This window comes from Talpa europaea, assembly GCF_964194135.1.
Source record: "Talpa europaea genome assembly, chromosome: 14".
Lineage (NCBI taxonomy): Eukaryota > Metazoa > Chordata > Mammalia > Eulipotyphla > Talpidae > Talpa > Talpa europaea.
Genome location: NC_140082.1, coordinates 15150095 through 15438452, shown reverse-complemented (window position 1 = coordinate 15438452; position 288358 = coordinate 15150095). Strand labels below are relative to the sequence as shown.

At 40.2% G+C, this 288358-nt stretch overlaps 3 protein-coding genes across 10 annotated transcripts; 2 read left to right on the top strand and 1 right to left on the bottom strand.

Annotated features, from left to right (window-relative positions):
• Positions 1-4562: 4562 nt before the first annotated feature.
• ASCC2 (activating signal cointegrator 1 complex subunit 2) lies at positions 4563-37873 on the bottom strand (the record flags this gene model as incomplete). 6 transcript variants are annotated; one of them, XM_084253398.1, is made up of 19 exons in its annotated part: positions 4563-4734; positions 5206-5285; positions 6306-6405; positions 7006-7136; positions 7222-7315; positions 13414-13533; positions 14447-14661; positions 15955-16135; positions 17411-17485; positions 17651-17719; positions 17919-18026; positions 18458-18532; positions 23763-23875; positions 25006-25116; positions 25974-26041; positions 30915-31044; positions 32006-32176; positions 32544-32702; positions 37778-37873. In XM_084253398.1, the coding sequence occupies 19 exons, from the start codon at positions 37856-37858 to the stop codon at positions 4563-4565; spliced, it is 2253 nt and encodes a 750-aa protein (XP_084109524.1). The 6 variants fall into 6 exon arrangements, with proteins under 6 accessions (XP_084109524.1, XP_084109525.1, XP_084109526.1 ...); XM_084253399.1 differs by having other exon boundaries at positions 7006-7124; positions 37778-37858; XM_084253400.1 differs by lacking the exon at positions 32544-32702 and having other exon boundaries at positions 37778-37858.
• A 33813-nt stretch (positions 37874-71686) lies between these two features.
• MTMR3 (myotubularin related protein 3) lies at positions 71687-191021 on the top strand (the record flags this gene model as incomplete). The annotated part of the gene is made up of 20 exons (XM_084253215.1): positions 71687-71725; positions 144792-144881; positions 145233-145349; positions 148143-148175; positions 152396-152478; positions 154400-154566; positions 158883-158979; positions 159922-160035; positions 173315-173520; positions 174126-174257; positions 175802-175913; positions 178804-178999; positions 179787-179972; positions 182270-182440; positions 184196-184341; positions 185088-186492; positions 187594-187704; positions 188166-188254; positions 189030-189056; positions 190850-191021. 20 exons carry the CDS (start codon positions 71687-71689, stop codon positions 191019-191021), a joined length of 3693 nt encoding a protein of 1230 aa, XP_084109341.1.
• Positions 191022-229569: 38548 nt separating this feature from the next.
• Positions 229570-288063, top strand: HORMAD2 (HORMA domain containing 2; the record flags this gene model as incomplete). 3 transcript variants are annotated; one of them, XM_084253549.1, is made up of 10 exons in its annotated part: positions 229570-229647; positions 234852-234993; positions 237719-237782; positions 238280-238316; positions 242793-242813; positions 243576-243602; positions 250853-250920; positions 254237-254388; positions 254552-254805; positions 287959-288063. In XM_084253549.1, the coding sequence occupies 10 exons, from the start codon at positions 229597-229599 to the stop codon at positions 288061-288063; spliced, it is 921 nt and encodes a 306-aa protein (XP_084109675.1). The 3 variants fall into 3 exon arrangements, with proteins under 3 accessions (XP_084109675.1, XP_084109673.1, XP_084109674.1); XM_084253547.1 differs by having other exon boundaries at positions 229597-229647; positions 250853-250923; XM_084253548.1 differs by lacking the exons at positions 229570-229647; positions 234852-234993; positions 238280-238316 and having other exon boundaries at positions 237753-237782; positions 250853-250923.
• Between the last annotated feature and the right edge of the window lie 295 nt (positions 288064-288358).

Below are 288358 nucleotides of genomic sequence, written 5' to 3'. Positions count from 1 at the left end.
CCAGTCTGTGTGAAATTCTCTTGATGATTTTTCATTGCTGGAAGGGAATTTTCACTAAGATACGAAGTTGGAATTGCAAACTCATTTGAAGACGCACTCCCACCCCCTCCACCCCCAGGGCTGGACTCAGTAAACTTTAGATTGAATTTTAAAAAAATCTTTGTTTAGGCTACAGAATTACAACAGCCACTCACCATGGTCGAGACCCCTCTCTGCTGCCCCAGCACCTAGAGATCTAGATCTCCGATGCAGGGTGCCCCTTGCTTTAGGGGTTGGTCTGGGAAGCTCAGCACTGGCTCTGGCCTCACCCCTCCCCTCAGTGGGGACTAGCTTTCTCCAGGTGGGTGTCCTGGTGCTCTGAGGCTTCCCTGGCTTCTTCTCGGTAACCCACAAATATGTTCTATGTGCTAACATTCCCTCCTTACCTCTGAATCTCCTCTTCCTCCTCTTTGATGCCAAGTTCAATTCAAGATGGGCCCACTTTCCTGTCTTCTCTTTCTCATCTTCCATTCTTTTTTTTTTTTTTTTTAAGATTTATTTTTATTTATTTATTTTATTTATTTATACAAGCATGGGAAGCGCGGGAGGGTGAGAGAATTCACCAGAGCCAGAGCGGGGAGCAGAGCAGGCAGAAGGACGGAAGTACACTGCTGAGGGGAGCAGAGGGTGGCAGGAGAGGTCTGCCCGCGGGAATGAACCGGCGCCGAGGAGGCTGCAGGCAGCTTCGCAACCCAGCGCTCAACCGCTGCGCCACCGGGGAGGCCCTCATCTTCCATTCTTCCCATTGGCTCCCTCCCTACCTCTCTGGTAAAGCTGGGGCAGAGCCCCCTAAGTTCCATTGTTCTAGCCTGGTTGCCCTCTTGACTGCTGCCTGTGACCGACCACCCTCTTAGAAAGTCTTTTGCTCTTGACTTCTTTCCGTTGAACTTTTTTTCATTCATTTGAACTTAGCATAAACTCTAGCTTTTTCAAAATGCTTAACATTCAGATTCCTCTTGATCTGTGAACTCCAGGAGGGTGAGCCAGGGCCTTCTCACAAATGCCTGGTACAGTGTCTGCCACTGAATAGAAGTAATTTTTCTCTTTTCCTTTGTTCTTCCCATCCAGGCAGATCATCCATGCCCTGGAGCCCAAGGGCAGGCAGCAACACTGAGAGCTGCTGCTCTGGACAGATGGTTAGACCATGGCCTGGGCTCTTCTGCAGCTCTAACTCTGGGACACCCTTCCTCCTCTCTCCCTCTCTTCTGCCCCTCTTTCATATTCACCCTGGACCCTTTGACTTTACCAGTTTCTTGGCCCCACTCAAGCCGCAGGGCTGTCCAGATTCTGCTCGCCCCATTTCAGATGAGAATGTTCTACCCCTAATTCTTTCTTCCTTCTAACCTAGAGATGGATTACACCAAAGATGAAGAATTATTCAACGAGCTTAATGGCAGACTGGACATACAGAAGAAAGGCTAAATAAATTTGAAAACAGAAGTGAAAAAAATGGTACAGAACATCTGAGATCTGTGGAATATCAGATCATCCAACATATATTTAATTGGAATCATAACTCTGGCCTGATAAAGTGGGATTTCTTATCTTCTTGTTCTGCAGTTATCTTATTTGGATTTTTTCCCCTTTTTTGTAAGAACATCAACAAAGATGCAGATGTGGGGGAAAGGGAGGAATGTCAGGTGGATTCTGGATTGAGTATGAGCTTTAGGAGAAAATCTTGGGACTGAATTTCTCGGGTCACTTACTAACCTTGGGAAAGTCACCTACCTTCTCTGACCTTACTTTCCTCATGTGTACCTACTTTGTGAGAATTCAACACACTAATACAAGAACAGAGCCCACCAGAAACTCTGGCTATGGCAAGAGCTCAGTAAATGCTTTATTATTACAAATCACCATGGTCTCACCACCACCATCACCCATGCTCTCACCATCATTTTTCATTTATGTACAATCCCTTCTAGATTTGGTCAGTATGCATTTTTAAAAAACATTTTCACAATTGCGGCATATTGCCATATGTATTCTGCTTTCAAATTTATTCTTTAAAAAATTTTATTCTTGAATATTTAGTTTCCAAGTTGCGACAAGTCTTGTAATTGACATCATTTTAAAGGGTTATAGAGCAACCCCCCGCCCCTGACTTTTTAGTGGGTTCACTTTTGTTTCCTTATCTATATTATTTAAGCTGGTGTGGCAGGGGCAGGCAGGTTTTCTCAAATCATTTATTCTTCTAGATTGCATCTGCTATGGGGGGCACACAGAAAAGATCTGCATCGAGACTCTGCTGCTAACTTGCCATGGGCTCTGGGCAAGTTACTTGTCCTCCCTAGGCTCCCAAGTCCCTTTTGATAAAGAGTGATAAGCTCTTCCCCACCCACCTCACAGAGCCACAGAAGCACTGTTCAAAACAAACACATCCACCATCATTGCCACTCATGGACTAGAAACAAAGACACTCAAGTCTTAAGTCCTCTCGGAGACACAGGCTTTAAAAACTTCCTGGAAATGCCTGTAAGTCATGTTCTCTGCCAGGGTACAGAGAAGGCACTTAGAAATTCCTACTTAGGAGCAGTATTGGGGCGGTGGGGCCCAGTGACCAAGTGGCAGGGTTCATTTCACTTATTAACACTTCTGCAATGGCCCATCTTAAACCTCAGGGCCTCCACAGAGGATTTAATTGGTACAAAATGGAAACCATTCACCTAGTCTGACATTTAGATGGGAAAGTTCCCAAGAAGTGATCGGGTGTGCCTTCCAGCACCATTCTGGATTCCCCCTGAGCTGTTTGCAAAGCAACCTTGAAAGGGTTGAAAAGTACACAGTTCCTCACCAGAGACTAAGTTTGACCTGGCATTGCATTCCAGAATATTTGGAAAAACTACCTCTGTCTTCCCCAGTCCTTTAATTCAGGATGCTAATGTGAAGCCTGCACACCACTCTGGTGGTTGGGAGGTACAGATGACAAAGTGTAGGTGAGAGAGGCTGTATAAACAGTAACAGGTAAGGCAGGTAAAGCCCAGGAGCTCCCCCAACTCTTCCATTCACCTTGTTCCAGGGCTAAGAGCTTGGACCAGGGTCCTGCCACTGAGCTTACTTCCAGGCAAATGTCCCTGGGAGGAAACAGAGTCTTCCTGCTGCCTGTCAGGACGTCTAACCCAGGCCTGATCTCAGCTAATTCAGCAGTGTGAGATGACACCACCCCCACATCTGCTCTGCATCTCAAAGGCACCAAGAGAACTGGCTGGAGACAGAGGAATTGCTATTGATTTTCACTTGTGTGGGCTGACCTAAGAAAACCAATTCATCAAGTGCCTGTCTGCCTACTGCTTCAGATGCTCATCCTAACCACGTGCAAATAAATTGCACTAGCATCTAGGGTGATTTGTCAAGGTCTAGCCGGGAGGGGGACCTGGCTTCCTCTGACGGACTCCAGGCCAGGCCAGCCAAGGCCTGACTGTTGATCCACTATTAATCAGCAACATTGTGGGAGTGGGGAGTTCAGGCAGCTGCTGCCATGCCAGGAGTCAGTTGGCCATGCCTGGAAGGGGAGCTGGAGAGAAGCGGCCTAAGTCCCACTCAATTCAACAGGACTTGGCAGTGACATCTCATTTCTTCTCATCTCCGGCCCTTCAATTTTGAAGGGTTTAACAGAGTGCATGTACAAGCAGGAGGCACCAAGTTCTGATACTGGCTCTGCTCTGGGCAAGTGTCCTCTTGCCAACTATGAGATGGAGAGGACACCACTTGTGGGCATCTAGAACCCTCTCAAGGTCAGAGGTCAGACTGAGTATCCAACCCCTGTTCTGCCACTTCCTGGCTATGGCCTGGGCAGACATCTCAGCTCTCAGTGCCTCACCTTCCTCATCTGTACTATGGGGCTGAACATAGTACCTTCCTCCTAGGGTGGAGGTCATGGGGGACTGAATGAGGTAACAGGAAGAACCATGGCCACACCCCCTCAGCCCTTCCTTCCACAGGCCAGGACCAGAGGCTCCGAGAAGTGGGATCTCAGGGTCACACAGCAAGTCAGAACATCAGGAGGGTTAACAGGAGAGGCAATAACGAAAGGTGGATGAAAAGAGCACAGTGATCATTTTGACCTCTTCTTCCCCAGGTGGCAGCTGTCACTGAAGAATGGGGGATGGGTCACTGCACATCATGGATCATTGCTCGAGGGTCAAAAACTTTATTCGCAGGCCTCTGTTTTTGAATATACAAGGTTCCTGCTGTCCAGGGCAAAAGGGAAGTGGTATCTTGCTGCACGAGATCCGAGGGGCTTGCCTTGGGGCTCTATCCCTGCCCCCTTTGCCTGCTTGCTGGCCCCACAGGTTCCTCTGCTGTAGGATAAGGCACTGTGTGTTCTGTAAGAAGGCGCTCACGGCTGGCTGGTGGATGAGGAGGCGGCCTTCTCAGGGGCTGCAAAGCTGAGGCTGTTGAGGGGTGGAGTAGAAACTGGGGCCCAGGCAGGGGCCAACTGGTCAGGAGACCCCAGGTAATGGTAATGCAGCTGGAGGATCTGGTGCTGCTGCCTCCCAGCTGCTGGCTCAGGCACAGAGGCCTCAGGATGGGATCATCCCTTTGCTTCTCTTTCGGTCGGCCATGGTTCTCCGGTTGTGGTTGGCTCGTGTTGCCTTATTGGCTTCCTTCTTCCTACGTTCCTGGGTTGTCTCCCGGTTCTGCCCATGGCCCCGAGGGTTGCCGGCCACTGCTGTAGAGCTGTCATGACGGTACCTAAAGGAGGAACAACGCCCAGGAGGGCCCATCAGCCAGTAGAGGCTTTGATGGGAAGAGCCCATTTCTTCCTCGAGGTCCCTGGGAGAGGACCCATAGTTTGGTCCAGGACACCTATGTCCCAACTTCTGGTGGGAGGAGAAGTGGAACCTGGCAGGGATATAACCTTGGGGATCCAACCAGTCGTGTACCTGGAGTTTCTCTGAGCCTTGGCTAAGAGGATGGGCACCTGGCTAAGCTTTGGAGAGGACCAGCTAGTGGCCTGACCACTGACTACAACAAGGACAGGAGGATGTCTTGGGATGGGCCTCCGTTACCTCAGTAGTAGATACTTCATAGAGCTATTCATTGTGAGGACTAAATTAATACACAAAAAACATTTAGGGTTTCTGTAAGAGCTTATTGGGTGGTTGGCTGAGCTGTCCCCAGATAGGTCTCCTCCCATTAGAAAAAGCTGCTTAAAATGCTCACCCCTTCCTGGCGAGGAAGGCCATGCGCCTGGCTTCTGCTTTCTCCCGCAGCACTGCAGGGTCCTGCACAAAATGGTCAGGCTGTGGAGGGGAGGAGAGAAAAAAAATCTAGACTTATGAGTTGCCTCATTTCCCGGAGCCGTGGTAAAGGTTGTCTTCAAGTGCCAACCACTTGAATCTTGTTGACACCTCCATGCCAGCAGTAGGGAGAGGGTCGAGCAAAAGTGTGGCCGGGCAACACCCTAGAATGGAGCTGGGCTTGCTGTGGTCCAAGGTTCCCTTTTGAAGTCCCCTTCTCTGTGCCTCCCACCTCCTGCTTAAGGGGCAGGCAGCTACAGCGACCTAGGATTTCTGGAAAGGCTTCAGGCATGATGGGGCCAGAGCATTACAGTTGGGAAATGATGACAACAAATGGGGACAAAAGGAGAAAGGCCAGGATGGCCAAATGAGAGGTCACATAGGGCCCTGAGAGCTAAGCCACCCCTGGAAGCTGACTGGTTCTCACTCCAGTGACACCAGTAACCTGCTGTGGGAATACCCACGCTTGAAAACTGTCTTCCATGCCATTACTCATTTCCTTTGGTGGCCTGGCCCCAGGTATGTCCGAATCTGTCACTCTGGTGGGAGGGTGCGAGGGGCTCTGGGGACCTCAGGCTGCCACCTCTCTCAATCCACTTTTAACCTTTTTATATGTTGAGGTGCTAAGATTCCACTTGAAGAAAAAGTTTAGCTGCTGAAAAATAGAATTTTCCAGATGACCTTCAAAGCCCTTGAGTTATAAGTCTTCTCTAATTTTAAGAATTGCCATCCTGGGCACAGCAGTTGAAAGCTGTTCTTTACTTGGCCCTCAGGCTCCTGGGCCTAATGAACCCCGCAGCTCCAAGGCCCTTCTCTGATCTGTCCCCTGGGCCCTCACCGGGCAGCAGAGGTGAGCTAAAAACTATAAGCTCTCCAAGCACACATATGGCCTCGAAGGGGGCAGTGAAGATGGGGCTGCCTTGAGGCCAAATACTGGAGGGGCACATTGCTCCCACTATACCCTTTGGAACTGCATCCTCCCTTCATCTGCCACCCCCACCACTGCCACCTGCCAAGAGGTACCTTGGGGGCCTCTTCATCCACCTCCTCCTCATTGTCCTCCTCCTCCTCCTGCCCTTCTCTGGGCACTTTGGTTCTCAGCACCTGAGGGATGGTGAAGGGCCTGAGGGGCCACAGAAAAAGTGAGATCAAAGATTAGATTAAACTGGGAAATTCCCTCAAGAAGGAGGGAATCCAGCTGAGCAAAAGGGCCTTCCCATGAGGGGGACTGGCTAAGGAGGCCAGGAAAACCCAAAGTGCTTTTCATGAACTAGTTTTGCTCCAGCCCCTGGACTCTTTGAGGGTCTTAGTGTCTGTTGGGGCTTAGGGGAGGCTAAGCTGGAGTGGAGGCGGGCAGTGTCCAGTCCTCTCTAGTCAGGACATTTCTGCTTTTATCTGTATTGGGGAATTTCCATAAAATTCCACTGGGGTAAGTTTTCTACAATTAAAAAGAAAAAGGTAAAACCACTGCATGAAACCAAATAAATGCTGTCCCACTCAGGGAGGGGTTGGACCAACCAGCCAAGGGTTGGGGGTGGAAGGAGCACTGGACTAGGAGTTAGGAGGCCTGGGTTTGGGCCCTGGTTCTGCCACTGCCTGGCTTATGTGATCAGGTCCTTGGCATTCCCATCTGTACAAACAAAAGGCTCTGGGAGAGGCCCGGGGGCCAAGAGCCGCCTGCCCCTGGAATCCTGCTCTCTGCCGCCCCACTGGAAAGCCTCACCTGCGACTGATGAGCTCATCATCCGAGTCGGCATCATTGGCGCCCACCTGGTTGCCATCGTAGGTGTCATCATACTCATCCTCATAGTCGTCACCCCGGTAAGACAGGCTCTCACCTGGCTGCAGCGGCACCTGCAAACAGCGGAAGTGTTGGTGGGAGGGGCCCGGGGTCCATGGTCTCCTCCACCCAGCCTGGCCCAGCGGCCTTACACCCTACCTCCTCCACCACCACGCTGTACTGCTCATAGCGTTGCCGCTGTGCTGCCACCTCCCGCTTGTCGTTCAGCAGTTTCCGAGTGTTCGCCTCCTTCCTGACATTGAGATAGAACAGTGAGGAGAGAAGAAGGAAAACTATCAGGCTTTGAAGACTGTGGAGTATAAGGGTCCAGAGAACCCATGGGCTCACCTCTCTCCCGCTCAGGCTGACACAAACTGAGACAACTGACACCCAGCACAAGGGGCGTGTGGGAGGCTGGGAGTCTCACTGCTGCAGAGGGTCCAAGTGAATGGGTCCAGCCACTTGCTCCTTTGGCATCCCGGGAGCAGCTGGTAGCCCACTTTTTGACCAAGAAATTCCTCTCTGAGGTGTCCATTCTAGAAAAATGCTGGCCATGAGCACAAAGAGGTCCCACAGGGGATTTTTTTCTTAGCATTGTTTGTACCAGTGGAAAAGGGGAAGTAATTTGTGATGCAATGACCATCACAAATGAGACAGCCAAATGCTCTGTCCCACATCTGTATTACAGAATGCTGGGCGGCAGTTCTCAAGAATGACATTGATCTGTTTGTGCTGACAGAGAAAGAATTCTAAGACTAACACCCGAGAAAAAAGCAAGCTACAGAAAAACGCACAGTATGAGCCCATCTGTACAACAAGCAGAAAGCAAACCAGACCAAGTCTCTGTTTCCTGAACACATACGCAGCTATGCATGCAAACACACTGGGGAAAGGACTAGTGAGTGCCCAGCCAAATGACAATGGTTACTCTGAGGAGGCACCTAAGGTTATTTGAATCTTTCTAAAAAACAAACATTTAAGAAAGCAAGGGGGCCTCCCTGATGGCCTAGGCATTAAGTCTCAGCTCTATCACCCTGACAGTCCTCTGCAGTGCCTGAGCTCAATCCCCAGCCAGGGTGCTGACCCACATGGCACAGCAGACCTCTTCTGTCTCGCCCGCTGCGCCCCTCAGTAGTGTATTTCAGTCAGTCTGCCTGTTCTGCTCCCCATTCTGTCTCTGGTGAATCCTCTCACCCCCATACCTCTGGCCTACACCCCAGTCTTTCATGCAAAAATAAATAAAATCGAATCTTTTTTAAAAAAATAGCAAGGTCAAGGGCCTCCCCGGTGGCGCAGCGGTTGAGCGCTGGGTTGCGAAGCTGCCCGCAGCCTCTGCAGCGCCGGTTAGATCCCTGGCTGCTCCCCAGCCACTGGAGGAGGGTCCCACATGGCGCGCAGACCTCTCCTGCCGCCCGCTGCTCCCCCCAGCAGTGTACTTCGGTCCTTCTGCCTGCTCTGCTCCCCGCTCTGGCTCTGGTGAATTCTCTCATCCTCCCGTGCTTCTGACTATACCCAGTGCTTGCATAAATAACTAAATAAATCTTTAAAAAAAATAGCAAGGTCAAATACGTTTTTCTTATTGGGGTGCTCCAGGGGACTTCTGGATATTAAGAGGGGAAGAGAGGCCCTGGCCTCTTCCTTGCACTGCCATTTTACCACAGTTGACCCCTATTGTTACAGGGCAACCGATGTGAAATGGATTGGCCTGAGTGTGAGTCCTCACCTGGGTGCTGAAAAGGGACTTATAATAAGACTCAACTGTAGATACACACAAAAAGGTTAATAAAGGGTTAATTTACAAGAAGGGGAAAAGCAGAGAGGAAGAACCCAGGGAGGGAGGAAGAGTGGAAGAAAGAGGGGGTGGGAGAGAGAGATATGAATGCATCCTACCAGTTCTGCTGAACTGGGATCCCAAAAGTACGCTGAAGGCCAGCAACCCCCAAGGCACACAAGTCTGGTTATATACCAAGCCTGGCTGCTTAATTCCACCCTCAGTTCCCAACAATCCTCCCTTCGATGGTGATGACACTATGGGATTTGTAGTCCTTGGTGTCTTGGGTCTCTTTTGTCTGCGGTGGGGGTGGAGTCCATAAAACCTGTGTTTGCGGAGTTTGTTCAGGACATCCTTTCCCAACACTAACTGTTCTACATACACTTTGCTCTTTCATGTCATTGCATTGGAAGAAAAACTCTAGAAGTTCAACTCCTGCCATATTGCAGATGAGGAAACTTGGGTACTGTGGGGAGGAGAGGATGTGTTTGGGAACTCAGCAGACTGTAGCACAGTCACGGTGGGGACATCTGGCTCGTGACTTTGCAAATCCGTAGAAAAAGTTGGCTTGTCAGACACAAGATGGGCCTGTGGAATGTAGTTTCTAGCCCTGAAGGGGAAAATCAATATGAGATGCCAGGCAAGAAAATCCAGCTTAGCTGTGAAATCGGGTCTCTGGAATGTATGGGGGAGGGGTGGAAAGGAGACACAAAGTCACGCAGCTTCCATAAAAATCTTCTATTAACTGCCTTTTGTTGCAGAAAGGGGCAAGTGTATGAGTCTATAGGGCTGTCTGCCTGGGAGCCTGGGCAGGTTAGAATTACAGCTCCCAGAGTGGAGGGTTAGGATTTGGCTTCTTGCAACAGTTTTTCTAAGGGCCTACCACACACAAGCTAAGGTACTAAGGCTGAGTTGGGGAGAAAATCAGAAAAGAGTGAGTAAGATATGGATCTGCTCTCATGGAATTCACATGAGACAGACAGGCAAATGGCAACCAAGATGAAATGTGCTGAAGGGCGGCAAGCATGCCCTGCAACACAAAGATGAAAAGAACTCTGGCTCCTGGGATCTAGCCAGGAGTCTGGAGAAGGGTTAACAGAAGTTCTATGGTTGAGGGCTGTTCGATCTGGACCAGGAAAAATTTTAATCCACAGTAATTCTTCACATTGACCAGGAAAGGGGCCTGTGATTGATTGTAGCCCTGACCTAGCTCTCTTTACCAGGCTGAAGGCTGGAGAGATCATGAAAGGGGCCCAAGCTGGTCTTAGGGATTGCTGCCACTGGTTGGCGCATAGCCATTCACTCAACACACATTTCCTGAAGGCCTACTTCATGCCATGATCTGTACTGGGCCAAGGGAGCAAGGATGACTCAGAGGTGTCACATTCTATGCCCTTGATCCTCCTTGTACCCAATTTTGGGCAGTCAGGCAGTTTTTTTGCGCTGTGTCACTTCTGGGTATGTTGCTCCCTAGCAAGATCAGACAGAGAAGCCAGGCCTACTCTGCCCACCCCAGCCAGACCCAGTGAGAAGACACTGGTAGAAACAGTTGATCCTGTTGGCCTGAGCATCGGCATCATGACCCTATTTAGAGTCAGAAGAAAAAGAAAATCAAAGATAGAATTACCTGAGGGCCAGAACTTCAGGCAAATCTGGAAAGTAAGCAACATGGCTTTAGAGAATATGTTTGGTACAGGTTGCTTCATCAGCCTCCTATAAGATGGCAGCAAGCCCAGGGAAGACACAGACTCCCCTGAAGTCTAGCCACCTTTCCTCTCCTCACTCAGCCTACCCTTCAAGGACCACTTGAAACTGGCCCTCAAGGGGGTATCTCCCATTTTTTAACTTCTAAATGGCCTGCAGAGGCAATAAACCCTTCCTTTCCAGGTAGGGCTAGGGGATTCAGAGAGGGAGAGCAACCCCTGTCCCCTCCCACAAAGGTAACACAGAGCAGAGCCAGGGCCAGAACCCAGGTCTCCTGACTCAAGTCTGCTCTGCTGCTTCCTGTGCTATGTGACCAGTCAAGTCCCTAATTGTTAGATCTCAGGGTAGCCGTGAAGATGAAATAAGGTGATGAGCAGAAGTAGACCTGGTACCTGCTGGTGAATCCTTTCTTTTACTGCAGGACTTGTCAGAGCTTTGAATGTGCCAATGTGTCCTGCAACTCTTCAAGAGGCAGAATACAGAGAATTTTGGCCATAGAACCTTTTTTGATGAAGAACACTTATCTTCCTAGGCACCCCTGTTCAGTTCAAAGGAGTCAGGCAACCCACCTTATTCACAGCTGAAACAGTGGAGGCCACTCAGCAGCCTTGAGGGAACCAGCTCTGGGAGAGGGAAGAAAGGCACCCTTGATAATGTGGCTGCTTCACAGCTTAACCAAGCCTGGACTGCCCTGCCTTGCTACTCCCTGCCATGTAGGGAGTAGATTTCTATATTACCTGAGCCACTGAGTAAATTCCAGCTGATTTAATAACACATAACATTTTAACAATTGTGATGTGCTTTGTGCTACTTAATTTCTTATGTGCTCCCTAATGACAGGACCCATAGCCCTGAGGCCCTCAGCCCTGCCCAGATTAAGATAGGTATCCCCACTAAGATACCACACTGTTGCTGCTTATTTAATGGTCTCAGTCTTATTTACGGTCTCTGAGTTGTCTGAGGGTGAAGCCTGGCTGTCCTGCTCACCTTGTCTCCCTGGTGTCTGGTATAGGATCTGGTGCAAGTAAATCACTTAATAAATATTTGCTGAATGAATAAATAATGAACACATGAACAGAGGCTTTACTGCTTTGCTGTCCCCAGCCCCTGGGCTACCCAGCATAATGAGTTCAGCAAACATCTGCCACCCAGGCTCTTTGTCTGGCAGCCCCTATAAGCAGGGAGCATAGCCTTCCTCATCTGCCCTTCACCCCACATTGGGATTTGTCAAGGATCATTCTGGTCTGGAACGGAGGCCACCGATGCAAGATTACACCTCCAGCCTGGGAGCTGAGGATGTCACAACATGTGTGACTAAGCAGTTTGCAATTGCTTCCTGTCCAGCTAGCCAGATGACTTCAGAGCTGCCCTGCACCTGCTTCCCCAGCCTCGGTCAGCCAAGCTTCCAGCCCTGGATGGTCCCGGGGAGGGAGAACAGCATGGGTCCCTCGCTGAAGCAGCAACCTGCACTTCTGCCACTGGGGCTTGTGTCACAAGAACAGAACAAGTCCCCTCCCGTCTCTGAGATTTGCTATCTCCAGTACTCACTAGATTTCTGGATTCTGTGAACCAACATTTAGAGAAACTTTAGGGAGTAGCATAATGTCATCACATCTTTGTCAGTCTCTACCATGTCACACTCTACACCATGACTGCTGACTCTTGGCCCCTCTGATGGGTCTCCAAAACCAGGCCATCTTTCCAAAACACAAAATGTGCTGCTCCTCATGTTCTTGGGGCTACTGGCCCTGATGTTCACTCTGCTTGGAAAGATTTTCCTCCCCCAACACTCCTCTTTGCAGAACTGACATTTCCTCATCCTTCTACTCTTGGTTTCACCCTTATTATTTCCTCGAAGGAGCCTTCCTGTCTGGACTAAAGCCCCTACAAGAGGTTTGAGCAAGATGCAGACCTCCACCTTGCAGTACCTGCTATATTTGCAATTTTACATTGCTTGTTTGATGAATTGATTAGTGCAAACTCCACGTGGGCATGGGCTATGTCTGTTTCATTCCCATTACATCCCAGCACTTAATAAATCCAGAACCTAGAATGCCATAAGCATCGAGCAAATATTTGTTGAACTAACGAATAAATTATGAATGGAGTTCTCAATGCCAAAAACGTAGGAAGGAGATAAACTGAAAATAAGTAGAAAAGTCTTTAAATGTAATATATTCACCTTCTGAAAAACTTGCTCAGTACAGGTCTTTAATTTTCTCATTTTTCTCACAAACTAGAAAAAAGCAGGTCTAGGGGGCCTCCCTGGTGACGCAAGGGGTTAAGCACCACACTATGAAGCAATCTGTAGCCTCTGCAGCACAAGTTCGATTCCAGGCAGGCCACGGATTAAACCATATGGCGCAGCAGACCTTTCCTGTCTCTCCTGCTGCTCCCCTCGCAGTGTATTTCAATTAGTCTGCCTGTTCTGCTCCCTACTCTGTCTCTGGTGAATCCTCTCACCACCCTATCCCCGCATCTCTGGCCAGTACCCCAGCTCTTGTATACATAAATAAATAAATCTTAAAAAAAAAAAAAAAAAAAGCAGGTCGAGGAACAGCTCTGGGAAGCACTGCCCTGTATTACTATTCAGCGATTCAATGGTCAACACCTCAAAGGATATGAGAAGGCAAGAGAGGGACAGATTCGGCCCTGGTGACCGTTTCCTATCAACAAGAGGACTCACTGGAAACTAACCTGTGTGTAAGTGAAGCTAAATCATAAGAGAAGCTGCCTCATCTGCTGGGAGCTACTGGGACTGTTCTAAAACACACAGGCCAGTTCTGTAAGATGAGGCCCTTAGTTTCTCTCAATTCCTCTCTGGACTTACAGAATTGGGGGTTCCTGGAACCTTGCAGCCAGCCCACTGTACTCACCTCCTGCCCTTGTGTACCCGGCTCAGGTCCACTGAGTCCCTGCTGAACACATCAAACTCATCATTCTGGAAGATGTTATGACGAGATGTCAGCAGAGGTGTTGGGTCTGGTTTCACCTGTCTAGAGGGAGGCAAGGAAATCAATTTCAGGGGGCTTCATCAGCTGACACCTACCTGTGCCTTACTTTCTCCTTCATTTATAGCCTTCAGATTCTCCACTCCCCTTTGACAGCCACACCTGGGACACAATTTAAAAATACTGCCTCTACCTGGGCCCTGCCAGTATGCAGTCACATTCCAAACAAAGCAACCCCCCTGGTTCCACATGCCACTCACACGGGCTCTTTTTCTGTTTCATACAAGTTCCTCCTCTCATTTAATATCACAACAGTCCTATAAGGTAGGTGGTCATAGGTTAATCAATCTTTTTTGGCCTTATTATTCTCATCTGTAAAATGGGCACAGAAAGGCTGAGCAATTTGTCCAAAAGGGACAGAGCTAACTTCATTCACTCATTCAATAAATATCATTTATTCATTGATATTTGTGAATATATATCCTACATTCATTTCTGTAGTGGGCCAAACTCAGAAAGGGTAGGAGTGAAGGAAGTAAGATGCTGTGGTCATTCTCCCTCAGGAAGGTGGCAATGGCAGGGGCAGGCCAGCAACTCTGGAGCTCTGAGGGGCTCTGCAACCCCTTTGTCACATCCCGTGTCTCTCTCTAAGTGGTCTCCCACAAGGTATAGCAAGGATGTCCAGTTAAGCACCTTCTCTGCCCTGCAGGGGGCATGTGAGAACCTCCTAAGGGACCTAAGGTTACCATGTCCTCTCAAAGAGGACAGTAGTTTAAATGGTTGGGAAACACTGCTTTGGGGAAGGGAAAGCAAGCTGAGTCCTGGGACATAAGGGAAAGAAGAGTGGGAAGCAAAAGAGCTAGAAGGGCCTCTGGCAAGGGCCCCCGGCAAGGGGCCCCAAAGCAGTGCCCTCAAGCAGGCTGGACGCAGCGAGCCTCCTCCCACCTGTCTCTCCCACCTGTCTAGGCTGTGGTCCAGCTGGCTGAGGGCAGGGGCCAGCCGCTCCTCCAGGATGTTGTTGATCACCTGCTCCGGGTCATAGCTGTAGTGTTCCAGGCAGGCCAGGATGAAACCCTCACCAAGGTCTGGCAGCAGGTCCTTCACTTGAGAGATGAGGGAGTCCAGCTCCACGCCACATACAGGGGGGCCCAGGGCAGCAGCCGCCCCCAGGCACTGTGAGGAGAGCGGCATGAAGGAGGGGAAGGCTGGGCCAAGCAGGTGATAGGTCAACAGGCTCCAAACAGCTCTGGACTTAGTCCCAGCCCTGCCCCTCCTTGCCAAGGCACCTGGCCAAGTGACTCAAGTTTCTCTTGGAGCCTCCATTTCCTCACCTCTGATAAAGGGGCCCTGTGACTAAATGGCTGAGCTACTTCTGGCTGTGTGACTTTGGGCAGGGCACTTCCCCTCTCTGAACTTCAGTTTCCTCCTTTAAAAAAATGGGCATACTACCACCCACCACGGGATTGTTTCAAATGCACACAGACTAAGCACTCCATAAACAGTCATGGGGCCTACGATCAGGCAGTTTTCCAGCTCTAACAGGCTCATGGCTGAGGCTGGTAGGAAACAGCAACCACCAGATCTGGCCTGTGTAGAAATTAATTATATCTTTTCACATAATTTATTCAAGGGGGATTCAGTTTATATACTGCTCAATGTGACTTAATCTTGTTAGGCCTTTCATGTACGGAAAAACACAAGTCAAAAAGTCAATAAAAACCCTCTATGAGTCAAATAAGAAGCCAAATGGGAAAGGGGGTAGAAAAGGGGGAGGAGATTTTTATTCTCCAAGGCCCTCTGGCTTCAGAGTGCTCCACACAGTGGATCTGGAAATCCCATCCACCTCTGGGAGGTGGGGCAGTGACTATCATCAGCTATAGATAAGGAACCAAGGCTCAATGTGATGGTTGTGCTGAAGGCCACACAGCTGGCAAGAGGCAGAAGCTGCCAGACTCCAGAGACTGTGTGCTCTTAGTCACTATCATGCTGCTCCCAACAAGCAGGGAAGAGTCCTGGGCTCAGTGATCAATCAGTTCAGCCACAGACGCAGCGAGTTCTGAAAAAGCCTTGAGGGAAAGCTCTAGATCAGAGGTTTCCAAACTTGTTCACTGGAGGGGCTTCTAGGGAGCCAAGCAGTGAAACTAGGCATTGTTCCCCGCCACAACAAAAGCAGCGCCACTGTAATCTTTCAGAGGAGTGTGCCAAGAAGGATTTCCATGAAAAAGGCATCATCACTTCATTTTATAAAAGGGAAACTGAGGCTTTGCCAACTAAAGTGACTTGCTCTTTCCTCACATCCAGTTTAGTGTACCTCAGCTGCAAAAAGCAGCTTGAAGCTGTCAATTCCAGAAGAAACCTTGCTCCGTGAGTATAGAAACTAAGAAGGGACGTTTCCTGCTATCCCAAGCTCTAAGATGGGCCAGAAGGGGTGGGGGAAGCAGGGAAAGTGCCACTCCAGACACACACCTCCTCTTCCTCTGAGTTCTCTGGATGTGATATTCCACGGACTGGCTCTGCTGTCACCATGATCCCATTAGGGTCCTCGGCAGTAGCGGGTGGGTCTTTAGCAACAGTGGCCTTCTGTCGGTCTACCCCTTCCCATGCACTTTCGACTGCCTGTAAGATGTAGGCAGTTCGCGTCTCGTCCCTATGAGGACATGTTAAGGTGTCTCTCTCTCTCAGGGGCCACAGCCCTGTCTGCCTCCCCAGCTCTGAGGAAGTATAATTTCTCAATCCCTTCCCAGCATCTGACACAGGGTTTTTGACAGGGGCCATTGGGGCTATGCCCAGGGGCTGTCATAGGCACCTGGGCAGACCACAGCCACACTGGCCACTACTCAGTAGAAAGCAGCTCTGGGTTAACACAGGGCCAGGGGCTGGTATCAGAGTGTCCTGGGACATGTTATTTGGAGAAGCCAGCAGCTCCTCCTCTATAACGACCACTGGCAAGAGGGTCTATTGAGAGCGTTGTCACTGGGCTTCCTGTCCAACCAGCTGAACGCCTCCTGCAAGGGCTGGGGGCCCACAAGTTGTTACTGAGGCAGGACTCAGCAACCTGTCCCAATCATTAAAATGGCCCCTGGCCCTCTTCCCTTTCGACCATCGTGGACACTGCCAAGTTAGATATCTGGGAGTTACCCTAGACTCTCTCATTCCACTTCTAATCCAAACCCCACTGGCCATGCCTGGATGCCAGCAAAAGCATCCTCATGGGCTCCCAGGCCTCACAAAGGCCCCAGGTAACTCCATTCCCCAAACTGGCCCAGAGCTTTTCCAAAGTATAAACCACCTCATCATCCCCTGCTTCATACTCTCATGGCTACCCAATCCTTGCAGGGCAGAGCCCAAACTTCTTAGTGAGCATCACCCAGGGCCAAGCAAGTCTGCTTGCCCCCAGTTCATCTGTCACATCCTAATCCCTCTTCCACTAGATTCCTTCCTCTGAGCCCCACCTTGTGACTAACAGATACGCTATGCACCCCTCAGATGGGCCCACTCTCTGTCCTCCGTCCACAGGGACACTTAGCTCAGGGCTTGGCCAGCTCCTATTCCTTCTGCTGTTTTTAGCTTGGCCATCACTTCTGTCTAACACCCCTGCCCCAAGTTCTGCTGCATTAGGCTTGCCTGTTTACTTGTGAGCCTCTCCTCCTGCAGTGAGGTCCATGATGGCAGGGCTGAACCATTCTTGGTCACACAGGCCCAGGTGCTCAATGAGAGTCTAGAGAAAGCAGGACTGTACCTCTTTTGCCTCAAGGATCAGAGTAGTCATCTTCTCTAGACTCGGGCTGGGGCCTTGGCAGGCCTCTAGGAAAAGCTGGCTGACCCATGTGTCCTGGGGCTAAACCTTCATTCTAGGTCCCAGAAGCCCATCTCCAACCTGGTGAAGCCAGGCCCCATCCCAGAAGCGGCGGTGGAAGGATACAAGACTGAAGAGGCCTGCTGCAGTAAGCTGACATCATCAGCCACAGGGAAGAGGGCATCATAGTCCCGGAGGAACCTGCAGGACAGAGCGCAGATGAGAGACAGGGCTGGCTCTCTCCATGTGTCTGCAGCCCATGGTGAGCATAGAACAGCAGCTCCACCTAGTATGTGGGGCCTCACAGGGACAGGTGGGAGAGTCTCAGGCCTATTCCACTGCTGGTTGCAGCTTAGCTATACTCACCTTCTCTCCTGCAGCAAGGAGCTGAAGATCTGAAGGAACTCTTCGATGAAGCCCTGAATGTTGTCACAGCTGGAACAAAACACCAGGAAATGAATCCCCTCAACGCAGATGACCCCTTTCCCCATCCCTCTGCAAGGCCTGTGGCCAAATGGAGGAAAGACATTTTTTGAGGTTTCCCATCTCATTTCAGCCACCCTGGAGCAAATGAGGGGGCAGATTAAGTGAGGGAAGTACCCCTGCTGGACTTGGGTGGCTCCCATGGGCTTACCTGCTTTCAAGGACAGGGAGAAGGCAGATCTGGTTCATGAGAATGTGAAAAATCTCCAATAGTTTCTTCCTGGAATGGGACAGCCTTTGCCAGAGGTCACCTAACAACCTTTGAAGAGCAGAGGGAAAAAGCAAAGAGATTTGGAGACAAAAAGGCACCAAGGGCAATTATTCTCAGCAGCTATAGGTGCCCCTCCCCAGGGCTGAGCAGGGTTCACAGTTTACTGTAGATAGTAGGCCAAAAGTAGGCAAAAGGCTACAGGCCCTGAGTGCCTGGCTGGTTCCAGGATTCCTTCTCAGTTCAAACAGTGAGTTTGGAATCAGTGGGCTGGTTAATAAGAGCTTGGAGCAAGAGCTGAAGGGGAATGGTTTAGATGTCTCAGAAGACTGCTGGGTAGGAACACACAAGCCAGAAGCTGCATGGTCCTTGGTCCTGCCCCCTTGTCTTACAGCCGTGGATATTGAAGCCCTGAGAAGGCAGGGCTGGTGCTCAGGTCTCTCTCCCCTAAACTAGCATTCTTAGTTTCATCCCTTCCTTACTTGCTATCTTCAAGTCTCCTCTTCTTAATTGCAGACTCCAGTTCAGGAATTGCTATTTCATAAAAGGAGGCTATTCTGTGGAGGCACACATGGGTAAAAAGGTTGCATTAGTTCATAAATAGCACACTTTGTTAGAAAATCAAAGCAAACCCAAGAATGCAAGAAGGCCCCTTTCTTGTTCCCAAGTTGTCACCATAAATTCATTGGAACCATCCTGGCTCTTTCCTGAGTTCACCCAGATTGACCTGCCAGGACTCCCAGGAAGAGCTTCTAGTCTCATGATCTATGGTTGTGTTCCCCATTCAGATGGGAAACCAAGGCCCAGATAGGCCTAATGTAGCGACATGAGGACCACCCAGGAGTCACTAAGATTTGAGAAACAACAAGGTCACTTTTTTTTTTTGCTCAAACACTTTTAGCAGCAGACTATCTACTATGACATTAAGCTATAGTGCCTCTCTTTCTGGTACAGCCATACTTGGCACTGCGTAGCCAACCTTGCTTCTTACCTTGGCAACCCTACACAAACCCTTTCCCAACTCAAATTCAAACTCTCCATCCTTGTCACACACTTCCTGATCATGCTCAGCCATATGATTTACTCCTTCCCAAAATGAAATGCACAGCTCAGAGTATGTTGCCCTTACAATTTAAAATGCAGCTGCCGGGGGCCTCCCCGGTGGCGCAGCGGTTTCGCAATGGGTTGCAAAGCTGCCCGCAGCCTCTGCAGCACCGGTTCGATCCCCGGCTGCTCCCCGGCCACGGGGCAAGGGTCCCACATGCCACGCAGACCTCTCCTGCCGCCCTCTGCTCCCCTCAGCAGTGTACTTCGGTCCTTCTGCCTGTTCTGCTCCCTGCTCTGGCTCGATGAATTCTCTCACCCTCCTGTGCTTCTGACTGTACCCAGTGCTTGCATAAATAAATAAATAAATAAATCTTTTAAAAAATTTAAAAAAATAGGGCCTCCCCGGTGGCGCAGCGGTTGAGCGCTGGGTTGCGAAGCTGCCCGTGGCCTCTACGGCACCGGTTTGATCGCCGGCTGCTCCCCGGCCACCAGAGGAGGGTCCCACATGGCGCGCAGACCTCTCCTGCCGCCCGCTGCTCCCCTCAGCAGTGTACTTGGGTCCTTCTGCCTGCTCTGCTCCCCGCTCTGGCTCTGGTGAATTCTCTCACCCTCCCGCGCTTCTGACTGTACCCAGTGCTTGTATAAACAAAACAAACAAATAAATAAAAACATGCCTCTATAAAAAAATAAATAAATAAAAATTTAAAAAAAAATACAGCTGCCTCTTGTTCTGTGGCCTCATTCTTCCTGTGAACATATTAAGCTCCCAAAAGCTAGAAATGCAGCTTACGTGCCTAGAATGGTGCTATATTTGTAGTAAGTGCACTGTAAACACATGCCTGTCATTTGTTTGCTTCTGGTCACATCTATCCTTGTGCAGTGCTATCCACAGCAGAGGGTAATTAGGCCAAAAGAACTAGACCTTCCTAAGCCCGTTGTGTAGCACCCAGAAGACAGGGCAGTCTAGTCTAGACAGATTCAGGTGTTGCCAAGAAACACTGCTGGTGGGAGGGTGAATTGGAATGGAGGGTGATTTGGCAAGATGTATGAAAATTAAAAATGCATATACCATCTGTTCCTGAAATTCTACTTCTAGGAATTTATTCCTCAGATATACTTTTTTTTTTAAAAATTTATTTATTTATGCATACATAAATGCACTGGGGTATAGGCCAGAGCTGCGGAGGGTAAGATGATTCACCAGAGACAAAGTAGGAAGCAGAACAGGCGAACTGACTGAAATACACTGCTAAGGGGATCAGTGGGAGAGTCAGGAGAGGTCTGCTGCGCCATGTGGGTCACCTCCCTGGCCGGGGATCAAACTCGTGCTACAGTGGTTGTAGACTGCTTCACAGTGCTGTGACTTAACCCCTTGCGCCCCCATGGAGGTCCCTATTCCTCAGATATACTTAAAAAATGATGTGAGTGTAAAGTTATTCTTTGAAGCATTTTTTGGTAATAGCAAACAACTAAAAAACACCTAAAGGTTCACTTATGGACCTTATGAAATCTACCCAGTCATAATAAACACTGAAGATTATCTATGCACTGATAATACATTAAATTTTAAAGGAAAATACAGTGTATGTGTATATGTATGTATGTGCTGGGGACCAGCCTCCGGCAAAACATCGTGTCAGGGGTTCCTGAAAGGATGAGACGGCCTAGGCGAAAACGAAAGGGCTGAAACTTAAGGGCTGAGGGGAAGGGGAATGAGGTAGAATGAGGAGACACTGACACTTGGTGAGGTGCTAGTATCTTCTGCTGAGAGACTCAGCAGGTCTTTTTTTATTCATTATTAGTAATAATAATAAGGAAATACATTATCATGTGTAAAGCAAAAACAATTAGTATATTATGTTTCCCATAGACTACTGGCCCCTACAGGTCTCAGCTAGACGGCAGCTTTCAAGGTTAATAGATAATAAACCAGACCTAACATTAAAGCTACTTATTTTTTCATTTAGACAATTATTTAAAACAGTGAATAACCACCAGTGCATCCCTATCAGCTAAAGCCTAAGCATCAAAGGACTATTCTATTCACATGACCTTCAGCCGGAGACCAGCTGCTGTTCAGCTATCAGAACTTTTTCTACCTAGAAACTCCTTAACTCAAATAGCTTCATATTAAAAACTTTCCCAAGAAACTTCAAGAGAAAACAAAATAGAAGGACCTACTACAATTGTTGTGCTGAATTGCTTGTCAGGCATGCACCACAAACCATTTTCCATTGTCAAGTGGGCCAAACTGTCCAACAACTAATTTCTAAACAGACAATTTTTCATGCTATTTACTTACAATATGCTGATACATATAATTTATTGCCTAATATACTTTGTGATAAATTTTTCTCTATGTCCATGAACAAAAAGCAAAGGGATGTCAGATCTTCAGCCCCACGGTGTGAGACCCTTTCTCTTAGCTGCTTGTCAGTATTCTATCTGGCTGGGGCAACAAGACCTCCTGCAGCATGTATGTGTATATATATATATATATATATATATATATATATATATATATAAAATGCTCATTGCTCATAATATGCCAGATTTAAATTTTAAAAAGGGGGCAGGCAGGCAATAAAAAAATATGCGCATTAGCTTACACAAGCATATACATGTGTATAGGCACATTGCTGGAAAATTCCACAAAAAACCTAATGGTGTGTGAGGAACAGAATGGGAAAAGGGAGACTTTTCACTGTATATTTTATACTTTCTGAGTTCTGAACCATGTGAATATATTATTCATTCATGAATTAAAGGACAGAGAAAGAGAAGGAAGGAGGAAGAAGGTTGTTATGAGAGGGATTAGTTGAAGATGGGTTTGGTGACTGTAACCCCTTGCAGAGAGACCTCAGGGACCAGGTTGCTGCATTTACTCAGTGGGCGGTCCTGGCCTCCAGCACAGTTTGAACAGGTTGGCCCAGCCCCAGTCTACTCGTGGGTCACAGGCAGTGTCACTTGCAGTCAAAAGTGTTTTCTTTCTTTCATCCTCACCCTGAGATGGGTGGAATGCTCTCCTGTCTGACTATCCCTTGCAGGAGTCAGTTGTTCCAAAAGTTCCCTCTACGTCTAAAGACTTTTTCAAAAGCAACCTGTGCCACATATGGGAAGATGCTTTAACAAAATGGAAAAAATGGCTATGGTAAGTGCAAATAAGCAGATACAAAAGTCTAAGAACAGCATGATCTCTCTTGGTGATTTTAATTTCCTACCCCTTGGTATTTTCAAAATTTCCTGGAAGCATCTGCCAGAGAAAAGATGGCTTTTATAAAAAGTGGACAGCTATAGTCCAAACCTAACCTTTCTTCTGGGGGAAATGCTGCTCAATGCTTTATTCTAACATTCTCTGATAGGCTGATGAACCCTCGTGTCTGACTTTCATGAGCTGAGGAGACCCAGGAGGGGTCAGAGCACCAGCTGCCATCTCTGGCACACGTCAACACTAGATAAATGTTTTGTTGAATGGGCAAGTAAATGACCAAATGGACAGACGGGTGGGCGGACCAAGTTGGGCAATCCCCAGAAGCTCCTGTGAATGCTGGAGACACCTGGCAAGAACAACAGCCAGAGGTCACTGAGAACTGGCTGGCCCCGGCTGTTGCCAGGCAACACGCAGGCTACCAGCTCACAACCTCGCACCCCCTTCTTACTGCAGAAGAGACAGATGCTCATGGCACTAAATGGGCAAAGAGGCTCTCCCTTGCTGCCCCACATCCTCCTCTACATCTTTCTTTGTCCCAGCAGGACCTTTTTGGATAAAAGCCTCCAGTGGCTCCTGCTGCCTATTGAATAAAGGCCAACTCCCTGCCAGCACATTCAGCACACCTCAGTCTGACTACTACTGATTTCTTGCTGTTATTGGCCCCTTTTCCTGCTGCCCTGGTCTCCCCAGAACATCCCCTGGTATACACACCTTCACGTTGCCTACCTGGAATGCCTTTCCACCACTACAATCTTTCTCTGGCTGGCAAGGTCCTGTTCATTCTTCCAGACATGGTTTAAAGGTCACCGTGAACCCTTCACCAGACCGAATTTGTTCCCCTCCCCTGGTTCCCAGAGTGCTTCATAATATGGCCACCACAGTTGGCCTCACAACAACAGTGAGCACATCTGCTTGTTTCCTGGCATGTGCTCTCCCCTCTACTAGATGGTAAAGTCCTCAGGCCACTTTTTATCTATTACTCTATTGTGCCTGTCCATGATAAGGGCTGTGAAACAAAACAGAGCTAATTTGGGCCTCCCTAGTGGGGCAAGGGGTTAAGTCTCAGCACTATCAAGCTATCTCCAGCCACTGCAATAAGTTCGATCCCTGGCCAGGGAGCTAACCCACCTGGTGCAGTAGACCTCTTCTGGCTCACCCATTGCTCCCCACAGCAGTGTATTTCAGTACATCTGCTTATTCTGCTCCCCACTCTGTCTCTGGTAAATTCTCTCACCCCCATACCTCTGGCCTATACCCCAATTCTTGTATGCATAAATAAATAAAAATAAATCTTTTTTTAAATATAGAGCTGATTTAAAACTGCCCTATTCTTATTAGTTGGATTTTTGTCCCTCTACTAGGTTCTTAGTAGAAAATGGGAATGTTTCTCCACACAGGCAGGAGTGCTATTAATGTTCTTCACTGTGACATCCCCACGCCGGAAGAGGGCCCAGCACAATCTAAGCACCCAGTACATATTTGTTGAATGAGTAGAACCTTTACTTCGACAGTCAGAACTACTGCTGTACCTGTAACAGAAGTCGTGTTTCTGGAAGGTTTGGCAAGCCAAAGGGAATATGTCCAGAAAGGCCCAGAGTGTAGTGCACGTATCACAAAGGTAGAGAACAATGTCTTTTAATTCCTGTTGCCAAAAGAAAACACTGCATTATTCTCCTCTGTCCCCATATACAGTTTTGTGAAGGGTCTGAGGCAAAGTTGGCAAAGTTGGGGAGGGGGCAATAGGCAGCTGCCTCATGGGGAGAAGAGAACAGTGATATCCTGAGCAAAGCCTGCCTGAGCCATCTCTACAAGCAGGATCTGGGCACAGCACTCCGTCTAGCTGTCTACCTACGTTTCAGGCCTTGCTACTGTAGCCCCAATGGGTGTAGACCCCACAATCTCTAGGGTTACCGCTAGCTCCAGGATAATAGGATTCTCTCTTTCAAGATGAAGGAAACTAATTGAGTCTGAAGACAATACCCATGGTCCTGCACGGGAAGTACATCCCAGTGAGGACAAGAATATTAAGCCCACACTTTTCTCAGGTTTCTTACACTCTGAAAAGGGTGTATGGAACACGGAGTGCCTTCTGATGCAATTTCCTGATTCTCATGCCAACTCTAAAAAGTAGACGGGGCAGCTGTAGGATGTCCATTTTACTGATAAGGAAAGTAACTTTACCCTTAATAAGTTAAAAGCGCGTTAAAAACATGTTCCCAAAGTACTTAAAAACATGTTCCCAAAACATGTGCTCCTTTCTGACACACTTTAACGTCTGTTTTCCCAGGAGACTGCAAGCTCTAGGAGGACCACTCACAGCTGCCACTTTCCTGTTGTTTCTTCAGTGCTTCTAAGCACAAGGCCCCACATATGTCCAGACTCCTTAAATACTTACCTTCGTCTGTCACCTCCGTAGATTGTAAGTTCCACGGAACATGCATTCCCTGTCTGTTTTCGCTTACTGATTTACCCACCAGCACCCAGCCCGGGCCTGACATTGTACAAATTGCTAAACCAATGACTGTTTCAATGAATCTGCTGAGCTGAATGAAATGAAGACTAAACCCCCCCATTATCTGGATACTAATTCCCCGTTCTTTCCACTATTCCATAAACAAAGTTCCCACAGGAGAATGAAAGCCTGCTGAAATAGTCTAAACCTGTGTGATGGGGATAGTTGCTTACTCAGGTAGGGAAAGGGGCTGTGAGTGAAGAAGCAGCTGCTGGGTCTGCTGCTAGCCAGAAAGAGGCTGGGGTAAAGGGCATCCTCACCAGGAGAGGCATGTGGCTGGGAGTCAATCGGCCTCTTTCCTCGAGCTTCTGGGGTGTGGTGCTGGCCCCATCCCCTTGCAAACCACATTGCTGGAGGATATTGCTGAAGACCTGTGAAACACAAAAGGTGACTTTCTCACATCCTATTAAACAATGATCCCTGTCCTGTAGACAGAATGAGTGATCTGAAAACTCCTTGGAATCTCTGAGATACAGACCAGTATACCTAGGACACAAGTTGAGACAATGACCTTCTCAGAGAACAGGTTCAGAGCAGAAATTGTAAAATGGGCATGATGGGGGTACCCTTCTGACAGTATTTTGGTGAGGATTAAAACAGCAAAATGTACTCTGTAAAGCTCTAAGAATCCTGCAGAGTTTATCTCACTGGATAAGCCAGGCAAGTGTATGATAATGAGTATTTAAGATACACACTCAGTAATCCCCTGGAGAGCCCCTGGAGATGGCAATTTATGGGAACTATATAGAAATAATAGCCAAATTAACAGTGAAGGAAAAATAGAGTCCATCATAAAACCATGTGCTTGTAAGAATGATAGCGTGTAACTATTCTAAATCTTACCCGGAACAGTGGCTCTCTCATTACTAGGATTATGAGAGAATAATTATCTTCCTCTTTGGTTTTTTTTTATATTATCCAAATTTTTTATAATGAACATTATTTTGTAAAATGGTTTTCTAAAACTTCAAAGCCTTTATTTGAGATATATAGATCTATCTCTAAAGGCCTGTGGCTGCCAGCAAACAACCCAAAATAAAATCAAGCTCCTTTTGGATGAGAGCTGGACAGTCCTTCGATTCCAGTTCTGTTCAAGAGGGAAAGGGTGATTTTGAAGGGGTGTGGTGAGGGACAGGACAGAGCCCCTCTGGAGCTGGGTCTAGAGGGTGTGGGGAACAAATATTTCTCCCAGAGTCACCCTCCCCTGGACAGGACTGAGAGCTGGTACCTGAAGGATGGTAGGCATGGTTTCATTCAAGTCATTATAGTAGCTTGGCTGCTGGATAAAGATGTTTCCTGAAAAGAGAAGAGAAAGGTAGGAATTGGGAAATGAGCGTGGGGGTGGAGAGGACGCTTCATAAATGGCTGCCAGCAGGTTGTGACCTTTCTCCCCTTTTGGAAGCCTGTCTGCACTAGGGCAGTCCTGGCGCAGGCCCTGCTGGCAGGGAGCTTTGATCAAGCCTAGAAACTTCCCCAGAGTCGGAGAAGGACTAGCTCAGCACAATTTAACCTTTTAAGTACTTCTGCCTAATGAATTATGGAAAAGACCTGCCCTTGTCAAACCAGCTTGCTCTTGATGTCCCCAAGTAGTGTCCACACTTGGGCACTGTGCCTTGTATGAGAGCACTGACTTTGGAAGTTGGAGTCCGTCATCCAGGAAAATGAGGAGATATGATCTCTTTGCTCAAGAAAGTCGGATGCTACAAGCCAGGGTTCTTGCCAGGCCATGCCTCCAATAATATGAAAAGACTCTAGGGAGCAACTTCTTTAGAAATTCTCTTACTCTCTGCTTTTGAATATGCTAACTATCCTACTCCAAGGTGAGAAGCCAGAGAAGGACCTGGAGATAGATTTACCATACATTTGTAGCTGCTCCTATAAAATGAAGCTCCTCCTCTCCAAGTGTTTACTATCCCCTAACTGCTGCTGCTGTGAGTGTGTGGGTTAGAGCATATGGTAACTGGAACAGAAACCAAGTGTTCTGGCTGCCCAAGTGGCAAGGGAGGGAGAGGAGGAGAAACATGGTTAGCTGGGGGACCTGATGGTATTATATGCCAGCACCCTTAAGAAGAGGCACAGTGGTCCTTGCACCTAAAGCAAGCCGATTGTCAGGATGTTCTGAATTCTTTGGCAAGCCCATCCTTGATTTCCTTAAAACCTTTTTGGCCTTCACCCCATCCTCTAGGATTTGAAAATGAATGTGATCAAAGCCAGATGGAGCTCGGTGAGTAAGCAAGTCACTTGGTAGCTGGACTTTCCATAAACACTTTCCTAGATGCCATTTGGTTCTTGAGTCCAGAAGCTGAGTTTTACCAGCATCTAAGATTGCTCAGTGCCTCTCACCTGCAGGTAGCTGCTGACTCCTCAGCCTATGAAGGAACTCCCTGGCCATCTGTGCCCACCTCCTAATCTTGACAGGCAAGGAGTACCTGAGTTGTCTCCCCACCAACCTCTGCTGTTTTTTATAAAGCCCTCCTATCCTAAGTATCTTCAAGGTCAAATCTGAACTTGCCCATAGCACAAAGAGCCCTGACAAATGAGATACGGCCCCAGTATCTCTGGTCACCTTATCACCATTCCCGGCGTTGCATCTCTCCCTCGCACCATTTTCAACCTCAAAGAACAAGCCCTGCCCCCACCTCCTGCCTGCAGTGACCTCCCAGAGCTAGGCCCACCATAAGGCAGGTTTCACCTTCTCTAGGCACTGCCTCCTAACCCAGGCATCAGGAGCAGGTCGCCTCCCCAGAGACCTCAGGTTAGCCTCACCAAACCCGACCAGCTGGCAAGGGGGAAAGCACTCTCACAATTCTTCCAATGTATACTCTGGAGTAACAGGAATGTTTTACAAGCATCCAAAAGAGGTCACAATTCAAAATCTACCCTTGGGGACTTCTGAGTCCCTTTCCTCTCTATTTTATTCTAGTGACAATGAAGTGAAAATATGACTTTCAATCTCTTAAAGAAGTAATTAAAAGGTAAGGGACAGCAATGGCATGCTTTGAAATGTCCCTTCTCTGACTAGAGCAATTCAGAAACCCAGGAAGAATAGAAGGTATTGACAAATAGATCGGTGCAAACCTCAATAAGACCAAGGCCCAATAAACTCCTGCTTTGGCAAAGCAGCTCCAAGAGACACTAACTAAAAGGTCCTACTTTCAAAATTACACTTGATGATTCTCAACACCAGTCCTGAGATTTAAAAGGGGGAAGGGGCAGAAAGGGACAGGGTAAGGCTCCTGTGCAGAGGACAATCAGCCAATTTTCTTGTTCCCTTCTTCTTTCCCTTGTCGACCCTTTTACAGCTGATCTGCTTTGCTCAAGAGCTTCTGTGGTAGAGAAAGTGGAGGTTTCCCCTTGCTGTGCCTTTTGCTCAAGGGTGAGAAAGAGAGCTGTTGTGTGTGGTGGTGGACGGGAGGGGAGTGTGTGTGTGTTTGTTAGGGATATATAAAGAAGGGGCCTGTAGACACACACACATGCATACACACATACATGTACACGCACAATAAAGGAACTACTGATGGCTGACACTGCACTCTTCCAATTAGCCAACTTCTGAGAGTAAAACAAAACAAAACAAAAACAAGGGCTCTCCTTAATAAGCCAATTTAGGGTTTAATCAGGGGATCAGAACATTCTAAAACACCTCAAAATTTATAAGGGGTACATTTTTCTGGTGATAGTTTTCACCTGACTCTCAAAAGAGATTTCTCACTCCACCCTTACTCAGTCATCGAGAACTGTGGCCAGATATCATCACTCCCGGTATCCATACAGACACCTTCCACCCAACAGATCTAACACTTACCTTGCTTCTACTCACAACCTACTCCCTGTCCTCCTGAAGGTCGCTTTCCTTCAACCAACACCAGTTTTTCCAGAATCATTAAGACTTCTCTCTCCAGCTGATCTCACTAAGCCCTGATTTATTCTACTTCCTGAATGTCCTTTCCACCCCACCAACTCAACCAGACTCTCCCTTGAAACCTACACTAAAGTGCTAGCCTCCTGCATGGTCTCTTGTCCCACCATGCCCACCCACATGTCACCAGATTAACTTTATTACCAGATGGCTCCTCACCCTGCTCTGGGCTCCCAGAGCTCCCACGGTCTCATTACAGCAAGAGCTCACACTTACCAAGTGCCCGTAAGGTGCCAGGCACCATGCCAAGTACTCGCCTCACACCATCTCATATTTAACCCCCACAACCACAGGTTGGTATGTTATTAGTTTTCCCAGTCTTCAGATAAGAAAACTGAAAGTAGAGTGGCTAACTGACTTGATCAAAATGACATAAACAGAAATAGAGCTGGGGTATGAATCAGAGAGTTCAACTCCAGAGGCTGCCTTTTTAGCCACCAAACAATGCCACTCCCAAGCACAAAAACCTGGCATGAAGCCCTCCTGATCTGACTTCAGCTTCCCCTTCCTGTCTCCTGGTGCTGCCTCCTGGAATGCTCTTTTCGAACCGAACTGAATGAATATGTAATTATGGGTGCCTGCTTGTGCTCACTCACCCATAATCTTAGTCTACAGTAAAATTATTAAGGGTCTTCCCCTGGGAAAATAAATTAATGGATGATCAGGCAATAATCATATCTGAATGAGAAAACAGAAGTTGTCCCAATGAAAAGGCTAGATGTGAAATTTAATATAAATAATACTCTGATGTATATATGTGTATGTATGTATAGACATATATATAAATATACATATACACACCCTTAAAATATATGTGTGTATACATATATATACACATACACACACACACACACATATATATATATATATATATTTTTTTTAATACAGAGAAGAGACTGGAAAGATATAATCACCAAGTGATTGTTTCTGGGTACAAGAATTTAGTAACTGCTTCCCTGTTTCTTTATACTTTATATTTTTCCAAAATCTTCTAAATTAACACATTACCTTTATTATTAGAGGGGGCAGAAGGAAGGAAAGAAACTATTTCAAGGGATAACTCAGCTTTGTAACTGGGCATTTGCAAGATTGTGTCCTAGTTTCAGGGTGTGAAGGGCCTATGGGGGTGTCCAGAATGAACACGTCTCGGGTGCAAAGTCACAAGTTGTGATTCAAAGAGGAATCCACTGGCCTGCTGGTCCCTCAGCAGCAGCCCAGCAAAGCTTCTGTCTCTGGTTGAATCTTTCAGCCCACAGAAATCCTCCTGACAGGATACAACTGCTGATATCTGTTCCTTTCACAACCCAAGAGTCCTTTCTGAATTCTGTCCCTATCTATTCTTAGCAACAATGCAAATCATACATTTCTGAGGCAGCCCCATCATCCCTGAAGCAAGGAGTGGCAAAGAATAAGAGCTTAAGAATCAGGGCCTCCCCGGTGGCGCAGCGGTTGAGCGCTGGGTTGCGAAGCTGCCCGCGGCCTCTGCGGCGCCGGTTCGATCCCCGGCTGCTCCCCGGCCACCAGAGGAGGGTCCCACATGGCGCGCAGACCTCTCCTGCCGCCCGCTGCTCCCCTCAGCAGTGTACTTCGGTCCTTCTGCCTGCTCTGCTCCCCGCTCTGGCTCTGGTGAATTCTCTCACCCTCCCGCGCTTCTGACTGTACCCAGTGCATGTATAAACAAAAACAAAGAAAGAAAGAAAGAAAGAAAACGTGCCTCTATATATATATATATAAAAAAAAAAAAAAAAAAAATCAGGGCTATACAATGACCTAAATCCCAACCTGGATACTTACTTGTGGCCTTTTAGCCAAGCACCTTGTATTTTAACTTTGGTTTCCTGATCTGTAACCTGGATGATGGCAGCATTATGTATGTTACAGGGTGCTGTGGGGTCAACCGAGATAACATATGAGGAGTGCTCAGCAGAGTGCTGGGCCCCCAGTGAGCACTCAAAGGTTAGCTCTCACCAAAGCAAACTTCTCTATCCTTCAATTGTCTGATACATGGCCTAATACTAAGCCTGTATTGAGGAACCATGTGGTATACATTTTCATTTTCCACTCTCTCACTGCCACCTGGCCAGCTCTTTGGTGTTGACACTCATCTATCTGTTAAATAATCTGTAAGTACGACCTGCTGCTGCTGTTCTGAAACCCCCCGTAGTCAGCAAGGTACCTACCTTTGGAACCTGTAGTGTGGGATGTGGAAGTCACCTCTGTGCAACCCCCCAGGCCTCACGCCCCACGTACCTATCATCTTCTGGAGCAATGGCGAGTTGCCTTTTCCAAAGAGCACACAGAGGTCCAGGATCTTTGGGATGTCAAAAAGAAAGTGTTCGTAGAGGAATTCTCCAAAAGCAGAGGGGGAAAAGAAGTGATCCTAAGGAACAGTGCAGAGAGAGAAACTGAGACTTTCTGAAAGCACATGTAAAGTATAGTGAACTCACAGGTAACAACCACCTTCAGGTCCATCAACAGGGGACTGGCTAATAAATGAAGGTCTGTCCACACTGTGGACATCCTGAGGCTCAAGTACTGACCTGGAGCAATGGCCACTCTTCACTTCAATGTAAAAAAAAGCAAAAGCAAACTATTTAACAGTCGGTTGGAGATTCATTCAAAAATATTTATGGGTTAATTACCATGATGTCTGGGATTACTTTGAAATATTCCAGGATAAAAAGAAAACTCATGAGAAAGGAGAAAACCGATCAGCAAAATGTTGATAATCATCAAAGCTGGGTGATGGGTAAATGGGGTTCATTATATTTTTGTGCATATTTGAAAATTTCCATACTGAAAGCTAAAAAGCAAGAAAGTGATTTTGAAAATAAATACACACATATACTGAGAGGAAAAAAATTTCCTGAAATAACAAGCACCTTAACAGTGGTTATTTTGGAAGAAGGAGACCTTGTGGATGACCTTCACTATCTACAAAATATTTCTGTAATTTTTGAGTTGTATACAGATAGCACTACTATTTCTAAAATCCAGGGGAAAAAACACTAATGGATTTTAAAAAGCACATACAAGTTCCTTTAAAAAAATCAGAATCAATGTTCTCCTTCTGACGCATGACAAAAGGCACAGTCACGCGTCACCTGGCAAAGAGCCCTCGGCTCCCATTGATGAGAACACTGGGTGTAATACAGACGGGCCCGGAGAATTAGAGGATAAGGGAGGTGGCACAGATTTCTTCCCCAATGGTGGGAATAAAGGCAGGGGGAAGACAAAGAGGAAACTCAACACTTCCAGAGCCTTCCTTCCCAGGGGCCTGGGAGTCCAGCACAGAGGTACAGGGTGTCGGGTGTCAACCTATCACGGGACCAGGGACTTACTTTGGATTCCTTGTGAGTGGACATGCGGAGGAAGGTGAGAAAAACACTTCGATGGAGGCGCTTCTGCATATCAACAACCTCAGGGGCTGGAGCCACCCATTCATCAAACTTTCGGGGGACATAGCGCAGGTAAGAGTCCAGGCACTTCTGCACAGTCTCGTCAAAGATAACCTAAGCCAAGTGAGACAGGAGAGAGAGGATTTGTCACTGAGACCCAAGGGCTTGTGGATAGACTGTGCAGAGACTCTTGGCCCATCAGCCCTGGCCTATAGCAAACACTCCAACCCCAAGGGACCAAGGAGGTATAAATGAGCTAAGGGCTAAACACAAGTTTCTAAAAAGGACACTTTGGAAGGCGTGGTGAAAATATCATTAAGATTGTGATACAAGACAGAATAATCCAAACCACAAATTGCTGTTAAGGATCCAGTGTAAGAAGTAGAGAAAAAAAGCACCTCCTAGGGGGAGAAAAACAACAACAACCAACCAATGGCATGTCATGTGCTTTGTCTTAGCATTAATTTTGATAGAATGTTACCTGGCACCAGAATTTATCGTGAGGCAAGGCCAGGAGCCAGTCGAGGTCATTGGCTACGAAGGTGGCGCGTTCCAGGTACTCCTCCACTAGGGCGGGAATGTTGTCTTTAGGGGGCGGTTTGTATAACACAAAATACCGGTCTGCCTTCTGCTCGGGGTGCTACGGATCCAAAAACCACGTGTTAACGTGGCAGAGGTTAGTCAGCGAGGGCCCATTTGCCAACCCACAGCAATGACAACACTTGGCTGTTCCAACTGGTGACCCTCCAAGGAGCTTTTAAGCATAAAGAACCAAGTGTATCTAACAAAGGGAGCTTGGTTGCTTCCCGGGAACACTAGGCAGGTGTTAAAAACCATGTTTTTTGGTGGGGAGTATTTAATGACATGGGGAAAGGTTAAGGGAAGAGAAAACAGGATACAAATCTCTATTTAATATAACCAGGTTTTGGATTTTTAAAAAAGCATAAATATTTAACACATTCATACAAAGGTTAGAAAAAAAGTGTAGGAGCCAAAATACCCCAAAGCTAATGGTAGCTATCTCTGGTTGGAGGGAACTAGGGCTTGAATATATTTTCCAATTTAAAAAAAAGTGAATATTCTTAATTTTCAAATTATTTTGTTAAATTATCTTTTAATTATACCAGTGAGACATATGCTTCTTATGACACTACAGGGAAGGTGAGTCACCTGGGATCATACTCCCCTTCTCTGTGCCATCCCAGAGATAACCACTCATTATCCGATGAATGTCCCACAGATCTTTTCTAGGCATTTATGTTAAAATGTACCTGTATAAGGTATTTGCCTGGATCTGTTTTCAATTTCCTTACATAAATAGTAGCAAACTGTATGTATCACTGTGTTGTACCCTTTCTGTAAATCAGAGAAAAACCTCAGTAATTTTTTTAAAGAAAAGATGCTAATCAAGTAATTGCAGGTCTCAGTTTAGAATCACAAGTTCTTTCTTCTAATCCTTACCTCCCCATGAACAAATCTTACTTTGTTCACCATAAAGAAAAGACGAAGAGCTCAGTTTTCCCTGTGTCTACAGAAGGGCTGCTTTCTCCAGGGGCAGTGGTAATAGGAGGAAGGCAAAGACTAACACCTCAGCTGTTATCAGTCACATCCACCCACTTCCAGGTCTGTTAGTCCAGGGGGAACAGGGAAGTCATGACTGACTGGCCAGTCTCCTTGAGAATCACCTATGCCTCCCTATGACCTAATGCAAGTCTTCAAACTAAGGAGTCTTTGGGTCCCACAAGGATTCCTCAGGGGCTACCTCCCAGGTGGGTCTTTAGGACCCCTCCCATTTATATTAGGATTTATATAATGGGGTTCCAAGAATAAATCTCTTGAAAAAATAATCCTACTGGCTGCAACAAGGTCAAAATTACTCTCTGGGGCCTAAATTCATCACCTTGCAATAAGGGTCTTGGTATGTAAGACCCCCTCCCCACCACTCACCCACCCAATCTATTGGCACTTCATTTCTCAGAGCAGACTACTCGCTGTTCCCCTGCCCCCCAAAGACACACATACATATATCCCTGAGAGTCTAACTTCCTTGCAATCCTGCAAACATTTACTGGCACCCTGTGCCAGTTGTGATAGGCACATGAAGAGAAGCATCCAGGTGCTCACAGAGCCCGTGCTCCAGAGGGGAAGATGCAGATCTAAGCCATTAAATGAGCACAAAACAGGAAGTGACAACTCAAACCTGCTGAGGGATTATGGGAATCAAAGGGGATTAACCACATCTGGAGGACAAGGGAAAGTTTCCCAGAACAGGCAGCATGTGAATTGGACCTTGGAGGATGGGAAGGATTTTTAAATGGCAGAAACAGAATTTTTATGGAGGCATAAAAATGGGCCATAAAAAAGGGGGCACAGATTGCACTGGATGGTGGGAGATAGATTTGGAGGAAGAGAATGTTGGAATGATGATAATAAAGTCACTATTTTTGAGGATCTGACTTGTGCCAGCTACAGAGGAGGCAAGTCCCACAGTATTTTTTTCTTTTGTCTACAACTATTTAAAAAGGAGATAGTATTCTCCCCATTTTACAGAAGAGGAAACAAAGACTCAGTGAGGTTTAGTAATTTTGCCAAGGTCACAGGGCTAAGGACTGTAGACCTTACTAAAGCAAGCACCAGGCACTATAGATCTACCAAATGACCTACAGTGTCCACATGCCATCCTGGTCTTGCCACTTGTCCTTCTGAACCTAGCTCTGACCTCACCTTCTCGAGGAAGTCTCCTCAACTCCCATCCCTGAACGGGTTAAGGGCTCACCTGGGCTTTCCCAGCTCCTGTGCTCTGTGCTTCCCAACTGTAACCCTGCTGTTGAACTGCATAGAAAGTGCCTTTTTTTTTTTTTTAAAGATTTATTTATTTATTTATTTATTTATTTATGCAAGCACTGGGTACAGTCAGAAGTGTGGGAAGGTGAGAGAATCCACCAGAGCAGAGCAGGGAGCAGAACAGGCAGACTGACAAAGTACACTGCTGAGAGGAGCAGTGGGCGTGGCAGGAGAGGTCTGTGCGCCATGTGGGACCCTCGGGATCAAACTGGCGCTGCAGAGGCTGTGGGCAGCTTTGCAGCCCAGTGCTCAACCACTGTGCCACCGGGGAGGCCTGAATGTGCTTTTGGATTAGTAGTTGCTATGGACAGGGAGAAAAACCTTCGTTGTTATTGGAAATGTTCATTATCTTGATTACGGTAATAGTTTCATGGGTATCAAAAACAGATATAAAATATAATCAAATTATGTTACTTTAAAAATGTGGAGTAAAAATTGTGCTTCAGTGATACTCCAATACAATTATATAAAAAGGGAGGCTCTGCCTTCTGTCTCACCACTAGACTGTGGGTCTCTGGAGACCATTTGATGCTCACACATTCCCAATCCACAGAGCACTGCCTGGTATCAAACAAACTCTCCATATACATTTGCTGGCTGGACAAAGGAATGAATGGAGGAAATGAATGACGAGATATTGTCAGAGTCTTTCAAGGTCTGTGAATGCCAAGTTCCAAAGTGGAGACTTTATTCTGTAGCTCATAGGACCATGAACATTTCTAGGCAGTGCAGGACCCCAACTGTATCTTCCACCCTTCATACCTGACTTAGGTCCCCTTTGCACCAGGAAGCTTCTGAATATTCTCTGCTTATTAAACATGTTTATCTTGAAAGAAAGCCACTTTGCACTGTTCTCCAAATGTTCCACTTACATGAGTCTTGTATTCCCCAAGAGTTCATTAACCCATTCTGGCCTTGTGAATTTTCAATGGCACCAAGTATATGCTGGGTACACAGTAGCTACTCAAACAACATTGGCTTCACCTATCACCCTGAAAGGCAGCATGGTGGCTGTCCCTTGGTTAGACATGTTCTTGCCCCAAGTTGGGACTAAAGAGACAAATACAGAGTGGGTACACATCTCAGTACACTCTTTCAGGAGCTTCTGAAGCCTGCAGGGTAAGACCCTTTAGTCAAATAGCTGTCTCCCTCAGCTCACCCCTCTTCTCACACTATTCCCCAATGTTTCTGCTGTTGTCACTGTTGCCATCACCATCATTATTGAGCGCTTACTATGTTCTGCTATCTGTACAACCACTCCACAAAGCTGGTTCTATTAATACTCTTTGGGATGAGGCTTAGAGAAGTTGAGTAACCTGCCTAGTCACGTAGCCAAGTATGTATGAGATCAAACGCAAAACCCACGCTCCTTACCTCTGCAATATTGCTTCCACCCCAAGTGACTTGTGGTTGCTCGTGGAGTCAGGTCTCTCAGGACTTCAGGCATATCAGGTCCTCCTGCCAGGTCCACCCTTTTCCCATTATGCAACCTGGCTAGAGCTTATTCACCCGTAAATACCCAGTTCAAGATCCCGTCCCCTCCTGTCAGGACATTTCCTGATTGTATGTGCCTTCCAACCATCAGCCCACAGTCTAGAAATGCAGTATTCAGGGAAGGACTGAGGTGGAAAATCAGATTTGACTTCTTAAGGAGCCAGTCTCCTGCACTATCTAACATGATTGCAACTTCCTGCAATAATGGAGCTGCTTTTTATTGGAGCTGGCCAATGTAATAGGCGTTCACCACAAAGGGTTATTTTAACTTAAATGAACTAAAATTAATTAAAAACTCCAATTCCTCATTGTAGTACCCACATAACAAGAGCTCCATCACTCTATGAATATGGCTACCATATTAGGTGACTGCATGAGTGGACAGAACAGCTCTAGATTTTCTGATAAATACTCCCCATACCTAAAAAAAATTTTATTTAAAAGAGAGGCTTTATAGAAAAAAAGGTTAATATCCTAGTTTTGTGACCTTAAACTCTTTGTTTCCTCATCTGCAAAATGGGGACAACCAAAATACTATACACAGGGGCTGTGGTGTGGCTTAAATGAGATAATCCAGGTGAAGTTTTAAGAAGGTTTGCCCCAGAGCGAGTGCTCTATAAATGTCAAATACTATTTTCAGAGAGCAGTTAGGACGTAAAAGGAAGCCATCCAAAAAGCAGGAAATTAAACACCAAGGATGTTGTTTCCCACGACTTTACTCAAGCCCCCAGAAAATACTTCCTCTCACTTTGTTCTAGTAAGCTCATATTCTTGGGAAAATAGCAGTGGGTACGGGGACTCTAGTCCCCATGTCTGTCTCCTTCAGCAGCTTGGCACTTCTCCGTGGCTCTAATCTCTCTTCATAGCTGGTAATCAACATGCCCACAGCCTCCTTATTTTTCAGTCTCACAAGCCCTGCAGAGTCTGTATGTAGCCCGTTGAGATAAAAGACGGCCCGGCCTCTGAAATCAGTGTTCCCCCTAAAGTGTGGATAGCAGTTCAGATAGCTCTAAGAAAGGCCTGCCTGAAACTTGAATACCTCTCAAAGGGTCAAATCCCCAAACCCGGCTTTGGGCCAGATCCATTTCTAGGCCAGCTCAGGCTGAGTCAGAAATGCCTTCAGACTCTGATTCAAAATTAAATGCTTTGGGGGGAAGGTGTGGGATGGCAACGTGGAAAATACTACTCAAATTCAAGTTGCTACTTGGAAAGGACACTTCTACACTGGGTCTGGAAGACCTAGTAGTATCTCAGTTACTGAATTACTGACTATGGTCCTTGGGTCATTCTTGGAACAGATAAAAAAGGAATTTACTTTGGTTCTGAAATTGCAAGAATGATAGTATCAGGCTGAATGGCCTCAAGGCACCGGCTCACCAGCGCTGGTGAAGTCCTCAGCTTTCCTGTCTTCGGGTCCTTGTGGGTGATCTGGAGTTGATCCAGGGGCAGAGCTGGCATTGTGCTGCGTGACCCTCCTGAAAGGAATATGGATGGGAGAAGAGAGCAGACACATAGGCTCCTGGGGACAGGGGCCTGCTTTGGTGTTGATTCCAGGGCCAGTAGAGAAGCTTCAACCTCACGGGACTCCTGGTCTGTATCTCAGGGGTCTTGTTCCTGCACCTACTAATCCAGATTGAAGTGACCTTTTTGCCTGAAGAAGTTCTCAGTTGAGGAAGAAAACATTTCCAAGTGACTCTTAATGTATTTCCACCGCCTTTGAGAAGTAATAGCTAAAAGAATTTAGATTGTCTAATTAAGCCGCCAGTTCTGTGCCCTCCTTGACCTGTGGGATCTGTGAAGATATAGCCTGAGTCTCCTTTCTCTTGCTACTTCTTCCATGAACAGCAAAGCCCTAGTGTAGAAGCAACTTCATCCATGTTTGATGAACAATTCTGCTTCTATCCCTAATCAGATTTTAAGTCTTTTAAGGGTTAATGTCCCAAGTCTTATCTCATTTATAGATGACACTAACATTTCACAGCTGTCTCTAGGCTTCAGGGAAGTACAAGGGTGAACAGAAGGATGAAGGAGGAAGACAGAATTCATAGAAAGTTGCCAGTGCAAAAAAAAAGAAAGTTGCTGGTGCAACCTCCTTTCTACAGACGCCCAAACCGGGCACAGAGTTAGTGAGTGGCAAATTCCATGTCTCCTGCTACCCATCTAACACTCTTTCACAAAACCACTTGCCCAGAGCCACAGAAGGGAAAGTGTGCTGGCTGAATCATGGAAGAGAAGTGAATTAGGCCCCTTAAAAGACATGCCATTAAAAAGTTAGCACAGTGTCAATGATAACATGAAGATATATCAAGACCAGGATGAGGAAACCATAACCTCCTGAATCCTCACACATATCTGAAGGGCCGAATCAGCTATGAGTTGCATGGATTACACATGCATATGTGGGTGTCCAGCTATCAGGCCAGGTGCTGGTTATGAAGATAGGCAGGGTCTCTGCTTTGAGGGAGCTTATGATCCAATAATAATAAAAACAATAGCAGCAAGAGCAACATGTTCAACACATGCAGGCGCTTTTCTCAGCATTAATTCACTTTATACACATTAACTCACTTTACATGTATTAACACTCATAGTAATGCTAAGGTTAGTTCTATTATTGTCTTCATTTTATGAGGAAACAGAGACTCAGAGAAAATAAGAAATCTATCCAAGATAGGTTAGTAGTTAGTGTTTGGTGAAACAGGCAGGCTCTTAACCATTTGCAGGACTGAGTCTGGTGTAATGGAGATAGGGAGTTGTGGATAGTGTCAGGAAAGCATTTCTAGAGACCCTATAAGATTAGGAGAGCTTGAGTTGAGTCTTTTTTTTTAAGATTTATTTATTTATTCATACAAGAACTGGGGTGTAGGCTAGAGGTGTGGGGGGTGAGAGGATTCTCCAGAGACAAAGTGGGGAACAGAACAGGCGGATCTACTGAAACACACTGCTGAGGGGTGCAGCGGGTGAGACAGGAGAGGTCTGCTGCGCCATGTGGCCAAGCTCTCTGGCTGGGGTTTGAACTCAGGTGGCAGTGGCTGGCAATAGCTTGATATTGTTGAGACTTTAAACCTTGCGCCACCAGGGAGGCCCCCTTGAGTTGAGTGTTGATAATGGAGATTGGCCAGGGAAAAGGGTACCTCAGGCAAAGGAAATAGCAGGAGCAAAGGTAAGGAGGTAGGAAGAAGCTTGGTACACAGGAGCCCTGGTTCATGGTCTACTTTAAAGACTATCAAGATTCACATCTTAGAGGAATGTAAAGAGAAGAGGGCCAGTCTGTCTCGCTTTCCAGGCCCATTCCTGCTCTAGGATCTCAGTGGATTGGACACATGGTCCCTGCACACATGAGGTAGCCTGGAAACAATCACAAAGCAAAATAAGGACAGGAGATTTATCTATGCTTTGTAAAGCATAGATAATATTCTCTGTTGTATTACTGTATTTTTCTAACCAAGTTACTATGTTACTGGCTTCTCACAATAATCCAGTTAAGGATGACAAGGATTATTATGCTCAAATGTCCAAAGAGGGATTCTGATTTGCTCAAGGCAAAAGCATTAGTGGCCAGGTTGAAACTGAAGCCCAGCAACTCTGTCTTAGCACCTAGGAGCTTGTGCCTGAACATGCTAAAAATACTTCTTTCCTAACCTCTTAGATTCTGGGAGGGCAGCTGGATACATAGTAGCCGCACACTTGTGCCTAAGTTTAAATGACTCATAGGCCCAGTTCTTTCCATTCTCACCTTCCAAAGACAGTACAGGGAGTGTCAAGTGTGGGGACGTAGGATGGGGGAAGAATCAGAAGGAGGTGGCGTATCTCCACCCTTTAAATTCTAGGCCCCATAGTCCAGGCCTAGACAGGTAGAGACAGCATCTGCTTTCAGAAGAAATCCACTCTGCAAGCCAGTGCCTGCAAGGGCAAATCAGACCCAGGCTAGGTGGAGGTTGAAAGAGAGCTCTACAGTTCTGCAGCCAGCATTCAAATCCCAGCTTTACCTTTTCTTATCCATGTTGAGACCTTGAGACAGTTTCTTAACCTCTTTAAGCCTTGATTTCCTCATCCATAAAACTGGAATGATAATACAGAATCTCTCAGGGCTGCTGTGAGAAGTAATCAATGTTCAGTGTTCAACATAATACTTGGCACATAATGAACACTCATTAAAGTTTATTTGTTATTATTATTCAAGTCCCACTCATAGGCAGAGCACTTTGGGCCTTCTCACTCAGCAAACACTAGATGAATATATTCTGGCTCCTGGGTATGTGAATGACTATCATTTGGTTTGGTTAGAACTACAATAGGAAATTCCCAAAATTAGAGCATAGCACATTAAGAGAGAACATCACTGAAAAGGTGACCTACAACCTGGTATTGAAAAAAAGGTGAGGAGGAAGGGCATTCTAGGAAGAAAGCAAGCATGAGCAAAGACTCAGAGTCTGTGGCTTTGAATGAAGAGGGGGCTATTTGGCATCACTGAAAACACAAAATGAGGGAGGGGATGACAGAAGCAAGGACAGACGAGGTTGGATAGGAAAGACAGGATTACTTTAAAGAGCACCTTAAAATGCTATACTTAGTTTTTGGTCTTTCATCTGAAGGCAGTGAGGAGTCATTTAAGTTAAGGAGAGACATGACTAGAAAAAGAAGACAATAACCTGGTGGCAGGAAAGGCCACCTATGAACCACTGGAAAGCAAAGACCATGTTAATCATTTCAGTCCTCCATTCAAAGACTTTGAAGCATCTTTTCTGGGCCAGGCACTGAAGTCCAGAAAATAACTAAGGAGGTAAATGTCAGACTTGGTCCTGCCCTTCGTAGAGTTTACAGTCTTTATGGGAAAGACAAATAACCATACAAACAAGTAAAAATACTGTGATGTACACTCTGTGAGCAAAGCCCATGGGGTTATGACAGCATTTAAACACTGAAGAGAAAACGGACTTGAGGGAAGGAGGATGTCAAGGAAGATTTGTGTTTTCACGTAAAGTACAGATAGAAATTAAACAAGCAAAGACTAGCCTCTATATATCAAAAGAATAACAGTGATCATGATAATATCCGCACCTACCACTGCATCCCTAGGTCCAAGTAGGACAGCAGAAGTCAAAAGTAAGAAAAGAGCTTTCTTTAGAAGGGAAGACAGGTGCAAGCACCAACTACAATGAAACCTGCCAGCATCCCTATGATTTTTGCTGCCTCAGTTTCTCTCTCAATCACCATTCTGGTCTCAACTCAGTATTACTCTCCTCAGAGACCTCCCCCGACTGACCGTTCTAAAGTACTGATCCTTCCAGTCATTACTATATCTTTAATTATCTTGTGCATGTACTTGTCATGGTTGTCTCCATCTGACTGTAAACTCCATGAGGGCGGATGCCTCTTTGGCCTAGTTCTGTGCCTGGCATGCAGCAGGCATTAGATTTGTTGAACGAATGAATGAACCCTGAGGAAACTGAAGCCCGGGATGAAGGGACAGCGCGTCGTCCAAGGTCACTCAGGGGTCGAGGCTCGAACCCAAGGCTCGTGGCTCGGACATGATGGCACTGGGGGGACTCCAAGCCCCTAAGGCAGCGTAAGCCTCGGCCCCGCGGTGGAGGCGGGGAGGCCGGAGGCCGCCCGAGGCACGAGCCCCGGATCCTCCCAAGCCCGTGCTCCGCATCCGGCAGGCACAGCCACGCACTCACCTTGGCGGCTTCACTACCGGCGCAGAGCCGCCGCCGCCGTCCACGGTGACAGCTCCCAGGGCGCCGACACTTCCGGGGTCAAACGGTGATTCCGCAGGCTCAGACAGGAAGCCTCGGCCCGGCCCCGCCCCCCCCGGCGCCAACTGTCGCTGGGAGGCGGGGTCAGGGCCGGCGCCCCGTCTCAAGGCCCCGCCCACGAGACTGGGCCACGCCCCCTGGGCCTTCCTCCCTCGCGCTCTGCTTGGGGGAGAAGGTGGAAAGTGGACCTCGGGCAGGCCCACGTCCACCTCGGAAAATACCGAGTGGGACACCACGCGTCTCAGAATCTCAGGCTGCCATTTCCTTTCTAACCTCCGTCATCGTTTTTACATATTTAATTCATAAGAATAATTTCAACAAGCTGTTAGGAGGAAAGGATGTCCTGCGCTAATCCCATGCAGGCTTTGTGGACGCCACCCCCACTCCAGACCAAAGCCATCAGGACATTGGGAAAGACAAATCCTGTCACCACCAAAGGGAGGGTGGCTGGGACCTGAGGGTGGAGTTGGACAGCCAGGTTGGATATAAAAAACCCAACACGTGGGCCTTGGGGGACTCCCTGTCCCTCGCCTCCTGGCTTCATGGCTCCTGGCTTGAGGCAGCTCTCAGAGCACCATTTGGGATTCCTGATCGGTGGATCGGGTGGACTCATTTAAAACTTTGTCTCCCACTTTTCTCCCTGAGCTGTACATTTCCTCATTTCCCCTTCCCTTGTAAATAAACCTTTTATTAACCTTTCACGTGTGCCTGCAGTAGAGCATTGATAAGTCCTTTTAAGCGCGCGGGTGAGGACCCACAGTCAGGCATCCTGTTTTGTATCGGGGTTGCTCTACAACAAAGCCAAAAGCATAAACATGATGTTAAGTAAAAGAAAGCGGAGGAAGGAGTATAGACTGCAAGTTTATTTATAGGAAATTTCAGAAAGGGCAAAACTAATGATATGGATTGGGACTGTTAGGGGGAAGTGATGTCCAGAGTTAATCCCATACAGGCTTTGTGGACCCCACCCCCACTCCAGACTAAAGCCATCAAGACTCTGGGAAAGACAAATCCCATCACCACCAAGGGAGGGTGGCTGGGACCTGAGGGTGGAGTTGGGCAGCCAGGTTGGATATAAAAAAAACCAAACACATGGACCTTGGGCGCTCTCTGGCTCGCGATCGTTCGCCTCCCGGCTTCACCGCTCCTGGCTGGCGGCCAGCTCTCAGAGCGCCATTTTGGGATTCCTGATCAGCGGATCGGGTGGACTCATTTAAAACTTTGTCTCCCTCTTTTCTCCCAGAGCTGTACATTTCCTCATTTCCCCTTCCCTTGTAAATAAACCTTTTATTAACCTTTCACGTGTGCCTGCAGTAGAGCATTGATAAGTCCTTTTAAGTGCGCGGGTGAGGACCCACAGTCAGGCACCCCGTTTTGTATCGGGGTTGCTCTACAACAGGACGGAGTTTACCTCTGAGGCTGGTAAGTGGGAGAGGCTGCAAGGGAAGGTGAAGGACATTTCGAGGGGTAACTAAATAGATGTCTTCACTTTGGCAAAGTCATGGTATCATATACCATTTTTCTGTACGCATGCAATACATTTTTTAAAAATTGAATTGTATTTTTTAAAAATTAAATTGTATTATTTTTAATTGAGGTCACACTGGGCTACAACATAACCAACTCTGGTTTCCTTCAGAGGGAGCAATCCAAGAGGTCAAAGCAGAAGCAGCAAAGCCTTTATGACCTAGCCTTAGAATCACACACCATCACTTCAGCTATATTTCTACAGCTCACATAGAGCCAGCCTTGATTCAATGCGGAAAGAGACTATACAATCTCATGAATATGGGAAGACAGATCATTGAGAGCTATCTTGGAAGCGGATTACCACATGAATCTAAACTGAGGCTGGTTAACTGGCACATTCCAAACCCTCAGCCACAGTATTTGACTCATGAATAGATACATAATTCTTCAAACCTATCCAATGATATCGAATTCTGGGATCTTTATTGGAGTAGAAACAAAAAACTCTCTGGAGAGATCGTTAATGCAAAGAATGAACTAAAGCCTAGAAATGCCAGAAGTTAGTATCTAGAACATTATTTGATCCCTGGAGCTAGGTCCACCTGAATCCAGATACCCCTAGAATTTTCTTATTTATGTTTTTGCCCAAAATGTTTTGAGTTGTACTCTGTCCTTACACAACTTCTAGATGCTGAGTCCTTCTCATAGCCATTTGAAGAATGTCTCAAAAATTAAAACTGGGACAAGAGGGATGAGATTGCTAATTGTTCAAGTTCATTAACAGAAGGAATTGCCAATGTTGCAAGTACTTACCTGTCCACTAATCAGAAAGAAGTGGGAAATGAATTGGTGGTAGAATCTGAAGACCTAGCTCACTAGGAAACTTGGACAAATTGCTTTGCTTTTTGAGTCTCCGTTTCCTTGTTTGCATAATGGAAATAGTAATACTTAGTTCAGCCTACTATTTCCACTCAGCAAATATTTATTTAAGGCCTATTATATACCAGGTACTGTCAATAAAGCAACAACACGCTCAAATCTAATCTCAGTTTTTCACAGTCTTGTCAGAAATATGAAAAAAACATGAATTACAATGTGATTTGAGATATGGTATAATAGATTTACACCTGGGTGTTTTGAGGTGTCATAAGAAGAAATCATCCCAGAGTGTGGGATCTACATGAACAATGCAAATCTGGACTCTGGACAGGATGCTATTTAATCTGAATTGTCAGGAAATGTAGAACGGGCAGGTTGGAAGAACATAACAGGAAAGGATCATAGTCTGGCCAAAGACTGAAAGATGTTAAAGAGAGTGAACTATGAAATTGCAAGTAGACATGTATAGCTTGAATCTTGGGGTCAGAGGGTATCTTAAAGAGAGGTGAGATTATGAAGGACTTTGTGGGCCATGAAAAGGAATTTGAACAGAGGGGCCTGGAAAATTTGATTAGAACTAAGGAATTTCAGAAAGTTATTTTAGAATGACAATTCTAGTAACCATATGAGTGGAGAAGATAAATGGTGGCAAGAATGGAGGTAGACCAGCTTTGCAGGTATCTGTTGATGTATAACAAATGATCTCTCAAATTGATAGCTCAAAAAGATATCTTATTTCTCAGGTTTCTGTGAATAGACTAGGTTTGATTCTTCTGTTCCATGTGGTGTCTGCTAGGGTTATCAAATGGGTATTCATTTGAGCCTGTGATATCCAAGAAAGCTTCACTCATGTGTCTGACTTCTTAGCAGCATGGCTAGAGCAACTGGCTTCTGGGTAGGCCTCTCTCATCTCATAGTCTCTTATCCTTCAGTAATCTAGTCTGGTGTTTCACAGGTTGGGGCCATTTTTCTCTCTCAGGTTGCACATGGTAATATCTGGAGACATTTTTGGTTGTCACAACTGAAACATTTGGTGGGTAGAGGCCAGTGATATTGCAAAACATTCTACAGTGCACCAGACAGCCTAGTTGCACAAAGAATTATTTGTCCCCAAATGTCAATAGTACTGAAGTTGAGAAACCATGGTCTTAACCTGAACATCTTTACATTGTAACTGGGCCCTAAGAAGGTAAAAGTGGAAGTTGCCAGATCTTTTAGGCCTAAGCTCTGAAACTCATACATCACTTCCTCTACTCGATTGGTTAAATCAATTTGCAAAGTCAGTTTTGATTCAAGAGAAGAAGAATTAACCATTGTCCTCCATCATCGGGGATCTTAATCTAGTTTCTATCTATCTATATTTTTATGGCCATTTTTATGGCAATCTACCACAACCAGGGAGACCAGACAATTAGGGAGATTCAAATGAGAGACAATAGTGGTTTGAGCTCAGGCAATGACAAAGTATCATCATGAGAAATAATGGCAATGAAATCTCTTTGCAAAGTGTTATATAAGTACATGAATTTCATAATCCATGATGTCCCTAGCCAGGAACTGCTGGCCCCAGCAACTTTCTGTTAAGCCAGGCTTTGTCTCAACCATCCTCTGCTCCATATCTGTCTCAATCCCTCTGCCCTCTGTTGAGTTCATCAAAGCTTCTGCTGACACAGAAGAATGTAGAGAATGATCATTGCAGTAAAAGTCTCAAATCATTCCCGAGAACTCCTAAATAACAAAACATCTGCTTGTCATTCTCCCCTGCCCCTCTGGGTTTGAAGGAGAAAACAGCATTAAATGATGATGATAAACAACTTAAAAACTAAACCTCCCAGCTTCTAAGAAGGAAGGCTTAATTTGAAGGCAGCTAATTATCCATTTGTCATAATTTACAAATAATGGTTGTCTTGCCTTCTGTCATTGGTCTGTAAGCAATAGTTGAAAAGATGGGGAAATTTTTTGGTGTTAACACCTTTTAGAAAGCAAAGGCAGAGAATCCAAATCAAAGATAGAATCTTATCAAACATGTGGTCGATACGTCTCACTTTAGGGGCTCCCTGGTGGCACAAGGGGTTAAGTCTCAGCACTATGAAGATATCTGAAGCTACTGCAGCATGAGTTCCATCCCTGGTCACATGGCGCAATAGTCCTCTCCTGTCTCACCCACTGCTCCCCTCAGCAGTGTATTTCAGTAGATCTGCCTATTCTGCTCCCCCCTCTGTCTCTGGTGAATCTTCTCACCGACCCTCCCTCCCCCCGCCTGTACCTCTGGCCTGTACCCCAGTTCTGGTATGCATAAATAAATAAATCTTTAAAAAAATAAACCTCCTATTTTATAGATGAGGAAACAGGCCCAATGAGGAGATGGGACTCGCCCAGAGCTGCCCAGAGGCCAGGGGTTGCAAAATGGGAACTGGAACCAAAGTCTCCATGCTGGCTGTAGTCCAAGGTCCCACCCAGGGGAGATGGAAGGGTAGCTTTGTCTGCCCCAACGGTCCAGAGATTCTGTGCTCAGACCACCCATCAAAGTGGCAATTGGCACTTCCAGGGCTGTCATTAATAATCATCAGTGTGGGATAATGGAGCTACAGAACAGGAGGTAGAAATAGTTCTTCAAGGACTGGGACCTGATTTAAATTGCAGAGGGGTAGGGAGATCTTAGCTTCACTTCAAGATTAAACAATTTTTATTTGGTAACATCTTGTACTTTTCATGCAGCTTCTGAGAGGAAGGGCTTTCAAAGGATACCTCCAGCTATTCTGGTGATGGGAACAGTTAGTAGTTGATGTTTTTATCCATTAAACGTGGGATTTCAATGCAATGGAATACAGCCAGTTCTTTAGTTTTCTTTGGGAGAGCATGAAAAAAGGTTATTGGAAGTGATGCCCTGACCATCACAGGGAGAGGGGGTGTTCTTCTTATGTTCCTGGGATACACAGGCCCCAGAAGACTCTAGAATGAAGCCATTCTGACCTTTCCTAAGTGCCTCTCTTCCAGGCGCTAGCTCATGCTGCTGCTTCTGCTTGAAATTTCTCCCCTCTACAATTCCCACATCAAGGTAAAGCTTCTATGTGTTTTTATTTATCCCAATTTGTAATTATTCCCATGTAATACATACTCTTAGCTATCAATAGCTCCACACACTGAGCACAGCTCATCATGGTTTTTTTTTATGTGATTATTTAATCACTGACTTTCTCCCTCATTAGATGATGTGATCTGACAAGGGATGGTCCTCATCTATTTTGTTTGCCAAACTTTATACCAGGCACTAATAAGGTACGGTAAATATTTGCTAAATGAATGACTGAATCAAAGTGCCAAGCTAATCTAAACCAATTTTTCCAATTCCAAGTAAAGGAACTGTGGCTGAGAGAGGGGCAATGACTTGCCCAGGGTCACACAGCAAATATCTATTAGCTCTTCACTGATTATTCACTTCCTTAAAATACTTTTGTGTTTGAGATAGGGCCACTTCAAGGAGGTACAGGGCTGAGGGACTAGGCTGTTTCCCACACCCTGGATAATTGTTGTACCTTCCCTTAATAGAAAGCTTCCATGAAAGAGGCGTTCTAACCCAGGCTCCATGAAAGGGCTCCCAGGATCTCTGTGTCCCTTGAATTGTAACAGAGGTGTTGGGGAGCATTTTTCAGTAACAAAGCTGAGGCTTTCATGTGATCTTCAAAGGAGCAAAGTCCTCTAAATGCTAAGAAACATTTCTACCAGTTGTCTGTTGAAACTTTACTTCCTTTCCAGCTAGAAAACCCACTCTAAAAGAATTTCTTGTGGCAAAAACACGGCTTAGAGTGTGACTTTAAGACCAGCAATGTTCAGGGCTAAATGGCTAACACATGTGAACTGAGAGAATGGCATTTTTCAGATTTGGGTTGGTTGGGTTATCAGGGAATGTTTCCTGGAATAGGTGCCAATTAAGCTGAACTGTAATGAACTATGAAAGGTAGAGAGATTGGAAGTGATATAGGGAGGGGAATAGTACCCTTCTGGCAGCCCCAATGTCCTCGTCAACTTCCCTCCCTCCAAAGGAGAGTTTATTTAAACTGTCCAGTATTAGAGTCATTTTGGTCTAGACACCAGCCTAACTATAGAGTTTCTTTTTCCTTTTCCCTTTAGAAAGCAACATGGACTATTTTTATCAAACCAGCCATTGCCAGTGGCCCTTTGTTTCCTCTGCTGAATTATTCATCTGGTGAGATGAATTATTAATTTCCAATTTTATACAGCAAATGCCAGGCAAACAGGTAAAAATGGAGTTGGGACCCTGGGCAGGGAGCCACAGACTTCACCAGGTTCCCTGAAGCACAGTCCACCAGGGCCAAGAAATTATGCAGAAATCTGCAAGGGGCTCACCCTGGAATGCACTTGACTGAGGGCAAAGTTGGCACAGATCATGGGCCCCTGAAGTGGTTGGGCTCCATTATCCTCTGGCTTGTAGGCCCCTGGTTTCCTGGGTCTTAGGTCTCCTGGGTCTAGCCTCCTGATGAGATCTGGTGCTGGGGTGCATTGCATGTCGAGTGGACTCAAGTCACATTCAGTGGAAAGAGTTCCACTTGACTCTGAGCCTACATTCAAGTGGCCCTGGGTTAGTGAAGCAGGGTTTCTCAGCCTCAGCACTGTTCACATTTGGCCCAGACAATTCTTTGTTGGGGACTGTTCTGTGCACTGTAGGATGTTGAGCTGCATTTTTGGCCTCTACTCACAAGATGCCAATAGCACCCCTCCCCCCTCTGCTAGTTGTGACAACCCAAAAGTGTCAAGTGTCAAATTTGCTCCCAGTGGAGAACCACTGAGTCAGTGTCTTCACTTCTGAGTTTGTTTGTTTTTTTTCTTGTTTGTTAAGTGGGGGTCAGAGAAGTAGTTTCCAGAGTGAGATGATGATCAAATGAGATCATAGCTGTGAAGTCTCAACTTGTTCTGTGTCTCCACCCTGAGACTTTTCTGTTACATGAAGTAACGGTTATCTTTTATAACTGATTTGAACAGTGAAAGGGGAATAATTGATTCATATAATTAGAAATCTAGACATAGGTTGAACTTCAGGGCTGGTTGATTCAAACACTCACCCATGTCCTTATCCTCAGGGACCAGGTCTTTCTGCTTTCTGGGTTTTTTTGTTGTTGTTGTTATTGTTTGGTTTTTTTCTTGGCCATTCTCAGTGGGGACTTCTATTGTGATTGGTCCATCTTGGGGTCCTAGAGTGAACTCCAGCATCATTAGGCACCAGAGTCTGCTGCAGTCACTTCTGTGTCAGAATGAACACATCTGTCCCAGCATTCTATTTTTTAAAAAAGATTTATTTTGTTTATTTATGTATACAAGAGCTGGGGTATAGGCCAGAGGTGTGGGGAGTGAGAGTATTCACCAGAGACTGAGCGGGGAACAGAACAGGCAGACTGTCAGAAATACACTGCTGAGGGGAGCAGCAAGCAAGACAGGAGAGATCTGCTCTGCCATGTGCCATATCTCCCTGGCCGGGGATCCAAATCATGCTGCAGTGGCTGTGGATAGCTTCATAGTGCTGAGACTTAACCCCTTGCACCACCAGGTAGGCACTGTCCCAACATTCTAAACCAGAGTTCTGAAAGTCAGCCTGTCTGGGTTACAAACTCACTCCAAAATTAGTGTCTACATCTAGTGGGATGAATGTACGAGTTGGTATAAGCCCTCCAAGACCTCCCCCTAGAAGTTGGGATGGAATCACCTCTGCCAGCTATGTAGATACCCTATGGAAGATTTAAGCACTCTTAGGATTCCATGACTGCTCCTGAACTAATCCTTCTGATTGGAGGGGAGAAACAGAGTGTGCTGATGGTCTGGGTCAACTCTTGTACCTGAGAGTATGGGGAGATCAGCTTCATCCAGCTACTGGGACTGAAAATTGTGTAAACGTTGGTTTGCCAATCCCCAAATAGGGATGCTGATACCAAAAAAGGGAGACTGGATGCTGAGCAAGCAAGAATGAAAGGTATCCATTGCGTGAAATCAAAACAGGGCTTGGGTGGGGCCTCCCTGGTGGCACAGGGGGTTAAGTCACAGCACTGTGAGCTATCTGCAGCCACTGCAGCATGAGTTAGATCCCTAGCCAGGGAGGTGAACCACATGGCGCAGCAGACCTCTCCTGTCTCACCCACTGCTCCCCTCAGCAGTGTATTTCAGTGGATCTGCCTGTTCTGCTCCCCAATCTGTCTCTGGTGAATCCTCTCACCCCTCCCCCTCACACCTCTGGCCTGTACTACAGCTCTTGTATGCGTAAATAAATAAATCTTAAAAAAAAAAAAAAGACAGGGGTTGTGGTGGAGGCTGAGACATTCTGATATATCTGTAGAATGGATCAGACATCTCTGTACCACTTCAGATGACCTTGGGCTCATCTCTTATTCCTGGGGACACCCGTGATAGGTGCTTCTAGGTGCAGCTTGACAACACTTTGCCTCTCTCACTTCATGCAGTGGGTGGTAGGGTACATGTCAGGCTCCATACTCACTATGGAAGTGAAGGGCATTATTGTCCCACGAGGCAACACTTGACCTAAGCAATGGGAACCAATGACTAAAGGCTTCTCCTTTCATCCCTCAGAGTGGACACTTTTAAGATACATTTCCTAGTGCGTCTCAGAAGATCCCAAGAGACTGAGCCACCAGTCACCCATTACAAGGTCATCCTTATCGTGTCTCTTGTCCTTCTCTCATGCCCCTGGGGCTACTTATAACCATCCACACAGAAGTTTTTATATCTGGCTATTTTGGGGGAATCCAAAATATGTCAAGGATTTTACTAGTTGGAGATTTAGATGTCTTTATATTTTTTAGACAACATGCAAAAAATAAAAGTACGTTTATGCCTTTAAATTGGTCTCCTGCCTCCTGACCAGGGGCCATGCTCAGAGGACACTGCATTCAGGGGCTGAAAGTCAAGACTCTTGAGACCCAGTGATGCCCAGACCTTTTTTGGCAAGAAGGCAGCAGACTGCCCACTGCTAAGCCCTGTGTGGCAGGCTGGCAGCAGGATCACAAGATGAACCTCAACCCAGAGAAGCTGTTGGGCCCTGACTCAGAGCCTTAGAAACTTTATCAAGATGTCACCAGCCAGCCGGGAAGGGTGCCCTGCTGTTAGCTGAGCCCTACTGATTCTGACTGACATGTCCCCAACTCCATTCTGGCATCAAGTGCTTTCTTGAGGTGGCTGCCAGTAACAAAACACAAAGCAGCCTTTGCAGAAATATTGAGCAGGGCCTGGAGAATGGGCTGTCTCCCTTTGACCAGTGGCCATGCCTCTCCCCCACTGGCTACAGACACGTGTGACAAAACATCTCTCTTTCTTGCCCTCCTGGGCTTGGTTTCCTCTATCCCTGCCCACCGACAATCCCTGACACTGTTCAGATGAATGCCTCATTTTCTCAACCCTCTGGCCTCCGTCCATACACCTACTGTGGCCTCTCTCCCAGGAGAGCCCTAAGCTACCTCTCTTCGGCTCAAACTTTACTCCTTGCTGCCAAGGAGTCCAGCAGGCCCAACATTTCTTGCCTTCTGCCACTCCTCTCCATAACAGAAAACCACAGTAGTGCCAGCCAGGCACAAAGGCATCCCATTTTATACATATTTGGCAAATCTAAGTTTATAGTCAGGCATACCAGGGGAACTTGGGACAGGACTTAATGGCTAGCTCCGAGCTTATGGTATCATTTCTCGGCTTTGTATTTTTCAATGACTTCCCATGGCAGGTCAAGGACCCGTGTGGGGCATTCAAGCCTCTTCAACCTTGTCTCATCTTGTCCCACAAGTTCCCACCACTGAGCTTACTGTAGCTCCCTGGCCCTGTTGCCTTCCCTCTAGCTTCCATGCCTATGTCCCAGCTGGTTCTACTGCGCAGCTGGTCATGTTCCCTTCTTCCTGGCTGGCTGTCTGGCTGTCTGGCTGTCTGACTTGCTTGCTTGCTTGCTTGCTTGCTTTTCTTTTTGTTTTAGGTTTTTAAAAATTTATTTATGCATAGGAAAACTGGGGTGTGGGCCAGAGGTGGAGGGAGTGAGAAAATACACCAGAGACAGAGAAGGGAGCAGATGTACTAAAGTACACTGCAAAGGGGAGTAGCAAACAAGACAGGAGAGGTCTGCTGCGCTACATGAGGGTTAACTCCATAGCCAGGGCTCACACTCAGGCCACAGCAGTGATAGTCCTGAGACTGCCCCCATGCTGCCAGGGAGGCCCTTCCTGGCTTTCTTTGAATCACTGTTTGGGTCTCAGTTGAGTGTCACCTCCTCCAGGTAGCATTTCCTTACCTTCGCAAACTGAGTGAGATTACTCCTGAAAACTCCTAAGCTGCTTAAAATAAACCTTAGTATTCTGCCTTGTACACATCTATTTATGTGCTTTTCTCTCGCAGCAGGCAATGCATTCCTAGATATTCCAGTATCGTAACTTATTCATTCATCATTTCCTCAGGGTCAAGCACTGTGCCTGACATAGATAAGGTGCTCAGTAAAGATTTGTGGATAATTATTAGGAGGCTTTAAAATGTCCAGGATTGAGGGTTTATTCAGAGGAAATGTAATCTCAGGTCTGATGTAACATCTAAGTTGAAAAATAATTCCTGTATTCATATGGGGTGTTAATAATATTACCAAGTTATGTTTATAGCAAATATTTGTATAGGCAAATATTTTAAAACTCATATAGCCACATATTAAAAAAAGATAAAAACAGAAAGATGATAAATATGTAACAACATAACAATAAAAGCTTTGTGTATTTCCCTCCATTCCTTGTGTTTTCCCCAGTGACAGTGTGAGCTAGTTTGACCCCTTTACTTAGCATCAGCATTTTTTCATTTGGAATCATTGCCTTTGGAACTAAGAGCAACTTTAGAAATGGTCTCATATTTCCATTTCTTTTTTTAAAGATTTATTTGTTTACGCATATGAGAACTGGGGTACAGGCCAGCGGTGAGAGGATTCACCAGAGACAGAGTGGGGAACTAAACAGGCAGATTGACTGAAATACACTGCTGAGGGGAGCAGTGGGCTATGAGACAGCAGAGGCCTGCTGCGCCATGTGGGTCACCTCCCTGGCCGAGGATCTAATTCGCACTGCAGTAGCTGTGGATTGCTTCAAAGTGCTGACACTTTGAAGCCCCACCAGGGAGGCCCCGTGTCATCTTTCTCATACATTTTCTTTTCTTCCTTTCTCTTTTTTTTTAAGATTTATTTATTTATTTATACAAGCACTGGGTACAGTCAGAAGCACGGGAGGGTGAGAGAATTCACCAGAGCCAGAGCGGGGAGCAGAACAGGCAGACCAACGAAGTACACTGCTGAGGGGAGCAGCGGGCGGCAGGAGAGGTCTGCGTGCCATGTGGGACCCTCCTCCAGTGGCCAGGGAGCAGCCGGGGATCAGCCAGGGATCGAACCGGCGTTGCAGAGGCTGTGGGCAGCTTTGCAACCCAGCGCTCAACCGCTGCGCCACCGGGGAGGCCCCTCTCATACATTTTTCTCAGAGAGGAACTGAGGCCTCCGGATGGGATTTAAGGTGGCAGAGTAGGAACTATACGAGAGAGTGATAACTGTTTCACCTAACAAAATGAGAACTATAGTTTCTTAATTTCCTGGCATGTGATGTCACCTTCCTGCCCCACACATGGCCTTTGAGATTTTCTTAGATACTTTCTCCACTTTTGGACCTGAAACCAGAATTGGGAAGCACATGTGGTTCATAGCTGGACTTGCATGCAATTGCTTTTTGTTAAACTCAGATACAATGTCACACTGCCACCTGAACCCTAGGCATTGCTGGTGGGAGGTACAAGCATTTTGGAAAACTTGTTAGGATTTTCTCCCAAAGTTGAACATCCACTTTCCCTGTAACCAGAAACTCCTCTCTTATATATACTCCCATGAGAAATGAGTGATTTAGGGCCGTCAAACAACACACACCAAAAGGTTCATGGGAACCTTATTCATAGTACCCTAAAACTGGATGCAACCCAAAAACTTACCTACAGAAGAATAGAGCAATAATTGTGGCATATTCATACAATAAAATTTTATACAACTACGATAAACAATCAATCTCTATACAAGTTAAATACTGAATGAATTTCACAGTGTTAATGTTAAGTGGAAGAACCCAGATATATATAAAAGTGAATATTTGGCATGGTTCCATTTACATAAAGTTCAAAATAGGACAAGCTAATTTATGGTAACAAAAATGTGATTATGTATGTGTGGGAGTGTTGAATTACAGGGGTTGATTATATTCTGTATCTTGATGGAAATGTTGGTTACATGAATGTTTACTTACTTGAAATGTCATCAGGCTGTATACTTAAGATTTGTGTACTTCACATGGAAAATAAAATTTTAAAAATATATATGGTCTCCAAACTGGTGCTATCTGAATAAGGTCTGTTCATTGTATTGTGCCAATTGATCTCCTGGTTTTGATAGTGCACTATAGTTATATGAGACGTAACCGCCATATACTTACATGAGAAGATGGGTGACAGGTGTATAGGACCTCTCTGTACTATTTTTGTAACTTTTTATGAGTCTAAAATTACGTCAAAATATGAAGCTAAAAAATCTCATGCTCCCTACTCTTCATTTAAAAATCATATTCTTCCCTATCTTCAACTAAAGTTATGGAAAATAAACTTTAGTTTATTTTCTAAGTAATTTTAGGGCCCTTTCCCTCCTTCCCTTCCCCCTTTCTTCTCTTGAGCAAATTCAATAGAAAAGACAACCAGCCAAATTCTATTGAATTTATGTGAGAAAAAAGGGTGCTCTCCCTTTGGGTGGCTCACCCACCTCATTGAATGCCTGTCAGAGAGGGTATCTCCATAGGATCTTACTAACCACGCTTGGCAAATTCAAGAGCTGAGAAGCCTAGAATTCCTAATTTCACTCTTCTCCCTGTTCCAATCCCTGGTGACCTATGGCCAGGCCTCTAATTTGTAAGTCTGGGTTTACCTGTTTGGAAAATGGGTTGAATAATAGATGCTTCCCTCATCAGGGTGTTGAACTTTAATTACTATTTGCAACATAGCTTAAGATGTCACGATGAAAGGCAGCTTTACAAGTCCATGTTATTGGCATTAGTAATAAAGCTGAGGAATTTGTTTGTGAGTTTGCAAGGTTGTCATAACTGGGAAAAGAGGGGGGAAAAAGTTGATTTCATGTGGGAAAACCTTGCCCAAAAAACAGCCACAGATCCTGGTTGGTATAAATAGCAAGAACATGTTGTACCTCAAAGGTCTTTACAAATTTCACATTCTTCCATGCCTTGAAAAGATAGAACCCACACTTCCAAAATTAAAAACAAGGAGTTACCTGGGGTTATAAGGCAGGAAATTCAGGGGCCAATTTTTGGCTGAGACCACTCTCAGTTCACAATTTACAAGAAAAACACAGCTAAAGCATAGGGTTTTGTTCTTTTATCGTCAATACTTTACTTTTTCTTTTTTTTTATTTTGATCACATTTCTGCCCATCTAACCAGCCAATAAGGGCTTTTAGAAATCTACTATTTTTGTGAGCACTTTATAAGATGAGGTTAAGATAAAATAAAAAACTCAAACTCAGTCCATGCCCTCAAAGCATGTGCCATCAAGCCAAAAGATAAATAGGAGCGAGTGACCTATATTTAGAATTTATTTCATGGTGCCCTGTTATTAATAATAACTGCCCTCTTTGGAGTGTCCAAAACCCTTTGAAATATATTACCTCATTTGATCTACTAACATTGTTGAAATTACAAGATCTGATTTGAGGATGAGGAAGCTCTGACAGAAGGCCACGTAGCCTCTAAGTGATGATGTTCAGACTTAAACTTAGTTTTGGGAATTGGAATGGTCTCGAGGAATCTAGTAGAAGGATCTGGTGTTCTTTCCACAGTACTGCCAGGCCTGGTAGCTTCTCAGAGGAAAGCCCTGGTCTTTTGTCCCAGGTTCAAGGCCAGCCTAGGCGAAAGGCCAATGTCACATGATACCTAGTCAGCAAGGAGGAGCAGTATAGAGGTTAAGGGTGTGACTTTTGGACTCAGAGGTTTTGGTTTCCTTCCTGGCTCTTAGTCACTGTGTGGATTGGGGCAAATTACTTTACTTTTCTGAGCCTCAGTTTCCTCAGCTATTAAGTGGAGATATAATAACAGCGTTTCCTTTTTTCACAAGGTTCTATTAAAGGAGATAATCTAGGGAGAACACTTAACTGGTGCCTTATGTATATAGGCTTTGCTAGAGGTTACTGGGTGAGACCTTAGCTGGGAAATGTAAGAAGGTAAATGCATCTTCACCCCTGAAAGGAGCCATGAACTCAAAGGAATTTAAAAAAAAACTTTTTTTTTTTTTTTTTTTTTTTTTTTAGCAATTGTAGATTTTTGTGCAGTGGTATGAAATAATACAAAGAGAGACTGATCCCCTTGGGATGCCCAATGCCCTTCACCTGTTTTCTCCCAATAGCAATATTTTGTATAGTACAATATCACAAACAGGAAAGTGATGCTGATACAATCTACTTACCATATCCATATTTCACCATTTTCACATGTGTGCTTGTTTTGTGCTATGCAATTTTATCATGTGTAGATTTGTTTGATGACCATGGCAGTCGAACAAATAAAAACAGTTCCATTGCGAGGATCCTGCCTGTAACCCTTTTAGTTATCATCTTTTCCTTCCCGCTTTACTTCCCAATCCCTGGTAACCACTAATCTATTTTTCATCTCCATAATTTTGTCATTTCAGGAATTTGTGTGTATGTATAAAATCAAAATGTATGTAGCCATTTGAAATTATTTTATTTCACCCAGTATAATTCCTTGAGTTCCCATGAAATTGTTGCAAGTATCAATTGTTCCTTTTTATTGCTCAGTAGTATTTTGTGGTGATGTTGTATCAATTTGTTTTACATTCACCCACTGATTAATTTTCAATTTGGGGTTATTATGAACAAAATCTGCTATGAGCAATTGTGCACAAATTTTTGTGTGAACATAGGTTTTCATTTCTCTGGGATAAATGCTCAAGAGTGCAATTTCTGAGTACTAGTAAGTGTGTGGTTAGTTATGTAAGAAACTGCCATACTTTTTTCCCCAGGCTGATTCTGCCGTTTTCCTTTCACACCAGCATTTGTAGTGCCTCAACATTTGTATCAGCTTTTGATGTTATCACTCTTTTTTATTTTAATCATTTTGATAAGTATGCAGTTATATCTCATTCCAGTTTCAATTTGTACTCCCTTAATGACTAATTTTGTCGAATAATCTGTATACTCTCTTCAGTGACATGGCTGTTCCAGTTTTATGCCCATTTTCTAATTGGATTATTTGATTTTTACTGAGTTTTGAGCATTCTTTTTCAGATACATAATTTATAAATATTTTCTCCCAGCCTATCTATTTCTCCCAGCCTATCTGTTTTCTCCCAGCCTTTCCATTGCTTGTCTTTTCATCTTCTTCACAGGGTCTCACACAGTATGAATTTTTAGCTTTGATATGGCCCAATTTATCAACTTTTCCTTTCCTGGGTTATGCTTTAAGTTTAAGAAAGTTTGCCTAGCCCTACTTCTGTAAGATTTTCATTATGTTTTTTATTCTAAATTTTTTATATTTTACATTTTTTTTAAAGAGTTGGATTTCTTTTTTTTTTTTTAATTAATTTATTTATTTATACAAGCACTGGGTACAGTCAGAAGCGCGGGAGGGTGAGAGAATTCACCAGAGCCAGAGCGGGGAGCAGAGCAGGCAGAAGGACCGAAGTACACTGCTGAGGGGAGCAGCGGGCGGCAGGAGAGGTCTGCGCGCCATGTGGGACCCTCACCCAAGGGCCAGGGATCAAACCGGCGCTGCAGAGGCTGCGGACAGCTTCACAACCCAGAGCTCAACCGCAGTGCCACCGGGGAGGCCCTATATTTTACATTTTTAAGTCCTTGATCCGTTTTGCGTTAATTTTTGTATATGGTATATAGCTTAGGTTGATGTTCTTTCTTTATCTGCCCCCACTGTTTTGGGGTGTCTAATTGTGCTAACACTGTTTATTTAAAAGGCTATTTTTCCTCCCCTGAATTGCTTTTACACTTGTATCAAAAATCAGTTGGACTTATTGTGTGGGTCTATTTCTGGGCCAAAAACCTAAAGGAATTTTGATTCAAATATTGAACTAAGTGAACAAAACATGAGAAATCAATGCTACAAAATTTGAATGAGGGCCTCCCTGGTGGTGCAGAGAGTTGAGCGCAAGGTGAAGCTGTCCACAGCCTCTGCTGCGCCGGTTTGATTCCCGGCGGTCCAAGGAGATACCCACATAGCTCAGCAGACCTCTTCTGTCTCGCCCGCTGCTCCCCTCAGCAGTGTTTTCGGTCATCTTCCTGTTCTGCTTCCCGCTCTATCTCTGATGAATTCTCTCACCCTCCCGTGCCTCTGGCCTGTACCCCAGTTTTTGTATAAATATAAATCTTTAAAAACAAACAAAAAAAAATGAATGAAGGCTAATGTCAAACATTTATCATACAATCTAAACTTCTATGTTTAATTTATAAGTTGACTGATCATTCAAACATAGCCTCAGGGCAGTGGTCCAAAGCAGCAGGTGTATTGAAACAGGCCTCACTTGGGGACCAGGACGACCTGCAGTTGGACTGTGAGTCCATCATTTATCACCTGGGAGACCTTGGGTAGGTAGCTGAGTTAACTATCCTGCTGGAACCCTGCTTTCTCCATTGTTCGATGGCGATCATATTACCTGTCTCACAGGATTAGTTTATGGCCAGTCAGATGGAGCCCACAAATGGCTGACATTAAACTTGGTCCACAATACCTATGGCAGACAGTTCTGAGGAGTGGGAAGAGGGGTGAATTGCCCTGTAATCTATCAGCCTCCTCCTTAGCATCCAAAAGAAACTTCCACTCTAACTTTTAAAGTGTGTGAGCTATGCAAATATGCTCTACATGTGTAACTTGGAGACAACATTCCTTGTCCCTTCCTTTTGTCAAATTACTGCTCTTAATCCCTTCTCTTATTGAAATTAGAGTGTTACAGGTCCACAGTGTTAGGTTGGGCATCTTTTCTCCAGAGCATCAGAACTTGGTGGGTCAGTACATTAAATTCAGGTCCAAATCTTGGTTCCACCCCTTGCCCCTGACTATTTTTGTATGATCTGAGAGCTAAGAATGGTATTTATAATTAATTAATTAACTAGTTAGTTAATTCTTTTTCTGTGGACAGATCCTGCCTCAGGTTTATTTGTACAAATAGCACAGAAGGACATCAGTGCCATATAGATAGCAGACCAGGGGTCACACCAGCCTTTCTGTCTGCACATGCACAGACAGGGTTCTCTTTCTGGAGACTTTGTGGGGAGGCTGGGCACCTTTGGAGATCTGAGCAGCTTTGGGAGCCTGGGCCTTGGTTTGAGCCTTTGTCTTTGGACTGCAGAGCCCGAAACCCTTCGTGATGTCAGCATGAGCACATTTTCTGAACTTGGGGTGAGTGATGTAGGCAAGTTGACTGAGCTTGTGGCTGCCGCCTTTGAGATGTCATCCTCAACCTCCTTGGGCTTTATAAGGGCCTTGATAGCCGTGGTATGTGCACTCATGGTCTTGGCAACATTAGCCTGCATCTTCTTCTGATCCTTCTTGTGCTTCTTGGCAGAGTACATGTTCCTTAGGAACTCGGGTTCCAGCCTCTTATGAAATTCATATTTTTGTGATCATTTCTTTTTTCTTTTTATTTTCTTTTTTTAAGATTTATTTATTTATGCATACGAGAGCTGGGGTACAGGCCAGAGATGCAGGGGTGGTGAGAGGATTCACTAGAGACAAAGCGGGGAACAGAAGAGGCAAACGGACTGAAATACACTGCTGAGGGGAGCAGTGGGTGAGACAGGAGAGGTCTGCTTCACCATGTGGGTTTCTCTCTGGCTGGCCGGGGATTGAACTCGTGCTGCAGAGGCTGCAGATTGCTTCATAGTGCATTGCTTTATCCCTTGCGCCACCAGGGAAGCCTTTCTTCTTCTTCTTCCTTTTTAAAAAAAATATTTTATTTGTTTATTTCTGCTTAGAAGAACTGGGGTGTAGGTCAGAGGTAAAGGGTTGTGAGAGGAGACAGTGAGGAGCAGAACAGGCATATCCACTGAAATACACTGCTAAGGAGAGCAGTGGGCGAGACAGGAGAGGTATGTGGGTTAGCTCCCTGGCTGGGGATCGAACTCAGGCCTTCACGGTGGGCCGTTGTGGTGATAGCACTGAGTCTTAACCCCTAGGCCACCAGGGAGACCTCTGTGATCAGTGTTTCTTAATGCCATTTCTGGGTATTTTTGGGACTGGTTGTGTATGGTATGGTTCTTGGATTTGACCATGTCTGCACCTGGAGGACTTTGGTGCCATGTAGACAGCCCGGGGAGAGTGGACATCAGGGTTGGGGGCTCATTGACCAGGCCTAATGCAGCCTTGATAAAATCACACTGGCTTTTACACTTTAAAGGCATGTTGAAGGGGAGAGAGAGACAAGGGGAGAGAGAGACAGAAAGAAACAGAAAAACTATGTCACAGAGTACATGTGGTTTGCAAAACCCAAAATATTTACTGTCTGGCACTTCACAGAAAACGTTTACTGACCTCTGTAGTAGAGGTTAAAACTGAACCTCAAAGAAGGGGAAAATGTTACATACTTGAAGTCACATAAAAAGGAAATGATTGAGTTATGCATTCATTGTTGAGCTACACATTCATTTATTCATCTAAAATGTTAAGATTCAACTCTTTATGTATAAGGATAAAAATGTTCTAAAACCATGGAAGAGTTAATGCAGTATTTTCCCAAATGGGTTACAATGAGTTCAAATCCCAGGAGTTGCCCAGAAACAATATGTCCTCAGCTCAAAGGAATTCTAGAAACTCTGAAAACTCCATAACCTCCTTTAGAAAGTGACTATATGTACATTAGCATATACATCATGTCAAGGCCATGAGAAGTCCAGCAACAAGAAAGTAACCTGGTTACTTTGTTGAACTCAGCAAGTCCCATATTTATTCATCTGTGAAATTCTTGTTTTGTTCTTTTATTTTGATGATAGCTATATAATATTCCTTAGACATATTTAGGAAATTCTGAAGTTCGGCCAATCTCTTGAGTTTGAAAGCTCACCTGTCCTCTTCTTTGCTGCAGGACCCTGAGCAAATCATCCAACTTTTCTAATCTCATTGGTGGAAAGTAGAGATTAATGTTCAGCTGTGTTTCCGATCCCTTGTTTCCTGCTTTTAGAGCCATATTTCCCACTGAGACATTTGTTGGCAATCATGTATGCCGTTGGACAGGGGTAGAGGATGTTAGGGCCTTATGTTTTCCTCTGATTGGATATAATGCTGTGATTTCCCAGAAAAACAGAGGCCTCCAGATCACCCCAAATGCCCTTTTATGCCATGTATGCCCTGATGAAATAGGATAGGGTAGGTCAGGTACTAGACAGAAGACTCAACCTTAAAAAGTCAAGAATGTAGGACTCAGGGAGACAGATGGATCATGTCCAACAAAAGGATTTGCCAACATCCAGAGACTTGTTGGAACAGAGTTGATTATTTCCTAGAGGTGCTGATGAAGGAATTCATAATATTAAAAGAATGCAACCATTATGGAATCCAGCCTGCACTCTATGATTAACACAGCATTAAATCATAGAATTTCAGCATCATTTTAGTCTTAGAATGGTAAATCTGCTTCACAGAAAGATGTCCAAATAAACCTGTACTTGCGCCAATTGGTTGGTTCAGTGAATAGGTCAGCTGTCTTTTGCCTCTGGGTCTTTGTGCTGTTTTTTCTCCCCCAGTTTCCCTTTCTCTTGACTTTTGTCTGATTAACTCCTACCTTCCCTTGCAATCTCTCTATCAAAATTACCTGGATCACCATAAGTTCCCTGCATAACTACTGCCATAAATTCTGTATGTTCTCTATCAGGGCACTTGCCTGGACTTCTGCTGACTTTGGCTTGCTGATTAGACTATACTGTAAGTCCCAGGAGGGCAGGGATTGGTTTTGTTCATTGCTGCACCTATAGAACTTGGCTTGGTCATGTGACAAGTGGGGGTACTTAACAAACATTTGCAATGAGTGTATAAACCCTTTGGACCCCTTGGTTCTCAGACACATTGGAAAACTGAGGCAACTTGGCACAATTTGCAGAAGTATGGAGGGGTCAGGCATGGAACTGAGATCTTCTGACATGAGGTGTGAGATCCTTTTTCATACTCCTTGACCGCTTTTTAAATAACTTAATTTCTCTCTAGCAGAGCTTCCACAGCTTTGTTATAGTCTTTCTTGTCATTACCACAGAGGTTAAGATGATTTTGGAGAATTATTTTAAAACAAATGGGATCTCAGGGTAGAGGAAAATTTATCTTACTCTCAGGGGTAGAAGAAATGTGCCTTTGGACCTTGAATTTAAATGAGCCAGCAAATCCCTGCTAATTCTCTGCTTTTGCTGGGTCCAGTCTGCTTCATATTCAGCAAAGGAGAAAGCCAGTCTCTGTCACCCATGATTTATGCCCTGCTGTTTGCTCTCTTCCCCTAGAACATTAAATACCCTAAGCAGGGGGGAAGAAGAGGTAATCTCAGGATGCTTGACTGGTAGATGGGTGTCTGGGGCATGCTCTCTCCTCCGGTGGGAAATGGGAGGAGGCTGAAATGTGAAGGAAAAAAAAGAAAGAAAGAAAGAAAAAGGAAAAAGACACATAGGACTTTAACATAAAAGGAACAAGGGAATCTCTTTTTGCTTCCACCTCTACAAAAACCATTGGCCTCTGAGCTGAGAAACCTGGTGCTTGATTTACTTATTTACTGATTGCCTTTGGGCAAGACTTCCCTCTCTCTGGGACTCAGTTTCCCTAAGTGTCCAAGGAAGGTCTAGGAAGTTTGAGTTCCCCACAATGTCAGGACTCTGGAGCTAGTTAGTTTGTGCAGTGGCCTTGCATTGAGAGAGGAATTAGTGCAGTGGTTAACCATGTGGACTCCAGTTTCACCTCCCAGGGTTGTGTAGATGCCCTAGGCAAGCACCTCACCTCTCAGAGCGTACATACTGAGATTAAATGCCTGGACCTTCCTTGCTAGGAAATAAAGCTCCCGGTGGTACCAGAACAAATCCATGACTTCTAAGGAGTCAGCTACTAGTGGAACTGTTGTTCCTGAGATGGTCCCTAACTGTGACCTTGGTGTCCCTCCACCTGAGTTCCTGCTTGGGGCCTGCCAGGTGGGGGCAGGGTGTCCCTGCAAGCACTTGGAAACTCTGGGCAGAAAGGAGGAGGAGCTATTTTCAGTGGATTCTGGTTCTATTTGTGGCTGTGAGTTGGCCCAGGCTGCAGGGAAGATTTAGGTAGGGCCAGCTGAGTGCAGAGAGGGGTGTGTTGTCCTATATCAGAGAGGGTAGAGAGAGGTAAGGGAGGAGACAGGGAGGGAAAATATAGGGGAGAGGGCCCCCCTCCCACCCCATGGTTACTTCCTCATCCCTTTCTATCCTCTACTTGCCAATTTCATTTCCTCTGCCTTTCCTGAAAGATTTAGAGGGGGCACTTGACCTTTTAAAGGTGAATTTAGTTAGTAATTCAAGGTGATTCATCAATCCTGTTAACACGGTATGCCCCACCAACATCATTGATTTTCTCAAGCTGAAGCGGGATTTGTATCTCCAGTGGAAATGAAGGTTATTTGTTAAGACTGAGTAGTGGCTAAACCACCAAGTACCTAAATCATTTATGAAATTGCAGAGGAAGCCTCTCATTTCCCCACAGGACCCTGGGGCAGTGCCTGTCAACCCAGCACCCCACCTCTCCCAAGACTGAGCAAGTCACTGCTCAACACTTAATCTCTCTGTGCCTCAGGTTCCTTATTTATGAGATTGGGGGGAGGGATGCCAGGGAAACATATCTGGAGCTCTTGAGTCCTTTCCAGCTGCAGTTCTGTGATTCTCTGATGCAATGTTCAAAGAAGATGAGGTTGGATCCTTTAATCAGAGGATGGTTGGTAGGACTGGGAGGTTTCAGAGAGAGGATGACATCCTACCTACCCTATCATTTTCTAGGTGAGAAAACTGAGGCCCTGAGGGTGGGGTCAGACCAGGCATCCAGGCAATGACTCAGCTGGGTAAGGAATCCAGGCCTTCTACTTCCCATTGCAGCAAGTCTTTCCCGACAATGGACTGCCAGGTACCTCTCCCTGGGAGGAGAATCTGAGTTCTGCTCTGTATTTATTAACTCAATAATCCATCTTGCAGATGAAGTCACCCACATACATAAGAGGGTATGGTGGCAGGTCTGCCTAATTGAAGAATGCAGTCACTATTTGAGTGTTTCCCAAAGTCCAGCTGTTTGGATATTATTCTCATAAATTCCTGCCATAATCAACTTTGTACTACTACTTCATATTTTTTCTTTAAATCAATTGATCACTTTACATAAATAAATTTAGCTTTATCTTAACCAAAAATATTTATGATATTAAGTTTGATCTGTTTTATATTTCCAAATCTATATTGAACATAATTATTTAAATTAAAAAATTCCCATGCCAACTAAAAGTGACTTCGTGGTTGGGAGACTCCTATGAATTCTTTTTTTAAAATTTATTTTCATTCATTTATGCATACAAGAACTCGGGTGTAGGCCAGACGAGTGAGGGGTGAGAGGATTCGCCAGAGACAGAATGGGGAGCAGAACAGGCAGACTGACTGAAATACACTGCTGAGGGGAAAGCTGGCAAGACAGGAGATGCCTGCTCCGTCATGTGGGTCGGCTCCCTGGCCCTGACAACTGCGGCAAAGGCAGGGAGGCCCTCTCTAATGAATACTTTGTATCAGTCATTCTCAAACTTGTCAGTTTGAGGCTTTAAAAGAGCTTTTGCTTGTGTAAGGTATAGTCAATTGATAGTTACCTTGTTACGAAGTAAAATTGATGTTATTTTATTAAAATTCAAAAATAATATTTTAATGAAAAACAGTATTTCTCCAAACAAAAAAAAAGTTAGTGAGAATGGCATTGTTTTACAGGTTTGCAAGTCTTATTAACTTTTGACTTAATCAAAAATTTCTGCATTCTCAGCTCTGCTTCTGTATTGAATCTGTGGCAACTTGTTTTAGTTGAAATACATGAAGACAATCCAATCTCATACAGCTCATGTAATTGTGGATATTCTTTTTTGATTCTACAAAATTTGACAAGTAGTTTTCGAAAGTTTGTTTGCATAAATACATCAGTGAAATTTTTTGAACTTAGTTACACTAGAATCTGTTGGTTTATCTCACACTTGGAATGAACCTTTTATACATGCATGATTTTGTCATTTGGAAAATATGGGTTCACTGGGCTATGCAGCTCTTCCAAATATTGGTATATCTTATTATACAATGCCAGAAGTTCACTTTTGTTAATATTATTACCAGCCAAAGCAGAAAAGACATTAGATATTGGGAAGCTGTCAAGTTCCTGATGGAACATTTCAATTTTCCAAAATTTTAATCAAGTTCTAATTGTATCATTGGTAAGAAATACTATCAGTTCTTTTACTTGAAGTGAGGAGTTCATTTCATACATTTTCAGAAAATGCCTGCTCAAGTCTGAAGAGCTGTGGTTTACATGTTGGTTATTTTTTCTAGTAAAGTAAAAATAGTTTTTTAAAACCTTTTTATCCTTAAAAGAAAGGGGCCTCCCTGATGATGCAAGGGGTTAAGTCTCAGCACTATAAAGCTATCCACAGCCCTGCAGCACAAATTGGATCCCCAGTCAGGGCGGTGATCTATATGGCACAGCAGACCTCTCCTGTCTCACCCACTGCTCCCCTCAGCAGTGTATTTCAGTTGATCCCCTCTGCCCCTGGACCTCTGGCCTACACCCCTGTTCTTGTATGCATAAATAAACAAAATAAATCTTAAAACAAAAAAGAGGCACAGGAACAATTGTGCAAGTGTTTTCTCTTCTGCACAGAGCAAAAATGCTTAATGTGCGCAGAGAACTTCTTCATAGTTGTGGGATTTTCTTTTAGAGATATGGACATGTTTTGGAACTCGATAAAGGTGGCGATTGCACAATCTTGTGAATATACTAAATGCCACCGAATTCTCCACTTTAAAATGGTAATTTTATGTTATGTGATTTCACCTCAATAAAAAAGTGCAATTTGCAGCGACATGGATGGAGCGAGAAGGGATCATGCTCAGTGAAATAAGTCAGAAAGAAAAAGAAAAATACTGGAAGGTCTCACTCATAGCAGGAATTTAGAAAACCTAAATAAGGGACCAGGAAAAAGACTAATACATAGTAAAAATCAAAATCAACAAGCAAGTATAAACCAGAGACACACTGGGGGAGGGAGGGAGAGAGGAAGGATTAGGGTCAAAATAAGGGGGGTGCAATTGTATGGGGAATATAACCAAAATGAAAATGCATACATTGTGCAAAAATGAAAAAATGATATAAGAATCATATAAAATAAAATATTTAAAAAGTGAAAAAGTGTTTTATGCATAATTTCCATTTTGTCACGGTGAATCTTAGGATTTGTATTCAAAGGTCTAGAATTGTTCACACCTTGTCACATTCTTTTTTTTTTTTTAAAGATTTATTTATTTATTTATACAAGATTGATTGATTGATTTATACAAGCACTGGGTACAGTCAGAAGCGCTGGAGGGTGAGAGAATTCACCAGAGCCAGAGCAGGGAGCAGAGCAGGCAGAAGGACCGAAGTACACTGCTGAGGGGAGCAGCGGGAGGCAGGAGAGGTCTGCACGCCATGTGGGACCCTCCTCCAGTGGCCGGGGAGCAGCCGGGGATCGAACCGGCACTGCAGAGGCTGTGGGCAGCTTCGCAACCCAGCGCTCAACCACTGCACCACCGACCGGGGAGGCCCACCTTGTCACATTCTTAAGAGAAATTCCCATTTTGTGTACTCCCAGTGCATGTTAGTGAAGGCTGTGATGACTGTTAGTGAAGAATATGATGGCTGTTAGAAGGTACTATTGCCTTATTTTGTGACAATATTTCTACCACCACTGCTTTTGCACCATCAGTGCAAATACCAACACAGTAAAACAGGTAAATCATTTTGTAGTATTATTATGAAATCAGTTTTGACCCAACTGGAAAAAAAATCTCAGGGCTCCCCAGGAACTCAAGGAACATACTTTGAGGACCATTGTTCTATGAGGAATTAGAGCTGAGCTGACCTACTCTGGCATGAGGAGTGCAACATAGTGCCTGGAAAATCCTTGGAGAATTTGAAACTACATAAATATGTGTCCAATTCTGGTTTCTATCTGACTGTGGCAAATAGTTCCTTGAAGTCTGAGAGCTGAAGCTACCCCTCTGTGATAGCTGGGTGGAAAGCCAAAATGATGCTTAAGGGTTGTGAGAGTTTGGTGATAGTTCACCCAAAGTGTTCACAGAAAGAGAAGTGACTTTTATCACTAAGCAGCAGATCTAGTGTTGGGAAGGCTACATTTTGGGGGTTTGAGGGACTCCTGCCTTCCAGGGGCCCTGTGTGACCTTGGGAAGCCTCCATCAATCAACCTTTCCATCTGTCTTAGCCTACTTCAAAGAATCCCTGAACAGTTGGAAGAACATTTTCAGCTTTGAAAACAGCAGGGGGAAGGAGGCTGAAAGGGTAACAAGAGGAGGGGAGGAAGGGCAGACAGATAGAAGGGGCTCCTTCCACTGAGAAATAGGGCAGTAACAAGCCTTCATTGAAGCTGGATTGGTTTTTTCTCCTCTTGACTCACCACAGAAAGTTTATGTCTTATCTTTACCCAAAGCCCATAGGAATGCTATCTATTTATTGCTTTGGTTTTTTATAGTGAACAAAAAGTTTTCCCATTCATTATCTTAAAGAAACCTTACACACTTCTGTGAGGTGAGCAAAATAGTGAGTATGACCCCATAGGGCAGATCAGAAAACTAACACATATAAAAAAGGAAGTAAGGAACAAGTACATTGAGGCACCAATATTCAAATTTATGTCTTTAGACTCAGATCAGCTTGCTTTCCATTGCTTCTTCTTAGGGCCTTCTTCATGAAGTGAGTTTTCAAGGCCGCACAGCAGGGTTTTCTCCTTATTTAGAGACAATTCACCACGGGTCTGCCTTAAGGTGAGCAGTAGTGGGGAAAAGTTGTAGTTTGAGTTTAAAAGTATGCTTTCAGAATAATTAGTCTTGGTTCAAATCTTGACTTTTCCATCTCCTCATGCGACATGGGGGAGAACAAGATTACATTAAATAGACATGCAAAGCATTCACGTAGTGTGGCACAGCTTACGGTGAAATTCATGTAGCTGTTATGAATGGGAGGCACATATATATAGTTGAGGATTCAGTTAAAAATTCCTTAGCCTCAGTTAAGTGGCAAATAAAGTAACAAACCATTTAAAAACAGGTGAAAATGATATGTCAACAATCTGGTCTCTCTCTGAAGATTCCTGTGGAGATGTGGGGTTTGCTCTCTTAGTTCATCAGCTGAAATTTTGCCCCAAGCCACCTTTTAGGGCATTAGCCAGCCTATACCTGGCTGTCCTGGAGTTTGGTGCTAGTTTCCATCTAGTGAAAAATCACCCAAGTACAGCAACCCATCCTTTGGCTTTTTCCAGAGTAGAGGACTGGGTAGAAAATTTATGCCTACAGGGAAGGAACCTGATGGAAACTTGTTTTATCTGATAAAAAACCTTTTTTTTTTTTGGTTTGTTTGTTTGAGTACTTTTCCCCTTGCTCATTCTTTAGAGGCTATCAACATATAACAGAAAAGGGAAATAAAACTGCAAAAATTAATAAAGTTGCAAAGCTGAGGGAGGAAGGAAAACCATCTTTAATATTCAGACCTTAAGGACCAACAGTAGGTACCATTGAGCTTCAACTTTAGCCCTAGGTTTTCTGGAAGCCAAGGTGAAAAGAGACACAAACAGCTGCTTGATGCTAGTTTTCAGAAAGGAAGCACACCTGTTTCTGTGTAGTACAGCAAAACTTCCTGACTTTGAACTCCTGTAATTTTGTGCTTGGAATTTTATTTCAGGCAACAATGCCATGAAGTCAGCAGTGCAACCTAGTGGGTGAGATTATAGTTTTTGTTGTCTGTTGGCTTTGAATTTTGTCTTGGTGCACCTTATTCTGGCTTGTAGTTTCTTCAGCTGTCAAACGGAATGTTAAAATGGTGAAGATTCAATTAGATGAGTTACATAAATAAGTACTAACTACTAGTTAACGAAGAAATGTGAGTGCCTACTACTTGTCAAGCACAGGTCTAGGTACTGGGGATAGTCATAGTAGAACAAGATCCTTATCTTCAAGTAGCTTTTACGTTGGAATCGGATAGTCAGAAAAACATGAAAAATGGATCAAGAATTGCAGAGTACTGCGGAAGAAACGACACAACAAATGCAACAGTGGATTTAATTTGACTGGTTCTCTTGGCTATTTTCCAGAAAAGTAAAGGATATAATTTTGAAATCCAACTCTGAGAAGGTGAATCTGCTAGGGCCTGTCATTCAGTCCTGGTATAGAAAATTCTTCCGCGGGCTATTGTGGCTAGGTTATTTTGAAAACTCTTCTGCTGAGTGCCACTTTAAGCAGCTTGAAATTGTATTCTTAGCAGAACCTTGAGAATACTATATTTATATGCATGATGTTAGTTTTAGTCTCACCACCACTTCAGGTGAAAGATATCACTATTTTACTTTATTGTTAAGTAGAGTGAGGCGTTGGCTTGCCCAGAGCTATAGAGTTAGGAGAAGATGAGTCTCTAAGATCTGTAGATCACCTCGCTTTTCTTCCTGCATTTTCCACCTGTTTCTGCTTTTCCCCAGCTGGGGTTCTCAGCCAGCCTCTGCCCTGCCTATGGCAGGCCGCTGGGCTTAAGCCCCGCCCACAAAAGGGCGTGCCCACACAAACCCCGCCCCTCCGGCCGCGCCAGCCCGCCCTCTTTTCCCTGACCGCGGGCTGAGGGCCCGAGCGTGCGCGCGCGTCCCCGTTCGAGGCCCGGCTCGGCGTCGGGTGCGCGCTCTGTGTGGCCGCTGCCGCCATGTTGTTGTGGTTGTGAGAAGGCGGCGGCGGCGCAGGAGCGGCCGGACACGACGCTGCAGCGGCCCAGGCGCTGCCCCCCGCCGGCCCTGGCTGGGAGCCTCGAGGGGTGGCGAGGAGGCCGAGCCGTGGCGGGCCTCGCCATGTCCTGCCGCCCGGTAAGGAGCCCCCGTCGCTGCCCCCCCTTCCCCTCCGGGGATGAGGAGGAGCTGGAGGAGGGGCCGGCCGCGGCCCGGCGCGGCTGCTGTCACCGGCTGAGGAGGCGGCGGCCGGCGGGGCCCGGGACGGAGCGCGCGGCTCCGGGAGGGCGTCCGAGGCGGCGGCCCTGCCGGCCGGCGGAGGTGCGGGGAGCGGGAGCGCGCGGCCGGGCGGGCCGGGCCCCTCGTCGCGGTGGAGGCGGGGGCCCGGGCAGCCTTCCCGGGCCGGGCTGGACGGCCGGAGGGGCCGGGGCGTGAGGCGAGGCCGCCGGAGCGCCCGGGGATGGGCCCGCCGGCCCCGGGGAGCGAGTGCGCGTCCCTCGCCCCTGACCGGGCCGTGGCGGGAGGCCCAGGGCCGGGGCCGGCGGAGCCCCCGGGCGAGCGGCGGGCCCGGGACTTGTGGGAAGGAGGAGTGGCCGCCCCGCTGCGGCCGTGCATCCTCATGACCTGGTGCAGGGGGTGGGGTGCCGCTGGGGAGGGGGCTGGCTCGGGGAGAGCTCGGGGACCGCTGGTTAAACTGCTTCGCCGGAGTACGGTGGTGTTTTTCCCAGGTGGAAATTGTGCTGCTCGGTGAATTGCATCCCGGCACCCCTAAGATAATTTTGTTGTTTGTGCCTTTGTATCGGAAAACTTACCTCAAGATGATGGGGTAAATTTTATGGCCACGTTAATAACTCCTCTGGGATCTGCTGTTGATGGTCAGGTGTCGTCTGCAAGCAAGGTCTAAATTCTAATAAAAGTGGGCACACTTTTCTAGTTGAGGTCCCACTTAGTTTCTTATAGTGTGGACGGTGATGGCATCAGAAGCCAGGGTTGAATTACACGAGATGATTTTTTTTTTTTTTTTTTAAATGTGAAATGTGGTTTGTGGGGGGCGGGAGGTGACAGGGATCCTCCCCTTTCAAATTCAAGGCGGCTTTATTCGGGCAAGCAATATGGTTGGTGGTGGTGTTTTTACTCAGAGTCCAAGTCAGGTTTGTTTGCGGCGTGCACAACCGCCTTTTCCTCCTGTGACCAGTGACTTGGGTGGGTAGTTGAGATTACAGAATGAAACTGTTTTGAAGAAGCCCAGTACAGTTTGTGATATTAAACTGAGTTGGGAGGGTTCTAGAATTTTACATTGGCTGCCTATGAAGGCCTCTTTCAGCTCTAATTACTTCCTTCGTTTTCAGTTGACCCAGAGCAGTTGAAGTGACTAGCACAGTGGTGCAGCCCCACTTGTAGTTGGTTAATGAGAAGCCATGGGAGACCTTAGTTTCTCAGCTTGTAGGCCATGTTCATTAGTTTGGTGGTTACCTAGTTAAAGACTGGCCATCAGAAACATAATGGACTGCTGAAATGTTGATTCCTGGGCCTCATGCAGGACCGGGTGAATTAAAATCTGAGGGTGGGGCCTGGGAATCCATCCTTAACAAAGCTCCCTGAATGATTCTGGTCAGCCAGGTTTGTGAACTGCTTTAGGTCACCTTTGGTATTCCAAAAGATCCCCATTAATTACAACTTCTGAGGGTGCTTTTAATTCTTTATAGGTATTGAAGAATTTGAAGGGTAGGGAAGAAGGAGAAGCATGAGAAATTTAAAACTGAAAATTGAGCATCTTTTAAAATGTAGTGGATTTACATAGGGGAAACAGATTTGTTACTGAAAGTTATTTGTGCAAGTCTTCAGGAACATACTTGATAAAATTAGATGCTACTTGACTGGAGGTATATCTAGAGATATAGGAAAGGATTCAGAAGAAAGAAGCAGAGTAGGAGACGCAGTAAGTGTTTCTGGTTCATAGGGATCCACTGAAAATGCTTTCCAACATCCCAATGTCATGGTTGCTCCTAAACCAACTGACTCAGGTTTTCTAGTAAAGTGGAGGGTAGAATGGGTATTTGAGACCAGGGTTGTGAACCTTGCTGTGGATTACAAAAAGTTCTTGAAATTTGCTCCAGGTGAGGTAAAGGAGGTAAATGAGGAGTGGTAAAGTCATTTTTAAAATCTGTTGTAGTTCTGATTAGCACCTTCTATATTAAAGTGGAATGCTGCGTTACCAAAGGAAGTATTTTAACTGCAGGGTGGGTGTGGTAAGATTTGTTATAAGTTTGGAAGAGGTGGAAAAAAAATGTTATAGTTAAGTAGGGTAGTGAAGGAGTTTGGTAAATATCCTGCCAAATCATGAATAGTATTTTAAAACAAGTGTACCCAGTTGTCGGCAGCAAGAGTCAGAGTTCTTATCTGTTCTGTTCCTTGATATCTCCAGTACCTAGCATAATTTTCTGTATATAGTCTTCCCTCAGATATTTGTTGAGTAAATGAATAGTATTGGGATGGGAAAAAGAGCATTTATGGTGTTTAGAAGATGTTTGATATCATGCATTGGATCAAAGAGCCAATATTTAACATGTGTGATTTGGAACTTTGAGATGCTGTCAAGAAATTCTGTTTTCTAAAAAACTGTCTTAGTACACTTGACTAGTGTTCCCTTGATCTGGACCTTAAATGTATCTTAATTATTTTAGGTATTTGTGACTTTTTTTTAGGTGCACATTTTGTTAAATGAGGCAGCATTTAGAACAATGGGAAGCTCTAGATTGGCAGTTTTTGTCGTTATAAGACTGCTATTGGGAATGTCACTTCAATTTCTGGACTTCAGTGTCCTCATCTATACAATTAAAGGTCTATAGGCATTGATCTCAAGTAGGTTCTCCAGCCGGATTCTGCAAATTATAGATAATATATAGTTATTTTTTGGTATTCAATTGACACGTCAGTGAACCTTTTTATTTATTTATTTATAAAGATTTATTTATTTATACAAGCACTTGGTATAGTCAGAAGCGCGGGAGGGTGAGAGAATTCACCAGAGCCAGAGCAGGGAGCAGAACAGGCAGAAGGACCGAAGTACACTGCTGAGGGGAGCAGCGGGCGGCAGGAGAGGTCTGTGTGCCATGTGGGACCCTCGCCCAGCGGCTGGGATCGAACTGGCGCTGCAAAGGCTACGGGCAGCTTCGCAACCTAGCGCTTAACTGCTGCGCCACTGGGGAGGTCCCAGTGAACATTTTTAATTGAGGAAAAAGATCACATTTTTTCTTGGATTTTAGACAGTGTCCAGAAGTGCTCTGGAAATTGAGTGCATGTTGCAAGTATTATGCAGAAACAACATGCTTATGCTGTTGTAATGCTCTTAGTGTTGAAATCAAAACGGATTTCACATAGAGAACTTCATAATGTAGGGCCTCCCCAGTGGCGCAGCGGTTGAGCGCTGGGTTGCGAAGCTGCCCGCAGCCTCTGCAGCGCCGGTTCGATCCCTGGCTGCTCCCCGACCACCAGAGGAGGTTCCCACATGGCGCGCAGACCTCTCCTGCCGCCCGCTGCTCCCCTCAGCAGTGTACTTGGGTCCTTCTGCCTGCTCTGCTCCCCGCTCTGGTGAATTCTCTCACCCTCCCGCGCTTCTGACTGTACCCAGTGCTTGTATAAAAAAAAAAAAACAAAAAAAAAACTTCATAATATAGTGTGAAGCCGTAAGATTAAGAATGGTTTGGGAGAAGTTTGTGCTATTTATGTGATAAGTTGAATCTCGGAGACCACCCAGTATTGTAATTATGAGTGAAACATTGATTTAAGAGTAAGTATGGGATCAAATCCATATTGAGCTAGGATTACCAAATAATTTTAGAGGCTGCCAAACTTGTTAATATTCATTGATATTTTTCTTAATTTTTTTTTAAAAAAGATTTATTTATTTATTTATACAAGCACTGAGTATAGTCAGAAGCGCGGGAGGGTGAGAGAATTCACCAGAGCAGGGAGCAGAGCAGGCAGAAGGACCCAAGTACACTGCTGAGGGGAGCAGTGGGCGGCAGGAGAGGTCTGCGCGCCATGTGGGACCCTCCTCCAGTGGCCAGGGAGCAGCCGGGGATCGAACCGGCTCTGCAGAGGCTGCGGGCAGCTTCGCAATCCAGCGCTCAACCGCTGTGCCACCGGGGAGGCCCTATTTTTATCTTAATTTTATGAAATATGGATATCACTCTTTTAAAACCAAATATTATTGATTTGCCAGTCATATACATAACTATATAATTTTGTGAATATAGCTTTATACCTCAACGTGTGCACAAGCCCCATTCACCTTTACCAAAGCTCCAGTGTCAGTACACGATTACGTTCTCCCCTCACCCCCAGCCACTTTTCACAGAGACTAGGAATTATTTTGATGTGTTTTGTCAGTTTGTTTTCTTTGGTTATTTATATTACATAAGTGAGTGAAACCATCCAGTTAATTGTCTTTCATTTTCTGACTTTTTTCACTTAGCATAATCATCTTAAGGTTTATCCATTTTGTCCCCAGAGGCATTATTTTATCTTTAATAGCTGAGTAGTAGTCCACTGAGTAGATATACCACATTTTCTTTGTTTAGTCTTCTGTCAATGGGCATTAGGTTGATTCCATGTTTTAACTTGTGAATAGTGCTACTATAAATGTAGAGGTGCATACATTTTTTGTGTGTTTTCATATTCTTTGGGTAAATTGATATGCTTTGTGATCATGGTTACTCCACTGCCAAGTTAAGTAGCTTTTATCTTTGGTACCTAGAAACTTAACATACCTCTTAAGTTCATATTTGTGTCATGTTCAAAACAAAAATTATAGCAAGAGAAAATTGATGTACTATGGACCAGTAAGACCTAGGTTCAAGCCTGGGTTATGCTGCTGATTAGCTGTGTTGTTTTTGACAAGTCATATAATCTCTCTGAACTTGAATTATCTCATTTAAAAAAAGACAAGCAACTTCTTTAGATCACAGTCTAAATCTAAAAATGTAAGGGAAAATACTAGAATCCTATTGTATTTTCCTTTTTTTTTGTTTTTAAATTTATTTATTTATTTATACAAGCACTGGGTACTGTCAGAAGTGCGGGAGGGTGAGAAAATTCACCAGAGTGGGGAGCAGAACAGGCAGATCGACGAAATACAGTGCTGAGGGGAGCAGCGGGCGGCAGGAGAGGTCTGCGTGCCATGTGGGACCCTCGCCCCAGTGGCCGAGGATCGAATCGGCGCTGCAGAGGCTGCGGGCAGCTTCACAACCCTGCGCTCAACGCTGCACCACTGGGGAGGCCTTTTTTTTTTTTTTTTTTTTTTAAGATTTAGTTTTTATTTATTTATGCATACACAAATGGGGTGTAGGTCAGAGGTGCAAGGAGGTGAGAGGATTCACCAGAGACAGAGTGGAGAGCACAACAGGCAGATCCACTGAAATGTATTGCTGAGGGGAGCAGCCGGTGAAATTGGAGAGGTCTGCTGTGCCTTGTGGGTTAGCTTCCTGGCTGGGATCGAACTTCTGCCTCGGTGGCTGGTGATAGTTTGATAGTGCTGAGACTCTCTAATCCCTGTGCCATCAGGAAGGCCCTAGAATCTTATTGTATTTTTTTGAAAGAGTTGGCTTGTGGAACACTGGTAAACCTGGTAAGTGTTGTCAAATGCAGAATTTACCAGTGTCACTGATACAGTAACAGAAAAGATTTCTGTTTCTGTTCTCTGCTTAGAAAAACCTTTCAGTGCTTGTATCAGCTACTGAGTCCTTTTGACAGTAGGGATTGTGTTGCAGGAACTTCAGGAGAGATCTGGGATATTTCACATTTGTGCCAAGGTTTGCACTTGGAATAGACTTGCTAAATTTCACCCATTTTGTTATGTTGAAGTGGTGCTGGCGATTGGTAGCTCAAGGAGTCTTAGGGCTGTCTTCTAAAAGGCAAGTGGAAAAAAAGGCAAGTGGTAGTGTCAAATGGTAGTAAAATCATTGTGATTTTTAAAAGCACTACAAAAAGACAGAAAATGTCAGCATGTTGCAAATGGTAAAAGTACGTATTGATTTGAAAAAAATTGTTTTAAAAAATAACTATGTATGTGTACTGGGTTGCATTGTAAAATGTATTTTTTCTTGAGTTATGGTAAGACTTCGAAAGCAGATGCTTAGGGGCATGGCACCTGGGCTTTTGCAGTTAGGTTTACAGAGCCTGGCTCAGGGCTAACCTAGGGTAGGAGCAGAGGTGGGGCAAGGAGAAGCACGTCTTTTCTCCCTGGCACCTCATCTTCACCCTATCCAGGGACTGACACATAGTGGGCTTTTGCAGTTAGGATGACTGTCTTTAAGATAGTAAGTATATTAAAAATTATAAAGTAAATTAAAAATTATGGTGAAATTGTGAAGTTGGGTTAAATTAGCTATTCTGTTAAGGGTGCAATACTTCATAGTTGTGTTACAAATTGTTGACTTAAAGAACAAAGTTAAGACATAAACTTATGCTAATGTTCTTGTTTCCATAGATTAATTACTTGATAACTACACTGGTATTATTGTCCTGGTGCTGACTACTATAAAGCATCATCTTGTATATATGCAGAGTTGGATCTATTTTATTCTTATTTGTGTCTCCATACCAAGTTTAGAATGATTTTAATATGGGAGATAGTAACAGGCTTTCCTGATTTTATTCCTCTGCTCTAAACTTAATTTCTTTAGTAGCTAGTGCTTTTATAATTTAGTTGCAGAAGAGAAATAAAAATTCATTTAGTTTTCTGAATTATTCGTACATTATCTGACAAAATGTAGGGAAATTATATTGATTAGTCCCAACATACTCAGAAAGAACTGGTATAAAGATAAGGTGGTTAACTTTAGGGTAGTTCTTTTATATTTTTGTTCCTTGCATATAATTTTTCTTTAAGATAAACCAAATCTGCAATTGCAGAGTATTTAGACTTATTCCACAAACTTCATAGGGGCAAAATAGAGTTTTTTTAAATTAGTTTTGGAAGTGCTGTAAGGCAGTAATGAGTCTTAAACTCATTTTTTAAAAAAATATTTATTTATTTATATAAGCACTGGGTACAGTTAGAAGCACAGGAGGGTGAGAGGATTCACCAGAGACAGAGCAAGGAACAGAACAGGCAGACTGATGAAATACACTGCTGAGGGGAGCAGTGAGCGCTGCAGGAGAGGTCTGCCATGCCATGTGGGACCCTCGCTGGTGGCGGGGGATTGAACTGGTGCTGCAGAGGTTGCGGGGAGCTTCGCAGCCCAGCGCTCAACCGCTGCACCACTGGGGAGGCCCCTTAAACTTATTTTTAATTTCAAAATGAATTTTTGAAATTATTTCTGATTATGAAATTACAGTACATGTTCAGTGTGGGGGAAAAAATTCCCCCCCCCCAAAAAAAAATAAGATTGAGATAACCCAGAAGAAAAAAAGTTGCCATTATCCCTAATTTCAGTTCGATAAAATATTCCTTTTTTCCCCTTACATATGATCTACTAAATACATAACTTTCTATGTCAAATGTCAAATTGATGTTTCCATAATGAGTATTTAGTATTTTGTGATATGGATGCATCCTAGTTTATCACAGTTGCTGTTACTGGACATTTTGGATTTTTCTCTTAAAAATAGTGTGGAGATTTGGACTTTTTAATACAATTGTCCTATTTCCTTAGACTAAATACAAAAAGTGGTGTTATCTGGCCAGAGGGTTATGTATGTTTTAAATGTGAATATACTCTGAAGCCTTGTAGATAGTATATTACTGTCCAATTGTATATATTCTTGTTAGTGAGTTATTAATCTTTTAGTTTGTTTAAACGTTTGGGAGTAGTACCCCTCCCTCCACCTCACCATAAAAGTTTATAGCTTAACTTTGTGGAAGGAATGGGCAAAAATGACAGGGCAGTGAGGGAGTACTTTACACTAGTGGTCTCTAAACTTTTTGGTTGCTCATCCCAGCAGTAAAAAAATTGTAATCATTAATTCACAGTCTTTAAGTATTTAATTTTCAAACAATTTGTATAGTAACTGGTTATTTTGTACTTCTACCCTACCTTCATTCTCACCGAACAAGAATGAGAATTAAATATGCAATTGAGTAATCTTTCTCCATTACCCTAGTGGAGAATCTTGGGTGCTCCTTGAGGTATATTATACTCTGCTTTAATATCACTGTTTTGGACTCTTTCAGATTTAATGTTGGATTTTTATGGATGATTGTTTTGGGGCATCTCCACTAGTTCTTCATATGGGATAGCCTTGTGGAATTAGTTGTTAGTGTTGAGAGTCACATCTGCAATAAGGGCAAACATAAACCTTGCTCATAATGCATCAGTTTGATATTTCTTGTCATCATTGAGGTGGCTGACTTTGAAAAGGGAGACTCATAGATAGGAAATAGTCTAAAGAATTAGTCTCCTGCCCTTAGATATGAAGAATTGATACTGTGTATATTTAAAAAAAATCCGTGCTTGTGAAAAGCAATTTGGTTATAACATACCCCTTTTTCCTTGGAGCCTAGGTCTTAGAGACTGAGTAAAGGGATGAGTAATTGTTTCTTGCTTTCCTTTGCTTGTAGAGTACCACAATTAACCTGTCACTCTAATTCCATTTAGAAGAGTCTTTTAACTTTTTTTTTTTTAAAAAAAGGGCTTTCTTGAGCTGAAACTTTCCATGATGAGTTTTAGATTAAAAGATAATTTTTCCTTAAATTTGAATAAATTGCTTTGCCACCCCCCTTTTGCCCCTCCAGCACACACTCCCTCCCCCTTGCTGTTATGAAATCAAGAAACCATGCATTTTGTCTCTTTTCTTCTATATTGGTGAACTTAGTTTCAGTTAGTTTCAGTTATTTTATATGGAACGTTATCAGAGAAAGATTTGAGACTGTGAAAAGAGCAGTTCGAGTAATTATTTTGGTAGTTAAAAGAAATGAAATAATTCATATCGAAGATGATTGTTATATAGACTGCTTTGAACAGAAAGTCAGGTATTCTTTTTATTTTATGTGGCATAATTTGTGAAGTGCTTTCATATCTTCTTAGAACCTTAAGTATTTCAGAGCATCATTTATTTATTTTTAAAAGATATATTTATTTATGCATATAAGCGCTGGGGTACAGGCCAGAGATGAGGGGCGGGGTGGTGAGAAGATTCACTAGAGACAGAGTGGGGAGCAGAACAGGCAGACTGACTGAAATACACTGGTGAGGCGAGCAGTGGGCGAGACAGGAGAGGTCTGCTTTGCTATGTGGATTGCTCCCTGGCTAGCCGGGGATCAAACTCATTCTGCAGAGGCTGCGGATTGCTTCATAATCAGTGCTTAACCCCTTGTGCCGCCAGGGAGGTCCCTCAGAGCAACATTTAATCAGGGATATTGTGACTTCTTTGACTCCACATGCCTGCTGTTTGACATCATATTTAAAAAGGTAGACTTTAGGCCCTGCAAGAAGTGTAGGTAGTGATGAATGTTCTCTCCCCAGCACTTAATAAACTGCCTGGTATGGAAAAAGTTACCAATATTTATGGGCTCTCTGTTTAAACTCTTGCATACTTATTCACACGTGTAAATAAGTTACAGCGTTGTAAAACCAACACTTAGCATTTGCTGTAGTTACATTTTTCCTTTATGTGATGTGCACAGAAAATATTTTTTGTGGAAGAGGTTGTTTTATAACAGGCTTTCAGGCTTTTTTTTATTTCAGGCTTTTTACCTTCTAAAGGATAGTTTCAAGGTGGCAAAAAATTAGTCTTGATGCAATTCCTCTTGTGTGTGTTCCTCATGACAGGACTGTGTGTGTGTGTGTGTGAGTGTGTGTATGTGTGTGCACGCGCGCACGCTCATGCATGCATGTGTGTATTAGTATTATATAGGAAGCCGCTACTTAAAAAAGAAACATACTCATTAGTCAGTCTTTGGGTATATGGTGGTTCTGGAAATATGGACTTCACGGTTGCTGTGGGGTGCATGGAAAGGAACAAGCAAGTATGATTTCTTTTGCTTGCTTCATTCTCTTCAGTTCCCTACACAATGTAATTTTAAGAGAATTGTAGTCTGAAATTTTTTTGACTTCTTTATCCTCTTTATTCTGTCTTGTCTTTAAAAAGTTAAAATTTAAAAATTACTAATGAAAGAGTAATACTTAATGAGATACTTTGGGGTCTTTATTTTCTCCAACTAAAAGTAATCAAAGATTTCAGTTTTAGAAATCTCATTGAGGTAAGAGGGAATGCCAGCTGTATTTGTCTTTAAATAAATCAGTTTCTTAGGCATTTTTATTCCCTGAGAAGTAGTGTCTGTTGAGAATGATTTATGGTTTAAATTTCAATTGTTGATAGCATTGAGAGCATCTTTCTTACTTGGCTTACTAAATTTGCTATGCATTTTGGTATGCAAGAAGAAAAATTAAAGTATACATGAAAAAAATCCATTCACAAGATACTATGCTGTGTAGTTCTATTTCTGTAAAGTTTTAAAAAACAGACAAAACTAATGGAAACCAGAATAATGGTTGTCTTTGGCAATGAGCACAGAGACTGCAGGGGTGTGGGTCTGCTTTCACAGATCCTCCATGTTTTTACAAATGAGCATTTACTGGAGCTTACTAAGTCACGGTGGTTTTCATTTTCCATTTGCACAACACCCCAAGATACTGGTGATCTTTGACCCTCTTATTTTCAACTTTTATCTCATCCATACTTCCTAAAACAGCAGATGGTAAATGTCTATTTATTGAAGCATTGGTGTTAGTAAGTTTCATCATCTCTTGGGAGCTGGTATATCTGGATGCTGTGGCAACCGGTTCACTAATGAGCTTGATCTTAAATTTCTGTAATTTACTTTTTAAAAATCGCATGTTTGAGCAATCATTGCTCACCTCACTGTCAAGGTTCTTTATGTTAAGAGATCAAGTATCTTCAGGGAGTAGCCTGTTGATGACATGAAGTAGAGGCACACATGTATTTAAGAATCATGGTAAATAGAGAACTCTTAATTTTCAGTTCTTCTTAGAGATAGGTTTCAAATTGAGCATCTGTGTTGTCAGTTGTTGGTTGGTAGCTCTCTATTTATTTGGTCACCAAATCCCAGAATCCCACTGTGTACATAAAGTTCAATTTCTACCAAACATTACTTTTCTGGAGTTCATATGTCTGAGTTTTAAATCTCACATGTGGGCAAAAATGGAAGGATTCTTCATCATAATCATTTGGAATTGATTTTTCAATTCCAGTTTCCCCTATCCAGAGAATATTAAAACAGAAACCTGCTGAATCACCTGATTAGGCAAACTCTCAAAACTAATATGGTCAAACAAAGTTGGAGAATGAGTATTTTTCTGTTCATTGTCTCAGAGGTGGCCATGGTCCTGAGCAGGATGAAGGCAGGCAGATGGCCAGTGAAATGTAGTGGTTTCAGCACTGGTCCTCAGTGGCGCTTCCTGGCAGTGGAGCTGTACCGTGATTTAAACAGCACTAAGTTGTCGCCTTCTACTGTATACGGTTCTTAGAGGTATTTGTTACATAAACACTAAGAAGCTTATACATTTTCCATTTTTGCTGCCTATACATAGAAGAATACAGAAATGCAGCATATCCTAGTATAAAAGCAGAGCCATCTCTTCATAATTTCATAGATTTGCAAATACTTGATCTGCTTTAACATATGTATAAAACTGTAAAAGATTGGGAAATTCTAAAGTATAAGAGAGTTATGCCATTTGGTGCTTGGATCCTTGTGTAGATAAGGTGCTCCCTTTAAGATAATGTTCTTTCAAACTTGCTAAATTTAATGCACGTTGTTTGCAGTGATTTTTAGGGGATAGCTTGCCTTTACTGCAATAGCTGCTATGTAAATTTGTTTTTTTTTTTTTAAAGATTTATTTATACAAGCACTGGGTACAATCAGAAGTGTGGGAGGGTGAGAGGATTCACCAGAGCCTGAGCAGGGAACAGAACAGGCAGGTGGACTGAAGTACACTGCTAAGGTGAGCAGTGGGCGGCAGGAGAGGTCTGCGTGCCATGTGGCAGCCGGAGATCGAACTGGTGCTGAAGAGGCTGCGGGCAGCTTTGCAGCCCAGTGCTCAAGCACTGTGCCACCAGGGGAGGACCGTAAATTTATGTTTTATGTACTTGCTATTTTTGAATTTGCTATTGTATACTTCCCCCCATTTGGGTATCAAAGTACCCATATGGGTTTTTGGGATGTGCTTAAAATTTATGTACTGAAACACTGCATAAATATACTTTAAATTATAGTAAGTTGCTTAAACCTGTAAATCTGTATGTAGGGCCTCTCTGGTGGCTCAGGTGGTTGAGTGCAGTGCTGTGGAGCTGTCCGCAGTCTCTGCAGTGCCAGTTCTATCCCCGCGAGCCTCTGAGCAACCCACATGGCAAGCAGACCTCTTCTGTCTCGCCCGCTGCTCCCCTCAGCAGTGTCTTTCAGTCAGTCTGCCTGTTCTGTTCCCCACTCTGTCTCTGGTGAATCCTCACCCTCCCACGCATCTGGCCTATACTTCGGTTCTTGTATAAATAAAAAATAAATCTTTAAAAAAATAATAAATCTGTATGTATTAGCATTTGTCAAAGTGATTAAATATCTTTTTACTGACAAAACTGAAACAAGTTCTCACTTCTGAAAGACCAGATTCATCCTGATCATTTACTCTTGTCAGTTTTTGTTTGAGAAAAAATTTGGTGTCTTCCAAAGAGACCCATACCACAATGTGTCTCACCCTGTTTATCATGAAAGCATTATTTCTACCCCTTATTTTATTCAGAGCTAGGAGCTTTCCTATTGACTGCTCTGGGGAACTACTTCAGTTGTACTGTATCTACCCCTCCCTCCATTCCCCTAAATGTTTTTTCAAAACTAAGCATTGTGAAACGTTTTATTAGTGGTTTCTTCTAAAAAGGTACAATAGATTTTTCTCTCCAGAGATATTTGATGGATCTATGGAGAATTCTTGGCTATCTCAGGCTTTTATTAACTTCAAAATTCTTCAGCTCATTTGCCTAATACAGAAAAGATGACTTTTCCTTCTTCAAGAGTAAAAATTTTTAAATGTTTTATTTGTGTAAAATCTGTTTAAACAGAATTACCAGGCAGTTTTATAGGACATTTTGGGGGCACTTGCATGTTTTAAGATTTTAAATCTTAATGTTTTAAGATTTGAATAGCCCCCTTGTATTACTTATCCCTTCTCTTACTAAAACTTGTGAATGGCTTGCTTGAATATCTGTGTCTTTTTGTTGATAAACACTTAGAGGGAGTCGTAATCTTTTGAAATAATGTGAATTGGCCATCATCTCAACTCTGCAGAATTATGGTTTCATGATAAACTCAAGAAAAAGTACGTTGGCAGCAATCCAGAAGCTGACTCACTAAGAAGTAATGATAGACACTTTGAAGGGAATGGCCTATCCCAGGGTCGTATTTCAAAGCTCTGTGCTATGATTACATCAGTAAAAGGCAGCCAAGAAATCAAGATGAGATCTTGGCTTGTATGAATAATGGTAAGAAGGCCTTCCATAGTAAGTGAGATTTTTTCCTAGTAATCTTGTAAAACTTGGGGTTGGGAAACACATTGAAGATTCAGAATGCTGTTGACCATTGTGGGGCCTCCAGTCCTGTTTCCTTTTTTGGGCCTGGATGAGAGAGAATAGTCTTGAGTGACTAAGGGTTAACTCAAGAAGCTCAAAGCAGTATCAGTTTTCTAGAGCTCAGGGAATATACTTAGCTCAGTAGTAAACCCAAGTATCATGTTCATGTCAGACACTGTAGCTACTGTTTCCTACATGAACAGACCAGAAGAAACCAAAGCAAGACCAGAATCAATTCAGTTTTGAGGAACAGATCCTTTGACTACTAGCATCACACATTTTATGAGTTACAAATAGTATGAGGGTGCACTTGATTCAGAACTGTGAAATAAATATTGACTCTGATTACTTTTGTGGGTTAGAGTGATTGCAGCTCTACTTCTAAATCATTTTTCATAGCCTTATGTTTTCCTAGGTAGCAGGTTAATCTGTAATAACTACCAAAAAACACTTAATTGTTGGCCTTTTGTGGGAAATAACTATATGATTTTTCATGTTGTTGAGGTTGTCTTAGAGTTAAGAGAAATCTTGAAAAATCTGAATGATTTTCAGAGGTAAACTTAATTGAATATGCTACATTCATTTAGTGATAGAATGGCCCATTTTTTAATTATTGTAGTGCATTCTATTTCTCAAACATTGTCAAGTCTAGTTCTTTTCTATCAAATATTATAGGAGATTGCTTTTAATTATTTGCTGTATTCCTTCAGGCATATTATTATTTTTAAATTTTTTTTTTAAGATTTATTTTTTATTTATTTATACAAGCACTGGGTACAGTCAGAAGCGCGGGAGGGTGAGAGAATTCACCAGAGCCAGAGTGGGGAGCAGAGCAGGCAGAAGGACCAAAGTACACTGCTGAGGGGAGCAGCGGGCGGCAGGAGAGGTCTGCGCGCCATGTGGGACCCTCCTCCGGTGGCCGGGGAGCAGCCGGGGATCGAACTGGCGCTGCAGAGGCTGCGGGCAGCTTAGCAACCCAGCGCTCAACCACTGCGCCACCGGGGAGGCCCCTTCAGGAATATTATTTAAGAATGAAAAGTTAGTTTTGTAAGTGCTGTCATTTGATAGGAACTTTTCTCAGAATGTGCCTATCAAGAGTTAAAAGTGAATTTCTTTAAGAAAAATGCTACTTTTTGATATTTTTGTATAATTAGAAAAGATATTTTCTCCCCTTGTGCTCTGGGCCTGGTTTCATTGCACTAAGAGTAAAAATCTTAGTTTCTTTTAATTTGTTCTTTTTTTTTTTTTTTTTTAAAGATTTATCCATTTATGCATACAAGAGCTGGGGCATAGGCCAGAGATACGGGGGGTGAAAGGATCCACCAGAGACAGAGCAGAGAACAGAACAGGCAGATTGACTGAAATACACTGCTGAGGGGAGCAACGGGCGAGACAGGAGAGGTCTGCTGCGCCATGTGGGTTTCTCCCTGGCCGGCTGGGGATGGAACTCATGCTGCAGAGGCTGTGGATTGCTTCATAGTGCTGTGCTTAACACCTTGCGCCTCCAGGGAGGCCCTAATTTGTTCTTCTTTTATGCCTTCTTGAGATGGAGTATTTTGACATTTGGTCTTTTATTTTTGAATTGGCTTGAACAATGCAGGAGTTAGGATGCTAACACCGGCAGTTTCAACTCCAGGTATACTTAGTCTTCCAGTTAGGTAGATTCCACATTCAGGGAGTCAGCCAATTGGCATTGAAGCATGATTGAATCCCTGAATGTGGACCCTGCAAATAGAACAAAACCCATGTATAAGTGACTTGTGCAGTGCAATCCTGTGTTTTTCAGGGTCCACTATATATGCTAATCTTACTTAATTTCTTAATATGGTTTAAGCTTGCATATGTAAATTATTAGTGATCTTTATGACTTGGACAAGTTCCACTTATCTCTTTGAGTCTTTCCTCATTGGTGAAATGGGATTATATTATCTACTTTGCAGAGTTATTTTAAGAGTAAATGACATAAATGGTGAAACATAGAAGAGTGCTCTACCTGTGTTGGCTATTATAAGCAAGGACCTTTATTTCTCACCCACACTATTTGCAGCTCTTAATTTTTGTATTTTTTCACAAACAGTATGACACTCAGATTCTAACAGAACTTTGTATTAAGGAAAAATAAACATAATCTTGTATTTAATTTTTCTCATAACCATAAAATCGCAGCAAAGAGAATCATTTTATTCCCACAGGTTTAGCTTGAAAGATGTTAAATTAGTAGAAAGTGAATCTTTTTCTGCTTCTTATAGGTGCCCAAATACTACTAAATATAGGTCACTGTTTGAATTGAATTCTGAGTGTACACCCAGTTACGGAGAACAAAAACAGCTTGCATAGGACTGGAAGTGCTGGAAAGATAAAAACTGTTGCTGGTAGCAAATGGAGCCAGTTAAGCTGAGTGATGGATCAGCAAAGAATTTGGGATTGCTAGGTTTAATTTATAACACTCAATTGTTTTCAAATGATTAGCCTTGAAACAAAGTAATTTAAAACTTAGATATGCTAGGAAATTTCAGATTCTTGTCCGCTTAAAAAACTTTTTTTTTTTTTTTTTTAAAGAAAGCAAGCTTTTCTCCAGAGATAGGTAGCTCACTGAATGCTATAAGAATTTTTGCCATCAATGTGGTTGTTAATCATCACCAACATTGAGTCCTAGGTTGTACTTAAGTTTCAGATTTGTGCTAAAACAGTGAATTTTTAAAAACAAACTTGGCTTTGTTTCTTGCTAAACTGTCATATATATTAAGCCCATTAAATTGACCCTTTCCATTTCCCCATCCCAGGATTTTTTTGTTATCATAGGTCACTAGTTTAGTTCCAACAGTTAGATTTCCTTATATTTTGAATTTGTTTTACATTTGGAGAGTACTGCTAATTTCCTAGATTGTGCCTTTAAAACTAGATTTTTTTGATGTTAATGTCTCCCTAGCAATTATACTAGTAAAAGGAAAAGGGTATTTGCTGGATTTTTTTTGTTTGTTTTTGAAACCCTTGCATTTAATTAATGGAATCAGAATAACTTACAAACTTGCAGCGACATATCATTGCTTTTAGTTTCTTCAGCAGAATTTCTCATTCCTCTTTTTTCTGATGACTTAAGGGTTGGATATGGCCAATTTTGTACCTGTCCCACTTGTTGGACTGGTTGACATTTGACACAGTCACTAGGTGTTCTTCACTGGTATTGCTACACAGATAACAGGAATAAGCAGTCAGTTTTTTAATAGGCTTGTGAAGTGGGGACTGCCTCTAGCAGGAGACCTATCCACAGTAGGAGAGAATGAGGTCAAATGAGTAAAGAGGAGCATGAGATAGAGATGGATCTGATGGCACTAAGCCTTTGGGCCCCACGGCCTGAGGTTCATTCTTTCCTTTATTCTTGTGTACCACCTCAGTACCCTTCTGTGCGCCACTCAGCTCTAATTTTAAGTTAGCTTCATTTGGGTTTCCTTCATTTACAATTGAGAGTTCTGACTAATGTATCTAATATCAGTCTAATACTGTTTCTAGAGTGACTGTCTTAAATGTTTAGAGATTGCACTTCAGTCTCAGGGCAAACAGTTAATATACATAGGTAAATGCAGTTCGTATGTAAATTAATATCAGAATCAGTGGAGTGAAAATAATGAAGTATTTCCCGTTTTCAGTGATCTTTGCACAGAGGGAAAGTGTTCATGATGAGTGTAGAATGGATCAGTATTCTTTTACAACCATTATACCTATACAGTGTAGAAATTTCAGATTTTAGATAATCATAACTTCACTGATTAGGCATAAATATCCTCTTCATTGTTTCCTCATATGGAAATTGTGGTAACTCAATAAAGGGGCCAGAAAGGAATAGGAGACAAACAGTGGAAAGTAGAACAGTCTGGAGGAAGTGAAGAGGTGAGGTTTGTGTTCTAAACATTTAGTGAACCACTTGTACTTGTTGTAGGTTCCATGGATTGCCTACTTTTGGATTAGGTGCTAGACTGCTGTGAAATGAATTGGTCATAGACATGAAGAAGAGTCTTTAGGTTGAGGTAAAGGTTGATGTGGTTAATAAGGTATTAAGCACAACTTTCTTGTCTTGGCTTTTAATAAATTGTTGGCATTATGTTGTCATGCAAGTTCTGGTTCTTTTATTACTTGACCACCCTAATTGCTTGAGTATAACATATATGGTGAGAATGTATTCAGATTTTTCTTTTTGATTTTGACAATGGGATTAATGTAGGAGCTTCAGTGAACAGGAAGAACTTTAAAATATCGGAGTCCCAAAATAAACTTGACCATTGACAGGAGTGTGGTAAGCCAAGTATTTGAGATGCTACACATTCCAACTTTCAGTTTAATCTGCTTTAGTTGGCCTGCCCCATGTAAATTGAAACTTCCTTTGATGCTATACAGTGGGGGTTTTAATGTAGTTCATGAAGCTTAATTGAAAGGTCTTAATTATCCCCATAGTCATCCCTAAAGCATACATTCTGAGTTTACATTTACAGTAAAATGGTCTATCCCCAAAACATGGTTTCACAAGTTTTTAATGGTATGCTTTTGAGGTTAAGTCCTTAACTTCTTAGAGCCCTACACTAAGGTTCAGGGAAAAATACTTACTTGCCTTCCAAAACCACTGTTGTGTGCCTCTGACTTTTATGTTACCAAATTTTGGGGGTGGGGAAGGCGTGAGTTAGAATTTGCACAAAATAAAATTCATCCGTTTTTAGCTATATAGTTTGAGTTCTTATAAATGTATAAAATCATATAACCATCCCTATTTCTATCTCCCCATAAAGTTTCTTGTGGTTACTCCCTTTCACCCATCCCTGCCTCTGGCAGTTACTGATCACTTTCTCTGACTATAGTTTTCTAGGTGTCATAAAAGTGGAGTCATATTTTATACTATATATTTGGTGTCTGCCCTCTTTCACATAGCATGAGACTTTGAGATTCATCCCATTGTTAAAGTAGTAGCAGTTCTTTATTCACTAGTTGATGGATATTTGAGTTTCTCTTCAGCTATTATGAATCAGTGCATACTATGAACATATGCATACAGGTTTTTGTTTGTGTTTTCATTTCTGTTAAATACCTAGGAGTGGAAATTGCGGTATTTTTTTTTAAAAGATTTATTTTATTTATATATGCTAGAACGGGGGTGTAGGCCAGAGACAGGAGAGGTCTGCTGCACCATGTGGGTTAGCTCTGTCTGGGGTTTGAACTCATGTTGCAGTGGCTGGCGATAGCTTGGTAGCACTGAGACGTTAACCCCTGCACCACCAAGGACATCAAGGAGGCCTGGAAATTGCAGTATTGAACGGTAAATATAATTCCATAAAAAACTTTTGAACTGTTGATTCTCAAGTGGCTATTTCTGTTTTGCATTCCTGCCAGCAAGGTTTGAGAAGTCCAGGTGATCCCCATCCTTTTCAACATTTGGGATTGTCAGTCTTTATTTAGCCATTTTTATGGGTCTATAGTGATACATTATGGTGATTGTATTTTGTAATTTCCTGGTGATAATGATGATCATCTTTTCATGTGCTTATTTGCCATTGGTTTATCTTCTTTGGTGAAATATCCTTTCAAATCTTATACCCATAAAAAATTATTAGGTTGTTTTTGTTTACTTTTAAGAATTCTTTATATATTCTGAAGAGTTCTTTGTCACAGGTTTTGCAAATCACATTTTGAAAATATGTTCTAGTTTGTGGTACGTATTTTCATTCTTTTAACAGCATCTTGCAGAAATTGAGAAACGTAGTTTTTTGAAATCCAAGCTACTGATTTATTTTTTATTTATAGAAATACTCTTTATAACCTAATGAATCTTCTCTAAAACCTAGTCACTAATATTTTATTTTCAACCTGTGTTTCTTAAAATTAGCGTATAGTTAGGTTTTGATTTATTAATTTTGCCTAACAATCCCCGCTTTTTAATTGGTGTGTTTTAAGATAGTCCAGTCACATTTAATGTATGTTTTGATATGGTTAAATTTAAATCTATCCTCTTGCTATTTGTTTTCTGTTGTGGGGATCCATTTGAACCTTTGTAATTGACAAAGACTGTTTTAAACTAAAGGTATGTAATACTGGGCCTCCTTGGTGGCACAGGGGTTAATGTCTCAGCGCTATCAAGCTGTTGCCAGCCATGAATTCTATCCCCTGGCCAGGGAGCTAACCCACATGGCACAATAGACCTCTCCTATCTCGCCCACTGCTCCCCTCAGCAGTGTGTTTCAGTAGATCTGCCTGTTCTGCTCCCCACTCTGTCTCTGGTGAATTCCCTCACTCCCTCGCAACTCTGACCTACACCCCAGTTCTTGTATGTATAAATAAAATCTTAAAAAATTAAATAAAGGCATGTAATACTGAAAAGGTAGAAAAAAGAACCTCCTTGGAATTTCTCAAAGCTCTCTAAGCAGAAACTTTTGGGAGTGAGATTCCCATGAATTTTCTCTCCAGGACATTTTTATGACCATGCAGAAAAAAGTGGATAAGACAGCTCATACCTGTGCATAAACAAACATTACAAAATTTTCTTATTTTTTTAAATCCCCTTAGAACGCCGTTTCTTGTTCTCATAGGAACCTTTTCAGGGACTTCCTCTTTTAAATTTGGTAATAAACCCCCGACTTTAGCTTTTTAGAACGAGCCACTTTTCTGTGTCCATATGCATAGGAGTAAACATCCATTCTGCTCCCCACCTCCCCCAAATCTGTCAGTTTAATTTGCAGACCTTTCATAGTAAACCTAAGAGTAGGGGGAGTTTTTCATCCCTGACACTATTCATCCCATATATTCTTTTCCTGCTATTTTTTTGATTAAGAACTTTGTAATATTTTATCACCTATATTAGCATATTAACTATACTTACTTGTTTTGCTTTTTCCCTAGCTGTTCTAGGGTTTACAGTTAGCGCCTATAACTGACCACAGTCTTATCTTCTAATAACATTATACCTCTGGTGTATAAAACCAGAACCTTGTGGCTTACGCATACCATCATTTCTCCCTCCTTCTGTCCTTTGTGTTGTCATACATTATAGAAAACCCATTCATTATTATATTTGGTTGAAAGTCAACTTTTTTTTTTAAGATTGATTTATTTATGCATACAAGAGCTGGGGTACAGGCCAGAAATGCAGGGGGTGAGAGGATTCATCAGAGAGAGAGAGAGAGAGGGGAACAGAACAGGCAGACTGACTGAAACACACTGCTGAGGAGAGCAGCAGGCGAGACAGGAGAGGTCTGCCAATCCCTGGCCGGCCGGGGATTGAACTCGTGCTGCAGAGTGCTTCGTAGTGCTGTGCTTAACCCCTTGCGCCACCAGGGAGGCCCTCAACTAACTTTTAAAAAGAAAAAAAAAAGTTTATCCAGATTCTGCAAGGCTTGTTTTTATTTAATGTTTTGTTAGGGAAAGCCCCGAGAAGAACTGTTTGCCCTATGGCTAGTTTAACTCAAGTTTATGAGCTTTCAGCTGAATGCTGAATATTGAGTATTCAGTAAGCTCTCTTCCCTCTGGTGTACAGAACCAGACATCTATGTAAATGCTGGGAGTTATGTTTGTAGTTCCAAGTAGTTGCTTGTTACCCAGTATCTCTTTTTTGCCTTTCCTAATGGAGTCTTATCCTATGCATGTGTACCTTTGTTTAATAGAGAGAATGCCTCAGAAACTACAATTGCTTTAGCCTTCTGACACTCCTATTTGAGTTTCAGATTGAGTTTCTACTCCCTTGGATTCCCCCTTGTGACCCATGGAAATTTCTTTGAGGCAAAAAGTTATAGGTGTAAGGTAATTTGTTTCCCTTTTCTCAGGGATAGCAGTTTCTTACTGTTGTTTAACATCCAAGAACTCCTGTTTCATGTAATCTGTCCTGTGTTCTAGTTGGTTATGCAAGAGGACTGCTCTCAAAACTACTCTGTTATGGACAAACTAATTAATCTTTTAGAAATACAAGGTTCTGTATGATAGATACAAATTCTTGATGATAAAACCTATTTTAAATTTTTATTAATATATTGCATTTGCCAGGTAACTTTTTGCAGCAGCTGTCCTGACTTAGTCAATATCTGTCTTCTAATTGTTCTTTACAGTATTTTATGTAAATTAAGAAATGTGTACTGGGTGTATTAGCATTGGAAATTGTATTCTGGGTCTACTATTATACTTTGCGAAATGCTGTCTGGTGCATACAATTTATAGCTGATACTGTCACACTGTGATTACAGTGGTTTGAGCTTTGAGATGTAATATCACTAATTAATTATGGATTATTCTGTTCTTGTTCTTCAACATTCTAACACTTTTAGTAAAGGATTTTTTCCCCCTACCAGCTGGTATCATTAGAACATGAAAATGAAAATAAGCGGACTAGCCTCTTTAAAAACCTGCCTTAACATTAGAAAAGGAAAGTTGATTCTAAGTGACTTTTTTAATATCAAAAAAGCATTAGATTTGTGAATTTATTGCTAAGGAAAAATTGCGTCACCAAAGATTGGGTCATTGATTAGGACTAAACTGATACATTTTCTTAGTACTGTTATTCCCTTCCCTCATCACCAAATATTTAAAATATTGTAGAAGGCCTCCGTGGTGGCGCAGGCGGTTGTGTGCAGTGCTGTGGAGCTGTCCACAGCCTCTGCAGTTCCGGTTCGATCCCTGCCGGCCTCGAGCAACCCACATCGCGAGCAGACCTCTCCTATCTTGCCCGCTGCTCTCCTCAGCAGTGTATTTCATCGGTCTGCCTGTTCTGTTCCCTGCTCTGTCTCTGGTGAATCCTCTCACCCTCCCGCACATCTGGTCTGTACTCCTTTTCTTTAAAAAAAAAAAAAAAAAGTTAAAAAAAATCGTAGAGGGATTTGCATGAAAAATTTCAACACGTACCTTGTAGACTTTATAATTATGATGTGTAATTTTCATCTGCCTACTAAATTGGACCATCTTTGTTCACTAGAACCTTTATTTCACTTAAACGAGTCTTTGTGCCAAATTTGGAACCACTCAAGGAATATGCTAGCATTTAAATATTGACAAAAGATGTCAAATAATTCCCCCAATTTTATTGTTACCATTATTACTAGGTACAAATAGAAGGTTGTAAAAATAATGTGTATTTAGTAATTGTTTTTTTCTTTCCTTTCATAGCTTTTATATTGTTCTAATACCCCAGTGTATACCAGAATAGAGTTTTACTTCTTGATGTACTGAAAAATAAGTCCATGATGTTAAGCAAGCATCTCTGAATTGGTTATATAATTTAAAAAAACTTCCATGTATTCTAATTAATTTTGAGCTTTAAAGTTTTTTAATTTGATAGCAGGTCGGAGCCTTCTGAAGCATTTCCTCTGCCTTTCCTCTTTTATATCTTTGCCTGTTTCCTTTACAAAATTTGGCTTAGGTTTATTAATACAATAAATATTTGCCAAGTATCACCCTCTTAGTAGTCACTGTTATGCCCTAAGACTTGTGGCTATAATAGTGAACAAAACTACATAGTATCTCATCTCATTCTAAGGAATAGGAATAAGAGTTGGGGAAATACTCTTGTTTAATTTGCTTTTTTGAATCAAGTAGGTAAAATTGCCTGAATGGTTAAGATAGTTGTTTTTCTTTTGGTTCACAGAAGTTTTGCCAGAATCTGAAAATTCTTAATTGTTAATGGGAATATATCATGTCATATGTTGAGTAAAGGAAATTTTAATAACAAAATGATGCTGCAGGTTGTGGGTTCTAAAAGATAGAGATACACATCATTATTTGCTTTTAACTCTACAAAGAAAAGATTATGTTTACTTTCTGCAATGAACATTTTAGTATCAGGCTAAAATCTAAAACTACATTTCTTAATGTTTTGGTGAAAGATAACATGACTACATAGTTTTGCTCTTAGTCACTCGGTCATTAAGTTTCCTAATTTTATGCTTCCTGTCCTTTTTACAGTGGGAAAAAATCTTTCTTTATTTAGGCTCTACCTATTTAATTCTCTAGCACAGCACATGTTTATTCTTACACCAAAAATGAACATACTTAAAAGTAAACCACGTTCTTTCTTGCCTTAGATTTCTCACTGACATATTTGGTGAGGTGGTTTAAACTGTCCACAATTTTTCTATACATTGAAACCAAAAGCTAGCCAAGAAAGGAGAAAGGAAAGTTTTCTTATCAAGAGATTAATAAAATTGTCATAAAACAATGACATATACATCATAGGACATTTCTATACTATTTATATTCACCTTTTGGTATGTTTCTAGTCAGAGTTTTGTTGTTTTTTTTTAAAGATTTATTTATGCATACAAGAGCTGGGGTACAGGCCAGAGATGTGGGGGGGAGGGTGAGAGGATTCACCAGAGACAGAGTGGGGAACAGAACAGGCAGATTGACCAAAGTATGAGTCAGAAGAGGTCTGCTGCGCCATGTGGGTTGCTCCCTGGCCTGCCGGCGATCGAACTTGTGCTGCAGAGGCTACTGATTGCTTCATAGTGCGGTGCTTAAACCCTTGTGCCACCAGGGAGGCCCTCTAGTCGTGGTTTTAATCTGTATAAAATATTTTTTCTGGGTTAAACTCAACTCACTATAATTGTTTATAGCCATTTGTTTCATACATTTCTTATTAGGATACTGGCTGATGATTTTATGTACATTTTATTTTACTTGTGCTTTTATTAAGATTTTGGTAATTATAAAAAGATTTTATTTATTTTTGCGTAGAAGAACTGGGGTGTAGGCCAGAATGCAGGGAGGGTAAGAGGATTCACCAAAGACAGTAGGGAGCAGAACAGGCAGAATCACTGAAATACACTGCTAGGGGGAGCAGTGAGTGAAACAGAAGAGATCTGCTGCTCCATATGGATTAGCTCCTTGGCCAGGGGTTGAACCCAGGCCATTGAAGTGGGCCTTCCATTGCTGTGGTAGTGCTGAGATTTATGCCCTGGGCCACCATTGAGCCCCCTAAATTTACGTAATTTAAAAAATTTAGTTAACAACTACATTGAGATACCACCTTACACCAGTAAGAATGGCACATATCAAAAAAACAAGCAACAACAAATGTTGGTGAGGATGTGGTGAAAAAGGAACTCTCCTACATTGCTGGTGGGAGTGCAAACTAGTCCAACCCTATGGAAGGCTGTCTGGCGGTTCCTTGGTCTACTAAAAATGGAGCTACCATATGACCCAGCAATTCCACTCCTAGGGATCTACCCAAAGGACACAGAAACAATGATTCAAAAGAACACCTGTACCCCTATGTTTATTGCAGCACTATTTACAATAGGTAAAACCTGGAAACAACCCAAATGCCCAAAAATAGATGACTGGATCAAGAAGATGTGGCATATATACACAATGGAATATTATTCAGCAATCAAAAAAGACAAAACTCATGCCATTCACAGCAACGTGGATGGAGCTAGAAGGAATTATGCTCAGTGAAATAAGTCAGAAGGAAAAAAAATATCGGATGGTTTCACTTATAGGAGGAATATAGGGGAACCAAATAAGACATCAGTGTAAAAAAAAAAAAGTACAAAACACAACAAAGCAAAAACAGGCAATCATAAATCAGAGACATATGCAGGGGAGGAGGAAGGAAGGGATCAGAGGGAGGGAGGAGGAGCACAGGGGACTGAGGTGATGGTGCACGGGTGCATTGGTGAAGGAAACTCTATGGGGACTACACCTGAGGGGTTAGGGGCAAGCAAATGCTGTTTAAAAATGAACGATGTAAAAAAAAAATCAATAAAAAAATAAAAAAAAATGTAGTTAACTCAGTTATTCCTTATTGGCTAAAAAGAATTGTTAGATCATTGCATATTGTGCTAATTAAGTGACTCATTTCTGCTAATTAAACCATCTATGATAGACTAGAGAAAGGAACATTTTGTTTGGAGTCTTACTATGTAAAACTAAGCCCATCAGGATATTCATGGCTAAGATTAAGACTTTAGGAATAGGAACACTTGAGCTTATGTCTGCATATGGGACTTTAATAAATTATATCTTGCTGAATTTGTGTGTATATTCAGTTTTGATACTTACTGGCATTTAGAATGTTTGAGTGGTGTGTTACATTAATTTAGAGGTATCTGTTTTTGCAGCTTTATAATAAAAAGAAAATGGTTAATATTATAAACATTTTGAATGTTAGGAAAAGAAACTTTGAGGCAAAGGAAATCATGTCAAGATCAGTGCTGAACACCTATTAGAGATAAAGCGACTTACTTATTTTATTTATGCATGCAAGAGCTGGGGCGCAGGCCAGAGGTGCTGGGGGTGAGAAGATTCACCAGAGGCAGGGGAGCTGAACAGGCAGATCTACTGAAATATATTGCTGAGGGGAGCAGTGGGCGAGACAGGAGAGGTCTGCTGTACTGTGTGGGTCACCTCCTTGGCCAGGAATCAAACTCATGCCGCAGTGACTGCAGATAGCTTCATAGTGCTGAGACTTAACACCTTGCCCTACCAGGAAGGCACTGGGTAAAGCTTTTTAGAAAAAACCTTATGTATGAATAATGCTCTAGAATAGAATTTGTTCAAGCTTTGATATAAAGCTCAGATACAAATCTTTTTTTTAAAAGATTTATTTATTGATGCATACAAGAACTCGGGTACAGGTCAGCAGTGCAGTGGGTAGGAGAGGATTCACCAAAGACAGAGTGGGGAACAGAACAGGCAGACTGACTGAAATACATTCTTGAGGGGAGCAGCGGGTGAGACAAGAGAGGTTTGCTGCTCCATCTGGGTAGCTCTCTGGCTGGCTGGGGAGATTGAACTCATGCTGCACAGACAGCTTCATAGGTTGCATCTTAACCCCTTGCGCCACCAGGGAGGCCCTCATATGGTAATTTTATGTGGACTTTTTTGAGAATTGCCATACTGTTTTACACTGTGGTCATATATACCATTTTACATTCCCATCGGCAATGCACAAGAGTTCGTTTGTCTGCACTCTAGCAAACACCTTATTTTTTTGCCTTGCTTTTGTTTTTAAATAGCTGTGGTAATGGATATAAAGTATTACATCATTATAGTTGTATGCCTTCTTTGGAACAGTGTCAATTAGTCTTCACAGGCTCCTACTACAAGTACCACAGGCTGCATGGTGAAACAACAGAAACATATTTTACAGTTTTAGAGCTGTAAAGACCAAGGTAAAACTTTGATTTTTGGTGAGGTTTCTCTTCCTTACTTCTAGAAGGCCACTTAATCTTCACATGGGCTAAGGGCATTCTGATAACTAATTTTTTTAGGGATATTAAGCCTTTTGCATCAGAGTCCCACCCTCTAACCTCACTTAACCTTAATTCTGTAAGGATCCTCTCTCCAGATAGAGACACGTTAGGGATTGGGTGTCAACATTTGACTTTTGAGGAAGCATAAACATTCAGTTCCATAACTACCTATGTCTTTTTTTTTTTTCATGATTACTTGTTTCATTGAAGATTTTTTCCCCCATTTTTACATACAATTCAGTGTATCTGTGACTACACTGAAGTCTCTCAAGAGAAATAGAGTAGCTGGCTAATTTGGCATGCATAACTGTGGTTTTATGTATTTATTTTGCATAGAAGAACTGGGGTGTAGGCCAGAGATGGCTGTGTGTGTGTGTGTGTGTGTGTGTGTGCACCTGAGACAGAGTGGGGAGCAGAACAGGCGGATCCACTGAAATACACTGCTGAGGGGAGGAGTGCGCGAGACAGGAGAGATCTGCTGCGACATGTGTGTAGCTCCCTGGTCAGAGTCAAACTCAGGCCACAGTGGTGATAGTGCTGAGACTTAACCCATAGGCCACCAGGGAGGCCCCAGGACTGTGGTTTTACAACACTGCCAAAATGTTTTTCATAGTAGCTATAACAATGCTACTTATACCAAAAATGTATGGAAGTAGTCATTTCCTGTTCATTCCAGAATTAAACAGTATCTTTTTGCCAGGTCTGGCTTGGATAATAGTTATCCTGATTTTGTAATTTATATTTTTCTGTTTATTTATGAGGTTGAGCATACTTTTATATGTATGTTGGATATTTGAATTTCTGTGCTTCCCCATTGCCCTTTGTGTAACTATCTTCCCCCATCCCACGGACGATAAGAGGTTTTAAGAAATCTTTTTAGATTGTTGTAAGATAGCTTTAGGAAAGTGTACATTTGTTATTGTCTGTTTACTCAACTTATCATTTTTAAAGGGTATCTTTAATGTGTAAAGGAAATGTCTTTATTTTGACTGAAATGCTTATAGCATGAGGTTGGAGTGGTGGGAGTGGCATGTGGAGAGTAGAGCTGCTGAGGACCAAGTGACTCTGGGAGGCACCGAGACTATAGTCTATAAAATTGGTCTTTTAATTTCTTTCAGTTATATCAGTTTTAGTGTTTTTTTTGTTTCCTTAACATTTGACTCCCCATTCATTTTTCTGTGCCAAAAAGTGTGTTTACTATTTGAGTGAACTTTGTTAAGATATTGTATACAACAGCATTCACCTTGTGTATTTTTTTTCCGACTTGGTGTATTTTTGACATATACACTTAAAAATAACCATCTTGGGGGCCTCCCTGGTGGTGTGGGGATTAAATTATCAGCGCTATCGAGCTATCACCAGCCACTGCAACTTGAGTTCCATCCCCCAACAGGGAGCAACCCCACATGGCACAGCAGACCTCTCCTGTCTCACCCACTGCTCCCCTCAGCAGTGTATTTCAGTAGATCCACCTGTTCTCTGCTCCCCGCTCTGTCTCTGGTGGATCCTCTCACGACCTTGCACCTCTGGCCTATGCCCCAGTTCTTATATGCATAAATAAATAAATCTAAAAAAAAAAACAACAAAAAGCAAACCATCCCATTGAAGATACAGAAGTTTCCATTAAGGCTAATACCCTTTTGCAGTCAGTTCTCTTTTTAGCAGCCCCAAACAATTTATCTGCTTTCTCAACTACAGATTAGTTTTGCCTTTATTGGACTTAATATAAATGGTCATTACCAGACCTTTTATGTGGAATTCTGGGCTTATGTTTATGTTAAGTTTATTATTTAAGAAAGTAAATTTTAGGGCCTCCCTGGCGTTAAAGTCTCAATGCTCTCCAGCTGTTGCCAGCTACTGTGCCGGAGTTCAATCCCTGGCCAGGGAGCTAACCCATATGGTGAAGCAGACCTCTCCTATCTAGCCTACTGTTCCCCTCAGCAGTGTATTTCAGTGGATCCACCTGTTCTGCTCCCCACCCTGACTCTGGTGAATCCTGTCACCCCCTGCACCTCTGGCCTACACCCCGGTTCATGTATGCATAAATAAAATCTTTTTTAAAAAAAGAAAGTAAACTTTAAAATGATTAATATTTAATAATTGTTGACAGAAAATTCTTGAATTTCTTTGGAGTTGATTGTGCTCAATGGTGACTTGACAGCTTTACTGTTCAGTTAGAAAAAAATTCATTTTAGAGTCTGCAGTGGAAATACTGACACAACAAGGTTAACAGTCCTTGAATATCTGAAATGAGATATAGCCCAATGGAAGGAAGATAGCAGTAGCCGATCTACCCCTATCTATTTCCATACTTGCCTCTTAATGTTAGTTTCATGGTGCTTTTAATTGTTATATACAATGACTTTGGCTTATAATGTTGTGTATGTGTAGATGTTATTTGAATAAAGGACAATATCCAAGGTCATACATTTTGCCAAAGCTATAGTTTTTGTCTAAGTTATGTTCTTTTTTTGTTTTTTAAAGATTTATTATTTTATTTATTTATTTATACAAGCACTGGGTACAGTCAGAAGCGCGGGAGGATGAGCGAATTCACCAGAGCAGGGAACAGAAAAGGCAGACTGACGAAATGCACTGCTGAGGGGAGCAGCAGGTGCAGCAGGAGAGGTCTGTCATGCCAGACAGACAGGCGGCCGGGAATCAAACCGGCGCTGCAGAGGCTGCAGGAGCTTTGCAGCCCAGCACTCAACCGCTGCGCCACCAGGGGAGGCCCCAAGCTCTGTTCTTAAATGGTATTCATAGAATTTGAGAAGATTCTGTCATGTTTTGGGGGGAGATTATATAATATGATCATGTCCTATCATGGTAAAGTATCAGTTGTGCCCTGGTATTTTAGAATCTAGCTCTTTGACCTAACCTAGGGAGACTTGGGGTCTTCACTGAAATGGGGATAAGTCATACCTACTTCAAGAATCTAATGAAGATTAAATGAGACAATGCATGAGAAGTACGTAGCTCAGTGATTGGGACACAATTCAGTAAGTAGTAGCATTTAAATATGAAAATAATGGTATTTTTCAGAGTTTGGTTTTGTTTAACAAAGTAATTTTTAAATATCCATTCAGAGTAGTTTTAGTGAGCACATGTTGTTCTGTATTTTGTATCTAGTAGTTTAGAGGTTTCTTATAAACCAAAAAACAGGTAATTCTGTTTTGCAGACTTTTTAAGTGTATGTATGTGTGTGTGTTTTAATGTATATTGGTTTATTCTCCAATAATCCCACAGGTTGTCTGCTTAGGGGAGATAATTATATTTCTTTCTTTTTTAAAGATTTACTTATTTATACAAGAACTGGGGTACAGTTCAGAGGTGTGGGAGGGTGAGAGAATTCACCAGAGTGGGTGGGGAGCAGAACAGGCAGACCAAAGACACTGCTGAGGGGAGCAGCGGGTGAGGCAGGAGAGGTCCACTGTGCCACGTGGGTTGCTCCCTGGCCTGCCGGGGATCGAACTCATGCTGCAGAGGGTGTGAACAGCCTCACAGTGCGGCGCTCAACCCACTGGGCCACCAGGGAGGCCCCCATAATTATATTTCTTTTGAGAGGTAAGGAAACATAACCTAAAGAGTGTGTATTGTAACTAATTATTGCTGCACAACAGGGCATTAGTGGTAATAGCTTACATGTATGTGATTTCTAAGTACCATGTCTTTCTAAGTGCTTCTGTGTATTAGATCACTTAATCCTTATAACAACATAATGAGATATTGTTGCCATCAGAGCATAGGAAAGAAAAGTGACCTACTCAAGATTACAGAACTAACAAATGTCTGTATTAGGTTTTCAGTACTCTAAAGCTGTGCAAGAGCGTGTAATAACTAACTTTACAATGATAGTGTACATTAAAAATTTTATTGTAAGCACTGGTATTTCCCTTACAGACTATTTAAAACAGCAGAAACAGAACTAATACTTCAGAATAAAAGGGGAGGTCACAGTCTCTACTCTACCAAAGAGATTAAGAAGTAATATATTCCTGCAGACTGGGGAGTGGAATTAAGGAAGAAAAGCAGGAGATCTAGTCTTAAATCCTGACTTTTGCAAAAGAATTTGCATTTCTGATTAAGTTACTGTTTGGGTGATTAATCCCTCTCCCCTTGCCCTGTCCAGGAAACCTTTTAGAAACTGGAAACAAAACCAACGATCCTTTCTGAAATCCTTAGATGGGTTTGCATATCTTCCTATTTGTTAGTCTACAATTTGTAATTTGGACCAAGGTTAAAAAAGAATAAAATATTCATTAACTTGTGCAGTATTGTTATAGTTCTGACCCTTACCCCATGATAATCTTTTTGCACATCTGATTATTTCAGTGTGCTTGGGAACTTTTAGGTAGTTGTAATCACATACTGATCACTTGGGCCAAATTGTCTTACCCAGTCAGCTTTTTACATTCTTGTCCTTCTATTTTCTCAGTTATTTTGGTGCTCATAACAACACAAACCAACGAGCTAGTAATGCAAGGCAAGTAGATTTCCTTCCTGCCCTGTAGCTTTTTCCTGTAATTGATGTCAGCTTTGAGGATGATAAGCCTAGAAGTTTAATGGAGAACCTGATTTCCTGACTTTCTCTCATTTAAGTTAAATTGTCTCAGTGCTGAAATAGAGACTTGAAGTAGGTAGAAAGTAATGTGTAGATTGAGAATATTTGATAAATATTTAGCTCTAGAACTCTTGCTGTATTAACGTCTCAAAAAAAGTTCAAAGACTTTAATGTTAACTATTAACAATAGTTTGTTGTAGTAGAACATTATTTAGTGACACTAAATAATAGCTATTTATTTGCCTTGGTAACTACTTTGTGTTTTCCATTTTCTCCCAAACTTGATTTTCTTTTGTTTTCTGAGTTAATTTCTTTGAAAAGAATATAAACATTGCATATTAAAAAATATTATTCCCCTTATCTTTTCCATTTGAGTTTTAAAATGCTTGTTTTATATATTACTGACCTGACTAAAAGGCATCCTGGAAAACCTGACCTGATATTTGGAATTAAAGGCTTGTATTACCCCCTTTCCAAAACTTTCTGTCAAGCACCCACTTCTGTAACAAAACTAAGATAATTCTTAATAATGGATTAAACTTGATTACATAGCATCTTTTGTTTTGTCTTCTAACTCATTTGCATTTGGTACTTTTAATATCCTGTTAGCAGGCTGAATCTTTTCTCAGGAGACACTTTTTTTTTTTTTAAAGATTTAATTTTTTTATTTATACAAGAACCGGGGTACAGTCAGAAGCGCAGGAGGGTGAGAGAATTCACCAGAGCCAGAGCCGGGAGCAGAGCAGACAGAAGGGCCGAAGCACACTGCTGAGGGGAACAGAGGGCGGCAGGGGAGGTCTGCACGCCATGTGGGACCTTCTCCGCTCAGCCAGGGATCCAACTGGCTCTGCAGAGGCTGCGGGCCGCTTTGCTGCCCAGTGCTCAACCACTGTGCCACCAGGGGAGGCCCTCAGGAGACATTTTATTTTATTTATTTATTTTGATTTATTTATACAAGCACTGGGTACAGTCAGAAGCGCGGGAGGGTCAGAGAATTCACCAGAGCCAGAGCAGGGAGCAGAACAGGCAGAAGGAGCGAAGTACACTGCTGAGGGGTGCAGTGGGCGGCCGGAGAGGTCTGCGTGCCATGTGGGACCCTCGCCTGGCGGCCGGGGATGGAACTGGTGCTGCAGAGGCTACGGGCAGCTTCGAAAGCCAGCGCTCAACCGCTGCACCACCAGGGAGGCCCATTAAATGGCTCTAAAAAAATTAGGTAGTTGTGTGAGTGCCTGCAGAGTGCCAAGATGTCCTCATCTAGAGATTCTTGACCACATATTGTTTACCTTTGATTATAGCATTGGAGCCAGACTCAGGAGCTGGTGTTTGCTCCTCTTTTTGTGCTTGTTCACTTTTTTCTTTCATACAACTTTGAAGATTAGTTTTCGTAAAATAATAGTTTTTAGGATATAAAATTTGGTGAATAATAGCACTATATATACTCATTGAAGTAAAAGTAAGTATCAACGTATATTTCATAATTATGTGTAAAAGGATCTAAAATTGTTGAATGGTGGAATCAATATCCAATATTCTGGTTTTTTAGTTGATGGTGCTTCGATAGGTGCAGACCTCCCTGAAAAATGGGCCTCTGATTTGGAACCACATAGGCACTGCTGGTTATAACTGCTGGTTATCACCTGTGAGGCTAGTGATAAATTGATCATAAGGGAGATAATGTTTGTAAATTCTTTTTCTCTTCCCTCCTTTCCAGTAGAATCCTTGCTCAGGACAGGCTACATAATTTGCAGGATTCCCTTTTCAAAAATGATGGACAATTTCAAAATGATTACAGCATAGTCTGCAGTAAAGAAGAAACCCTACATGACTATACAAGTTGCACACCCATTAAGTTGACCCTGCCCTGGTTAATGTCTCCAGTTCCTCAACAGATGATTTAGAACTGTACATTTTCTGATTATGATGCATAATTATATATTTTGCTATTTCTTTTTGAAGAAAACATCTATATAAATGTAAGAATATTAAAGATTATAAAATGTTCCTGAACTGATTTGTGTTAGTTTATTTTTTTAACTTAAGATCTGGTTAGTGTCAGTTCAAATTGTTATTTTAGGTTTAAATAAAATAACTACCAAACACTGTGATTCTGTTGGATCAATGGTAGATTTGTTTTATTTTATTCAGACATAGAGGTCTTTATAGAGGTAGACCTTTGAAAACCATGATGTTGAATTGTGACTTTAACTCACCTGCTTACCTCACTATTGAGATAACCTTATAAACCTTTTTAGGTACGCTAATTGAAGGTAGCTAAAATTACTTTTAACAAAAGCCATATGCTGGTTTTCCCTGTGAGCTAAATCAAACATTACATTTCTGAAGATACATATTTTTAATGATAATGCTTAAAACTTTCAAGCTACTTTATTTGTATGGAAGTATTACTTTATTGTTTTATACAAAACAATAATAATTGGGGATACTCAGATAACAACTGTAATTATTTATAATAAGTCTTTTATTCATAGTAAGGCCATACTTTAAGAGGTGAGAAATTTGAGACCTGAACTTAGAACTTTTTCTTTCAAGTAGGAAATTGGGACATTGTGTAAGTCCAATATTTCTTTTTTTTTAAGTTGTTGTTTGTTGCCAGTGGGCCAGCAAGTGATTAAACAATTTCTTTGACAGGAAAATATGCTAGGTGACTGACTAAAGCCATCATATAACTCATGTCTTTGACACGACATGAACTTGATCTGTTTTGAAGCTAGTTAACTTTATGACTTTGGTACCTTAGAAGAACATCAGATTTTTTTTTTTATTTGTTTGTTTGTTTGTTTGTACATGCTCTGGATACAGTCAGAAGTGTGGGAGGGCGAGAGAATTCACCAGAGCCAGAGCGGGGAGCAGAGCAGGTAGAAGGACTGAAGTACACTGCTGAGGGGAGCAGCAGGCGGCATGAGAGGTCTGCGCGCCAAGTGGAACCCTCCCCAGGTGACCAGGGAGCAGCCGGGGATCGAACTGGCGCCGCAGAGGCTGCGGGTAGCTTCGCAACCCAGCGCCCAACCGCCGCGCCACCGGGGAGGCCCAGAAGAACATAAGATTTTATCTAAAACTTTGGTCACCTGTAAATACTTATCCTTTGGTTATGAAAAAACAAGATTTTAAATATATTCTTTCAGAAAGGGATTTGAAAGAGCCTGGTGACCTTGGGAAGAGTGGTGCATATGTTCTGGTTGTGGAACTTTTTCTAGAAATACTATACTAATACTTCTGGATTAGGGTTAGAGTCTCCTCTTTAGCATACTATTGTAGGCATTTTTTAAAAAAGATTTATTTATTTATTTATTCATTCATTCATTCATTCATTCATTCATTCAAGCACTGGGTACAGTCAGAAGCGCGGGAGGGTGAGAGAATTCACCAGAGCCAGAGCGGGGAGCAGAGCAGGCAGAAGGACCGAAGTACACTGCTGAGGGGAGCAGCTGGCAGCAGGAGAGGTCTGCGCGCCATGCGGGACCCTTCTCTGGTGGCCGGGGAGCAGCCGGGGATTAAACCGGTGCTGCAGAGGCTGCAGGCAGCTTCGCAACCCAGCGCTCAACCGCTGCGCCACCGGGGTGGCCCTATTGTAGGCATTTTAAAGAAGTTAAAATAGAATTTTATTTAGTGAAATCCATAGATGGAGGTGTGCAGTTGAGTTTCAATAAATATTTACAGGTTTGTGGCCATACCCTCAATCCTGATAGGAAACCCATATATCACATTTGAAAGTTACTTAATGCCCCCTGCTAGTTATTTCACCTTCTCCCTGGTTTCAAACTACTGTTCTGGTTCACTATAAATTAATTTTTATTTGTTTTTGAACTTCATATAAATGTAATCATACAATATCCTTTTGTAAGGCTACTTTGATTCAATGTAATGTTTTTTAAATATTATTATTTATTTTTTACATCATTGTTCATTTTTAAACAATATTTGCTTCCCCACACCCCCCCCCTCAGGTGTAGTCCCCATAGAATTTCCTTCACCAATATACTCGTGTACCATCACCTCAGTCCCCTGTGCTCCTCCCTCCCTCCCTCCCTCCCTCCCATCCCTCTTCCTCCTCCTCCCCCACAGGATGTCTCTGGTTTATAATTGTCTGTTTTTGTTTTGTTGTGTTTTGTATTGTCATTATTTTTTTATACTGATGTCTTATTTGGTTCCTCTATATTCCTCCTATAAGTGAAACCATCCGATATTTTTCTTTTTCCTTCTGACTTATTTCACTGAGCATAATTCCTTCTAGCTCCATCACGTTGCTGTGAATGGCATGAGTTTGTCTTTTTGATTGCTGAGTAATATTCCATTGTGTATATATGCCACATCTTCTTGATCCAGTCATCTGTTTTTGGGCATTTGGGTTGTTTCCAGGTTCTACCTATTATAAATAGTGCTGCACTAAACATAGGGGTACAGGTGTTCTTTTGAATTAGTGTTTTTGTGTCCTTTGGGTAGATCCCTAGGAGTGGGATTTCTGGGTCATATGGTAGCTCCATTTTTGGTAGGCTGAGGAACCTCCAGACAGCTTTCCAAAGCAGTTGGACCAGTTTGCACTTCCACCAGCAATGTAGGAGAGTTCCTTTTTCACCACATCCTCGCTAACATTTGTTGGTGCTATTTTTTTGATATGTGCCATTCTTACTGGTGTAATGTGGTATTGCAATGTGGTTTTGATTTGCATTTCCCTGATGGTAAGGGATGTTGAACATTTTTTCATATGCCTATTGGCCATTTGCATTTCCTGTTTGGAGAAGTGTCTTTTAAGTTCTTCTGCCCATTTCTTGACTGATAGTTTACTTTGTTTTTGTTGAGTCATGTGAGTTCTTTGTATATTTTTGTTATCAGTCTCTTATCAGTTGTATGGAGTGCAAAGGTTTTTTCCCCAATCAGTGGGGTGTCTCTTTGTTTTGGTTAAAGTTTCTTCTGCTGTACAGGAGCTTTTCAGTTTGATGTAATCCCAGGTGTTTTTATCTTTTCCTTGACTTTCTTTGCTTTGCATGATGAGTCTTTAAAGATGTTACTGAGATGTATCTTGTAGTGTTTTACCTATAATTCTTATGTATTTTTTATGGTTTCAGGTCTTACGTCCAGTTCTTGTATCCTCAATGTAATGTTTTAGAAATTCATCCACATTACTGTGAATATCAGTAGTTCATTTCCTTTTTTTTTTTTTTAAAGATTATTTATTTATGCAAGCACTGGGTACAGTCAGAAGCACGGGAGGGTGAGAGAATTCACTACAGCCAGAGTGGGGAGCAGAACAGGCAGACTGACGAAGTACACTGCTGAGGGGAGCAGCGGGCATGCCATGTGGGACCCTCGCCGGCAGCTGGGCATTGAACTGGCACTGCAGAGGCTGCAGGCAGCTTCACAGCCCAGCGCTCAACTGCTTCGCCAATGGGGAGGCTCTCAGTAGTTCATTTCATTGCTAAGTAGTATTCTATTGTAGCAATATACCATAGTGTATAGAAATATACTAGAATTTGTTTATCTGATCACCTGTTATTAGACATTTTGAGTTCTTTCCAATTTGGGCTTATTATGAATAACGTTGTTATGAATATTTGTGTCTAAGCTTTTTTGTGATCATATATTTTTATTTCCCTGGGGTTAAATAATTGCTGGGACATATGAGATAATTAACTGCCCAAACTGTCCTCCAAAGTGGTAATATGAATTTACACTGATATACTGAGCTTTGTATGAATCCCACTTACTCAACACCCTTACCAACATTTGGTCTTTGTCAGTCTCTTAGTTACCCCAGTGAATGTGAAAGGGTATCTCATTATGGTGTTTTCACTTGCATTTTCCTCTGATGATTAATGGTGATATGCATCTTTTAATGTGTTTGTTGGCCATTTATGTATCTTTTGTAACAGGTTTCTGTTGTCCATTAAATTTTTCTTCTTTCTGTAATGATTTGTGTGTGTTCTGGTATGTATTTTCAGCATGAATTCTTTATCAGATATATTTAATTTTTTTACTGTATTGGCCTTTCCATGATAACTTGAGCTGCTGGTATGTGTAGTTTTGTTTTACTTTTTATGATTTTTAGAGTAATAGAAATTCTTAACTTTAATGTAGTCAGATTTATCTAGTGTTTTTTCTTTATATCTTTTATGTCTTAGAAATTTTTTCCTTACTTAGAGGTCATGAAAATACTTTCTTCTCAAATATTTTATAAAACTTAATACATTTGTCTTTCCCATTTATGTCAGTAACTCACCTTATGTTGCTTCTAATGAAAAAGGAAAGCAATTTCATTTTTTTCCTGTATGGATATCAGTTGTGCTGGCATATGTTCCATATTGATCTGTGTTGTATCTCTTTTTTATGAATCATATGTCCATTTATATGTGGATGGATGTTTCTTGATCTCTTCCAGTACCACACCATTTTTTGCTAATATGATTTAATCTTGATAACTGTTTCACTAAATTGTACCTCCTTTGTGGTCCCCCCCCCCCCCAGGTATTTGGCTGTTCTTGGGCTTTTATGTTTCATCATGTCCTACAAAACAAAGTAAAAATACATCCTGTTGTTTTTATTTTATTTGTTTTGGATCTTTAGCTTAGTTTGAGATACTGATAATTTGTAGACTTTATAAATTTATTTTGGCCTTCTTTGGTGTCTTTCAGTACATCCTTAAATTTTTTCCCATAGAGGTATTGCATATGTTCATTTGATTTATTCCTAGGTACTTGCTTTTATTGATGCTACTACACAGTTTCTTTAATTTTATTTATTTATTATTTTTTAATATTTTATTTCATATAATTCTTATATCTTTTTCATTTTTGCACAATGTATGCATTTTCATTGTGGTTATATTCCCCATACAATTGCACCCCCCCTTATTTTGACCCTAGTCCTTCCTCTCCCCGTCCCTCCCCCCATAGTGTGTCTCTGGTTTATAGTTGCTTGTTGATTTTGATTTTTACTTTGTATTAATTAGTCTTTTTCCTGGTCCCTTATTTAGGTTTTCTAAAGTTTCTTTAATTTTATTTCACATTTTATATATTGCTCTTTCTTACCTACAGTTTTACTAAACTCTTAGTCTAATAATTTCTCCATAGATTCCTTTAAATTTTTCTATTTGCACCATCATGTCATTGCTAACAGTGGCAGTTTTCTTTCTTTTTAATCTTTACATTTCTTTTGTTTTTATTTTTGCTAAATTTGGGTAAGTACAGTGCTAAATAGCAGTGACTGTAATAGGCATCTTTGTCTCACTGCAGTGGTAAAGGAAAAATTTAATGTTTGACTATTCGTACAGAATGATGCTTGCTTAGTTTTTTTGGTAGTTATCTCCATGTTTTTGTTTTTGTTTTTTTTAAAGATTTATTTATTTTTATACAAGAACTGGGGTTCATGTCAGAAGCGAGGGAGGGTGAGAGAATTCACCAGAGCCAGAGCAGGGAGCAGTGTCTGACCAAAGACACTGCTGAGGGGAGCAGCAGAGGCAGGAGAGGTCTGCTGCGCCTTGTGGGGTTCTCCCTGGCTGCCGGGGAATGGAACTGGCGTTGCAGAGGCTGCAGCCATTGGGTTTGGGGTTCTAAATATGTTTGTTAGATGAAATTTGTTGTTGATTTCATTATTCAAATCTCCTAAAATCTATTTTTGTTTCTAGGAGGGGGCTTGTCAGTTTGTTACGATATAAATATGTTAAATTTTGTGTTTTCCTCTATGTGCTTTACATATTTTTAGGTCATGTTACTAAATTTCTATACATCTAGATCATTTTCTTTTTTGTGTAGAAGAACTGTAGGGTTTAGGGTGGTGGTAAGAGGATTTACCAGAGACAGAATGGGGAGCAGAACAGGCAGATTCACTGAAATACACTCTATTGGACTATATGTGGCATTGCTCTCTGGCCAGGTTTGAACTCAGGCCATATTGGTGATAGCACTGAAACTTAACCCCTAGGACACTTGGGAGGCCCAATCTAGATAATTTTTTAACTATTCAAACCTTTCATCATTATGAAGTTTCGCTTCATTTCTAGTAATCCTTCTTATCTCAAGGTATACATTTTTCTTATATTAGTATAGCTAAGCCAGTTTTCCTTTTTAAAAAAAGTATGTTTACTTATTAGTCTTTTCAAATGTTTTCTTAAGTTTTCAGTTTTGTATATCTAATAGTATGTTGATAGATTTAAAAGAAAAATTTGAGGACTGATGGGAAGTACTGTCCATTTGCTTCAGTTTCAGCAAATACTCTGAGGGTTGAAACCAACCCAGGTACTGGACAAATCTCTCTGAATTTGTATTTCATATCTCGGAATTTTATTTTTATAATAACTCACTATGCTTTAAGAGGATTTTAATATTTTTTTCAGCTTTTTAAAAGTTGTCTGTAGCCTTGTGATTTGCATTACTTGGAGTTGCTACAAGTGTCTTAACCTTTGTTTCAGTTTTATGCTTATGATTTTGTGTGTTTGAATGTTTGTATGTAGTATTTTGTGTGTTTGAATTCCTTCCAGCTAAGAATTGGGCTTTGATTACATAGGTATGTTCTGAGGAACTTGCCTTGGCCTAGAATAGACTGGGGTCAGGATTGCAATGTGAATTGATGTGTTGGGTGTCAAGGTATAATTTTAAGATACTGTGTGAAATTTGTCAATTAAATGCATTTTTTGTGTCTTGACATCATCTTGGGATGAAAGCTGCTTTATTTGATATATTTCTGCTAGTTTTATAGTGAACTGAAAGAAGGTTCTATTCTTCTTGTTAAGAGTTAAAGAATAGGAGAAACACAGAGCAATACAGGAATGAAGATGGTATGAAGGATCCTGGACAAACTTTGAAACCACTTGAAACTGCAGTTCACCCCATTGATTGAGCAAATATTTTATAATTAGAATATTTTAAAAATCTTAGAACTATTTAGGGTTGGATTAAACATAGGATGAAATTAGAATTCCAAAGGACCCTAAGTGGTTCTTGGATTTGTCCATTGGGTAGCAAAAGGAAAAATTTAAAAACTGGGTTGTGAAAACATTATGCTTAAAAAAAAGTTAGAAAGTAGTTCAGTAATAACTGATTTGAATGCATGGGGGAGATTAAACCCCAAATATATGTACTGAAGAAACCTGTAGCTAACATGTTTTGCATTAGGAGTGAGAAATGATCAACTTAAGTTTGTGCATAGGCATTATGGTATAGCAGTCACTTGAATCTTTCATATACATTATGCCCAGGAGCCCTGTTTTTCCTTCCAATTTTTTTTAAGATTTTTTTTTGTTTATGCATACAAGAACTGGACTAAAGGCCAGAGATGTGGGCCATGGGAGGGTTCACCAGAGACAAAGTGTGAGGAGCAGAACAGTTGGATCTTCTGAAATACACTGCTGATGGGAGCAGCGGGCAAGACAGAAGAGGTCTGTAGGACCATATGTGGGTTAGCTCCATGGCCAGGGATCAAACTCATGCTGCAGTGGTTGGCAGTAGTTTGATAGCACTGACTTTAACCCCTTGCGCCACGAGGGAGGCCCTCCTCTCATTCTTTGCTGCCATACTTCCCTTTTCTTTTAGCTTGACTGATAATAGGCACCAATGGCCTGACGTGTACTTCAATTGCTTTGCACTGGATTTGTTCAGATTGTTGATTTCTATCTCTGTCTTACTTTTTTCCTAAGTAAACATCTATATTTTCCATCTCTCCAGTAATCTTTAGGCCTCCAGGAATTTATGCAACTCAGTAGACTGTATAGTCCTGCTTTCCTTTTGGGTAGAATTAATTCATGTTAATGACATGTTAATGACAGTTTTTGCATATTTTCATTTACTCTTTAAAAACTTGCAGATCCTTATATTTTACCATTAAAATTTAGGCAGTCTCATCAGATCAGAGTTTCATTGGGAAACCAGGCACTTTAAATATTACTTAAACATTTAAAAGTACTGAATAGATTATTATTAATAAGCAATACTGTGTGAAAGTAAACATTTGTCTAAGGAAAATAAACACAGAACCAAAAACAAAATAATCTGGAAAAAAATGCATATAGAGTGGGGCTAAAAATACTTGAATGAAAGATAAAGGTGTGTAAAATATCTAAGATTAATAAAACAAGTCCAATTTTTGTATATAGACAAAGAATATGAACACACAGAATGAAATGAATATGGCTACTCTGGGGTAGCAAGATGGTAGATTTTCTTTAAATAATATTAAAGTGACATCCATTGAGGAATTAGTTCATTGTTAAGATTTTTAATTAGTTTGACCAGTGCACAATATTTGAACTGTTGTATGATTAATCAGCAAATTGATTACTTGTCTGTATGATCAAACCTTAATTGCAGTAGTGCTATACCAGATATTACTGAATATAAAAATTACTTGTAATTACAAATTTAGTAATTTGTATATATATTTTTATTTTTGACTTAGGCATTTCTCATTTTTGGAAATACTTTTATCTTTGTTATATAGACTTATTTCAGGCATTAGTTACAGTGAATGAACTATAAATTGTGCTTATTGCTGAAATTGCTGCTGTCTTTGATTTATAGTGAAAGCAGATTTCTCCATAAAACAAAATAAATACAAGATCCATGTTAATTTATTTCTGAAATGAGTTGTTTAAGTGTTATTTGAAACATTGATGATCTCTTTTAATATTCATAAAATAGAATGCTTTATTTAATTTTGTTCTTTGAAGCACTACTTTTAAAGTATATTAGAGTTTCAGATTACTCAGAAATTGTCTAATTTCTGATGTTAACATGGGGGGTTGTGTGTTAGAGGATTCGCCAGAAACAATGGGAGCAGAACAGGCGGACTGTCTGAAATACACTGCTGAGGGGAGCAATGGGTGAGACAGGAGAGGTCTGTTATGCCATGTGGGTCAGCTCCCTGGCCGGGATCAAACTCTGTATAGCTGCAGATAGCTTCATAGTGCTGAGACTTAACCCTTTGTGCCGCCAGGGAGGCCCTACATACGATACTTTTAAAACAGTGTCTGGCATGTAAAACAGTGCCTGGCAGTAAAAGTTAACTGCAAATAATAATAAAATAAATTAAAAAACAAAATAATAAATAAAAGCCTAATTGCCAGTCACCATTGGCTTAATGAGGTTCTACATGTACTGTATTGCCTGACTGAGAGTATTTTCTCTCCCTGTTTGTTGCGTCACTAAAAAATTTATAGATTTAAAAAATGGACTTTCTTTTGAAGTATTATGCCAAATATTATTATTACAGTTTCTCATACTGTTGAGTCAGGTATTTATGTGGATGTAGTATCATTCAGATTCTTTGCCAGTTGTCAGATAACATTAGGTGTATAGAACCAAAAAATTATCTTGGCTTCAATTTGGAAGAAACTGCTTATAGTTGCACCTATTTGTGAACCTCTCTTCTCTTCCTTTGTCAGTTTAGGAAAGATTGAGAAAGTACAGAGAAGGAATTCAGTTTTGGGTGTAGAAGCAAAATTATTTCACAAGGAATGGAACATAAAACAGATGCTTTAGGAATGGCTTGATTAATAGCACTCCTACATATTATTTATGATGATCACAGAGAAATCAGGATTAAAACCACCTCCCTTTTGGGTCTCCCTGGTGGCGCAAGGGGGTAAGACACAACCTATGAAGCTATCCGCAGCCATTGCAGCATGAGTTTGATCCCCGGCCAGGGAGCAACCCACATGGTGCAGCAGACCTCTCCTGTCTCACCCGCTGCTCCCCTCAGCAGTGTGTTTCAGTCAGTCTGCCTGTTCTGTTCCCCACTCTGCCTCTGGTGAATCCTCTCATCCCCCGCATCTCTGGCTCTTGTATGCATAAATAAGTAAATTTTTCAAAAAAAAACCACCTCCCTCTTGTTGCCGCTTATATTTCATATCCTTGTTTTGAAGTAATATTTATCATCTTTATAAAAACATCCTGCTTTATACAAAAGCAACATTATGTTAATGCCATCAATTCAGGAGTTAGGACAGTTTTTGTAGAACACGTGAAATAAAATGTGAGGGCTAATAGTGCAGTTACTTTTACCAAGTTCCTGTTTGCGTTAAGAAGTTTTACATGTTGATGAAATGACAGTTTACTTTTACTTCTGATTGTATGTTATCTATTTAATTTAATGCTGGAACATGATTTAGAAAATATCTTCCTATGGATTGTAATGAGAATAATCACCTATATTTATTTTTATTTTTAATGATAAAATTTTAAATCCTATGTCCCAAAACTCTTCAAGGAGAGAGAAATATTTCATTGATTAAGCAAACATTTTGAATAGTCTTGAGAGAACTTGTAAGCTGTGTGTGTTTGGATTGGGGAAGGAAGGCATAAAAGGAGGGAATTGGGGGAGAGTGGTAAACTTAGATAAAAGAAAAATGCTCAATCATATATACTTGCAAAAATATGGTAGGGCCTCCCTGGTGGCGGTTGAGCGCCGCACTATGAAGCTGTCTGCAGCCTCTGCAGTGCATGTTCAACCCTGGCTGGCCAGTGAGAATCCCACATGGCAAAGCAGATCTCTCCTGTCTCGCCCGCTGCTCCCCTCAGCAGTGTATATTTCAGTCTGCCTGTTCTGTTCCCCGCTCTGACTCTGGTGAATCCTGTCACCCTCCTGTGCATCTGGCCTGTACACTGGTTCTTATATAAAAATAAAATCTTAAAAATAAGGCAAAGGTTTGGTGACTTGGATACTAGAACAGCTCTGTAGATCTGGCTGGTAGAGAAAAGGCCAGTATGGATATAGAAAAGAACATAAGCAATGGCAAGGACTTGGTGATGAACATAGAACGTCCTAGAAGGGGAGAGTAGAATGATAAACTAGATCTTGAAAAGTACTATGACATTACCCTGAGCGTTAAGTAGGAATGTATAGAAGGTAGTGGTTAATTTTGCTTGGCTAACTCAGTTAAGTGGTTTCTTCTTACTTAGCTTCATATGCCTATGACTAAAATTTTCACTTCAGCAAAATTGTGTATTTATTATTTTTGACTGGGAACTTTATAATGAGTGATAGAAATGTAAAACCTTTCAATCCTAAGAATTTAGTCTATATGAAGGGCAGGTAGAAATTCTACGTTTATGGTAAGAACTAGAATATAGAGGTTTTTAAATGGGTATGCTTAAAACATTTCTCTTCCTGTTCAGAATTAGTATTCCTAGAACATTGATTTGAAGATACTAGTGCAATAACTTTGTTCTCATGTTATCTCCATTTTACACATGAGGGAACAGAGTGAACTTCCCAAAGTGATACAAGTATAAGTTTTGTAGCCAGAATTCTTATCAAAAGGAATTTGATTTCAGAATCTCTGCTCTTGGGCCTCCCTGGTGGCACAGCGTGTTGAGCGTAATGCTGGGAAGCTGTCCGCAGCCTCCGCGGTGCTGGTTTAATCCCTGGCCAGCCAGGGAGATTCCCACATGGCGTAGCAGACCTCTCCTGTCTCGCCTACTGCTCCCCTCAGCAGTGTATTTCGGTCCTTCTCCCTGTTCTGCTCCCTGCTCTGTCTCTGGTGGATTCTTTCACCCTTCCGCACCTCTGGCCTGTACCCCAGTGCTTGTATGAATAAAAGAATATGTGCTCTTACCTAATAAATTATATTGTAATGCCTCTCAGTAACATATAGTATGAGACCCTTGGATTCTATCTAGGAAATCATTATTACAAATAGTTATGATGACAAATAGTAAGTGTTATAAAATAGAGCTATATTGAGAGTGCAGGAGAACTGCAGGGAAGCTTTCACAATAATGTATTCAATAATTGAAGGATATGTATCCAAATGGATAAGACAGTATGAAAAATCAAGCAAAGGTTAATACCAGTGAAAAAGTTAATGCATGAAAAATTTAAAAGTAGTCTCAAGTTGTTCAGGGTGTATATCAATATCATAAGGCATCTTGTTTTTTTTTTTAAAGCAGAGACATTTTAGTGAAAGTTTCATTGATGGGATGAGATATGCCAGGTAATGTTAAGGAGGAATAGGCCAGTTGTAACTATTTGTTTCTTAGGTAATTTAAGATCTAAACAAACTAAATGCATCAAATGTTCAGTAACCACTTTGCTAGAGAAATGATGGTGATACAGGTGCCTGGGATGGAAAGTGGAAATTGTCATATTTTGTTACTGGAAATAGACACATGCTTTCTAGCCTTGAAGACCTAGACTGATGAGATTCCCAGTGAAATGCTGAGAGAGACTATACAATGGTGTGAGGGAGGCCAATGCCAGATTCTATTTAGGGTGTATAGAATTGGCAGTGCTGCATTAAAGGCCCAGAGGAGGCCTGCTTCTTTGTGATTTTGTGCTACCCATGGCAGTCAGGATTGGGGAAGGTGGGGAGTTGGATAGTGGTAGCAGTAATTTTAGAGAGGTTTATCCATTTGTGTACCTGGCATATGTGAGGGAAGGACTGGATGCTGTTGTATACCTGGATCACCTGCTTGTGAATGGTTTCAGATATGAAGAAAAAAGAAAATAAATCAGTCTGAGGAATGACAGTTACATAATTTCTCTATATGAAGTAATTTCTCTATATGAAGAATTTGTATTAGCATATATACAGTAGCACCCAAATCTGATTAATAGATTACCTCCATGATTTTTTGCAGTACTTACCAAGAGTGTAAGTAATCTTAAAATTAATGACATTATAGTGAATTATAAGTTTTTTCTTTTTTAATAGTATATGAATTTAATGGTGTGTTTGAATACAGTGGCATCTGAGTCAATAAAATACGGAATATTTTTTCCAGTACTCATTAGCATAAATATATAGTTATTTTTTAAACAGGAACTGTTCTGGTCTATTCCTTTTAAATCACCAGTGGTTTGTATACCAGTCCACTGAAACACTGGTAATTGTAAAACTAACGATATGCTTGTAGAATATAGGGCTTAGGTTACATGTTGAGGAGGTTAATTAGAAAAGAAAAAGTGTAAACTCTTTGCAAGGTCTGTAATTTCTTTCTTTCTTTTTTTTTTTTTTTAAAGATTTATGCATACAAGAGCTTGGGTACAGGCCAGAGATGTGGGGGGTGAGAGGACTCACCAGAGACAGAGTGGGGAACAGAACAGGCAGATTGACCGAAGTACACTGCTGAGGGGAGCAGCGGGCAAGACAGGAGAGGTCTGCTGTGCCATGTGGGTTGCTCCCTGGCGGGCTGGGATCAAACTCATGCTGTAGAGGTTGCGGATTGCTACATAGTGTGGTGCTTAACCCCTTGTGCCACCAGGGAGGCCCAAGGTCTTTAATTTCTTTGCATTGTAGCAAATGTAAGTGTCTTGACTAAAAACAGAAGTACAGAAAGTTTGTCCAGTTATAGCCAGGATTTTGCACTTTGTCTTCCTCATTTTCTTGTAATGTGCAGTGCTAAGTTCTACTTTTTGGCTTTACTTGAAAAAAGATCCTTCTCATATGTATTTGGATGGCAGTCACATTTCCCTCTGCTTAAATGAGATAAACATTAGTAGTTCCAAAGGGTGGGTCTTTTTCTGGGCATCTCTTGAATTACATGTTCTTTAAAAGGATTCTTAAGAAGATGGTATTCTGGTCAAGACAATTTTAGGTGATATTTATTAATTGAGAACTGCTTAGAAAGAACAGGCATTTGAACTTGTCATTTTAAACAGAGCCCACATTTTAATGTGTGGCTCTTGGAGGTTATTTGGATTTTTATTGACTTGTTTTAAAATATTTGAGTAGTCCCCTTCTTATTGTCAGAATATGAATTTTGACTAAGCCAGTAGAGGAGTGGGTTTTTTCCATTGCATGTTATGATGATAGCAGTTAAAAATTAAAATGTTTCTTTTGTTATAAAGATGTTTACTTAAAAGATTAGCTTGCATTTCATTCAGCCATCTGCATAAAACTGAGTGAAGGATACCAGAACTTGAAAAATGGGCAAAGGAATATTAACTTTCCTAATATAATACTAATACTTGAATAAGCTGTATGCAGATTAACTAGGTTTGGGATACTGATCAATATTTTTTTTTTAATATCATTTACTTCCAAATTTTCATAGACTTGGTGTTAAAAATCTTGGGCAAAAATAGGAAAACTTTGCTCATTTAAACATGGGTATACTTTTGAGTTCCTAAGGTGAAGTCACCTTTAAATAAAGTTGTTTGTCTTTCTGGAAAAGAGACCTCTTATGCAGTTGTGAGGGAGGTGTGGGGGGGCTGTACAAAGTGGGAAATAGAAATTCTGTTTTTCTTCTTTTAGGGCAGGGTCCAGAAGTAAAGCATATTAATATAAGCAGTGTAAATTACAGGTCTCAGAAGGACTTTGGAATATTGAATTTTGCCTAATTTTTTAGTTGCCTTTTTTATTTTTATTTTTAAAAGATTTATTTATACAAGAACTGGGGTACAGGCCAGAAGGGTGTGTGTGTGTGAGAGAGGATTCACCAGAGACAGAGCAGGGAACAACACAGGCAAATCGACTGAAGTACACTGCTGAGGGGAGCAGGGAGTGAGTTAGGAGAAGTCTGCTACGCCATGTGGGTTGCTCCCTGCAGGGATGAACTCGTGCTGCAGTGGCTGCGGATAGCATCATAGGTTGCGTCTTAACCCCTTGTGCCACCAAGGAAGCCCCTCTTTAGTTGCCTTTAAAAAAATTAAACTTTTGGTCTCTGCTACCTATTTCATTAATTTTCTTTTTCTATTGAGTACATAAGAAATAGGAGCTGACAATTTAACCCTTATTAAAAAAAGCTTTTCAGAGAAAACCTATGTTCATGTTCATAGGGATATTGGTCATTTTGTCCAAGAAAATGCAGTTAGATTTTTATTCCTTGAACAGTAGGAGACAGGAACAGAGTTTTCAATATTGTTTTAAGATACCTGATTGGATGACATGTTCAGAGGTTTGGATGTCTTTATAAGATTATAAGTAGGAAAATTTAAGTTTCATGAGGTTTCTGGGCTAGCAATTTTTCTTTTTTATATAAATATAATATTTGATCTATGAATTGGTAGTGAGAACTGGAACTTAGGGCCAGGTAGGGGAGGAAATAGATGGAGAGGGAGGGGGTAAAGAGGAAGCAGTTACTTCTTTACCCAGAGGTTAACTGATAGCAAGTAGCAAGACATTACTGAGTGTGCAGGTATTTGCCTTCTGTAATTTCCCAAAGGTAGCTCTTGGAACTAGTGAAAGAAACAAAAATCAGGAAACCTTTTTCCAACACTCGAGCTAGTCTTTCTCATCTTTCCATAGCAACTATAAATATTGAACTACTTCTGGTACTTAAATGACATTGCTTGGCTTTAATGCAATTAATGTCTAATGACTCAAATACCAAGATTTTCTATTATTTTAAACTGAGGCTTAAGTATTTCTCTTGCTTTTTGTTAAATTATTATTATTTTTCTGAAGAGATAAGGAACATTTCTTCATTTAAGATGAACCTAAATTTAAGATGATGAACCTGAATGCTGTGTTATAAAATTAGATCTTAAATTCTTACTTTCAGTAGTAAAATGACTGCTTACCTTGTGATTTTTCTTCATGGACTTGGAGTCAGAAAATAACATTTGGAGTTATTAAGAGGAATTCCTTATAAACCTGTTTATGATTTAATATATCGGAGTTAGTAGTATGAAGTGAATGTGTTCAATATAGACATAATTATACAGAACAGGTCAGAACATTAAAACAGCCTTTACATTCTTTCTTAGAACCATCTAATTTCCCCCCATTTTTGCAGATTGTTTTTTCTGGTGGTGAAGACATCATATATGAATTATTCTTTCCCCTCTTCCTACTCTCTGTGTAAAGATTAAGTTTAACAAGAAATCACTTGTAAGATAAATTATAAAAGGTACAAATTAAATTTGCTGAAGTTGGTTTGATCACAGTCATTCTTTTTTTTTGAGGACATGGTCAGAGCTTCTTTTTGCCTACTTGAAATATTGAAAGTAATAAGGTACATGTGAAGTGCAACTAAACCTTCAAATCTAAAAGTGTTACTGCAAAATTACTTTGCTTTTGACTTCTCACATTTTTTGGTCCACATTTAGAAAAGCACTTGTCGGTATTTCAACCACTTAAATGAAGATCACAATTGTATTGATCACTAACCAGCTATTTAAAATTCTGTATTGCAGAGCCTCTTTTGAAGAATATACTTTAAACTTCTCCCACATTGGAAAAAAAAACCCACACTATTCTCTCTCACACACAAACACATATTTTCACATTCACACGCACACACAGTATCTGTATTTATAAATGTTTATGTATAAAGAATCAACCATCCTGTACCACTTGTGTAGTTACAAAATTATACAGGATTGATATTTTGGTAATTATCTATTGAAACAGAACTTTTACTTGTTATAGTGAACATTGGCATAAGTGTTGGTCGCTCAAGACACTTAGTAGCAGTAAAAGGCTTTTTGATACAGAAATATGATTATAACATGTCATTTAGCTAATGGTGTCTGATGACTTACTGGATTTTGTTTTTCAAGAAGAAGTAGGTTGTTTTTGGCATAGGAAATGATAATATTATAGCTGCTTATCTATGTCTTACAGCTGGCAGAGATATGTAGTAAACTGATGGTGAATTTGTGTGTGGATCCCTGAAAACTCAAGAGTTTAGTGATTTCAAAAGAGCTAGAAAAGACAAATAGCATACATTAAAAAAAAAAATGGTCTTGTTTGGAGATCTCACTGAACCAGACCATTGATTCAGTTTTATATTTACTGTTTCTCTAGTGTTTTCAAAGCTTGGTCCTAATAAGTAGGGGAAAAAATTCATTGATGGCATTTAGCCCTGCAAGAATACTACAGTTGACACTAAAATGCAACTCCATGAAGGTAGGAACTTAATTTTTTTCTCTGCTGCATCCCCAGTATCTAGGATGGTGCCTATCCTCTCAAAATATTTGTCAAAATGAGCCTCCACCAGAATGAACTTATATATAGGTAAATACAGAATGCTCTTTGAACAGTCCTTGTTTCTATTTTCATTTATAGTTGACTTCAGCAGCAAAGGTTTTAAAAAACGTAAGATTTGAACTCCTATTCAAGGAGTAAGATCAGGCCATAGTAGAGTTACTCAGTGATAAATGCATGGGTTTTGGTTAGTTGGTGATGAAATCATCTCCCCATCATGGAATGATCCTTCCCAACATGCCACAGAATTCTAGTTTGGAAATGTCTTTCATTTTTCATCAGATAACTGAAAAATTATTAGGCATAAATGAAGAAACACTATGAAGCTAAAAAACTCACCCCAAATAGTGGCAATTATAAAGGCATTTTAAAAAAAAATTGACATCTCTGAACTATTTTATATTGTCTCTACACTCATGTTTTACTGTGAATCTGTTTAGTATGCAGTTCATGTGCATGAAACGCTATTTCACATACAGTTAAAATAAGAGGTTTTAAAAAAATTTAATGTTTTCTTCCCAGAAGTTTTGAACTCTGAATTATCTTACATTTGAAAATGAGACTATATAAAAAACTTTCCATTGTTCTTTTGAGGTTAAAATGTACCCTAGCCAGGGCCTCCCTGGTGGCGCAGCGGTTGAGCGCTGGGTTGCGAAGCTGCCCGCAGCCTCTGCAGTGCCGGTTCGATCCCCGGCTGCTCCCCGGCCACCAGAGGAGGGTCCCACATGGCGCGCAGACCTCTCCTGCCGCCCGCTGCTCCCCTCAGCAGTGTACTTCGGTCCTTCTGCCTGTTCTGCATCCTGCTCTGACTCTGGTGAATTCTCTCACCCTCCCGCGCTTCTGACTGTACCCAGTGCTTGTATGAATAAATAAATAAATAAATCTTAAAAAAAAAAAATTAAAAAAAAAAAAATGTACCCTAGCCAAAAAAGTGCAGCTTTAAAGACCTCCCCAACTTTACCCTCCCCCAGCATTTTTGGAAGCCTAGCTTGAGTAAATTTGGCTCAATCTGATTAGTTTTTGTAGTTTGGGTTCTTTTATTAAATAAATGGTCCAAATTGTTGTGCTTCCTTACCCTTATTGAAACTGCTGTGGTGGATGGTATACAGATAGTCCCATAAACTATTCCATATAGGCATAAACTATTCCATATAAGTGTTCCTTCTTGCCTCAAGCCCTCTGTGTCCCATCTTTTAGTCATTACCTCCTCATCTTCCAAATGCCTACTTAGTGTTGGGTTAAATTCTCTTCAATGTGGCTGTATAGTATCTGATACTGTAGCATTTAATATTCAAGTATATTGATTTTTACTTTCTTCAGGGTTTTCTCTTAAAATGAATAAAATACTATCTTCCTGTCTAGTGGTGTATGCAATTATAAAAATTTGTCTCTTGTTTCAGATAAATTCAGAAAGTCTTCCTTTTTAAAAAATTCCTCTCTCCTCCTACCTTCCCCCTACCACTATGAGTGACCATAATTAATTCCAGCTATACCACTCAGCCTGGCTGTTCATTAGTGTTTATTATGTTTAAAAATCCCTTTTAAGTAATTGTTTAGATTTTAACCACAACCACTTTACATTCTACCTCTTCAATATATGAATGTCAAGATTACCAGGCATAACCATTCTTACTCTCTGAGTTATATGTGACTGGTATTCCTGGATAACTACTGGTAGTATGGGATGGTAGCTTGTGGCATCAGAGAGCATTTTTCAGACTTTCCTCTACATAACCATTATTTGACAGATTGTCCTAAATGAGCAGTTTTTAATTTTGTGACAATTTCACAACGATATACCTTTTCCTAACCAAGTAGAAGTTTGATTGTGACTGTTGGAAAGAATAGTCATAGTCAGCACTGAAGCATCTTGCCCAGTCCTTTTGGTTGACTCTGTTGATCTACTCCTTAGACTTTATAGGAACCTGTGGAAACTTTACTCAAACACTTCTGTGTTAATGGGCTTCTCATATCTTAGACAATAAAATATCAAGTAATTTCTGGAGTGTCAGATGATTCTTCTAGTAGACATAGTGATTTCCTTTAATTCAGTCTAGCACCCTTGATTCATTTTTTTACCTCTAGACTTGACCTGTTTCTTGAATTTAACCTTATACTCTCCATTCCCCCTTAACACCTGCTGAACATGTATCTATTGAGAGACCACCTTTAAAGTCAGCATATCATACATAGTTGACATTGCTTCTTGCAACACTTCTTAATAGTACCATGTTTTTTGTACTCACCAGATGCCATAAAATTTTGCAGTTAATTTTGACAATTTGCTCTGCCTCTTTTTTCCCCCCCCATTCCTCATTAATTATCATGGTCAGACAATTAATGCTTTGGCTCACTTTGGTCTCTTCCTCTGCATTTTCACTACTGCTGAGATTTGAGCTCTTAGCAATTCTTATCTGAATTACTAGACTGGTGGCATCTTTTTTTTTTTTTTTTTAAAGATTTATTTATTTATTTTACACAAGAACTGGGGTATAGGTCAGAAGCACAGAAGGGTGAGAGAATTCACCAGAGCCAGAGCAGGTAGCAGAACAGGCAGATGGACCAAAGACACTGCTGAGGGGAGCAGCGGGCAAGGCAGGAGAGGTCTGCGCCATGTGGGGTTCTCCCTGGCTGGCGGGTAATTGAACTGGCACTGCAGAGGCTGTGGACAGCTTCGCAGTGCAGTGCTCAACCACTTCGCCACAGGGGAGGCCCTAGATTGGTGGCATCTTAACTGACTTTGCCCTTCCAAACTCATACAGGGCAGCAAGGGGCACTGAGACTGGCCAAGGACACTACCCACATAGTTTACTGGCCACTGTCTGAGTTTTTCACCCGTGTGCACAATTGCAAGACTACTCAGGTTCAGAGAACAACAATAGTGGGATTTATTTAACAAGCCAGGGAAAACAAAGAGTTGCTGAGGCCAAAAATGGCTGTTTACCTCACCCAAAGCAGTGTCCAGTGTTTTAAAGTCCTAAACACAAATGCTCCCAAGATGGTGTCTTCCTGCCATTGTGGATTTGGAGCACATGGCAGCCAGACTACAGGCTGGGTTTCAACTCACGAAGACAGTAGGAGACACAACAGGAGCTGCTCACCAAAGCCGCTGAGATGACCTGGCACAGCACCAGACAAGTGACACTCAACAAGCAGCTGCAGCAGACGAACGACCCAACAAACAGCCCATACTCATGCAGCTCAGCAAGGTGACCTGCTCCATCTCTTTGCCTTCCCTGCCAGGCTGTAACAGGAGCAAAAACATGAACAGTTTCAGTAGCTCAGCCACCTGCAAAGCCTCTGAACTTTTCCTTTCTGAGGGTGGCTGGAACCCTCCTCACGTTCTTCAGAGGTCCACAACAGCCTTTTGGAAGCTCGCCAGGGTGGGAGCAGAAATCGCTGACCTGGTATCGCTGAAGATCTGAAAATGCTGAAATCCCTAATGCTGAATGTTCAAATGCTGAATCCCAGAATATTGAATCCTGGGGGCTGCTTCTGCAGTACCTTATACTTCTCAGAGTCTCCACCCCCATTGATAGTTTGTTTGCATTTTGCCTGGGGCTATCCATCCTTACCAGCACCCCCCTCCAGGGACCACCACCTGTAAGTCTTTGGCTTCAGCCATCAGTTACAAAACCATCCTACTTGCTACTTTCTACAGTTGAACACCAACACTTTTTGTTTTAATTATTTAAAAAAATTTTTTACAGCATTGTTCATTTTTAAACAATTTTTGCTTACCCCCTTCCCCCAGGTGTAGTACCCATAGAATTTCCTTCACCAGTGCACCATCACCACAATCCCCTGTGCTCCTCCCTCGCTCCCTCTGATCCCTCTCCTTCCTCCTCCCCTGCAGGATGCCTCTGATTTATAATAGTCTGTTTTTGTTTTGTTGTAACACCAACACTTTGTGTTATTTCCCTGCTCATAAAACTTTTGGTTTCATCCCATTGAATGAAATCTTGATTTCTTAGCCTAGCATTCAAGTAAGAACCATAGTTGTATCTTAACTGCCTTTCTAGTCTTGTCTTCCTGAACAATCTCTTGATATTTACACCTATTCTCAAAAATGCCTTGCTTTCTTCCCACTATGGGATTGTTAACCTTCTGCTCTTAAATTACTCCTTTTTATTTAAATCTCATCCAATCTGTAAGATGCAATTGAAATTCTACTCTTATGAAGTCTTGATTTGTCCCTCCTTGAACTCTGAGCACATGCATGTCACAGTTAATCTTATAGTATTCTGACACTTCTTGAGTTACAATGAGCAGTGTCTCATCATTTTTTACAATGTAATACTAATTAAGTAGAATGTGCCTTCACGTATACTGTGTCATCTGGTTCTTTAAAAGTCACATGTGGACAACGAGATCCAGCATTTGTTCTTTTTAATGAATGTTCATTATCCTATAGTAAAATTTGTAGATAATATAGACGTAAATTTTAAAAATTGACAATAAATTAATATAGTACAAAAAAGAAAAAAATTTGTAATGTTTTGAGTATTCAAATACTCAGCAAAAAATTGCACTCCAGCAAAAAACCAAACAAACAAAAACAACAAAAGCCCTTTAGATTTACAAACTCTACAACTTTACAGCTGTACTATGTACCCTTAGTTAGGCAATTTAACAAGACCAATCCTGATACATAATGTGATTAGTATATGAAATTGCAGCTGATGAATTGCTTTATTCCTTTCCCATGTAGTATGTGGTTAATATGACTTGAGTAGAAAATATAATATTTTTGGGAGACAAAAACAGTACTTGTAAAATGGGTGAAATTTTTATTACAGGATGTTTAGCCTCCTGTTGATAATTCTTAGTTAAAAACATTTTTTGGAGGTTATGGAAATAATGTACTATGTTGACTGACTCCTTAATTTTAGGATATTGGTGTTTTATACAGTTTTGTTCCTACATGTGATTTCATGTTGTCATGGAAAACTATTTTGGCAGGCTGGAAAGGACCAAGGTTTTATTATTACAACACTAATGACACCAGATAGGAGAATTTTCTCCTGGAAAAATCTGGGCCCTGAACATACACAAAAGTTTCCTTTTATACTCGGTTATTTTAACATAGGTTACATGGGTAGATTACATTTTTGAAGATCATTTAGCCGAAGATAAGCAGAAAAGGGCTTTCGTGAAAAGGCATTCCCCCCTCCTCTTGGAACGCAGCCTTGTTAGTATAAAGACCAGCCATAAATGCATCAGACCAAAGGAGAATTTGCAAGTGATTAGGGATATCAAACTTGCTTTGCACCTGGGTTGGAATGTTTATCTAATGGGACTTTTACTGCATTCATTTGTTTACTGATTTTTCCCTTTCAATGTCACATAAACTATCTGGCTGCAAATACTAAGGAAAACCATTACAGTGGAATCAGGGGGATTAGGTTATCCAATAAAAGTTAAATTATTGCCTTGTTATAAGACTTCTTGGTTAGACTGTAATAACTCTGCAACCCTGCCCTGATTTTTTTCTTATACACAAAAGACCCCTTGGCAGAAACCAGTTATAAAACAGTATTTAAAATATAAGCCCAAGACTAAATCTTCTGTGATCTTAGTTTTTTTAAGTACTTACTCTTTATTCCTGTAGTGTCAAAGGTTTAGCTGAGAAATCTGCGGAAGTGATGCTTGACTGAGAAAAACTCTTAAAACAGGAATATTTGTAGCTTTCTGGAAAGTTTTGTCTGTGCAGTTCTGCAGCTTCTAAAGGCATGCTGAGTCCTGATTGGGTCCATTCTGCACCTGATTGGGTGCAATTCAACATTCTTAAATGTGTGGTTGACTAGTCCACGTTATAACAATTTAAAAAAATGTGTTGTTATGGCATCCTGATTTGTAGAGAAAAATTGTGTGGTAAGATCAAAGTGCTTAACTTATTTTTAGGATATTTGTCATTGTAAAACTACTGGTTTTTCTTTTGCAGATTTTCTTGTGAAACCTTGTGATAGAAAATTTTCTTGGAACAAATTTCATTTGGTAAGCTTGTTTTGTTCCCCCTCCCTCCAACTGTTCTTTCTGTGCCATTTTGAGGTAGCAAAAAATAATTTACAGATTTGTTTGGGGTGTCTGTTGGTATACTTAATTATTTAAATGAGCTATTTATTGTATGTTTTCTTTGCTTGTAAATGTGGTGGGATTTTTTTTTCAGTAGGACTCAAACCAGCTTACTTTTTGCATATGTAATTCCTTATGCTATAATATAGTCTACTGTATCTGAAAACTTGTATTTGAGACTAAGTGGGTTGTAGCCTAAATCTTTTTTTTTTTTAAGATAGTTCTTAACATCATGGATTTCTTCTTAATTGAAATTTGAATATTGTTTTTTAATTTCCTTAAATTGTTACATACCAGTTTTAAAATCAAGGACTTGTTATTAGACTTAGAGGTACTAATATTACATTTAACTAATAAACAAGTTCTAAAAACTTTGCTAGTTCTGTCCCCTCTATGGGCATTAATCCTGTCTTGTCCTTTTTAAAAACATATGCGTATCTGTTACTGTATAATTCTTTATTACTGCCTCTTTTTCTGTTGTCTCTTTAAGAAATTACCTCATTTTAATGAAAATAGAAGTTGTTATGGTTTTAAGTTTTTATTTTTTTAGATCTTTTTTAAAAAAATATTTATTTATTTATTTATACAAGCACTGGGTACAGTCAGAAACGCGGGAGGGTGAGAGAATTCACCAGGGCCAGAGCGGGGAGCAGAGCAGGCAGAAGGACCAAAGTACACTGTTGAAGGGAGCATGGGCAGCAGGAGAGGTCTGCGCGCCATGTGGGACCCTCCTCTGGTGGCCAGGGAGCAGCCGGGGATCAAACCCGTGCTGCAGAGGCTTCAGGCAGCTTCGCAACCCAGCGCTCAACTGCTGCGCCACCGGGGAGGCCCGGTTTTAAGTTTTTAAATGCAAGCAAATTGTTTTAGCTTGACATTGCTTTCAGAATGAGGACCAAGTACACCGTATCATGACATTTTAGGCACTCTTTAGTCTTGGCATCTAGTCTTCTGTGTTGTACCCTCGCCACCCACCTTGCACCTTAGGCACCTTTTGCTGTAGCTACACACTGACCTACATAATGTCTCTCAGATACTCTCCAATGTGCATTTTTTTGGGCATTGTCATTCTTGTTGTGCATTTGATGTTCTTTGTCACCCTTTATCTCAGTAGTTCAGAAGCTGGATGTGTTACAGGACAGGGAAAGGGGCACTCCAGAACCCCCAAACCTGCCTCCTCTAAATAGGTTCTGACACCTGCTGCATCATGCATCAAGACAAAATATATAAGACCTTTAATGGAAAGGAACTTTAATACAATTAGTGTGCAATACAGAAAAGGTAAAAAATATAGTATCCAAATCAAGCACCTAAAGTCACCCATACCCTTGTAGGCAAAATTCTGCTCAAACAGGGTTGGCCTAAAGCAGGGCCTCTGAGGTGCCACAAGTCTAAGGCACCTCCTGGCAGGAACCCATAGAAAAGGGTCAGAAACTGTTAGGCAAGTTTGGGATGAAAAGAGCAAAATCAAGATAAAAGCTGCCATTGTTAACTGCCCTGCAGGTCTCTTACCAACATCTGTTTCAACCAGTCCAGGACCAAAGCAGCAAGTGCAGCTTCTTCACATGTCTCTCTGCTCTATGTGTCTCCTCCAGGTCTTCTTGCTCTCCCCTCCTGCTTCTTTCCTTCCCCATTCTCCTCTCCAGCTTCTTCTCTTCCCTGCTCAACTCCACCCTCCCTTGGTTGGGGCAGGAAACCTGGAACCTCCCCTTTTCCTTGGGACCACCTTGTTACAGATGGTTCACTATTAAAAGCTTGAGTGTTCCACAAAGCTTTCCTTGAGTGCCCAAATAAGAACCCATCTCTGTCTTTTGTACCCTCACTTAGTTATATTTCAGTATCTCTTATCACACCCTGCCTTATTATCTGTTGGGTTGTGAATATCTTTAAGGTAAGATCATATTTAAATTTTCAGTTCATACAAACATACCCTGAGTCCTAGGAAGCTAGTTTCTTCTCATTATAATTTCATTTTAATTAGGATTTTTATTTTTGGGGTGTGTACATGTGTGTGGGTGGTTTAGGTAAGAATAAGTGGGAAGACTAGATTATGTTCTTGTGGGTACTTTATTTTTTCTCTGCTATAGAGTGAAAGATTATATATAGTATATCTAATCTGTCTTTGTATTTCAAATTACTCAGTATCTCATGTGGTTGAGCAATTTGTTTGCAAGTATAACTTTTAGTTATTGAGTATAAGGAATTGAGCAATTCCTTCTTAACAGGTGAGAGACCATATTCAGTAGTAAGATTAAATAATGCATTACTTTGGTAAAAACTTCTTGTAATTACATTGGTAAAAATTTCTCTTAAGCCCCAACCCGGGGTTTGGGGTGGTATGGGAAAGTGGTACTGATGATCAAACCCAGAGAAGCCTGAAGATTATAGCTCTCACATTCTTCTGCATATATTAAGAAAAGTGAAATCATTTGTTTCTGATGCTTAGAAATACTAAGTATTATTTGGCCCATTATAAACTTTTAGAAAAGGAAAGGTAATCCTAACATATTACTTTTCTCTGCAATATTTAATTTTTAAGTTTTACATTGCCATGATAATGTTTATTGATTTTTAACTTTGTAATTATTATTAACTTTAGATATAGCATGAAAGTCATTTGAAAAACAGAATTGTATATTTTTTAAAAAGTTTAGATATAATAGACATGCAATTATTGACATTGCTAGTTGTCAGGTATACAATATTTTTATATATATATATTATTTTGCTATATACTTGCTATATAATATTATATGTGTGCTATATATAATATATATAGCAAAATAATCACCACAATAAATCTAGTTAATAGCCATCACCATTCCATATAATTTATTTTAATGATGAAAGCTTTTAAGATCTCTGAGCAACTTTAAAATATTCAGTACACTATTATTAGCTTTAGTCCCCATAGTCTACATTACTTCCCCATGATTTAAAAAAATTTTTAGCTGGAATTTTTTAAACCCTTTTCTCCCATTTTGCCTGCCCCCACCCCACCCCTATTTCCCACCTCTGCATAAGAATTGGGGTAATAGATACAAGGACTAGTTCAGAGATGTGTGCAAAGATGATTATTGTGGCTTTTTAAATTAACAAAAAATATCCAAATGTCTCAGCAGAATTCATGGGCCAGTTATGATTATATTGGAATATAATGGATATAATTGCAATATAATATTGAACTGCCTCCTGAAAGCATGTACCAGTAAGGAAAGATTTGATACATTAGTTGAAGCAAAAACTTGCAGAACAATGAGTAACAGTAACACCCTCCCACTGTTTTTTGTTTTTTGTTTTTTTTTTTTCAGTTTCTTAGTGTATCTTAGTATGTATATAAAGAAGTGTTTGGATAGAATTATAAAATAGTTAACAATAGTTGTACTTATGTGTAGGTGAAATAAAGGACGCTAAAGAGTGAGAAAGGCAACTTATACTTACTTAAACAAAAAACAGATTTGAGATACAATCCATCTGGTTCACATTTGACTCATTTAAAGTGTACAGTTCAGTGATGCAGAATACTCATGCAGCCATCAACACAATCAATTTCAGAACTTTTCATTACTTCAAAAAATAACTCCAGGTTTTTTTCTTTGTTTTTTTCTTTTTGTTGAAGAAACTAAAACTGAGCAGATGTAGCCACTGACCTGGAGCAGCACTATAATCTGGGAATAGGAGATTCAGAATTGAGTCTCTTCTCCCCCACCCCGACTGGTCAAAATCACTTGAAATATCTAAGTTAATGGAACTTTGCAAAGTGAGATTTTTTTTGATCTCCAGGTACATTTTTCAGTTTTGTGAGGAATCTTATCATTAAAGACAATGGCCAGCAATACCATGAACTCCCATGTGTTGATTGGGAATCTTAATAATCTGATCAGTATGTCTTAATGTAGAGGCACTCTTCTTGAAATATGGTCAAATTGTCGGTTGCTTTGTTCATAAGGGCTTTGCCTTCATTCAATGTGTTAATGAGAGACATTCCCATTGCTGTGGCAGGAGAGGGTGGCAGAATGATTGCTGACCAGATTTTAGATATTCATCTGGCTGCAGAGCCAAAAGTGAACCAAAGAAAAGCAGGTGTGAAACAGTCTGCAGTGGAGGTTCCATGGCTTCTCCTTTGACATGGACTATGGCTTTCAGCAGGATTATTATGACAGGATGTACAGTAAACCAGCATGTGTTCCTCTTCCTGTTGCTTGGGCTGTAGTGTCCTTGAAATGCCAGCCTGTATCAGGAAAAATATCAGGAAAAGGCAGAAATGGCTTCAGTGCTAAGAGTGGATAGCAAGGATCTCCTTCCAAGTCTGGAAAGTTGAAAGGAGATGACCTTCAGACCATTAAGAAGGAGTTGACCCAGGGCCTCCCCGGTGGCGCAGCGGTTGAGCGCTGGGTTGCGAAGCTGCCCGCTGCCTCTGTAGCGCCAGTTCGATCCCTGGCTGCTCCCTGGACACTGGGGGAGGGTCCCACATGGCGCGCAGACCTCTCCTGCCGCCCGCTGCTCCCCTCAGCAGTGTACTTCGGTCCTTCTGCCTGCTCTGCTTTCCGCTCTGGCTCTGGTGAATTCTCTCACCCTCCCGCGCTTCTGACTGTACCCAGTACTTGTATAAATCAATCAATCAATCTTGTATAAATAATAAATAAATAAATCTTTAAAAAAAAAAAAAAAAGGAGTTGACCCAGATAGCACAAAAAGTGTGTTCTCTACTGGAAAGCCTGGGGAAAAAAATTGAAAAGAAACAGAGCAAACTAGGAGCTGGTGTTGATCAAGGATGATGAAAAAGAGGCTTAGGAAGGAGAGGATTACAGAGACAATGCCAATGGCAGGATGACATTTAAGCACATAGTGGGTTTAGAAATCATGTCCCATTATTTCTTTATCTGGGGGCTTGTCTAAGATCAAAATTTTCACCATGTCCTTTCCCCTAGTATCTTCAGTACATGCACAATTTCTTTCCATCCTTGTTCTTCCCATTTTCATTAATTCATATTGCTCAGCAGCTAGTCTTTCTTTTACTTTCTTTGATGCTCCTAGTAGTTACGTTACATCTTACCCTGTAATTTTTGTTTTTAATTTTTCATATATCTTTATAACCTAACAATAAAAAGGATATACGGGTTGTTATCAACTCTCTCCAAAATAATCTCTTTTTCTGCACAGAGCACAATCCTTTCCATTCATACATGAGTTCGCTAGTTGTTTCCCTAACTGCAATGCGAACCTCATTAGTTGAGTAGCACCTGAGAGCAGCTTTGAGTTAGAATTGTGTATTATACGCTATAGAAATGATTTATGTGAGGCTGGTTAACACAAATGTAACAGTGTATTTTTGTGAATGAGAGTTAGCATCCTCTAGAAAAATAGTTTAATAGTTTTAAGATTTGTTTTCTAAAGTTGATTCTGTGGGGGTTTTTTGTGAATAACCTAATGTTTCGTACTTTTTCTCTCAAACAAGTTCATACTAAACCAGGAATTAGGACCAAAAAAGAAAAAAGTCCAAACCTTTCAAGCTATCACCCTAGTTGTAATGGGATTTAGTTTCTAATTTGGTGTCATTGCAGGTCAATAAGTTTCAGTTGGGACAAGTAAATCTGTGATGCCTATGAGAATTTTTCCTTAAACTTACTAAATAAATTTTTTAAAAGATAATGCACATTGATACATTTACTGTATAAATAATACTGGAGTTCTAACAGCTAAAACTTTTTCACTCATTAGATTGGTTCTTCAATAATTGGGGTTTATAAGACAGAGAGAGGAACTCTCATTATGTTAAACTGTTAAAGTGAAAATTTCAAACATATTAAGATAGAGAAAATTGTTTAATAAACCCCCAATTCTTATCTCATTGGTCTTCAAAGTTACCAATTCATTGCCTATAGATACTCCTCATTTTGCCTATTCCTTGGTATCACTTCTTCTGTTCATATTTCAGTTAAACTTAAAAAACACATAACCACAAACACAAAAAATCCCACCATAACTTCAACTTTACAGAAAATTAATAATAATCGTTTAATATCATCATATATTTAGTGCATGATCAGATTTCCCTAAATGTCTCAATTTATTGTGATACTTTGACTCAAGATCTAAATAAGGCTAATATGTTATAGTTGATTCATATGTTACTTTGTCTTTTTTAATCTATAGGTTTCCCTTCATCTTTATTCTTGCAGTTTATTTAAAGAATTTATTTTCCTGTAGTTTTCTATAGACTAGGTCATTTTTTGTATCCTTTATTTCATTAGTAGTTATACAATGGTGATATCTGTTTCTGTCTTCTATATTTGGAGGGATACTTCATCAACTAAACTTGATTCAGCTTTTAGGAAAAGATGGGATAAATATTCTCTCCCCCCGCTCATCAGTTTTCAAAAAAAAAAAAAAAAAAAGAGGTTGGTTATTTAGCATTCTCCAGTGGTGACCAGAGAAAGATACGAGCTCACATTTTAAAAAAACATTGACTTATTTCACTGAGCATAATCCCTTCCAGCTCCATCCATGTTGCTGCAAATGGCATGAGTTTGTCCTTTTTAATTGCTGAGTGGTATTCCATTATGTCTATGTCACATCTTGATCCATTTATCTATTTTTGGGCATTTAGGTTGTTTCATACCTTAGCTGTTTTAAATAGTGCTACAATAAACATATGAGTGCAGGTTTCCTTTCAAGTTAATGTTTTTGTGTCCTTTGGATAGACTGCTAGGAGTGGAATTGCTGGTCAAATGGTAGATCCATTTTTAATAATTTGAAGATTCCTCACAGGGCTTTCCATAGTGGTTGGACCGGTTTGCATTCCCACCAGCCATGTAAGAGGGTTCCCTTTTTTCCACATCCTTGCCAGCATTTGTTGTTGCCAGTTTTTTTTTTAATACGGGCCATTGTGAGGTGGTATCTCATTGTGGTTTTGATTTGCATTTCCCTGATTATAAATGATGTTGAGCATTTTTTCATGTATCTGTTGGCTATTTGCAGTTCCTTTTTGGAGAAGAATCTTTTTAGTTTGTCTGCCCATTTTTTGACTGGGTTGTTTATTTTTGTTATGTAAGCTTTTTGTAGATCTTTGACATCAGTCCCTTGTCAGTTGTATGGAGTACAAATGTTTTTTCCCAATCTATGGGGTGTGTCATCATTTTGGTTATTGTCTTTTTCTTTACAGAAGCTTCTTAGTTTGTAGTCCCACTGTTTCTGTTTTCCTTCATTTCCTTTGCTTCTGGGGATGAGTCCTCAAAGATGTTTCTGAGATGTATGTCATGGAGTGTTTTGCCTATGTTTTCTTCTATATATTTTATGGTATTAAGTCTTATATTCAAATCTTTTATCCATTTTGAGTTTTTGTGTACAGTTTGATAATTTGCATGTAGCATTCCGGTTTTCCCAACAACATTTATTGAAGAGACTATCCTTGTTCCATTGCATGTTCTTTGTTCCTTTGTTGTAGATTAGTTGACCATATATGTGTGGCTTTATTTTTGGGTTTTTGATTCAGTTCCATTGGTCTGTGTGTCTTTGTTCCAGTACCATGCTATTTCAATTATTATGGCTTTGTAGTAGAGTTGAAGTCTGAAAGTGTAATACCTCCATTCTTCCTTCTTTTAGTCAGGACAGCTTTGCTATCAAAGGTTTTTTGGTGATTCCATATGCATTTAAACAATATTTGGTTTATTTCTTTGAAGAATGCCATTGAGATTGTTATTGGAATTGCATTGATTCTGTAAATTGCTTTTGGTAGGATGGATGTTTTGAAAATATTAATGGCTCCCTTACATTGCTCTCTAAGAATTTACTTTGAATATTAAACTCAGACACCACAAAATAACTTGTATCATGGCAGTTTAGCAAACCAGAAATGCTGGCTTTGAGTGAAAATAATTCATTTTTTTTAAAAAGTGATTTACTGAAAGATGATAGTGCTCTTACTCTAGTCTATCTTTGACTTACTATTTGGTTACCTGCACCTCCCCCCACTTCCTTGTTTTAAAAACCAGGTAAAAAAGGTATGAGTTTTCAGATAAATGATTTAGGATTGTGGAGAGCAATAGGCAATTATAAAAACAATTTATTTATTTAGCATACAAGAGCTGGGGGGTAGGCCAGAGGTGGGGGCATGGTGAGAGGATTCACCAGAGATGGAATGGGGAGCAGAACAGGTGGGACTGACTGAAATACACTGCTAAGGGGAGAAGCGGGCTAGATAGGAGAGGTCTGCTGTGCCATGTGGGTAGCTCCCTGGCCGGGGATCGAACTCGTGCTGCAGTGGCTGCAGATAGCTTCATGGTGCTGAGACTTAACCCCTGCGCCACCAGGGAGGCCCAATAAGGCAATTTTTTAATATTTTGTGCACTAAACCAGTTTGATTTCCACAGAAAGGGAAAATGTATTTTCAAATTTAGAGATAACCACATTTTTTTAATTATTACAAGAAAATTTTCGCACTTACAGGTTAGTTTTATTATTGCTTTATTGTTTTGATCTGTATATAAATTATAAACAATTGTATAATTGTGTTACTTTCAACATTTGTTAACTATTTTGCCCAAATAAGATTTTCACAAGGAAAGGTATTATGGAGTTTGGATTTGACTAGTGGAAATTACCTGAGTAGTAATTCACCTTCTTAACTGACTGTGGTCAGGTCTTTAGGTTCATGCTTTATGTAGTTCCTTTAATTAGAGTATGACAAAGTGGAGGGAAAATTAATGCCAATTTTGTCCTTTAAAAAGAAATATTCTTTTTAATGATGCAGGCGTAAAGAAAAGGACCTTGCCAGACACTGACGAAAGGACGGGGATTTCTCCTCCTAATCTGGGCCTCCTGTCATGGTAAGTACAAGGACATAACAAGAAAATTGGATTTGAACTCTGTCCTGACAAGTGAGCACTAAGTGTAGGTCCATTGTTACCCATTTTTGTTTTTGTGAAAAAATCATTTAGGGTTCAAAACTTTTCTTGTTTCCTTTTTAAAATTTCTTACTTAGTAGTAATAATTGTGAAGTATTTTAGTGTGTAGAAAAATTTCATTTCTATTAACGTTAGTCCTGTGAGTTAGATATTGTCTCTTTTTAGTAAGGTAATAAGCAGAATCAGGTTTCTTACTCCTTTTCTAGGAAGCAAAATGTAGTGAAAACTGTGTGTGTGTGTGTGTGTGTGTGTGTGTGTGTGTGAGAGAGAGAGAGAGAGAGAGAGAGAGAGAGAGAGAGAGAGAGAGAGAAAATGATAGAGAGAAAGGGGGGTATGGTAGGGTCATATACACATTCTTTATGAATGTATCTTTCTGGATAGAAACAGTTTCCTGTCCTCCCTATTTTAAGGCAATATTTGTATTCTCAAGAAGGTGAAGCACTTTTGCTGCCTACATTTTTGACTGAGAGCAACATATAAAAGACATTTCAGTCATTTGTGGACCATTTAGGTTCCAGTTCAGGCAGAGAAAATGGAGCAATGTGCCAGCCACATTTGCATCATTCCTGAGACTATGTAAACAGTGCTTCAATGCTTAAAAAAAAGAAATGGTCCTCTGTAATATTGTCCTGCTTCTACCTTCTGATGTTTCCTGGACCCAGGCTGTTTCATACTGGTGCACAAAGAAGGAATTGAAGAGACCATGTTAATTTCAAGCCTCATTAGGGACATGGATAGAAAATGCTTTACAAAATTAAAAGCAAAGTAAAACAAAACAGAAAAGCTCATTGTGCAGAAATGTCATATTAAGAGAAAGCTTAGTTTGTGGGCGTTACAAATTTGCGATGTATCCTATACCCAAAAGCAGCTTTTAAAATTTTAATATTTCTTTGAGATATATTATATTGGTTTTCCCAGTTTTTAATGAGTTGAAAGCATTTGCTTAGTATTTTTATGCTATGTATGCCAGTGCTAATGAATAGCAAATGATGGACTTATGAAAGGCGTTCTGTTCTTATGGGTTGCCCATGACTATACCATATAACTAGCAACAATGTGGTCCTCACCGTGGTGCTGCTGGCTTCTCTGTGGTGCCCTGCTGATAGTCTCCTTGTGTGCTTTATAGATGCTTTTGTGTTGCAGTAGTTGGAGAGCAATATGACCATGTCTTTTTTTTCCATTTCTCAATTTCTCATTAAGACAGCATTATAGCAAGTTTTTGCAAATACTCAGTTTATATTCTACCCCTAAAACCTATGGTTGTATTCCTTTCTAGTCCATCTATTATCTATAGTTGGAAGTAAGACAGTTTTCTGTTTTACTTATTTCAGAATGAATGGAACACTTTTCAGTTGATTTCAGTTTGCTATATTGAATTCCCAATAGAGAAAATTGTTAATTTTTCTCTATATTTTGTGCCGCGGACCAGCACAGCAGTAGACGATGAGGCCACCTCAGGGTTGAGAGAAGCGTGCAGGGTGGTCAGGGCGTCGGCGAAAGAAATGACAAACAGACACACTTCAAGAGTGAAAATCTGAGTGTAATTTTCTTTAAGTTTGTGACTAGTATATATATGTTTTCTAAAAGCACAGGAATGAATATCAAAGAAATTAGCTTGCTCTGGCTCAGTCTATCACTATCAGGGAGGTGATCTACATAACAAGCAATGACCATTATAGAAGAAAGGAGGAAGTTTAGAAAGACAGATAAGGGATTAAAGTTTGTAGTTCTAGGAAGACGGGATAGGATTTTTAGCATTCTTGTAGTGGTTCTTGGTGGTCGTTATCTATTGATAAGCTTCTGCCTTTTCAGGGAACTTCCGCTGCACTTCCTCTGCTTCAGGCTGTTCTCTCCCCGCGCCCAGCCGGATCTAGGGACCATGGCGAAAGCCATTCCTAAAGATCACTGCGGGGAGAGGTGCAGCAGGTAGGGTTTTGCTGTTCTCCCCCTGCGCGCTGGTTGCCCAGCCGGACCTAGGGACGGTTAGCCCTAAAGGTCACTGCAGGGGGAGGTGCAGCATTTTGTAAGTTGCTGAACCAGTGATTTAATATCATCCAATTAATATATCCTATGGTTTAAACATTTAAGTTGTGTTCTTTTGTATAGAAAATTCAGGAGCACTGAATTTTTCTTTTTCTTTTTTAAAAAAATATACTTCTGTACATCTTCTTATACTTCTAGAAGTTCTTAAGTGAGATTGAAGGCTGTCTTTTTTATGGAAGTTAAACATTAAGCATTAGGAAAATGTTTTTTATTTATTTATGCATACAAGAACTAGGGCCAGGCTAGAGGTGTGGGGGATGAGGACCCACTAGAGACAGTGGGGAACAGAACAGGCAGACAGACCCGAACACACTGCTGAGGGGAGCAGCAGGCGAGTCAGAAGAGGTCTGCTGCCCCATGTGGGCAGCTCCCTGGCTGGGGATCGAACTCATGCTGCAGTGGCTGTGGGTAGCTTCAAAGGTTGCATCCCAACCCCCTGCGCCACCAGGGAGGCCCAGGAAAATGTTTTCTTTTGGAAAATCTCAGACCTGAACAAAGAGAGAATAAAATAATGAACCCTCATGTAATTTGTCAATGAGCTACAAGTAATCATCAGTTTGTAGTCACACTTTTTTCTTCTGATTCTCTACACCATCTTTGGATAATTTTGAAACAAACCCCAAGCATTGTATCAAGGGAGAATGTATTTCTGGTGGTCTTTGATACCAACTTAAGAAGAGTGACTATGATTGACCATGGGACTGATAATTACTTTCACTTTTACATTTTGCAAAGTGTTCTTATATGCATTTCACTCTTAGAAGTAGACAGGGCTTTTTAAAATCCTAGAACGCTATATGTGGATTTAGTTAACAGTCATTTGAGCAATCTCTGCTCCCCTGTGTTCTTTCAATATTTCTGACATTGACTTCCCTTCTGAGGAGTGGACTTAAACCTGCATAGTTTAACCAATAGCGGAAACTTCGCATAGAACTGTGGTGACTAACCGCTTTTCAGGGTTTTGCAGGTCACCCCACTGACCTTAACAAAGATTGAAGAGACTTGAGAAGTGCCAGATTCCATGACATTTGTGATGTTCCTTAGCAATTCAAGGAAATTGACCATACGGTTATAGTCTTATAGCCTAGGAGAAATTTGTTTCTAAGTCTCTCATCTGGTCAGTACTTCCCAGTTTGTTTCTTCCTTCCCTTTATCTCCTAGTTTCTTACTCTATCAGCCATCTCAAGTTTGAGCTCCTTTTTCAAATGTGAAGCTCAGAAACTGTAATGAATTAGACACTTTTAATTCAGCTTATATTAGACGAGTAATGTTTTTTGAGTTACTGTTGTTCCAGAAGTCATTGAGTAGTTTGTCCTAATGTTAAGTACTTAGGGATTAAATGCACTTTTATATACAAGGAAGAAAAATTAATTTTCCTTAAAGGTAATGTGAGCTTAGATAATCTTTTTAAAAGAACATTGATTTGGTCTCTGAAAAATGACATCATGTTCTTATCTTGCTGACCTAATTCTCAGTTCTCTTATGTTGAAAATTATTTCATTTTCAGCCACTACTTTGGTTATATACACTGGTCTAGATTAGCACTTGAGTGATTGTGCCAGCAAGAGTAAATTGGTAGGGCCTCTCTGGTGGCGCAGCGGTTGAGTGCTGGGTTGCGAAGCTGCCCGAAGCCTCTGTGGCGCCAGTTTGATCCCCGGCTGCTCCCCGGCCACTGGAGGAGGGTCCCACATGGCGCGCAGACCTCTCCTGCCGCCCGCTGCTCTCCTCAGCAGTGTACTTCGGTCCTTCTGCCTGCTCTGCTCCCCACTCTGGCTCTGGTGAATTCTCTCACCCTCCCGCGCTTCTGACTGTACCCAGTGCTTGTATAAATAAATAAAAAAATCTTAAAAAAAAGGAAAAAAAAAAGAGTAAATTGGTAAGTGACTTCCTTTTTTTCAAATGGCCACCTTATTTGAGTTTTGTGCTATTTTAATTTTTAATTTTTTTTTTTTAATTTTTTTTTTTTTTTTTTTTTTTTAATTTTCTAGAGGCATGTCTTATTTATTTATCTATTTGTTTGTTTGTTTGTTTGGTTTATACATGCACTGGGTACAGTCAGAAGCCGGGAGGGTGAGAGAATTCACCAGAGCCAGAGCAGGGAGCAGAACAGGCAGAAGGACCGAAGTACACTGCTGAGGGGAGCAGCGGGCGGCAGGAGAGGTCTGCGCACCATGTGGGACCCTCCTCCGGTGGCCGGGGAGCAGCCGGGGATCGAACTGGCGCCGCAGAGGCCGCGGGCAGCTTCGCAACCCAGCGCTCAACCGCTGCGCCACCTGGGAGGCCCTTGTGCTATTTTAAAGATCAGTAAAAAATTGGATTATGGACCACTTAAATAATGGGTATCTCTTTAAAGTCATCTTGAAGACAGTAAGAATTTGAGCTGTGAGATAAAAAGTTAATGTGTGCTGAGAAGGCATTTCTCAGAGTGTACTTTTATTTCTCATTTCATAACATTTCTTATCTATCCCCTATTGATTTATAAGAAGGGTCTCTCTAAATTCAAGATTCTTCATATTTTTTAAGTTCAAAGTGAAGCTACTCAGTGTTTAAGTCAAGAGCTAGCTCTTAAGAATGGAAATAAAATTGGTTAAAAAGAAAAAAACCTAACAGAAGAATGAATGCCTTTCAAACATTACTGTATCACCCAAACATTGATCTTAGAGGAAATGATTGGAAAGGGATGAAATGAAACAGATTGATAGAAAACTCTTCATCTAACAGTCATTTTGGTGTTTACAGGACTGAAGCTATTTATAAACTTTGTAATTATATTTTTGGAGGCACTAAGCCACACATATTAACCTTACTACAATGCATTATTAATTTTTTTTACTTTAAGAAACTGAATAGATTTATATAGTTTGCTTTGGAATTATTTGGTTGTAAGCTATAATTTCTTGACAATCTTCATGAATACCTAGCAGTCTTAAGAAGTTGAAGCTATTAACATACTGTTTGTTTCCAAATATAACAAAAGTATTTAATAATTAGTGAAATTTGGTAGTTTTGCATAGAATTTTGTGCATGAACCATTTATAAAGTCCTCATACTTTCATTTTTAGAATTTGAAGCCACTAGCTTCTTTCTACATTTTAAATATTAGACTTAACGGACCCTTGAAAAGCTCATGCCTCAAGATAAAATGGCCCATTATAGAGCATGGAATGGGCCCAGTCAGCTTGTAGCTAAGATGCTGGTTTTATGGGTGGTAAATGGGTGATTTTCATTCAAGTTTTACTATGGCTTTTCATGCCGTAGATGAACACTAGGGGAATGGTTTCAGAGAAAATTTGACTTCAAGTGGAACAGTTTTAACTGGGTATTTGAATTGAAGGATAGTGACCAGTAATTCTCAAACTATTTTGGTCTGAAAATGCTTTGTATATTCTTAATTCGTTGAAGACCCCAAAAAGTTTTCATTTATATAATGTCTGTCACCTATATTTACTAAATTAGAAATTAAAGCTGAGAAGTCTTCAAAATGTTCCTGTATTCATTTTAAAATAACAGCTACAAACTAACAAAATATGAATATTTTGAATAACAATATTGGGCTTAGTAGTTAATAGGTGAATTCTCATTTACTTCTGCATTCAATTGGTTAAAATATGTTGTTTGAAATATATGAAGTAGGGCCTCCCCGGTGGCGCAGCGGTTGAGCGCTGGGTTGCGAAGCTGCCCGCGGCCTCTGCGGCGCTGGTTCAATCCCCGGCTGCTCCCCAGCCACCAGAGGAGGGTCCCACATGGCGCGCAGACCTCTCCTGCTGCCCGCTGCTCCCCTCAGCAGTGTACTTCGGTCCTTCTGCCTGCTCTGCTCCCCGCTCTGGCTCTGGTGAATTCTCTCACCCTCCCGCGCTTCTGACTGTACCCAGTGCATGTATAAACAAAACAAACAAACAAGCAAACAAATAAAGAAAAACATGCCTCTATTAAAAAAAAAAAATCTTTAAAAAAAAAGAATTATTGAAATACATGAAGTAAATCCAGTCTCACACATCTATGTAAAAGAGTATTCTAATAGTTTTTCTATATAATTGTTTATATTTTTCCTGCTATATTATACCAAAACTTGACAAGTAGTAGTTCTTTAAAGCGAAGTTGCAATGAGGAATCTGAAATGATATTAAACTTTTTATATTCTGTTACATTAAAACCATTGGCTGTCTTCAACTTTATTTTATTTTTTTTAATATTTTCTTTTTAAAGATTATTTATTTATTTATACAAGCACTGGGTATAGTCAGAAGCGCGGGAGGGTGAGAGAATTCACCAGAGCCAGAGCGGGGAGCAGAGCAGGCAGAAGGACCGAAGGACACTGTTGAGGGGAGCAGCGGGCGGCAGGAGAGGTCTGCACGCCATGTGGGACCTTCCTCTGGTGGCTGGGGAGCAGCCGGGGATCGAACCGGCGCCACAGAGGCTGCGGGCAGCTTAGCAACCCAGCACTCAACCACTGCGCCACCGGGGAGGCCCTGTCTTGAACTTTAAATGGATCTTTATCCATGCATGATTTTGTGACATTATACATTGGTATTTTGAAAATAATGATTAGGTAATAAAGATCCTTCTAATGTAGACATTTCACTAGGTAAGTTCTTTTAAAAATCACATTCAGTACTATGACCACTGATCTTTTTAGAAAAGTGTTGGGGAGCTGGAAGTTCATGGTTCCAGATAGATGTTCCAAGATTCTAATTTTTGCACAATAGCTTTATTGTTGGCAGTGAATAATGCCTTTGGTGAAAAGATCTGCCAAATGCTCTAGTTGAATTACCATAATTTATCAGTTCTTTCAATTAAAAATGGTACTTAATGAAAAAGTAGCCAGTTCAGCAAGTGAAACACTTGTTCACAGACCTTACCTTACCTATTGAGTCAACCACAATAATTAGTATGCAGTAGGAGTGTTTCATGTGTTTTTCCTATATAGAGACTTTTAACAGTCAAAATTTAATAAAATTTATCAGTTTCTCCTCTTTATCAGTGGCATTCTGAGAGAAATTAGTACCACCACCTTGATTATACTAGGTGCCAGCATTTTTACCTGTGATTTCTTTTTGCATTGTTATTATGAAGGTCATTTCAGTTAGAAAAGGCAAGTAATGTCTTAGCATTATTATGAAAGTGGTTTTGACCATATAGAACCCCTGAAGAGGTCTCAGAATATGCAGACCTCACTTTAAACACCATGTTAGTAGACTATTACTGTGTTATGGTTAAGGATGATTTTGTGTAAAACTGTGTTACTTATAGGTAAGACTTTTTCTCTGAGAAAGTATAAAGAATTGCCGGAATTATAATAAGTAGCATATGTGAAAATGTCCAATATCTGGAGGTTATAGTTAGTGCTCAGTGGAATGTGATACTTTTGCTTTTATAAAATTTGGTGTTACTATGGGGGGTGGGGTGGGTAGGAGGGATTATGGTCAAAATAAGGGGGGTGGGAATTGTATGGGGACTATAACCAAGATGAAAAAGCATACATTGTGCAAAAATGAAAAATGATGTATAAAATATAAAAAACATATTAAAAAACTAAAATTTGGTGTGTAAAGCGATTTAATCATAATTATTTATTTTCCCATCATAATTTATAAAGTCATACTTTCCATTTGATTACACTACTCCTGTTTTTCTATGCCATAAAAATTATGTAAAAGACTACTTTTAAAATACAAATTATAATTAGTTGAATTAAGTGCCATTGAGATTAGAGTTTATTGCTGCTGCTTTTGAAATTGCCTTACTAGAAATAAACCTATTTTGTAATTTGAGAATAAATCAAGGATAATAGTTGATACATTTTGGTTTAGTTGTTAAGCTTACATTGAAAATAATTTATTATGGAAATTTCAGGTATAACCAAAAATAGACACAATGATATAGTGAACTCCCACTTAACCAGTTTCATCAGTTACTGTTCATGGACATTTGTTCCATTTGTACCCCACTCATTTTCTCTCTCTTTTTTTTTTAAAGATTTATTTATTTATACAAGCACTGGGTACAGTCAAATGTGCAGGAGGGTGAGAGAATTCACCAGAGCCAGAGCGGGGAGCAGAGCAGGCAGAAGGACCGAAGGACACTGCTGAGGGGAGCAGCGGGCGGCAGGAGAGGTCTGCGCGCCATGTGGGACCCTCCTCCAGTGGCCGGGGAGCAGCCGGGGATCAAACCGGCGCTGCAGAGGCTGCAGGCAGCTTCGCAACCCAGTGCTCAACCGCTGCGCCACCGGGGAGGCCCTCACTCATTTTCTCTTTACCCTTCCCCCTACACTTTTTTTTTTTTTAAGTATTATTCCTTTATTATAAGATTTTTATTTTATTTATTTTTGCATAGAAGAACTGGGGTGTAGGCCAGAGGTGCAGGGGGTGAGAATTCACCAGAGACAGAGTAGGGAGCAGAACCGGCGGATCCACTGAAATACACTGCTGAGGGGAGCAGTGGGTGAGACAGGAGAGGTCTGCTGTGTCATGTGGGTTGCTCCCTGGCCGGGGATCAAACTCAGGCCTCTGCCTGGAGGGCTGTCATGGTGTTGACTCTGACTTAACCCCTAGACAGTGGGGAGACTGACTACACTTAAAGTGAATCCCAAACCTCACATCATTTCATTCTTAAATAATTCAATATGTAGCTTTCAAAAATAAGGACTAAAGGTAGTAACTTCAAGAGGAAAATAATCACATTATCTTAGTTTCTCATAACAAGTCATGTACCAGCAACTTGTTAGTTTTTTTATAGAAGTGTTCTTTCAGGGCACAGGACCTCTGTGCCTAGGTATTAGAAATACCTAACAGATTAGATGAAACACTTTGGAGGATGATGAATATTTTTTTCCTTGAGCTTTTTGCTTATTGATCTTAGTCATTGGACTTTTCAATTTGATTATGTTCCTAGATGTAGAAAAATCAATATGAATGATTAGGAGGTTTGAAGTTATTTAAAGATTTTGGATTTTTCCAGGATGAAGAGACTCGGCACAGTCTTGAGTGCATCCAGGCCAATCAGATCTTTCCCAGGAAGCAGCTGATCCGGGAGGATGAGAATCTTCAGGTAATTACAGGTTACCTTTGAATGTAAAATACTTAGCATCATGATAGCAATGTAGCAGAGCTAATGGAATGAAGTAATACACTGTGTGTTTTTTCTTAAACCATACTCATAGTAGAAATGAAAGTTTAAAAATCTCTCACCTTATAGAAAGACTGTTTTCTGAGAATCCATTGAGTAATCACATCTGTTATTACTTTAGTAGTCTTGAATTTGAATAACTATGTATACTTAGATCATGTGGTTCTTTCGGTCCACTACCTATTTATGCACTATGTTTTGTTTGAGATGGGATCCATGTGAAGATTTTGCTTTACTGCTTCAGAACTCTGAAGAGTTTCTTCTGTTTTGAAGGTTCCTTTCCTTGAACTTCATGGAGAAAGCACAGAATTTGTAGGCCGTGCTGAGGATGCCATCATTGCCCTTTCTAATTACAGACTTCACATCAAATTTAAAGAGTCTCTTGTTAATGTAAGTGGTTACTAATTGTTCTCCCTCTAAAGTAAGTGGAGAAGGGACATGTGAAAATGTAGTATGCTTTTCTCTCACTTTATTTAGGACTCAGGACACTAGGTTAGGAGGAACTTTTACACTTGATTTTAAATGATATATGTAGTTGTCAGCTGAGGTGTCCATTCTTTAGTAACACTGAATGACTTGTACTAGGTAATGCTGTATCATTAAGCTTTATGAAGGTACAAAGGCTTTTATTCCTCAGTCTTAAGTAGTCACCAGCTGCCTCAGTTGAGATAATTTCCTGAACCTTAATGTCAAATGATGAGATGTACTTTGAGCTCAGTGCAGGTACTTATTATAGGGTGAAGTTATTTTAATAGCTTAGTAGTGTAAGTATAGATGTTAAGTACAATGTTTATTTGCCTAATGGACTGTATGTATTGCTGAAGAAAAGGAAGGCTGTCAGTTCTCAAGAGTACATTTACCCTTTTCAGCTGGGAGGGTACACTTAGTGAATTAGTTTTTGAAGTGCACTGCATCATTAAGAGTTTTCAATGAAATGACAAAGACATAAAAGTTCATGTATTTTCACCAAATGAACACCTCCTTTGCTTGCCAGTATTGTGACTTTTTTGCACTTTGGTTCTAGCAACAGATACGTGTGTTGTGACATTAATGAAAGTTCATATAAAATGACTATACTTTTATTCAGAGTGTGTGTTTTGGCTTCATTTTGTAATTCTTTGAAATTTGTCACCTCAGTTCATTTTATTCAGTGGTCCAAAAGTTACCAGACAGATTCATTGTTCTTTCCTTTGTCAAAAAGACTCAAGTGGCAGTCATTTTCTTTACAGTTGACATTTATTATTTATGTATATGTGTGTATGTGTGTGTATATATATATGCCGTATTCTTTGTAGTTAATCTTTTAGATCTAGGAGCTGTCTGGCTTCTAGATTTGGGCTACCATTATTGCTATTCCATTGGTTTTCTGTTCATCAGCTAAAGACACATAAGATTCATTAAAGAAAAAGGTATGCTGTGCTTTTATACCATGTAGAACTATGTTCAGAAGAACCTATTTGGAACTGGGTAGTCTTGATAGGATGGAAACTCTTAGAAATTCCAACAACCAGAAATCCCGTTCCAGCTATTACTAGCAAAGTAATGACAGAAATAATTAGTAGAACTGCTGAATTTAATTTTGTGTTTAAATAGCTGGGATCAATGAAATACTAACTAAATTGCATGTGGGGAATGATAAACATATCACTACACACTTTTCCTACTGTCACCTGTTTCTGAGCTTACTGGTTTATGGCTAAGTATTTCAGAGACTGTTTATAAATATGTTTGGGAATAGGGTCTGTGGAGAGAGATCATGTTGGATTTGATCATATCATTCACCAAAATCCTTCAGTATTTCTTTTGTTTCTAACTTAGCATGCCATTGGTCTAAATGGTGTGATACTTGGGCCCTGCCAAATTTTCTGATTCTTTTCTTTCCCCTTTCTTTCCATTGTATTAGTAAGACTACTCTCTTGGAACTATTCAGCCACATCTCACATTTCTGGAGTCTTTCTTTTTTTCTAGCCCAGGGACTATGTCAAAACAGATTCAGATGATCACTTCTTGTATGAAGCCTTTATTGGTCCCAGTTCCTTCCCTGACAGTTCATTATACTCTCCTGGTTTCTTTTTCTTGAACACAACTTTACAGTATATATCAGATATGTTACAATTTTTCAATTCATTTTTGTATCTTTAGGATCCAGCATGTCTCTGATGCCATGGTATTCAGTAAATATTAAGTGTGAATGAGGTTAATAAGGCTTTGAAATGGATATTAGATCATTTTAAAACAACCTATTTTTGTGTGAATGGGCCTGTTTCATTATTATATCTCGCAGCAACTGTTTGAGTAGATAATTTACTGAAATTGTTGGTCTCCCATTGTGAATATGACACATGCTTATGAAAACTTACCACTGTTCTTTCTGAGTCATTTCCTCACCTAAAGGTGTTTTCTCAGCATTTTAGCTCTCCAAGGCATGGAGCCCACATGTCACTTAAAAAGTCCAAAATAATGACTTTGAACAGATAATATTGCAGTGACTTAAACATTTCAGATTGAGAGACTGGAAGTTCTCCATAGAAATAAATCACATTAGTTAGTGCTAAGGTTCTTAAAACCTGTGGTTACTCCAAGGAACAATGTTTTTTTCTATACTGGATCCTGAATGTAGACCAGAGTGAGTTGGTGTTGCACCTTCCTCTTTCCCTCCCTTAGCAGAGAAATATTTCAGTAAAATATGTGCAATCATGATACCTCCCTTAAAGGTTATTATATTAAATCAAACACATTTCAACTCTCCAATCCCATATATGCCAGTATATATTGCTGCATCTCCTACTTTGCATCATTTCTGTATGCTTTTAAATCAATACATTTAGCACTTTAGAAATATGACTTAATCATCATGTTTTAAATATCTACTTGATATCATATATTCTATTAATTTCATAGCACATTGAGTAAAATGTGTCTGTAGATACAGATACTATAGATACCATTAATTTAATCCATACACATTCAGTGAATAGCAAGTTACCAGTTCCTAGAGTAAAGAACCTCTGTGGTAGAGTTCATTTGTAGTATTTAATGTTTGAACTGCTTCCATTCTGTGCTTTTCCAAAACTGTAATTTTACATAAATGCAAGTATGTTTCTTTGATGCTTAATTTATAAGCAAATGTTCAAGTGGAATTCATGAAAGTGTAACACTACTTTTTGTTGTGTAATTCAATAGACCACCTCTCAATCTGCTGCTTTTGAAATCCCAGTAAGTAACTGAGAATCCTAGGAAATTACTGCACTTGTGCTTGGAATAAGTTGGTTTTGATTGTCAGATATTCACCTTGCAAATCAGCAAATTTATTCTCTGCATGAGTCCCTTCCCTCTTACTAGACAAAGTTCTGGTAGTACTCTATAATGAAAACTGTTCATGGGGTGAGAATAAAGCCCTCATCTCACCTCATCTCACATAAACAGATAGAATGATAACCCTCAAAAATTAGAAACTGTGGCTTCCCTTGTGGTGCAAGGGTTAAGTCTTAGCACTATGAAGCTGTCGGCAGCCGAAGCAGCATGAGTTCCCCCGGCCAGGGAGCTAACCCACAAGGCGCAGCAGACCACTCCTGTCTCACCACTACTCCATTAAGCAGTGTATTTCAGTCAGTCCACCTGTTCTGCTTCCCACTCTGTCTCTGGTGAATCCTCTCACCTTCCCCCCTCCCCCACCTCTGGCCTACACCCCAGCTCTTGTATGCATAAAATTTTTAAAAAGTTAGAAAAAAATTAGAAACTGAATTTCAACCAGAAATTGTTAAATTAGCATTAGTATTTAAAAGGACATTAAAACTTCCAAAGATGGAAGTATAGCAGCTGGAAATATCTTCTATAGCACTTTTTTTTCATATTTCCATTGTCTAAATATATACAACAAAAGTGTTTGTCCCCCATGCTTCAGGAGGTGGTTATTGTTTGCATTTTAGCCTCAGTATTCATAAACTGTAGCAGAGTCATCTGAAACCAGGTCTGGGATTGTGACTTGTAAATATCAGTGATGAAAAATAAAATATCTGGGTTTAAAACTGTGATGGTCTTCTTCTGACTGGTTTTTAATTGAAAAGAATCAGTGCCCACATATTTTACAGCTTATTACAAATTTAGGTTTAGACTCATTGCTTGTTTTATTTTCACTCTGTTAGTGCCATTTTTACTTCAAATGTGTATAAAAGATTAGTATTTCTCATTTGGGTTATAACTTTTATTTTTTAAACATTGATGTTATTCTACTTTTAAATTCTGGTGCTGAAAAATAATGTAAATGCAGGCACACACACTTAGAATGAACTGAGGTAAATGTAATAGGGTACGATAGCATAAAATTACCCATCATACCGGCATGTTACAGTACTGTACATCTTTAATACTTGTGCATGTGTATTACATTTTTTAATGTCTGCCTTTCTGCTTTTTTGGATTGATGCTTTTAGAGGTTTTTAGTGCCCGTTATGAAACTTTTTGCCTTTGGAGAAATTAACAGCACTGAGTGTGTTTTAATGCATTGTTTTGAGCATGACTTTGGTGGAAATTATAAGCGGAAAAGCATTATAAAGAGAGATGGAATTACCTGGCAAGTATAAAGTAGAGGAGAAAGGAGTTGCTCATTTGGGTTATAAAAAGAGCTTAAAAAGAAAATGAGTTGCCACAAAGCATATCACCAGGCTATAAAACATATCAATGTACTTCAAAGAAGATTCAAACGCAATTTTAGATTTTTTGTTACCCTTCCATATCTATTTTTTTCTTGAGATTCCTGGTAGGGAGGCCACTTAATTGTGAAAGAATTAAAACAGATCTCATACAGAAGGGAAGGGCACTCTTAGAGGGCAAAAAGAGAGGTGCACTATACATAATGGAAGGAACCTTGGCTAGAGGACATGGAGTCTCTTCCTAACTTTGCTGGTAGCTTGTAATGTAATGGTTTAATCTTTCTGGGCTATAAAGTAGTATGGCTCTTGAATATGTAATTCTTTGCTTGTAAGGTTGATTATTGTGTATGTCTAGTTACAGAAAAGGTAAGGCATACTCTTCAAATGTAAGGAAAGTTAAGAAGCTTAAAGCAGTGGAGTGAACCTGTAGAGAAACTTAGTACGTTTTGGTTGGATGTGGGAAGAAGAAAAGAAGACCAGTTCTACCTTAATAGAAGAGGCAGCAGTCTGTGCAAATAACTCTGAAGGGAGGAATGTTGAAGGAAAGAAAAGGGGAGATGTTTACTTGATATAAAGTCAAATATTTCTCTTTCACATATCCCTGTTCTTGTTGCATGTGACTGCATGAGCATTAAAATCTGCTGTTTTCCATATCTATAACTTGTGTACATGTTTGTTTTGGTGACTTGCTAGAATCTGCATACTAGCAACCAGCATTTTAATTTTTCCTTAAATTTGCAATGTTAAAACAAATAAAAATTGTGTATCAAATGCATTTTAGGTAGCAGGTATTTTGTATTTTCTGAAGTATTTCATTCTTATTCTGGCAGTCTGGATACAGTCTGATAGGAAGGATGTAAAACTTAATATTCTTTGTAGCAAAGACTGGTCCACTCCCTCCAAAAGCTATTAACAGTTTTATTTGGTTTTCAGGTTTCCTAGCTATAAGGAATACTGATCCAAGGGGACTTGGGTTGCTGCAGGAGACTGCTGATAGAGCAGCTTCTCATGTAGACATGTCAAGCTCACGCTTTACCCTAGGCTCTTTCCATTTCCCGTGCATGGGTCTTCCAAATTGTCATCTGTGACTTTCTATGTTGTGACCATCCAGAGAAAGCGGAGACTGGTTATATATAGTAAGGTTGGATGCTTGTTCAAGGAAGTCAGGAAGCAGATAAAACTGAGATTAGAACACAAGCCTCTTGATTGTTAGCCTGGTGGCCACTTATTTAGGGGTGGAATGGAGCGGGGGAAGAAGGTTGATTTAAAAAAACAGTATGAGAATCTGTTACAGGCCCCCCAAAGGGCTGGTTTGATAATAAATCAGTGTCATCATCTAACCTCTATCTTCTTGGTCTCCTATTCCTCCTTTACAATTTATTGCTACTGATACACTGTTGTTTTTTTCCTTCTTAAACATACAGGTCTTGGAAGAATTTTTGCCACTTCAGCTGCAGTTTCTTTAGTTCCTTGGGGCTAAGGACTTAAGCAAAATCAGAGGGCCAAAAGCTCCTTTTTTCTCAGAACACAAGCAATATTTTCTAGACTTTATTCCTAGTCCAGTTACAATTTTGTAGACTATAGACTTAGAACCCAAAAGGCTTTGGTCATGAGTTAGAAAATCCCAGCCATTTATCTGGCTCTTACTGTTTTGTTTTCATCTCTTTCCTGCCCCAGGTTCTGTTTCTTTGTCCCAGACATCCAGCACTGGGCTTATTTTTGATTGCTATGTTCTTATGAGAATTCTCTGCTGACTCTGGTAACTGCGTAGGTGGGCAATGTTTGTAGGAAGCATGTTTCTGAAACTGGCTCAGCTAACATGAGGGCTATCCTGGACAGGCATCACTCTTAATTCTTTGTTGGAGGCGATACATCCCTCTTCTCATGCTAAATTAATTTTCACAACTCTCGAGAACCACATTTTGGCTGGATGTGATACAAAAGACTGTGGTATACTCCTTTTCAAAAGAGTGATAGTGTCCTCTATTATTTCACCAGACTCTCTTCAGAAGTTTTGGAAATAGCTTTTTGAAGCCAGAGGATGAATCAGGACAAGTTGAGGGATAGGAGAAGATTCTCATGTCAATGTGAGGATTTGTCATCTTGTTGAGATGTTTTCCCTTATCTCCTTTCTCTGACCCCTCTCCACTGTTGTACTTACATGCCTATGCTCAGTGACCAGATTGTCAGGAAGAGATCCATTCCAGCTTGCCTATACCTCAAGTCCCATGTAGCAACCAGGATTCTTAAACTGTTCTTTTGAAGCAAATCAGACCTAGATAGTTTTAGGACCTGCAGGCAGTTTAGATTTCCAGCCTTTTTCAGAATTCTCCTTAGCTGGCACAGGAACACAAAGTCACTTTTTCATTTGGGGCAGACAACAGGTCTGCTAATTACTTGATCTGAGTTCTTTTCTATGAAAAAGACAGGAAAGCCACCTTACAGCTTTTATGACACTGAAAATCATGGCTAGATATAGCATCTAAAATTATTACTTTCATGAGCTTGTGAGTTTGATGCCTGAGAGATAATATATTTTTTATTCTTCAGAGGCTGGACCTCCTTTTCATGCTATAATATGACACGATGACATTGATTTATATAGAGAAAGGGAAACTTTAATTCACTCTGCAGTAAATCATTTGAGTTCTATTGATTTCGATAAATTTACAGTTCTGTTTGTTTTTTCCCCTGTAGAGCTTTCTAATTACTCTTGTTAGACACATTTGAAGAACTGCGGGGTCAATGCCTTTTTGACTGAGACTTCATCTTTTTAATTTGCAGGTTCCATTACAGCTTATAGAAAGTGTTGAATGCCGAGATATATTTCAACTTCATTTAACTTGCAAAGACTGCAAAGTTATCAGGTATGTGGTGTGTTTATGATGCTGTTTAGTATGGAAACTATTTTTAAAGAATGGATCCATGGGTTAGTAACAAAAATAGCTTTCGAAGGTCAGCCTTGTTGGGAATATTTTCTGAGTAGTCTGCCTGGAATAGTTTATCTTTAGGATATTTTGCTATATTGAAAGGTATTTTTTAAATTTGGGGATAATTTCAAATTTACAAAAGCAGTGCAGATAGTACAAAGAACATCAGGATTGTTAGCATTTTACCCCATTTGCTTTCTTGTTTGCAGGGAAGGGGTGTTTGGTTTTTTCAACTTAGTAATGGCTTTTTCTGCTGAAATACTTTAGTGTGCTTCCTAAGAATTGGGACTTTTTTTTTAAATAAAACCATAATATCATGATCAGCTTTACTATTGGATTGTCAGAAAAGTCATTAATGCATTTTTGCTTAGAAAACAGAAAAAAATACATCATGACTTTTCCAACAACCCAGTATTTTATGCTCATAAAATTTGTGTCCAATCTACTACATATGGCCTAATTTTGTAGTTGACCTAGTGCCTTTATGGCATTTCCCCCATCCTCACTTTTGTTAAGACCAGGATCCATTCAAGGTCATATATTACCATCATTCTGTAGTCTTTAATTTGGAACATTCTTCACCACTTTTCTTTGTCTTACAGCAGTCACATTTTGAAGAATACTATCTTTCATTTTAATAGAATGTTTCTTATTTTGTGTCTGTTGAATGTTTCTCATGATTAAATTGAGATCATATATTTTCAGCTAGAATATTTTATGTGTGAGGTGTCCTTTTCAAGGTGTTGTATTACATCTGGAGGTAAACTGTGTCTATTTGTCCCTTAATTGGTGATGTTAATTTTGATCTCTCTTAAGGTATCACCTGCTTTTGTTATAATTTTTATGTTTTCTCCCTGTAACTAATGAACAGCATCTATGGGGGCATTTTAACATAATGCAAATAAATGTCCCTGTTTCTCATTGAATTTCTCCAGATTTAGCATCCATTAATGGTTTTATCTGATCTAATATTTTCTATAATGGTGGCAAAATGAATATTCCTACAAGCTTTAAATTCCCCAAGTTTTTACTTTATCTCTTTGCCCTATTCTGGAGTGCCATTAATCTTTGTGTGTTGGCATATTGATGAGCCACATTGATTGGGATGGGAGAGGGGTTAAGTGATCTCCTTGGTTTTATTGTAAGTATTTGAGGTGTTTTTTTAGCTGTTGAGATTTGGCTTGCTTCTGATAGATTCTGGCTACAACTCACAGTTTGAAAAGTTTGCTTTTCATTCAGTTTTAAGCATTGCATTTGAAAATGTATTTTTGTATATTATTTTACCTGTTATACATACTGAAAATTGCAGTTGATAGTGAAAATTGTTTTGTTCTCTATGTGATCACAGCTGAAAGCTTCATTGTAATTGTGTTAGTTTAGCTCTAAAGATGCTGACTTTTTCTAACTGCTAATGGACAAATTTTAAAATACTCCCTAACTCATCAAAAGTAATGCTGTAATAAATTTTTAGCTCAGCCTAATATGTCTTGACAAAAAGAATTTCTCTAGACATGTTTCTTCAGTGGGACAATCATAAGGCTTTGGAAGGCTTTTGAAATCCCATTCACAGAAGGCAGTGATTATCATTTTACTTTCAATTGTCATTAATTATTAACAGAAGAGAGTTCTCTAGTTTAAAAAAATAAGTTTTTTTTTTTTCATATTTAGCTTTCTTTTTGGAATTTGGCACCATTGGATAAATTTGTTGGCCCTGTTCTTACTACTAATGATAACATGTGAATGGCTCCCTCTAAAGCTTTCTTGACTGCAGTTGTACCTTCACCATGAATAGGAACTTTGAAATGCCTTTAGTTTTGTCAACTGTCTTCTGATTACATTGTGGTTTGACTTTACAAAGGTGTCAGTTCTCAACCTTTGAGCAGTGTCAAGAGTGGCTTAAGAGACTGAACAATGCAATCCGACCACCTGCTAAAATAGAAGATCTTTTCTCATTTGCCTATCACGCTTGGTGCATGGAAGTCTATGCCAGTGAAAAAGAGCAACATGGAGACCTATGCAGACCAGGTAGGCCTTTATAAAATGCGCGCACTGTGGTTTTATTGAACTGCCACTTAAAGTACCCTTAACATGAGACTCCTGAGTATTCAGGTATTCAATCAATGTATGCTTTATGGAGCTCTAGTATGTGCCCATCATTCTTCTAAACCCTATATAGATAGACTGTTTCTTGCCTTCAGGGAAAGGGAGGAACACTAGATTTGGCATCATAATCTAATGGGCCTATGGACAACTGTATAAGGTTTGATGGGTGCTGTAAAGCCTAACAGAAGGAAGCTATGAGTTTTATATATACATTTGGAAATACTTTGTGTTAGTAATGACCTTTAAATGTTGAATAAGGGTTTGTTGATTAGATAATAGGGAACAGAACAGAAATGGTCTGAACAAAGTTATGAGGTTAGACCATAGAACTGTGAAGTACAAAATGATCTTTTGCTTTTTTCAAATTTTTCAGTCATAGATTACCTATTTTCACCCCTTTAATCCTATTGATAATGAATCAGAGGTCCAGAGAGACCAGGTGACTTTCCTAAGGACAAATAGAGAAGCCAAACCTGTACTGGAATCCCTGCTTCCTTATTCCTCATGAAATCTTTGTCCCACTCTTTCTCTTTCTCCCTCAAAAAGAGCTTTGTTGTTGTTGTTTTTTTTTTTTTTTTTTTTTTGCAAAGAGGCATCCGATTTTTATTTAAGATTTTTTTTTTTGGACTGTGCTGCACGTCTGGATGTATTCTAGGAAGATTATTCCTGTGTACATAAAGCTACACAGTTCCACCCCTGCTTCCAGCGGGGAGGAGTGAGAAGGAGGTGAAACAGATTCAGGTGTATTTTCAAGGCTGCTTTCTTGCCACTACTGTTGCAGCAACAGGCCTCTGCAATACCCTCTTCTCCTGGCTGTCCTTAGTCCCAACTCCAGCCATGTCCCCTGCCCTCACCTGGTGAATGGAAGGAGAAGGCCCTCCAGCATTAATTAGCAGGGCTAAAGAGAATATGCTAGAGAGGCAGTGCCAGGCAGCCCTGAGCTCTGACTGTGGGCGGTAGCCAATGGGAGTCATAGAAAATTAAAGAGACTGTAGAAACATCACTCCTTTTGCAAACAGCGGCAAAGTAGGATTAGTAGGTATCAAGGATGAAGCAGCAGCACTAAACTGTAAGGAGACAAACTGTCTTTAGAAATTCTAGTCACTTCTAAATAAACTACCAGGAGAATGATAATTTTACTTAGATTCCTTACTTTGGTTACCATCCTTTAATCTGAATGCTAAGAATACTGTAGATTCTCCCAAAAGTAATAGTATCTGAAATTCGCCAATATCATTTCTTTCTTTTTTTTGGGGGGGGGGAGCAAATCATTCTCATATTCTTTATTAGAAAATGCTAAATAACACTTTTGCTCTAGATAGTTGGTACTGGAGTTCTCCTAAGAACTCTATTTTTTTTATAATAAATTTTATTTTTATATTCCCCATACAATTTCAACCCCCCCCCATTTTGACCCCAATCCCTCCCCTCCCTCCACCCCCCCCCAAAAGTGTCTCTGGTTCATAGATTTTTGTTGATTTTGATTTTCACTTTCTTATAGTTATTCATTTTCCTGGTCCCTTATTTAAGTTTTCTAGATTCCTGCTATGAGTGAGACCATCCGGTATTTTTCTTTTTCTTTCTGGCTTATTTTGCTGAGCATGATCCCTTCCAGCGCCATCCATGTTGCTGCAAATTGCATGTGTTTATCTTTTTTGAATGCTGAGTAATATTCCATGGTGTATATGTACCACATCTTCTTGATCCAGTCATCTATTTTTGGGCATTTGGGCTATTTCCAAAGCTTAGCTATTGTAAATAGTGCTGCTATAAACATAGGGGTGCAGGTGTTCTAAAAAAAAAAAAGAGCTTTGTGATCAGGTTTATGTTATTTTGCAGGCAATTGTCTATAAACTTGATGTTATGTATAAATAGAAGTTTGCTGGTCTAACACTGAATTTGTAGTGTGTCCAGCTTGGAAGTAAAATATTAAATTACTGAAGAGTGAAATTTTGTGAACTTCCTTCCATTGAGGTTTACACTGGGGCTTTTTTTATTTTTATTTTTAAAGATTTATTTTCATTTATGCATACAAGAACTGGGGTGTAGGCCAGAGGTGGGTGGGGGGTGGTGAGAGGATTCACCAGAGACAGAGTAAGGAGCAGAACAGGCAGATCTACTTTAATACACTGCTGAGGGGAGCAGCAGGCAAGACAAGAGGGGTCTGCTGTGCAATGTGGGTTAGCTCCCTGGCTGGGAATCATACTCAGGCAGCAGTGGCTGGCGATAGCTTGATAATGCTGAGACGTTAACCCCTGGACTACCAGGGAAGCCCTTTCATTTATGTTTTTATTTCCAAATCTATCTTGTTTAAGTATCTGAAGTTAATCTGGCAATGCTTGTAAATGTTCTCTGGCTCATTCATTCATTGACTCTTTTGAGTCAATGCTGGGCAAGTCATTTATTCTGTTTCAGATTGCTTTGTTCTTCAAACTAGGACATTCTTTTTTCTTCTTGCTCAAACTAATCTGGATATCCTGAAGATCAGATCTGTTAGTACTAAAGAGTTCAATAAATGTGCGTCCTCTGTGGCATGTTTGCAAAAATATTTTGCTTGTATAGGGTGATGCTATCTTGATTGGTTATAACTTACTCTGAGTAAAGGTTGCATTTTGTTTTATCTCAACATATGTAGTCCATACTTAAGTTAACCTGCTACCACTCACATGCATTTTGAGTCTCTGTATATGTATGATCTTTTCCTTTTATATATTTTCACTGTACTCAATAAAAAATACCATGGTGGCATTTTTAAGGCCTGTCAACCTGGTTCTTCTCTTTATACCCAACAATGTTGTTGGTAGAGTCTACAATATTACTCATTAAATATGAGCAAAGTAGACAACGACACTCTTGTAAGTCATCCTTAGGTTGAGCCAGCACTTGAGTTATTTCGGGGTAATGCATTGTATTACCTGCCCCAGCACATGCGATCACAAGCATAGAACCTGAAGGGTGGAAGTTAGTTTATTCTTTTAGCGGTTAATAAGGCCTTTTATGGATTCTTCTCTGCCAATCCTGTTAAGAGTAGAATGAGTCAGGGAAGAGGGAAATGGGAAAATAACATCATTACCTTGTTATTCATATAAATCTTGACTGTTGAGCTTAGGTAAGCCAGCTACACTGTGACCACAGCTCTAGGTCTTAATCCACTTTGAAAGAAGTCAACATTACTGTTGGAATTCACCTGAGAAATTTACAAAAGCTTTTTTAAGACTCCTGACTCTCCTCTTAGTCTCATTTCAAAGTCTGAAAAAAGAACAGATTAGAAGTTTAAAGCTACTCTCCTATGTGCTCACCTTCCTTCTCATTGTAGCTGACTTCTTGGTGTGTTCTGTACTTGAGTATTAATCATGAGTCCTCAGAGATGATGGGGTTTAATTGCTAGATTAGTAGTAACAGGCTCACCTCTCTGAACTCTATTCTGTGAAACGCTTGTTAAGCTCATCATGTTTAACCATGAACATCATGGTAGTGCGCTGTTGTGAGGCTGTGTATTTAGTATAAAGTAAAAGCCTGTCTTCTGAACTTAGACACAGTCTAGGAAGTGTGCATCTAGATGACTGTATTGGAACTTTATTCATAGAAAAGAATATTCCTCCTTCCATATTTGAAAATCCAGGTGGGCTAGTTCTCTGGCACTGGCACTATTCTTCTTCCTTACATCCTGAGTAGGACCTTTAAACTGTATAATTGTGGCTGCGAATATTCAGAATCAGCCAGGGAACTAGACTATTTTGGGCGGAAAAATTTTTTTAGACTTATAATGGACACTCTGATTATGATAGACAGACTCATTACTTTAAAAACGTTTTCATTGCCACTAAAGTAAGAATTGCTATGTGGTGGTATCTCTATGTGGTTTTGATTTGTATTTCCCTGGTTATAAGGGATATTGAACATTTTTTCATATGCCTCTTTGGAGAAGTGTCTTTTATGTTCTTCTGCCCATTTCTTGACTGGATTGTTTACTTTGTTTTTGTTGAGTTGTGTGAGTTCTTTGTATGGGATGATATAATTCTTGATCAAAACTAATTCCCTCATTCCTCTTCATAATCTTTAACTGATGGATTTTTTTTTAAACTAAAACTAAATGTTATTTTACTATATACATATATAGTAAAAAATAGATAAGTAGTACTTTTTAAAAAGTGATGCTTTTATTCCTTAACAAAGCTTTTACTCCACCTATTTTCAATGGCATTCATTTCTCCCTTTCTTCTGTCTTTGTCTCCTAGGGGAGCACGTAACGTCAAGGTTTAAAAATGAAGTGGAGCGAATGGGTTTTGATATGAACAACGCCTGGAGGATTTCCAACATCAATGAGAAGTACAAGTGAGTTATACGAGTCCCTGTGGACTGTATTTCTCAGCCAAAACCTTTATGGAAACCCCAATTCTCATGTGGCAGAACATTTGAACTTAGACTTTTTCTTTCAAATGGAGTATTTATTAAATCTAAATGCATGATTGTCAGAGTACTTTTTGAGCCTTTTGTTCACATTTCTATCACCACTGGGATGGAAACTGATCTTTACTTAACAGGCTCCTAGGACCTCCTTTCTACCCCTCCAGGCCTCTCTCTTCCAGTCACATGCTTGTCTGGATAATAATTGTGTTTACCTGTAGGCTGGCAGTTTCCATTGTTCTCATTGTCACTTGACATCATGTTAGAGGTAGGATTAGTGATTTCATGAACAGTGACAGAACACTTAGGAGCTGGTTTTTATGACTAATTTTAGTTTATCTCCTTTGGTAGGCATGAATATAATTCTGTTATTTAATACATTGACCTAAAACTGTCTTCACAGCTTTGATGATTTGACCATTATATATTAATGTAACCATTATTAAATATTTTTCATTACTGGTTTCCTTAAAAGATACAATAAATACTTCGGTGGAGGAGGGCAGTCAATTACTCTGATTTTGTGATCCAATAAAAAAAAAGTCCAGAGGACTTAATAGATCCTTCTTCTTTTAAGTTTTCCTATAGCAATTGAAAGCATTAACCCTTCTGTTTTCCTCGTCTATTTGTGACTACCACCAGAATGTTTCATTTTTCACTGGAAAAACTGATTACTGTATGCAGCTCTTAATATTGGCTAAGGAGTTAAGAACCCAGGGTGTTTTGTCATACTTTTGCCTGTTGTCAGTGACAAAGCAAAAAAATCAAGACGGAGAATCAACATCCTTTTTATTGTTGGCTCACCTAGTGTGTATGTGTCTCTCTCCCCCCCCCCCCCCTCCTCTCCATCTTTCTCACCTTTCTTGTTAGGCTGTGTGGTAGCTATCCACAGGAGCTCATAGTGCCTGCCTGGATCACTGACAAAGAACTAGAAAGTGTAGCAAGCTTCAGGTCCTGGAAGCGCATCCCTGCTGTTGTCTACAGGTAAGCAAGCCTGGCTAGACTCTGTTTGGTCTGCCACCCCTGCTGCTGCTAATCTGGGAAGGGAGGGAAGGATTCTGGGAAAATTTCCAGGCCATTCTCTGCTTCCTTATTACTAAAGCTGCTCTTTAGTCACACACTAGTACTTACTGCATCCAGAAAACTAACTGATGGTTCATGACATTCTGATAAGAAAAATTTAATAGAAAAGTGACTTGTCTTGGTATTTCAAAATCCTTCTGACATTCTCTGGGAAGATAATGTGCTTATTGCATTTAGCTTCAATGTTGGCCTTTAGATTGAGGGATGAGTCCTAGAAAGTGAGAATTGGGCGTATAAAGTTGAATCATTTGTTATTGTCTTGTGGTTGAAACATCGATATTTGGAAGAACTCCTTTTTAAATGGAAACATTTAGAGAACAAGTCTAGGACTTGATTGCATAGAAGATCTTAGAGATCAAGGTAGGAAAAGCCAAGGGAGGCAAGTTCTGAAAGGGAATGGTAATATGGTGAAGAGCACAGATTTGTGGTTAATTTTTTCTGATACTCCTTGCTATGGTACCTTGAAAAAGTTCCCCAACTCACGTCAGCCTGTTTCTAATTAGTAAAATGGGAATGATGTTTTTTGTATGTATGCCGTGGAATATAAATGACTATAAATACCAAATTTCTCTAAGCAGTATCTGGAGTAGCTTGTATTCCTGAGGGCTGCTTTTATAATTCAGTGAATAGTTCAGTTCTCATAGAATCATGTTAATTTTTAAAAAGTTATTTCTTCTTTGAAACTGTTTCAGATGTCATCTCTCTGTAATATTCATATTCTCTATTTCATTTTTCCCAGTTTGCAGTTTTTTTTGTACTCTCCTTGAATTTGAGCTAAACCAATGACGTAGTTAGAAACTTTCAGTCATTCCATTGGAATGTTGTAGGAAAGGATTTATCTTCTTGTGGAATTCCAGCTGCGTAACCAGCTTGTTCATTTTAATTCACTGATATAGCAAATTCTGGTAATCACCTCAATGAGAAAGATAAATAAGTATTTACTTCTGGCTCAGTGGAAAGATTTAAGTTTTTGATCTCAATTTTCATCACTGTTGTTCTCAGACATCTCTAGAAAAGTAGGTCACCAAATTTATCTATCATTCAAGTGATAATAATGACACAGGAATTAGAGAACAGTGAAAACTGAAAGGATTTATGAATCTTGTCAGTGATTGGCCTATTCAGGTGGGGAAAGCAGCTAGCTGTGCCCTCTAGCCATTAGTGGTATTAGGTGAACAATTCTGACATTTGTGGGGTTTGCTGACTTTGAGCATAAGGGGATAAGACTCATTTTCAAAGTAAGGGGCTTTAGGTGATTTCTCTTAGTTGACAGAGAATCCTAAGAGTGCAGGTTGAAAAACTTCTTAGGATAAATATGGTAAAATTTTTTTCTTCTAAATAGAACTTTTTAAAAAATCCCTTTCTAGAGACTATAGAATGGAAATTTTTTTATTTATAATTTCTCAGAATCTTCTCTCAGATGATAAATGAAAGTTTGTATTGGAGTCCACATAAAATTAGACTTCCAGGAACTGGCCTCTGTTCCAGAACACAGGTTCTAGAACACAGGTTCCAGAACACAGGTCTGAGCTTCATACTGAGTTGTTGATATCATTTGGGAGCTTTGTAAGGGGCATATTGAAGGATGTTTGGAGATACTCTATCCTCTCTGCTTTGCCAGCTCAGGTGGCAGGATACTTCTGAATCCAACATACATTTACTGAATTTAGTTGTCTGTATACCTGCGGTAATGATCCCTGAGATTGCCAGCAGCAGTTACTTGACAGCACCATGCTGAACTAGCACCTGATTAGTGCTTTTTCCTACTGTGATGAGAGTGCTTAATTGGATTTATTATTGGAGACAGAAATTGCTCTAGCACAGCAAGATGGTGCAAAGGGCGCCCATCTGTAGTGTAGTTTACAGCTCCCCCTTTGTGCATTGAGTGATTATTAGAAATTTCTAGTCATTTAGAGAGCTTGCCTAATACAACAGGATAGTTTAAACATTATGTATTTGTATAAAATCAAAGCACTCAGTGTTTTTAGTAGGGGACTTTTGCCATTGGACTGCTTAATTTTTGTATTTTTCCTGGTTCTGTACAATGATAGAAATTCTTGTTAGTGGTTTTTAGTCTTAATGTTTTGTTTTTATGTAGTCTAAAGCATATTAAAAGACAGCAGAAAATTTTACTGCAACAGCTCAGTTGTGATCTAGCTATTATAATGCCATGGCCCTTAAACCCAAGAACCAGACCAAAGAGTGCCATCTACTGTTCCTCTTCGGCATTGCTGGTGACTCTACAGAGGGAGGAGAGGATGCTTAAAAAGGCCCTGCCAGTCTTTTCCAGGAAAGTGTGACTCATTGGTTACCCAGCACCTATTAAATGCTAGTAGGCACTTTAAAAATCAATGAGGTTTTGTTTCCAGGTGGATCCACCTAGTAGGTGAGCAAATTGGGTGTCTTGGTAAAACATAGTGCTTTCCATTGTCTTTCTCAGGGAAGATTTAAAGACTATAAGCAGGGCCTCCCCTGGTGGCGCAGCAGCTGAGCGCCGCGCTGTGAAGCTGCCGCGGTCTCTGCAGCTCTGGTTCCATCCCCAGCCACCAGCGAGGGTCCCACATAGTGCGCAGACCTCTCCTGCCACGCCCGCTGCTCCCCTCAGCAGTGTACTTCAGTCCCCCTGCCTGTTCTGTTCCCCGCTCTGGCTCTGGTGAATCCTCTCGCCCTCCAGCACCTCTGACTGTACCCAGTGCTTGTATAAATAAATAAATAAATCTTTAAAAAAAAAAAAAAAAGACTTTAAGCAAGCTATTAGTTTCAGATGAATTTGATTAATTGCCAAATTTAGTTTATTGCTTATGGACTTTAGAATTTAGAATAAAAATCTTTCTCATACTGTTCTTCAAAGAACACGATAGAATCCGTAGTAATTTCATTTAAATCCATTTGTGGTCCAATGCACTGCAGTTCCAGTTGCTCCTCCACACACCCTCTCCTTCAACACACCACCCAAATGCACTCTCCCACCCCCAGCCAAGATAGTGAGGGAACCCCTTCCTGAAGAAACTAGAATTGTCAAGTCAGAAGTTATTTGGGGAGACCATTCCAGGTAGCAATTCAGGTGTTGCACGCCAGCACTAGCTGGTGGACATTACACTGCCTTCTCTTCATGCGGAAAGTGTGGGCAGGGAGGGTCTCCCAGGGTTGGGGAAGGGGAAAGAGGTGGTATCCATGCCCCAGATCCCTTGAAGAAAAGGACCAGAGACCCCTGGGCCAAGTCACCATAGCCTAGTTTGCTGTGGCAGGAGGTGCAGAAAGTGTGAAGGCCTCAGGTTTTGCGTGTAGTCAGCTGGCAGGCTGGGATTCCCAGGACCACACTACTCCATCCATGTCCCCTTAGACATTCCACTCTTCTTCACCAGGGCCTGGTAGGCTTTACCCTGGCCACTGGATGGCTGCATCTCCCCCAGTCTAAACCCCCCTCACCCTCCCACTCAACAGGCCTCAGCTGTGGTACTGCCAGGCAGATGCCTCAGAAAAGGAAAATCAGGGTACCCCTGCTTTCAGCCCCCATCTCACATGCCTTCCCCACTCCCCCAAACCAAGTTATGGCCATCCTGGAGGACTCTGCTTGGTTGACACCTGCCTCAAGCCTTCCTTTCAACTCATAACAACCAGCAGTTCTCTCCAGTGGCACTTGAGGAGGAGCAGAGGCTGCACTTCTGGTAACACTCTGGGGGCTGCTGTTAGGGCTGCTTGTACCCAGGACCTGGCTTTGATTGGGCAAAATGAAAAAAGTCAGAGAAGGAAGTAGAGACACAGAAAAGTCTAGTAATTTGCCCAGGATCATACTGTTGATGCCACAGTTTTTACAAATTGAAGATTTGTTGCAAACCTGTGTCCAGCAAGTCTGTTGGCGCCATTTTCCCAATAGCTCACTTTGTGTCTCTTTTAATTAAGTGGTTCTGCTTCTCTGATCAAACCCTGACTGACATAGCCTTAGGGATTTAATCTTTCTGAATCACTTGGACCACTTCATTCCTTTTCCACAACCTCCCACACTAACTCCACCCCTTAATGAGATAAAAGCTGCCTTGTAAAAGGGACAGATTCATAAGAAGTATGGTTGGTAGAGATCCAGATGTGGCCCTGTCATGTGGATGTGTAAACTCTGATCTTTATGTTGCTGGCAATTCGAGGAGCTAGCTGAGATTAGGCAGAGCTGTGGAGTATCTCAGTGGGATTCAGAACCACTGAGCATTATTGCTTTGCTGAGAATGTAAGCTTAGAGGGAATATTTATAGGCTGTTTTTAAAAACTTATAACATATTCTCATTTGATATTTTTTCAAAGTGAAAACAAAAAGTATCTGAGCCATACATATGTGTTATATGTGTGTAGGCATGTATATGTTTAGAAACAATTTTAATGAGATATAGAGTTGGGAGACATTTAAATTATTTGCTTATTAACTTTACTTGCTTTTTATTCTGCTTATTTATTTTTATAATGGACTGGTTACTTCTGTAACTTTTTATTTTTATTTATTTATTTATTTTTAAATAAATTTTATTTTTATATTCCCCATACAATTGCAATCCCCAATCCCTCCCCTCCCCGCCTCCCACCACGCATAGAGTGTCTCTGGTTCATAGTTGTTTGTTGATTTTGATTTTCACTTTCTTATAGTTATTCATTTTCCTGGTCCCTTATTTAAGTTTTCTAGATTCCTGCTATGAGTGAGACCATCCGGTATTTTTCTTTTTCTTTCTGGCTTATTTTGCTGAGCATGATCCCTTCCAGCGCCATCCATGTTGCTGCAAATTGCATGTGTTTATCTTTTTTGAATTCTGAGTAATATTCCATGGTGTATATGTACCACATCTTCTTGATCCAGTCATCTATTTTTGGGCATTTGGGCTGTTTCCAAAGCTTAGCTATTGTAAATAGTGCTGCTATAAACATAGGGGTGCAGGTGCTCTCTGGAATTAATGTTTCTGTGTCCTTTGGGTAAATACCTAGGAGTGGAATTGCTGGATCATATGGAAGCTCTATGTTTAGTAGATCGAGAAATCTCCACACAGCTCTCCATAGTGGTTGGACCAGTTTGCACTCCCACCAACAGTGCAGGAGAGTTCCTTTTTCTCCACATCCTCGCCAACATTTGTTGTTGCTAGTTTTTTTAATATGTGCCATTCTCACTGGTGTAAGATGGTATCTCATGGTAGTTTTGATTTGCATTTCCCTGATTACAAGTGATGTTGAACATTTTTTCATATGCCTGTTGGCCATTTGCTTCTGTAACTTTTTAAAAAATAATTGTAGCAGGGCCTCTCTGGTGACCTAGAGGTTAGGACTCAGCGCTACCATCATTACTGCCCACCATGACTGCCTGAGATCCAACCCCGGCCAGGAAGCTAACCTACATGGCACAGCAAACCTTTCCTATTTCACCTGATGCTCCTGTTTCACCTGCTGTTCCCCTTAACAGTGTATTTCAGTAGATCCACCTGTTCTGTTCTTCAGTCTGTCTCTAGTGAATTCTCTCACCATCCCCCTGCCCCCCAAACCTCTGGTCTATACCCCAGTTCTACCCAAAAAAAAAAAAAAAAAAAAAAAAAACTGTAGAGACATTTCATATATAATTAAACCCTTTCAATGTGTACAGTTCAGTGATTTTTTTTTTCTTTAGTGTAATCAGAGGTATACAAGCATCACTACAGTCAATTTCAGTCATTTTCACCACCTCCAAAAGAAATACCAGACCCCTTAGTAGTCACTCGGCATTCCCTCTCCAAATCCCTTAGCCCTGGAGTATCAGTGTTCTACTTTCCACCTCTATATAGATTTGACTGTTCTGTACACTGCATATAAATGGACTGGCTTTCTGCGCTTAGCATATCATACTCAAGTTTCATCCATATTGTAACATGTATTACAACTTTATTTCTTTTGATTGCTAAATAATTTTTTACAACTTTTTGTTAGAAATGCTTAACTGAAATTCCTAATTGGGAATACCTAGGTTTTTAATAACATATCTTAAAGTAGACTATGAATATGATTTCTGGTCTTATTTCTTGAAAAAGAATCTGTCAGAGTATGGCTTATGCTATTCCTTTCCTAAAGAATATTGTAGCCTAAGGAAAGGTAGCTGGTTCATTGTACTACCTGTGTATAAGAGTGTTTTGTGACTCATGAAATCCTAGAAGATTTTGTAAAGCAGTTTACTGTGGATCAGATAAGCCCTTCAGTCTCAAATGTGGGATCTTGGTTTGAAAAGAATTCCCAAGCCAACCATGAATGCACAGTGCTACGGTGGGCCCTCAGAAGTCAGTGAGAAAAGAAATATTTCTCTGTCTCACCATCTGTTACGTCAGGATATTCAGGTGCTATATTAAAGAGGAGAGATTATTTTTTTTTTTATAAATTTTATTGTTATATTCCCCATACAATTGCAGCCCCCCCATTCTGACCCCAATCCCTCCCCTCCCGCCCCCGCCCCCCTAAAAGTGTCTCTGGTTCATAGTTTTTTGTTGATTTTGATTTTCACTTTCTTATATTCATTTTCCTGGTCCCTTATTTAAGTTTTCTAGATTCCTGCTATGAGTGAGACCATCCGGTATTTTTCTTTTTCTTTTTGGCTTATTTCGCTGAGCATGATCCCTTCCAGCGCCATCCATGTTGCTGCAAATTGCATGTGTTTATCTTTTTTGAATGCTGAGTAATATTCCATGGTATATATGTACCACATCTTCTTGATCCAGTCATCTATTTTTGGGCATTTGGGTTGTTTCCAAAGCTTAGCTATTGTAAACAGTGCTGCTGTAAACATAGGGGTGCAGGTGTTCTTTGGAATTGATGTTTCTGTGTCCTTTGGGTAAATACCTAGGAGTGGAATTGCTGGATCATATGGAAGCTCTATGTTTAGTAGGTCCAGAAATCTCCACACAGCTTTCCACAGTGGTTGGACCAGTTTGCACTCCCACCAACAGTGCAGAAGAGTTCCTTTTTCTCCACACCCTCGCCAACATTTGTTGTTGCTAGTTTTTTTAATATGTGCCATTCTCACTGGTGTAAGATGGTATCTCATGGTAGTTTTGATTTTCATTTCCCTGATGACAAGTGATGTTGAACATTTTTTCATATGCCTGTTGGCCATTTGCATTTCCTCTTCAGAGAAGTTTCTTTTTAGCTCTTCTGCCCATTTTTTGACTGGATTATTTTCTTTGTTGTTGTTGAGTCTCATCAGCTCTTTGCAGATTTTTGTGATCAGTCCTTTATCATTAGTGTTGGGTGCAAAAATGTTCTCCCAGTCGGTAGGGTTTCTCTTTGTTTTTGTTATTGTCTCTTTTGCTGTGCAGAAGCTCTTTAATTTGATGTAGTCCCAGCTGTTTATCTTTGCCTTCACTATCACTGCTTTGGGTGATGTGTCTGTAAAGATGTCTTTGATGTGCAAATCACGTAGTGTTTTGCCTATATTTCCTTCTATATATTTTATGGTTTCAGGTCTTATGTCTAGTTCTTTAATCCATTTTGAGTTGATTTTTGTGTATGGTGTGAGGTAGTGGTCCAGCTTCATTCTTTTGCATGTAGCGACCCAGTTTTCCCAGCACCATTTATTGAACAAACTTTCTTTGCTCCAATGCATATTCTTTGCTCCTTTGTCAAAGATTAGTTGACCATAAATCTGTGGGTTTATTTCTGGATTTTCTATTCGATTCCATTGGTCTGTATGTCTGTTCTTGTTCCAATACCATGCAGTTTTGATGATTATGGCTTTGTAGTATAGTTTGAAGTCTGGGAGTGTGATGCCTCCATTCCCTTCTTTTTTTTTCAGGAGAGCTTTGGCTATTCGGGGTTTTTTGTGATTCCATATGAATTTCATCAATAATTGTTCTATTTCTTTGAAGAATGACATTGAAATTTTGATTGGAATAGCATTGAATCTGTATATTGCTTTTGGAAGGATGGCCATTTTAATAATGTTTATTCTTCCAATCCATGAGCAGGGGATGTCTCTCCATTTCTTTGTGTCTTCTTCTATTTCTTTTAACAGTGTTTTATAGTTTTCTTTGTATAGGTCCTTTACCTCTTTTGTTAGATTTATTCCCAAATATTTGATTTTTTTTGTTTCAATAACAAAAGGGATGTTTTTTTTTTTTGATTTCTTCTTCTTCAGATTTATTGTTTGTGTATAGGAAGGCTACTGACTTTTGCGTGTTGATTTTGTATCCTGCCACTTTACTGAACTGATTGAGTTGAATTAGCTTTTCTGTGGAGTTTTTGGGGTTCTCTATGTATAATATCATATCGTCTGCAAATAGTGATAGTTTGACTTCTTCTTTTCCTATTTGGATTCCTTGGATGTCTTTCTCTTGTCTTATTGCCCTGGCTAGGACTTCCAGTATTATATTGAAAAGCAGTGGTGAGAGTGGACATCCTTGTCTTGTTCCAGATCTTAATGGAATTGCTTTCAGCTTTTCACCATTGAGAATGATACTGGCTGTTGGCTTGTCATAGATGGCCTTTATGATGTTGAGGTATGTTCCTTGTATCCCAAGAATTTCAAGGGCTTTTATCATGAATGGGTGTTGCACTTTGTCGAAAGCTTTCTCAGCATCTATTGATATTATCATATGGTTTTTATATTTCTTTTTGTTGATGTGTTGGATAACGTTGATTGATTTTCGGATGTTAAACCATCCTTGTGTCCCTGGAATGAATCCTACTTGGTCGTGGTGAATTATCTTATGGATACATTGTTGGATTCTGATAGCTAAAATTTTATTGAGGATTTTTGCATCAGTGTTCCTTAAGGAGATTGGCCTGTAGTTTTCCTTTTTTGTGTTGTCCTTGTTCGGTTTTGGTATTAGTGTAATGTTGGCTTCATAAAACGTGTTTGGTATTGTCCCTTCCTTCTCAATTTTTTGGAAGAGTTTGTGAAGGATAGGCACTAATTCTGAATGTTTGGTAGAATTCATTTGTAAATCCATCAGGTCCTGGGCTTTTGTTTTTGGGGAGGTTTTTGATTACCATTTCAATTTCGCTTATTGTAATTGGTCTGTTTAGGTGTTCTGTTTCTTCTTTATCTAGCTTTGGGTGATTGTAGAGTTGTAGGAATTTGTCCATCTCCTCTAGATTGTTAAACTTGTTTCCATATAACTGTTCATAGTAGTTACTGATTATTCTTTTGATTTCTGCTGTGTCCGTTGTGATTTCTCCTCTTTCATTGATGATCCTGTTTATTTGTGCTTTCTCCCTTTTTTCCTTTGTGAGCCTGGCTAGGGGTTTGTCTATTTTATTGATTTTTTTCAAAGAACCAGCTCTTGGTTTCATTGATCTTTTGGATTGTTTTTTTAGTTTCAATTTCATTTATTTCTGCTTTGGTTTTTATTATTTCTTTTCTTCTACTGGTTTTGGGGTTTTTTTGTTGTTCTTTTTCTAGATCTTTGAGCTTCGAGATTAGGTTGTTTCTTTGCGTTCTTTCTTGTTTCTTGATGTGAGCTTCTATTGCTATATATTTTCCTCTTATTACTGCTTTTGCTGCATCCCATACATTTAGGATATTGGTGTCCTCCTTGTCGTTCAATTCAAAAAATTTTTTAATTTCTTCTTTGATCTCCTCATTAGTCCAATGGTCTTCCAGTAGTGTGGTTTTTAATCTCCATGAGGTAGGAAAGTTCCTTGCCTTCTTTTTATGGTTTATTTCTAGTTTGATGCCTTCATGGTCAGAAAAGATGGTTGATATGATTTCAATCTTGGTGTATCTGTTGATGTTTGTCTTGTGCCCCAGTATGTGATCGATCCTGGAGAATGATCCGTGTGCGCTTGAGAAAAATGTGTACTCCGTTTTTTTTGGGGTTTAGTGTTCTATAGATGTCTGTTAAGCCCAATTGCTCTAGGTCCTTATTTAGAGCTTTGGTTTCTTTACTTATTTTTTGTCTTGTTGATCTATCCATTGTTGATAGTGGTGTGTTGAAGTCTCCCACTACGTATGTGTTTTCTCTGATGTCTGTTTTCAGAGAGGACAACAGTTGTCTGATATATTTTGGTGCTCCTTCGTTTGGTGAGTATATGTTAATGAGTGTTATTTCTTCTTGAAGTATTGTCCCCTTGATCATAATGTAGTGACCATTGGGGTCTCTTTTTATCTTTTTGAGTTTGAAATCTGTTTTATCTGATATAAGTATAGCTGTTCCTGCTTTCTTTTTTGGTCCATTTGCTTGTAGGATTGTTTTCCATCCTTTAACTTTGAGCCTATTTTTATCTTTTGTAGCTAAATGTGTTTCCTGGAGACAGCAAAAGGTTGGGTTTTGTTTCTTAATCCAGGCTGCAACTCTGTGTCTTTTTATTGAAGAGTTTAGTCCATTTACATTTAGAGTTAATATTGATATGTTAACATCTGTATTTGCCATTGTGTTTGTCTTTCCTTTGATTTTATTTATTTATTCTTTTAATAACTTTTTTTTTTTTTTGGCCTTCTTTCATTGTTATTCGTCCCTCTGAGGTTCTGGCTTTAGGACTCCTTGTAGTATTTTTTGGAGTGGGGGTTTAGTTGCAATGAAATTCCGGAGTTTCTGTTTGTCTGGGAAGGTCCATATTCTTTCTTCAAAGAGGAAGGAGAGCTTTGCGGGATAGAGTATTCTTGGTTGGCATCTGTTTTCTTGGAGTCTGTTGACTATGTCCCTCCACTCTTTCCTTGCCCGTAGTGTTTCTTCGGAGAAGTCTGATGTCAGCCTGATTGGTTTTCCTTTGAATGTTATCTGTTTCTTCCCTCTTGCCAGCTTCATTATTTTTTCCTTGTCCTGGATTCTTGGGAGCTTTACTATTATGTGTCTTGCTGTATTTTTCCTTTCGTCGTGGAAGTTTGGTGTTCTTCTTGCTTCTTGTATATCAATTTTCAGCTCCTTCTTCACATTTGGGAAGTTCTCTTCAATTATCTCTTTGAATATTTTCTCTGTTCCTACATCTCTCTCCTCTCCTTCTGGTATTCCTATAACTCTTATATTTCCTTTCCTCATGGAGTCAGATAGTTCCCGAAGTCTTTCCTCGTTCTTTTTCCTTCGTACTTCTCTTTCCTTTTCTGTTTTGGTTCTTTTTATTTCTGTGTCTTCAAGATTACTTATTCGTTCTTCCATTTCATCTATTCTGCTTTCATTGCTTTTCCCAGAATTCTTTAGTTCTTCCATTAATTCTTTGATCTCCTGCATTTCTTTTACTTCCCTCTTTAGGGACTCAATTTCTTTCTTCTGACCATTGTTTTCCCTCTCTAGGGACTCAATTGCATTCTTCTGATCGTTGATTATTTTTCCCTTATCATTGTTTTCCTTTATGACTTCTGTCAGTTTTTTAATCACGGCAATTTTAAATTCTCTTTCTGGAAGGCTCAGAAATTCTTCCAAGTTATTGTCGTTGCAATCTGGGGGCTGGTTTTCTTTTTGTGGTGTGCTTTTTCTCTGGAGAGTTGCTAGGTTGCGTGTGGTTCTTCTCCTCCCTACTGTCTGTTTTCTAATTTGCCGTATGCGTTGGGACACTGTGTTGTTGGGACTGGCCGGCATCTTGGGTGGGCTTCTCTGCTCCCCTCTGGTTCCTCCAGGAGTCATCTGTCAGTTTCAAGCAGTCTTTACTGGAGAAAGGTTCCTGTTCTAAAATGCCGATGTGGGGACACACTCCCCTGTGCGCCTGGTCTGCCCCGGCGGTGGGTTCCTGCTCCCCCTCTGGGCTTGGACTGCAGGCCAGAGGGGGTCTGGCGTGGGCGAACTTCCCCCGCTCACCTCTGGCTCCTGAGGAAGCCTTCTGCAGGTAGTCTTTACTGAAGAAATGTCCCTGTTCTAAAATGGTGATGTGGGACACACTCCCTGCGCGTCTGGTCTCAGACACACTCTTCTGCGCGCCTGGTCTGCCCTGGCTGTGGGTGCTCGCTCTCCCTGTGGGCTCAGACTACTTGTTCGGAAGGGGCCCAGTGTGGGCTAACTCCCCAGCTGGCCACTAGCTCCTTCAGGAGCCTCTGCTGGCTTCAAGTCGCTAGGTGGCGCCAGAGATCTCTCCTAGAGCCCTTGGGGAGCTGATTTTCCACCCCGTGGGACAGGGAGCAGAGCGGGGATGGTAGGGTACACCTCAACGGCTTTGGGGTGCTGTGTCTGCCTTGTGCCCCACCGCCGTGGGGAACCCACGCCCCTAATTTCATGCCCCGGGTCTCAGTTCCAAAGCCCTCAGTTCCAGGACGCGGGCTGTAGCCCAGATCAGTGGCACAGGAATGGCGCCTTTTGAATCCCGCTTCCCTGCCTGGGCGCCTTGTTCCTGCTCACTCAGGGAGGGCCTCCGCGGTCTCCCCGCAAGCCTAGGTAGCAGGCGCGGGGACCTGGGCAGCTGCGATCTGATCCGGATCAGCACGCCGCTTTCTGCGCAAGCTTACCGGGCGGCCGGGGCTGTGTGCTGGTGCTGGTCTCCTCCTGGGGGGCGGGGCTCTCTTTAATGGCGCCTGGAGCTCACCTCCGCGGCGGATCCTGCAGGGTTCTCCACAGCTCCTGTTCACGGGGTGTGGTGGCTGAAATAGTTCCTTTCCACTCACAGTCCCACTTGCTGCGTCCGTTTTTCTTGTTGGCCGTTTTGGTTTGTTGTTTCCCTCCTCTCTGCCGGTCGGAGAGTGCCGACTTTGTGGGCGGGGGAGGGGAACAGGGTTCTGCGCTTCCCTCCCTTCTGGTCCTCTTTTATGGCAACTTTCTTCTTCGGGCAGTTTGCTGGAGTCACCCGTTTATCTTCCGTGTCCCAGTTCTCACTGGGACCTGCCGCTTTTCCTCCCTATTAACTTTTTTTAATGGGAGATCTTACTCGCAGCGTCTCCTCGCCGCCATGTTGCTCCGCCCCCTCAAAGAGGAGAGATTATGCTTCATTATTGAGTAGCAGAACTACCTGATTTCCCAAAAATAAATGTAAAGATTCAAGCATTTACTTTATGAATGTTAATTTGTTTTCTCTAAGAGTATTCATTTATAATAGGCCATTATAGCTTAATTTCTTGGTAACTCTACTAAGGTTTCTAAATTGGTATAATTGAGAAAGATCCATATAGGTTTTATTTTTATTGGTATGCAAGATTTCTCTTTTGAGAGGACTTGAGGCTAACCCATCACTTACTTGTAGTCATTAAGGCATTTAAAACACACTGCCTAACTTTTTGTATGAACCCAGGACATCTGAATGTATTGTGTATTATGTCTTGTTCCCTGCACAGGCACCAGAGTAATGGAGCTGTTATTGCCCGCTGTGGACAGCCAGAGGTCAGCTGGTGGGGCTGGCGAAATGCTGATGATGAACACCTGGTACAGTCAGTAGCCAAAGCTTGTGCCTCTGACTCTAGATCAAGTGGCAACAAACTGTCAACTAGAAACAGTTCTCGAGGCTTTCCCAATACAGGAGACCTTTCTGATGTGGAGTTTGGTAAGGTGTTCCCTGAACCCATGGCAACAATTTTAATTTGAGAACATTTTCTTGAAATGACCATTTCCTTATAAGACAATTTGTTTCTTAGAAGGGAGCAAAATTTCAGTGAATGGGATTGTTTGAGGAGTCATCAGTTTTTTGACAAAGAACCAGAAGACCCTTTGTTTCAAACTTGGTTTAAGAGGACAAAAGTGCTTGTCTTTCTTGCCAATGTAATTAAAAATGGAGTGTGCGTGTGAGAGAGAGAGAGAGAGAGAGAGAGAATGATAGGGGAACTTCAGACCATGGTGGGGGGCGGGGGAGGAAGGGTGGCTTCGGGTAATCAGACTTCATTAAAGGAATGTAGATATAGAAAAGAGGTATAGGAGATTGGGTGATGTGGATCCCCATGTGTGCTCTGGCAGTTGTTTTTAGAGAGAAAATCTTCACCAACTTTTTATAAGTAGTCAAAAACAGAGGCCCATGTATCAAGGTTTTGGTGAGGTAGATTTCACTTGAAGGTTGTTTTTTCCCCTGTAATGTGTGCCCATGTTTTTATTTTGCACAATTCTGGGAGAGACAGATTCATTTAGTTTTTTCCTCCCTGCTGCTGATGTCTCTAGATTCTTCTCTGTCAAATGCTTCAGGAGCAGAGAATTTAGCCATCCAACCACAGAAGCTTTTGATTTTGGATGCACGCTCCTATGCAGCAGCTGTGGCAAACCGAGCCAAAGGAGGAGGCTGTGAATGCCCAGGTGAGGTGTACAGTGCTTTCCCTGCCCCAACACACACTTTATCCTTGTTAGACTAGCCACTCCTGAGACTTAGCTCTCAACTTGAAAATGAATGTCAAGCCATGCTCTTCAACCTATCATGAGAGAGCTGGAGCTTTTCTTTGGATTGTTAATGTTACATTCTTTTCAGAGAAGAAATGGAGGAGGAGGTACAATGAAACAAATTTCCTTCCCTGGTCCAAACTTGAAGTGATAAGGAAAGTAAATTCTCTCCAGAATAGGGCCTGTTGATGTTTGAAAACTGCTACTTTAGTGGCTCAGTTTCTTAGTCATATAAAAGCTTTTTGTTGTCTTTGACAGTGGTTATGCTCATCACTGGCCTCAGAAAAACTCCTCACAGGCTTCCATTTAAAAAACTTGGGGTGGAAATTGAAGCCATGAATACAAAACTCTAGTAAAGCAGCTCTGTTCTGATCTATAACATTACTGTTGTTTGAATGCTGTTTCTTTAAGGAGAGATCCCTTCAGTGCCAGTTGTGTCCTGGTAGAGCAAGCAAAGGCACCAAGCTCTTTCGATGTGGTGTAGGTTGGAAATTAAAAGCAGTTTAACAGGGTGGAATTTGAATGCATGTTCTGCCAAGTTCTTTTTGGAGATTCCAGAGCTGTAAGTTAAGAGTCCCAAGAAGTAAACCTGGGATGAGATGGAAATATATAGATCTTAACAGTTCTAGGGCATCCCTGGTGGCACAGGCGGTTGAGTGCAGGGCTGTGAAGCTGTCTGCAGCCTCTGCAGCGCAGGTTTGATTCCTGGCCAGGGAGATTCTTACATGGCGCGGCAGACCTCTCCTGTCTGCTCTCCTCAGCAGTGTGTTTTGGTTCATCTGCCTGTTCTTTTTTTTTTTTTTTTTTAAGATTTATTTATTTTTATTTTATTTATACAAGCATTGGATACAGTCAGAAGCGCGGGAGGGTGAGAGAATTCACCAGAGCCAGAGCGGGGAGCAGAGCAGGCAGAAGGACCGAAGTACACTGCTGAGGGGAGCAGCGGGCGGCAGGAGAGGTCCGCACGCCATGTGGGACCCTTCTCCGGTGGCTGGGGAGCAGCCGGGGATCGAACCGGCGCTGCAGAGGCTGCAGGCAGCTTCGCAACCCAGCGCTCAACCACTGAGCCACCGGGGAGGCCCCATCTGCCTGTTCTGTTCCCCACTCTGTCTCTGGTGAATCCTCTCACCCTCCCACACATCTGGCCTGTACCCCGATTCTTGTATAAGTGAATAAATAAATAAATAAAGATGGAAATCATGCCTTTAAAAAAAAAATAACAGTTCTATTTTGTGATTATCTCCTCTACAAATCCAACCTTTCTTTTTGGAAAAATAGCTAAAATTCAAGTACTGTTTTCTTCTCATAATAAAAGACTGGGCTAATAGGCATTGAAACACTGCAGTTTGATTAGTCAGCAGCTACAATGGGTTTGTTTTACAGCTAGTTTTCTGCTTTTAAATTTGGCCATGTGAGCTTTAAATTCAATGTACGTGTGTTCTCTTTATCGTTATTCTCTCCAGAGTATTACCCAAACTGTGAAGTTGTATTTATGGGGATGGCAAATATTCATTCAATTCGGAGGAGTTTTCAGTCTTTGCGATTGCTGTGCACACAGATGCCGGATCCGGGAAAGTAAGACATTTGTTTTGACTTTAATTTTGCATTGCTCTTACTTTATAAAAAGTGAGTTTGGAGGTAAGGTCTTTCCTTCTATTACTTGGTAAACTTCAGTTTTACTTTGAGTATCCATGTTACTCTTTTCTGTATTAGGATCACAGCAGTGCCAAGGAGGAGCTGAGAGAAAAATCCATCTCTTTGAAAGGTTTAAAAACGTTCAGCACAAAGCACTTCTCAGCCCTCAGAACAGAAGTATTGCCTCCTTGCTTTTCCTGAGACCTTTTCCTTCTCTTTTGCATTGTTTTTGGCCCAAAGTAATTTAATTTTTTGGTTTCTGATATTTTGTAGTGACTTGTCTGCAGTGAATGGAGGTGTTTTACCATGAAGAATCAAAATTTGTCATGTTCTAAAAAGGGTTAAACTTTCTTTAAACTTGCTATCAGTTTCCTCGTATATTTGGTTCTGATTTCTAAAGTGCCCTCTCATTTACTAAGAACATTACCATGAATTTTATTACTTATTAAAATGAATGGCTGGCATTTTCAGTGAGGAAGGTGCAGTGATACATCCCCCCAAAAATACAAGTTGGAATACAAGATAAAGTAGGTAGACTTTTCTATAAAACAAATATGGGCACATAAATATTTTAAAGCCCCTATGTTACTTTAAATAAGCCAAAAATAATGCCAGAGAGTTCAGAATTCTCTTTTCTGGTACTATTTCCTTGGGTTCTGTTAAGCAGATCTCATGATCATACCAAGTTTTGCAGCTTTCCTTATTTGATTTACAAAACCAAAAGACTGCCTGAACCACTTGTTCTAACTCCTGATAGCAAATGATTAAATTTATCAATTACAGTCAGCCCAGAGGATGAAGCATTTGTCCCTGGGGAAAAACCTGACCAAGAAATAAATTTGCTGGTCTGCTTTGGGGAGTTAGCCACTTGCATCTGCTACATATTTCTGGAACTCAGCTGGTAACACGTACTCTTCCCTAGAGGTGGGGTATGGAAAGATCCTGGTTGAGGACTCAAGAGATCTGTCTCTAATTGACTGTGTGACTTGGTCAAGTGACTTAATTACTATGGGTATCAGTTTTCCTATCTGTAAGATGAAAGAGATAGGACCTGATCTCCAATATCTTCCATGTATTAAAATTCTTTCTTAAAAAGATATGTTTTTAACTTGAGTCAAAATGGTATGATTAGCCTTCAACTATTCCAAATGAATGTCAGGATTTTATTCGAGAAGGTTTGTCTGTAATTGGCAGAAAATCATAATGCAGTGCTGAAATAACCTTGTGAATACAAAGAAGCTATTGCAATGCTGGAGATCAGCTATAAGCAAGCCGCCTGACACTAGTTTGTGGCTGTACAGTGTGGTACATTTCTAATCCAGTTTGGGACTAGGAGAAGGGAATGTGGAGTCTTTCAGATTGGTTGACAGATTTTGGAGTGCAGTTTCTCTGTCAGGCACAGACAAAATCAACTGGTGTATAAGAATAGTTCAGTTATGTTTAAGAGAGCTTACACTGCTTCTCTTATTCACTTACTCATTTTTCCAGGGGCCAGGAGATAATTTAATATTTTCTCTCCTAAGCTTTATCTTTTAGTTTCTTTCAATACTGTGAGGAATGAGAATAAACAATTGATGCCCTAGCAAAAATTGTTTTTCAGTTACCTACTTAGGACATAGAAAATCTAGAGATTGAATTTAAACAGCAGAAATCTTGACTGTAGGTGCTGTGTTGCGGGTACTGCTGTACCTGAGACATAGTGTTTGCCCTCTGAGGATCCAGAGCTTGGTTGGTAGACCAAGCCAATCCATGTGAAACCAGTGCTTATGCACAATATTCTGTTTTTGTTTGCTTGGAAAGCCCCTCCTTGGAATAGTCTCAAAATTCATACTCATTCCCAAAGGTTTAATAGGCCATGATAGCTTAGTCTTCCAAAAGCCTTCTCAGAACCCCATGAGAAGTATTTATTTCCTTTTCTTACTCAGTATTTGAAGGACTGGACTGTGGTCTTAATTATAAATCTGATTGTATTTTGGAGATTTGGGGGGGGGAGAGCGGGTTGGGAGTTGGAATTCATAATAGGGCACAAGAAAAAAAAAAGTCTACACAGTTAAAGTGTGATTTGTGTGATTACTCCCAATGGGGTGGTCTTGGAATATACTTTGTAAAGGCCTTTTGAAAAAAGGTTCTTCTAAATCCCTGCTGAATCCACTTTCTGTTAAACCCAGTAATACTGTGTGGCAATTAGTGTAATGATATGGATGAATCTAAATAATCAGTTTGAGCCCATCCATTGTTAGTATATATTCAGGACTTGAGCAATGTTAGATGTCAAGGAGTGGTAGCAACTAATGTTGTCTGCACCATTCTTGTATGTGGCATCTTGTGTAAACATCTTGTAATGGCATATTTGAATTTTTAAGTTTTCTTAAAATTTTTTCCCCCCAAGAACTTGGGCAGAATGCTATCATTCAATATGAAATACCCTTTGTTTCACGTCTCAGAAGTAACTGCATTTTCTTCAGAAGGAGATTCTAGAGAAAACTTTGCTTAAATTACTTTTCTTAAAATGGGTGTGCCTACTACCAAAGGCCGAAAAACATTAAATATCAATTTTCTGGGAAATTAGCAATAAGATTTTTGAAACAAAAGGTGATGCTATTAATGTGCTTTTTCTAAGATTCTTCTCTATTACATAGTAAGACTTGGGTTTTATCCTTGTATCTGCTTTATAAAGAAAAGGATTTTTGGTTTGTTTTGGCAGGGGTTTTTTTTTGGGTGGGGGGACGGAAAAGTCTTTGGGAGTTACTTTTTAATTTGACAAGTATTTAGCATGATGCATAAATTGTAAAAATGAGCATTTCCTTATGTTTTTTTTTATTTTAAATAGTTGGCTCTCTGCTCTTGAGAGCACAAAATGGCTCCATCACCTGTCTGTGCTTCTGAAGTCAGCACTCCTGGTCGTGCATGCTGTGGATCGGGATCAGCGACCAGTGTTAGCACACTGCTCAGATGGCTGGGACCGCACTCCCCAGATCGTGGCATTGGCTAAGCTCTTACTGGACCCTTATTACCGAACCATAGAGGTACATCCAAAAAGTAGGATTTGGTACTTCAGGATGAGTGGAGGAAACCTCAGAGTGGGTTTATGCTCTGTTTTGCTTGTGGTGATTAGATCTAAAGGAAGTAAAATTTGTTTTAAAATCACTGCTCCTTACCTTGCACTAAATTGTCATAGTGCCTACCAGTTTTTATACATCCTAAAATGGGGCAGATTGTGAAAAATAGACATTGAAGATGTAAATATTTTGTAGTCTATCTACTTGGAAGAGTTTTTGTTGCCTCAGTAAAATGTGGCTACATAAGGATCTCAGCATTTTTGTTTCGATAATAGATTGTCTAGATGGTGTCACAGGGTTTTTGGTAGGGAAAGCGGCGTACTCTGAAATAACTTGTTAAAGATTTAAGAAATACCATAAAGGTATCCTAAAATATATGTGAATGTGAGTGGGGAAAGCTTTTTACACCATAAACTTGTAACTATATATAACAAAAGATAAAACTTAGAGAAATTTAGGGGGGAATGGCTTTTGTATGGTAGAGAGGTTGAAAATGTAAATAGACTCAAGAAAGACTTAGATAAATGCTTGATTAGTAACTTTTTGATGCTTAAGGGATAGAGTTGAGGAAATTGGGAAATCATCCTAAGCATGTAGACATGTGGAACTTTTGTCTGTGGCGCTGGGTCAGGAGCTCCTGATGGGCTTAGTGGGAGGCTGTTAAAAGGGATCACAGTTGGAGACACCAGACTCGGGTCTGTTGCATTCTGGATAGATGAGCACAGATGGTCTCTCCTGGGTGCTTCTTCTACAGGGTTTCCAAGTCCTTGTGGAGATGGAGTGGCTGGATTTTGGCCACAAATTTGCTGACCGATGTGGTCATGGGGAGAACTCGGATGATCTCAACGAGCGTTGCCCGGTGTTTCTGCAGTGGCTTGACTGCGTTCATCAGCTTCAGAGGCAGTTTCCTTGCTCTTTTGAATTCAGTGAAGCATTCCTTGTGAGTCTGGGCTTGTGATTCTTTGTTTTGGGGGCCTTGTCACATGAAATGGCAGCCTTTTAAGAATTTAATACCAATGTCATTCTCCCATTTTTAATTTAAAAAATAGTGAATTCCACATGTGCTAGATTTGCAAAAATCCTTGAGTTGTTTTTAGACTCACTTTTTAAAGGGGACGATAGAAACCCTAACCGTGAGAAGCAAATAGAATGTCCTTTGCTTCCTTTAGTCCATTTAACAAACCCCTTATATCTGTCTCATGCTCTCTGCTTCTCTGCCTTTTGCTCCAACTCCTGTCACCCTCCTCTCCTCAACTGCATGGCTCCAGCAGTTTGCCTCTTGCCTTTTACATTGGCATGTTCCCCTCTTTACTATATCATTACCATTAGTATACAGACATAATGTAGTGCCTCCCACCTCATCAAAACCCATTCTCCATCTTGTATCCTCCTGTAATTCTTGTTTCTCTATTACCTATCACCGCAAAGGTCCTCAAGACTTCTATATTTACTATCTCAAATTCCTTTCCTTTTGCTTTTAAACTACCCCAATCAGGTATTCATCTTACCAGTTTACCAGAGCTATTCTGGTTATGGTGATTAGTGACCTTCACATTGCTAATCCAGCGATCAACTCTTAGTTGTTGTCTTTCATCCATCATTAATATTTGGCACAGTTCAACCATTTCGTTCTTGAGACACACTCTTTAGTTGACTCCCAGCATTCACACACTCTTAGTTCTATTCTCACCTCACCAGGTGTTCCTTTCTGTCTCTTTGCTGATTCCCACTTATCTCCCTAGTTCTGAATATTGGTATGCTCCAACCTCCAGGCTGCTTCTCTATCTGTACTTCCTCTCTGGGGAACTCGTCCAGCAATCCAGTGACTTTAATTTCCCTTTAGAATTCCCATATTTTTGTATCTTCAACTCAGACCTCTTCATTTAACTCTAGACTTACATACTTAACTGTGACTACTCTGCATCTCCACTCAGATGTCCTAGTTGATTCTCATGTAATGTGTTTGAAATTTAGATTGTGATTTCCACATCTCCTCACCCCAAAAACTGATCTTTCAGAATTCTTTCATTTCATCAAGTGACAACTCAGTACTTCCATTTATTTAGGACAAAAACTTTATATCACTGAAGCATCCAATGAGGGGAGGGCCCAGGGGAGGTGTAGGAACCAAGAGGGAAGCAAGCACAATGGACTATAGAGTAGACGCTGGGTGATTTGGTGGTGGGTGCCCTATAGTGGTGATAGCTGATAGAGAGAATCCTAATGTTTCCACAATTAAAAAATTAATAACAAATAAATTAGAGTCAGATATAAAAGAAAAACAACTTTCATCCTCTATTCTCCTCTTTTATACTCCACATTCAGGCTGTCAACAGGTTCTGCATCTCTTCTTTCAAAATATATCTAAAATTTGATTATTTATTGTTACCTCTACTATTGGCCACACTGGTCCAAGCCATCATTCCTACTCCAATTCCACAGGGTTAGTCCAACAAAGGGATTCTTCAGAACAAGTAGACCTCGTCATTCCTCTGCTCAGAAACCTCCAGTGATTTTCCACTTTATAGAAGTCAAAAGTCCTTAAAATGCCCTGTAGGGATAGCCTAAAGGTCACCTGTCTAGCCTTTAATTTCTACCATTGTCCTGCCTGTGTAATGTCATTAAATCATATTGACTTTTGTTCCTCAGAAGTCACAAGCATGCTCACCCAAGACCATTGTGCTTGCTGTTGCTTCTGCCTGGAGCATATTCCCCAGATAACTTCATGACCTGCTTTCTCACTTCAGTCAGGTCTTAGCCAGTGAGACCTGCCTACACTGCCTCCCATGTACCTAGTCCCTCTTACCCTGTCTTACTGTTGTCCACAGCACTGATCACCCCTCTTTCGCAGCTAGTACAAATTCCATCAGGTCAGGAGAGCTATCTAATTGTTGTTGTAAAATCCACACCCACAGAAATATCTGGGACATGTGAGATGTGAAATAACAGTTTGTTGAATGGAAAGAAGTGTGCTCTCAGCTGATATTTGGGTCACACTCTAACCTCCTCCTGTACCTAGATTGTGTGCTCTTTTGCTCTAGTGAGGGTGGCTATTAACTTGGTTGATCAGAGACTGTTTGCCAGAGAGGCGGCTAGTATATAGGTAATTTAGTTCACTTGTCCTTAACCAAGTGTGAACTCAAGTGTTGTCAGGGATGTTGAGGAGTGTGACTGAGCTGACCTTCCCCAGAGAATATGTATCCTGTTGCTTCATTTCACTTCTTTGGATTCCCATAGGTGAAACTGGTGCAACATACCTATTCCTGCCTCTTTGGAACATTCCTGTGCAACAACGCCAAGGAAAGAGGGGAAAAGCATACTCAGGAACGGACATGTTCTGTGTGGTCACTACTTCGGGCAGGCAACAAGGCTTTCAAAAACCTACTGTATTCCTCTCAATCAGAAGCCGTATGTATCCTTCAGCCTTTTCTCTCTTACTAAAAGGAATCTGGGGGTGGGAACATATGGGAGCCTATTTGAGTAGTGACCATTTTCTCGAAGGCATTCTCTAGGTGAGTTGGTCCTATTTTTTTCTTACCACACTGTCCTGAGAAAGGCCATTTTTTGTGGTGATGTGCTAACCTGCTTTTGACTACTCTGTTCAGTGACTTGCTTAACATATCTCTACTTTGCTGCTCTAAACATGAATCTTTTCTGATATCTCCTTCAGAACTTAATTTATTCCTAGTATGTTCTGTCTAATGAGTGGAAGAGACACTTAAACTGTTCCCTGAATGGCTGTAGATAGGTCAGAAGGTGCTGCATTAGACCCCCCAGCACCCATCCACTGTCAACAGTCCACTATATCCACTGCAGCTTCTGTCTCAGAGATCAGAAAACTGTGACATGAGCATGTGTGTCTGATTCTTTGCTCACATGGAAAACTGGCAGGCCTCTTAAAACTTTGTTCCTTAAAGGAACACCTTCTGTTAAGCAGAGGAAAAGAAGCATTTAAAATCTGTTAATAGGGCCTCCCCGGTGGCGCAGCGGTTGAGCGCTGGGTTGCGAAGCTGCCCGCAGCCTCTGCAGCGCCGGTTCCATCCCCGGCTGCTCCCCGGCCACCGGAGGAGGGTCCCACATGGCGCGCAGACCTCTCCTGCCGCCCGCTGCTCCCCTCAGCAGTGTACTTCGGTCCTTCTGCCTGCTCTGCTCCCAGCTCTGGCTCTGGTGAATTCTCTCACCCTCTGGCGCTTCTGACCGTACCCAGTGCTTGCATAAATAAATAAATAAATAAATCTTTAAAAAAAATAAATAAATAAAATCTGTTAATAGTGGTAATTTTCCTTTTGTTAGAATGCATCTTAAATTCTTCAGTCAAAAAGAGGCTAGTCTGGGCCTCCCTGATGGTGCAGGGGTTAAAGTCTCAGTGCTGTCAAGCTATTGCCAACCACTGCAGCATGAGTTGATCCCCGGCCAGAGAGCTAACCCACATGGCACAGTAGACCTTTCCTGTCTTGCTCCCCTCAGCAGTGTATTTCAGTAGATCTGCCTTTTCTGCTCTCCACTCTCTCTGGTGAATCCTCTTACCCCCCACACCTGTGGCCTGTACCCCAGTTCTTATATGCATAAATAAAAATAAATCTTCGAAAGGAGGCTAATCAGAGGTTATATTGCTTTGTTGCACTGTGAATGTGCTGCTTACTACATTTAATTAGTCAAAGGAAAGACTGAAGCTAACTACTTTTCTGTCTCCTTCACTGTGCCTATGGGGGAAGTAATATAGGAAGGAAAGTCCCTCCTTTTCACCTGATTGATTTAAATGATCCTATAAAACAGGCTTGACAGTGCTTCTGGAAGCCACTTTTTCGTATGACAAAATAATCACCATCTAGTGAATGACTCACTTTCCTATGCAATAAAAACAACAAATTACGCTGATGAAAGTCATTTATTCAATAAAGGTGTCCAAAGAAATAATTCATGAGAAAGGAGTTTTTAAAAATCGTTTAGATTTTCATGACTGTAGGAGCCTTGCTGGTGAAAATGTTATCAAAAAAAATCTTTAGTCCTATTGCTGGCCTTAGGAGAAAAAGACTTGTGTCCACTGATAGTAACACCTTTGGAAATTGTGCTAAATCTTTTGGGTGTACTAGCTTGGTGCTTATTCTCGACCCTCATTTCTAAAAGACTCATTTACATCTGTACCCTGTGTACTCTCCTCAGGTACTGTATCCTGTGTGCCACGTGCGCAACCTGATGCTGTGGAGTGCAGTGTACTTGCCTTGCCCGTCCCCATCCACCCCTGTGGATGACAGCTGTGCACCATACCCAGCCCCTGGCACCAGCCCCGATGACCCGCCCCTTAGCCGGTGAGCCCAAGGTTGATGCCAATGCCTCAAGTCCTGTGTGGATGTATTCCTTTGTTGGGATGCACCCAGGGATGGTCAGAGACCACAATGTCGTCTAGCTCCCCATATCTTTCTTTGAAGTTTTTTCAGGGAAGTTATAAGGGTTTCTAGCTATGAGACCGTAAATAAGAACCTTATTTCCTGAAGAGTGTTGGACCTGTTAATACATGGCCCTGTAGCATGTACTGAGTAGTTTTCTCACTGATGAAGCAAATCCTCTGGGATTTTTGTGACCAACTGCTCTGTGGTCCTTCTTCCCTGCCATGATTTGTCTTCTTGGGCTTGAAAGGCAGATGCTGTCAGATGATAGAAAGGTTGACTTTTCCACAGAATGGTAAATAATAAATTATTATAATTTAAAATATAATATCAGGAAATCAGCGTTGTTATTTTCCTTTGCCACTAGTTGCAAAATAGAACAAGATCATGAAGAATGTCTTTTTAAAATGCCATTTGCTCTTACCATATTTGTATGTATTGGGCTTGGGGTAGAGTTGGTGCAAGAGAGAATTTGCAGATTAGAAAAAGAACTTGCCTGGAGCTTTGTATTTCAAGCAATCTGAGCTTCAGTTCAGAGTTGCCATAGCTTCTTGAGTAGCTGTAATGGATCCAATTATGAAACAACTGCCTATCAAAACCTGTTGTCTCCTGCTTGCTTCTGAACAGCTACAGATTCTCATTTCTCCCCCTAAACTCTTTTCTTTTAGGCTACCAAAGACTAGGTCATTTGACAATCTGACTACAGCCTGTGACAATACCGTGCCTCTAGCCAGCCGGCGCAGCAGTGACCCAAGCCTGAATGAGAAGTGGCAAGAGCACCGGCGCTCACTAGAATTGAGCAGCCTGGCTTGTCCTGGAGAAGAGCCTCTTGATCCCGACAGCCTTGGGAAGCCGACCAAAGTGCTGAGTGGTGCAGAGCTGTCTGTTGCAGCTGGAGTGGCTGAGGGACAGATGGAGAACATTTTGCAAGAGGCCACCAAAGAGGAGAGTGGGGTAGAAGAGCTTGCCCATAGGGGGAGCATCTGTGAAGTGCAAGAGGTCAAAGAGGAGACTCTTTTTGAAAAGGAGAACAAGGGGAAGACCCCTGAGGGCTCAGGCATTATCCTTCATCAAGAACCAGAACTGGTTGATGCGGCTCTGAGGAGCTATCCAGACACTAGCTTGTCTCTGTTTTCACAGGATATTCCTCAGCAGCAGCAGGGTGGACATGGTGTTCTCCCCAATTCTTTCCAGGAGTCCCACAGAGGAAAGGAGGTCCCTGAGGAACAACCTCGAATAGGAGCCATCCCAGAGGACAGGGAGGAAGCAGTTCTTCCAATTGTAGTTGATGCAAAAGTTGGCTATGGTACCTCACAGTTAAATTCTCTGCTACCCTCCCAACTCCCATTTGAGGCCAGAGGACCAAACATGGACAGCTCCATAGACATGTTATTGGAAGATAAGGAAAATGGGTCCCAGGGCCATAACAGACCTTGCCTGGTAAACAGAGGCAGCTTAGGTGGCAAGGACATACTTCCTCAAGCCATGGAGCCTAGGCCTTCAGAGAGAAGCCTGGTTGAGAGGCCCCAGGTAGGATCTGTGGTGCATAGGACTTCCCCTGGCAGCACCCATGGCCCAATGCATTCTCCTTGTGCCTTGCCTTCAGCCGAATGTAAAGAGGGGCCTGTGTGCAATGGTGCCCCAGAGATGGAAAATAAGGCCTCCGAGCAGTCCCCAGGGCTTAGCACCCTGCAAAAGTACCCCACTCCCAATGGGCACTGCACCAATGGGGAGGCTGGTAAGAGCAAGGACTCACTGAGCCGCCAGCTGTCTGCCATGAGCTGCAGTTCTGCTCACTTATACTCGAGGAACTTGCACCACAAATGGCTGCACAGCCACTCTGGGAGGCCATCTGCCACAGGCAGCCCTGACCAGCCCTCCCGCAGCCACCTGGATGATGATGGCATGCCTGTGTACACGGACACTATCCAACAGCGCCTGCGTCAGATTGAGTCAGGCCACCAGCAGGAAGTAGAGACCTTGAAGAAACAAGTCCAGGAGCTGAGGAGTCGCCTGGAGAGCCAGTATCTGACCAGCTCCTTACACTTCAATGGGGACTTTGGTGATGAAGTGGTGAGTTCACCATGGTACCTCCCTACATGCATACTACATACTCAGCTGCACACCGAGGCTTGGTGCCTTTGAACCCAGAGCATGGTAATGGGTACAGATTGGAGAGGCCCGTTGTAACCCTGTTGAGAGGCTGGATAGAAGTCAGTCTCACCCATGTGAATGGCAGTCTGCCCCTTTTCTTTTCTGCCTTGCTTACTTTCTACCTGTGTCCTACATGTGTTTAGGCAGCTAGAATATGGAAGAGAGTTGGCACTTGGCTATGTGGTTGGTCACATCTCTTCAGAAAGCATCATATGTCTTAAGAAGGGTTTGAACTCCTGGGCAGAATTAACATTTGTAGGGCACTGTCAAATATTCCTGTCAAATTGTAGTGCCTGTCTAACCCCAGTAGCTAGTAAACTATTAGCCTCTCCAAACATGGGCTGTAGCTGTGAACATTTAGGGTTTTTTTAAATAGATATTTGTAATGCAGAAAGGGATAAGGGTTGGTCTTAAGTACTGTCAAGTTAGCACCGTGGGACCTGCTAACTAGAAGTAGAGGTACCTGAGGGGAGGTTCTCCAGGAGGTGATAGCCTCACTGGATGTGTCTGACTGGTGTTCAAGTAGAAGTGTGAGCCTGACTCTGAAGCAGTCAGTGTACACTAAAGGCGGGCTCATCCAATGACTTTCAATTCAAACTGACTTCTTGTGTTTTCCTTCCTAGTAATAATGGTTTCTCATTTTCCCAAAGAGTCCTTCAGAGAGAAGGAGGCTATGCCCCAAAGCACTCAGTTTTAACTAAGTGGCAGGGTTGGATTGACAGGCCCACTGGAGCAGCTGACACTCAGAGTTCCTAATCCCACCCTGGTCACTTCTACCCCACTTACTTCCTGGAACCCAAGGCCCATCTTTCCACTCCAAAGTCACACCATTACAAATTTTGACCTGTGTATCTCCCTGCACCTGCTCGACCCATATCATGAAGGCTGATGTACCTGCAGATTCGGCAGCCCTAATACCCAGGCCCACCCAAAGTCCTCAGTGCTCCCTTCATTACCAAGCCCTTTCTTCTGGGAGGAGACCCAGGTTCATTCTGTTCAGCTGTGTTTGTTTGCCAACAGACTTCAATCCCCGACTCGGAAAGCAATCTGGATCAGAACTGTTTGTCTCACTGCAGCACAGAGATTTTCTCTGAAGCCAGCTGGGAGCAGGTGGATAAACAGGACACGGAGGTACAGGCTCAGCCCCTGTTCTGAGTGCCATCCATGCTACAGTTTTGCAGTTCTTCTCTACCCCTCTCCTTACCCCATGCCCCTGGCTAAGGATTGACCTCGTAACTCACTTAGCCTTGAGCTTCTGTCTCACTGCTGTGAATCCCCATCAAGCCTGGAGTTTCTGAGCCAGGGAGACTCAGCAAGCTGGCCCTCTTTCCTCGTCTGTATGAACTGGAACCATGCCAGCTCTTATAACAACCCAGGGTGCTGCTGCCTGCCACTGTTATCTCAGGGGAGTTTGGAATCCCTTCGAGGGAAACGATTTGGACTGGCGCCTTTCTTGTACTGCTGACCTCAGACTTGCTGGTCTGGTGCCACTGGAGCCAGAGTGGTCCTGGTGACTTACCCCAGCATGGATCTGCTGGCTCCAGCTGGAGGACCCATTTCATGTCACTAACCTGGCCCCATCTGTTTTACAGATGACCCGTTGGCTTCCTGACCACCTGGCTGCCCACTGCTACGCTTGTGACAGCGCCTTCTGGCTCGCCAGCAGGAAGCACCACTGCAGGTGCCATTGTGGGGTGTGGTGGGATGGGCCAAGGTGTGGAGTCTTGAGATTTGGCCTGGAGTCAGCAGACTGAAGAGATAAAGGCACTTGGCTGGCTGTGTTGTTTGAGGCGGACCCCAGGGTCTGTGGGACCCTGACTCATCTTTTGTGCCTCTGAAATTGATGCTTGCAGAACTGCATTTGGTGTTTTCCAATTCAGAGTCATCATGACTAAAATTTGAAGTGTGCTATTGATAACCCCTCTTTGTTTTGCTTCCCGGATTGGTGGAGCAACAGCCACCACCCAAACCACCATTTCTTATTCCAAGAATAAAATTTCCTCCCATTCAACATGAGTGCTATGAGCAAAAATAGTTTTCCTCCAATGGGCAGGGAACATCATTTTTCTACACCTTATTCTGTTCCTTACCTCAGACTTGTTTCCCTGGCACCAGTGATGAGCAGATGTAACTGGGGGAGTAATAGGGACAGCTGAGGGCATGGTCTTCAATCCTTAAAGCCCCTCACTTTTCTGCTATCTCTGTTGGGGTTGTGAGTTGCTAGGGATGCTTTTCCCCAGCTGAAGTGATGACTGGAGGATGATCAGTGTTCTTGAGGTAGAACATTTATCTTAATTGTGACATAACTTGCCCACAGAGTGACCCTGGATTGAAAATGGGGCCACCTCTTTGTCTAAGAATGATGTTTCTAAGACTGTATATCTCCCCACACTCCACCCCAAGCCCAAATGTCTTTGGTTGGCTTCTCCTCTGAGCTTTTTCTCCCCTCCTTGCAGGGACACTGACCGTGTTGATCAAACGTGGTGAGCATTTGCAACAACCTGTCTGTGATGTCTGCACATCTACAATAACTTCTCCACACTAACGCTGCTACCTCCCCCTCTCTGCACTCATTGGAATGAAGTCTGGGGTTGGGAGTTACAGGCAGGCAGTTGGGCTTGGGGTGGTGGGGGTGGGGACCAAAGCAGCTGCCTGAGACCATTGGGGCTGAATCAAACTCTAGTCTTATAGTCCCCTCCTGGCAGTGCAGTTGGCTGAGCTATCTTGATTATGACAAGTGACTGTGATTCTGAAGGGCCTGGTTTAGTGGAGTTGGGTTTCTAGAGCTGTTTTTAAGAAATCAGGCCCAAAAAAGGGTGATCTTTCCAGAGAACTCTTTTAGCATGGAAAATTCTGAAGGAAGATTTCACTTTGGGTCTTTTTAGAATCCCTTGAAGAAAGTCAGAAAAGCTTAACTAATCAAATTCATGTTAGGACTCCACATCTGATGTGAAATGTAGATATTCTGAAACAGATTTTGGTCATTTTTCAGTGTAATCACAGGTTCTTGCTGAGTTTTTGTTATTTTGTTTTTTGCGAAGTACTACATTCTAGAAATGAAGGTTTGTGTTTGTGTGCGTGCGTGCATGTGTGCGTGCGTGCATGTGTTAGCTCTCTGTCCTTCCATTGCCTCATGTCTAGCCTTTTCCTTTTGTGGTATTCTTTTGTCCTCAAAGGGCAATTCAGTATTCTCTCCTCATGCTGGTCCTTAATCTAGCAGTGGGTTTACATTCTGAGGAGGATATATGAAAAGTGAGTGTTGCTGGTTAAGAAGGATTTTTCCTTTATCTGCTTTCCCCAAGTAGTTGGTGGGCTGTGTCAGGCTCCCTGGAGTCTCCCGTTCTTGGGCTCATTTGGGATTTATTTGTATTTTGGAAGCCAGCAAAAATAGGATTGTAAGGTGGACAGAAATGCATTCTCTGCATTCCTTTTCCAGTTACTGTAAAGGACACCTGTTTGGGTATGTGAACCTGTGCTGCACAGGCACACATCAGAGCTGGGCTTTCAAATGGAGAAGAGAGGCCTGGGTCCTGGGTAAATTCAGGCCTTCAGGTAGACTTGATAGTCCCTAGAGATTCATGGGGGTAGGGGGACAAACCATAAATGACTGACACCTGTCTAATAAGGGGGTATGTGTGCACGTGTGTTCATCTGTGCTCTTGTCTTTTCACCTTGAGCATGTGTCACTGGTTGCTTGTCTCTTGGCTTTGCATGCTGGCAGCAGAGCAGTCCTGGATGGAAGCAGTGTATTGATGTTGCTGCCTCCGAGCCTGTAAGCTGGCCTGTTAGGCAAGGCTCCTCCCTCCCCTGCTGGACCAAGTAGTTGTTTCTCTCATCTGAGGGGTTTGGTGGCAGTTCGCTGGACTTTGGCCTCTCTGTATTCATGAGCTACACAGAAGCCTTTGCCCAGGTGTATATGGCCCCTGGGTTTTCCTGAGTCAGGACTTGCCCATTGAGCTAGCAGCTGCTTCTGCCCTCGGTCCATTTGTTCTCATGGGTCTCTCTTGAGCAGCATCCTCCTGACACCTGATAACCTTGAGTCATGATAATAGTGAGGCAGCCAAGTGTCCGTGGTCCTGTAGTAGAAAGTGGTATGCAACTGTGTTTGGTAGGGAATCCCTTTCCTGTCCTGCTTGTTCCTGGGCTAGATAAATAAAAGTATTTAATCTTAGAGGAGTCTCCAGCACATCTGAATTTCACACAACAAAGTTCTGGTTTCCCCACTCCATGCCTTCTACCAAAACTGATATTATTTTATTCTTTTTCTCATCTTAAGGAATTGTGGGAATGTATTCTGCTCCAGTTGTTGTAACCAGAAGGTTCCAGTTCCCAGCCAGCAGCTCTTTGAACCCAGTCGAGTCTGCAAGTCTTGCTATAGCAGTCTACATCCCACGAGCTCCAGCATTGACCTTGAACTGGACAAGCCCATTGCTGCCACTTCAAACTGAAGCTCAGTGACCTGGGGCGGGCAGAGGCAAAGCTGCTGTTCCTCTGACAGGCCCACACAGCCTGGGCAGACCAAGAGGCCCGTGCACTTTGGAATGGGGGCATGGAACCACCTGTGCGGAGTGACAGAAATTTGGGATGTACCACTGGATTATAGATTGATTTTTCTTTCCTGTTTTTTTCCTCTCTCCCTTTTTTCCATATTCCCTCTGCCTTCAAAAAAGAGAAATGTCCCCTAGTTGTTTTTTTTTTTTTTCCCCTCTCTTTTGATGGAACACCAGAGGTTGCCAGACCCCCGTAACTGCTGAGTCACCTGCTGTCAGACAATGCTGAGGGTTGGCTTAGTTCCTCAGGATGGGAGGAGGCTGGTCAGAGTCAGGAGTGGAGACCTGAAATAGTGAGCTGGGGGCGGTGGGGAAGCCAGTGCTAATATTCGTGACCCTTCCTCATGTCGCCACCACATGGGAACTGCTTGGAAAACCTTTGCGGCTAGGGAGACTTGAAGCATCTTCCCTAAGAGTACTGCCTCTGGTGCCTCTCCCTCGAGAGGGTCTGGACCAGTCCCTTTTCACAGATAGGTAACGGGGAATGGCATCTGGAGGGAAGGGCACATATTAAAGATCCCACTTTGGGAAAGGAAGGTGTAATCTCTGAGGCAAGCAAGAGGAGCTGGGAATGGCAAGCATACCCTCTCCCATGAGATTCTGGGACTCTGTTTTTAACTTGACATAGATTATCTAGGGCTCCCTTCACTGTCTAGGGTCTGCCTCCCTTGGCCAGACTGTAGCACTTCCCATCCTCAGGCATAAGTGTTCAGGCTTGTTAGAGGGCAGTGTGTCCTGCTGTGGCTAAGGCCAAGGTCAAGCCCTATCCTGAGCCCAGGCATATCTGGAAGGCATTCCAGGGCCTGGTCTCCCAAACAATCTTTCTTGGCTAGCACAGGGAAATCCAGACTCAGGGTTCCAAAAACTCCCCATCCCCAACCAAACAAATCATGGATCTCCCCCTTAAGGGGGCGGAGTAAAACCAGCCTTTAGAGTACAGGTCTCTGGAACAGGGAGAATGTCCCATACAATCAACCTCCTTCCCTTTTTTGGGGCAGCAGGAAAGGCTCAACAGTCCCACTGCCCTACACCTATGTTGCCTCAGTAGGCATGTCTGGCTGCTGGTCAGGCCACTTGGTGACTCTGCAGGGTTCCTTAGAGAAGTGACATGGCTTTTAGGAGATTCAGGGCACCTTTCCTCAGTAAGCTTTGGTGTGGTCCAAAAAGAGCCTTAAATCAAGAATATTTGTGGTGGAGGTGGATATGGGGAAGAGTGGAAAGAAGTTTGGGTTTGTGCTTTGTAATCTTGGCATCCATGTTTTGTGCCTGCCCTCCCTCTTAGAGGGAAAGGGCCATGCTTGGCTCTGCTAAAAGCTGCTAACTGGTAACAGAGCAGATGGTAGTGAAAGCTGGGGTGAGGCCAGGGCTCTCTCTGACCCTTGGAAGCAACTCCCTGGCCAAGGACAAGTTATGTCTCAGGAAGGTGGCTCCTGTGTGTGCCTGGGTGTGGTTAAGACGTGGCCTAGAAGCCTTCCCTGGAGTGGTCTAGGCAGAACCAGAGCATCTGAGTGCGTCTTCCCAGTGGCAGCAGGTTGCTCAGAGTTTGAATTTAATAAAACAGGGTGTAGTTCTCCACACTCCGTGTGGTCTGACCATGCAGGTCAGGAGAAGTCAGTCTAATCGAATATTGTGCAGTTCCTAGTGACAGGTGCCAAGAGGTTATGATACGGGTTTCTTGGGTCTGATGTACAGTGTGAATAAATGCTTGCAGCTTTTAGCCTTTTTTTGATCAATGAAGCACTTTTTTATTAATATTTTTCTTTGTATGTAAAGGAGGAACCATAACTCTCCATAGATGTACATATAACCCTTTTCTCCTAAAGAGGAGTCAGTCAGTGCTCCTATATTTTTCATTTTTTGTCAAAGCAAGAAGTAAATACTTTAGAATTGTTAAATATATAAATAAAGTGAATAAAGTTTAGTGTTCCGCATGGTAGCTTTTGCTAACATGTTCTAATTTTTTTCCCTCTGGTTTATCTGCTCTTCATCCCTTTTCCCTCTACTACAGAAGCAGTTTGAGGTGCTGCTGGGAAACCGACCTTTGGCAAAGGAAAACTACGATTTCAAACTCTGGACCTTGGCAAGGAGCTGCTCCACATGCCTGAACACCGAAACACATTCTTTAGGATGGTTTTGCCTCTAACATCTTCCAAGCTAAAAAAGGCAAAGTAGTCAGGCATCTAATAATCAGCAGTTCTTATCTGGAGAATTGAGCATCAGTAGTAATTAAAACTACCTCTGGCTTCCAGGCTCCTTTTTGCCCTGCTCTGATTATAGGGCAGTGCTCTGGCTGCTCAGTTCTACCCCACCCAAGGAACGTCATCTGCAGTGGAAAGTGGAAGGAGATGTTGGGGTTGGGAGGGCTGCCCGTCATTCTTGGACGAGAAAATATGGGTGGGCAGAGAGAGACCTTGAAAGCAGAAACACTGGATTATGTCCCTAACTAGAGGTCTTCTCCCCTACCTCCATACACTCCTTAGATCTGTAACCAACCAAGCCTATATAATACAGTCACTTCTTGACTAGTTCTTTGCAGGGTGTAGATTTTCTTTTCTCCATGTCATTATTGGGTATCCATCCCAACTCGAGTAACTTGCTCTTTGAGGGCTCTGTGACTTGCTCAAGAGCCTCTTTGAGGGCCTTGACCCTTTGGGGTAGGCTCTCCAGGATCGTTTTCTGGATGTACTCTCTATCTAAAGTACACAAGCATGTAAAAAAAAAAAAGCTCAGCTGATACCAGTTTGAAAGCCATGTGTGCTGTCCAGCAGGTGATTGAGAATCAGCCTGTCCTCTGGGAGAAGGTGCTATCTGAGCTGCCTTATATCCGTCAGGGAGCCAGTCTGTTCAGACCAACTTGTAAAAACCTGAGTATGTGTAAGAGCCAATGTGTCTGTACATAGCTTCTGTTGTTCCTAAGAGCTAATGATCTAGCCCTCAGTTAAAACAGTAGCAGAACTTAGCAAGGTTGTTGGGACCCATAGATGGGGAGCTGGTGGCAATGGGAAGATGAAGAATCAAGTGAGACCTGCACAGTGTGGCTCAAAGGCAAGGAATGGAGAAAAGCAGTTCTGTATGGGCAGGGCTAGCTTGCTTTAGGTGATCATGTGGGGGAATTCTGGCTGATATTATGAGACCTTGAGGTCTCATTGAGGTCTCACTAACAGTGACCTTGAGCTGTCAGGATGTCCTTACCTCTGAACTTAACCTATTCTGGTGTTCTCACAATATTGCTCTATTTTCTGTACTTTGCTCTCCTTTACCCTGGCCTCCAAATTTGGTAGGATTGCCTTAATCTCACTTGTGAGGATGTACAGAAAAAATTTTCTTTATTAATTTGCAAACATGCTCACTGCTGACTTCTGTGTTTGCAAAGACACAGAATCTAGAAATTACTGTGGCAGATTAAGAAGAGAATGAACAAAAAATGGTGCCAGAGGACCTGTTAAACAATTTCCAGCTATTGCCAAATTGGAAATTGAGGGTATACTCTAGAATAAGATTAGATGCTGTTGTCCTTGAGACAGCGTATATATCATTGACTGTTGCCCAGGAAGCTAGGAGATCCCATACTTATTGAAATTGTTAACTCTAGCCCTGACCTCTATTGATCTTTTAAGAATGAGCTGATTTGAAGATGCTATTGTAGAATTTCGTTTGGCTGGTGCCTGTTCAAGTGACTAGTCCCCAGGGCTGCAGCTACACCCCCACTGATTACATTAACTGAGACAAAGGCTAACAGCCCAGTTAAAAATGGGCCCTGGGCTATTGAAAAGCAAAGTCTCCATTTGGAGTTTTGGATAAAATGGCAGGAGTTCCAGCTCTTTAATTTCTAGTGACATTTTCTAAGAACATTTGTTCTAAGTTGAGATTATTGACAAGATTTCTCAAGGGCAGGTCTCGAATCTACTAAAAGTTGCTAGCAGCAGCAGGAGGCAACCCTTTTAAGACTCTGACTCAAACCTGAGTCCCACTGTCCCCTGCACACAACTGCATTGATGCTTTGTTCCTCTCCCCTGTGTGCAGTTATCTGCTGCACATTCTGTGCACATACCAGCTGCCTCCCCGTTTAAGCAAGTTTCTTCTAGATGAAGCAATTGTTTGGAAGTGTGAGAGGGGTGAGGCCATCCTCTAAAATGGGAATTACCAAGGGTTTTAATGCTGCTATTTACCAATTTTTTTTAATCGCATCCAAATTGTTAGTTTTCTTACATTGCACATAGCAAGTTGCATTTTGTATTTTCAGTAAGATTTGTTTTACATTGACATTTAAAATTGACCTTTAGCTGTTTCCTGATTGGATTAGAATGTTTTTTTTCCTTAATGCTAACAACACATGAGGCTCAGATGCTTTTTAAGAATTAAACTGTGTTGCTGCTGAGAGTAGTGCTTGCTGATGGTAACAGCATTGATTATGCTGTAGCCTCAGTGACCATTTAAACTAAATAAATGTGTCATTTTCACCTACAAATAGCTGTTCAGCCCCTGGAATTCGGTTACCACTGATTTTCTAGCCAATACTGTGACTACTGTATGAGGTATGAGGGATAAGTCAACTGCTTCTTAATTGGTCCAGGAGACAAGGAAGGAGCCTGGCCAGGAGAGGTATGTAAAGGGTCAGCAATTTGCCCTTCAGAGACAAGGGACATGAAATCTTGACATTTAAAAGTGGAAGATCTAGTTTCATGGTTTTCATACTGTACTGAGGGGCAGTGTGGGGAGAGAGCCCCCAAGCCCATTTAGTATTAAATGTCCAAATAAGACCTGATTTGATAAAAGGTTTTGGGTGCTTAAAATAAAGGTCTGGAAAACACTGATCAAATCCATCTAGACTTTCATTGAGGAAACTAAGGCTCAGGGGGCAATAAAGACTCATCCAGGGTTACCAATGAGTTAACAGCAAAATTTGAATGTAAGAATCATTCTCTCCTGACCTCTCCCACCTCTCAGTGTTCTTGGGCTTCCAAGAAAGTTTTAGATAGCGATTTTAACTGGTTCTCTCTGAGTTAGCCAAGCTAGCAATCTCAGAGGATTCAGTAATTGCTACAAAAAAAGTTTAGATTATGACCTCTCTTTTCCCTCCTAATCAAAATCATAAGGTTTTAATAACATCATCCAATGTTTATCTTTAACCTTTCTAAATACATAAAACAATTGACCCTCTACATTTGGAGTAGGGGGCCCAGTTAGGGACATTAATGCTCCCCTTCACATTGTCCAAATCTGCATGTAACTTGACTTCCCTGAAACTTTACAGCCACTCCTCTGCTAGCTGCTGGAGATTGGTTTCAGGACCTCTTAAGTTGGATGAACCTATAATGTGGAACCCGCAGATAAGGAGTGAAGGAAAGAATCCATGTGTATGCAGACCTGTGCAATTCAAACCCATGTTGTTCAGGGGTCAGTACTTAGCATGAGTTCTTAGCATGAATAAGTTCATAACAACTTGAATCAGTGGAGTGGCAGTGGAGAAGAATTTTTGACTGGTGCAGATGTGTTAGTTGTGAACTGTCTTAGCCAATTTCTAAATTTGTGTGGCATGGAGAGAAGTCTTCATTCTGTATACATAAGTGGTTTCAAAAGGCAATAGTCACAGCTTGTTTGAAATCGTGTTATTACTGATAAAACTGAAGTAGATGCTTAGAAAAATCAATGGGAGAATAATTAGTACCTTTCAGCAAGAAACACCCAAAGGTTATGAGCACTAAACTTATTCTGTGGTGAGAGCCGTTAGCTTTGAATTGCTGCTGGACATGGTCATCACAGCACCCTTCCCAACCACATCCTGAGAAGATCACATAAGCACAACAAGGAGGCGTTAACTGGGAAGTCTCAAGCAGCCCAAGCCAATATGTATTTTACACTTAAGTGTACATGTTAAAGATGATTACGAATATTTAAAATGACATTGGAAGCAAATATTTGCAGAGAAACCTTGAAGCACTTTCACAGAAACCAGTTTTAAAATCATGGTGAAAACCTGGGTTGAAATCCCAGCACCAGCTGAGTTGCCTGAGGGTGAGGACCAAGCATTCCTCACCTAGATCAGAACACCTGCCACCCAGAGGGGGGTGAATGTGGGTGCTTAGTAAATGCTCCTTTCCCCCATTGTTGGCATGATGGTGTTTTTGTCTGTCTTTTGCTGCCAGTAGACATTTTGAATGACCAGAAGACTGGCGCAGTGCTTCTGTTCCACCTTGAATTAAAACTAGAAGACAACAGCCCTTTCCTGGCTGCTTATACCTTATGGAGATAAAATTTTGACCTTAAAATCTGTTTGACAGTTACAAAGGTATTACTCAAAGACTTTAAAATTCATATATGTATTTTATTAAAGAATTTTTTAAATGTAAGAAATGCAAGTCTGCAGGTACATTAATGTTTTAAAAGCAACAGGAAGGAGGGGAAAGTTAGAAACTGCTTTTGGGAGTTGAAGTGGCATCTGAGTGCTCCTGAACCCTGTGGAGACTGATAATGGCCTCAGTTTGTTTTGGGTTTCTGACTAAAGAACCACTAAGATGTAGACTAGCTCTCCAGGAGGAGCAGAGGAGGTGGAGTCAGGTGGGTCTTACCTCTCTGTGCAGTGTAGTTGTCTTGAGGCAGAGACCTGGGCCCAGGTGGTTTGCTTTAACAAAAAAAGCCCCTGGTGAGAACCCAGAGCCCAAGGTTGGAAAATGAAGTAAAGATGATACTGTCTGCCCCCTTCAGTGCCAGAGGAGCCCAAAGTAACAACATATTTAAGGTCTTGTCATCCTTAAAACACACATGAGTTAGTGGTGTGTTTTGCCAATTGGAAGAACAGTTCCTAGAACAGGAGGTTCACCCAGAAGGGGCTTGTACCAGCTGGCATACACTACTGGGGCACTTTTGAAGTTCATGTGAGCCGGAAGGACATGACGAGTTATCACATGGCACTTCATAGGAAGTACGATTCTTTGTGTTCTTTCATGACCGGTTGCTGCCTCAGGTGTCCCCAAGGACTATCGTTATATTCTAGCAGCTGCCCTAAAGCTTTCCTTCTCAAGTGCTCCACGCCAGGGGAGTCTTGATGAGCCTCTGCACTTGGTCTTGGGGGCTTTGCCAGTCTTTTCTGTATTGGTGTCTTGAGGTTCCATTCTCTGCCCTCCTACACACACTTCCTAGGAAATTTGTAAATCAAGGTATTCAAAATGGAGATGTTTTATTAACCACAGTCCCACACGAGTCTGCCAGGGATGCGCCAAAGGCCTCCTTCCCCAGGAGTTTGGGGAAACAACCAGTGCATCAGGTGTTCCACCTGAGCCATGGTGTGAGGTCACGCCTCTCACACACACCCCTCCATTTGGCCCCTACACGATTCAAGCATTTACTGATTTCTCATGGGCCAGAGGACTCTGCTAACCCAATGTTGTCAGCCAAAAGGAGGGCAGAAATGAAAGATCTACAGTGAGTTAGCTTGATTTTTGTCCTCTGTGTGTGTGTGCTAGGATATCACTAATCTCTTCCCAAGCAGAGAGTGCCTTAATTCAAGCCACTTTAAAAAAAAAAAAAAAATTGATCAGAACTTTATCTTGCAAAATGAAACTGTTAACTAAACTTGAAAGGTAATTGTAACTATGGGCTAATGCTTAGACCAAAAAGGATATATGTGTATTTCCTTCCTGATTGTATATTGCATAATAAGACACCATTTCACATTTGATTTTCCTAGTGCAATCAATTGTAGGTTCATTTTGCAAGTTAGTCAAGGGCTTCAATTTTCCATTCTTTGATAGTCAAATCATCCCATAAAACACCTAATAGGTTATAAGTAACTATTCCCTTGTTAATGGGACCTCTTTCAGATTCTCATTTGCAACTATCTGCTCTCATTTGAGCAGTTTCCCAACAATATTTTTATGACTTTATGAAATTCTGCAAGGTTTATAAAACTCTGGCACCCGTCTTGTAATTTCAATGTTTGAAGTTTCAAGCATATCACAATTGGTAAGAAGCAGGAGAGAAGGGGCCACGGTGGACGGAGAGTGTTGTTAGGGAGAGATGTCAATGGACAGTAGTTAGTTTTTTTAAGAATACTTTTCATGTGTGATGACTAGCTGTCCCCCATAATGTAGAGATTATGGCAGCTTGGACACTGACTAGAGAGCCTCCCCTGAGGGACAGCAGTGACTACATCCTATGATAGTGTTTTATGAAGCAAATTTTGGTTTGAGGAACTGCCAGAGTGCACAGGTTAGTGAATGGAAGAAGGCAGGAAATAATTTGTTAGGCTGAGAAAAAGTCTCATTTCAGGCCAAACACTGGTCTCATTGTATAGCTATTTGAGATTTCTAAACAGAATTGTTTAATAGTTAAGACTTGTGTGATTGTGTAATAGTTAAGACTTGTTAAAGGCCTGGCACTGTTTATGTGCTTGCCCTGAATTAACATTTAATTGTTCTATCAATCTAATGAGACAGGTACTATTATATCCTCATTGAAAATAAGGCAACTGAGGGCCTCCCTGGTGGCACAGCGGGTTAAGCGCAGGGCTGTGAAGCTGTCCGCAGCCTCTACAGTGCTGGATCGATCCCCGGCTGGCCAGGGAGAACCCCACATGGCGCAGCAGACCTCTCCTGTCTCGCCCGTTGCTCCCCTCAGCAGTGTCTTAGGTCTGTCTGCCTGTTCTGCTCCCTGCTGTCTCTGGTGAATTCTCTCGCCCTCCCACGCCTCTGCCTGTACCCCAGTTCTTGTAGAAATAAATCTTTAAGAAAAAGAAAATAAGGCAACTGAGTTAGCACAGCTGTTAAGTCCCTTGCCAGGGTGTCACAGCAGGAAAAACAGCAGGGCCATGTTCTGAATCTGGACCTTCTGCCACCAGAAGACACATTCCCAACTACTGTACTACCCAGCCTCTCCTGAGTCAGGTTGAGCTGGCAGTGGGTGCTGGGAGGCAAGTGAAGATGAAGTGGGAGGAGCAGTAAGAGACAATGTGCAGGGAAAAAGACCTCGGGGTAGAGGAGAATTCAGGAGCAACTCCAAAGGATCCCTTAATTTTAAAGTACTACTGGTATTACTTTGAATTTACATACACCATTTGTTCCCCAAACTCAGAACCATATTAAATATGCACACAGTGGTCCACCTTGCAAGAAGGAATTATCTATTCACTAAAATATACTTAGTTTCTTAGGAGGAGCTTCATCACTCAAATATAAGGCCTCCATATCTGGCACAGGGACAGATGTGCATTTAAGAACATTTTGGGGAGGGCCCACTACATGTAGAAGTAAGGGAGGAAAAGCCTGAAGACAAGAAGCCAGGAGAATCCTGAGACATCTGAGGGGTCCAGACAATGAAAGTGGGCAAGCAGGGCCTCTCCACAGACATAAAGCGCTGGGTGCATGCCCCTTTTTTGTGGTGCTTCCCTCCCCCCATCTCCCGTAGACCAGTGGGACCATTTAACTGGTCGGTAGCACTTAAGCAAGACGGACATCAGGGGGGGTCCTAATAGCAATGGTCCCTACATTGGGGGCCTCTTGGTACCCCAAGCCCTCAGGTGAGGGAGGCTGCAGAAGCACCATCACTCACCCAACTACCTCATGGGCTGATCCGCCCACATCCACAGATGCCTTTCATTATGTGCACTTTCGTGCTTTTTTTCCTCTACCCTCCTTGGGAAGGCGATCTACTCAGCCCTGTGGCAGTCCCCAGCAGACCAGACTAAAACAGCAATGATTAGCTCACTGGAAACCATCAGGGTCCTGAGAAGCAATTCTCCCCCCATCTGTCTGTGTGTTTATTGGTCAATTGGCTATTATGTTTCCCTCTCTACTATTTCTGTTTTCTGATTCTTTCTCCCCTTCAACATTACCATCACTACTTTCTCTTCTCCTTTTGCTACATTCCCTACTTTCTCCTATGCCCCCTATCTAGCCCCTTCTTTCTTCTCTCACCTTTGTTCCTTCTACATTTCCGTATCATCCTCTTTCCTCTCATACCTTCTTTCTCTCATTATCTTTTGATCCAGTATTCTTCTAAGACATGCCTAGAGGGACCTAGCAGTTCAACAGAGAAATATATCCCACCCAGACTGCAGGCTGGAGTTGGCTTCAGGGTGTGTCTGGAAGTTCAGTACTCCACATGAGACTCTTGACAACCACAGGCTAACATGTCAGGTCCGATCCTACGGTGTGGCAGCTGGAAAAGCAAGGGCTCCTGGTGCAAACCACAGCTCAGAACAACACCTACCATAATAGAAGAGTGTCTGCACTGTATCCAGCCACAGCAGCTAAGACACTAGGCAGACACATCCACACCTGAACAAGAGAAATCAGAAGTTATGCTCACCAGCATCAGCAGTACAGGGTGCTACGAACAGAACAAAGCTGAAAGCTAACAATGGGAAGAAAGAAAATCACAAATGATCAAGCAGGCCCTTCTGGGAACAATATACCACAGAAAAAAAGTCAACCTCCAGAACCTGATAACATGGACACAGAATATCTCCACCTAACAAAGAATTCAAAAAGGCCATAATGAAAACAAAAAGGTAAGAGAAAATTCAGAAAGAGATAAGAATATAATCAATGAACTGAGGAAGAAAGTGAAGGAAATGGAAGCTATCCAGAGATTAGCAGAGGAGCACAAGAATTCGGGGGGAAAAGCCATGAAAATAGAATGGAAGAACAAATCAGTACTCTCAAAGATACAGACACAAAAGGAACCAAAGAAGAAAAGGAAAGAGAAGTGCAAAGGAAAAAATGAAGAAATACTTCAAGAACTATCTGACACCACGAAGAAAGGAAATACAAGAGTCATGGGAATTCCAGAAGGTGAGGAGAGAGACAAAGGAACCGAGAAACTAGTCAAGGAGATAACTGAAGAGAACTTACCAAGCATGAAGACAGAAACCAAAATAGACATACAGGAAGCTAAAAGAACACTAAATTACCACATGAAAGGAAAACTGGCAAGACACATAATAGTAAAGTTTCCAAAGGTCCAACACAAGGAAAAAATAATGAAACTGATAAAGGTGAAGAAACAGATAACCTATTATAAAGGAAAACCAATTAGGCTGATATCAGACTTCTCCAAAGATACACTATGGGCAAGAAGAGAATGGAGTGACATATTTAACAAACTCTAAGCCAACAAAGTCCGACCAAGAATACTCCATAAAGCTCTCCTTCCTCTATGAAGGAAAAATAAAAACCTTCTCATATAAACAAAATCTCCAGAAATTCATTACTACTAGCTCCCCACTCTAAAAATATAAGAAACCCTAAAGCCAAAACCAATAAAGGAATGAATAGGAAGAATAGAATAAGATAAGGAATAGAACCACAAAAAGGCAAACAAAATGGCTAATACAGATGCCAGTGTATCAGTATTAACTCTAACGTAAATAGACTAAGCTCATAAATAAAAAGACACAGAGTACCAGGCTGGATTAAAAAACAGAACCCAACATTTTGCTGACTACAGAAAACACATTTAACAATAAAAGATAAAGATTGAGAGTAAAAGGTTGGAAAACAATCCTACAAGCAAATGGACCAAAAAAGGAGGCAGGAAAAGCTATACTTGGATAAAATAGACTTGAAACTAAAAAAAGTAAAAAGAGACATAGATATTACATTATGATCAAGGGGACAATACATCAGGAAGATATGACATCAACATATACTCACCAAATGAAGGAGCACCAAAATATATTAGACAGTTATCAGCTCTGAAAATGGACATTAAAGAAAATACATATATAGTGGGAGACTTCAACACTCCACTCACACCAATAGACAGATCAACGAGACAAAAAATAAATACACTAGAGCCCTAAATAAAGACATAGAACTCATGGACTTAACAGACATCTATAGGACACTACACCCAAAAAAATTCGAGTACACATTTTTCTCAAGCACACATGGATCATTCTCCAGAATCGATCACATACTGGGCCACAAGACACACATCAACAGGTACATGAAGATCAAAATCATTCCAACTATCTTTTCTAATCATAAAGGCATCAAGCTAGAAATAAATCATGGAAAGAAAACAAGGAACCCTCCCATTCATGGAGATTGAAATCCACACTACTGGAAGACCACTGAACTAATGAGGAGAAATTAAAAAATACTTTGATTTTTAAAAAAATTAAAAAATAAAGAAGAAATTAAAAAATACTTTGAGTTGAACAACAAGGAGGACACCACTTTCCAGAATGTATGGGATGCAGCAAAAGCAGTAATAAGAGGAAAATATTTAGCAATACAGGCTCACATCAAGAAACAAGAAAGAACTCAAATAACCTACTCTCCATCTCAAAGAGCTAGAAAAAGAACAACAAAAAACCCTAAAGCCAGTAGAAGAAAGGAAATATATAAAAATCAAAGCAGAAATAAAAAGAATAGAAATTAAAAAAACAATCCAAAAGATCAATGAAACCAAAAGTTGGTTCTTTGAAAAAATGAAATAGACAAACCTCTAGCCAGGCTCACAAGAAAAAAATGGGAGAAAACACATATAAATAGGATTATAAATGAAAGAGGAGAAATCAAAACAGACTTAGTAGAAATCAAAAGAATAATCAGCTATTACTACAAACACTTATATGCAAACAAATTCAATAACCTAGAAGAGATGGACAAATTCCTAGAATGATATAATCATCCAAGCCTGGGCAAAGAAGAAAAAGAACACCTAAAACAGACCAATTACAGGCAGCAAAACTGAGGTAGTAATCAAAAGCACTCCCCAAAAAACAAAAGCCCAGGTTCAGATGGCTTCACAAATGAATTCTACCAAACGTTCAATAGTGAATTAGTGCCTATCCTACACAAACTTTTTCAAAAAATTGAAAAAGAAGTAATACTACCAAATATGTTCTATGAAGCCAACATTACACTAATACCAACACCAAACGAAGACAGCACAAAAAAAATTACAGGCCAATCTCCCTAATGAACACGGATGCAAAAAACCTCAACAAAATCCTTGCCAACAGAATCCAACAATGCATCAAAGGGATAATACACCATGATCAAATGAGATTCACCCCAGGGGCACAAAGATGGTTCAACATACCAAAACCGATTAGTATAATCCAACACATCAACAAGAAGAAAAAGAAAAAACATATGATCATATCAATAGATGCCAAGAAAGCATTTAATAAAGTCCAACATCCATTTATGATGAAGGCCTTTGAAATTCTTGAGAAAGAAGGAACATGCCCTAACATGACAAAAGCCATATACGACAAACCCACCACCAATATTATTCTCAATGGCAAAAAGCTGAAGGCTGGTCCTTTAAGATCAGGAACAAGACAAGGACATCCTCTCTCACCACTACTCTTCAATATAATACTGGAGGTCCTAGCCAGGGCAGTAACACAAGAGAAAGACATACAAAGAATCCAGATAGGGAAAGAAGAAGCAAACTATCACTATTTGCAGACAATATGATAATATACATAGAAAACCCTGAAAACTCCACAGAAAAACTAATCAAAATAATCAACCAGTTCAGTAAAGTAGCAGGATACAAAATCAAAACACAAAAATCAGTAGCCTTTCTATACACAATCAATCTGAAGAAGAAATCAAGAAAACCATCCCTTTTATAATTGAAACAAAAAAAATAAACACTTGGGAATAAACCTAACAAAAGACATGAAAGATCTATACAAAGAAAGTTATAAAACACTGTTAAAAGAAATAGAAGAAGACACAAAGAAATGGAAAGACATCCCCTGCTCATGGATTGGAAGAATTAACATTATTAAAATGGCCATCCTACGAAAAGCAATATATAGATTCAATGCTATGCCAATAAAAATCTCAATGACATTCTTCAAAGAAATAGAACAAATACTGATGAAATTCATATGGAACCACAAAAAAACACGAATAGCAAAAGCCCTACTGATGAAAACAAAGGAGAAAGGAGGTATCACACTTCCAAACTTAAAGCTATACTACAAAGCCGTAATAATTAAAACAGCTTGGTATTGGAACAAAAACAAATACACAGACCAATGGAACCAAATAGCCCAGAAATAAAACCACACTTATGGACAACTGATCTTTGAAAAAGGAGCAAAGAATATGCAATGGAACACCGAGAGTTTGTTCAATAAATGGTGCTGGGAAAACTGGACCACTACCTTTCACCATGCACAAAAATCAACTCAAAATGGATAAAAGAACTGGACATAAGACCAGAAACCATAAAACATATAGAAGAAAATATAGGTAAAACACTACAAGACATACATCACAATAACATCTTTAAAGACTCATCACCCAAAGAACAGAAAGTCAAGGAAAAGATAAACACCTGGGATTACATCAAACTGAAAAGCTTCTGCACAGCAAGAGACATTAACCAAAACAGAGACACACCCCACTGAATGGGAAAAAATCTTTTTGCACTTCAGTCAACTGATAAGGGACTGTTCACAAAGATATACAAAGAACTCACATGACTCAACAAAAACAAAATAAACAATCCAGTCAAGAAATAGGCAGAACTTAAAAGACATTTCTCCAAAGAGGAAATGCAAATGGCCAACAGGCATATGAAACAATGTTCAACATCCCTTATAATCAGGGAAATGCAAATTAAAACCACATTGAGATACCACCTTATACCAGTAAGAATGGCACATATCAAAAAAACAAGCAACAACGAATGTTATCGAGGATGTGGTGAAAAAAGAACTCTCCTGCACTGCTGGTGGGAGTGCAAACTGGTCCAACCAGTTTGGCCTAGGTCAAATTTTCTCTCTTCTACAAGTATTTTCTCTCTCATACCCAAATTCTTAGTTGGAATTCTCTGTTTCTCCCCACAAAACAGAGAACTATTTAGACTATAAATCCCTTGAAAATGGGAATCATGTTTTTCACCCTCATGTGTACCACAGGGATAGAACTATTTAAGACTTAATAAATGTCTGCAGGATTATCCATGTACTAAAAAACCATTTTAATGGTACAAAAGGAGAAGTGAGTGAGCCACTCAATACTTGTTTGGCAACTCTGGTCTTCTTTTGATGCCAAGTTTATCTGCCAGCCTCAAGATGTGTATGATTAAGCACCACAGGAGGTATTTCCCCAGCTCTGAAAGGTTCCCACTTGCCTAGAGCCTTGATGTTGAATGGGATTGTCTGGGAAATAGGTCCTGAGGCTAGCCTGGTTTATTGTAACAGGGCTTTATAATATCTTGCAACTCTGAAGACTGAGCGTCCTCTTCAAACCTTGCACAATACATTGAACATTTTGCTTTCACTGCACTTATTGATATATGCGAATGAGTGATAGCAACATGCTTTTCAAAGTTTTGCCTATTAGATACTTTTTTTAGAACCATGCAATTCAGTGTTATAAAAATAAAAAGCTTGTATTGAACATCTGTTCTGTAGCTTGAAGATCATTTTCCTGTTTCATAGTTTTTAATTAACTCATAGAAAAAAGTCATATACACAGAATATCAATGATCACCTAAGAAAAGACTGGAAATTTTCTTGACTTCTATAGACTCTGTAACCAAGAACAATGAACCAAAGTCATCCAGAGATTTGCCAAACTGTTTTAAAAAGAGTATCACTGGGTAGTAATTAAATTTTTTTTTCTGAAATCAGGTACTGCCTCTGGGAGTCTGGTGGGGATAGGGATTGACTGAGAACTCTCTGGGTATGAGTCCTATTTTATAATTCAATATGGGATGCATGTATGAACATGCTTGTCAAAACTTACCAAATGGTAGATTTATGATTTATCAGCTTTGCTGTGTATAATTGTTTTTATGAGCGGCAGCCCTTGTCTTCTACAGGCAAAGCTAATTCTTCTGACTTGATGAATTTTTTTTAAAACAATTTTTTTTAGAATAGTATAAGGTACATAGTCAGATTGAGAGGAATGTACAAATAATTTCCATATACTCCCTTCCCCCACACATGCACATTCTCCCCTATTATCAACATCATTTACCAGAGTGGTATCTTACATTTGTTATAACTGATATAATCATCCAAAATTATGGTTTACATTAGGGTTCACTCTTGGTGTTTCACATTCTCATAGTTTGGATAATGGTATAATGACATGTGTCTGCCATTATAGTGTCAGAGCACAGGAAAAAATTCACCCGCCCCTCTGGGTTCTTCTGAGGTTAGATGGATGAAAGTATTAACATCAAAGAGGTCAGTAGAAGGAAAAAAAAAAATCAAAATTTAATAACAGAATTTACATAACTGTAAATTCTGAAGTAAAATGGGGATGAACATAGGGTTATACCTTGTAGTAAGGGACCTCACTACAAGAAAGAGGAGGGTATTTCACATAATGAAGAAGGGATACTTCATCTTTATTCTAAGAGTAAAAAGATGAGTTTTTCAGATAGGACAAGTTTGCTGATAAACCTACACCTGGATGATACCCCCAAACTATATTCTTCTAGGTCCTTAGAGGAAGCAGTGTTCCTTTTTTGATTAGGGTTAGGGCAAAGGGACTAGGGGAAAGGCAAGAGCTTCTTACCCTCCAGGACTCTGATTTACCTTAGATCCACATGCCAAAGTGACATGTATTGGATAAAAGGCCTACTATGGATCTTTTGGAAAATGACTATCCAATCTCTTTTTGGAAGACTGATTCCACAATAGTGCCATACAGAGTATTTTCACTGCCCTAAAAATCTTCTGTCTTCCACCTGCTCATGATCCCCTGCACTTGCCCCTCAAGCAATTGCTATAGGGCAGCCCTGATATTGAATGGGTTGCCTGGCTGTGAGTCCTCACCCACGCGCTTACAAGGGACTTATTAATACTCCACTACAGGCACACACAAAAGGTTAATAAAAGGTTTATGTACAAGGGAAAAGGAAATAAGGAAAATGTACAACTCAGGGAGAAAATAGGGAAATAAAGTCTTTAATGCGTCCTACCCGATCTGCCGACCTGGAAACCCAAAAAGCACTCGCCAGCTGGCCGGATGCTGCGAGCTGGCGGAGAGTCAAAATGGGGGACCCCTCCAAAGCCCACGTGTCTGGCTTTATAACAACCTGACTGCTTAACCCCACCCTCAGGTCCCAGCCACCTTCCCTTTGGTGGTGATGGGATTTGGAGTTCCCAGTGTCTGGCTTTGACCTGGGTTGGGGGTGGGGTCCACAAAGCCTGTATGGAATTAGCTTTAGGACAGCCTTTTCCCCCTAACACAATCACGGATCTTTTTATTATCTTCACAGTTTTGCCTTTTCCATAATAGTTGGAATCATACAACATGGAATTTCAAGATTGTGTTCTTTCACTTAGTAATATGCATTTAGGATCCTTCCATGTTTTCATGGATTGATAGTTTATTTCTTTTCAGTGCTGAATAATATTTCACTGTTTGGATGTACCACAGTTCATTTATCCATTCATTTACTAAAGGGTATATTGGTTGCTTCCAAGTTTTGTCAATTATGAATAAAGCTTACATAAACGCCTATGTGTAGGTTTTTGTGTGAGTATACATTTTCAACTCCTTTTGGATAAACTATGTGAATTTTACCTTTAAAAATATTTTGTATATAAATAATAAATGCTGGTTAAAAATGTGAAGCTAAGGGGTGAAATATACTTACGTCTGCAACTTACTTTGAAATGCATCAAAAAATAAGATGATTTATGGATGGATAGAAGGATGGATAGGTCGATATATGTGACATATCAACTATAGTAAAATGTAAATTGTGAAACCTACATAGTCACTATATCAGTGCTTACTGTAAATTTCTTTCAACTTTCTTGTATGTTTGAAATTTTTCATGATAAAATATTGGAAAAAATTATTCTGAAGCATATGTTCAACTTTCTCACATTAGATGTATCTCGAAAAGTCAACTAATACCTGGCAGCTCTAAACTAAACTAAAGACACTAGGGAAGCAAGAGAGCAGCAAGTCAAGACCCTTAAGGCAGCTCTGGCTCTGGAAAGGACAGTGACATGAACTGGTGTAAGATCGCTGAGTTTACTCAGTCACTGCCCCAGGTGCATCCTATACAGTCCCCAGTGTCACCCATTAGTTGGAAGATGAAACCAAGACTACCTTTAGCAGGAATGATGATAATTATGATGATAATTATGCTAAGAGAGTGAAGACCCATCAAGGTCATCTTGACATGAATTAAATTCTTGCCATGCTCATGTGTCCTGCTGCTTTCATCTATCTGCTGGGATATGGCCTCCATTAAAGGGCCAGTGCCAAGAGAAAAAGGTGTTCTTAACACCAAAGCTATTGAACCTAGAATATGTAGGGGAGACAGGGGTTGAACTATGAAAAAATGAGAAAGATACTAGCGAAGCTGTATAAAAAATAGTAGCTAACATGAAGTTCATTTTAAACTTGGATATTTTATGTTCAACATCCCTTATCAGGAAAATGCAAATTAAAACCACATTGAGATACCACCTTATACCAGTAAGAATGGCACATATCTAAAAAACAAGCAACAACAAATATTGGCAAGGATGTGGTGAAAAAAGAACTCTCCTGCATTGCTGGTGGGAGTGCAAACTGGTCCAACTGCTTTGGAAAGCTGTCTGGAGGTTCCTCAGCCTACTAAAAATAGAGCTACCATATGATCTGGCAATTCCACTCCTAGAGATCTACCCAAAGGACACAAAAACATTGATTCAAAAGAACACCTGTACCCCTATGTTTATTGCAGCACTATTTACAATAGGTAGAACCTGGAAACAACCCCAAAAATAGATGACTGGATCAAGAAGATGAGGCATATATACACAATGGAATATTATTCAGCAATCAAAAAAGATAAACTCATGCCATTTGCAGCAATGTAGATGGAGCTAGAAGGAATTATGCTCAGTGAAATAAGTTGGAAGGAAAAAGAAAAATATCGGATAGTTTCACTTATAGCAGGAATATAGGGGAACCAAATAAGACATCAGTGTAAAATAAAAATAACAGTACAAAACACAACAAAGCAAAAACGGACAATTTTAAATCAGAGACATACTGCAGGGGAGGAGGCGGGAGGGGTTAGAGGGAGCGAGGGAGGGACACAGGGGACTGAGGTGATGGTGCACGGGTGCATTGGTGAAGGAAACTCTATGGGGACTACACCTGAGGGGGTGGGGGGAAAGCAAATATTGTTTAAAAATGAACAGTGATGTAAAAAAATTAATAAAAAAAACTTAGATTTTTTTTTCTATGCTAAAGCAGCAGCATAAATAGATCATAGCAGAGATTTCCAATGTGTCATGACAAGGCACTCTAGGGGAACTCAAAGAAAAACATTTCTATTTAGAATATTTTATCCTACAAGACAGTGGCCATCTGCAAGCCAGAAAAAGTCTTATCAGAAACCAATTCTGCTGGCACCTGATCTCGACCTCCAATTGCCATAACTATGAAAAAAAATCTGTTTAAATCACCCAGTCTACAGTTTTTCTGTTATGGCAGCTGAAACAGATTAATAGAAGCATTAAAAAGTTTTTTAAAAAACTTAAGAATAGGGCCTCCCTGGTGGCGCAGTGGTTGAGCGCTGGCTTGCGAAGCTGCCCGCAGCCTCTGCAGCGCCGGTTCGATCCCCGGCTTCTCCCCAGCCACCGGAGGAGGGTCCCGCATGGCGCGCAGACCTCTCCTGCCGCAGGCTGCTCTGCCAGCTCTGCTCCCTTCTCTGGCTCTGGTGAATTCTCTCACCCTCCTGCGCTTCTGACTGTACCCAGTGCTTATATAAATAAATGAATCAAAAAATAAATAAGATTAAAAAAAAAAAACTTAAGAATAAATGTAACCAAAAAAGTAGAAGACTTGTACGCTGAAAACTACAAACATTGCTGAAAGAAATTAAAGATCTAAATAAATAAAAATAGATCTATGTTCGGGGATTAGAAATTTTAATATTAGAAATTTTAATATTAGGATGGTCATACCCCTTAATCTACAGATTCAATGTGATTCCTGTCAAAATCCCAAATGCTTTCTTTGCAGGAATTGACCAGCTTATCTCAAAATTCATATGGAAATTAAAAGTACCCAGCATAAACAATCTCGGAAGGTGAAGTTGAAAGACTCAATCTTCTCTGATTTTTAAACTTACAGCAAGATGATAGTTTTGGAAGATACGAAAGAGGCAAAAGGCAGAAAAATATATCGATAAAATAGACACGGAGGTCCAGAAGTAAACTCTCACAGTATTGACTTTTAACAAAGGTGACAAGATAATAGGGAAAGAAAAGTCTTCGACAAATTATGCCTAGATAAGTACATATATACATGCAAAAGGATGAAATTGGACCCCTACCTTATACTAAACATGAAACTAAACTAAAAATGAACTGAAGATATGTCAGTATAAAATTCTTAGTAAAAAACATGCATAAATCTGTTACCTTCAATTGGCAATGGTTTCTTAGACATGACACTAAAAGCAGAAGCAACAAAAGTAAAAAATAAAATTATTCATCAAAATGAAAAGCTTTTGGACTTTGAAGCACACGAGGGTATAGGTGGTGGTTACAAAAAGTAAAGGTGTGGAGCAGGCGTTGAAATGACACACACAGCAAGGATGTGGAGAAGACATCACCCTCACACACCGCTGGTCAGAATGTAAAATGGTACAACTGCTTCAGGAAGAGACTGAAAGTTTCTAAAAAAGTTAAACAGAGTTTCTCCCACAGAATGGGAGAAATATTTGAAAAGCATATAGCTGATAAGGGACTTATAACCAGAATATATAAAGAATGAACATTTACAACTCTACAATAAAAGACAAAGCCCATAATTTTTAAATGGGCAAAAGATTAGAATAGATATTTTCCCAAAGAGGATATACAAATGATCACATGAAAAGATGTTCACCATCATAAGTCTTTAGGGAAATGTAAATCAAAACCACAATGAGGCATCATTTCATACCCATTAGAATAGCTGTAAGAAGTAAAGGTGGGGGGTGTGTGCAGAAATGACAAGGCAAAGATGTGGAGAAAAAAGAACCCTCACACACTGCTAATGGGACTGTAAAATGGTATAGCTGCTTCAGAAACAGTATGGCAGTTCCAGAAAAAGCTAAACATAGTTACTATATGATCCAACAATTCCACTCCTAGGTATATACCCAACAGAAATGAAAACATAAATACATATTTAACATAATATATTTAACATAAATATATATAATATAGTCAAAAACTTTATTCAAAAACTTGTATGCAAATGTTCATAGCAAGATTCTTCATAATAACAAAAAGGTGTGAACAATTCAAATGTCCATCAACTGATGAATGGATAAACAGAATGTGATACAGCCACACAATAAAATATTATTTCATCATAAAAAAAGATGAAGGACTGACACATGCTGCAACATGAATCAACATCATGCTTTAATTATTACACTAAATGAAAGAAGGCTCTATACTGCATGATTCCATTTACATAAAATATTCAGAAGAGTCAAATCCATAGAAGTAGAGAACAGACTAATAGTTGACTGGTTAGACGAGGGAGAAATGGGGAGTGACAACTTATAAGCATGGGCCTCTTTTTTGTGATGATGAAATGTTTCAGAATTAGTGGTGATGGTCGCAAAACAATGAATGTACTAAAAGAACCCCACTGATTTGTAGACTATATCGTGGTGAATATTATGGGTATATAAGCAATGAGTACATTTTTAAAAAGGAGTACTTTCTGCATATACACTATACCTGTGTGAAAAGTTAACACCCCCACCCCACACACACACAAAGAGTGGTTTCAAATTAGGATAAAAAGAAAAATATGACCCACTGAAGTAGGAAATTTTCCATGCATCTTTTCAAAGATCAATTCCATTAAGCATAATTTAAATACATCCCAGTTATTAGCTTGGATAAAATTTGGGATTTTTCCAACAACAGATGTGCATTCAGCATGTTTATTGAGCATATCCTGTGTCTGGGCATTCTTCAACAAATAAAGGGGGTGGAGGAAGGATGTCCATGGGTTCTTGATGAATTCTCCCAATGCCTCTTACTATATAGGAAATCTTTCTGTGCTGTGCATTGATGTGACCTGTGGTTAACATAGTCTTGGCAAGTTTGAGAATACGGTGTTCTTGAGTATAAGTTAAGAAATCTCTAAATGATGCCTTTTTGCAATTCTTCCTCCTTTCTGTTTTTAAAGCTATGTGGGCCATTTCCCTGTGATGTCTTACTTTCCAGTTGTTTAACTTGTCTCTCGGCAGGAAGGAATTGGTTTTTTTTTTTTTATAAGAAGAAATGTTAGAAAAGCCTGCTTTGTGTTTCTTTTATTATAGTAGTCTCCCCTAATTCATGGGGGATACATTCCAGGACTTCCCTGGATGCCTAAAACCCCAGATAGTACCAAACCCTATATATAATGTTTTTCCTGTACTTAAGACACCTACAAAAAAGTTTAATTTGTAAATCAGGCACAGTAAGAGGTTAACAATAGCTAATAACAAAAGAGAATAATTATAACAATATCTGTAATAAAAGTTATGTGAACATGGTCTCATTCTCAAAATATCTTATTGTTTATAGTATTTTTGGATTTTTATTTATTTATTTGTTTGTTTGTTTGTTTGTTTGTTTTGTTTATACATGCACTGGGTAAAGTCAGAAGCGCAGGAGGGTGAGAGAATTCACCAGAGCCAGAGCGGGGAGCAGAGCAGGCAGAAGGACCGAAGTACACTGCTGAGGGGAGCAGCGGGCGGCAGGAGAGGTCTGCGCGCGCCATGTGGGACCCTCCTCCCGTGGCCGGGGAGCAGCCGGGGATCGAACCTGCGCCGCAGAGGCCGCGGGCAGCTTCACAACCCAGCGCTCAACCGCTGCGCCACCGGGGAGGCCCTATAGTATTTTTGGACTGTACCTAACCTAGGGTAATTGAAACTGCAAGAAACAAAAACTCAAATAGGTGGGGGTTACTGTATTGCATTGAGTCCATGCTAAAATCGTAAGTATTCTGGATATCAACTTAGAAACCTTCTCAATCACAGGTCATTTGTACTTAAGCATTTAAATTATATTAGGCTAGCATAAACTAATGGGAGAAAAAGGCCCCTGTGGGGATAAAGCTGAATTATGGTCTTAGAAGTTCTAAACCATATTTTGGTATCTATCATTTTCTAAGCATCAAAAATGTGTCGAAGGCAAAGGGCCTTAAAATATGGGCTGTCAGTAGTGTGGTAAATTTTGACTATCACCTCATTTCAGATCTCTGCAGTTTTACCAAATAACAATTATGGGATGTCATTTTGAAATCAATTTATTTGAAACCTTTTCTATTAAATAATGAAATGAAGAGGAATAACATCATCTTACATGTCACCAAAACTTCACCGTCAGCAGAAAACAGAAACAAGAAGCTATTCTATAATATTTGAGAATTCAATTTCTTCCTTGACATCATTTCTTAGTTGGGGCACTCATGCAAGCAGGCAGTCTGTCACTTATAGCCCTTGTCATTTCCTATTCGAATTCATTAAACTCTAGGCTTTCCCTAGAAACACACAACCCACAAGAAGATTCTTCTGCCGGTCAGAAAAATATCAATTCCAAGGATGCAGAAATTGATATGCAACTCCGAGTGGGCATGAAGGCCATAATAAATTGCCACCTACATGTGGAATTATATTTTGTAGATCGACAGTGTGTGGGCAGAAGCAGAAAGAGCTTAGGTTTAGACCTCTTAGTTGGGCTTATTTCCTATTGACTGGCTTCTCTTTGGCTGCCAAAGAATGGATCAAGTTCAGAAGCTAAAGCCAAATTGGCAATCCTTTACCTATCTCCCTAAAAAACACCCTAAGTTAGGCAATATCACTACTTTACACAGAGAGTCTTGATTCAAAACTTCAGTTCTTTAAATTTTGCCTCTTTTCAGTGATACTTAAAATTCTAGGACTCCAAAATCACATTCATAAACACATATTTAAATACCACTAACATATGTATGTATGCATGTATGTATGTATGTATAAATGACATAGTTACTTGATGTCCCAATGGAGAATTGAATAAAATAAAATCCTAATGCAGAAATAAGAGGGCTTGAAATAATGCAGCTGGCTGAGAAAGCAATATTTGACCTAATCTTAGAGAGAAAGGAAACAAAGATGAAAGGAGATTCTATTCACTCTCTTAACCATGAGTGAGGCATTTGGGATTGCAAAGTTTTAGCTTTCAGAAGCATGTTGTTGCCAGGAGAGGAAAGAAAGGATCTTACACCTCCTTTTCTTTCCTAGTTCTAAAGTGGTAGGCAAAATGTCTGATTTTATTGGTTTGAAGTGGTCTACCTATTGCCAAGAAACAAGCAAAGGAAATTATATGCACTTGCTCTCCTCCTAAAATGCCACCTCCTCTGTGAAGCTGTCTTGATTCCCTATTCAGAATGCAAAGCTTCCTTCTCTACACTACATCATATAATTTATACCTCCATTAATATTTGCAAACTATTTTCTATGTGAGTAATGTGTTTACCGGCCTCCCTCTCTTACTAAACTATAAACTTCCACAGCTGAGGAAGGAAGTTATTATCTCGCTAGTCCTCACAATGCTAAGCAGAGTGCTTTATTAATGGTAGGAGCAAAACAAATACTTGATGAATGTATAAATATGGTGATGTCAGCTTCATGACGGCTGGAAGTTACGATGATTTTAAGAGTTTAATAAAAATTGAAAGAAAATAGGATAAAGAAATCACCCTTCTTATTTAGCTACTCCATTCACCCAAATCTCTTTTCTCTGTATTTAGCATCATTATTATATACATTGTATACATGCATCTAGAGATGTCCTCCTGGGAATACATTTTATATTCAACATGTTTATTTTGATAACTTTTTTTTTAGATTGATTTATTTATACAAGCACTGGGTACAGTCAGAAACGCAGGAGGGTGAGAGAACTCACCAGAGCCAGAGCGGGGAGCAGAGCAGGCAGAAGGACAGAAAGACACTGCTGGGGGAGCAGCGGGCGGCAGGAGAGGTATGAGCGCCATGTGGGACCCTCCTCCGGTGGCCGGGGAGCAGCCGGGGATCAAACCGGCGCTGCAGAGGCTGTGGGCAGCTTCGCAACCCAGTGTTCAACCGCTGCGCCACCGGGGAGGCCCTATTTTGATAACTCTTAAGTAAATCATCTTTTGCAGATTTTCAAGGTAAATTGCACTTGGTAGAAAAGTTCAATCAGTCAGACAAAATATATCTGATTCCTGTGAAGCACTGTATTGTCAGATACATAAGAAGAAATTCCAAGATTCTGAAAGTTGAGAACACAACTCCACTAATCAGTTGCCGCCTATCTAAGATAATCAAGAAGAAAAAAGAAGAAACCCTAAATTTCCTTTAACTGAGAAGGAAGAATGATCTTAGTTTCCAGAAAAAAACCAAGGGTCTAACTAGAACCTAATTAATGAGGACTGATCACTGTTTCGGGTACACAGTAAAAAATGAAACATTTCTAAAGAGAGAAAGGTCAATTTTAGGCAATGAGAGGCATCTCAAGACTCCTCCCACCCTTTCTATTTTCATGTTTCACATATTATTTTTCTACTGGATACAGACTTGGCGAAAGTTTAACAAATAGTTATTTGGAAACAAAGATAGATTTCTACAATATATATTTTTTCCTTCACAAACTAGATATTTTACTTTGACAAGGACAATTTCTAATCTCTATCACTGAAAGGTACAAAAGGTGGGAAATTGTTTGAATACCAGATAGTCCTTTTGAATTCATTAGGCCATTATCTCCTGGGCATAATTTAATTAAAAGCTGTAGAGTACAAGCTCAAAAGCATTTAGTCAACAAGAAGCAAGTTTTTGGCTTGGGTTTTGTGTTTGACATGAAGTCAGGTTTACAGAAAAGTAAACAAAACTAGACTGGCTAGAGATAAGGACCTAGAAATGAGGGGTGTGAGACCATGGTTATATTTGTGACTTGGTTTCTTAACAAGCTTGGGGACTTTGAGCAAATTACTTAAATTCTCATCTGTAAAGTGAGAGACTATATTCTGATGATTTCTGTCATCCCCTGTAGCACTAACAATTTTTAATTTATTGTTTCTCAAGTTATGGATTAGTTCATTCAATGATTCATGTTGACATCTTCAATGAATATAATAAAGAACCGTTTCCCCCTTCAAGGAGTTGATAAATGAGTGAGAAAAGGAAAGGCTTTATTACCCGGAACTCGGAACTCAGTAGCACAAGAGCTCATTCATCCATTCAAGTTCTTACCAAGTCATAAGTACCCATCAGGGAACATGGAGGGAAAGGAGTTGCAGAAACACTACATAAGTTCTTTGAAGGAAGACAGGGTAATTGTTTGTTTCAGCTCACCAATGTTTATTAGTGATAACTGTGTGCCGGGTACTGTGTTGGGCACTGGGCATCCAGGTAAGCGGGGCAGTCCAGTCCTCTATTGAAGCTTACTTATATTCTAGGTGGTGGAGAAAGAAAAACAGATTGTGAACAAATAAACTCCAGATTGTGATAATTATGAAGGAAACAGCAATAATGAGAGAGAGAATCACTGTGTGGGGGCAGAGAGGGTGGACTGCCCATTAGCATAGGACAGAGGGGAAAGGCTCTTTGGAGATGGTAGCAGTTGATTGAGCTGAAACATGAAGGTGGATGACAATGGGACAGCCTGCATAGTGGGGACAGTGGTTCAGTTAGAGGAAGTAGGTAGTAACATACTGAGGCAGGAAAGGGCTGCTATTGAGACCATCTGCAGGCTGGTGCTTAAAGAGAGAAGTTACTTCTGGAAAGTATAGGATTAAGGCAGTAGTTCTCAATGAAGGGCCATTTTGCCCCCAGAAGACATTTGGTAATATCTGGAGACATTTTGGGTTGCTGGAATTTGGGGGGGGGGGTAAGTTATTACTATTCAGGTTGAGAAAACCTGCACTAAAGGAATATTGCAGTCCAAATTTCTATTTTAGTCGTTATGTATTAAATTCATTTTGCCAAGTTGAAACGTTTTTTTCTTTTATTGCAGAAACAAAATAAAAATCGGTTTCAAGTGATGCACTCCTTTCATCCACTCTTAGGCAATCCCAATGCAGAGGGTCAAGGGACTCGGCAAACCTTGGAATCTCTCCACAGACATGTATCTGAAAGGATCTGAGGAGACCCACACCTAACTCTTCACTGGGGCTGCCGCTAAAGAGGGGCCAGAAATTACCGGTAGTGTAACAGGGTAACATATTCATGCTTTATTTTCACAATTACAAATGAATGTTAAAAATAATACAAAGTTGGGTCAATGAGTGGGAAGAAGTGGAGGTGCCCTCAAGGACTGAAACCTCTGTGTGTGAACTCTATCTGGCTCCAGCCTCCTCTTCCCCCCCCCCCATGCGCTCGCCTCAGGGATCCTGTTATAGGGCAGCCCCGATATTGAAGGGGTTGCCTGGCCTGCCTGGGGTGGGGGGGGGTAGTCCACAAAGCCTGTATGTAATTAGCTTTAGGACATCCTTTTCCCCCTAACAATCCCTCTGCCTGAGAGGCCTTGACTTACATACACTAACCCCAAAGTCTCTCTGGCTCTAACCAGACACCCCAGTGTTGACCCCCAGACGCCGACCCTGCAGGGCCCCCCGAGGGGCCTCCCCGCCGGCGCCTCACCTGGGCGGGCTGGCACCTCCTCAGCAAGTCCCGCAGCAGCCTGTCCTCGACGTGAGGGCGGTCCAGGCCTGGCGTCCCGAAGAAGGCCCGTCGGGGCTCTTCTGCAGCCTCGCGCTCCCAGCACCCGGCGGCGCGGGTCCTTCAGGCCCTGCAGAGCGGGACCAGCCCTCGCAAGGGCGGGAAAGTGGCCCCAGCTACGTGGAGAGCGCGGCCGGCCCGCAGGTGGACTAGGAACCAAAGCGCGGCCCAACGCGGAGGGGGGGGGCCTAGAGCGGGCGGACTGGCCGGAGCCACGTTGGCCTCGGCTCTCCTCTTTGCATATTCATGAGGCCGAGCGAGGCTGGCGCCCGGACCAGTCGGACCAGCCACCAGCCATTGTGAGGTAATGAATTATTCATAAGGAAGCTCCTTGCCCCGCCCAGAAACGCCTTATTGATTATTCATGAGCCTGAGAGGCGGGTTTGTGCGGGAAAAGGCCGTTAAGTCCCCAGCTGAGGGCGGCGTCGACTTGCTGAGGTGAGGCTGGCGGGAGGCGAGTGTGGGAGAAAGCGGCCCTTGAAGCTTTGTTAGTTCTTAGGCTTATGTTACTTTTTTTCTTTTCACTCGAGACTGTTTGATTCGAAGTCTGTCGCTGAGGCCCGATCTTCCCTGAGGAGAAGCGGGGAGGGCGTGGGTGGTGGCGGCTGAGGAGGAAGACAAAGGGGGTCTCTAGTAACGTCTCCCCAACACCTGAAGAGGAAACATTTCACTCGTGGGGGGCTTGGGGGGGCTCCCGTGACCCACATCCAGGTACTTTACTCACTCTTACTTTGTTGTGAGGACGCGGCTGCGGCAATTAGGCGCCAACCAGTCGGGGAGACGAAATCTGTGGAGACAAGAAGTCGGTGTAGAGTTTTCGGGGTTCGTCGTAGCTAAGTCAGTTTTTGTCCAGCCACTGAGGCGTTCGGCCAGAATCAATGCCTGGCCGGGACCAAGCGGGGAGACAAGTGGGGAGCAGCCCCCCCAATGACCTCGCGGTGTCCGCCATTTGCCGCGCGGTCTGCGGGCTGCGGAGCGTCGAGGCGCGAGGGGAGCCGCGCCGCGGGGAGTGTCCAGGGCGCATCCCGTACTCCGCCGGGAAAACCAAGAAAGTTCGGTTCTTGCCCCTAAAGGAGTTTTTAAATCTGATTAGGATGAACTTTGGTTTCTTCCCTCTTGGGCTGTAAACGCCCTGTGATGGGAGGGTGCCTTGCACCCTGTTAATCCCGCACGATGCTTGGCACGCTGCCCCCCGCCCCCCGCCAGTGTTGAATGAATGAGTTTAGTAGCATGAAGGGGATATTATAAAGTTCGAAAGAGCATGAACAAATATCCAGTTAATACCTCGGAAGCCGCTTACTCTGAGCCCAGAGTAGGGGAATTATCGGGGCCAAATGGGATTTATTAAATGGTGAATAATAATTTATGGAAGCCAGCTCTGTGACAACTCTGAGTAACCTTGTGGACCTTGGCAATCATGTCCTCTTCTTTCTAGTTTTACCTTTTAATTCGTTTGGATTGTATATTTTATGCAGGGTAAGATTTAGATTTAGGTTGAGGTTTTATTTTTTAATTTTTTGATTATGGATGCCCCGTTGTTCTGGCACAGTTAATTGAAATTAACCTTCCTCCACTGAATTGGTTTTCCTTTTCTTTATTTTTTAAAAGATTTTTAAAAAAAAAAAAATTATACAAGAGCGGGGTACAGGCCAGAAGGGCAGTGGGTGAGAGGATTCACCAGAGATAGAGCGGAGAGCAGAACAGGCAGACTGACAAAATACACTGCTGAGGGGAGCAGCGGGCGAGACAGGAGAGGTCTGCTGCGCCAAGTGGGTTTCTCTCTGGCCAGCCAGGAATCGACCCCGCGCTGCAGAGGCTGCAGACAGCTTCACAGTGCTGCGCTCAACCCACTGCACCATGGGGGAGGCACTTTCCTTTTCTTTAAAATGAACAAATTTCATTGTTGTAGGGGATATCATCTCTCATGCAGCTTTATGGATCTGCTAAACACACTTATGTTGACATACACTACCTTTGAATAAAGCCATTCTTCATATCTTGCACATGTAAGGAAGGTCTTCTGATTGCACCTTAGATCCAGCTGTTGGATATTACTGACTCGTTAGAGGATTTTCTCGAAAAATTGTCATGGAAGATTGGGAAAGATGGTTGGAGAGCATCAGGAAACTCAACAATTATTGTCTCGGGGCAAATGTAATAAAACTGGTTTTGTTTCACTTAGAATGACCAAAAAAAGGGGGGGGGCACTTAAGCCTTAACTATCTAAATGACAGTGTATTAATCTTTATTCTAAACTTGTATTTATACATAAAAGGCAAAATACTACGAAACTGTGCCATCATTTTTAAATAGGGCAGTTGAGATGTTGGGCAAGGGTTAAGACCAGAGTGAATTTTTATCTGAGAAAGCACAGAAATCTTGCCTTTTTCCTAAGAAGACTATAATCCTGTCACAGAGGACAGGTATTGATGCCTGGTGAAGTTTCAAATGTTTGTAGATGCAATCAATATACAAGAAAATAGAAGTGAAAGGCATTTGAAAGTTAGAATTTTGTTCTTATCTATACTTATGAAATTTCTCCTAGGTTTTTAGATGAGTCAGAACAAGGTGATTAAAAAAAACATCAGCACTATTCTCTGAGAGTGTATGATCTGTAGAGTCAGACCTCCTGGGGCTGTCAGCTATGAGCTTTCAAAATTAAGCAGGGTTTGTACTTCAATAGGGGACCTCCACAAAATACCTGCTCAACAGGAAAGCAACAGTAGCAATAGAAAAGAGTTTGACAGGAAGTTGAAACAGACCTGGACCAAGAAGAGAACCTCTTGCTTTGTTCTTAGGCTACAGAGACCTCCAAGGGAGGTGGGGAAGCTGCCTCCATGGGCAGGACTGGACAACCTGGAAAAAGAAAAAGCCCTGGTTTGGGCCTTCCCTGGTGGCGCAGCAGTTGAGTGCTGGGTTGCGAGGCTGCCCTCAGTCTCTACAGCGCCAGTTCGATCCCCGGCTCCCTGTGAGGGTCCCACAAAAAAAAGAAAAAGCCCTGGTACCCTCGAGAAGAGGAAGTCCAAGTGGAGTCTGATGAGACCAACTTTGTTCTTGAAGCCTGAGTGGGCTGGATGTCAAGCGTTCGCTGAGACCCTTTATGGAGTATTCCAACAAAGCAGCTAAAATTGCTGTTTAGTTATTCTGCCCTGTGATTTTATGCAAAATTAGGTATATGGTTTAAAAGTAGATTTGGTTTGCAAACTTTTGCTACACTGTTGAAACAATTTGGGATTAAGGTTGAGAGAAACTGTTTTTGCATAAATTGAATCAATTTTAATATTTTTCCTGTGATTTGATACCTTTGCTGTTTTGTTTTGGCTAATGCCTCCAGTTTTTTTTGTTTTGTTTTGTTTTTGTTTTTGTTTTTTTTTTGGGGGGGGGGGCTTGGACTGATAAACTTTCCCAGGGAATGGAGGACTTTTGCTTTCCACAGTGGAAAATACCTGGAGAGACTGGTTTGATTTTGGGAACCCTGAGAAAAATTTTCATCCGAGACTGTACCCCAGCATCCATACATTTGATCTTCAACACCATGGAAATGATGGCAAAAAGTGAAGCTAATTCCATACAGGCTTTGTGGATGCCACCCCTACTCCATCAAGACACCGGGAAACTACAAATCCCAGGATCCCCAAAGGGAAGTGGCAAGGACCTAAGGGTGGAGTTAAGCAGCCATTTTCTCTGTTTGTAAATAAAAACCAGCCATGTTAGTGGGGTCGTGCACACTTGGCTTGTGCTCTTGGCCAGGCAGGTTTGGTCTTGGCAGGTCATTTGGGATTCCAGGTTGGTAGAATGGGTGGAACACATTTAAGAATTTATCTCCCTCTTTTCTCCCTGAGTTGTACATTTCCCCATTCCCCTTCCCTTGTGAATAAACCTTTTGTTAAACTTAAAAAAAAAAAAAGAAAAAAAAGAAAAGAAAAGAGTTTGAAAGGAGCCTGGGTATTACAAAAAAAGGTTTTAAACATTTTTTTGCCTTCCGAAAGCAAGTTCATTGTAGAACCACCAGAGACAATACCTGATTAGAATAAGAGGCAACCCCACCAAGGAGAGTGCTGGTGGTGCATCATTTTAGATAGAAGAAAGCAAAGGAGGATTTCCTTTTGGAGAGTCATTACAGAAAAATCCCTAACTTGTGAGTCAAAATTTCTACAGTTTTAGTTTCTTTTTTGCCACTTAGTGGTTGATTGACCCTGGACCAGTCAATTAACTTCTCTGGACCTTGATTTCCTTCATCTAGAAAAGCAGATGTTTGGACTAGCTGACATTTAAAGTTCCTTCAACCTCTAAAATTTTGTAATTCTTTTCTAGGCCTTTAGTTTTTCCTTGTTCCTGTAGTGTGTCTCTGTTGATTCAGCAAATATTTATTGAGCACCTACTATGTTCTAGCACTGTGATAATTCTTAGGAAGATTCACAAGTGAGCTAAACCATATACAAAATGTCACGTGATTCCATTTTTAAGAAATGTCCAGAATAGGTAAATCCAGAGACAAATACCACATCCCCTTGCGAGCCAGGGAAGGGAAGAATGGGGAGTGTTAGGTAATGGGCTTAAGATTTCTTTTTGAGGTAATGAAAACTTCTGGAATTAGATAGTGATAGTTGCAAACTTTGTGAATATACTAAAACCCACTGAATTATACATTTAAATAATTGAGAACTAGGTAGACACAATATTATTTTCTGTTAGTTCACGTGGTGGGGAAAATTGGAACCACGGTACAATATTTATTGCATTGGGCACATAACCCAAACTTGATGGTGGTAGCAAATCAGGAAGTAATTCCTTGAGAAAAGTATACTAAGCCATATCTAGGTGATGTAGGAGTTGGGAATGGAGGAGGATGTCCCAGTCAGAAGGAATATTCAGTAAAATATATATGGGGATATATAGGTAAGAATTAATTAGAATATAATAGTAATTGGAAAAACGGGAGTGTGTTCAGACTGGGAATGAGTTTAGAAGTTAAAAGTTAAAAAAAAAAAAAAAGCCGCTCTCCTAGGACAGATCCTGGTTTTTTTTTTTTTTTTAAATGTTGCTATATCCTTTTATTTTTTAATTTTTTTTTTATAAATTGTATTGTTATATTCCCCATACAATTGCAGCCCCCCCATTCTGACCCCAATCCCTCCCCTCCCGCCCCCGCCCCCCTAAAAGTGTCTCTGGTTCATAGTTTTTTGTTGATTTTGATTTTCACTTTCTTACAGTTATTCATTTTCCTGGTCCCTTATTTAAGTTTTCTAGATTCCTGCTATGAGTGAGACCATCCGGTATTTTTCTTTTTCTTTTTGGCTTATTTCGCTGAGCATGATCCCTTCCAGCGCCATCCATGTTGCTGCAAATTGCATGTGTTTATCTTTTTTGAATGCTGAGTAATATTCCATGGTATATATGTACCACATCTTCTTGATCCAGTCATCTATTTTTGGGCATTTGGGTTGTTTCCAAAGCTTAGCTATTGTAAACAGTGCTGCTATAAACATAGGGGTGCAGGTGTTCTTTGGAATTGATGTTTCTGTGTCCTTTGGGTAAATACCTAGGAGTGGAATTGCTGGATCATATGGAAGCTCTATGTTTAGTAGGTCCAGAAATCTCCACACAGCTCTCCACAGTGGTTGGACCAGTTTGCATTCCCACCAACAGTGCAGAAGAGTTCCTTTTTCTCCACACCCTCGCCAACATTTGTTGTTGCTAGTTTTTTTAATATGTGCCATTCTCACTGGTGTAAGATGGTATCTCATGGTAGTTTTGATTTGCATTTCCCTGATGACAAGTGATGTTGAACATTTTTTCATATGCCTGTTGGCCATTTGCATTTCCTCTTCAGAGAAGTTTCTTTTAAGCTCTTCTGCCCATTTTTTGACTGGATTATTTTCTTTGTTGTTGTTGAGTCTCATCAGCTCTTTGCAGATTTTTGTGATCAGTCCTTTATCATTAGTGTTGGGTGCAAAAATGTTCTCCCAGTTGGTGGGGTTTCTCTTTGTTTTTGTTATTGTCTCTTTTGCTGTGCAAAAGCTCTTTAATTTGATGTAGTCCCAGCTGTTTATCTTTGCCTTCACTATCACTGCTTTGGGTGATGTGTCTGTAAAGATGTCTTTGATGTGCAAATCACGTAGTGTTTCGCCTATATTTCCTTCTATATATTTTATGGTTTCAGGTCTTATGTCTAGTTCTTTAATCCATTTTGAGTTGATTTTTGTGTATGGTGTGAGGTGGTGGTCAAGCTTCATTCTTTTGCATGTAGCGACCCAGTTTTCCCAGCACCATTTATTGAACAAACTTTCTTTGCTCCAATGCATATTCTTTGCTCCTTTGTCAAAGATTAGTTGACCGTAAATCTGTGGGTTTATTTCTGGATTTTCTATTCGATTCCATTGGTCTGTATGTCTGTTCTTGTTCCAATACCATGCAGTTTTGATGATTATGGCTTTGTAGTATAGTTTGAAGTCTGGGAGTCTGATGCCTCCATTCCCTTCTTTTTTTTTCAGGAGAGCTTTGGCTATTCGGTGTTTTTTGTGATTCCATATGAATTTCATCAATAATTGTTCTATTTCTTTGAAGAATGACATTGAAATTTTGATTGGAATAGCATTGAATCTGTATATTGCTTTTGGAAGGATGGCCATTTTAATAATGTTTATTCTTCCAATCCACGAGCAGGGGATGTCTCTCCATTTCTTTGTGTCTTCTTCTATTTTTTTTAACAGTGTTTTATAGTTTTCTTTGTATAGGTCCTTTACCTCTTTTGTTAGATTTATTCCCAAATATTTGATTTTTTTTGTTTCAATAACAAAAGGGATGGTCTTTTTGATTTCTTCTTCTTCAGATTTATTGTTTGTGTATAGGAAGGCTACTGACTTTTGCGTGTTGATTTTGTATCCTGCCACTTTACTGAACTGATTGATGAGTTGAATTAGCTTTTCTGTGGAGTTTTTGGGGTTCTCTATGTATAATATCATATCGTCTGCAAATAGTGATAGTTTGACTTCTTCTTTTCCTATTTGGATTCCTTGGATGTCTTTCTCTTGTCTTATTGCCCTGGCTAGGACTTCCTAGGACAGATCCTGAAGAACACCAAAAGCTAAGAAATGGGCAGGAGAAAAAAATTTGAAGAGGACAGTAAAGAACAACTGGGAGGCTAGGAGAAAACTAGGAGTTCAAACATTAATAGTAGATATTTTTTAAAAGCAAACATGCTTTGTTACATATATTGAAATATGTGTCAGTGTTTTAATTGCCTTATAAATAATGACTCATTTAGTACTTACAAAACACCTACAAAGTAGGTACTATTACAATCACCATTTTACAGATGGGGAGACTGAGACGACCCAAGATCCTATGGTGAGTGAGCTGGAGACTGAGATTTGATCTTAGGCAGCTTGGCTCCAAAATAGCCCAGTTACTAACCCACAATATTATGTATGTTACCTCTCCAGATAAATACATAATCTTATAAACACTGTAAGAGCCCTGAGAAGATTATATTCTTATCAATTCAGTAATTTCCATTTTACAAAAAGGAAACTGATTCCTGGAAAGATTAAGTTATTTGATCAAGTCATACAGCTTCTAAGTAAGTGAGCAGAATTTGAATCCTGGTTTGTTAGCTACAAAGCCTCTACTAGATTATGCTGCTGGTTATTTTTCCATGTATACATTTGTATGTGGTTATGAAATTTAACTTTACTTACTTTATCGATGTTAATTCCTCATGGATACTAATAGTGACTAGTTTTGAATCCTTTCTCAAAAGCAAGTATTTTGAATGTTTCAGAGTTTTCAGTGATAATATAAATTTAATCTAGGCTATTCATACATTCAAAAAATATGGAATGTGAATGAATTGTGTTCTAATTAGTTATGCTATTTTCAGTGCTTGATTATCTAGAAATGCCACCAGAATGCCTTATGATCATAGAGAAATCATAAAAAGCCACCAATATAGAAAGCTATTTAAAAATAATTATTCCTTTCATTTATTAGCTCTAAAACTAATAACTACCCCAGTTGGGGGTAATTTACCATGGTTTAATAGACCAGAATTAGAGCTTAAACTCTTGTACTTATTTTTCCCATTTTACTTCTTGAAGTTGTCAGAGAGGCATCCCAACTAATGTGCTGAATCAGATGTGAAGGTTATATTCAGAAATGAAGGTTATACTCTGTGGTTAAAAAAATACATATATATGGGGCCTCCCTGGTGGTGCAAGGCCTTAAATGTCAACACCATGAAGTTCTCTGCAGCCACTGCAGCACAAGTTTGATCCCTGGCCAGGGAGTCAATCCACATGGAGCAGTAGACCTCTCCTGTCTCGCTGGCTGCTCCCTTCAGCAGTGTATTTCAGTCAGTCCTCCTGTTTTGCTCCCCATTCTGTCTCTGGTGAATCCTCTCACACCCCACACCTCTGGCCTATACCCCAGCTCTTGTATGCATAAATTAATAAATCTTTTATATATAGATAAATAAATCTTGTGTATATATACACTAATTATATATTTATAACATTTAATAACCCTCTGTTATTTTGCCCAATATGCAGTTTATTTTTCTCCTTCAAATGTCTTTGGGAACAAGTAACTTAGCTTAAATTTTCATTGGATAATTAGAAAAATTAATCCAAAGGCCTTATGTCAAATTTATTTTAAAAATTGGTAGTGAAGATAAAGCTTTTTATTAAGTTAACTTTCCAAAGAATACAGTTCAGTGCTGATCATATATATATGTGTGTGTGTGTGTGTGTGTGTGTATCGGAATATTTAAGAACCAAAGAACCATTAGGTGATTTTCAATCTCATAAAATATTTTAGGAGCGTCCCCTTGTGCTGCTCTGAAGAATTTGAGAGAAGTTAAATAATTCCTGTTTATGATCTCTGTCACCACCTTGTGGCAGTGTCTTCAAATAATTCTGCACTTTTATTTGCAAGCTCTTCCAAAATTTTGCACTAATCTATACATAAAACAAGCCACAGGCTATCCTGGATGATCCAAAATGAAATTTATTTGAATGGAAATTTATTTGAAAGAAACATGGGCCTCCCCGGTAGCGCAGCTGTTTGAGCACCTCTCTGTGAAGCTGTCCGCAGCCTATGAAGCACAGGTTCGATTCCTGGCCAGCTAGGGGGATACCCACATGGTACAGCAGACCTCTCCTCTCTCACCCACTGCTCCCCTCAGCAGTGCTTTCAGTCTGTCTGCTGTTCTGCTCCCAGCTCTGTCTCTGGTGAATCTTCTTATCCTCCCAAACCTCTGGCCTGTACCCCAGCTCTTTTTTTTCCCCCCAGCTCTTGTATAAAAATAAATAAATCTTTAAAAAAAAAACCTTGAAAGAAACCCCCATATGATGTTAAGACATTTGAATGTCACTTTTTTGTGTAACTGAAACAACAAAAGTGAGAACTAGATGTATTTTAAATGTTAACTTCTCATTGAAGTAAAATATACATGAGATAAAACTGACTACCTCACTTATTCTCAAGTATATAATTCAGTAGCACTAAGAGCATTTAGAGTGTTGTGTAACCGTCACCATTATTCATTTCTAGAAAATGTTCATTGCCTTGAACAGAACCTTAAACTTCCCACTCCTTTCACCCTCCAGCCCCTGCTAATCTCAATTCTGCTTTCTGCCTCTATGAATTTGACTACTCCTACCTCATATAAGTGGAATCATGCAATATTTGTCATTTTATGTGTGGCTTATTTCACTTAGCATGTTTTCAAGATTCATGCATGTTGCAGCACTTTTTAGAATTTCATTTATTTTTAAGGCTGACTAATATTCCATATATCACACTAACATCCATTTATTGATCATTGTTGATGGACATTTGGGTTATTTCTACAATTTTGTTATTGTAAATAATACTGCTGTGAACATTGGTATACAAGTATTTGTTTGAGTCCCTGCTTTCAGTTCTTCTGGATATATACCCAAAAGTAGACTTGCTGGAAATATGGTATTTCTGTTTAACTTTTTAAGGAACTGTCTACCTACTGTTTTCCATAGTGACTAAATCATTTTACATTTCCACCAGCAGTGTACAAAGGTTTCAGTTTCTCCGCATCATCACTAGCACTTGTTATTTTGCATTTTTAAAAACAGCAGCCCTAATGGGTATGAATATATACTTTAGCTTTTGGTTTGAATTTGTAAATCAATTATACATAAATTTAATTCAATAAAAGTTTTTGAGCCCTTCCTGTATACAGAGCACTGTTATACCCTGAAGGAATAGCAAGGATGAGTAAAACATATTTTTGATTCTTTAGGTGATTTACAGTTTATTTTTCTCCTTCAAATGTCTTTGGGAACAAGTAACTCAGCTTAAATTTTCATTGGATAGTTAGAAAAATTAATCCAAAGGCCTTATGTCAAATTTATTTAAAAAATTAGTAGTGAAGATAAAGCTGTTTATTAAATTAACTTTCCAAAGAATACAGTTCAGTGCTAATCATATTGTTCTTTGGAAAATTCAAAGTGAAGATTTTTTTTTCAACCTAAAATCATTTTATAATTTACTGTGGTCTGATAGAACTATTTTGTATTCTTTCTTCTTTGCCTCTTCAAAATTAGCTCAGTTATTTTCTCACTAAACTGAACAATCTAGAAAAGTTTATATTTAACTGTCCTTGATTTTAGTTTTTCACTTGTTTTTGGAATTTTTCACTTTGAAATTGGGCAAAATAACAAAGGGTTATTAAAATGTTATGTTAAGCAAATCTCTAAAATTTATTTCTTTTAATAGGTTAGACTTGTTTAAAGAATCCTGATACATTCCTATAATGGCCACTGCTCAACTCTGTCACTCTGTCAGAATTCACAAGACATCTAAGGTATATTAAGAATTAAGAGAAAATCAATGACTATTTAGTGAGTTAGTTTAAAATCATGACTTGAAGCTTTGGTGCTTTATTTATTTATTTTTTTGAACAGCAGTTTTCTCAGTTAATTGGCACTTAACATTCTGGCAGAATATGTCTACATTTTAACTGCCTAATGGACTGTGAATGTTTAGAAAATTAGATTTCTAAAAGTAACTTTGTAACATGCATGTTTTATATTTATATATTTAGATTTTTTTCTGGAGTATAAGAAATCAGAGACAAGCAGATGTCTAAAAAGAATGGTTCTTTGTTAAACATTCACTTCCTGAAAAAATTAGGAAACTTCTAATGCACACCATGATGCAATTATAAGAATTGAAGGAGAGAACACTGAGATGAATTTGGATGCTGGGACTGAGTTAATACACAAAGTAGTGTGTGCATTACATACATGTGAAAGAGTTAAACAGTACAACTTAGAAGAATTAAGAGATTAAGGAATATATACTTTGTTCTCTAATCAATAGAAAGTTGGTGGGTTTGATCAGGAAAGTGGATAAAATAATGGTTTTAGGACTATTGAACTATAGCAGAAATAGGAAAGACTGAGGTGAAAGAGAACTAGGGCAGAGAGAAAGCAAGTCATTATTCAGCATACTCACCAAGCAGACTTCTGATCTCATTTTGTTTCCTAAGTGTGCTTCCTTCCTGAGGGGAAAATGCTGAGTTGGATATATAAATTGCAATCAGCTTGGCAATTATTTTGCTCACTGCAAATTAAGAAGTTGACCTTTTGATATAAACAGATCTTTATAGTTTGGACTACATGAGCTAGATCTCCCAGAAAATTTTAAGTGACTATATGATTATGCTATTTAATACTTAAGACAACAATAATAATAACTATAAAAGTAAGATTTATTTGGCACTTAGCATGCGCAGGGCTGTGTGCCAAGGGCTTTATATTGTTTCAGTTAACCCACACAATAAGCAGGAAACTAAAGCACAGACACATAAAATAGCTTGCCTAATGTCATGTAACTCGACAGCTAAGCTGTCAAGTATCACTTTTATCATTAGCACATTATCTTATTAAAATAATTTACAATGGGGAGGGAGCACAGTGGACTATGGGTGTTTTGGTGGTTTACTAAGACCTGAACAGGGAGATCCTATACCTCTAAAACAAACAACATTGTAAACCAAGTTACCTCCATAAAAAAAGGTTATGTGTTTTCCATTATTTTGTCATAGTATCTTCATTTTAGTCATCCATAAAAACATAAAAAAAAGCGTCGACCAAAAAAAAAAAAAATCAGTAACAACTTTTAAAATAAAAACTCTTAAAACCAGCTGAACTAGGCAAAAAATTCCTGTACTATGAAGTAGCAGAAATCTAGAGGTCTATTCTAACTATTGATCTGCATTACTATATGTGCCCTTATAGGTTATAAATTTAAAGTGTCTTTATACTTTCAGGCTATTTAATTTTATAAATGGTTGTTACATCATACATGCAAAAGTATTAATTTTATTGTATACCCTTAAACAACTGTATGTAATGTGGTTTGACAAAAAGGATCAACTGATAATTCATTACCACTAAATAGTGTACCAAAGATGCAAGCTTGCATAGCAAAATCATAGGTAGAATGTCTAAAAGAGCTCTATAGATATGAAAAACTTATTGAGAATTCTTTCTTATATAAAGTCATATTTGTTTTAACTAATAGGATTATTAAAGCTTGAACATTTGGAATTATGTAGTGTAGTAACAAGACCCCGAATTTGAATAAGTAAGGTAACCAGATACTTAACAATTCTGATTTCTGACAGTGTAAATTAGTTTCTACTGCTTTTGTACTTTATATAAATTATATAAATGAGTACAGGAGTGCTCATTTGTATCTGGTTTCTTTTGCTCAGCATTATGTGTTAAGTATAGTTATAGATCATTAATTCTTATTATTCTGTAGCATTCCATTGTGGATATATACCAATTAATTTATCCATCTTCCTGTTGATGAATAATTGGGTATTTTCCACTTTGGGACCTCTTATGAATAATGGTATTTGGAATGGTCAATGATTTTGAGGAGTTCTTTACCCATTCTATATGAATCATTTGTCAGACATGTATTGATTATATCTTCTTCCACTCTTGAGTTTCCTCGTTGCTCTTAATGGTGTATTAGTGAACAGAAGTTCTTAATTGTAATAGTCTAATTCATCAATATTTGGAAAATACTTTTAGGTGATAATGTATTCACATAATACTAGCTAGAGTTAATAAGACAGTTTGTGCTTGGATTAAAGAAGATACAAAACAGTCTCATAGACTAATTATGACAAATAATCAAATTATATATTTGTGTTAACACATGCACACAGTGAGCATTGAATGATATGACAAACATATTGAAATGATAACTCAAGATACTCAACATAAACTATCCATCAGGAATTATTCTTTTTTTTTAAAGATTTATTTATTTATATATACAAGAATTGGGGTACAGGCTTGGGGGGGAGTGAGAGGATTCACCAGAGACAGAGTGGGGAACAGAACAGGCAGATCAACTGAAATACACTGCTGAGGGGAGCAGCGGGTGAGTCAGGAGAGGTCTGCTTTGCCATGGGGTAGCTCCCTGGCCGGGGATTGAACTCATGCTGCAGTGGCTGTGGATAGCGTCATAGGTTGCGTCTTAACTCCTTGCGCCACCAGGGAGGCCCCATCAGGAAATACTCTTTATGCAAGAATACTGTTAGTTGGTAGACTCTTCTAACATACTCCTACATCTTCATACATGTTTGTCACTCTCTTATGACATTTCTAATATGGCATTTAATTTAAGGCAGATTATCCAATAATTTAAGAACAACTGTATAAATTGTTTAGTTTGTCATATATTTATATACACATGCACAATATATGAACTTTAGAAACAAACCATTGATAATAGTGATACTTTTTGTAGAATATCTGGCAACTCAAAGAGCCTTAGTATTTGGAAAAATTCTAGATTAAACACAAAGATGTGAAAATATATGGTAGTAGAATAATAGAGGAAGAGCAGTAGTAGCACCACAAAGCTAGAGAGAAAGGTGCATAGGAGAGGATATGGGAGTAGAGTCAGAGAGGGGAGAAGATGAGGAAGGAAAACTAAGCAAGGATAAAATTTTAACAGTTTTCAAATGTCACACAGAGGTATTTGAATTCTATCTATATGAATACCGGGAGTGTCATGATAAGATTTATATTCTTTGAAGTTAATCATGATAATATGGTAATATGAAGGAAAGATTGAAGGCAGAAAGACTGAATGGCAGGGAGATCAGGGCCTTCTGCAGTAATAAAGGGGGTGAAGTAAGTATGTTTTGAGTCAAGGCAGTGGCAATGAGAAGGGAATGGGGAAAATGGATTTTAGATCTCTTTTAGAGAGAATAAATAGGACTTAGTGATTGGATACGGGGTATAAAGGAGGGAGAGAAGCCAAATATGTGCTACTTCTAGTCTGGATGATTGGAATGGATGTTGATTCATTTGCAGGAAACTTGGGATCAGATTTCAAAGTGATAGCTATGAACTGAGTTTGACAAGTCTACAGAGTGGCCTAAGTGCAGATGCTCAGAGGATAGAAATATAGAACTGGGGTTCAGAACATAAAAAAGGACTTGAAGTATAGGCTGTAACTGAAGCTGTGAGGCTAGATGAAATTACCTAAGAAGAGAGTTAGAGGGAAAAAAAGGACTGAAGACAGAATTCTAGGTAGGACCAACATTTAAAAGGAAAAAAAAAAAACTGGAAAAAATAAGAGATTGAGCAAGATACAGAAGGATAAGTGAAGAGTCATAAGAAAATTGTGTTAATGGCAGCTGAGAGAAGAGGGAGAGAGGGGCAGAAGTATCACACACTGCATGAAAGTTAGAGAGTACAGGAACCTAGAAGTCAATGATAGGGAGCTTTGGACATTTTGAGAATAGTATAGAATTGAGGAAGTGAAGGAAAGATTGTATTGGGTTCTGAGACATGTGAAAAGGGTCTCGAATCCATGGATCATTGTGAAATAAATAGTCTTGAATTACTTGAGTAATTGTCTTTGCTCTTCTACTCTGCCTTACCTGTGCAATCAATTATTTGAACAACAAATAGGGTTTAATTAGAAGCAAAACATCAGAAGAGAGAACAGATTGGAGAGTGCATTCATGGTGAGAACAATGTGTATGTCCCTGAATCTAAGGCTAATGATCTCCTAAATAACCTCTGGGGAATCTTCTCTTCAGTTCTACCAGAGATGGAAACTATCATTTCTTGTTGGAGAATCAAGGCATATTGGGCCCTGTAGTTTGCTGATTAATGCATGTGTTGTTACTCTTTCTAGCCTCCCAACCTCATTTAAATAGAGTTCTAAATATTAATGTTTACACTTGTGGAGATCTAATTTAATGCAATATTCAAAACCCTGTTTCCTTTTTTATTATGTTGAAGCACAAAATAAATCACCCCATACTCCTCTGGTTCTTGAACAGGATGAGTAATCAAAATAGCATCTGATGGATAAACAAAGAAAAAACAATGCATTCATATGGAGAATTCCCAGGGTTGTAAAGTCTAAAGAAAACTGGAGCAAATCAGGTGTATTTATCCTGCATTTTAGGACCTGGGGCATAAGGACAGAGAGGAAGAATCCACATTACAGACAAGAAGGGAGTGATCTTATCCTTACTCTCAGACTAAGGATGAGATTCTTAGAGAGAACATGTTTATTGATAAACCTAGAACTGGGTGAGACTCAAACTGTCAGTCTTCTAGGTCTTAAAAGAGACGATTGATTGCTTCTTCACCTAGAAAAGGGCAGAAGCTTATGACATATAGATCTCTTCTTCCATTAGCGGGCTAAGGATTTAGGCAAGAACGGAAACCTGTTTTAGTCTTCAGGACTTTCATTGCTCTCAATCCAAAACAATCTGCATTCTTTAATCTCCTGCAACTCACAAAGCCTTGATTGCCCTCTAGTTCTGTTCTCATCCCAAGATCTACTCTGAGGCTATTGAGGAAAGTCTGTCTGATGCTTTTGAGGGGACTGATCCCATAATTAGCTATAAAGGTATCAGATTTGAAGTTTTGAAAATCTTTCCATTGTATTTATGGTAATGGCTTGATAGGGTGAAAACATTAAGGAATACTAATCATTTTCATCTTTTTTCCACAGGAAACAATTTTCCCATCCCAAATCACTAATGAGCATGAGTCACTGATAATGGTGAAGAAACTTTTTGCTACTTGTATTTCATGTATAACATATCTAAGGGGTCTGTTTCCAGAGAGCTCTTATGGAGAACGCCATTTGGATGGTAAAGTATAATTAAATGGTTAATTTGACTGGTGTAGGCCTTTTCTTTTTTTTGGCAGGAGTAAGCCTTTTATTTCTCACAGGCTGCTAATTCCAAATTATGAGTCTGTTCATCAAGATCAATTTGCTAATTTACTTTTCATTTTAATTTCACTATGTTTAGTGGTTATACTTATAGGTTTTATGTTAGTACCTGGCTAGATACCAAATAACAGACTAAGAAAAAAAGAAATCTATATGAAGTCCAGTAATTCTAAACCATACCCATTAAAAACAGCAGCCAGATCAAAATCTGTTTGGATGCTGTGGAACTGAATATTTTGTGCCTCAATTAAATTTGTTTTTTTGAGCTGTACTTTGGCACTGAGGAAGTTTAATGGAGCCAGGTTAAAAAAAAAAACAAAGAAAAACCTCATCTTCCTCTTAGTGCATATAAATATACTGGGAAAATGTATACTCACACCAAATCCATTTGTTGATTAACACAGATATTGAGACCATTATCATTCTAATCAGCTTAGTTTTTTTCTCAACTGCCAGGTCTTCTACTTTCCTTCCCTTTGTTTCTTATGTTCTTAAACTTACAATCTCATGACCTTATAGTATAAGCTGCTTCTGACACCTTTTCCTTCTCTTATATTAAAAAAAAATCTACCCAGGACTCCTTGTTAGTGTGCTATCAAGTCACCCCAAACTGTTGTGGGATCTAGCCATCTGTGCACACAAAGGCAAAAGAAGCAAATTCTTAATGTGAAAGATTGTTAATAGAATTGGCATGGAGAGAAGGAGAAGGATAGGGTAGGATGGTGTGGGATGGGGGGAGAGGAAGAGTAAGGAGAAGGAAAAGGAGAAGGAAGAATTTCAAATAACAACAAACTCCAAAAATTACCCATCCCTTTGTAGGTTAATGCCCCGCCAAACAGGCCTGGCCTGAAGTCAGGCCACTGAGGCCCAAAAGCTTGCCACAAGTCTAAAGTACCTTAGGTACCTTAGGGCAATGAACCACAAGAAAGGGCTTATGTAGGTCCCAGAGTGCTGGGACAGAAGGAAAGAGAGAAAATGTGAAATACCCACATAATCCATAGTAAGGTCAAGATAAAGGCTGCCATTGTCTCTGCCAAGAAACAAGAACCAGCTTCTTCATGTGTACTCTCATCCATGTATCTTTTCCAAAGTCCTTCTTTCAAGTATTTCTACATATCTTTCCTCCATGTATCTCCTTCCAGCAGAACCAGGGAGGTAGAAAAGCAAGAGTGCCTGAGCCCATGTGTTCAGTTACAAGCTAAGCATAACTGATAACTTCACCCCTAGTTCCCAGCAATCCCCCATTCAGAAAATCAAATTCAGAGCACGCTGGGAATTGTAGTCCTCAGCACCTAAAATCTCTTTAGCCTGGAGATGTAGTTCATAAAAATGTCCGGGTAGAGTTCATTCAGGACATTATTCACAGGTTCAGAGTTTGCTTCTTACTCCAACATCTTCAATTTTCCAAATTCTTCTTATTTTTGTTTGAAAGGTTGAAATGTGATAACAATTAAAATTATCTTATTGGTTTGTCACTAAAATGAGAATTGTTATTTGGAAAATAAATATATAAAGCTACAAGTTTTCTTTTAAGATATTTTATTTCAAAATCTTACTATATAACAATTTCTCACATCTATATGTCATTATACACTTCGGCCTCATTCCTATTTAATTTTCTCAAGTAACATTTGATTCAATACGTGAGTATAAAATACATGAGTACTATAAACAGAAAAGCATATTTGCAATCTTGACAACCTAGTTTGTATTATGTCCCTTTTTGGTCTTTATGATTTAAATCTGTAATAGTGAATACATTCATGTATAGTATATATCTGCAATTTTTCTTTTTGTTTGAAACATAGAATTAGAAAAAGACATGTTTTGGGTAATTAAGCACTCATTTTGTGCCAATCACTTTCCTAGGCATGGGGATAATATCATTTCATAAAATTTCATGTGTGTATAACATTTTTAATAAAAGTTATTTGTCTTTCTCTCATGTTTATGCTTAAAAGTTCCAACCATCAGAAAAATGTTCAATTTTCCTGTGTCACTCTCTTTTTTGGTAATCTCTAAGTTATACCAGTATGGAATAATTTTCATATCTCTCAATAGAGTTAAAAATGATGTCTCTTTTTAGGATAGGAAAACAATAGTTGAAAAGGTGAAGAGATTTATGTATCATCGTACCTGTATTAGTGATTGATTTTGGACTGAAGTAAATCAAAATTCTCAGGATTTTCCTATTCTTTTCTAAATATAGTAAAGTAGTTAAATTTCAGGTGAAAATTAGTATTTGACACTAATCCATGAAGAATATTTTCATCTTTTCTTTTAAGGGGAGAATTATCAGAATAATAACTTAAGGTTGAGGTGTATGTTTTAAATTTTTCATAGAGATTATCTCAGTGCATCTCATAATTACTTAGAATTCGGTAAAAGCAAAGAGTGACATGAATAGATTTTGCAACCAACTCAGTTGTGTTATTGTAGGAGGGGGCGACTGTAAACTTTAATCAAAGTTAGAATTAAATCAATTAGCAACATAGGGTTTATTTTTAAAATAGAGATCAAAATGTTTCTGTAAGCTATAACACTCAGTAAGTTGTATAAATAAAATACTTTAAAAATACCCTTATTTAGTCCAGACAGTTTGGTACAGCTTATGAAAATAAACTGTGTTTCTATTTTCATAGATCTCAGTTTAAAAATCCTCCGAGAAGACAAAAAATGTCCTGGGTCACTGCATATTATCAAATGGTAAGAACTGAAGTTCCACAAAAGTTGAACAACATTATTTTTATCATGACTGAAATTACCCATTAGACTTTATTAGGCAGTACTATGTTCTTAAAGCCAGTCTTTTCTTTTTTTATAATTTCCTAGAAATGTGTAACATTTATTCAGTATTATTTTAAGATAGTGACTTTGTTTTGTTTTTGGTGAAAATGAACTTGTATAAAGAAAGAAAAACATCAACTAGAATGTGATTATTTATCTTGTGCTTGCATGCCAGTGTCCTAAATATTATGGAAGCCAAAAAGAAAAATAAGATGTATTTTCCTATCTCAAATTGTTTACGTATTATTTATAAAGTTCTATCAAGATGTTGCTGGGAGTTTAAAAAAATAATTAAGTGGGAAAAGTAAAATGATTGTTAATTTTCAAATAAAAAAATGTAAATCAGTTCTGTACTTGGATTTTTTTCCCCCCTTAACATCTGGTCCAATTGACATCAAACATTTATTTCTTGACAGGATTCAAGGTTGTTTTGACGCTTTGGAAAAGAGATATGTAAGAATGTTTTAAAATTTACAGCAGGATCAAAGGCTAATCTTTTATTCCTTAAAAAAAGTTTATATTTTATTTTGTTGTGTTTTAATAGCGTACTAGTACCTTCATTTGCATTTATGAACGAGTTTTATTTTGTCTCTGTTTTCCTGTTGATGTCTCAGTTACATCAATTAGAAATGAAACCCTCATTTTTCTCTATTGCATACTCACTCATATCTTTATGACCCGACCACAGTATTTCCTCTGAAGTCACTGGAAGAGATCCACAGGATGTGGGACAGGGGCAATAATCTGGCATTTAGCACATTGAATATATTCAAAATAGTAGCTATTCAAGTTTCAGATATGAAAGGAAAAGATGGACTTGGCTAGTTAGTTTTTATTCTTTTTTTTTTTTTTAAGATTTGTTTTTATTTATTTATACAAGCACTGGGTACAGTCAGAAGCTCGGGAGGGTGAGAGAATTCACCAGAGCCAGAGTGGGGAGCAGAGCAGGCAGAAGGACCGAAATACATTGCTGAGGGGAGCAGCGGGCAGCAGGAGAGGTCTGCGCGCCATGCGGGACCCTCCTCCAGTGGCCGGGGAGCAGCCCGGGATCGAACTGGCGCTGCAGAGGCTGTGGGCAGCTTCGCAACCCAGCGTTCAACCGCTGCGCCACTGGGGTGGCCCGTTAGTTTTTATTCTATCTTAGTTGTTTGTTCACTGTGTTTGATGGACATATAACACCCTTTTCCCTCAATATAGTTTTGTAGCTTGAATTTTGTTAAAAATTTTAAATTCATCTGATCTTTCATGTTGTCCAAGACAACTGGGAAAATACTCTTAGTCCTGGTTGAAAAAACAAATGTGTGTAAATGAACTTTCTACTACTCCTTTTCCCATCTGTGTCTTCTTTTTACTTTTTCTCAATCCCTATTCCTTAAAGAAATTTTGAGGTGAATAAGCCTTGCGCTGGTTTATGTTGTGCACTTGTACATTCCTTTTTTCATTGAACAATTATTCTTATGATTTTTCAACACTGGTTGGGGGACTGAGGGATACAAATATAAAATAGATATAGAATTATGCACACAAAGATCTAATAAACCATGGAAGAAGAAAAATGATATTCACATGCAGTGCTGATGATCAGCTGTTTCCCAATAGCCCACCTATACCTGTTGTTAAAATTTTGAAATACTGTGTATGGGACAGTAAATAACTGCCTCTCTGAGACCTCAAGTGACCCCCATTAGACCTCACTCTCACTCCACCAGTATCTCTTTTGGGATCTCCCCAGACCACTCTACAATATAGCAACTAAAGAGTTAACACCTGGCCAAGGGGAGCTTTTAGGAACCCATCTTTTTAAACTGATGTCTTTTTAAATTGGTCAGCACCTCCCCCATATTGGAAATTGAAATATTGATTTTTTCATTTTTCATATTTTTATATAAAAAAAGACATTTTGGCTATCAACTCTATCATTGGTGTGCTGAACACTGTTCATTCTCTTTCATCCATTCATTTAGCAACACTTCATTAGTGTCTATTGTTGAGGGACAGTACAATATCGTTAAGAGCTTGAATTCTGAAATCAGTCCGCAGTGAATCCCAGTGTTGCCTTTTAAAATCTCTGTGACATCGGGCAAGTAAGCTACCTCTTGGCACCTTATTTTTTTTCACACATAAAATGGTAACAATAATATAACCTCGCCCTTAGGATTGTTTGAGAATTAAATTTGAGTTAGATTTTACATGTCTAGATTTTAGAGATCTAAACCAGAAGTTTGTAAGCATTAGCTTGCATCAGGATCAGCCGGTGGACTTGTTAAAACACATTCTAAGCTCTTCCCCCAAATTTCTGATGTGAGAATTTACATTTCAGACAAATTCCAGGTGATGCTGAGACTGCTGGTCTAGGGATCATACTCTGAGAACTGTTGATCTAAAAATGTTAAGAGCAATGCCTTGGACATGATAAGAACTGCGCGTTAATCCTTCCTCCCTCCCTTCCAGCCTTCTTCCTTTCCTTTCTTGCTTATTTAATCTGTGCCACACATGGTGCCTTGGTACTGGAGGAGATGAAAATAAGAGAAATGTGATTCCTTCACTCAAGAGATCACAATCTAAAAGAGTCTTTTCTTAAATAATTACAATATTACATATACTAAAATAACAGTGTAATGTAGAAAGAGTATATACCTAGTTGGATGGATTTATTTTACTTCTATTTAATTTACTACACGTAAGGATGAATCAATCAACGTTACTGTTTTGGGAGATTAAAAAAAAAACACCTTAGACGAGTGACTTAAGTAAGTAGTATTTATGATGTTTTTCAGTTGTTATTACTTTTCCCAGGGTGCCCTCATTACTAGTAGAAATAATTAGTGCTTTAAAAATAATTAGTGCTTTAAAAAAGTCAAGATCTAGAGATCTTAAAACATCTCTTGTGTTGAAGATGATTATTGTATTTCTAATTGTGAAATTTTAGGTTATTTTTACAGATTTTTTGGGGGGGGCCTGTATTATATTATGCTTGAATTTTTTAAAATAAACATTAATTTGTATTTTAAGAAAGTCGTTATAAAAATATGATGTTGTTGTAGTGCAGGCAGACAGTGGGGCAGAGAGAGCAAAGGAGAGTCCTGGAGCCCTCAGTAGCTTTTTCAGACTTTTAATGATCTTTCTACACTATTTGTAGTGAGGCATCCAGGTTCAGGGCAGGCAGGTGGGTGGTGATGGGGGTAGGAGGCTGGCAGGCCTCCCAGACCTTGGCAAATCTTTACTCTCTCTGGTGTTGTGTCATGGTCTCTTCCTCTCATAGCCGTTCTCCCCCACACCATCCTGTCACTGTTCCGTCCTTATATTCTCAGCTTCCAGGCTCAGGTGTGCCCATCTATTCATACCTACGCCATACTCCAGATGTCCATTATCAGATATGTGGACCCTGAGCCCATGTTCCCAAGCGCTCCCTGCATTCAAGACTGCAGGTGATAGCCACAGAGGCCAATGGCGCAAAAAACCTGAGCAATCTTCATTTACCCTTCAGTTCCATATAACCTTCTGACTTCTCATTCCCATTCTCAATCCCTTACCATTCCTACCCACTGTCCACAATATATTCTTTCAAAAACTTAAGTCTGATCATGTCTTGTGCCTAAATTCTTTCATGGCTTTCAAAGTAAACTTCAGAGTCCTTCACATAATCTGCAAAGCCTTTTATGATCTGTCTTTTCAAGGCATCTCTCTCACCATTGCTTACCATGTTCAAGCCACATAAGGATTATGGAATATGCCAAATGGGTTTACCATTGTATATATTATTTCTTTTATCTGGAACGTTTTCTTCCTTATACCCTTTGCCCTGTCAACTCCAATTTCTCCTTCAGATCTTAGCATAAATATTTACTTTTTTGAGGAGGCCTTCCCTGACACCTCTCCATCCCTGCTCCCTACACCATCCTAGATTTTCCCTCTAATTAGTGTTCTCAAGTACCTTATGCTGCTGCTTCATAGCAATTAACCCAACATTAACCCAGTTGTAACAATGTGCTGATCTGTATGATTTCTTTAATGTTTTCTCCCTTGTTGAACTGCATTTTCCCTGAAATCAGGAGCCATGGCTATTTTTGAATCAGAGAATAAATGAATGAACTTTTAATTGAATAATTAATATGAATTAGTTTCAGTGTGTAGTTTTAAAATTAATTGTCTGCAGTAACCAAAACATCCACACAGTGTCACTAAAGTTTTAGCCCTTTGGGTGAAATTGATGAATAATTTGTTATAAATTATGGTCCTAAAATTTATATTCTAGTTTCAAAAAATTTGTCATGTATATTTATCATATATAAAAATATATAATTATGTTTCTATATATCTATTACTTTTTCAAGCACAGAGAATTTGTAGTAATGTGTATATAGGGAGAATAAGCATTTTATAGATTTATATCAGACTTAAAATTTTTTACTGTAGCAGTGCAAACTGCCTGCCTGTGTCTATGCAGGCATCTCTTTTAACATGCCTGTCCCTTTTAAAAGCAGCAGCAACTTTCTTCCCATCTATATCTATGCCAGTGCCTCTTTTTCCTTTCTCTTTTTCCTAATATATCTGTCCTTTCAAAATGAAAAAAAAAAATTTTTACTGTAGTAAATTAGTTTCAAGATACAACTTTTGAAAATATGTGACATATTGAATTTTTAATAATGATGATTATTTTGCCTCCCAAACTAGAATATAACTTCTAGGGAGTAAGTATAGTTTTTTGTTTTTTTTTTTTTCTTTCGTATCCCTCTCCTCCCCAGAAGAAGAAATAAGCACAACCTAAATAAATAAATAATTAGTATCCCTTTTTCTGATCTTCTGTATAATTTTTTCTACCCAAGTATTTGGAACCTCTTTGCAGTCATATTTTAATTAACCTTTATTAAAAATAACAATCATATTGGTGCAATTATATAATAACAATAGTTTTCTTTTGTCTTGAAGCTACACATGGCAGTACTTACAGTAAGTACATGTTTAAAGATCAAGCTTCCATCTCTACTTCATTGTCTTTTAGCAATGAAGTATTAAACAATACTTTCCTCATCCCTCTCTGAATTTATCTATAGTAAGACACTTTGGAATTAAAATAGAATCTGTTAGAAGCCTTAAGTAAAAAAAATCACAAACTATGTATCTTTTTAGTATGTTACAATATAGAGGAAATATATAGGATATATTATCTGCTCCATCTATATTATCTATCAATGTCTCACTTTTTAAGTTAGTTTATAGACTTCAAGCTTTTTGTTTCTGAAATATTGTAGATTTTATGAAGGTTTGAATACTTCTGGGAATAACATGGTGTTTATGGTTAAGAATAGAAAGAAAATGAGATGACATTGAGAGTCTTAGATTATGATTTATTTTTAAAAATTTAAAACAATAGATTTAGAATTTACTTATAGTTCAGTCACAGTAATTATAAATACCTAGTTATCATTTTCCTTATAGCCAGTGTCCACAGAATATTCTGAAGACTCTGTGTTCACAACATGAGCTTATTTTATCTCTGACTTGAAATATATATGTAGAAAATATTTATAACATTGAATATATATATATATCTATCTCTAGCTTGAAGGATATATGTCTTTTATATATATGTATTATGTATGTATGTCTACTAGTACTCAGTAATACAGCTCAAATTGAATTCTTCACATAAAAATGTATTTTGTGAAAGTAGTTTCAGAAACTAAATGCTTTTTATTTTTCCTTAAATAGCTTTACACAAATCCCAAGGAACCTGAGGTAAGAACACACCTAGAGATAGGTATTTAAGTATGTTTATCTGAGTTGAGGCTATAGATTATGTTACTAGACTACCATATGAACTGAGGAACTCATAGTGAGATCCACTTCACTGAGAATGAGATTTTCAGACCTACCTGGGGGTATTGATAAAAGCATTGAATAGACCTGAGCCTATTTTCTAACATTTCAACATTGAGAATCTCTGCTTGTATAAAAACTATACTTTATTATTTATTATAATTGAATCCTTTCTGTTTGTGGTCTTTTGGAAGATATAGTATAATTATTTTTTTAATTTTTTTCAAAGATTTATTTTTATTTATTTATACAAGCACTGGGTATAGTCAGAAGCACTGGAGGGTGAGAGGATTCACCAGAGCCAGAGCGGGGAGCAGAGCAGGCAGAAGGACGGAAGTACACTGCTGAGGGGAGCAGCGGGCGAGACAGGAGAGGTCTGCGTGCCATGTGGGACCCTCACCGGCAGCCGGGGATCAAACCAGTGCTGCAGAGGCTGTGGACAGCTTCATGGTGTTGTGCTCAACCTGCTGCGCCACAGGGGAGGCCCTATAAAGTATAATTCTAAGCTGTTTTTTTCCCAACTAAATTCTCACCCTTGACCTTTTCATAGATTTTTAGAACTTTACCTTTTTACTACTCTCTAGATTTTATTCTTCTTTTTTTTTTTTAAGATTTATTTATTTATTTATTTATACAAGCACTGGGTACAGTCAGAAGTCGGGAGGGTGAGAGAATTCACCAGAGCCAGAGCGGAGAGCAGAACAGGCAGACAGACGAAGTACACTGCTGAGGGGAGCAGTGGGCGGCAAGAGAGGTCTGCACGCCATGTGGGACCCTCGCCTGGCGACCGGGGATCGAACCGGTGCTGCAGAGGCTGCGGGCAGCTTCTCAACCCAGCGCTCAACCGCTACGCCACCAGGGAGGCCCTAGATTTTATTCTTTTGCTTGTTGAATTCTACCCATCCTCAAGCCAACTTATGGCTAAATCTTTCACAAAAATCTGTTTATTCTGTTCACACTAATTTCTTTCTTCTGTAAATTCTTTTTCTACCAGGACCCTGCAATTCATGTAGATAACTTAATTTCCCCAACCAGTTTGTGAATTCTTGAGGACAGGGATTTTCTACTTCCTAGAGTAAATATAATAGTCCTGGGCACATACAGTTACTTGTGTGGGAAATTTTGAATGGCATCTGTGGTTGTGGCACAGAAATGGAGGGAGAAGCTCTGTTCTTTCTTTTCATTCTTCTCTTTTTATTTTCCTCCTTACCTTCTCCCCTCCTCTTCCCTTGCTTTCAATTTTTCCTCTCTAAACCTATGGGTTTTAAACTAATTGGCAGCATTCAAGACTAATTTAGCTTTTAGCATCCTTTCTTGCAAGGTTATTAATAATGTTTGAACTCAGTGGAAGAAAACTGGTGTATATATGTGGGTAATAATTCCTTAATGCCAAAATGACCTCTTTTTTAATCTTTGTTTTTAATCTCATTTAGTTTCCAAATGTTTCTCCCCCCCACCCCCAATTAGGTGTTAATAGAGTGTTCATTTCCATAATGCAATAAATTATTGTTCAGCAGTGAAGTGCTAAACAAATTGGACTTAACAGAAAAATCTTAGAGTGGAAAGAAAACTATTAAATAAGGTTTAATGCAGGATATATATGTACATAATAGTGGAGCTAGGAAACACAAACTTATGACATGAAATTTTGAGCTATAATTTGCGACCCAGAAAAAAGATACTTTGAACATTTACAGGTTTTCCCTGCTATAGCCATGATCCCTAAACTCATTCCCTGCTATAGCAATGATCCCTAAACTCTGTATATGTGGCATACTTTTGGTTACTAGAAAATTTGGTGTCATGTTTGAGGTTATGAAAAGCTGCAAAATATCACCAAATAAGTGAGCAATAATTACAATATAAATGTGGTATAGCAACATTCATAGTGCCTAAAAGTATCCATGGAGCTAAGTTGTTTGATGGTTGATGTACTATGGTTGCATCAAGTCACTTACACACTGTTTACCTCTCTGATCTCATTCTCACAATATGCTCACAAAGCAACAGTCTCATATAAACATTGTCTTTCTTTGGCATCTATTTCATATGGTGCCATGTTTCTTGATTCATATTTTAGAAGTGTGCCCTTCCCTAAATAAAATTGCAGAAACAATAGCAATATTATTATTAGTGGATATGAATATTTTGAGGAGAAAAATCTTATTGTTTCACCATCTATTCCTTTGTACATATTGGAAGTGGTCAATGTCTACTCTTTTTTTTAAAAAAAAATCTATTTATTTATGCATACAAGAAGTGGGGTATATGCCAGAGGTGCCAAGTGGGGGCGGGGGTGAGAGGATTCACCAGAGACAGAGTGGGGAACAAAACAGGTGAATCTGTAAAATACACTGATGAGGGGAGCAGCAGGTGAGACAGGAGAGGTCTGTTGTGCCATATGGGTTAGCTCCCTGACTGGGGATAGAACTCATGCTGTCATGGCTGAGACTTAACCCTTGTGTCACGAGGGAGGGCCAGTCAATATCTACTCTTAATAGACTGGTTCAGGAGCTGAACTATAAGTGTTTCTAGCCACAGTATGCTTTTAGAGCCTTCATTTAAAAAAGTCTTTCTGGGAACTCCCTGGATGACCTAGGTGTTAAGTCTCAGCACTATCACTGCTATGGCCTGAGTGTATTTCAGTAAGTCTGCTTGTTTTGCTCCCATTCTGTCTCTGGTGAATCCTCAATCCTTCATGCCCCCACACCTCTGGCCTACACACAAGTTCTTCTATGCAAAAATAAACAAACAAACAAACAAACAAATAAACAAATAAAACTTAATTTCAAAAAATCCCCCTAGAATAAAGTCCTAATTAAGCATGAACACTGGCTGGATATTTACACAAATATTAATTTGGTTCCCTTTATGTGCATAGTATTACTCGAGGTATAACTACATGGGAATTATAGGATAGACAAAATCCCTGCCCTCTGGAAGCTTACATTCTTATGAGAGGATAAACAATTAACAAGTAAACCAAAATTAGCAAATCAATTTCAAATAGTCATAATGCTATGGCAAAAATCAAAGAAAGTTGAAAAAAAAAATCAAAGAAAGTTGTATCCTGGAGGGTGCCAAGGCAGGGATGGAAGGGGTTGGAGGGCAGTTCATGGAGGGCCTCTCTGAGGGGCTATTGTTTGAACTGAGACTGAATGGCCAGAGTCAGCCTGTGCAGATATGTGAGACACAGTGGCATATGACTGGCAGAGTAGCCTAGTAGTTAGCATTGCAGGCATGGAGTAACATTCCAACTCCACGCTTACTAGCTTCATCTATAGTGAGGATAATAATACCTATCTCAGAGTGTTGGCTACATAAGAATAAGTAGATGTGGGACATTTAGGACAGTGCCAAAATATAACTATTATCATCAAAGAGAGAGTATGTTCCAAAGTACAGTTGTCCAATGGCCTTAAGGTAGGGAGGTATCTTGCATGTTTGTGGACAGAAAGGGTGCCTTGAGAGTAGAACTTAGTAAATGTGAGGGAGAAGAAGAAAAAAAAGGTAGATAGGCAGAGGCAGATGAGATTTGGTGGACCAAGGTAAGCATTAAACTTATCCTAAAGGCAATGGAAAATCATTGAGAAGTTTTAAGCAAAGTAGTGATTTGTAGCTTAATTTTTTTTTGGAGGGGTCTAAAAACAGAGAATGACTTATACTAGGAGTAGTTTGGAAGCAAGCAGATCAGACGGAGTATGATGGTGGTGACCTTAATAGGGCAATAGCAATGGAGGTGCAAAGAATCAGATGGATTTTGGATATGCTTTGGAGAGACCTGAAAAGTCTTGACAATGGACTGGAACGTAGAGGAAGAAGGGAAGGATGTATGTGTTGCAATTGCTTTAGTCTATGTCAATATATTCAGTATGAATAATAAGCCATTAGAGCAGTTTAAAGATTCATCTGTATTAGGCAACACATTAGTCTGAAAGACAGGAAAAAGTTTTATGAAGATGAGACTAGTGCCTATTGTTAATATACCTTACTTGATCAAAGTCAGATGAAGTTATTAAGGTTTAGCATCTTCTGTAAAAACAATTAGAAACATAAATATTTCATTAGTTGATTCAGGTGGGCCAAGTAACAGTGTTGATAAGATTATCAACTATTGAAGGACTTGCTTTTGATATAATTAAAAAATGTATAGCTCAGGATATCAAAAAGTTAAGTTGAGAAACATGAGTGGACAGGATTAAGTGTTGTTTGCTTGATAGGACACTTATACCCGTATCAATGAAGAGAGGGCAGGATGCTGTATATCTCGCTGTGTGAAGTGAACCTGTTGCTATAGGCACTTTAGCTTTATATACCTTTCCTATTGTACTCACAAAGCAGCCTTCTGAGCTTGGTTTGATTTCTCAAGTATACTGTCTGGCCAGCAAAAAAAAAATTTTTTAAAGATTTATTTATTTATTTATACAAGCATTGGGTACAGTCAGAAGCGCTGGAGGGTGAGAGAATTCACCAGAGCCAGAGCAGGGAACAGAGCAGGCAGAAGGACTGAAGTACACTGCTGAAGGGAGTAGCAGGTGGCAGGAGAGGTCTGCGTGCCATGTGGGACCCTCCTCCAGTGGCCGGGGAGCAGCCGGGGATCGAACTGGTGCTGCAGAAGCTGCTGGCAGCTTCGCAACCCAGCGCTCAACCGCCGCGCCACTGGGGAGGCCCTAGCAAAATATTTTTCTCTTTTTAAATTAACTCAATTACAAGCCAGTCTTCGTAGAATTGAAGCAACATGAGCCAATTTTCCCTGGACTTGATCGCCTGTGATTAAATTATTTTTTAAGATTTACTATCAGTAGAGTTGGGAGACTAAATCTTTATCTATCTAACATCCTCATTCCCACAGTGTCAAGGAACAAATACTGAAACAGACATATGAAGGACATTTCTTGTGTTCTGACTTTAATTCATACCCTTTGCCTGTCTGTAGCAACTCTTCCAGTTCTGTGGACAAACTTCAATGTGTCTGGGTCAAAAGCTTGATTCAACTATTAGACAGTAATTTTATTTTAAATAGAGTATGTTTCATGAGAAAATTTGTCCTTTTTTTGCCATCTTTCATAACAATGATAGGAATAGATAGTAGTAATACATAGCTTTTAGAGCAGGATTAAAAAAACAAGAAGAAGCAAACAAGACCTAATGTCATATATCCTGATTCCTTTTCTAATTGTTCTAGTTTTTCTATTGCCATTCTACTGTGAATCACACAGTAACATCTTTTTTTTTTTAATTTTTATATTCCCCATACAATTGCAACCCTCTGATTTTGACCGCAATCCCCGCCCCCTCCCCCCCAAAGTGTATCTCTGGTTCATAGTTGTTTGTTGATTTTGATTTTTTCCTTTCTTATAGTTATTCTTTTTCCTGGTCCCTTATTTAGGTTTTCTAGATTCCTGCTATGAGTGAGACCATCCTGTATTTTTCTTTTTCTTTCTGGCTTATTTCGCTGAGCATGATCCTTTCCAGCACCATCCATGTTGCTGCAAATTGCATGTGTTTATCTTTTTTGAATGCTGAGTAATATTCCATTGTCACACAGTAACATCTTAGTAGCCCTCATGGTTTCTACTTCTTCCCGAATGCATTGTTAAAATAGCCATGGCAATCTTTAAAAAATGCAAATTATACCCATGCTTAAAACCCTTCAATGAATTCTAGTTTACTTAGAATAAAATCCAAACCCTTTATCATTTGGGTGACCCTCTGTACAACTACTACACGCTCCTCCTTGCTTACTCTTTGCCAATCATTTGGCCTCCTCTCTGATACCAGATACTTTTGAGCCTTGTATTGCTGTTCCATTTTCCTGGGATTTCCTACCTCCCTCTGGCCTGCACATAACCAATTCCTTTTGTCTCTGAGGCTCAGCTCAACCATCGCCTCTTCAGAGAGGCCCTCCTTGTTCCTTCCAAACCAAAGCAGTACCTCTTCCATTAAATTTATTCTAAAGTCAGTGTATACTTTTTTTTAAAAAAGATTTATTTATTTATTTATACAAGCACTGGGTGGGTACAGTCAGAAGTGTGGGAGGGTGAGAGAATTCACCAGAGCCAGAGCGGGGAGCAGAACAGGCAGACTGACGAAATACACTGCTGAGAGGAGCAGTGGGCGGCAGGAGAGGTCTGCACGCCATGTGGTACCCTCCCCGGCAGCCAGGAATCGAACCAGCGCTGCAGAGGCTGCGGGCAGCTTCGCAACCCAGAGCTCAACCGCTGCACTACCAGGGGAGGCCCCAGTGTATACTTTATCTCAGCATGTTGTTCATTTTGTTCACAGCATTTAATATTACTTGAAATTATCTTATTTACTTTATTGGCTAACTCTCCTGCCAGGCTGAATATTCTAGAAGAACAGGGATTTTTTTTGGTCAGGTTCACCCCTATCATATCATACCACCATGTGACTCCTGTGTCTGATACAAAGTAGATGTTCAGTAATATCTGTTATGTTAATGAATGGTTTCCTGCCTGGTTCCACTGTCATTTACCTATGCCAGGTCAGATTACTTGACTCTGTGACTTAATTTCTCTAGCTCTTAAAATGCTAACAACAGAATTTCCCACCTAACTCATTTTTGGCATGGAGGAGAAATTTAACTTCTTTTTATCTGGAAATACTACTCCTGAATAATACAATTATTACTCTTCAATAATCCATTATTCAGCATTAAATAATATAATGAGTAAGATAATTTCAAGTAATATTAAGTGCTATGAAACAAACAGATATGTTGATAGTATAGTAGGTATATAATGAAAATGTACCTAAGTGAAATAAGTCAAAAAGAGAAAGACAAATACCAGATGGTTTCATTCAAGTGGAATATAAAGAAAGCAAATGAACTAACAAAGCACAACAAAAATAATTCTTAGTTTCTGAGAACAAAATCGTGGTCATTAGAGGAGAAGGAGGTTGGAAGGGAAGGAGGATGGAAAGAATGGGTTGAAGGGGTTAATTTGACAGTGGTGAATGGTACTAGAACTTTGGTTGTGGGTACAGTTCATATTTATGATGGCGTGAAGCTATACTAAATATTATATAGTACTATAAACCAATGGCCAATCAATCAATAGCAAACAAAAATGAAAATATTCCTTATCATTATCAGTTCAGATTCCTTTAAAAACAATTTCTTTTTCTATTTCCTTTGATGTTTCTAGAAAGTGACTGAGATATACCAGTTCAAATTCAAGTATACAAAAGAAGGCGTCTCTATGGATTTTGACAGGTAGTGTCTAATTGTTTAGTAAACATGAGAAATATATAGGGTTGAGGTAAACATAAGCTTTTTGACACAAGAAATATGCCTTATATTTCCTTTGTAACATTCCTGCCAATCCTATACTGTAGCATCAAAACTATTTTAAAAAACTTTAAAAAGAGACCATAATTATTGTTCAGATTACTGAGGTCCACAGATGAGTATGGTGGGAGTAGAGTCTTCTTTTGCTTCTTTAGTTCTTTTCTTTGTAGGTGATATAATAGGGTTTATACGCAGTTAAGTTTAGAGTTAAGAGTTCTAATTCCTAAGACAAAAAGACCTAGCTTGGAGGCTCAGCTCTATTATTGGTTATATAAATTGGCTAGATTACTCAATCTACCTAAACATGAATATTCTTGTCTGTAGAGAGTTAATAATATGGTTGCTCTGATCATTAAGTTATAATGCATATATAAAGCTCTGTCATGCCTAATACATGATAAACAATCAGTAAATGGCACCTAGTGGTAGTGGTGATGGTAGTAATCCTTGGAAGCAATGATGGTTGGTGGGTGGCACAATAGTAGAGAATATATTAACGATACTGTATACGTGGTGTTGATTGAAGAGCTCTCTAAGGCTCTCTCTTGCCACTAACCCCAAATTTTTCAATTGCTTTGTGAAGATATTGATCTTCTCTGCTCTCAGTACATCCAGACTTGGCCTGGAATAGTAAAACCCCTGAACTATTTGCCCATAAACACAAATATTCTCATCTGCTTACCCTAGTATGTCATATAAATACATTTTCTGTGTCTTAAAATTTCAAATCTTAAAATTTCAAGTTTTAAAATTTCAGGTTTTATGTACGTCAGTGGATAAACTACGAAGATAAGGACATTTGTTTCAGAAGGTCCTCAGTGCAGATGGGATGTATTATGAATAGCAACATTTATTCCTTTACAGTAGTTTTTGGATTCAGATAGAGCCAAATGTTGCTGATAAGATGATATAGAAGTAGGAGGGGTGGATGATAGTGGAAACCCTGTGAAGTAGAGGGCTCATTTTTCAGGGTGACAAATGCCCCTGAAAAGAATGACTCTGAAGAGAAATGTGACCTAATTCTCAGTTTTTCATATTATTAACTGTCTCATAATTTAATGCAAGTCTCAGTTTCCTTTCAATATTTATTTCCTTGAATTATACTCTCATTTGTATAGACAGCATTTGTATGTGAAGAGAAAGTAAGTTCTAGAAATGAGAATTAAAATGTTAACCATCATAAGCTAACTTTTGTACAGCACTTATGTACAACACTTTTGCGTGGCACAGATTGTAAAGCACTTTTTCATACATATTCTCTCACAAAAAACAGTTGGCTTTTACTCATTTAAATTAAAATATAAGTACTACTGACAACCAAATAAAACTCTTGTTATGAAATCTCATTCCAAGAGGTTAGCAGAAAACAGTAATGGCCAAATGTTGCAGATACCAAGGAGAATAATACATACTACTAATTTCTTAGAAACTAAAAGCAGGCTTTCTTTAAATAATGATTCATACAAAATTACCTTATCAACTCCTCTATAGTAAAGCTAATTTCCCTTTTAAAAAGAGTGTAAGGGAGTTCTGAATATATTTTACATGAATATAAGTTTAGGAATATGATGTCCATATCTTGATTTATCAGGTTATATCCTGATAAATCCATTCTAAGTTAAAAATATTTTAGGCCCTCCCTGGTGGCCTAGGGGTTAAGACCCAGTGCTACCACAAAGAGGGCCCACCAGGTTAGCCTGCATTCAATCCCTGGCCAGGGAGCTAACCCACATGGCGCAGCAGAACTCTCCTATTTCACCTGCTGCTCCCTTTAGCAGTTTATTTCTGTGAATCTGCCTGTTCTTTTCCCCACTCTGTCTCTATTGAATCCCCTGGTCTACACCACAGTTCTTCTATGCAAAAATAAATAAAATCCTTAAAAAATTAAAAATATTGCAAGTAAAAAATGCTGCTGCCCAGCATAATAAGGAAATACTGTACCATGGTTTCTACTGAAAGCAAACCACATTTCAAATTGGTTTAATCTTTGTCAACAAAACTAAGTTGTTTAAAATTGAAAACGAATAAATGTATTCATTTAATATTTTGTCTTATGAATTCACACTGCTTCGGTAGTTCAATTACTTAGGACTGTTTTTCACTATTGAGTGTTGACTATGTGAAAAGCATTATCCAAATGAAAATATATTGCACTCATAGTCCTTCCTGGAAACTACTCAAATGTGAGACTATTTGGAGAAGAAATCTTCAGAGGGAAAAATAAAAAAATGCTTGGTTGGAAGGTAATTTAATCCAACTTGTTGACTCATTAATTAATTCAACAATGTTTATTGAGTACTTACTATAACTCGGTACCAAACAGTACCGTGGAAGTGAAAGATATAACCACTCACAGTCCAAAGGGAGACATACAGTTATAAACAGGGGTAAAGTATATATAGATTATCAGGGAAGATTTCTTGGAGAGGTGACAGATGAGTGAGGATTAAAGGACACATTAGGAAGGGAATTGGGAAAAATACACTACAAAGTGAATAGCTTATGGGAATGCACATAGGTGAAAAGAAACTGAGATGTAGTTGCAGATGAAGATGGAGGGGAGGATGTGGCTATTCATGAAAGACTATACTCATCATTCTTGAACTTGATTGAAAGATGGTCAATGTCATAGAAGAATTTTAAGCAAGAAAGTGACAAGTAGGATTGGAATTTTTTTTTAGCAGTGGAGAGTGCTTTTTTAGTTATGGAGAGTGCTTTCAGTGTAGTCTTGAAGAAAAAGTAGTAAGAATAGTAAGTCATTGCTGTAATCCATATAACAATTAGGAGTGATATGCCTCTGAGAGATAATCAGATAATAGAAAAGCCCAGAGCTGATAGGTGATTTAGTAGGTATAGAAATGTGTATAAGCTTATCTCACAAATTAACCTAGAGTGTCTAAGCAACTTGACTGAGATAATTTGCACCAGAGTCAATATTAGATTTCAAGTTTCCTGATTTCAAATCTATTGTTCTCATTATTATAGCATGCAGTTTTTTATAAATTTTTTAAAATCAGGTCATTAAAAAATTCTTAAGGGAACTTGCTACTTAAGAAGCTCTTTATATATGCATTGCTAAAAGTATAATCACGCCTCTAATTTGTATTCTTAACAGTCTGAGGAGTATCCTGATATTTAGTTTATATTTTTTAATCACACAGTAAAATGTTTTGTTTTTTTGGAATAGATTTTCAATATTGTATAGGACTGGAAAATATGCTGTTTTTCTATGTGGTTATAGCCGTAGTACAAGCTTCGAAAGTGGGACAAACAGTGATGATATAAAGAAAGCTAGTGTGCTGCTGATCCGCAAACTGTATATACTGATGCAGAATCTTGGACCCCTTCCTAATGATGTTATACTTACTATGAAACTCCACTACTATAATGCAGGTAGGTGGAGACCTGTAATGTAACTTCTTAAATACTGAAGTGTAGTATTTTATGTAAGTGAAAGATTTTACAAGCATCTTGTAGAGATATTTGTTGCTACACATGAAAGAGCAATGACTTGTTCTATTGAAACTCATGGTTTTCTGCCCTTTTCATTTTGCAGTGACCCCACATGATTACCAACCCCCTGGTTTTAAAGAGGGGGTAAACTCACACTTCCTGTTGTTCGAGGGGGAACCTGTAAATCTGCAAGTGGGACTGGTCTCCACTGGCTTTCATAGCATGAAAGTAAAAGTCACAACTGAGGCCACCAGAGTATCTGATTTGGAGAACAATCTCTTTCAGGAGAACAGCACTACTGAGATTGCCCATCAGGGTCTAGACTGCGATGAAGAAGAGGAAGAATGCAACAATCAGGTAAGGCAAAGCTTTAGTAAGTGGTTTTGATTTGCATTTCCCTGATTATAAATGATGTTGAGCATTTTTTCATATACCTATTAGCCATTTGCATTTCCTCTTTGGAGAAGTACCTTTTAGTTCTTTTGCCCATTTTTTTAGTGTTTTGTTGTAATCTATTTTTTTATACTTGAGATATATATATATAGATATCTATATATATATATCTCCATCCCCTTACCCCTTTCCCTACTCTTTCCTTCTTAACTTCAGAGCCCTCATGGTGTTTTTGATGTCCACTGGTTTTTGAAAGTGTTTTTGGTTATCAAATTATCTGCTTTGTAAATATTCAGGATGTATTTTTATCATTCTGACTTGCTTTACTATACATAATTCTCTCAAACTCCCTTCATTTGGTCGAAAAAGGCTGCATTTCATCCTTTCTTATGGTTGCATAGTATTCCATTGTGTGGATATACCATATCTTCTTTTTTTTTAAAGATTTATTTATTCATGCATATATGAACTTGGGTACAGGCCAGACATATGGGGAGGTGAGGGAGTTCACCAGAGACAGAGTGGGGAACAGAACAGGCAGATTTACTGAAATACTCTGCTGAGGGGAGTAGCGGGTGACACAGGAGAGGTCTGCTGCTCCATGTGGGTATCTCCCTGGCCGTGGATCGAACTCATGCTGCAGAGGCTGTGATAGCTTCATAGTGCTGTGCTTAACCCCTTGAGCCACCAGGGAGGCCCTATTTATTTTTATTTTTAGTTTCCTACTTTAGAGGTCAGGTCACCAAAAAAAATCTTTATTGTTGATATTGTGTTTTCCTCTATATATTTTGTTTTCCTAGCATGATTTATTAAAGAGACTGTCCTTTCCCCATTTTATGGTCATAGCTGCTTTATCATAGATTAGATATGGTATGTAAGGAGGTTGGTACATAATGTAGATTTATTTCTGTGCTTTTGATTTTATTCCATTGATCCATGTATCTATTTTTGTTCCAATACTATATTGTTTTTAGTACTGTTGCTTTATAGTAAAGTTTGAAGTTTACAATCCTTTTATTAGTTCCACATAATTTTTGGAACCAATCCCATATTGTTTTGCCAATACCATATTGTTTTTAGTACTGTTGTTTTATAGTAAAATGTATTAGTATTCTTTATTGGTATTCTTTGTTCAGTTAATTTGAAAAATATTGCTGGTATTTTGCTGATTATGTATCATTTTGAACAGGGTAGTTATTTTGATTATATTGATTCTTTCCATCCATGAACGTGGGATATCATTCCATTTCCTTGTATCATTGAAGTCCTTTAATAACATCTTGTAGTTCTCATGTAGGTCTTTTCCCTCTCCTGTAAGGTTAATTCTGAGGTATTTGATTCTCTTTGAATCAGTATAAATGAAGTTATCTTCTTATTTTGCTTCTTAATCATTGTATGTATATAAAAAGACTACAGATTTTTGTTTGTTGACTTTGTAAACTGCAGCTTTGCTATATTCACTTTTTGTTTCTAATTTTTGGTAGTCTTTAGGAATATATATATATATAATTTCATATATATATATCATTTATACATATATTGTCTACAAATAGTGGTAATTTCATTTCTTTTCCAATTTGGATTCCCATTTATCTTCTGTGTTTGTCTGATAACTTAGCCCAAAACCTCTAATAATAAGTTAAACAGAAGTGGTACCAGTGGGCATTCTTCTCTTGTTCTAGATCTTTTTTTTTTTTTTTTAAAGATTTATTTATTTATTTATACAAGCACTGGGTACAGTCAGAAGCATGGGAGGGTGAGAGAATTCACCAGAGCCAGAGCGGGGAGCAGAGCAGGCAGAAGGACCGAAGTCCACTGCTGAGGGGAGCAGCGGGCGGCAGGAGAGGTCTGCGCGCCATGTGGGACCCTCCTCCGGTGGCCGGGGAGCAGCCGGGGATCGAACCGGCGCTGCAGAGGTTGTGGGCACCTTCGCAACCCAGCGCTCAATCACTGCGCCACCGGGGAGGCCCGTCTTGTTCTAGATCTTAATGGGAAAACTTTCCGTTTTCACCATTAAGTGAATTGATTATTTACCTGTAATATATGATCTTTATTATATTGAGGTAGGGTTCTTTTTGTTTAGAGTTTTTATCATAAATGAGTTCTGAATCTTAGCAAATGTTTTCTCTCATTCTGTTGCTGTTATAGGACTTTATCTTTATTTTTGTGAATGCGATGTATTACCTTGATTAATTTACATATATTAAACCATACTTGCAACCCTAGGATAAATTCCACTTGATCATGGTGTAAAATCTTTGTGATAATACCATTGAATTTGATTTGCTAGTATTTTGTTGAAGGGATTTTGGTCTAAATTTTTCTTTTCTTAAGCTGTCTTTGTCTGGTTTTGTAATTAGGGTAATGTTGCCATGATAAAGTATATTTGGTAGCATTCCCTCTTCTTGGGTTTTAAAAGACATTTTGAGCAAGATGGGCATTATTTCTTAAAGCTTTGACAAAATTTACTGTAAAGTCTGATTTGGGACTTTTGTTTTTTGGAAGAATTTTTATTACGGTTTCAATTTCCATCTTCGTATTTGGATCAGAACATCTGATTCATATCACAGATTGAGATAATTCAGTAATCATTCCTTTAAATAAAATTTCTGTGCCTTTTTCTGTGTCTTCTGGGTTCCCCCTGGTATGGATGTTATTTCTCTTTAAGTCATCCCAAAGGGCTTTCATACTATTTTCATTTCTTTAAAGATTTATTTATTTATTTATGCATACAAGAACTGGGGTACAGGACAGAGGTGTGGGGGGTGAGAGGACTCACCAGAGACAGAGTGGGGAACAGAAACATACTACTGAGGGGAGCAGCGGGCGAGACAGGAGAGTTCTGCCGTGCCATGTGGGCTGCTCACTGGCTGGGGGATTGAACTCAAGCTGCAGCGGCTGCGGATATCTTCATAGGTTGCATCTAAACCCCTTGCGCGACCAGGGAGGCCCCACTATTTTCATTTTTAAAAATTCTTTATTTTTTCCTTTATTTATTTATATATATTTTACATAATTTTTCTTTTTTCTTTTTTTGCAATACTTGCTTTCTTTTCTCAGGTGCAGTCCCTATAGAATTTCCATCACCAGTTTGCCCATGCATCATCGCCATAGTCCCTTGTGCTCTTCGCTCCCTCGTTTTGATCCCTCTCCCTCCACTGCAGAATCTGTAGGTTGTTGTATTTGTTTGTTCTCCAACATTGTGTTTTTGAACTTATTAGTTCTCCCCTGTTTGTCTCCTGTTGAGACCCTTAATTTTATTTTTTAGATCCATTATAGTGGTTCTTAGCTTCATTATTTCTATTTATAACTGCTCATTTATCTTTATTCTGCTACTGTTTTATATCCTTTGGTTTATTTTTGCTGTTGTTTTTAGTTCCATAAGTGTTACAGCTATTACTTTGAACTCCTCTTCAGTCATGTTCTGCAGTTCTGTTGGGTTGAGGATTCTCTCGGGGTTATTTATTTTTTTCCTCCATCATTTGTGGTGTGTTCTTCTCTATCCTATTTTAATTTTTATGGGTTTCAGTAGAGATAGACTGTTGTCTTTGCACCTGTTGAAGTAATTGGAGAACTGGTACTAACAAGGGGTAGTAGGTATAAAAGATGAGGGGGGCACTAGGACCAAAGGATCACCTCTGGTGAACATCAGGAATTCAAACTATCATGTTGTGGGGACTGAGTTGTGTGATGAAAACCCATAGGCCAGCTCCTTAGTTGTAGAGTTCTTATAGTTTGTGTCTCCTTCCACTCTAGGCTAATTTTGAGCACTAGACGAGGTGTTGGGCACAGATTGTAGTTCATATGTGCCGGGAGTGTTCTCTTTTCTTTTCAGCACAGGATCGTATCCTGGGGTGTTTTCTGGTGTAACTAACAGGTGCTTGAACTCTAGCTCATTCGAGTGTTCCTTTGTTGTTTTGGTTTTACCCCTGGGATGAGGGTGCAAGGTATTTTGAATATCCCAGCCTCAGCTTCAAGTAGTAGATGCATCTATGAGGAGCCTCATCATTCAACTTGTTTCTCCCTGCCTAAACAGGCTCCAGCTGTTCTATATTGAGAGCCTTGGGCTCAAGTCAGAAATCCTTACTCTGCATCCCCATCCCTGCAGCTCTCCAACAGTGCACCCTCTGTCCTGGGTGCCAACTCATGCACCCTTTTATCCAGTGCACTCTTGAGACTTAGGCTTACCCAATGTTGCTATGCCCAAGTCAACAACTGTAGGGGACTCTGAACAAAAACTGCCTGTCACTTTTGTGGATTGTACTGTCACAGTATCATATAGAGTTCACTTGAAGTTTTCCCTATCCTTTTCCACTGAACCGTTGCTCCTAGTGTGCACGGTAGTAGTATGTTTTTTCCTCAGTGGAATTTTAACTTTGTTCTCCTGCAGTCTAGTGGTGAATATATGAGAGGAGGTGAGCCCATTATCTTCCCTCTGCCACCATGTAGCTGGACTCCTGCTCTCTTCTGTTTATGTTTACATAACACACATTCTGAAATTGAATGTGGAATCTTATTTAAAGTTCATGCTAAGTTTAAATGCTGACAGAAAAGTACTTCTTTCAAAAAGAGACAGTTAACCCAGATTCCTTAAAAAACTAATTTATTACTGATACATGCAGACAGCTATAGAAAGATGGAGGGCTCATGCTGTTGAGGTCTGCTTTAAGGACCATTGGCCCTTATCTATTATGCCATATGGCTCTTTGGGAACTAATATTTTTGTAAAATTTGTAAGTTGGGGGTCTATATGTTACAATTTTCTGCAATCCTTATGAATCTTTATTTCTCTATGTTAGAAAGAGTTACTATATACTCTATGCAGGTTTTTCTAAACCTTTCTTTTCTATATAAGAATCTTGACCCAGAGTGGTAGTGGTATATTTTCCTCATCTGTTACACATTAATTTAACTGAAGCATAAATAGTCCACACAAATGCTGTTTTCAGAGAATGAACTAAAGGCAGGGAATATTTGTTTCCTTATTAGAGCCACAACTATTTCTAAAGGACCATTTCCAGTTTATCATTTGATCTAGTTACAATGATGATTTATTTGCTTTTTATCAGCATATATCCAAACATAAACACTATATTCCATTTTTCCAAGTGAAATTAAAAAATGGTTTGTATTTTGCATGGATTATTGTCTCATTTCAATTTTTAAAATAATATTTTGTGGTAATTTTTCTTCTTTTGATGAATTCTACAAAAGAATATATATATTATAATATATATATAGCTTTCTCTGTGAAGTCTGTTTCTCACCCTTTTATGTTAACACATTTCATTAAAATATAAATGATTTATTTTTGAGAAATTAGAATGAAAAGTACATTGGTGCCAAAGTAAATAATGGTACCATTTAAGTGTGGACTAGAAAGATATTTCCAGATTTTTTAGAACTGCTTTGTATTCCAGTCAGTGGATTAAAACAAGAGCCTTTTCATTTAGAATTTACTTTCCCCTACTCAACTCTGAAATAAAGTTTTGTATTTTTGACGTGTACTCTGATGATTTTCATAGCATTGCATCTCATGAAGCTTACATGACTTGTTTGATACAGTGTGGTATTGGCGAGAACATGTTAGTTTCTTGGAAGTGGGGTTGATTACTGAAAACTTTTGAGTAGGTACATTATCTACAGAAAATACTCAGTCTTTAAAAAACACACATCATTCTTCATCATGGGGCTTTAGTCCTAGTCACTGAGTTTCTTTTGTCAAGTAAGACCATTTCTCAATTAATTTTTTTGTTTTGCATTATTCAGTGTAACTATGCAAAAAGGAATGAGAGTTGGTTTGTGACTTTCCCATCAGTCTTATAAGTCATTTTTTAAAAATATATGAATCATTCTAGAACATATCAAAGAGTTATTTCCTTCTTGTGAGTAGGGAGAGTCACACTGATGATCTCTATATGTTTCACTTACATTAAAAAGAGTATTGATATGTATTATAGAAGAAAAGTTGAGCACATTGAATAATCATAGGTAGGAACTCTTTAGATGTTAATATTATTAAATCTTAGCATTAAAATAGGTTTGGTTTTTAAAAAGGAGTAAGACTTAGAAAGTTCTATTTGTATAAAAAAAGCTTATAGTAGGGCTTCCCCGGTGGCGCAGCGGTTGAGCGCTGGTTTGCGAAGCTGCCTCCGGCCTCTGCCGCGCCGGTTCGATCCCCGGCTGCTCCCCGGCCACCGGAGGAGGGTCCCACATGGCGCTCAGACCTCTCCTGCCGCCCGCTGCTCCCCTCAGCAGTGTACTTCGGTCCTTCTGCCTGCTCTGCTCCCCGCTCTGGCTCTGGTGGATTCTCTCACCCTCCCGCGCTTCTGACTGTACCCAGTGCATGTATAAACAAACAAACAAACAAATAAATAAATAAATAAAACATGCCTCTGTTTAAAAAAAAAAAAAGCTTATAGTATTCTGTAATAATATATTTATATCATATCATGCTAAAACAGGTACAATATTAGATTCTATTTAATTATGATTTTTTTTTTAAATGAAGACTTTGTTGCTATTTAATTTAGTCAATTGCACATTGGAAAAATATGATAATGTTAATTATCTAGAATTATGTTCACTTGGCTCATTTTTCTGATACTTGTTATATTTGCTTCTGATTTCTATTTCTATTGGTAAACACATGAAATAATGGTTTGTAACAAATCCAGACTTTATACAGAGCATAATTCTTGTAACATTTGTATTAGGATTCAAAATTGAGATCTCACACTTCAGAAGATCATCTATTAATGTTATAAACCATGCAATCCATTGTTATTATTATTGCTTTACTACCTGTAGTCATTTATTTAACCCAATACAACTTGCTCCCATTCACTTCCTTCATGCTCTTATTGGCAAATGTATCACATTATCCTTTTTTATAGCTTGAACAATATATTATAGTCACATTATTTTATTCCTTTGTTTAAAAAATCAGTTAAGAAAAAAAAGGAGAAAACTTGCATTTATATTGCCTTTTATAATTACATAATTACCAGTACTTGGTGCTCTTTGTTTTTCATATCAATTTGGGTTATTGTCTGGGGTTATTTGTTTTCAACCTGAAGCCTTTTCTATAGTATTTCTTGTAATGTGCGCCTGCTAGTAACAGTTTCTCTCAGTTTTAATTTTTATCTGGGGATGTTTTTATTTTTTCTTTGTTTTAAAAGATAGCTTTTCCTGATTTAGGATTCGGTTTTATTTTGAGCTCTTTGATTTTGTTATGCCTAACTGGCCTCCATTGTTTCTGCTGAGAAGTCAACTCTTAGTCTTACTGGGGTTCCTTTGTAAGTGGTCAGTTTCTTTTATTGCTTTTAAGATTTTCACTTTAAAAAAAAAAAAGATTTTCACTTTGTCTTTAGTTTTCAACATTTTTAGTGTGACTTGTCTATTTATGGATCTCTTTGCATTTATCTTACCTGGAGTTTACTGAGTTTCCTGGATGTGTAGGTTGGTGTTTTCAATAAATCTGAAACAGTTTCAGTCATTATTTCTCTAAATATTTCTTTCTCTTTTCCTTTTGGTTCTCCCATTTTGTGTATGTTGGCGCATTTAATGATGTCTCACATTTCTTTGAGACTCTTGTCAATTTTCTTCATTCTTTCTTCTCTTTTTTCTGACTGCATAATCACTGTAAAACTATATCAGTTTTGCTAAATTTTTCTTTTGCCAGTTCTGATTCATGGCAGAAAATCTCTGCTGATTTTTTCATTTCAGTTATTAGACTTTTCAACTCTAGAATTTCCATTTGGAACTTTTTATAACTTCTATCTCTATTTTCTGTTGAAAGTGATTGTTATCTGTTTTGCAACCATTCCAGGCCAGGTAAATTCACCATCGGTTCAGGAGCTTAAAGAGAACCTTGGAGCCCTTGGCACCATCCCCATAGGTTTTTTTAATAGTATGCAGGGGCAACAAGCCAGCAGGGAGATAGCAACTTGAGCCACCTGCCAACCTTTATACACTCTTTATTCTGGGCTTTGTCTGGTGTAGTCTCATGGTCCTGCCTCTCTGTAGTCACTTGTCTTCTTGAAGCCATTCTGCCTTAGCCATCCTCATCTCAGAGTGATACAGTCCTTATAGCCTCGGTCTGTAGGCTCAGGTGTGCACACTTACGCGTGCCCACACCATATTCCAGGTGTCCACAATCAGACATGTGTGACCCAGTTCTATCATCCCCTAAAACTCTACCATGCCTCTTTGTAGTCATATTTCACACCCAGCCTAGAACCTATTAGTCTATATTACTTCTCTATGGTTTTACCTTTGTAAGAATGCTGTATAACATTGTCAGTATGAGGAAATCTGTAGAACTGTTCCCCAGAAAAATGGATAAAAATTATTTTTCTTTTGCCAGAGTTTTCCCATCACCAAAGTGATTACAGTCCTCCATCGCACTGCACCTGCTCTCCCCCTTCTCTACTCTTCACCTCTCCCCCTCTCCCCCTCTCCCTTACTCTCATCTCTATACCCCCTGCCCCACAGTGTGTCAGATCTACTGTCTGCTTTCAGGGGTCACTCAGTCTTACATGCTGTCTTTTGTCTGATCCTTTGTTTGGTTTCTCTAGATTCCACATAGAAGCGAAAACCATCCAGTATTTCTTTCTCCTTCTGGCTCACTTCACTTGGAATAATCCCTTCCAGTCCCTCCATGTTGCTGCAAATGGCATGAGTTTATCTTTTTTTGATCACTGAGTAGTATTTCATTATGTGTATATACCATATCTTCTTGATCCACTCATCTGCTCTGCCCTGGCTGCATTGGCCTTAACCAGTACTGATCATGTCTAAACACCATCATATTGAGGAAGATCCTGAACTCCCTTTGGTGGATGCAGATAGAGTTGAAGGTTACAAGAAGACCAGTGGGGCTGGTTTGCTTCTTAAGAAACTTAATTCTTGGAATGATATAAAAATGTCCCTTGCCTCTCAGCAGATGAGAGCTGGCAAGGGCAAAATTAGAAACTGTCATTGTATCCAATGCAGGGGACCTTGCATCATCTATAATGAGGACAATGGTATCATTAAGGCCTTCAGAAACATTCCTGGAATTATTAGTTTAATGTAAGCAAACTGAACATCTGAACCTTGCTCCTGGTGGCCATGTGGGACATTTCTGCATTAGGATTGAAAGTACTTTCCACACGTTAGTTGATCTGTATGGCAATTAATGGAAAGCTGCCTCCCTCAAGAGTAATTACAACCTTCCCATACACAAGCTACTCAATACAGATCTTAGCAGAATTTTGAAAAATTCATCCAATGTCTTTTTGTTATAACATTGATGAGGGGGAAAAGTGTTGAATATGGGGTCTCCCTGATGGCGCAAGGGATTAAGCATCAGCACTATGAAGCTATCCGCAATTACTGCAGCAGGAGTTCGATCCCTGGCCAGGGAGCTAACCCACATGGTGCAGCAGACCTCTTCTGTCTTGCCAGCTGCTCACCTCAGCAGTGTATTTCAGTCAGTCTGCCTGTTCTCCTCCTACTCTGTCTCTGGTGAATCCTCTCACCCTCCACACCTCTGGCCTGTACCCCAGTTCTTGTATGCATTAATAATCATTTTAAAAAATGTTGAGGGCCTGCCCTGGTGGCACAGGCGGTTGAGAGCAGTGCTGTGAAGCTGTCTGCAGCCTCGGCAGCATGGGTTCGATCCCAGCTGGTGAGAATCCCGCATGGCTCGGCAGACCTCTCCTGTCGTGCCCGCTGTTCCCCTCAGCAGTGTATTTCAGTCAGTCTGCCTGTTCTGCTCTCCACTCTGTCTCTGGTGAATCCTCTCACCCTTCTGCACATCTGGCCTGTACCGGGGTTCTTGTATGCATGAATAAATAAATCTTAAAAAAAAAAAAAGATGAGTGAACCAACGTTAATTGAGGACTTGGTTATATTATACATTGTTTTGCTTAAAGTAGCAGTTCCCATCAAGCTAAGGAATGACTTTAAGTGAGGACTGACTGTACTATCAAAATATTAAAATATTAAAGATTTTAGTCTAGTCTTAAGAATGTTAGCTCATAGCTAGGTAGACTCCCACTGAATATAGAAATATAGTATACTACTACAGTAATATAGTAATGACATTATCTGAAAATATTTACCTGTACTTTATTTCTTACTCACACTCTATCTTTTCAGAGCTTGCCAGAATGTTCATAGTACGAATTTAGGAAATGATTATCAGTGAAAGATCATTTGAATGTTGACAACGATACTTTCCTATTAATTTGAAAGAACCCACAGAGAAATCATGTTCCTCCACTTGGTTTTGTATATTTTGTATCATAATCTTGACTTTGTTCAAAAACAAGACATTGGAAGTCTAAATGTAGAAGACAAAGAAAATTTGATTAAATTGTCTAAATATTAGATAGAACGAAACTTCACATAGTCCTGACTACTCCTTTAGTGACTGTGGCATTTCCTTTCTTTCCCTACCAAATTTCTTACAAGATGTTACCCATTTACTGTGTCTCTCCTCACCTGCTCTTTGACTAACTGGCATCTTCGCTCATATTCACTCTCCTAACTACTCTCTTCAAAATAAACAATGACTTTTTTTTTTAAATAGAGGCATGTTTTATTTATTTATTTATTTGTTTATACAAGCACTGGGTACAGTCAGAAGCGCGGGAGGGTGAGAGAATTCACCAGAGCCAGAGCGGGGAGCAGAGCAGGCAGAAGGACCGAAGTACACTGCTGAGGGGAGCAGCGGGTGGCAGGAGAGTTCTGCACGCCATGTGGGACCCTCCTCCGGTGGCCGGGGAGCAGCTGGGGATCGAACTGGTGCCGCAGAGACTGCGGGCAGCTTCGCAACCCAGCACTCAACCGCTGCGCCACCGGGGAGGCCCGATTTTTTAAATCGATATGTCTTAGTCTTTGCTTTTTCATTCTTCTTGGCCTATTTTATGATGTTAACTATACACTTTCTTTTAAATGTCCTTCCTTATTTTTAGGATATTATACTGTTCTTATTCTTTTCCCCTCTGTCTGACCTGTCATCTGTTTCTCTGTCACTTTTGTTCCTCCTCCCACTACTAATTGCTGGCAAACCCCAACATCTCCAAAGTCTCTGACCATACATTCTTCAAGCTTTCCAAACTTTCTTTTGGAGTATGCGTTCATTTTCAGGGACTTAAGCATCACACGTATACTGTGACTCCTGGATGTCCTAGCTTGAGCCTTGACCATGCCCCAGAACATCAATTCTATATCTTTTACCTTCTGTTAGGCATTTTCACCTTGATGTCCTACTACCAAGTAAAATTCAGTATGTCATCCTTTTATTTACCACTGCCTTCCCCAAGCCATATCCAGAACAAGTTTCTCTATTAGATTTTCTTCTTCTTACCATTACCTTTATTCTCTTTATGTCTTAAGTTCAGAATCTTTTTTAAAAAGATTTATTTATTTATGCATACAAGAGCTGGGGTGCAGGCCAGAGGTGCAGGGGTGGGGGAGAGGATTCAGCAGAGACAGAATGGGGAGCAGAACAGGCAAATCTACTGAAATACACTGCTGAGGGGAGCAGGCAAGACAGGAGAGGTCTGCTGCGCCATGTGGATCAGCTCCCTGGCCAGTGTTTGAACTCATGCTGCAGTGGCTGTGGATAGCTTCATAGTGCCGTGACTTAACCCCTTGAGCCACCAGGAAGGCCCTTAAGTTCAGAAACTTAAAGTCATTTCCCTTATTTAGTCATATATCAACATTCCCCTAGTTCTCCCCTTTACCGTCTGTCCTTACTGCCAAAACTCCAGTCCAGGCCTTCATCCTCTCACATTTGAATTGCTCCCACAGCCTCCAGGCTCACCCACACCTCTAGCTCTATCCCGCATATCACTGCCAGTCTAATCTTCTTTAAATTTAACTTTCATCATATCACTTCCCTAATCAAATTATCTCATGATTCCTATTTCCTACTACATCAAGTCTAAACACTTCTACCTGGCTTTCAGATTGGTCATGATCTGGCTCCACATTACCTATCTTGTTTCCCACTATTACCCAACATGTTCCCATTTTTTGAGTTATGTCAGTTTTCTCACTGTCCAAGAACCAGCCAAGTTCATTTCTGCCTCCATATCTTAACAATCATACTTTCCTCTTGCTTGGAATGTCTTTGTTCTTTCCAGTGACCCACATCATGTCCACCTTGCAAGAGAATTGTCTGTGCTTTCTCTGTCTAGTTCCCTGCTTTCTATTGTTTCTAACTCATTTTAATCAGACATTCATCCCTACCACTCCACTGTCCAATATACAACTCTTAACTATTTTCCTGTCATTAGATACTTCCTCAGCCTTCCCCATCTCAGTAAATGACATCATCATTTACCCAGTTGCTCTGACTAAAATTCTAGGAGCTATCCTTTATTCTCCCTTATAACTCATATCAAGTCCATCAGCAAGTTCAATGAGTTCTCCTTTCAAAATATATTTCAAATCTAAGCACTTATCATTACCTCATTGTTACCGCTCTAATCCAAGTAAACATTACCCCTACAGTTGTCTTCCTGCTTTCATTTTTGTCCTCATATGGTTTGACACAAAACATCCAGAATTATCTTTTAAAGATACAATTGTGTTCATGTCACTTCCTTTTCTATGGCCTTCAAAACCATTTGTTCTAACCCAAGGTGCTGACCTTAGTGGTTGCCAATTCCCCTCACTCCTTCATCTTCATCTTCCTTGGCCTTCTTTCTCTTTTTACAACAAGCAAAATTTATTGACACCTCACTTATCCATGAACACATTTCAAAACAAAACTAGATAGTTTTGAAGAGAAGAGATATCTTTGGTTTCCATAATATTGTCAGTAAAAAATATACCAAAAGGAAAAAAACAAGAAAGTGTACACTTTGTTTTTCTGAAATAATATTTTGTATAAAATATTTTATTTTGAAATACTCTCTATCTTATGGAAATTCTGCAAACACAACACAAATAATATTTTTTCTGAACCAGTTGTTTAGTATGTAATAAAAGATAGTATGTAATTCTTAGAAACATGAACATTTTCCTGTATTATCATAACATAACCATGAAAATGAAGTTAATTTTGATACATTACTATCATCTAACCCTCAGACTCCATCCAGCTTTTGCCAGTTATACTAATAATGTCCATTAAACCAAAATAATGCAGGTTAAATCATGTTTTGCATTTAATTATTAAATTTCTTTAGCCTCTTTTAGCTTGTAACCTTGACATGCTTTTATAGAAATGGATTAGAATTGGGCCTCCCCTGGTGGCGCAGAGGTTGAGTGCTGGGCTGTGAAGCTGCCCCCAGCCACTGCAGTGCCAGTTTGATCCCGGCCACTGGCGAGAGTACCACATGGCATGCAGACCTCTCCTGCCGCGCCGGCTGCTCCCCTCAGCAGTGTATTTCGTCAGTCTGCCTGTTCTGTTCCCCGCTCTGGCTCTGGTGAATTCTCTCACCCTCCTGCACTTCTGACTATACCCAGTGCTTATATAAATAAATAAATAAATCTTAAAAAAAAAAAAAAGAAATGGATTAGATTAGATTAGATTAGATTAGATTAGATTCAGGGTATGCGTCTTTTTTAGAATGCCACAAAAGTGGCATGTAATTTCAATTTGTCTATTACTGGTGTTTATTTTGATCACTTGATTAAGGTGCTTTCTGCCAAGTTTTTCTATGGTAAATTTACTCTTTCTTTGTAATTAATAAAGCAGTTCATAAAGAAGTACAAAAAACTGTAAATTATCCCATTACTCCTCAAATTTCTCACTTATTCATTTATATCAGTTATAAACTCATGGATAACTATTTTACTCATTACTATCATTATTTATGTTGATACACTTATTAATCTCAGATTTTAACCAGTAGGAATCTTTAAGCTTGCTCTTGTGTTCTCTTATATCCCCCCTAATTGTTTGTGTACTTCCTTACATTCTGGCACAACAAAGCATTCCATGCTCACCTTGTGTTTTTCCTATCTGAATCCTGGAATCAGCCGCTTCTCCAAAGACTCCTAGTTTTTTAGTGGTTCCTTTTAGTAGCCAAAATGTGAAGTTTTTCAATGCACAGAACTAGAGAATATATATGAACATACATGCACACACACACACACCCCTATATTTATGTCTCTATATGAAAATTCATGAGTTCACTTCTATACCACCAGTCCCAATCCAATACTATACTATGGAAATCATTCTGGTTTTCTTATTTTACATATTTTTTATTTCTTTCAGCAGTGAGAAACCTGGCTCCTATTATACTTAACATAATTACTTATCAGTCCTGTCCAATGTAACCAAACTCCCTTTGTTGCTTGCCTTTCCCACTCACAGAGTTACCCACCTTACCTTTCTAGGGCTCCCAGTCCTTTGGGAACAAGCAGTCCTTTGGGCTTTTCCTCACATAGATACAATATCCACTTTACCCTGCTCAGACTCTGACTCTTCATGTGGGTCACCCATGCTTGTGAGGCCTCCTCATTCCATTTGACTTATTCGCAGCAGGCCTATCCTTATATAGATGGTCTCCTCACCCTGCTCACTCTCTGTTTGGATGCCTGTCTTGCTCTGCCACACCTAATACTAGCATAAGAACTAAACTGTTTATCAATATACAGGAAGAGTAAGAAGAACAAAGTTCAATATTTTATTCAGAAAATGCTTTCTAGTTGATGTAAATACAGGTCAAGGAGGCTATGACATTTGTCTCATTTCCCCTAAAAAACCATATGTTATTAATGTCAGTTTGAAATACCATAGCAATTAGTGGACAAAAATCAAATCATTTTTGAAAGAACATCCTAATTAGATCAATGTAAAAACAAGCAGTCAGACTTAAAAAAGGAAAGATTCTTCATCTTTTTTCCATCTTTTGCTCAAATGTTTTGGTATTATGGACACATCCTCAGAATCACTGCTAAGCACTAATGATGGTAAGTTTGTGAACTTTACATTTTGAAGGTGGTGGTTTCTATGCCTGAGGCCCTTACATCAAAATTAATTTTATCTTTAAAAACTGAGAAATGTAGTATTTCATCACAATATTATCATTCAGTTATACCACAAAACTTTGCAGGGCAGTATCTATATTGAATTGATTGTTCTTTGATACTTTAAAACTAAAACCTCTATATGAGCACCATTTTTTTTTCCACATTTTATTTAAATTTTATTTTTTATATTCTCCATACAATTACAACCTCCTTATTTTGACCCCAAGCCCTCCTTTCCCCGCTCCCCCACTCCCCCATGGAGTGTCTCTGGTTCATAGTTGTTTGTTGATTTTGATATTTTCTTTCTTACAGTTATTCTTTTTCCTGGTCCCTTATTTAAGTTTTCTAGATTCCTGCTATGAGTGAGACCATCCGGTATTTTTCTTTTTCTTTCTGGCTTATTTCGCTGAGCATGATCCCTTCCAGCGCCGTCCATGTTGCTGCAAATTGCATGTGTTTATCTTTTTGAATGCTGAGTAATATTCCATGGTATATATGTACCACATCTTCTTGATCCAGTCATCTATTTTTGGGCATTTGGGCTGTTTCCAAAGCTTAGCTATTGTAAATAGTGCTGCTATAAACATAGGGGTGCAGGTGCTCTCTGGAATTGATGTTTCTGTGTCCTTTGGGTAAATACCTAGGAGTGGAATTGCTGGATCATATGGAAGCTCTATGTTTAGTAGGTCGAGAAATCTCCACACAGCTCTCCATAGTGGTTGGACCAGTTTGCACTCCCACCAACAGTGCAGGAGAGTTCCTTTTTCTCCACATCCTCGCCAACATTTGTTGTTGCTAGTTTTTTTAACATGTGCCATTCTCACTGGTGTAAGATGGTATCTCATTGTAGTTTTGATTTTCATTTCCCTGATTACAAGTGATGTTGAACATATTTTCATATACCTGTTGGACATTTGTGTTTCCTCTTTAGAGAAGTTTCTTTTTAGCTCTTCTGCCCATTTTTTGACTGGATTATTTTCTTTGTTTTTGTTGAGTCTCATCAGCTCTTTGTAGATTTTTGTGATCAGTCCTTTATCATTAGTGTTGTGTGCAAAAATGTTCTCCCAGTTGGTGGGGTTTCTCTTTGTTTTGGTTATTGTCTCTTTTGCTGTGCAGAAGCTCTTTAATTTGATGTAGTCCCAGATGTTTATCTTTGCCTTCACTATCACTGCTTTGGGTGATGTGTCTGTAAAGATGTCTTTGATGTGCATATCATGTAGTGTTTCGCCTATTATTTCCTTCTATGTATTTTATGGTTTCAGGTCTTATATCTAGTTCTTCAATCCATTTTGAGTTGGTTTTTGTGCATGGTGTTAGGTAGTAGTCAAGTTTCATTCTTTTGCATGTGTTAGGTAATAGTCAAGCTTCATTCTTTTGCATGTAGTGAGCCAGTTTTCCCAGCACCATTTACTGAACAAACTTTCTTTGCTCCAATGCATATTCTTTGCTCCTTTGTCAAAGATTAGTTGACCATAAATCTGTGGGTTTATTTCTGGATTTTCTATTTGATTTCATTGGTCTGTGTGTCTGTTCTTGTTCCAATACCATGCAGTTTTGATGATTATGGCTTTGTAGTATAGTTTGAAGTCTGGGAGTGTGATGCCTCCATTCCCTTCTTTTTTTTCAGGAGAGCTTTGGCTATTTGGGATTTTTGGTGATTCCATATGAATTTCATCAATAATTGTTCTATTTCTTTTGAAGAATGACATTGAAATTTTTATTGGAATAGCATTGAATCTGTATATTACTTTTGGTAGGATGGCCATTTTAATAATGTTTATTCTTCCAATCCATGAGCAAAGGATGTCTTTCCATTTCTTTGTGTCTTCTTCTATTTCTTTTAACAGTGTTTTATAGTTTTCTTTGTATAGGTCCTTTACCTCTTTTGTTGGATTTATTCCCAAGTATTTGATTTTTTTTGTTTTGCTAATAAAAGGGATGGCTTTTTTGATTTCTTCTTCTTCAGATTTATTGTTTGTGTATAGGAAGGCTACTGACTTTTGCGTGTTGATTTTGTATCCTGCCACTTTACTGAACTGATTGATGAGTTGAATTAGTTTTTCTGTGGAGTTTTTGGGGTTCTCTATGTATATTATCATATCATCTGCAAATAGTGATAGTTTGACTTCTTCTTTTCCTATTTGGATTCCTTGTATGTCTTTCTCTTGTCTTATTGCTCTGGCTAGGACTTCCAGTATTATATATAGTGGTGAGAGTGGACATCCTTGTCTTGTTCCAGATTTTAATGGAAATGCTTTCAGCTTTTCACCATTGAGAATGATACTGGCTGTTGGCTTGTCATCTATATGAGCATCCTTGATAACAGTTTCATAGAGATGAAACACCAATGAGGAGTCAGGATATTGCCTTCAAAGAAACTACAACCCCTGGAGTCTACAACTTTCCCAGGACAAAATATCTAAGTTTGCAAAGATCCAAAATATACCCAAATCCTTTAAAGACATAAACTAACCATTCCAAGAAGTAGTTTCTCATTCCTACTCTTACTCCAAATTTTCTGAGAAAGGCAAATTTAGTTTTTCTTTTAAATCAAGATATGATATGACTAGACTTTTGTTTAATTCTAAGCCAAAACATTCCCAAACTCCTACTGCATTCCTGGGAAGCCCTAAAAAATGTTGAAGTATTCTCTTGGCCATGTCTCATTCCTTTAAGGAGTCAAGCACTCTCCATCTGTATCCTCTCTGAGACTATGAAAAGGGAACATGGCCTCCGTGACTGTTCTAACCAGGTGGGTCAGATTAGCTTTATAGTCCACTTATTAGGAAGCTAACAAGGCTCCTCTGTGGGTGTTTGTGCATACTTTACAAAACTGTTGATGACCTCATGAGCCAAAGAAAGCAGGTCTCACGTTGTGGGCTAAGCCTAAATATTAATACTACTTTATATTTATGTAGTGTCTTTTTTCCAAGGAACTCCAACCTCTTTACAGACATTATGTCATTAATCCTCAAAGCATTGCTGTTTGGTACATGGCAAATATATCCCTCTCCATCTCCCTCCCCTTTTTTTTTTTTTTTACTGTGATGGAAACTTGCAAGTCAGTGACAGAACCCAGACCCCTGGTCCTTAGTCTGTGCACTATACCATGAAAAAAACAGATAAAAATAATTTTTGAGCTTATTTGTTGCCTCTTCGATGGAATTTGAGAGGATATCTGTATGCATTTCAATTTTCACTGTCTCTAGCTTATAATGCTTTCTTCATTTTAAGGTAGGCATTTTCTAGAATATGTAGTTCATCTTTCACTATTGCATTTATAGGAACACTTGAAGTTTGTGGCTGAATTTAAGGTGAAAAACTTACTTATTGAATATGTAATTTCCCTTTTACTAAGCAATCCCTTGTACTTCTCAAACCGTGAGATAAATTAGATTTTTTAATCCCCATGCTGACTTATATTCATTTATAGCAACCACATGTTTACCAAATCAGATAATATACAACTAGATGCAACTAATTTGTGTTGAATGATTAATATGTACCAGATATTGTGACAAATATTTTCAAACACATCATCTTATTTTACATATGTAATATTCCATGAGAACCTGCTAGAGTAAGACTTATCGTCTATGGAAACATTCTTTTAGAGTGGGGCAAGAAAAGAAAGTCACTAGAAATATGGCCTCAGCTGCTATATTCTCTCTCCAAGAGAACGCAATTAACTCTAATTCCTTAGTGGAAATCTCCAGTGTAAATATTTCCACGAAAAGGGAAAATATGGGTAAATTCTAAAAACCACCAGAAATTAGTTCAATGTCCATAAAGTAAAAAAAAAAAAAAAAAAAAAACCTTAAAAGATTGAATCTTACATACTAAACAATTAATGAAAACACAGAGAACAAAAAGAGCCGTATCTGGTAATAACAAATACTTCTTCATTTCACTTGATATTAAGTACTTTCCAATCAGAAATATTGGAACCAAGAATTGAACTACAGTGGCATAACTTTAAACATTCGCAAAATCAATCTCACATCTTATTTTTTAATTCTTTTATATGACATACTGTCATGTTTTCCAAATTTGTGGGTTGAGGAAACGTTCTTTTTAAACAAGGAAAAACATTCAACTTTTAATTATTAAATTCTGAAAGCCTCAGAGTAAAAATATATCAAATGTCCTGCAACACTGATGATATTCCACTCTGCTCTCAGGCCCAGCTCAATCTGAAATTTCTACATTTCTAAATAAATAGTGTTTAATTTGAAACTATCATGGAAAATCGTCATATGTTGGAAAATATGCACAACATGTCATACTTTAGGTATATAATCTAGCTATCTTCTTTAGCATAGCTACAGGGAAGTTTATATCCAACAACCTTGTGTTTTAAAGAAAATATAATTTGCTGCCTCCCTGATGGTGAGGGGTTAAGTCTCAGCACTATCACTGCTATGGCCTGATTTCGATTTCCGATCAAGGAGCTAACCCACACATGGCACAGCAGACCTCTCCTGTCTTGCCCGCTGCTCCCCTCATCAGTGTATTTCAGTAAATCTGTTTATTCTGTTCCACACTCTGTCTCTGGTGAATCCTTTGACCCTCTGCACCTCTGGCCTACACCCTAGTTATTCTCCTAAATAACTATATGTTTTTTAAAAAAATCTATTCATAACATTCTAAATGTTTAGTTTTTTAATGTCACAGGAAATATTAGCCCAAGAATACCCTTATATCTCAAGTAAAAATTTGATGATGGGGAAATTTGGATAGTAGTGAAAAAAAAACAGTGTCTTGGGCCTCTCCGGTGGCGCAGTGGTTGAGCGCTGGGTTGCGAGGCTGCCCGCGGCCTCTGCGGCGCCAGTTCGATCCCCGGCTGCTCCCCGATCCCCGGCTGCTCCCCGGCCACCGGAGGAGGGTCCCACATGGCGCGCAGACCTTTCCTGCCGCCCGCTGCTCCCCTCAGCAGTGTACTTCGGTCCTTCTGCCTGCTCTGCTCCCCACTCTGGCTCTGGTGAGTTCTCTCACCCTCCCGCGCTTCTGACTGTGCCCAGTGCATGTATAAACAAAGACAAGCAAACAAACAAACAAATAAATAAATAAAAACATGCCTCTATTAAAAAAAAAAAAAAAACAAACAGTGTCTTAGTAGTATTGCCTTGTATGTTTGTGCTGAGTGTGCAATGCCTAAAATATAGACAACAGTGTGAATGGTGCCTCCTGGAGGTGAGCAATGCCAGACAGCCCTGATTTTAACTACTAAAGTTTTGTAAAATGCTTGTGATTTTCTCTGATTAACAACTGAGGACCAGTTGTAAACTACAGTAAGACTTTTACTGTTATTCCTTATGTCTTCTAGTGTGTGCAAAGCTATTTGTTTTCATCTCCATATTGGTTCCAAAAGATTTCCTTATTGTACTGACTGAGCTTTTAGTACATTGGTCTGGCATTCTCCCAGCTCTCGGTTTTCATGAGTCAGGGAAAATGTGTGCATTTGAGAAGCTTGTCAGACTTGCTCAACCAGCCCTGGACTGATTATAAAGTTCCTCCTCCGATTCTCCATCTCCCTCTATATTCCTACAACATACTGTTTGTACCTTTATTTAACCCTTACTTCGTCTTATCTGTGTTAGGTGTTTGTTAGTGTGTTGTTTATACATCTGTGTCTCACTACCTTGAAACACTCTTCTTCCCATCCCTGTTATCCTGCTGTTCCCATCATCACCACAGCGCTTAGCGTGGTAACTTGACTCTGTTTTCCTGAACCTCATCTTTTACCCTTCACTCTTTGGTTGTCTTTCATTTATTTTAGTTAGGAGGAAAATATGTGTTCTATTGATGAGGAAGAAGGAGGTAATGGGAAGAAAGGCCCACCTCCATTTGAAGTGAGATGGAGAGTGGTCCTGAAAATAGGTTCGTTACTTGGCCACAGCCCTCCACTTCCCCATTTAACTTTACTGTGGCAAGACCTGGTGTAACTTTAGTAAAATAATTTGAAGAGAATGGTATTGTAAATTTTATAGCAATTTAAGTTTTTTAGAGGTGCAGTTGATTTCAAAATGATCCAAGGAGTTTCTGGAAAGACGTACAAGAAATCAGTAATAGTGGTTGCTTTCTATACAGAGATTTGGTGACTTTGGAGTGACAGGAAGAATCTCACTGTAGACTTTTATTCTACTTTTTGAATTTCATACTATGTGACTGTACTAACTATTGAAATTGATGAAAATGAAAAAAAAATGGAAGCAGGCAATTAAATAACTATACTTGAACTAAATTGATACCTTAGAAATTTCTGTTAATTGGGCCTCCTTGGTGGCGCAAGGGGTTAAGACACAACCTGTGAGTTTGTCCATAGCCACTGCAGCGGGAGTTTGATCCCTGGCCAGGGAGCAACCCATATGGTACAGCAGGCCTCTCCTGTCTCTCCCACTGCTTCCCTCAACAGTGTATTTCAGTCAATCTGCCTGTTCTATCCCCCACTCTGTCTTTGGTGAATCCTCTTACCCCCACCCCTGCAACTCTGGCCTATACCCCAGTTCTTGTCTGCGTAAATAAATAAATCTTAAAAAAAAAAGAAATTTCTGTTAATTGTAGGAAAGGGTTAAGATATATATTTTTTTAATTAAAAAAAGGTAGTTCGGGAAGAAGGATCTGATTATTTTCAACTTGTGCTAAAAACTGCCAGAAAATACAAAAAAATCAAATTGTTTTCCCCTCATATAAAACTCACCCTCACTCCAAACACCCAGCTTCTCTTTAGGGGTTTTCTTTTTCTTTTCTCTTCAATGAATTTAGGGCAAATTTAAAGTGAAAATATGACTTTTTAGTAAATGTATCTTTACCTCTTTACCTCCACCTTGTATGGAAGAACAATTAAGGGGAAATCAGAGTTCCTAAGTGTAGTCTACTCTGCCTTTTTCTTCCTGCCAGTGAGAGTAGGCAGTTATGACCTGGGGTTTAGATATCACATTGATAAAGATCTTCCATCTCAGCTTTCATACCAGAGTGGTCTTTATATATTTTATGGAGCCAACCTCTATAGTCATTTCTGTACTTACAGTTATACTATATTCCTTTCAGCACCTGCTTAAGCACTGTATACAGACTCCGATTCAAGCAAATGACCTATCTTGCAAGTCTATGAGAAGCTAGGTGTCACATTTCCAATTCTGTTTCTATTGTCTGTTCATCTCTTTTATTTATTTATTTTTTTGAAGAATCAGCAAACCTCTGTCAACTTTAGTACATCTAATAACACCATCATATCATTGCCTATAGGTTTCCTCCTCCATGTCACAAATCAAGAAACAACTTTTTCATTTTTGTAATTATTTCAAGTATGTGCCTGAGTATGTGCATGTGTGTTTGATATGTCTACCTTTACTGTCACAAAATTTATAATTAATTACTCAAGCATATGCAACTAGGAAAATAAATGACATTTTCCAATTGAAAAGTATCTAATAATATTTTAGAATATTTTATAATTTTAAGTAGTAATTCAAGTAAACTTTAATTTTTTATGTTCTTTTATTATCTTACCAGCTTGCAAATAAAAATAGTTTCATAACAAATCTTTCAGCACATTGAAATAAAGAAAACAATGAGATAAAGTAATAAGCATGTTGATTATAAACATTAACTAATAAGATTTAATTTTTACAGAATTAATATGGAACTTCATATTTATAAAATAACTTTAATTATACAAGCTGCACATGAATACATTATTACAGATAATTCAAAAACTACTAATAAGGATATTTAATCCTTTGGCTTTACATTTAAAACACACACACACACAAATTGTGTTATCCAATATGATTGCCACTAACTACATGTGGCCATTAAGCACCTGAAATAGGGCTAATTTGAATTGAGATATGCTGTAAGTGTAAAATATACACAGAATTATAAAAACATTGTTCAATAAAAAGAATGTAAAATATCTCTAGCTTATGTTGACTATATATTGAAATAATATTTTTGACTTAGTGCATTAAATAAAAGTAAATAATATTTAATTTCATCTGCTTCTTTTTAAAAAAGCAAAATTTTCTATACAAAAATTTTAAATTTAGAAAATTTAAAATTTTCTATATAAATTTTTCTATATAAAAATTATATATGTGGTTTGTAATTGTGTCTTGCATTTTATTTCTGTTGGACAGCACTATATATATATGTAGATATATAATATATATCAGTACAGTATCTATGATTATATATACACAGATGTGCATATATATGAGTTGCAGATATTTTTAAAGAATAAATAGGATAATGTCTTTTTTTGAAACTTGCTTTTTTCACTTAATATATGTCTTGGAGATTTTTCTTGTCAGTATATTTATATTTAACCTCATTCTTTTTAACTACTATAAAAGTATTTCTTAGTAATAAAGTACTCAGATTATTTCAGCCCTGTGCTATTACTGGAACATTTAAATTGTTTTCATTTTTCCTAAGGAACATTGTTTAGGGAATGTCCTTGAACGTGACTCTTTGTGTGCTTATGGCAACATTCCTCTAGGGTAGATGCTTAGGGGTCAGAAACATACATTTTAAGTTTTTGTAGATCCTCCAGATTATCTCCTTCAAAGACTGTACCACCACAGGAAATACATTTACCTTTACAGCTTCTTCTTCTTTTTAAAAATTATATGTACTTTTATTTTTTGTTATTGTGGTAAACACACACATATAATAAAATTAATCATCTTAACTATCTTTAAGTTTACAGACTCAGTGCCGTTAAGGGTAACCATTACCACCAGCCATCTCGAGAACATTTTTCATCTTCTCAAACTGAAACTTCACACCCATTAAAAAATAACTCCCTGTCATTCTCTCTAATCCCTGACAACCCCCATTCTACTTTTTGTCTCTGTGAATTTAACTACTTTGGGTACCTCATATAAATGGAATCATTCAATATTTGTCCTCTTGTGACTAGTTTATTTCACTTAGCATAATTTCTTCAAGTTCATCCATGTTGTAGTGTATGTCAGAATTTATTTTTAAGAAAATCTGCCTTTTTAAGACTGAGTAATATTCCATTGTGTATATGTACCATGTTTTGTTTATTCATTCATCAGTGAGTATTTGGATTGCTTCCACCTTTTTGCATGATTGTGTGTTATGTTGCTGCTCACATTGGTATACGAATATTTGTTCAAGGTCCTGCTTTTGGTTTTTTTGGGTATATAACAAGAAGTCATTTGCTGGAACATATAGTAATTCCATTTTTAATTTTGAGTAACTGCCATACTGTTTTCTATAGCAATTGCACTATTTTATATTCCCACAAACAATTCAGAAGGGTTCCAGTTTCTCCACACCATCTCCAATACTTGTTATTTTCTGTTTCTTACAAAATAATCACCATCTTAACCAGCCAGTCAAGGGGAGGGTAAAGGGCAAGAGCAAGGTGGGAGGGAGCACGGTGGACTATGATGGTGTTGGACTATAAGTGGCTTGGTGGTGTGTACGATGTGGTAACACCTGAGGGAGGAGATCCAATACTTTAATCCACAATGATGTAAACCCATTGGTTATAGAAAAAAAAAAAGCCATCTTATTGCGTGAAGTGATATCCCATTGTGTCTTGATTTACATTTCCCTAATGATTATTGATATTGAGAATCTTTTCATGTATTTATTGGCCATGTATGTATTTTCTTTGAAGAAATTCCTGTTCAAGTCCTGTGCCCAGTTTTTAATCGGGTTGTTTGGTTTTGTTGTTGAGTAAAATTCTTATGTTTTCTGGGTATTACTCTCTTATAACTTATATGATTTGCATGTATTTTCTCCTGCTTCTGAGTTGACTGTTGACTCTCTTGATAATGTCCTTGGATGCACAAAAGTTTTAATTTTGATGAAGTCTAATTTATCTATTTTTACTTTTGTTGCCTGTGTTTTGGTGTCATGTCCAAGAAACTCTTACCAATTCCAATGTTATGAAGCTTTTATTCTCAGAGTTTTATAGTTTTAATTTTTATATTTAGGTCTTGGATCCATTTGTGTTAGTTTTTGTATATGGTATAAGATAGAAGTTCAGCTTCATTCTTTTGCACCATTTTGTGAAAAGGCTCCCTTTTCCTCATGGAATCTCTTAGCACCCTTGTTGAAAATCATTTGATCATATAAGTAAGAATTTATTTCTGGGCTCTCTCTTATTCTGTTGGTCTTTATGTCTATTTTTATGCCAATACAGTATTGGCATTTTTTATTTCTATTACTGTAACTTCATAAGTTTTGAAGTCAGCAAGTGTGTGGCCTCTAATTCTGTTCCTTTCTCAAGATTATTTGGGCATTTGGGGGTTCTTTGAGATTCTATAATTTTAGATTTTTCTATTTCAGCAAAAATGTCATTGGGATTTTGACAGATAATATTTGTAGATCCTATTGGGGTAATAACAACATCTTAACAATATTAAATCTTCCATTATAGGAACATGTGGTGTCTTTCCCTAGTTTTATCATTTTATTCCTTGCTTAAGTCTTCTCAATGCTAAAGTTATAAACAAAATCTTTTTTTAATATTTTATTTTATATAATTCTTACATCATTTTCATCTTTGCACAATGTATGCATTTTCATTATGGTTATATTCCCCCATACAATTGCACCCCCCCCTTATTTTGACTCTAGTCCTTCCTCTTCCTACCTCTCCCTCCCACTTCTCCCCCCCAGTGTGTCTCTGGTTTATAGTTGCTTGTTGATTTTGATTTTTACTTTGTATTGATTAGTCTTTTTCCTGGTCTCTTATTTAAGTTTTCTAAATTCCTGCTATGAGTGAGAAGACCATCCGGTATTTTTCTTTTTCTTTCTGATGTTTCGCTGAGCATGATCCCTTCTAGCTTCATCCATGTTGCTGCAAACTGCATGTGTTTATCTTTTTTGATTGCTGAATAATATTCCATTGTGTATATGTACCACATCTTCTTGATCCAGTCATCTATTTTTGGGCATTTGGGTTGTATAAACAAAATCTTAAGTTATCTTCTTCTCATTTGTAGCTCTCTTTTACATTTAGTTCCTTAAGCTAATTTGGCTTATTTTTTTCTGGTGTGAAAACTTTTTCCTGTTACATTGGTACCACCCAAATAGCCTGCCCTGCTCATTTGAATACCACTTTTACTATCAAATTCCCATATATACATGTTTGTTTCTAGATTTGCTATTCTATTTCACTAATCCATGTATACTCCTATGTTAACTACTATCATGTTTTAATTATTCTAACTTTATATTGTGTTTTTCTATCTTCCCCCTCATAGTTATTCTTTTTTGATATTTAAATTTTTTTCTATACATTTTCTCTTGTAGATGACCATTAGAATCAGCTCAATAAGTTCCAAAAGACATATATTTGAATTTTGATTGAAATGGCATTGACTTCATAAGTTAATTGGGGAAATTGTTATTTTTATAAGTACATTTTGAAGAAAAGTTATTTCTAGTTTTTGTGTTCCTGTTATCCCCATGGTGCTGGGAAACTTTCTGTTTACCTAGTTTATACCCATATTGCCTCTACAGAGCAGTTCTGTCCAATAGGACTTTTTGTGATAATGAAAATTTTCTATACCTGCAATGTCTAATAGGTAGCTTCTTGCTACATGTGACTGAACACTTGAAATGTGATAATGTAATGGAGAAGTTGAATTTTAAATTTTATTTAATTTTTACTAATTTGGACACATGTGGCAAATGGCTACCATAATAGGCAGTACAGCTCCTGGATATATGAATAACTGTAAGGGAATACTTGTATAGGTAGGAGAGCTAAATAACAAAAGAATTATTGATGCCTACTGTGTCAAAGACTCACCATAGGTTTTGAAGAGAAAAGGCCTAAAGACCACAATATTGATACAAATGAATTCCTAAAGAACTTAAAACCCAGCACATTTATATATTTACAAATATGTTATCAGAAACACACAGTTATAAAAATTTGCTCTGGGTAGTCCTTCAAGAAAGAAAAATCAAACTAGATTAGAATAGCTGGAAAACTTTGTAGATGAAATACTTTTAGAGAATGACCTTGAAGGAATTGTTCAAAAATTGAAAGAGAGAAAGTAATTGAAGATTTCTGTTTTCTGAAATATGGAGGAAATAGAGAAGAGGGGAAAAAAATGAGGTATGTTTGGTAAATGTAACTATATTAGCTTTCTAGGGCTGCTGTAACAAATTACCACAAATTTGGTGACTTAAAAAAAATATATTTTCTCACTAGAGGCCAGAAGTCCAAAAATCAGTGTAACTAGACTGAAATCAAAGTGAGCAGAGCTGTAGTCCCTCTGGAGGCTCTATCAGAGAATCTGTTCTTTGTTGTTTCCAACTTCTGTTGGCTGCTGGCATTCCTTGGCTTGTGGCCATATCACTTCACTCTGCCATGGTGGTCATGTTGTGTGCTCTTCTGTTTGTGTTCAAATCTTCTGCTTCCCTCTTATAAGAATGTATGTGATCATGTGTGGGGTCCCTCTGGATAATTCAGGATAATCTGTTCCTCTCACGATTTTGAATCTCAACTAGAGAGACATCCCCCCGCAACCCTTTGCCATTTAAGATAACAGTCTAGGATTAAAATATGGACATGGGGAGGGGCAGTCAGCCTACCACAAGAATCCAGTTTAGCTGGAGTAGAGGGTACCTATTGCAGTATCAGTCACTGAATGACTTGCTCATGTGAGATGTAACAGGTGCTCTATCTGTGCTATTCCATTTACTCATTACAAGAACTCTGTGTAGGCATTAGGAAATGAGAGAAGGTGACTATATTTTCCACCTTTGATGACTGGGAAATAAATGGTGATTAACAGAAATTGAAAAGTCATGAGGAAAAATTGATTACAGAGGAAAAACAATTAATTCAGCTTTGGGTGTGCTTTGTTTGAGGTCTTGATAGGCTGTATGCCCCCACCTCCCCAAAACAGTCAACCCCAGAGTAAAACCTCTGAGCCCTTTGTAGAGGTCTGATGACCTGTCCTGTAATTTCCTACCCTTGTTTTACCTTTTGGGTTGAATAAGAAAATTACAAGTAGCATTAAGTTTGAAATCAGGAGATCTGGGTTCAAAATCTCCACTTAGTAAATATGTGAACAAGTAATTTCATTTCTCTAAGGAATCTAAAAATGAGGAATAAAAGCCGTGTCTCTGCTCTCACAGAGTTATAGTGATGAATAAATGAGATAACATTTGTGATATTCTTAGCACAGTATGTGCTCTGTTGTAAACATTCAAATGTTGGTAAAAAGGAGCAAAATTTTTAATATGTCAAACTTAAGTATTTTCCTATTTTAAAACTATCTGGGTGTTAAGCAACAGTTAACATTAGTTTTAAAAGTCTTTAATTGACTTCCTTTTCTACTGTCCAAATACAGCCTACCATGCTTTGACCACATAAGTAATAAGTGCCATGCAAGACCAATTGTATCCCTTTCTAAGCAGATTGACCTAAATAAATTCTACTTCACAGAACTTAAAAGGCCACCAAGTATGAATCATTTAGCTTCCTGCTCCCATATAAAGATGTACCTATATCTATATAAATTTTCCCCCTTCCTTCAGACTTTAAGTAATACCCCATCTTTTGTCCAAAATAAGTACTTCTTTCTGTTCTTGATGCAATTTCCTTCAACCTGAGCTCTAGGTCACATAGTCAGTGCCCTGATGAATACCTTCATTTGTATATTTTGCCTCCAATTCAAAATCTTGAAAGCAGAGTCAATTATTTTTTCATCCATCCTCTCCACCATGTTCCTATCACCCACCACTCATTTTCCTCTGTTACCTATTGTGGTCATTTTTTTTGTTCCTTTCTTTCATTTGTTATCCCTGTGCTCATTCCAGTTAACGATGAAGCCATGTTAGAGTTCAAATTTAGGCATTCAATCTCTCCTCAACCCTCTGCCTATTAGTTTTCTCCTCTCTAACCTTTTTGCTGCTCTTGTTCTGACTTGCATCAGTTCTCTTCTGAAGTAGCCTCATTGCTTCTTGCTTCACTTCTCTCCAGTCCACCCTCATACTACCATCGTAGGGATTTTCCTAAAAACAAATCTGCTCCTACAACCTTTCAGTGGCACTCTATTACACTGCAAACTCCCAAACTTGAAAGAATGAGATTGTATGACCCAGCCACCACCTCATGCCTTCCTATTAGTCCCACTGAACTATTCCCAATTCTCCAGAGGCATTCTGCTTTATATCCCTGTACCTATGCATCTTTTGTCTAGAATGTTATCTCTGCAACCTCAAACCTTAACGCAATGTGCTTGGTGAATGTCTATCCATCTTGCACTACTTAATTCAACTTCACATCCCTTTGAAGCCTTACAGGCTTCCCCAGGAAGAGCTGATAAGATCTCTTTAGAACCCCTGCTGTACCTGGTACAGGACTATTATTTCATCCGAGACCTTTTTATTTCTCCCTACCAGGTCCTCTTTTAGGACATGAAGTGTATCTTTGACTGGACTTGTATTTTAGTGCTTAGCACAGTATCTGGCACAGAGAAGTGCTCAAAAATGTTTGAGGAATAAATAGATTAATTATAGATTTTTAAAGCTTTTTGATATCTTAGAGTTGAAGAAGAGATAACTGATATAATATTTGGAGATAAATGGAAATATCTGACTATGTCTTTTAGAAAACTACATATTTACATCCTAAATAGAAATAGCCATGGGCCTCCCTAGTGGCGCAAGGGGTTAAGTGTCAGCACTGTAAAGCTATCCGCAGCCACTGGAGCATGAGTTTGATCCCAGGGCAGGGAGGTGACCCACATGGTGCAGCAGACCTCTCTTGTCTCACCCGGGGCTCCCCTCAGCAGTGTATATTGTTAGATCTGCCTGTTCTGTTCCCCACTCTGTCTCTGGTGAATCCTCCCACACCCTCCCACACCTCTGGCCTGCCCCCCAGCTCTGGTATGCATAAATAAATATATCTTTTTAAAAAATAGAAATAACCATGTTCTAGAACCTGGTCATTACGGACAACCAACAAAGTAAATGAATAGGCAAACTATTCATGAGTCCTAGTGAAACATGAGATACTTGCCAATATATCAGAGAACTTATAGCTTCATTGGAGTTGGAGGTAAGTGTTGTCTTTAAGCATTTGGGGTTTTTTTATTGTTAATTCACCACAATGTTAACCTGAGATACATTTATCCTAATAACATTTATTTTATGGTCACTGTTGTTCTACCTTTCATTATGCAAAAAAGATAAATATTAAGGGAGAGGAATCAAAACTAACATTACTACAATAACTTAGAGGAATGCAGACCTTTTCTGAACCATAAAATTCCTTATCTGGGAACTTCTAAATCCAAAGATTTTATGCTTATGCTGATTATAAATTTGTGCTGGTAAGGACTGACCTGACAAATAATTTTGAAGTAAGCAAAATTCACTGCACTCTCACCCCGGCACATTAAGTATTCACAGAATTATTTCCTGGTTACCTAGGACTGCACATCCCCTTGGTTCCCTGCACAGGTCTGCCTCCTAATGCAAAGCAAGTACTGTGTTCTGAACTGCTCTTTCTATGAAAACTTCTGTCTTCTTTCCAAAGGCTGTGAAGCCCAGCTTTCTGAAGGCTGCTACTTGGAAACCATTTGATAAGTTTATTTATACTAACATCATATTGAGTAATACATAATTCAAAGGGGGATTTGCATTTTTAATAAGACTGTTGGCTACCTAACAACTAACCCTATGAGCCAATCTTATAAATGGGCATTTCTCACTAACCCATATACTTTCCATGATTCTGTGTCTTTAAGCATGTTGAACCTTCCATCTAGAATGACCTCCCCCAATCTCACCACTGTTTCAGTCTGATGGACTGCTAAGAAACTTTCTGTAAATTCCCCAGACTGAGTTGGTCTCTCCAATCTAGACTTTTCTAAAAATATATGTACTTGCTCTCTCAATTTCTTTTACTTTTTATGTGCTCTTCAACTAACTTCAGGGTGACTTTTGCCCCCACCAATCCAGTGTACCTAATAACCTTCATATGGGTAAATCAGATGACATATTTCAGTCTTCATCTTTCTGGACCTCTCAGTAACTTACCACTATTGACATCCACCATCACCCCTTTTATTTTCTCCACTCACTCTTCTTAAAATTCTCTTCCCCTGGCTTTCTTGACATGAAAATATGCTGGTCTTCCTTTATCTCTCAATCTCCTTTATTGGCCCATCTTTACCTAATCTTTAAATGTTGGAGTTCCTTCAGGCGATGTCTTGGCCCTTATCCCTTCTCCAGCTCTGATTTCTCATTAGTAAGCAAACTCCCCCACCCTCATGGCATTAATAACTGCCATATGCTGAAGAATGACAAATTTATCTCCAGACTGCTCTCCTGAGTTCCAGCTTCCATCGAGGTCACTTCTTCAATATATCTACTTGGAGTTTTGCAGGCATTCCAAACTCAGTAGGTTCAAAATTCCCATTGTTTTCTCTACCTGAGAGAACACCATTTCTACCCATGAAGTTAGCTAAACCAGAAAGTGGAAGTTATTAACCTGCCTACCTCTCTTATCTCCATTGGTTATCCTTCTGACAGTCATCAAATATACATTGGCATCATTAGTTGGAATACACTTCAAAAATGTTTTTCGAATGTTCCTTTTCATGGTTTAAATAATTCATATAGATTATTCATCTATGTTAGGAAGTGTCCTCTGATTACACCCTGCTTTTGAACACATTAGTTTTCTATAAACCATTGAGTGTTCCTAGACCTTGTTGGTTATCTTGAGAATTGTGTACATTATTGAAGATGTTTTGATTAACTCACTGTAATAAAATTACAGTTCTAAAACTTATAATAAAATTCTGGTTTACTTCAGCAACAAGAAAAAGAGAACAAAAATATTATTTATAAGGCCAACTTATCAACAGAGAATTTATACAGCCATGTTTTCCCAGACAGAAATAAGGATAATTTTATTTGAAAGGAAAACTTGCCCAAGAAAAATTTCTAGAGAAGCTGAAATTTTCTGACTTGTTACCACACTAACAAGTCCATCTACTAGATAAAGAAGTTGGGTTTTGTGCTTCGTGTTTTTTGTTGTTGTTATTGTTATTGTTGCTGTTTCCTTTTCTTTAAAACTTTTACATATCTAAGCAAATCATTTATCTGTTTATTTTCTCAGAGTTTTACATGGTTGATATTTCAGATTAAGCCAAAGGGAATTTGTGGTTTTGAGATCAGAAATTCAACTGTTTTCTAAAACTTAAAGGATAAATTACTAATTAACTATTTGTAGACCCAATCTTTGGTTCTAAATAGTAAAAATGCTTTATTGATATTTTGAGTGTATATCAATAATAACTTGGATCTATGGCAGCCACAACAAAGGGTAATGTTGGAACCTCGACTAGATAGAGTCTGACAAGTCTTGCTTAAAAATATGTATCTTACTCCATTTCCTGCTAAAGAAAGAACAGAGAACGTGGAAAAACCTTTCCTCCCATCAACTGGCTGGAAAAATAAAATTATCTTCTATGTGTTTCTTGGAATTTCAGGCATTTGAGATTATCTAACAGATATTAATACAGCTAATTGCTCACTAAATTAAATAAAAAGTTGTAAGAGTTTTACCAAAGCTCAGCCCAATGAGGAAATATGTATCTATGATAAATTACTGAACTTCCCTTTAATCAATAGTATACACTTCTATCCAAGCAGAAAGAAGGATCATGATCCTCCCTAATTCATTAATCTGAACATATGATAGAAATTATAAGGATGTATGATTCTGCTAACTGAAAATGGGACTTAAATTATTTTTGCCTCTAAAGCAATCAGTGCCCTAGATCTCATCTGACCCTTAATTGCTCCTTGTTGGCCCTGCACCTTGAGAACTCTTCCTCAAGAAATTAATGTTCTGAATTCACTAAAGAGAACCAAGAAACTGTCCTTGAATCTGGCTGTCTCCAGAAAACCTCAGGTCCTGAAACCTGGATACCAGACTTGGACACTGGCACTAGGGACTCTGCAGGGCCAAACCAGCCCACAAGAAACCAGGTTTGGACCCGTTATGACTAGAGGAATTAATGCTTTGTCTACCTGTTTTGTAGATGCCTTCCTTGTACAACGTCAAAGTCTTTGCTGAATTGTGCCTCTTTCTGATGATTCTCACAGATTCAAAGAATGAATTATGTGTACAGTCAGCAAAGTTCTGAGAGCTTCAGGAAGAAGAGGAAGGTCAGCGAACCAGTGAAAGTCTTCATTCCTGACAGAAAATGACAGTAGATGCCTTCACTACATTTATTCTAATTTTATTTTGCAACAAACTTACATGAAATGTCTTAGTAGAAAAGTAAGTTCCTATCACTAAAACCTTTTGCTAAATGTGTTGCTCAACTTTTTAAAGTCAACTTGCTAAGTGCTAAGTTACTGGATAGAACATGGGTTAACTCTGCCCCAAGGAAACAAGGTCACTAGGGCTGCTTTGAAATTGCATTACTTCAAGGCTGAGTTAGAGATGCAATACTCTTTATATTTGTAGAACAACCTCAGCAGCTATTTTGAAAAGAAATAA